This window comes from Carcharhinus amblyrhynchos, chromosome 5 (genome assembly GCF_965287045.1).
Source record: "Carcharhinus amblyrhynchos chromosome 5, sCarAmb.v2.hapA, whole genome shotgun sequence".
NCBI classification, from domain to species: domain Eukaryota; kingdom Metazoa; phylum Chordata; class Chondrichthyes; order Carcharhiniformes; family Carcharhinidae; genus Carcharhinus; species Carcharhinus amblyrhynchos.
The window spans coordinates 115,723,493-116,011,850 of record NC_137328.1 but is presented as its reverse complement, the minus strand read 5'-3'; the positions used below and the strand labels follow the sequence as shown (position 1 = coordinate 116,011,850).

General features: G+C 44.7%; 1 protein-coding gene across 2 annotated transcripts; it reads right to left on the bottom strand.

Annotated features, from left to right (window-relative positions):
* Positions 1–49,673: 49,673 nt before the first annotated feature.
* glra3 (glycine receptor, alpha 3) lies at positions 49,674–273,927 on the bottom strand. Of its 2 annotated transcripts, XM_080189748.1 has the most exons (10): positions 273,532–273,927; positions 204,440–204,567; positions 185,768–185,835; positions 154,153–154,376; positions 136,694–136,776; positions 91,753–91,890; positions 74,262–74,476; positions 70,581–70,721; positions 70,044–70,163; positions 49,674–50,600 (listed from the first exon to the last, which is right to left on the bottom strand). In XM_080189748.1, the coding sequence occupies exons 1-10, from the start codon at positions 273,600–273,602 to the stop codon at positions 50,325–50,327; spliced, it is 1,464 nt and encodes a 487-aa protein (XP_080045874.1). In that variant the 5' UTR covers positions 273,603–273,927; the 3' UTR covers positions 49,674–50,324. The 2 variants fall into 2 exon arrangements, with proteins under 2 accessions (XP_080045874.1, XP_080045875.1); XM_080189749.1 differs by lacking the exon at positions 70,044–70,163.
* Positions 273,928–288,358: the final 14,431 nt, after the last annotated feature.

Sequence of the window (288,358 nt, the reverse complement as noted above, 5' to 3'; positions counted from 1 at the left end):
GATAAACTACTTGCCTCATACATCTCCTTTAAACCTTGCCCCTCACACCTTAAACCTGTGCCCCCTAGTAATTGACTCTTCCACCCTGGGAAAAAAGCTTCAGACTATCCATTCTGTCCATGCCCCTCATAATCTTGTAGACTTCCATCAGGTCACCCCTCAGCCTCTGTCGTTCCAGTGAGAACAAACCAAGTTTCTCTAACGCCTCCTCATATCTAATGCCCTCCATGCCAGGAAACATCCCGGTAAATCTTTTCTGTACCCTCTCCAAAGTCTCTACATCCTTCTGGTAGTGTGGCGACCAGAATTGAACACTATATTCCAAGTGCCGCCTAACTAAAGTTCTATAAAACTACAACATGACTTGCCAATTTTTAAAAACTCACTATTGTATCTTCTTCCAGATATGTGTGCTGCCACACATTTTTATTTCCTCCATTTCCCGTGAAAAATGCGCATTGACAACCCCCCCCTTGTGACCATTCATGAGCCTCATGTATCCTGCCAGCTGTAAACAACTTCTGCGTGTCCTGTGTTTTTATTTTAAATTTGCTTATGGATCTTGGTTCAAGTTCAAATGTCTTTAAATAGAGTCATTTGTATATCACTGTGTCAACACCCAAGCGCGTTCACCAAACCTGTTTTGTTTTGCTGGCTTCACAAGCTCAGAATGCACTTTGTGAGCGTTGAAATGATTTTGAACTGTTGGCACTGCTGTAAGTTGCCGACTTACACAGCAAGATCCAACAAACTGGAGTGTCACAAAAAGCAGAAAATCACCTTATTCTTTCTTTATTCTCTCACGGGATGTGGGGCTTCATTGGCAAGGCCCATCACTGAATGTCTTTGAACTGAAACCTGTTGAAGATCCCTTGTTCCCAAGACAGGATTATCCAGCAGCTAGCCATAAGTTAGTGATGACAAACAAATTGAAACTAATATGGCCCTCTATGGAATGGAAGCAATTTCCCCCTTCCCCAGAGTCACAGTCCTGGCAATTGCCCACTCCCCCATCTCATTGCCCCGTCCAACATCCGTTCTAGAACTTAACTTGTGGGTTGCTGCTAACAGCACCAAATTTATTGAGTTGGTTTTGGACATGTAACATTCTGAAAATATAGAGAAGGACTGACAGAGTCTGAAACTCTATAATTAGAATGACTTCATCGGTGGCACAATGGTTAGCACTGCTGCCTCACAGTCCCAGGGGCCTGGGTTCAATTCCAGCCTTGGGTCATTGTCTGTGTGGAGTTTGCACATCCCCCCGTGTCTGTGTGGGTTTCCTCTCACAGTCCAAAGATGTGTGGATTAGGTGGACTGACCATGGTAAATTGCCCCATAGTGTAAGAAGGACTCGCAGGGTAAATATATGGCCTGGGTGGGATTGTGATCAGTGCTGGCCTCGATGGGCTGAATGGCCTCTTTCCGCAATGTAGGATTATTATGAATGGCCTGCTATAATAAAATGAAAGCAAATGACCTTGGATGCTGGAATCTGAAACAATAACAGAAAATGCCACAAAATCTCAGCAGGTCTGACAGCCTCTGTGAAGCTCATGGCCTGTAACTTCCGGCTCGAACCCTGCATGTGCATATTGGGACGACATGGAATGTGGGCATGTGAGGCAAGTTTGAACCATCAACTGGAGTTTGAGAAGGATAATGAAGTGCTGAGTTTCAATCTCGCCCTAACTTCCAGCAATTGTGCTGTTATGTTTTTGCCCTTATTTATTTGCACTTTATTTTTTGGTTTGTCTGCAGAGGCAACAGCATTCTTTGGGTAGGGTAATTCTTTTTGTAAAAGTTTCAAAAAGATGTTTAACATATATACAATACACAGCAAATGAAAGAAAGATTTTTTTTTAAATTTTAAGAGTCTCCCTGATGCAACATTGACCCTTGTGCAACTTGACTAGTTCAGAGGCTTTAGGAAAGTGCTTCTTAAGATGATAAGCGCAAGCCTGCTTTAAGCTGATGTGAACTATCTCTCCGATTAGTATTGCAGAATCCAGTGCAGATTGAAAATCTAGAGTCATGTCCCATCACTAATAGGTTATGGGGAGAAGACAGGAAAATGGGGATAAGGAGGATATCAGCCATGATCGAATGGTGGAGCAGACTTGATGGGCTGAATGGTCTAATTCTGCTCCTACACCTTATGAACTAGAGTTTCCATGTTCTTCCCACATCCTTGTGGGTCTCCTCCGGGCGCTCCGGTTTCCTCCCACAGTCTGAAAGATGTACTGGTTAGGTGGATTGGCTGTGCTAAATTGCCCTTTAGCGTCTCAAGATGTGTAGGTTAGGGGGATTGGCATCATACATATGTGGAATTGCGGGGAGAGGGCCTGAGTAAGATTTTCGGTGCAGACTCAATGCGCCAATTGGCCTGTTTTTGCACTGTTGGGATTCTATGACTCAACGAAGATGCTTTTTAAGATTTACCTTTTTGACCTTCATTGCCTGATATTCTTTCTACGGCCGTTGTTTAACACTGCTTCTTTAACATGTGTTGGGATGTTTTGCTACCTTGCAAAGCGATGCGTAATAGTAAGTTGTTGTTGTTCTTGAACAAACTTGGGCTGTAAAGCAGCTTAGAAAGAGTCCACTGCTCGAAAATGTGGAGCCACGATGACCTTCCCTGGCCAAAAAGCAGCTGAAAAATCACAAGTACCCTGCCAGAGGGTTAGCTTCGCAGCGATAAAGATCTCTTTCAAACTGTCTTTGAAGGCAGCTTGTTGACTATTCCTGTCAGGATTTACTGGGTAGGTTCAAAGATTCAAGCATTGATGAACACTCACCTGACACTAAAGGTCCTGATTCAAGCCACTGCCCCTATTTAAATAATGCCCACAATTTATTCAAAGCAGCAACTAGCTACGCCATCAAGCGCGCCCAAAACTATGTCAGATCAGGTGCAGATCTGGTGGCATACTCATGTCACAATAACAAATTTCATTTCACAGTAGCCATTCTGTGTATGCATAAAATGTGTTCCATTCTCTTCCCTTTTTTGAAGGGGAACTGGATAATTACATGGAAATATAAAACTGCAGGTATGCAGTGAAAAGGTGCAGAATTAGCTGAGTAGCTCTTGCAGAGAATCGACATGGATTCAATGGGCAGAATGGCCTCCCAATTCTGTCCATTTTATGATTCGAGGTTAGGATTTTCCAGGTCTAGTAGGGGTGGTCAGTATTCTGTAAACTGTGTGTGCCTTTATATGCTCTGTTTGAGACCAGAACTCTCCACTCACCTGACAAAGGGGCAAACCCCGAAAGCTTGTGGGTTTAATATCAAACACATTTGTTGGACTTTAACCTGGTGTTGTGAGACTTCTTATTGCGTTTACCCCAGTCCAACTCCGGCATCTCCACATCATTCCCACTATCAAGCCATACCACCGCACCCCCCCCCCCCAAACACTTCTCTCTCATCCCACCCTCAGGCACCGATCCACCCCCAACCCTGGTATCAGCAAGCCATGCAATTGCCCCCCTCCCCATTCTCTCCCAATGACTGACTTCCCCTCCTCCAGCCTCCGACCATCCCCCTCCCCCCCACCGCTCAGTCCCACTCCCCTAGTGCAGACATGCTGCTCCTGAAGGCCCTTTGCTGGATGACTGGATGCCAAAGCTAAGATCTGAGCTGCCTTTAAGCCAGGAGCTGATCGGGTGACATTATAGTCGCTCTCATAAAATCATAGAATCCTACAGTGCAGAAGGAGGCCATTCGACCCATCAAGTCTGCACCGATCGCAATCCCACCCAGGTCCTATCGCTGTAACCTCAAGCATTTACCTTAACTAATCCCCCTGACACTAAGGGGCAATTCAGCGTGGCCAATCCACCTAAACAGCACGTCTTTCGAACTGTGAGAGGAAACCAGAGCATCCGAAGGAAACCCTCGCAGACACGGGAAGAATGTGCAGACTCCGCACAGACAGTGACGCAAGCTGGGGATCAAGCCAGGTTCCTGGCACTGTGAGGCAGCAGCGCTAACCATCGTGCCACCATGTCCCGGGTACATGGTGTCCTAATTACGCTGGCTGCTTTTCCGAGACAGTGGGAAGTCTAGACATTGTCAATGGGTGGGAGACTGGTATGAGTGATGGACTAGCCTTTGTTCACGATCCTTTGTAGTTTCTTGCAGTCTTGGACAGAGCAGGAGCAATACCAAACTGTGAAAAATCCAGAAAGAAAGCTTTCTATGGTGCATATGTAACAGTTGGTGAGGGTTGTAGTGGACATGCCAAAGTTTCCTGAGAAAGTAGAGGCATTGGTGGGCTTTCTTAATGATAGCATTGGCACAGAGGGACCAGAACAGGTTGTTCTGATCTAGACATCTAAATACTCAAGCTCTAGACCATTTCTATTTCATCCCCCTTGATGTAGACAGGGGCATGTCCTCCACTACATTCCCTGACATTGATGATGATCTGTTTTGTCAAGTTGACATTGAGGGAGAGATTATTGTTGCCACACCGTCTCACCAGATTCTCTAGCTCATTCCTGCATTCTGCCTCATCAATGTTTGAGATCCGACAAACAACGGTGGTGTCATCAGCAAACTTGAAAATCAAGTTGGAGGGAAATTTGGCCACGCAGTCATAGGTGTATAAGAAGTAAAGGATTGAAGACACAGCCTTGCGGGGTACTGGTGTTGAGGATGATCGTGGAGAAGGTGTTGTTGTCTATTGAGGTCTTTAGGTTAGAAAGTGGAGGACCTAGTCGCAGAGGGAGGGGCTGAGCCCCAGACTATGGAGTTTGGAGATGAGTTTTGTAGGAATAATAGTGTTGAAGGCTGAGCTGTTGTTGATAAATAGGAGCCTGACATAGGTGCTTTTGCTATCTAGATGGTCCAGGGTTTTGTGCCGGACAGGGAGGTGGCACCCGTTGTGGGCCTGTTGCAGCGGGAGGTGAACTGTAGTGGATCCAGGCAATCCAGGAAGCCGGACTTGATTTGTGCCATGACTAATCTTTCGATGCATTTCATAATGATGGATGTCAGAGGCACCGGGTGATAGTCATTAAGGCGTGCTGCTTGGCTGTTCTTTGGTACTGGGATGATGGTCGCCTTCTTGAAGCAGACAGGGACCTCAGATTGTTATAAAGAGAGGGTGAAGGTGTCTGCGAATATCCTGGCCAGCTGGTCTGCTCAGGATCTGAGTGCTTGTCCGGGTGCCCCACTCGGGCCAGTCGCTTTCTGTGGGTTGACCTTCAAGAAGGCTGCTCTGACATCTGCAATGGTGACCTCAAAATCTTATCTGATTTAAATCATACGCTTGCAACTCGGCCAATGTTGTCTACCTGACACGCTGCAGGAAAGGATGTCCTGAGGCATGGTACGTTGGGGAGACCATGCAGACGCTACGACAACAGATCAATGAACACCGCTCGACAATCACCAGGCAAAAGTGTTCTCTTCTTGTTGGGGAACACTTCAGCGGTCACGGGCATTTGGCCTCTAATCTTGGGGTAAGCATTCGCCAAGGCAGCCTTCATGACACATGACAACGCAGAATCGCTGAGCAGAAACTGATAGCCAAGTTCCGCATGAGGACAGCCTCGACCAGGATCTTGGGTTCATGTCACACTACCCATAACCACCACGACTTGCCTGGGCTTGCAAAATCTCACTAATTATCCTGTCTGGAGACAATACGCATCTCTTTAACCTGTGCTTAACCCTCTCTCCACTCATATTGTCTGTACCTTTAAGACTTGTTAGTTAGGCTGCATTTGGAATATAATGTTCAATTCTGGTTGCCACATTACCAGAAGGATATGGAGTTTTGGAGAGGGTGCAGAAAAGATTTACCAGAATGTTGCTGGTATGGAGGGCATTAACTATGAGGCGAGGTTGGAGAAACCTGGTTTGTTCTCACTGGAGCGACATAGGTTGAGGGGCGACCTGATAGAAGTCTACAAGATTATGAGGGGCATAGACAGATTGGATAGTCAGAAGCTTTCTCCCAGGGTGGAAGAGTCAATTACTAGGGAGCATAGGTTTAAGGTGCAATGGGAAATGTTTAAAGGAGATGTACAAGGCAGGCTTTTTACCTAGAGGGTGATGGGTGCCTGGGAGGTAGTTTAAGCGGTTACGATAGTGAGCTTTAAGGGGCGTCTGGACAAATACATGAATAGGATGGGACTAGAGGGATATGGTTGCCGGAGGGATAGGGGGTTTTAGTTCAATCGGGCAGCATGGCTGGTGCAGGCTTGGAGGGCCAAAGGGCCTGTTCCTGTGTGGTAATTTTCTTTGTTCTTTTGGTTCTTTATTTAGTCATATATGCATTGAATGCAAATGTTGGCATTTTAAATAACAATGGTCACCAGCGTCTATTCAATTTTCACTTCAAGCTTTATGCAAAAGCAGAATATTCAAAATGCTTGGAAAATTATGGAAATGCCTTTAACAGCTAACAAACCAAGACAGAGCAGCATAAAATTCCCCTATACAGACAGTTGAACTTGGACGACGAGGAATTGTGTTTGTGTCTTTTAACATTGACTGTGACTCTTGTAGCAAATGGTCCCCTGGTTCAATAACTCTTTAATTATTCTCGAGTGAATTTTGGACCTGCTTCTCCTGGTTACTGATTTCCCAGCTAGTGAAAACAGCCTTTTGTAGTTTACCTTCTCAGAATCATTCCTTGTTTTTGTAAACCATCAATTTCTCACCTCCCACCACCCCCCCCGCCGCTTTAACTTTCTCCTCTCTGGTGACAAAGTCCCAGTTCTGAACCTGTCACAACCATAATCTGGTACGTCTGATATTCCCATGACCTTTCTTTCACTGTGTGAATCTTTGGCATTAATTTTCTTCTTGGAGCTGAGTGAACTCTCTGCGACGTGCCACGTCTGCCCGAATCCATGGACCGAATTCTCCGACTGCGCTGGTCCAAAAAGCCGGAAATTCCCACCCGGCCTTCGACGGTGTTTCACGTTCTCCGCAACCCCCCCCTCTAAAATGCAGGTGGGATGGGAGAATTCCAGCCGATATCCCCGTGTAAATTCAATTGCTGCTTCCCCACTTTGTATATTCAAAAACCCATTACCACAACTGAGTCAAGTCTGGTAACTAAAGTGAGTTTGAGGAGCTGGTGAACCCTGCTACTCGTGTAAGATCCTTGCCATCTGTAGCAGCTGACTTGTCCCATTCCATGCAGTGTTATCATAGTCATAGAGTCATAGAGGTTTACAACGTAGAAACAGGCCCTTCCGTCCACCTTGTCCATGCCCCCCTTTTTTTTAAACACCAAAGCTCGTCCCAATTGCCCGCATTTGGCCCATATCCCTCTATACCCATCTTACCCATGTAATTGTCTAAATGCTTCTTAAAAGATAAAATTGTACCTGTCTCTATTTCTACCTCTGGCAGTTCATTCTGGACGCTACTGGATGGTTTCAACACTGAGTGAGAGAGAGTGAATGAGTGAAGCTGAGATCCGTCAATTGCTGCAGCAGTTTAATTCCTTAATTCCTTCTAAAATTTAATTCCCTGCCCGTCTGTCACTGACTTTCCTTTTCCTGTCCTATGTTACTGGTATCCCTCCTTAACTGGTACACCTGTCACTCAGGAGGCTGGTTACCATGAGGAACATGCACCATGGGGAGTGGTAAAAGTATAAAATTTATTTATTAGCATCCACAAGTAGGCTTGCATTAACACTGTAATGAAGTTACCATGAAAATCCCCTACTTGCCACACTCCAGCGTCTGTTCTAATACAAAGAACAAAGAACAAAGAAAATTACAGCACAGGAACAGGCCCTTCAGTTGTCCAAGCCTGCACTGACCATGCTGCCTGACTGAACTAAAACCCCTTACCCTTACAGCGACCACATCTCTCTATTCCCATCCTATTCATGTATTTGTCCAGAAGCTCCTTAAATGTCACTATTGTATCTCCTTCCATTATGTCCCCTGGCAGCAAGTTCCAAGCATCCACCATCCTCTGTGTAAAAAACTTGCCTCTTACATCTCCTTTAAATCTCTCCTCTCGCACCTTAAACCTATGGCCCCTAGTAATTGACTCTTCCACCTTGTGAAAAAACTTCTGACTATCCATTCTGTCCATGTCCCTCATCATTATATAGGTCTCTATCAGGTCGCCCCTCAACCTCCGTCATTCCAGTGAGAATAAACCAAGTTTCTCTAACCTTTCCTCATAGCTAATGCCCCCCACACCAGGCAACATTCTGGTAAATTTTTTCTGTACTCTCTCCAAAACCTCAACATCCTTTTGGTAGTGTGCCACCCAAAATTGAACACTATATTGAAAGTGCAATGTGATTGAACACAATATTCCAAGTACGCCGAGGGATAGTTTGGCATGGTCAATGCACCTAACCAGCATGTCTTTCAGACTGTGGGGGAAAGTCAGAGCAACCGGAGAAATCCCACATAAAAACACAGGGAGAACGTGCAAACTCCACCCAGACAGTGACCCAAGCCGGGAATTGCACTGGAGTCCCTGATGCTGTGAGGCAACAGTGCTAACCACAGTGCCATTGCATCATCAAGGCAAGTCATATCAATGCACTTAAAAGGACACTGGATAAGCAGTCCAGGAAGAAAGGAGTGGAAGGATATGCTGGTTGGGTGACCAGTCCAAAGATGTGTTGGATGGATTGGCCGTGCTAAATTAAAGTTTATTTATTCGTCACAAGTAAGCTTACATTAACGCTACAATGCAGTTACTGAGAAAACCCCCTATCTGCCACATTCTGGTGCCTGTTTGGGTATACTGAGGGAGAATTTAGTATGGCCAGTGCACCTAACCAGCACGTCTTTGGACTGTGGGAGGAAACCAGAGCACCCAGAGGAAACTCACACAGACAACGGCAGAATGCGGAGAGTGTGCACAATGACCCAAGCTGGGAATCGAACCCGAGTGCTTGGCGCTATTAGGCAGCAGTGCTAATCACTGTGCCATTGGCCCTCAATGCTGGGGAACTAGCCAGGGTAAATATGCATGAGGTTATGGGGATAGGGCCAGAGTGGAATAGCCATTGATGCAGACTCTTTGGGGTGAATGGCCTCCTTCTGCACTGTGGGATTCTATGATTCTATGACTTGATTTAAGATGGGAGGAGGAAAATATGGATCAGAATAAACCTGTTGGGCCGAATGACCTATACACTATTTTTCAAATATTTTATCCAAAGAAACTTTGAGATTTTTGAAATACGCATGTCCTTGAGTGTTTTTTTGTCTACCGTGAGTTTCACCTTTGCGTGGGATCACAATTTATAATACCATGAAAGGGACCAGGGAGGACGCAGAAGATTCCTTCTTTAATATGCACATACTGTCCTGGGTCAACTAAATAATGATGTGGAGATGCCGGCGTTAGACTGGGGTAAACACATTAAGAAGTCTCACAACACCAGGTTCGAGTTCAACCAATTTATTTGATAGTAATCCCAGTCAGATAAATTGGTTGGATTCGAACCTGGTGTTGTGAGACTTCTTACTCAAATAAATAACTCAGAACGGAATATATTCAGAACTCACATTAATGTTAGCAACAGCCATGTCCTCCAAAAGGAACTTGGTTGCGATTAGAAGAGGGTTCAGTTGACCTTCTCAGGCATCAGGTGACTGATCGACACTTCTCTGTAGAGTGTGGCTTCAAGGATGCTCATTTCCCATCCTTCATCAAGGGATGTTACTCCTGGAGTGTTTATCTTGCCTGAGTGTTTACTTAGCTTGTATTTGGCATGTTAGGAACATGAGGGCAGGAGAAGACAATTCAGCCAGAATTAGATTAAATCAAATCCACATCTTAACTCTGTTCACCCATTTTTGGCTCTGTAATATGGTCTGTAACTTCCCAGGGAGTTGCCTGGGGAATTCTAACTTGCCCCACTATCAGAACCACCAAGAAGTACAATATAAATCACAAACTTTAGATGGTTCTGACTGCCTCACAGGAATAATTACCCAGGCAAAGTTAGAGGAATCAAAACCACTTTTAACTGTAGTATCGCCCCCACCCACCCCCCGCCCCTCCACTTCTCCTGACTTACTCCCGTGGGATGCCCCGCACAACCTGCTACAGGATTCCCCCTGACGATCTGATGATTTGACACTCCTACCCCCCCAAAAAATTGACAACCGCCCCCCCCCCACAACCACTCTCTGATTACTCAATCCCTTGACTGCCCATCCAGCCCCCTGACAACGTATCCTGTCAATGATCGAAACACCATAGGAACATAGGAATTAACAGCAGAAGTTGGCAAATTCAGCCCTTCGAGCCTGTTCCGCCATTCAGTCAGGTCATGGCTGATCTCTGCCTGGTCTCAAATCCACCTTCCCACCTGTTCCCCATGTCTCTCTTTCCTTTTTTTAATTAGAAATATGTCTATTTCCCTCTTAAAACTATTCAACGATTCAGACTCCAATGTGTGATGGGGCCGACCCCCACCACTGATTACCCTCTCCTCCACCAAAAATCGACTGCTGCCCCCCCAGCAGTTGACCAGCTCCTGCTTCCGTCCCTCTCCCTCCCAACTGACCCCATGACCATCCGGCACCCCAGCGCATTTACCTTACAAACCAACTTCTCCTTGGCTTGGGAGTGGCCGGACCTTTAAACCTACCTGCTTGTGCTGTTAAAAAAAAAAGGATGTGGCCTTGTGGTGATTTATGCTGATTGTCTCTTTAGGGGCAACACAGCAGAGTAAGGGTCACCTGGTTGGTCGTAAATGCAGAGCGCAAATGTCCCCTCAACCCTAACAGTGCCACAAACATCATTATAACACATTTGCGTATCATTATTGGGCCCAGATGCTGGAAACATACCCCCACATCTAATTAAACAACAGTGTGATATCTGAATGGCACAATATATGATTGGTTTCTGAAGGCCTGCAGCAGGGGAGCAGAAATCTGAGGGAGGGTCAGAGGTGAGTGCGCGCAAACTGGAGCTCAGAATCTGAGCATCACTTGCAATTTACATCGAGACCAAAAATAGAATGTTAAGTAGCAGCACCCGTCACCTTGATGAAGAGTTTTCTTTTGGATGAGGTCAGGAAGGATGTTCTTGTCCTCAAGGGAGTGCAGCCAAGATTTACCAGGCTGATTCCGGGAACTGTGGGACTGACGTTTGAGGAGAGATTGACGAGGTTAGGATTGCTTTCGTTGAGTTCAGACAAATGAGGGCCATATCAGGGATCAGGAACTTCCTGATGATTCCCTTCTGGGCGTGAACCCAATTCGGCTGGCAAAAACAAGGCCGGGAAGATAGCAATCCAAATGCGAATCAAGATTTTTGGCCTCACACGCTATCTTCCTGGCTTGCCACACTGATCGACTGGTGAGTCAAGCCGCTAAGGTCACGTCCGACATTTTGAACCTGGATGACTCTTTGCCAGAGCTGTGATGAAACTCTGACGGAGGGTCATCTAGACTCGAAGCATTGGCTCAATTCTTTCTCCACAGATGCCATCAGGCTTGCTGAGCTTCTCCAGCATTCTCTGTTTCTGAATGGGATTCACAAGTTCGGGACAGATATCATAGAAACATAGAAGATAGGAGCAGGAGGAGGCCATTTGGCCTTTTGAGCTTGTTCTGCCATTCATCATGATCATGGCCGATTGTCCAACTCAATAGCCTAATCCTGTTTTCTCCCCATAATCTTTGATCCTATTTGCCCCGAGTGCTATATCCAGCCGCCTCTTGAACACATTCAATGTTTTGGCGTCAACTACTTCCTGCGGTGATGAATTCCACAGGCTCACCACTCTTTGGACGGTGTCCTCACCTCTGTCCTAAATGGCCTATCCTGAATCCTCAGACTGTGACCCCTGGTTTGGACTCCCCCACCATCGGGAACATCCTCCCTGTCTAATCCTGTTAGAATTTTATAATTCTCTATGAGATCCCCTCCTCACTCGTCTGAACTCCCAGCAAAAACAATCCGAACCTAGTCAACCTCTGCTCAAACATCAGTCCCACCATCCCCCGAACCAGCCTGGTAAACCTTGGCTGCACTCCTTTGAGAGCAAGGACATCTTTCCTGATCTCATCCAAAAGAAAACTCTTTGTCTTTGTGACGGGTGCTGCTACTTAACATTCTATTTTTGGCCTGAGTGTAAATTGCGAGTGACGCTCCAATTTTGAGCTCCCCTTGCTATTATTATAAACTTTCTCCTTTCTGATAATGAGCATCTCTCTTTTGTTCAAATTGTCAACATCATGGTGCAGTTGGTGCTCAGGAACAGACACAGCCCCTCAAGCTATGAATACAAATGGCGGAAGTCTTGCTAAGGTTATATAAGCCTTTCTTAGACAGTATTTGGAATATTGCGTTCAATTCTGGCACTGTAACTCAGGAAGAACACACTGACCTTGAAAGGAGATCTGACACAGATTCACTCGATTGCTACCACTTCTCTCAAGGCCTCCAAATTATGAAAACACGCTTCATTTCCTTGAGAGGAGGAGATTAAGGAGCAGCCAATTTGAAGCGTTTTAAGATAATTAAATGATTTGATGGAGTAGATACAGAGAAACTATTTCCCGTTATGGGGTAAACAGGAACAAGCAAACATGACCTTAAACTGGAAACAAGACCGTTCAGGGATAGTGTCAGGAAACACGTCTTCAGGCGAAGGCTCATGCAAAACCTGGAACTCTCTTCCCCCAAAAGCTGTTGAGGCTTGGCGGGGCGGGGGGGTGGGGGGGGGGGAGGTGGTGGTTGCGGGGGGGGGGAGCGGAGGGAGTGGGGGAAACAGGGAGGTGGGGTGTGAGGGGGTGAGGGGGTGGGTGAGGATGGGGGGTGGGGTAGGGGGGTGGAGTGGGGCGGGGAGACAACTGAAAAACTTCCAAGCTGAGCTTGATAGGTTTTCGTCAGGTAAGATTATTGAATGAATGGAAATGAGGTGGGTGGATGGAGTTAAAATCGAGATCAGCCATTAATTGGAAAGGCATAGAGTGACTGAATCACGACTCTTACGCTCTAATGTTCTTTAAAATTCCCAAGTGCCAATATTGGGCTGTAACTTCCTCAGAGTGGCAATCAGTGGCAGATTTTTACTCTATTCTGACTCACCTATGTCTAAATTCTAAAGTGCCTGTCCTGCCCGCCATTCCTGGCTCAAGGGGATGATCTTATGAAAAAATTCTGTCATTCAAATTCAATGTCCAAAGCCACCATGTCCAGGTTCCCCTCCCTGCTCTACTGTCTGAACCCCCCAACGCGATTCACTTATCTTAGGAAATCACCTTCTCCCTTTCATTGGAACCTTTAAACTCACCTACTTTACGGTGGTTAGCGCTGTAAAAAGGGTGTATGTCCTTCTTCACTGGTAGAGGTTTTGCTTCATGAGTCTCACACAGCCTGGGGGTGAGCTTACCATCGCATCCCGTTGGCCAGTGGGCGGGGGTGAGTCAGTAAGATCGCCAGAGAGCTGAGGAGTCACGTTTGCGCCCAATTTCTTGCCTCTCATGATCTTCCCGGCACAGGCTTTCCGATGAAATTAGCCTCGCACCCATTTCCGAATCTCAGGACTTTTTACGCCCCAAGTGCGTACTATCTGACATTTGGGCTCACCGAACAAACAAATCCGAAACTCAAAATTTAACCCAACTTGCAAAGTGGGAGAGACCAGGATTCGAGGAAACAACTTCAGGCTAAATGGACCATCCTTTAGAGCTGAGGTGAGGAGGAATTTCTTCAGCCAGAGGGAGGTGAATCAGTGGAATTCATTGCCACAGGAGGCTGCGGACGCCAGATCATTGAGTGTATTTAAGACAGAAATGGATAGGTTCTTGATTAGTAAGGGGATCAAAGATTAGGGGGGAAAGGGAAAATGGGGATGAGAGTCATATCAGCCATGATTGAATGGCAGAGCAGACTCGATGGGCCAAATGGCCTAATTCTGCTCTGATATCTTATGGTCTTATGGCTATCTCATTGGCTGTTAGGTTTTGCTTTCCATTGGGTCAGGGGGTAAACTATCCTCTTATTGCACTCAAAACAAATCTCTATACCTACTTTTGTAAAATCTTGAACCAGAAAGTCTCAGGAGAAAGGGCTGAGATTAGAAGAAATCTCTTCACTCAGGAAGTAGTGAATTGTTGCAATTCTCTGTTCCAAAGTGCTGTGACGGATCAGTCATTGGACAGATTTGAACATATTGAAAGTATCAAGGGTTACGAGAACCATGCACAAAAGTACTGTGGAAGTAGGTCGCCCATGATCTCATTGAGTGGTGGAACAGGCTCAAAGGGCTGAATGGCCTTCTCGTGCTCCCATTTCTTCTGTTCTTTTGTTCTCAAAGATACTTAACCCATAAATGGACACTTTTTTCTGAATTTGTGCCTTATTATTCTCACATATATTAGTGTACAGTGAAAGGTATTGTTTCTTGCAGATTATACAGACAAAACATACTGTTCATAGGGAAGGAAAGAATCATAGAATCGCTACAGTAAAGAAGGAGGCCATTCAGCCCATCGAGTCTATACCGACCACAATCCCACCCATGTCCTATTCCCATAACCCCACACATTTACCTTGCTATTCCCCCTGACCCTCGGGTCAATTTAGCATAGCCAGTCAACCTAACCTGCACATCACTGGGAGGAAACTGGAACACCGGGGGAAACTCACGCAGATCTGGGGGGAATGTGCAAACTCCACACAGACAGTGACCCAAGGCTGGAATTGATTCCGGGTTCCTGGAGCTGTGAGGCAGCAGTACTAACCACTGTGGCACCGTGCCACCCAAGGAGAGAGTGCATATTACAGTCATAGCTAGTGTGTAGAGAAAGATCAAATTAATGTGAGGTAGGTCCCTTCAAAAGTCTGATGACAACAGGGAAGAAGCTGTTTTTGAGTCATTTGATACATGGCCTCAAACTTTTGTATCTTTTCTCCATGGTAAAAAGTTGAAAGAAAGTGTGTCCAGTGTGCCATGGGATCCTTGATTACTCTGGCTGCTTTTCCGAGGCAATAGAAGTCTAGACAGAGTCAATGGATGGGAGGCTGGTTGGCATGATGAACTGGGCTTCTTTCACAACCGTTTGTAGCTTCTTGCAGTCTTGGACAGAGCAGGATCCATACCATGCTGTGATACAACCAGTAAGAACACTTTCTATGGTGCTCCCTCTATCACTCCCTCAATGTCAGCAAAAAATGAACGAGATAGTCATCAACTTCAGGAAGCATAGTGGAGAACATATCCCTGTCTACATCAATGAGGATGAAGCAGAAATAATCAAGATTTTCAAGTTATTAGGTGTCCAGATCACAACAACATGTACTGGTCTTTCTGTGTCGACGCTTTAGTTAAGAAAGCCCACCAATGCCTTTACTTTCTCAGGAGGTTTGTTAACCCATTCCTAAACTATCTGACACCCAGGCCAATAAGGTTTTGATAAGCATGTGTCATGGGTAGATGTTGTGTTTTCTCACAGCCTATTGTCAGTGTGTTTTATATGTGAGAATGATTATTTTTATGTTTTTTATCCTCAGAATTATTGCCCCAATTCAAGCTCCATCATTCCTACGAAACTCATTTCCAAACTCCGTGCCTGGAACTCGGCTCTTCCCTCTACAACTGGATCCTGACCTTCCTAACCCACAGACCACAATCAGTCAGGATAGGCTACAACATCTTCTCCACGATCATCCTCAACACCGGTGCCCCACAAGGCTGTGTCCTCAGCCTCCGACTAAACTCTTTATAAATCTATGACTGTGTGGCCAAATTCTCCTCCAACTCGATTTCCAAGACTGCTGATGACACACTTGTAGTGGGTCAGATCTCAAACAATGAGGAGATGGGATACAGGAAAGAGAGAGAGAGAAGCTGGTGGAATGGTACAATGAAAATAATCTCTCCTTCAATGTCAGCAAAATGAGGGAGATAGTCACCGAATTCGGGAAACATAGTGGAGGACATGTTCCTGTCTAAACCAATGGGATGAAGTAGAAATGGCCGAGAGCTTCAGGTTTCAAGGTGTCCAGATCACCAACAACCTGTCCTGCTCCCTCTATGCTGACGCTATAGTTAAGAAAGCCCACCAATACCTTGACTTTGGCCAAGGAAATTTAATATGTCTGCTACGACTCTCACCAACTTTCACAGATGCATCACAGAAAGCATTTTTTCTGGTTATATTACAGCTTGGTATGGGCTCCTGCTCTGCCCAAGACTGCAAAAACCATAACATGTCATGAACGAAGCCCAGTCCAGCACACAAAGCAGCCTCCCATCATTGACATTATCTACACTTCCCACTGCCCACTGCCCACTGCCTTGGGAGTATACTGGGAGATTAGGATGCCTGCACAATGGTGCCCCTAGAGCTCAGCACCAGCCTCACAGGCATGCTGAGACTCAACCCCTCCCTACTGGTGAGACCCACATTACAGTCTCTATTGCACAGAGTGCCGTAAATTGCTATGACATGCCTCGCTCAAAAAGCAGGCAAGAAAACCTCCCATTTTCCCGTCCATTTTACACTTAGAATCTTCCTGAGAAAATTAGGTCCAAAAGGTTTACCAATAGTAGTTAACATAAACTGAAGCGACTGAAGATCTTGACTACATTTTATTTACCAACATGTTTTGCAAGGCCAAAACATCTTTTTGAAATAAAACTATACCGTTGAATTCTGCCAGCTTCACTGGTACGAAAGAAGCATTGGACCTTGAAGGGAAACCAGACTGTCTCGTGCTGTGAAATGTCTGGCTGTGAGGCCCACGGCCCCACAGATGAATTAAAAGTTATAGGAACCACAAACAACCAGATCTCGAAGCTGTGCTGGGTCTTTTAGTTAACTATGCCTAATTGAGCAATGTTTACTGAAATGTGTAAGTTAATTAGTGTATGGGCTTTAGCTCAATTCTCTATGTTACAGCAGGCTTGATGAAGAATGAGAACAGGTGCATTTGGAAAGCCAGTCTGAGTCATTCAGAGCATGAACACATCACAACAGGCCAAATAAAACATTCAAGCCCTTGAAAGCTGGGTTCAGGACCAGAGATGAGATGCTTCAAGGAATTATAAAACTAGTCATAGTGAATGTTACAGGATAAAATGAGGGTAGATGGTGAAAACTATATGAATTAAGACTCTAGAAAGCTGTAGAAGGTGGATAATGGTAGGAAAGACCTGTACTCCATGGTCTAAACAAAGAACTCAACAAATCATTGGGCATTTTGTGATAAGAAGAGCTTTTACAGGACAATAAAGTCCTGTCTATGCAATAGCCAAGGTCCACACGCAGAAAGGGTTTAGGAGATGTTGCAAAACTATAATCAACACTGCAGTCAAAAAGAGCTGGCTTGGCAAGTCATCTCACTTTGTTGTCGGCAATCCCTCAATGTGAGGATGATGTTCACCCAAGGTTGCAAGTTTTGGCCATGGGTTTTAATGTGACTGAACAGCCAACTTTTTTATAGCTAACGAGCGAATACAAAATGACCAAGCAAAGAAATGACACTCCTTTGGCCTAATGGGGAATATGGCTAACTTCAGAAAAAAAATGGTTTTAACTCCGGAGTGTGAATATGCGATCAGCAAGAAGAAGTCATCCCTATTTACTTGCAACCAATGTCATTGGTTTTACGATGGGTGATAAAGTCAGCAGGATTCTGCATAATGGTTGTTTTCAGGGGAGAGGCTGTAACACACAATCCTGATAATAAACTAAGTCTAAGCAATCAAATGGACAGGGATCAGATATGGTATAGAGTCAAAAGGATTGAGGACAATTGCCTTCAGGTCAGTTTTTATTGTAATAAATCAATTTGAACAATATGCCTATGATGAGTGCCCACCTATAGGAATACATGTTTCAGCCAGACTCAGAGGATAAATATTAGAGTTTTGAGGAACAGAGTTGGAAAAGAAGAATAGAATCGGGGGATTTGAGAGTGATTTGTCAATCTGGTGCAGAGCGAGCATCAACACTGCTGTCATCTGCAAACTGTTATATATATATATGTATATAGAAATATGATATCATAGAATTCCTACAGTGCAGTGAGGAAACCAGAGCATCTGGAGGAAATCCCTGTGTCTGCATAAGTTTCTTCCTGCTGCTCTGGTTTCCTCCCACAGCCCAAAACATGTGCCGGTGAGGCACATTGGCCATGCTGAATTCTCCCTCAGTGGGGTGCCGGAGCGTGGTGACAAGGGGAATTTCACAGTAACTTCATTGCAATGTTGATGTAAGCCTCATTTGTAACTAATAAATAAACTTTATATATATTTATGTACGTATGTATTTTTTCATTCATTCATAGGACATGGGTGTCACTGGCTGGCCAGCATTTATTGCCCATCCCTCGTTGCCCTTGAACTGAATGGCTTGCTAGGCCATTTCAGAGAGCAGTTCAGTGTCAACCACACTGGTGTGGGTCTGGAGTCACATAGAACCATAGAAACCCTACAGTACAGAAAGAAGCCCTTCGGCCCATCGAGTCTGCACCGACACAATCCCACCCAGGCCCTACCCCAATCCATACATATTTAACCCACTAATCCTCTCTAACCTATGCATATACGATCAATTTAGCATGGCCAATCAACTTAACCCGCACATCTTTGGACTGTGGGAGGAAACTGGAATGCCTGGAGGAAACCCATGCAGACATGAGGAGAATGTGCAAACTCCACACAGGCAGCGACCTAAGCTGGGAATCGAACCAAGGTCCCTGGAGCTGTGAAGCAGCAGTGCCAACCACTGTGCTACTGTGCCACACATGTAGGCCAGACCGGCGGAATTCTTTCTCTAAAGAACACTGAAGCTTATTTATTAGTGTCACTGTGTGAGGGACCCTGGTTCGATTTCTGGCTTGGGTCACTGCCTGCGTGGAGTCTGCATGTTCTCCCCTTGTCTCATCTGGGTGCTCTGATTTCTTCTCACAGCCCGAAAGGTGCATTGGCTAGGTGTGACGACTAGGACATTTTCACAGTAACTTCATTGCAGTGTTACTGTAAGCCACCTTGTGACACTCATAAATAAACTTTAAAAAATTTTAACTTTTAAAAATGTTGATCTGTCCATTGCCATTCTTGATACTTTAACAAATATTTTCAGTTGTGAGAAATTATTGCGCATTACAAAGTAAGGAAAGGCTGAGTGAATTTGCATATTTCTCATTAGTTACTGCTTAATATTTTGGCCTTGGAGGGAGTGCAGAGGAGGTTTACGAGGCTGATGCCGGAGTTGAGGGGGTTGAGCTATGAGGAGAGGCTGAATAAACTAGGCTTGTACTCGTTAGAGTTTAGAAGAATGAGGGGAGATCTCATTGAGACGTATAAGATGATGAATGGGATGGATAGGATAGAGGTGGAGAGAGTCTTCCTGTTCAGAAAGGACAGTAGGACTAGGGGGCACAGCCTCAAGATAAAGGGGGGGCGGTTTAGAACGGAGTTGAGGAAGAACTTCTTCACTCAAAGGGTGGTGAATCTCTGGAATTCTCTGCCTGTTGAAGTGGTGGAGGCTACCTCGCTAAATATTTTTAAGACGCGGGTTGATGGGTTTTTGATAGGAGAGGGGATTAAGGGTTATGGGGAGAGGGCGGGAATGTGGAACTGAGCCACGACAGATAAGCCATGACCTTATTGAATGGCGGGGCAGGCTCGAAGGGCTAGATAGCCTACTCCTGCTCCTATTTCTTATGTTCTTATGTTCTTAATAACATGTGAACATATAAAATAGGAGCAGAAGTAGGACATTCAGCCCCTCAAGCTTTGCTCTATAATTTGATGTGATCATGATTGATCTCTTTGTGTTTCAAGTTTGTGATATTGGTGTCCCTTTCAGAAAGTTTTTCTGCACATTTCTGCAGTTCACAGCTTCAATGATGTCATTATTGCTGACTTGACTGGAATTGCCCTTTTATTGCTTCTTAAGTATCTTAAATTGGATTGTTTGTGCTTATTCTGAGGTTAGATTTACGATCCTGCATTGTTAGGAGAAAAGGTCATGTGTATTCAGACAGTTTTTTGTTCCCCGGTTTAAGGTTTCAATTTTGAGTTCTGAAACTGCAGTTTAGTTTTTATTTTAGCAGGGGCATCGAGCAAGAAAGAACATAGAACATTACAGCGCAGTACAGGCCCTTCGGCCCTCGACGTTGTGCCGAACTGTGAAACCAATCTAAAGCCCATCTAATCCACACTATTCCAATATCATCCAATCACCATTTAAATGCCCTTAATGTTGGCGAATCCACTACTATTGCAGGCAGGGCATTCCACATACTTACTACTCTCTTGAGTAAAGAACTTCCCTCTGACATCTATCCTATATCTATCACCCCTCAATTTAAAGCTATGTCCCTTCGTGCTAGCCATCCCCATCTGAGGAAAAAGGTTCACACTGTCCACCTATCTAACCCTCTTCATCTTGTGTGCCTCAATCAGGTCACCTCTTAACCTTCTTTCCTCGAACGACAACAGCCTCAAGTCCCTCAGCCTTTCCTCATAAGACTTTCCCACCATACCAGGCAACATCCTGGTAAATCTTCTCTGCACCCTTTCAAATACTTCCACATCCTTCCTATAATGTGGTGATCAGAACTGTACACAATACTCCATGTGCTGCTGCACCAGAGTTTTGAACTGCAGCATGACTTCATGGCTCTTAAACTCAATCCCTCTACCAACAAAAGCTAACGCACCGTATGTCTTCTTAACAACCTTATCAACCTGGGTGCCAACTTTCAGGGATCTATGCACATGGACACTGAGATCTCCCTGTTCAACCACACTACCAAGTAACTTACCATTAGCCCAGTACTCTATATTCTTTTTGCTCCTTCCAAAGTGAATCACCTTGCACTTTTCCACATTAAACTCCATAAACTCCACCTGCAGCTTATCTACGTCCCTCTGTATGCAACATCCTTCCGCACTGTCCACAACTCCACCGACTTTAGTGTCAGCCACAAATTTACTAACCCATCCTTCTACATCCTCATCCAGATCATTTATAAAAATGACAAACAGCAGTGGCCCCAAAACTGATCCTTGAGATACACCACTAGTAACTGAACTCCAGGATGAACATTTCCCATCAACCACCACCTTCTGTCTTCTTGCAGCTAGCCAATTTCTGATCCAAATCGCTAAATCACCCTCAATCCCATGCCTCTGCATCTTCTGCAATTGCTTATCATGGGGAACCTTATCAAACGCTTTACTGAAATCCATGTACACCACATCAACTGCTTTACTCTCATCCACCTCTTTGGTCACCTTCTCAAAGAACTCAATAAGGTTTGTGAAGAACGACCTACCCTTCGCAAAATCGTGCTGATTATCCCTAATCAAATTATTCCTTTCTAGATGATTATAAATCCTATCTCTCATAATTCTTTCCAAAACTTTGCCCACAATGGAAGTAAGGTTCACTGGTCTATAATTACCAGAGTTGTCTCTACTCCTCTCCTTGAACAAGGGGACAACATTTTGCTATCCTCCAGTTTTCTGGCACTATTCCTGTAGACAATGACGACCTAAAGATCAAAGCCAAAGGCTCTGCAATCTCCTCCCTAGCCTCCCAGAGAATTCATACTTTCCAGAATTGCTAAGACTTCCTCCTTATGAACCTCAGTCCCTCGTCTAATAGCCTGTATCTCAGTATTCTCCACGACAACATTGTCTTTTCCTGTGTGGATACTGATGAAAAATATTTATTTAGTGCCTCTCCTATCTCTTTGGGCTCCAAGCAAAACTTCCCACTACTGTCCTTGACTGGCCCTAATCTTACCCTAGTCATTCTTTTATTCCTGACATACCTACAGAAAGTTTTAGGGTTTTCCTTGATCCTACCTGCCAAAGACTTCACAAAGGAGAGGGACGTGTTGACTGGGAGTGTCTCAGAAGGAGGTATTGGCCCATTAGAGAAAATCTCCATTACAAGGGAGGAAGTGTTAAGTTTTTTAGGGAGCATTAAACTGACAAATCCCCAGGGCCTAATGGCATCTATCCTAGACTGCTCAGGGAGACGAGAGATGAAATTGCTGGGCCTCTGATGGAAATCTTTGTCTCTTCATTGGACACAGGTGAGGTCCCAGAAGATTGGAGGATAGCGAATGTGGTACCGTTATTTAAGAAGGGTAGCAGGGATAACCCAGGTAGTTATAGGCCGGTGAGCTCGATGTCTGTGGTAGGGAAGCTGTTGGAGAGGATTCTTAGAGATAGGATGTATGCACATTTAGAACGGAACAATCTCATTAGTGACAGACAGTATGGTTTTGTAAGAGGGAGGTCTTGCCTTACAAATTTGGTGGAGTTTTTTTGAAGAGGTGACAAAAATGGTTGACAAAGGAAGGGCCGTGGATGTTGTCTATATGGATTTCAGAAAGGCGTTTGATAAAGACTCTCATGGCAGGTTGGTGAAAAAGGTTAAGACTCATGGGATACAAAGAGAGGTGGCTAGATGGGTAGAGAACTGACTTGACCACAGGAGGCAGAGGGTATCAGTCGAAGGGTCTTTTTCTGGATGGAGGCCTGTGACTAGTGGTGTTCCACAGGGCTCTGTACTGGGACCTTTGCTATTTGTGATATATATAAATGATTTGGAAGAAGGTGTAACTGGTGTGATCAGTAAGTTTGCGGATGACACAAAGATGGCTGGGCTTGCTGATAGCGATGAACATTGTCGGGCAATTCAGCAGAATATAGATAGGCTGGCAAATTGGGCAGAGAAATGGCAGATGGAATTTAATCCAGATAAATGCGAAGTGATGTATTTTGGTAGAACTAATATGGGGGGGAGTTATACAACAAATGGCAGAACCATCAAGAGTATAGAAACACAGAGGGACCTAGGTGTGCAAGTCCATGAATCCTTGAAGGTGGCAGCACAGGTGGAGAAGGTGGTGAAGAAGGCATATGGCATGCTTGTCTTTATAGGATGGGGTATAGAGTATAAAAACTGGAGTCCGATGCTGTAGCTGTATAGAACATTGGTTAGGCCACATTTGGAGTACTGCGTCCAGTTCTGGTCACCACACTAGCAGAAGGACGTGGAGGCTTTGGAGAGAGTGCAAAGAAGGTTTACCAGGATGTTGCCTGGTATGGAGGGTCTTAGCTATGAGGAGAGGTTGGGTCGACTGGGGTTGTTCTCCCTGGAAAGACGGAGAATGAGGGGAGACCTAATACAGGTGTTCAAAATTATGAAGGGTATAGATAGGGTGAACAGTGGGAAGCTTTTTCCCAGGTCGGAGGTGACGATCACGAGGGGTCACGGGCTCAAGGTGATAGGGTTGAGGTTTAACTCAGATATCAGAGGGACATTTTTTACACAGAGAGTGGTGGGGGCCTGGAATGCACTGCCAAGTAGGGTGGTAGAGGCGGACACGCTGGGATCGTTTAAGACTTACCTGGATAGTCACATGAGCAGACTTGGAATGGAAGGATGCAAACAAATGGTCTAGTTGGATCAATGAGCGGCACAGGCTTGGAGGGCCGAAGGGCCTGTTTGCTGTGCTGTACTGTTCTTTGTTGTCTCCTCCTGGCTCTTCTTAGCTCTCTCTTTAAGTCCTTCCTGGCTAAATTGTAACTCTCAAACGCCCTAACTTAGCCTTCACGTCTCATCTTGACATAAGTCTCCTTCTTCCTCTTTTCAAGTGATTCAACTTCTTTAGTAAACCACAGTTCCCTCACTTGACCACTTCCTCCCTGCCTGAAAGGCACATACTTATCAAGGTCACAAATAGCTGTTCCTTGAACCACCTCCACATTTCAATTGTGCCCGTCCCCTGCAGTTTCCTTCCACATCCCATGCATTCTAAATCTTGCCTAATCGCATCATAATTTCCTTTCCCCCAGCTATAACTCTTGCCCAGCAGTACATACCTATCCCTTTCCATCGCTAATGTAAACGTAACCAAATTGTGGTCACTATCACCAAAGCGTTCACCTACCTCCAAATCAAACACCTACCCCGGTTCATTACCCAGTACCAAATCCAATGTGGCCTCTCCTGTTGTTTGCTTATCTATATACTGTGTCAGGAAACCCTTCTGCACATATTGGACAAAAAGCGACCCATCTAAAGTACTCGAACTGTAGCTTTTCCAGTCAATATTTGTAAAGTTAAAATCCCCCATAACAACTACTCTGTTACTTTCACTCCTATCCAGAATCATCTTTGCAATCCTCTCCTCTACATGTCTGGAACTTTACGGAGGCCTATAGAAAACTCCCAACAGGATGACCTCTCCTTTCCTGTTTCTAACCTCTGCCCATACTACCTCAGTAGACGTATAGTATAAATAGTATAGTATAATTAGTATAGTATAATTAGTATAATTAGTCTCGTATAAATATAACCATACAAAGGACTTTAATAAGGGCCAATCATAATGAATGAATGAATTAATACTCATTAATCTTTACAGCACTCTGCGCATTGGAAGTGGGTCACTTCAGATTGAGTTTAGGCTGGAAGCCAGGCTGAACCTCAGGCTAGGGGGCCTGATGCTGAAGGTGAGTATTGAGAAAATAGTGTCCAAATGGCCTGAATGGAATTTGACCTGGAAGAAGGAAGTTTGAGAGCCAAGTCACCAAAGTTAGAGACTGGTAGTAGTAGGGGAAGGTAGTAATCACTGATAAGTGGAGGTACAGCGTAGCTGAGGTCTCTCTCTCTGTCTCCTTGTTCTATCTGGAAATTCTGCTGGTTATCGCAAGGCAACATTTTACCTATCAGAATGAAAGTGCAGGCTTTGAGAAGACTCAACTCTAGTCAAGTGAGATTTTAATCTATGTTGTGTTAAGCCTGTGAAAAGGGTTTTGTCTATGAAAGGTTTGGCTTGTTGGAATTATTTAATATTCAATTAAGGATTAATACACAATAGTGGTTGTTTTCTTTCTGTTTATAATTGATAAAAGGTATTGCTAATTTTCTTTTGACACATGTTAACTGTATTCTTAAATACACTTTGCTTGGTAAAAGCTCCCTCGTGGGTCATTTTGATCATACCTGAAGTGAAACATATCATGCTTTCCCTAGCCAAATTCAAGAAGCAAAACTTATGGTTCAGGCAATCTCCATTTGAAGTTTCTAACCTGAATCGCAATAAGTTCTACATTCCTATCTACTCCCAGTAACTTTTGATTCCCTTTCCTACTTCCACCTTAAAAAATATTCAATGACCCCCTTTGAGGCAAAGAATTCCAAAGTCGCACACCCTCTGAGAAAAAAAAAATTCTTCACATTTCCATCCTAAAAGTGTGACCTCTCATTTTAAAACAGTGCCCCGTAGTAGTGGACTCACCTACAAGAGGAAAAATCCTTTCCACATCCACCTTGTCAAGATAGCTCAAAATGTTGAGACTTCCAGTGCCTCTTCATTCTTCTAAACTCGAGTGGAAACAAGCCCAGTGTGTACAACCTTTCCTCATAAGGCAGCCCATTCATTCTAGCTATCTAATACATCAAAGATCAGGTAAGTCAAAGCTGCGGACTTAACTGGTATGTGTTATACATTAATGAAAAACCAAGACTGTATTATAACGGTTGTTTGGTGTTTTATGGAGTGGTCTTGAGGCCTGTATGGTTGAATATAAATCCTTTATTGGTAACATTTTACTATGTGCATTTCCAAGGTGGTTGTACATTGATGTTGTCTCCATGGCAGCTCCTTCTAGATCCTAATGGACATTTTGCTATCATTTAGCCCCCTACATTATACTGTAGATAGTACTGTTCTCTACTCCCGAATTAACCCTTGCTCTGCTGAACACCCTAATCCTGCAGATGGGCTGAATGCAAGATTGTTTAAGATTAGTTGATTGGGAAGGACAGGGGATATGCAAAATGGAAATAAAAAATAGGAACAGACTGTACGTACATTGACAAATTCTCCATTTCCTAGACAGAGGAAAACATCTGGAATTTGTTATTGGCTGATGTATTGAGTGCTGGCTGTCTACAATATCTTCAAGAGGGAGTTGGAATGTTTCTTGGCAGGGGCTAAAGTTACAATATAGTAGTGAAGGATAAGCGACTTCTTGGAAAATACTTGGATCATGTGATCTCCTGGAATGGTTTCCATTGCCTGGGGAGATCCAAGTGGAATTTTCCAGGTATTTGTCACTTGTTTTTGTTCCTTCTTTCCTGTTGCCTCTTGCAGACACGTCAGTTTCGAGGAATAGGATGCATCAGATCATCATGCTCTGGGGGTCATGAGTGTAGGGCAGGTCCGGACGCACCAATAATCTTTGTTTGCATGTCACATTCATATGCTGGCGTGCATGTTAACTCTGACTGACAGTTATAGAAGGGAGTAACTAACGCTGGATCCCAGTGTTTTAGTGATATCTAATCCTCAGACAGCATTTTCCAATGACCCATGACCCCCATCATTTAGAAAGACGAGGGCAGAAAAGGCATGGGAACACCACCACCTGCAAGTTCCCTTCCCAATCCCTGCATTATCCTGGTGTAGAAATATAATCACCATTCTATTTTTTATTTATTTGTGGAACATGGGCGTCACTGGCTGTCCAGCATTCATTGCCCATCCCTAGTTGCCCTTGAAAGGCAATTGAGAGTTAACTACATTGCAGTGGCTCTGGAGTCACATGTAGGCCAGACCAAGTATGGTCTGGTAGACTTCCTTCCCTAAAGAATTTAGTGAACCAGATGAATCGTTCCGACAATCGTTTCATCAGTAGATTCTTAATTCCAGATTTTTGTGGAATTCAAATTCCACATCTGTTATGTGAGGATTCGAACCCAGGACCACAAAATATGATCTGAGTTTCACAGATCAATAGTCTAGCAATAATACCACTATGCCATCACCTCCCCCGCTTTACTGTTGCTGGGTCAAAATCCTGGACCTCCCCCCTGAACAGCACTGAGTGTAGCTACACCACACGGATTGCAGGTGACTCACAACAACCCTCTAAAAGGCAATTAAAGACAGGCAATAAAAATGCTGCCTGAGTCACAACATTCACGCCCTGTGAAAGATAAGTCTCCTATCAAGTGTGCACGCTAATCCACAACAAATTGAAGTTCCACCTGATCACAGTGAAATCTGGCTATAAAAAAACAATTTGAACAAGGTTTGTTCTGCCACTCCACCCAAGCAGATAAACTCTGTCACTTCAGAGAACAAGGGCAGCAAATGTATAATTCTACAATCATGTGAGATCTATCATGGTCTGTACCTAAGTAAATGTGCATGAATACATCTGGATCCCCAAAAGTTTTCAAGTTATTAAATTACAAAGCACACGGCGTGGTGGCACAGTGGTTAGCACTGTTGCCTCATAGGACCAGGGACCTGGCATCGATTCCTGGCTTGGGTCACTGTCTGTGTGGAGTTTGCATATTCTCCGCGCGTCTGCTTGGGTTTCCCCCAGGTGCTCCAGTTTCAAAGAACAAAGAAAATCACAGCACAGGAACAGACTCTTTGTCCTTCTAAGCCTGTACTGACCATACTGCCTGACTGAACTAAAATCCCCTAACCTTGGGGGGATCATGTCCCTCCATTCCCATCCTATTCACGCATTTGTCGAGGTGTTCCTTAAAAGTCACTATCGTATCTCATAAGAACATAAGAAATAGGAGCAGGAGTAGGCCATCCAGCCCTTTGAGCCTGCCCCGCCATTCAATAAGATCATGGCTGATCTGTCGTGGCTCAGTTCCACATTCCCGCCCTCTCCCCATAACCCTTAATCCCCTCTCTTATCAAAAACCCATCAACCCGCGTCTTAAAAATATTTAGCGAGGCAGCCTCCACCACTTCAATTTCCCCTGACAGTGAGTTCCAGGCACCTGCCAGCCTCGATGTAAAAAACTTGCCTTGTACATCTCCTTTAAACATTGCCTCTTAAACCTATCTGCTCCCTAGTAATCGACTCTTCCATCCCGGGAAATAGCTTCTGACTATCCACTCTGTCCATGCCCCTCATAATCTTGTAGAGTTCTCTCAGGACTTCTTTCCTCCCACAGTCCAAAAATGTGCAGATTAGGTGGATTGCCATGCTAAATTGCCCCAGGAGGGACTGGCTAGGGTAAATGCATAGCGGTATGGGGATAGGGCCTAGATAGTGGTCAGTGCAAACTCAATAGACCGAATGACCTCCTTCTGTGATTTTAAGTTAAATTCTGAAATAATTCCAAAGTCAAGTTTATTTATTAGTCACATGTAAGGCTTACGTTAACACTGCAATGAAGTTATTGTGAAATTCCCCTAGTCATCTCACTCTGGCACCTCTTCAGGTCAATGCACCTAACCAGCACATCTTTTGAACTGTGGGAAGAAATTGGAGCACACAGAGGAAACCCGCACAGACATGGGGAGAACATGCAAACTCACACAGACAGTGACCCGCACCAGGAATCGAACCTGTGTCCCCAGTGCTGTAAGGCAGCGTTGCTAACCACTGTGCCACCGCGCTAGGCACAGCTCAGCAGTGACCCTTACATCACTGCTATTCAAACATGGTTCTTCGCCTTCAGAAGATAATTCCTGAGCACCAGTCCCTGCCTGATCCTTATCTCCCCCTCTGCCGGCTTCCCCCCCCCGCTGTGCCCCTCCCCCCTTGCCCTTCCCATCTCCCCCAACTCCCCAGAACATATCTCAACTTGCACCAATTCTCCTTGATTCCAGAGATGTGAGTTTTGCCTTCCGGGGTGAGGTTGGGCAACTTAGGCCCACATTCCCTGGGAGCATAGGAGAATGGGAAGAAATCTAATTGAGGTGTACAAGATGATAAGGGGGATAGGGGGGATTGACAAAGTTGATGTGGAGAGGATGTTTCCTTTTGTAGGGCTATCTAGAACAAGAGGTCAGTTTTAGAATAGGGGGTGGAAGATTTAAAACAGAGATGAGGAGAAGTTACTTCTCTCAAAGGGCTGTGAGTCTGTGGAATTCACTACCCCAGTCATGAAGACTCCATCAACAGCACCTTCCAAACCCATGATCTGTGCCACCTTCATGTTCCCCTCCAAGCCACTCACCATCCTGACCTGGAAATATATCGCTGTTCACTTGGCTGTCACTGGGTTCAAAATCTTGAACAGCCTCCCTAACAGCACTGTGGGCATATCTGCACGAAGAACATAAGAACATAAGAAATAGGAGCAGGAGTAGGCCATCTAGCCCTTCGAGCCTGCCCCGCCATTCAATAAGATCATGGCTGATCTGAAGTGGATCGGTTCCACTTTCCCGCTTTCTCCCCGTTACCCTTAATTCCCTTGTCTGTCAAAAACTTATCTACCCGTGACTTAAATACATTTAGCGAGGTAGCCTCCACCACTTCAGGAAATGGCAAATGGAATTTAATGTTGGCAAGTGTGAGGTGGTCCACTTTGGTAGGAAGAATGGTAGGAAGGACTATTACTTACGTGGTGAAAAACTGCAGCAGGTGATGGTGCAGAGGGACCTCGGGGTCCTTGTGCGTGAGTCGCAAAAACCCAGCTTGCAGGTGCAGCAGGTGGTCAGGAAGGCGAATGGGATGCTGGCCTTCATAGCGAGGGGGATTGAATATAAAAGTAGGGAGGTCTTGCTGCAGCTGTATAGGGCATTGGTGAGGCCGCAGCTGGAGTACTGTGTGCAGTTTTGGGAGCCGCACCTGCGCAAGGATATTTTGGCCATGGAGGGAGTGCAGAGGAGGTTTACTAGGCTGATACCGGAGTTGAGGGGATTGAGCTATGAGGAGAGGCTGAATAAACTAGGCTTGTACTCGTTAGAGTTTAGAAGAATGAGGGGAGATCTCATTGAGACGTATAAGATGATGAATGGGATGGATAGGATAGAGGTGGAAAGACTCTTCCCGCTCAAAAAAGACAGTAGGACTAGGGGGCACAGCCTCAAGATAAGGGGGAGGCGGTTTAGAACGGAGTTGAGGAGGAACTTCTTCACTCAAAGGGTGGTGAATCTCTGGAATTCTCTGCCCGTTGAAGTGGTGGAGGCTGCCTCGCTAAATATTTTTAAGAAGCGGGTTGATGGGTTCTTGATAAGAGAGGGGATTAAGGGTTATGGGGAGAGGGCGGGAATGTGGAACTGAGCCACGACAGATCAGCCATGATCTTATTGAATGGCGGGGCAGGCTCGAAGGGCTAGATGGCCTACTCCTGCTCCTATTTCTTATGTTCTTATGTGCTTCAACGGGCAGAGAATTCCAGAGATTCACCACCCTTTGAGTGAAGAAGTTCCTCCTCAACTCCGATCTAAACTACCCCCACCACCTCCCCCCCCTCGCTTATCTTGAGGCTGTGCCCTCTAGTCCTGCTGTCCTTTCTGAGCGGGAAGAATCTCTCTACCTCTACCCTATCCATCCCTTTCATTATCTTATACATCTCTATAAGATCCCCCCTCATCCTTCTAAACTCCAACGAGTGCAGACCCAGGCTCCAACGAGTGCAGACGAGTACACTACACGGACTGCAGTGATTCAGGAAGGCAGCGCACCACCACCTTCTCAAGGGCAATTAGGGATGAGTAATAAATGCTGGCCTTGCTGGCGATCAATAGGAAAAACAAGGATATACATCTTTCCAACTATGGACTGATGAAGTGGCCCATTATTTAAATTAACAATTGCAACTGCCAGCTTAGATACTGGAACTTTAATTGAAGGCCAGTGTTGAGTTGGGATCAGCATATGATGAGTGATGTGGGCATAAGTAGACTGTTGCTTTAGATAATGTCATTACAGGCCCACCTTGTGGCTTTATCTCTTTCTTACACAAGGCAGAAGCTGCCTGCATATTCATTACCCACACCAGGGAGCCTGGTGTCACTCTAAGTGGTTGGGCTGTGTGGTGAAGGGGTAGCATCAAATCAACATCTCCCTGTCTACCCGGGCAACAGACCAGCCTGCATCCATAACCGTGCTGTACCTAGTGTAGGCATGAAAGCAGCTCCGGCACCTCATAATAATATAGGAATTGGAGTAGGCCATTTGGCCCATCAAGGCTGCTCTGCCATTCAAACAGATCAAGGCTGATCATCCACCTCTGGGGATGATTTTCTCCAGTATACAATCCCTGCAGCGCAGAAGCAGACCATTCAGCCCATCGAGTCTTACATCGACAACAATCCCACCTAGGCCCTATCCCCGTTACGCCACATATTTACCCCACTAATCCCTCCAACCTACGCATCCCGGGAAATTTTAGCATGACCAAAACAACTAACCCGCACATCTTTGGATATCCCTTGATATCATTGGCACTCAGGAGTCTATAGATCTCTGCCTCAATGGTTCATTTTCCTCAGCGAATTCCAAAGATTCACCACCCACTGAATGAAGAAATTTCTCCTCATCTCAGTCTTAAATGGCCTGTTCCATACTCTGAGATCTGCTTTTATATTTACCAGCTAGGAGGAACAGTCCATCCACATCCACCCTGTTATGCCCTGTAAGAATTTCCAAGTTTCAATGGGAATCAATTCTCATCCTTCAAAACTCAAGAGAATGCAGGATTCAGTTTCCTCAATGTCTCCTCATCAGACAATGGCACTTTCTCAGTGATTAGTTTGGTGAACTTCTGTGGCACTTCCCCTCTATGGCAAGTACATCCTTCCTTAGATCAGAAGACCACCATTCTCCAGGAAAACTCAGGAAGGAAATGCTATGCTGCTGTATTTTGTAGAGTATTTTGGGGAGTTAATTACCAATGGTTTTGTCGTTGTTTTGTCAGTGGAAGTCTATTCCACACATTCGCTAGTCCCTCATGGGAGAGGCAGCATGCAAGTTGTTGGAGCAGCTCATCATTTGGAACTTGCATGGGCACAATCTGGCATTTAAACAGTCATTTCTAGGAGATTTTCATTGTTCTGATGCCTGGAAAATATTCTCAAACATGTAACACAAAGTGCAAGGGCAGCAGAGTGATACAGTTCACACTGCTGCCTCAAGCACCAAGAACCCAGATTTGATTCCTGGCTTGGGTCACTGTTTGTGTGGAGTTTGCACATTCTTCCTGTATCTCTGTGGATTTCCTCCAAGTGCTCTGGTTTCCTCCCACAGTCCGATAGACGAGCTGGTTAGGTGCATTGGCCATGCTAAATTCCCCCTCAGTGTATCCAAGAATTAAGGGTTATGGGGAGAAAGCAGGAAAGTGGAACTGATCCACTTCAGATCAGCTATGATCTTATTGAATGGCGGGGCAGGCTCGAAGGGCTAGATGGCCTACTCCTGCTCCTATTTCTTATGTTCTTATGTTACCTGAACAGGTACCACAGTGTGCGACCAGGAGATTTTCACTGTAACTTCAATGCAGTGTTAATGTAAGCCTATTTGTGACTAATAAATAAAAAAATCATGATATTGAGGAATGCAATGTAGGAAAATATTCCATGAACATTATATTTACTTTTTGCAAAAGTATGTTTTTCCATTAAATATACTCTGATTAGAATTTAAGCAAATACTTAGTCTTTCTATGGTGGGAAACCATTACTCTTTTTCTATCACAGGAAACAATTGTTCAATAGAGGAATTATCATAAAGTTTGAACATCCTGTTCTTTGCTTACTCTAGTCACCCTGTTGGACCTACGCCGAGATATTAGAGCATGCAATTACAAAACAAACTTACATTCGAGCAGGATCTTCGAATTATGCCCTGCATAACTTAACGGATGATGTGGAGATGCCGGCGTTGGACTGGGCTAAACACAGCAAGAAGTCTCACAACACCAGGTTAAGGTCCAACGGGTTTATTTGGTAGCAAATGCCACTGGCATTAGTTGATGCCCATCTGTAGAATATTAAGCAGGAGTGCTCGTAGAAAACCAATTTTGTCATGGATTTTTTCCAAGGCATTAATTGGGATTCAAAGTAAAGTTCCCTGCAATTGTTTGGAGGCTTCTAATGGGGCATTGGTTCCGAGGGTGAAGGGGTTGGCGTACGAGGAGAGATTAAACAGTTTGGGCTTATATTCACTGGAGTTTAGAAGGATAAGGGTTGATCTGATTGAGGTATATCAAATTTTAAAAGGGGTTGATAAAGTAAACGTAGACCAAATGTTTCCCCTTGTGAGGCAATTTACAAAAGAGGTACAGGGCACTGGTGAGGCCGCAGCTGGAGTACTGTGTGCAGTTTTGGTCGCCGCACTTATGCAAGGATATTTTGGCCTTGGAGGGAGTGCAGAGGTTTACTAGGCTGATACCAGAGTTGAGGGGGTTGAACTATGAGGAGAGGCTAAATAAACTAGGCTTGTACTAGTTAGAGTTTAGAAGAATGAGGGGAGATCTCATTGAGACGTATAAGATGATGAATGGGATGGATAGGATAGAGGTGGAGAGACTCTTCCCGCTCAGAAAGGACAGTAGGACTAGGGGGCACAGCCTCAAGATAAAGGGGGGGGAGCGGTTTAGAACGGAGTTGAGGAGGAACTTCTTCACTCAAAGGGTGGTGAATCTCTGGAATTCTCTGCCCGTTGAAGTGGTGGAGGCTGCCTCGCTAAATATTTTTAAGACGCAGGTTGATAGGTTTTTGATAGGCAAGGGGATTAAGGGTTATGGGGAGAGGGTGGGAATGTGGAACTGAGCCACGACAGATCAGCCATGATCTTATTGAATGGCGGGGCAGGCTCGAAGGGCTAGATGGCCTACTCCTGCTCCTATTTCTTATGTTCTTATGGTTGAGAGGCAGTAAATTTAAAACTGAGATGAGGAGAAACTACGTTTCACGGATGGTGGTGAATTTGTGGAACTCGCTGCTTCATAGCGTGGAGGAGTCTGAATCATTGAATGGTTTCAAGAAGGATATAGATATATCTCTAGTTATATTTCTTACTAGAGATATATTTCTAGTAAATATATTCTTAATTCAAATGCGGAACAGCTGGATTTGAGACCACGGAGAGATCAGCCATGATTTGATTGAATGGCGGAGCAGGCTCAAAGTGCTGAATTTGCCTACTTCTGCACCCAATTCCTATGTTATCTTCTTTATGTATTGACAATTTAACAAACTAACGGCCCCCAGAGTCACAATATTAAATGACAGATTGAGAACTGGTGTCAGGAAGTTCTTCATTCAAAGGGCAATGAACACATCAACTTGACTTTCAGATAGATCAATAATAAAACAATTAACAGTTGAAGTCTGTAGGGTTGCTCTGGAGAGGTGTATTAAGATAGGCCACATGACCTTCCTTGCCTTGCAATGCTGTGAACCTGTTACCCTCCATCACCCCACCCTGAGCAGACTCCAATTCATCCTAAAGGATATTGCCCTCTCTTCACCCTGTGATTGGGGGTGTTTGTTGATTGGTGCCCAAAGTTCACCACCGCAGTTGAGAATTCTGATTAATCCTAAATGCCCAACATGAGGATAACTAGCAGCTAACGTTTTAATGTGTGGTTTGAGAATAATACAAAATATTTAAGTAACATCTCAATAATGTCTCTAAGAGACAAATTTGTAACATGCCAGTAAAAGGAAAAGTGTATTCATGAAACGTATCAGCTCAAGTCAAGCACTAACCATGCAACAAAATAAATTACCCAGGCCGGGTGGTAATACCAAAAGATAACAGTGTCTTTTAGTATTAGAGTGGTTTAAACCGGTTAGGGGAATTCTGAATCATAAAGAGCCATTTTTGGGAGGGGCTTCCCATAAAATGGACAGACGAATGACAGATCAATATTTGAAGGTGTCAAAATATAACTAATTGAAGGACTAGCCATTGTTAGATTGACAGAACAGGGAATGAATGAAATTGCTTTTAATTAATTGCTGGGCTGATTAATCTAATAACAAAAACTATAACCAATTCTTTGGCATGAAATCTTTTGTGAAAGCCTGCTAGCTCATTAGCTGCGTAGGTGGACCCATTGATCTCCCATTTTGGCCAAAATGAGATTTGTCTTGTCTTAATTGTCTGAATATTGTTAATTTGCAATGTTTTTGATTCTAACATGTCAATGTTTTAATCAAACCAGTTTAAGAATTCTATTGAACTGAATAAACTTTTTTTGCCTTCGTGAAATGAAATGTTTAATGAAATCCTTAAACTAACCAGGCCGCCTAAAATCATAGAACAGAATCATAGAATCCCTACAGTACAGAAAGAGGCCATTCGGCCCATCGAGTCTGCACCGACCGCAATCCCACCCAGGCCTCACCCTCATATCCCTACATATGTTACTTACTAATCCTTCTAACCTACGCATCTCAGGACAGTCAGGAGCAACTTTAGCATGGCCAATCAACCTAATCTGCACAGCTTTGGACAGTGGGAGGAAACTGGAGGAAACCCACGCAGACATGAGGAGAATGTGCAAACTCCACACAGACAGTGACCCAAGCCGGGAATCGAGCCCACTGTGCTACCGTGCCACCCCAGGTAAAGACAGGTAAAGATGAGCTGCCTTCTTGAATTGCTGCAGCCCATTAGGTGTATGTACACCCATAGTGCTGTTAGGGAGGGAATTCCAGGATTTTGACCCAGCGACTATAAAGGGATGGGATATATTATCAAGTTAGGATTGTGAGTCACTTGGTGGGGAACTTGCAGTTGGCGTGTTCCCAAGAATTTACTGCTTTCTAAATGGTAGTGGTTGTGGGTTTGGAAGGTGCTATCTAAGATGACTTGGTGAGTTCCTGCAACTTGCAGTTCATGCATGTTAAAGGGTGATTGTTAGATCCTCTCACACTGGAGATGGTAATTGACTGGAATTTGTGTGGCATGAATGTTTGTTCCCATGTGTCAGCCCGAGCCTGGGTATTGCATTTGGACATGAACTGCTCCAGTACCTGAGGGGTTGCAAATGAGACTAAACATGGTGCAGTCAACTTAGCTGAAGTGCAACTTATAGATGGTACACACTGCTGCCTGTGTGCATCGGTGTTGGAGGGATTGAGTAGTTGTGGAAGGGGTAGCAATCAAGCCGGCTGCTTTGCCCTGGATGGTTTCAACCTTCTTGAGTGTTGTTGGAGCTGCACCCATCCAGGCATGAGGAGAATTTAACATGGCCATTGCACCTGACCAGCACATCTTTCACACAGTGGGAGGAAACCAGAGCACCCATGAGAGAATGTGCAAACTCCACACCTAAGCCGGGAATCAAACCCGGGTCCCTGGTGCTGTGAGGTAGCAGTGCTAACCACTGTGCCACCCCAAAGGCCACATCCAGGGCATTGTGTGCAGTTTTGTTGTCCTTATCTGGGGAAGGATGTCCTTGCTATAGAGGAAGTACAGCGAAGGTTTACCAGGCTGATTCTTGGAATAGCAGGTCTGTCATATAAGGTGAGACTAAGTCAGTTAGGATTATATTCACTGTAGTTTAGGAGAATGAGAGGGGATCTCATAGAAGCTTATAAAATTCTAACAGGGTTAGACAGGGTACATTCAGAAAGAATGTTCCCAATGGTGGGAGAGCCCAGGACTAGGGGTCATTGTTTGAGGATGAGGTGAAATTTCTTCACCCAGACGATGGTGAATGTGTGGAATTCACGACCACAGAATATAGTGGAGGCCAAACATTTTTTGATTTGAAGAAGAAATTAGATATAGCTCTTGGGATCAAGGGATATGGGAGGAAGGGGGAATCAGGATATTGAATTCGATGATGAGCCATGATCAATGAGTGGTGGAGCAGGCTCGAAGGGCTGAATGGCCTACTCCTGCTTCTAGTTTCTATGTTTCTATGTGAACCTGAACCCTGTGTGATGAGACAACAATCGCAGCCAAAGTCATATATAGACAGAAAATGCTGAAAAATCTCAGCAGATCTGACAGTATCTGTGGAGATAGAATAGAGCCAACATTTTGAATCTGGTTGATATTTTGTCATGATGTGGAGATGCCGGCATTGGACTGGGCTGAACACAGCAAGAAGTCTCACAAGGGAGTACCCACTCACCTGACAAAGGGGCAAACCCCGAAAGCTAGTGGCGTTTATGACCAAATAAACCTGTTGGACTTTAACCTGGTGTTGTGAGACGTCTTACTGATGTTTTGTCACACATGGGCCAGATGTGAATTTTAAAAGGTCAAAAGTGCTCAGGTTTGGTATTCAGAGCCTAGGGACAAATGTGGTCAAAAGTCTTGCTTTAATTGAAAGTGAGATTTAAAATCCATTGTTGTTTCCACCTCTTTGGCCTCTGAGATCTCTGCATTCTTCTGATTCTGGCCACTTGTATGTTATAGCTGAAGTGTCTTCAGCTTAAGCCCTTAGTTTTGGAGTCCCCACCCTGAACGTTTCTGCCTCACTTCTTTGCTTTCATCTTTTAAGCGGTGCCTGTAAACCTACTTTGATAAGGAGATATGGTACCAGCATCCAGCATGCTTTGGGACAATAGGCTAATTTGCAATTAATAACTGCAACAATTTTTAGTTGTTACCCTAGCAATGGGTGGTTACATTTTTTAAAATTCATTCCTAAGACATGGGTGTCACTGGCTGGCCAGCATTTATTGCCCATCCCTAGTTGCCCTTGAGTTGAATGGCTGGCTAGGCTATTTCAGATAGCAGTTGAGCGTCAACTACATTACTGTGGATCTGGAGTCACGTGTAGGCCAGATCAGGTAAGGATGGCAGATTTCCTTCTCTGAAAGGCATTAGTCCAATGACGTCCAGGTTAGGTGAATTGGCCAAGCTAGATTCTTTCTTACTGTACCCAAATAAGCGCCAGAGTGTGGCAATTAGGGGATTTTCACAGTAACTTCATTGCAATGTGAATGTAATGTTCTCACTGGAACAACGGAGGTTGAGAGGTAACCTGATAGAAGTCTACAAGTTTATGAGACGCATGGACAGAGTGGATAGTCAGAAGCTTTTTCCCAGAGTGGAAGAGTCAATTATTAGGGGGCATAGGTTTAAGGTGCGAGGGGCAAGGTTTAAAGGAGATGTAACAAGGCAGATTTATTACACAGAAAGTAGTGGGTGCCTGGAACTCCTTGCCGAGGGAGGTAGTGAAGTGAATACGGTTGTGACTTTCAAGGGGCGTCTTGACAAATACATGAATAGGATGGGAATAGAGAGATATGGGGGTTTTAGTTAAGTCAGGCAGCATGGTTGGTGCAGGCTTGGAGGGCCCAAAGGACCTGTTCCTGTGCTGTAATTTGCTTTGTTCTTTGTAAGCCCACTTGTGACTAATAAATAAATGGACTAAACTTTAGTGAACCATATGGGTTTTTCTGACAATTGACAATGGTTTCACGGTCATCAATAGATTCTTTATTTCCAGATATTTTTTATTGGATGGGCCGCACAGTGGTTAGCGCTGCTGCTTCACAGCTCCAGGGACCCGGGTCCGATGCCTGGCTTGGGTCACTGTTTGTCTGGAGTTTGCATGGTCTCCTCGTGTCTGTGTGAGTTTCCTCCAGTTGCTCTGGTTTCCTCCCACATTCTGAAAGATGTCCCGGTTAGGTGCATCGACCTGAACTGTGGCAACTAGGGGAATTTCACTGTAGCGTTAATGTAAGCCTTAATCGTGACTAATAAAGAAGCTTTACTGAATTCAAATTCTACCACCTGCTGTGGTAAAATTTGAACCCAGGCTTGCAGGGCATTAGCTGAGCATCTGGATTAATAGTCAAGCAGCAATACCATTAGGCCATCACCTCTCCTTACTTCAACTTCGAGGTGCCCTCTCATCAACTTTGTTAAACTTTAAATAAAGATCATTCCTGCAGCGAAGCCACCATCAGAAGGGACAGGAGGAGGGCGGGTGGTGGAGTGGTGATTGCAGTTTCGGGGAATCCTTTTACAGGGAATTTACACCCAGGCAGAAATTACTCTGAGACATTTCAACGATGTTAAGGCGCAAATATCAATTTATTTGCTCTGTAAAATGAATCACATCCCAGGAGCTGACCGAATTCTGAAAAAAGTTTATTTGCATAAATTATACAACAAAGTATTTACAAATACATGTACACTGTAAATTGCACATTAATCACCAACGCAGCTTGCATATTATTAAAATAGGACAAAATACAATAAAATTCACTTTATAATATATCTCATGCAATGTTAATTCTATTTTTGAGTCAATTACAACTATACACAAGTGAAGAAATAGTTTAATTTCAGTGTTTGGCTGATTTATGAGACAAAATCTTCCAAAATCTTTGCCTCAAAATATTTTTCACCTATAAATTACAGGCTAGAGGAACACCTCTTCAGAAATACTCAATATCTGCAATATAAACGTACTGAAAATATCAAGTTATGTTTGAACTAATGCAGCATTAAGATGATTTAGCTGTGCTCACCATTGCAAAAATTGTATAGCTTATGGATGGCAAGATCCTATTGGCACATAGTCATTTTACGACACATATAGTTACTTTTTTTTTAAATCATCATTTCAGTGCATTATCATACATCTTAGGAAAACCAGCCGCAGAGTACATTAAGATGACAGACATCCCATTTGCTCCACTGCTGAACTATAATCATGAATGCTTTACTGTAAAAACACTGGAGCTACTGTGTCCGAAAGCAGAAAATGCTTCATGCCTTTAGTTGGCCTACCGTTCCGTGTGGGGTACATCATGTTGATTAACAACCTCTCCAGATATTCGTGCTTGAAGTCATTGTAAGCCATCATTGGGCAGTGGTTACCGTCCCCTGAAACTCCAAGAACAAGGGTTGATGCAAGTCTATTTGGCAAACGTTGGATGGGATCAATGTGCATTGTTGCGCATTGTGGTGCTAATCACTACATTATCCTGAACTAGAGAGTCTAGAGATTTGCCACACAAAGAGAGGGCATTTGGCGCATTTGCTTCCGTGCTATCTCATTAGTTTTCTCAGGCAGTTCAAATGGATCAGGCTGCCTTGCAGTTTCTCCCATTCTGCTTCAAGCTTTTTTATTCACTCATTCCTTGACAGAAGCACTGGTAACAGCACCAAATATTCCCTAGCAGCTAAGACATTCCATCTTCCAACATACATCTGCGTCACATTTCTTCCAGGCCTTTTTGGTTAAACTCAATATTAATTCTTTTAATTGTTTAATGAATTTCTCCATTTGCCTCATCCGCATTGTTTGAATAGTGTTACAGTGAGTACAGTATAATGCCCATTCCATCACCATCCATATGGATTCTACACATCACCAGAACATTCCCTGATGGAATCTTTTCTTGATAATCACGTTGCTCCTTCTTCCCTCCTCAGCCCTATAAGGCATTGTGCACATCTAAATTTGAGTTTGGGCGTTCAGTCAAACTTAATAATATCCACTCCCCCATCATCTAACAGTGAGGTAATGTCACTGGACTAACAATTGAGAGGCCTCGGCTAATGCTCTGGAGACATGAATTCAAATCCCATCACAGCAGTCAGTGCAACTTCAATTCAATCCATAAATCTCCTTAACTTTGTCATGAGTACTCTTAAATGAGCTACAGATTCAATAAAATGGGCAATAGGAGTAGAAGTAAGGTGAGGCAAAGTTTCCTCGTGCAGAGGGTGGTTGGAGTCTGGAGCTAACATCCTGAGTGGGTGGTGGAGGCAGGTTTGATCAAGGTATTCAAAATGAAACTGGATTGCTCTCTGAAAAGAGAGATTGTGTAGGGTGACGGGGATGAGGCAACGAAGTGGGACTGGGTGGAATGCTGTTTTAGAGAGTCGGTGAGGACTTAATGGGCCGAATGGCCATCTTGTGCACTGTTTAAGTTTCAGTTCAAGTTCATTTATTAGTGTCACAAGTAGGCTTACATTAACACTGCAATGAAATTAACGCGAAAATCTCCTAGTCACCACACTCCAGCGCCTGTTTGGGCACGCCAAGGGAGAACTTAGCATGGCTAATGCACCTAACAGCGTGGACTGTGTGAGGAAACCGGAGCACCCAGAGGAAACACGCCCAGACATAAGAAACACCTGCAAACTCCACATAGAGAGTGACCCAAGGTTGAAATTGAACCCCGATCCCATCCAGTTCCAAAGCAACTCGGGCTGGGCAACAAGTTCTGAGCAGGCCAGCAACATCTACATCCCTTGGAAGATTAAAACATCCTCTAGAAGCTGCTAACTGCATTTTGGCCTTCTCAAAGCAAATGTCTAAGAACTGCTGTGAGGCAGCAATGTTAACCACTGTACCACAGTGCCATGGTCCTCTCCATGCACTGCAATTACTCTGTGGTGGAGCCTATGAAGCAATCATCGACTGTCATTGGTGATGGGCCAGAAAGTGAAATTGAAGTAAAATTTACATCAGTCATGACCTTAATGAATGGCAGAGCAGGCTCGAGTGGCTTGCTCTTGAACTTTTAAGTCTGTACATCATAAAACCCACCATTAGGGGTGAAAATCCCTTGGTCCTCTAGATCCACAGCAATGTAACTTACTCTTAACTACCCCCTAAAATGGGCTGGCAAAGCCACCCGGTTCAAAGGCAATTAGGGAAGAGCAACAAGTGCTAACCAGGCCAGCAACGTCCACGTCCCAGGGAAGACTAAAACATCCTCTGGAAGCCATTAACCGCATTTTGGTCTTCTCAAAACAAATGTACAATATTTATCTAACACATTAAGGTAGATTTCCAAAGGGTTCAGGATTATTGAGTGTGACCTGATGAGGAAGAATTTCTTCTCTCTGAGGGTAGTGAATCTGTGGAATTCTTTACTGTAGAGGCTGCAGCATTAAGTATGTTCAAAGCTGAGAGAGATAGGTTTCCAGTCAGTAAGGGAATTAAGGGTTGTGAGGATTAGCTGGGAAAGTGGAGTTGAGGATTATAATATGGATCAGTTATGATTGCATCGAATGGGGGAGCAGACTGAATGGGTCAAATGGCCTTCTTCTCCATCTACGTCTTATGGATGCAACCAAACTAGATGAATGAGGCAAAGAAAAGAGGGTAGCACAGTGGTTAGCACTGCTGCTTCACAGCTCCAGGGACCTGGGTTCGATTCCTGGCTTGGGTCACTGTCTGTGTGGAGTTTGCACATTCTCCTGGTGTCTGCGTGGGTTTTCTCCCACAGTCCAAAGATGTGCGGGTTAGGTTGATTGGCCATGCTAAAATTGCCCTGAAATGCATAGGTTAGAGGGATTATTCGGTAAATATGTAGAGATATGGGGGTAGGGCCTGGGTGGGATTGTGGTCGGTGCAGACTCGATGGGCTGAATAGCCTCTTTCTGTACTGTAGGATTTCTATGAGGGAAAAAGAAAGTTCTGTTGTATTAGATTTACACCCATTTAGTATCCCAGTTTCCCACCCTGATTCTACACTGATGCTAGGAGTGTTTGCTGGTTTGAAAATTGAAAAATAAGATGTGCAATATATCAGTGTTTACCAAAGTTTATCACTTGGTTAAAAACTAACAGCTAGAGAATGACTGGACTGGGCTGTTAGTGAGCGCTGTTTGCAAAAATACATTCAAAGTCCTGTAATAAAAACTCTTGCCAGTATTTTGAGGACATTTTGCTGCTTATTTTCCCCGTATCTATTTAATTTATCAATTGGCAACGTATCAAAAAGTATTTCAGATTGTTTATTTTTAGCATGTTCACAGTATTGGGCCAATGGGTTTTTTTATTTGGTCTTGGCAAGTAAGCAATGTTGGCAATGCAAGATTGATTGATTATTGCTGAGTGCTACTGAGGCAATGGTCTAAAGTTTATTTATTACTGTCATCAGTAGGCTTACATTAACACTGCAATGAAGTGAAACTCCCCTAGTCGCCACACTCCGACTTCTGTTCGGCTACACGGAGGGACAATTTAGCATGGTCAATTCACCTAACCAGCACATCGTTTGGACTGTGGGAGGGAAACCAGAGCACCTGGAGGAAACCCACGCAGACATGAGGAGAATGTACAAACTCCACATAGACAGTGATCCAAGCTGAACCTGGGTCACTAGTGCTGTAAAGCAGCAGAGCTAACCACTGTGTCACCACGCCACCCACTATGGGCAGGATTTTACGGCTTCACTCAACCCTGAGACCGGAAAACCCTGCCTGAGGTCAATGGACCTGCTCATCGTCCACTCTTAGCCTGCTCCAATTCCCATGGATGGCGGGATGGTAGAATTCTGGAGCATGAGTTTTCTGCCAGAACTATTGCAGTCAGTGTGGTATAGGTGCACCCACAACACTATTTCTTCAGGTTGATATATCTGAGTGGTTGACGACGCCATTTCAGAGGGTAACGAGGTGTCTTCAATATTACAGTGGATCTGGAGTCACATGTGGGCCTGACCATGGTAATGACCACAGATTTCCTTCCCTGAAGAACACTAGTGAATTTTTTATGATGACCTGATAGTTTTATGATTATTATTAATGAGACTCGCCTTTCATTCCAGATTTATTGATCAATCGAATTTAAATCCTCCCAGGTGCTCTGTTGGGATTCGAACTCATGACAGCGATTTTCGGAGATTGGCAGTTGCCCAGTTCACCAGCTGGAAAGTTGGATCAACCCAGCCATGGTCTGTTGTGGGAGCACTGACCCGATTTAACATTGAGCAGGCAATTAACTACCTGGATCTCCTATCCCTTTAAGAGATGATGTTCTTAACATAAGAACATAAGAAATAGGAGCAGGAGTAGGCCATCCAGCCCCTCGAGCCTGCCCCACCATTCAATAAGATCATGGCTGATCTGTCGTGTCTCAGTTCCACATTCCTGCCCTCTCCCCATAACCCTTAATCCCCTCGCTTATCAAAAACCCATCAACCCGCGTCTTAAAAATATTTAGCGAGGCAGCCTCCACCACTTCAACGGGCAGAGAATTCCAGAGATTCACCACCCTTTGAGTGAAGAAGTTCGTCCTCAACTCCGTTCTAAACCGCCCCCCCTTTATCTTGAGGCTGTGCCCCCTAGTCCTACTGTCCTTTCTGAGCGGGGAGAGTCTCTCCACCTCTATCCTATCCATCCCATTCATCATCTTATGTGTCTCAATGAGATCTCTCTCTCCCCCCCCCTCTTCTGTCAGCCAATCAGAGTAAAAAGTCTCACAACACCAGGTTAAAGTCCAATCAGTTTATCTGATAGCAAACCCGCTAGCTTTCGAGGTTTGTCCCTTTGTCAGGTGAGTGGAGAGTTCTGGTCTCAAACAAAGCATATAAAAGACACACACAGTTTACAGAATACTGATTAGAATGCGAGTTTTTACAGCCAATCTGCTATTCTAGTCTTAAAGATGAAGATAGTGTCTGCATTGTCTGCATCTTTAAGACTTGAATAGCAGGTGAGCTGTAAAGACTCACATTCTAATCAGTATTCTGTAAACTGTGTGTGCCTTTTATATGCTCTGTTTGAGACCAGAACTCTCCACTCAACACAACACACAGCAACACAGCACGGGAAACAGGCCCTTCGGCCCAACGAGCCCGCGCCGCCGTCCCATTGTCTCAGTGACCTATTCATGATTTTAGTCTACGCCTAATGTGCGAGGATCAGGGAGGTCCAATATAGGGACAATTTGTTACCCAATCAATCAGCCTAAAAGCACATCTTTGGGATGTGGGAGGAAACCGGAGCACCCGGAGGAAACCCACGCAACCACGGGGAGAACGTGCAAACTCCCACAGACACAGGCCCAAATCCATGTGTCCGCACAGCAACAGAGATAGTCTCTGAGCTGTCATGTTGCCCTCGAGATGGTCCAGTTTAATGGACCCACTCACCTGATGAAGGGACAAACCCCCAAAGCTTGTGGGATTACTCGTAAATAAACCGGTTGGACTTAAACCTGGTGTTGTGAGACTTCTTACTGTGTTTACCCCAGTCCAACGCTGGCATCATGATAGCCAATCAGAGACCAGCAGCCTTCCAGTCTCAGAGGCCCCACAGGGAGCAGTGGCCTCTGTTTGATCTGTGACGATGCAGGAGCAATATTGATGGAGCGGGCATCAGAATGGAAATGAGTGGGTTCGCTGGGGGTCCCTCAGTCAGGCCCTGCGTGGGGGACAGCAGGGAGATGGCAGCTTAAAGGAGGCCATAGGGGTGGTCCATACCTGCAGGCAAGTCCTCTATAGAATACAAGATAACCTTTTAGGAGTTTCCCCCCACCCCCAACAATTCCACAATGAGGCTGCCAAGGTTTACCTTGTGGTCTCCCCATGTGGCAGAGAACCCATCCCCTGATAAAATGCCAACAGCAGCAGCGGCAAGTGATGGGCAAACCACCCTCAGTTCTGCTACCAGATCTGTCAGCCCTTAGCCCTCTCTTTGACGCACTGTAAAGATTCCACCCATGCCTCTTGGAGCATTTGCGGGCCTCTGGATTACTAACCCAGTCACATTGTCACTCTACCACCACCCCTCTGTTCTTAATCAGTCAAAATTCCACCCACTCCCAAACCTTCCTCCTCTGCTTCCAGTCAGGCATATTGTCTTGGGAGGAGGGAACATTTGGCCCATCATGCACTTCACCAGCTCATCAAACAGGGAGCGTGGCGCCTCGCCATCACCTGGCCACAGACGCAGTTTCCTGAAGCTACATTGACTGTGGAAACCATTGACATCGCCTCGCTACTCTACTCCTCAACCTCCTGAAATGTGATTCTCTCCTCTTTCCCATTTTTATCTCCAGTACGGTCACTGGCTCCGCCCCTTTTTAACCCATCAATCACCATTTAAGAGCGGCCTACATGAGCATTTCCATCGCCAGGCCCACGTGTAGGGTGGAGACTCACCCACATCATTTAATCCCACCATCTCTCCAAAAGATTCATAACAGGCAGAGGGATGGGTAACGGCCAACTTCCCAATTTAATGACTGCTCTGGAAATGTACCCAAACATACGTGAAACTAAAACCAATGCAACTGAGCAGCTGCAGTATGAGTTCACGCGGCTGTTCCACGATGAAACCACATCATGTGCAACATTTCTGGAGTTTAAAGCTACCCAAATTAGAAACATAGAAAATAGGTGCAGGAGTAGGCCATTCTGCACCACCATTCAATATGATCATGGCTGATCATGCCCTTTCAGTATCCCAGTCCTGCTTTCTCTCCATACCCCTTCATCCCTTTAGCCACAAGGGCCATGTCCAGCTTCCTTTTGAGCATATCCAACAAACTGACCCAAACAGCTTTCTGTGGTAGAGAGTTCCTCAGGTTCACAACTTCCTGAGCAAAAAAGTTCTTCCTCATCTCAGTCCTGAATAGCTTACCTTTTTATTCTTAGACTGTGACCCCTAGTTCTGCACTTCCCAGCATGAGAAAGATTCTTCCCCCGTCTAGCCTGTTCAGTCCCACCAAGATTTTATATATTTCTATGAGATCCCCTCTCATTCTTCTAAATTCCAGTGAATACAAGCCCAGTTAATCCCGTCTCTCTTCATTCAGAGCTCTGATGGAGTGTCACCTAGACTCGAAATGTTGGCTCTATTCTCTCTCCCCAGATGCTGTCAGACGTGCTGAGATTTTCCAGCATTTTTCAGTCTCTGTTGTCTATTTTCTGTTACTGTTTCCAGCATGTTTTGTTACCCTTTCCAGCATGTTTGGTGTATTGTTAAACCAATGCGGTTCAAAATCAGGCCTTCTCAACATAACCAATCACTTTCCACTGAAGGTTATCACCTCTTGATAAGGGTTAACAGCACCGGATGCCTCAGGTAATCTTATCGTGGCAAAATACAGGCAAGCTTGATGATGACTGCCCCTGGAAATGGCGCAGGATTGAAATTTCCATACAAAATCTTACAAAGAGATGAATGTTTGTCCGGCGAACAGGCTAGCATCTTTTTTAAAAAAAAAAGCAATCAGGAAATTACTGAAGCTGTAAACATTTTTAGATAATGAATCGCTTTGCAGAGCGATACAGCAGTCTGAAAATAACACTGTGCGAATGCCTCAAGCCTTTGGCCTGAGATTCCTCCCCCTTGCAATTTTAACAGATTTACTTTTTAACAGGGTGACATGTCGGAGAGCGTGGCAGAAGTCACAGCACAGTGTGTGAACCTTCAGCCCATCCTGACCCAGTTTGTGATGGTTCTCTTACTGGAACCACTTAACCCCATGTCTATTCCCCTACTCTTAAAATACCGCACAACCCAATTTGATCTAAGCGAGGGGAGTATTTCCGATGCCATGTTACACAGTATTATTTCCACACAGCCCAACATGACACAGATGTTGTGATTTCGATTGCCAGAAAGCATACTTGTTTAAAAAATGTTTTCTCGCACGTTAGTGTCACAAGCAGCATCACAGCCTTCTGTTTTGCGGTTGAGTTTCAAATGTTCACTAAGAAAGTACCACTTACTGATGGACAGAAATAAAACTGACAGTAACTTCCAGTAAGAAATAACATGCAACATCCACAGATATATATGAAGTCATCGTGGAAAAGATTTTTTTCTCTTACGGTAAAAGACACCTCACGGCTGTAGAATTTTAAAAATAAAGAAAAACATCCACTTTGTTCTTTGCTAGTAAAATGCAGGCTGCTTGTAAAACTGTTGGAGTAAAATTCATCTGTTTTGTACATATTTTGTTCCCTTAAAAGTAAAAAGTCTTTGCACACACATGCAAGAACTAAGGGCACACTGGCCTTCAATATGGAGTTCTAAGGCTTGACTTCAATCAGACCAGGTTGGCTTTGACCTGATAGGACTCTTGCTGACTGGAGGCCTATCTATCGACAGTGGGACTTGCACTGGAGCACGGTGAAAGTGTGGCCCCAGGAAAATGTGTTTTAACAAAGCCATCATCATCTTAAGGCCTCCTGTTCCAGGAAAGTGAAAAATGAACGCCTTCCTCTTGATGCATACACTCTGGGGAGGGAGTCATTTTGACTTTGGGTGAGATGTTAAGTGGAGCCAATATGTCCAGATTTTTATCCCTATTGACTGTCACCAGAATGAATAAGTTTGGCTAAGGTGATATTATCCATTATACACTGTTGCCCAATGTCGACATTGCCCCTCTGGATCTCTCTATATTACGCAGTACAGTGTGACTGCAAACAAACACTGTGCCAAATATGAAGACTGGAGCATGATACTTGGCACTCCCTCCCTGAACAGGAAATCCCCAGTAAGTGCAAAAAACACCTCAGATCATAATCCTACCACACCTATCTTTTTATTGTGTATCTCATCAGTGATTTTTGAGAATTTCTAACGAAGCTGAACCTTTAGGGGTCAACAAATATTGTCCAAATATTTTTGGGCTTTCCAAATAAACTTCTATCTTTGCATATCCGACCCTATCTGGAGTTGTTCCATCACTTGCTTAAGGTCTCAAAGCCTACACTGTGGCAGTGGTCAGTGGCATATCAGCAATGGCTTTGGTAACAAGGCCCAGACCTCGAACAGTTCACGTCTGTCGACTCTACTTTTTTTTTCAGAAAATCTACTCCTTCCGCCTTCCTCAGCTGGTGTGAATGTGGCTGGTGACAATGGAAGCCAGGTGGAAATGAAGACGCTAAGATTTGTGGGCATGATTCTGTTTCTCGTTCCCTCATATGCAAAGTCTAAGAACCAGAAATGGATAACAGTCTGTACCTACCTTGTGCCACTGATCAGGAGCACAGACAGTGCTACAGGAGTCTCAGTGTCAATGAATGTAATACACTGCTGCAGCATGTGATACATTTTACATTAAAAAAACTGCATCACCAGAGTTAACCAGTAAAGCTGTAAAATGTATGTTTTGGTTCCTATAATAGAAACACGTTGAAAATTTGCCTTGTGTCATCTGATATCATTCACAAATGGTTTAGGAGCTCGTTTAGCATTTTCACATGATCGCAGGGAGTACTTTCCTGTATCTCCCCTAAATCTAACAGTACTGGTCCAAATATATATAGATATGTATAGATTATATATTTTATTTATATATATAAAATATCCAAGTAAAAATGTAATACAGATACATCCCTATTTTGTTGAAGTCCAGATTCAACTCATTGTCTCTAACTCTCTCTCAAAGTGATTGGTCTTTTCAGTCCCCCTACTCTACCCTTCCACCAACAATCTATTGGCCCCACTTTATCCACTCCTGCTTTACCTGCCTGTAGCACAATGGTCCTGGGTCCTTGACCTAACTTTCTTCGATAAAATTAAATAAAATTTGATTGGGAAGTGCAAACAATTGTGGTGCGAATTTGAAAATTTCCTCTCCCCCTCCACCCGCTCCCTCATCATTCCTCCTTCCTGAGAACCTGCCCTTTAGTGATTGGCTCTGCCAAAGGGTGATCCAGTTTCGAAATGTTGGCTCTACTCTCTCTCTCTCTCTCTCTCCACGGATGCTGTCAGACCTGAGGTTCTCCAACATTTTTCTGTTTTTGTTTCAGATTCCAGCATCCGCAGTTCTTTGTGTTTACCTTTAGTGATAAGACCGTAAGACCATAAGACATAGGAGCAAAACTAGGTCACTTGGCCCATTGAGTCTGCTCCACCGTTCAATCACGGCTGACATTTTTGTCAACCCCATTCTCTTGCCTTTTCCCCATAACCCCTGTTCCCCTTATTAATCAAGAACCTATCTATCTCTGACACTCAATGATCTGGCCTCCACTATTTCCTGCAGCAAAGAGTTCCACAGATTGATTGACAAGATCTACTTGCTGGACTGTTATAGATTTCTGACCTTCATCCTTCAATAGATGCCCAGTGAGTGACAATTCGGGATGGGTCAGAGCTGGAAGAACTTAAACATTGCTCATTATTTGACAGGCAAGCCTCTTCTTTTTTTCAGTACATTTACGTTAGGCGTTCGCCTGACAGAGGCGATTATTTGAGTACACAGAAATGGAAGCCCTATACAAACCCCACCCCCCTCCCCCCCCCACCACTGCCAAAAATCCAATTCAACACTTCCAAATGGAAGGAGTTGATTAGATAAGGAGGTGCTGTAATATCTAAACAGAAACATAGCAAAAAAGGGCAAAGGGGTGAAACTGGATGGATGAATAAGCACGTTATCATGTCCGCGGAGAAATTGCTTTCTGATTCCCCATTTGAATTAAATTTGGATGATAAAAAAGAAAATAGGTTACGACTGGAAAATATACTGCGTGCTTCCAATTACTTGCTCTCTCTCTCCCAGATAATTGTTTTTTTTCCCCCACAATTCCATTTAATATGCCTGCTGCAATTTATTTATCGCTATCTTCAAATTGGAAGCAGTCAGCTCAAGACATTAAAACAAGAAAGGAGGACTATTAACATATTTATTTCAGTTGATATTTTTTACTTGGTAATGTTTTTGCCCATGTGAGAAGTCCCTTTCCCAAGTACTCTGTGCGATGTGAAAATGCCTTGGATAACTAATCTAATATTATTCATTTGGGTTCCTCTTTAGATTTGCATAGTTCTATCCAATATCTCAGCTGAGTGTATTTAAAATGAATCCTGGCCCCACGTGACCTCAGTGTTACACTACGATCCCTCTCGATGATACTTTTGTTACTGACGTATGCTGAGAATGATATCTGCTTGGGGCCTACGACTATTGCTGTTGGTGTATGTCCTCGTGCCTAAGGATTTTGTAGATGACCCAATAGAAAATATTGAAGATTAAAAAGGCTAGCGGAAAGCCGGCGCGTGCTACTGTGTCGATCTTCTTGGCTCTGTCAATGAAGAGTTTTCTCATATCGTCTTGGTTTTTTGGTGCAGGCTGGGGTGTGTTGATTGCCCCTTTAGCAGTGACTCCGTCTTTCGCCTGTAGGCAAGGTCCCACCCCATATGCGGTGAAGCTAAAGCGACTTTCTCTCACTTCATCGTCCTGTGAAGGTAGCAAAGTGTTCAGGTTAACTCCAGACGAATGCGTGGCGCAAAAACAACATTACTGCCACAGGGTGCCAATCTACAATTCTGAACTGCTCGTTTCCCCAAAGGAGGTGCAGAAAGATTTCTGTTTAATTTTTCTTTAAATGTATTCGTGGGAGGTAGGCATCGCTGGCTGGCCAGCATTTATTGCCCATCCCTAGTTGCCCGGGGGCCAGTTGAGAGTCAACCACATTGCTCTCACTCTGGAGTCACACGTCAGCCAGACCAGGTAAGGGTGGCAGATTTCCTTCCCTAAATTGAGCCAGATGGGTTTTTCTGGCAATGGTTTCAGGAGATTCTTAATTCCAGATTTTTTGTAATTGAATTCAAATTTCACCGTCTGCCGTGGCGGGATTCGAACCCGGACACCCAGAACATTAGCTGAGTTTCTGGATTAGTAGTCATAAAGTAAGGTTAATTTATTAGTCACAAGTAGGCTTAGATTAATACTGCAATTAAGTTACTACGGAAATCCCCGAGTTGCCTCACTCCAGTGCCTGTTCGGGTACAGTAAGGGAGAATTTAGCCTGGCCAATGCATCTAACCAGCATGTCTTTCAGACTAGAATCATAGAACCCTACAGTGCAGAAAGAGGCCCTTTGGCCCATCGAGTCTGCACCGACCACAATCCCACCCAGGCCCCACCCCCATATCCCTACATATTATCACCCACTAATCCCTCTAACCTAAGGATCTTAGGACACTAAGGGGCAATTTTAGCATGGCCAATCAACCTAACCCGCACATCTTTGGACTGTGGGAGGAAACCGGAGCACCCGGAGGAAACCCACGCAGACACGAGGAGGATGTGCAAACTCCACACAGACAGTGACCCGAGCACGGAATCGAACCCAGGTCCCTGGAGCTGTGAAGCAGCATTGCTAACCATTGTGCTACCGTGCCTCCCATACTGATAAAACCTTGCCTCCCCTGTGTGTTTTTTCTTAAAATTCAAACCATCAGAAATACAATTTATGGGACATTCTGTCCTGTGTTATAACTTAGGGGAGGCGGTGTCATAGTGATATTGTTGCTGGACTAGTAATCCAGAAACACGGGCTAACGCTCTGGGGGCCTGGGTTCAAATTCTACTATCGCAGATGGTGAAATTTGAATTCAGTAAAGAAAATTGGAATTAAAATTCTAATGGTGAGTATGAAACCATTGTCGATTGCTGTAAAAACCAATCTGGTTCACTAATGTCCTTTAGGGAGGGAAATCTGCCGTCCATAACTGGTCTGGCCTACATGTGGCTCCAGACCCACAGCAATGTGGTTGACTCTTAACAAAAATGCCCTCCCATTGCTGGCCCAGTCAGCGATGCCCACATCCCATGAACGAATAATAACAAAAAGTCTAATTTTCAGAAATTGTGTGTTTACGCAAACCACTCCTGTCTGTCACATTTCCACACTTTGTCCATAATCTTATCCAAGAATTTTATTTTCCATTTCTAACTGATGTTTTTCAGTAACATATTTCAGTTTAACCCTTTGTTTTCTTTAAAGCGGGTTTCTCTCCATTTATATTTGACATTGTATATTGTTTGCTTTTAGTTTTAGTCAGTATTAGTCAGTGGTTAGATGGCAAAGGGAAATCAAATTATCAATATTGAGTCATTTCAATATTTTGGAGTGTGTGTATTTATTGAAGTACAGTTGAGATCTCATTGAAAACTCAGCGCTAAGTCATGGAGATGATTCTGAAGGCTAGAATCAGTTCGGTTGCAATGTTGACATTGTGATGACACAACAGAAGCCTAGGCAAGATCATACCTCTCAACTGTACAATATGTCCATCTCACCCACTTCTGATACAATCTCGTAAGCTCTCTCTCTTTATCTCTATCCCTATCTCTCTCCAGAGACAGTAGTATTAGTAGTATTATTGAGTTCTATATCTCTCTAACATGTATTCCAGCACCGGTCTGAGACTCATTTCACTTGGGATGTTCAATGACCATTACAGAATCACAAGCATTTCATTTGGCTGTGGAGTCCAGGCCAACTTTAAACTTGGAGCTCAGCCAGATGCTAAAGAGCATCTCTCCCAGAATAGGGTAGCGGAAATCTGGAAATCTCTCCGCCAACAAAGTTTGTTATCATAGAATCCTATAGTGCAGGAGCAGACCATTCGGCCCATCAAGTCTGCACTGACCACATTCCTACCAGGCCCTATTCCCACAAACCCACATATTTACCCTGCTAACCCCTTGACATCTCGGCAATTCAGCATGGCCAATCAATCTAACCCACACCTCTTTGGAGTGTGGGAGGAAACCCACGCAGACACGGGGAGAATGTGCAAACTCCACACAGACAGTGACCCAAGCCGGGAATCGAACCCAGGTCCCTAGAGATGTCAGGCAGCAGCGCTAACCACTGTGCCACCCCATAACTAGTGGCACTCAATGTTGCTGAGGCTTGAGCTGGGGATCGTGAACTGAAGCTGTCAAAACCGTGACAGAAGAATTATTATTCGACAAGGGAATCGAAGGTGATTGCAACCTATGCTGTTAGGCGCAGCTGAGATGGGGCTAAGATGCAAATCAACCATGATCTAAACAAAGCTGAAAGGTCCCCTCTCCTTCCTATATGCTTTCCTCTCTTACCTGCCTTTATCTTGATTGATTGAAATCATGATGGGGAATTCTTCTCAAGGACATTTAGGAATGGACAATAAATGTGCAAATCCCACAAATGAATTGAAAAGAATTCTTATATCATGTGATTTTAAAAAATTAAGAGAATTAATTAATCATCAGGGTTGTTAGGCAAATTGATGATATTTATATAACAGATTATTCCCAAATCTAACAGGCCGGGGAATAGAAGTAGGCTTTGTAATTTCTAAATTATGCCTATATTTTTCCCTGTAATTTTAGCTCCCGTTTATCTCATCTAGCACCAACTCATCCATGTTTTCTGGTTCCAAGGCAGTGATAGGACCCTGTCGCCACTCTTCATATCACCCTGGTGAAGTTCAGCTAAACTAAAGATGGGTATAGAGGGATATGGGCTAAATGCAGGCAATTGGGATTAGCTTACTGGTTGACAAAAAAAAAGAGCAACATGGGCAAATTGGGCCGAAGGGCCTGTTTCCATGCTGTAACTCTCTCGCTTGGGTGAGGTTCATAAAATCCCACCCGAGGCCAACGGAGAATTCTGTTGTGCGAGACGCTCCCACCCCGATTCCAGGGTGGACGTGGTGGTAAAATTCCAGCCTATGGCTCTATGAACTCAGCACAGATAAAGGGCCAGATTGGGCTTTCCCATGGTACCATGGCACATGGTCCATCCGCATAATGGATTGGGCTCCAATCGCTTTGTTTGTTCACACAGGGTGGGAAAACAAAGCATAATGGGTCAAAACAAAGCTGTAGAGGTCACTTCCAAATGTTCAAACGTTGACACAGTTGGGAGTTATAGGTTGCTGGAGATCATTTCTCTCTAAAGGTGATGGCTGATGACCGACCTTTATGAAGAGGCAAGGTAGGGGTAGGTTTTAGGGAAGATATTTCCACACATTTTTTGGGGGCGGGTTGGGGGGGGGTGGTTTGGGGGGGGTGTGGTGGTGGAACCAAATCGATTATCAACATAGGACAGTTATTAGTAAATTCAGTCAGGAATTCAAGAGCATTTTCTTTTACCCAGTGAGTGGTGAGAAAGCAGAACTTGTTACCACAAAACAGGGAAGTATGGATGTACTAAGAGGAAAGCTAAATAAGGGGAAAGGAGTGGAAGGTTATGGTGACAAGGTTTGAGACGTGCAGCATTGATGCAGGTATAGACCATTTAAATCAAATGGCTTGAGTGTGTGCTGTTCATTCGATGTATTCTTCCAGAATGGTTTCTACATCATTCTGCTGCATCTCAAGGTGGTCTGATGAATATGCATAGAGATCAGCCAGATTGTGCGGAGGTTGCCCAGCCATTCTAGAGAGAGGGGATGAGTTGGGTAGACGAATCCCTCAACCGTGCTCTAGCATACAGTCCAAAGATGTACAGGTTAGGTGGATTGGCCATGCTAAATTGCCCCTTAGCGTCAGTGGGAGCTAGCAGGGTAAATACATGGGGTGACAGGCATAGCTCCAGGTTGGGATTGTTGTAGGTGCAGGCTCAATGATTCGAATGCCCTCTTTCTGCACTGTCAAGATTCTATGCTTCTCTGATTCCATACCTCACACCATCTACTTAGGAGGGTGGATAATAGGGTATGACTTTTTTTTAACACAGAGGGTGGTAAGTGCCTGGAATGCACTGCCAGAGAAGGCGGTGGAGGCAGATACAACAGCCACTTTTAAGAGGTATCTTGTCGGATACATGAATAGGCAGGGAATAGGAGGTAAAAGGTCTTTAAGTTTAGAAAGGCGTCATGCATTGGCATAGGCTTGGTGGGCCAAAGGGTCTGTTCCTGAGCTGTATTGCTCTTTGTTCTGTCTGCCCACTTGCTTTGGGAGTGGTTTGTATTTCAAACAGGGTGCAAAGGAATAGGAATAAATAAAGTGGGGAGGAAATTAATGAGGTGGAAGTTGAAATGCTGCCGTGCCACACAATAACAAATGTGTTAACACAACCCTATGAATTCGATGTTATTTTAACATGCTTATTAAAATAACAGGAATGAATTCATACGGAGATATTGTTATCACACAAGGGCAGTTTCAATCCAAAAGCCCTCTATCGCTCACATTGCTGTAGACTTTCTTACCCAGATTTAATGGCAATAGCTCTATATTAATTTAAGCTGGACTAAATCAACAGTAGAGCTGTTAACTAAACCAAACCAAAAGGTGTCTTTAAATTGATTCATATCTGGAACGTTAAATATTATTTTAGAAAAGGCGGACATGTTTGGTTTTCAATTTTTTGCTTCCTGGCTGGAACAGTTCCTTCTGTTTGTCAGAATTGATGATAGGTCCTGTTACGTTACTGATCACAGCACATTAAGCCATACTTTGCAAGCACTTCCAACTGGAAAATCACCACTGTCTCTTTTTCTCTCGCATGAGATCAGTACCGACAGCCACACGATCCTAGCAGCACATGCAAAATCGGCGGAGCTCCAGTCAGATCACAAAAGAACGATTTGAGAGCATAAAATGAGTTAGTGTTGACACCGAGACACTCAATGGGGACAAGAAACAGAATGAGTCGACACAAGGGGGAGGGGGTGGGATCTACCACATACTTCACATTCGGGTTAAAATAAAAATCTCATATTCTGCTCCTCAAATCAGACACAGTTCCCTAAGGTACCTCTCCTGTCATCAAACCCCAAAGCAGGGGTTCCAATTACGTTCACCCGTGACTTGCAAATTTGAGTGACTTAAATTGGTCGTGGCCCGAGGTTTGCAGGGGGCTGCTCATTGTCTCCACTGGTTGTACTGAACTCAGACAAAGCTCTATCGCCCTCTGGTGATCCCAAATAAAATGCTCCAGATGCTGAGGATGACAATGAGGTGGGGAGGGGCTGGTGAGGGGCGCGGTGCGGGGGTGGCGGGGGGAGGTGGGGAAAGAAATTTATTCCATACGAGGAAGCATTTGAACAAGGCTTATTTTCAAATCATGCTGCACTTTTTTGGTAATGGAAGGATTAACTTAGTAGAACTCTGAGACTATGCGTGACTCATCTCGACTGCTCTCTTTGAACACAAATAGTCCAAATTTTACTTAGAATCATAGAATCCTGACAATACGGAAAGAGGCCATCCGGCCCATCGAGCCTACTGTGCCATAGTGGGCGGCACAGTGGTTCGCACTGCTGCCTCTCAACACCAGGGACAATTCCAGCCTCACGTCACTGTCTGTGTGGAGTTTGCACCTTCTCCCCTGTGTTTGCATGGGTTTCCTCCGGGTGGCTCCGGTTTCCTCCCACAGTCGAAAGATGTGCCGGTTAGGTGGATTGGCCATGTTAGATTGACCCTAGTGCCAGGGGGATTAGCAGGGTAAGTATATGGGGTCATGGGAATAGGGCCTGGGTGAGATTATGGTCGGTTCACACTCGATGGGCCAAATGGCCTTCTTCTGCATATAGGCATTCTATAATTCAATCATGGCTGATAAGTTTCTCAACCCCATTCTCCCGCCTTTTCCCCATAACCTTTGATCCCATTACCAATCACGAACCTACCTAACTCTATCCTAAATACACTAATGACTTATAAACTCATGGGTATCTATCAGTCTTGGAACCACAGGATCCTACAGTGCAGAAGAGGCCCTTCAGTCCATCAAATCTGCACTGATGCATGAAAGGCTCCAACCTGCCTGCCTAATTCCACTTGCCGGAACTTGGCCATCGCTTTGAATGTTATGACGTGCCAAAGACTCATCCAAGTATTTTTTAAGATGTGAGACATTCCACCTCCACCACCCTCCCCGGCAGCACATTCCAGACCGTCAGCACCCCTTTGGGTAAAAACATTTTTCCTCAAATCCCTCCTAAACCTCCCACCCCTCACTTTTAACTTGTGTCCCCTCATAACTGACCCTTCAACTAAGGGAAACTGCTGCTCCCTATTCACTCTGTCCATGCCCCTCGTAATCTTGAACACTTCAGTCAGGTCGCTGCTTAATCTTCGTTGCTCAGAGAAAACAACCCAAGCCTACCCAACCTTTCTTCATAACTTAAATGAATTCTATGCAACATTCTGGTGAATCTCTTCTGCACCCTCTCCACTGCGATCATATCCTTTCTATAATGTGGCAACCAGAACTGCACACAGCACTCTAGCTGTGGCTTCACTAAAATTCTATACAACTCCATCATGACCTCTCTGGTTTTGTAATGTATACCTCAATTGATAAAGGCAAGGGTACCATATGCCTTTTTCACCACCCTATTAACCTGCCTTTCTGCCTTCAGAGATCTATGGACAAACACGCCAAGGTCCCTTTGTTCCTTGGGACTTCCCAGTCTCAGGCCCTTCACTGTATACTTCCTTGTCAAATGACTCCTTCCAAAGTGTATCACCTCACACTCTTCAGGGTTAAATTCTATCTGTCACTTATCTGCCCATTTGACCATCTTGTCTATATCTTCCTGTAACCCAAGACACTCAACCTCACTGTTAACCACTCAGCCAATCATCGGCAAACGTACTGATCCTATCCCCCACACAGTCATCTATGTCATTCATATAAGTGATGGACAATAGGGGCCCATCCTGGATCCCTGGGGTATGCCATTGGACACTGGCCTCCAGTCACTAAAGCAGGTATCTGTCACCAGCCTCTGTCTCCTACCACTAAGTCCAGTTCTCTCCGAGAGGGCTGACACATGTCACTGACTTAACATCTCTGGGAGTCTTCAATATCATGTTGCACCAAATAACTTTGAGACCTTGCTCAGCTCATTGCTGTCAATTTAGACTTATTTGAAGATCTCCCCTCACTGATTAATGAAAGATTGGAGCAGGTCCTGACAGATTGTTAGACACAGTTTATTCAATGGGTAGGAATGAGTCACTGAAAAAAAAATAAGGGAGTGACACATTAAATGTTGTTAATTCGTACTGAACCACATCGCATGTGCAGGGGTAAAACAGCAGGACTGTGGCCATTTTCATATTGAACTAAATGCTTAGTAACAGAAGGAGAACCAGCAACAATTACATTTTAAATTGCCTTACACTGCGGTATAAAAACAGCTGCAAAATCAATTCCTCATATGGTTTTATCAATAAAATTGCTTGAAATAGGGTAGGAAGGAGTATGCGTGGTGTGTGCCAATATCAGCAATGGACCTTCATTCCTGTAATTTTTCTTTCAATTTATTTGTGAGACAAGGGCATCACTGGCTGGCATTTGTGATCCATATGGGTTTTTCCAACAATCAACAATGCCTTCATGGTCATCATTAGATTCTTAATTCCAGATTTTTTTTTATTGAATTTAAATTCTACCATCTGTCGTGGCAGGATTTGAACCCAGGCGTTCGGGACATTAGCTGAGTTTCGGGATTAATCAGTAGCTGATTGAGAAACATGGAAGGAGGCGGAAGCACCGCCCCACTCCCCACCCCCCCCCCCCCCCCAACCGCCACTGCCCCCCCCTTATTGCTGACTCTACTCACCACCCACTTCCCATGACCCCCATCACGTGAGAGACTAGTAAATGTTAACGATCGACTGACTTGGGAGTCCCTGTACAAAAACACAAGGTTAAAATGCAAGTACAGCAAGCAATTAGTAAGGGAAATAAGTTAGCCTTTATTGCAAAGGAGATAAAATATCAGGCTAATGAAGTCTGTAATTGCTTTAGCCTTTGCTATGAGCACACCCAGTCGCTGTACACTATTGGTGTACCATTTTGGTTTTCTCACCTAAGGGAGCATATACTTGCCTTGGAGAGAGTGCAACAAACATTGGCTGGGTGGCTTCCTAGGGCAGGGAGCTGTCTTGTGAGGAGCTATTGAGTAGAATGCACCTATATTGACTTTGGTCGGTTTTCTTGCCTTCTCTGCTCTAAAGGCAACAAATCCTTGTTGCCCACATTATCAGTGAGAAGGAGAACGGGATGAGGGCATAATGAGCAGCTAATCTGTTAGGAAGGAATACTAGGGAAGTTTGCTTGCCATAAGAAGAAAAATTAATTTGCAAAATCAATGCATGAACTGAACTGACTTATCAAACAGTCAACAATGCTACTATCAGATGAAGAAATGATGGACTTAGGACAGGTAAAAACAATATTGGCAACAGGTTGGAATAGGAGTAAGATACATTAATAATTTACTATCTCAAATGTGGTTAGTAAATCGCTAGGAATTGTGCAGGTGAATGTAAGTATGAAGTGTTTATTCTCTAAGCATGCTGCAGAGTGTGAATATAAAGCTGTTTGGACCTACTGCAGTCAATGGTAAAAAACTATCGTCTGAGCAGACGGAACATAGAGGATCATAGAGTCATAGAGCACTACAGAATGGAAACAGGCCCTTTAGCCCAACCGGTCTATGCCAACCATGGTGCCCCTCTCAGCTAGTCCCAGTTGCCCATGTTTGGATGATATACCTCTAATCCTTTCCCATCCACATACTTATCCAAATGCTATTGAAATTTTGCTATTGTATTTGCCTCAACCACTTTCTCCAGCAGCAAATTCCGTATCCACACCACACTCTGCATGAAGAAGTTGCCCCTCAGGTCCATTTTAAATCTTCCCCGTCTCACGTTAAATCTGTGCCCTCTAGATTTCAACGCCACCACCCCCCCCACCCTGGGAACAAGATGATGTGAGTTCATCCTATTTATGCCCCTCGTGATTCTATACACCTCAAAAAGGTCACCCCTCATTCTCCTACAGTCCAAGGAATAAAGTTCTAGCCTGGCCAACCTCTCCCTATAACTCAGGCCTATAACTCAGGCCCACCAGTCCTGACAACATTCTCATAAATCAGCTTTGCACTCTTTCAGGTTTATCAATGTCTTTCCCATAATGGGGTGACCAAAACTGGACACAACACTCCAAGACTTGTGAAGGAGGAGGGGGATTAGGTGTTGAATGTGTTATTAATAATCAAAGCCTACTGACCCACATTGATAAAGATATGGTTAAAGTTTGCAGAGGGAATTTTGCTTTGTGTGTATGGCTGATTGCCTCCCTCTGTGATGACCCCAAAATTGAAGAAGTTGCCTCTGTGCTGAAGAAGTAGGCAATCTTCCAAGTATTTGTCTCCAATTCCTCTCTCACCCCTTTGATGGAAAGTGTTAATTATTCCAAGGAGTGCATTCAGCACACGAGAGAGGAATTTCAGACAAATCATTGATCTGTTCATGAATATCCCACAGCTTCATTTTGGGGCGAATGGAAAAGACATTAAAAAAAATCTCAAAGAGCAATAATTGTTTGACACTTCTGAACAGAGTCCATCTGTTAATAGCTCATTTGTTTCACTGGCATTAATTTACCAATCATAGAATCCCTACTGTACAGAAGGAGGCCACTCAGTGCATTGAGTCTGCACCAACTACAATCCCACCCAGGCCGTATTCCTGTAACCCCATACAGTTACCCTACCAATCCCCTGACACTAAGGGTCAATTTAGCATGGCCAATCAACCTAACCTGCACATCTCTGGTCCTCTGATCATTGATCAAAATCTGATTATTATCCTACAGAAATGTATTGTTAAAAAGTAGAACCCCGATGTGCCATCCCTGTTAGCCCACTTGGCAATATCTAATATGGTGCTGATTAATAAGATTTAGAAGCTTCTAGACCCAATTGATAATTCGTTCCTGGGTGTGTGTTGGGACCTTTGGAATTGTTTTTTGTACCATTGACTTAGAGAGAGGTAATGTCTGCTGGCGTTCTCCCTCTTGCTGTAAAGTGCTCCCATTGCAAATTGCATCAAGCCTCCTTGACAAGCAACACCCGGACCTGTAATGTCTCTGACCCTAAAAGGACAATGGTGGTCACCATCAGCTTCAAGTTCCCCAGCAGGTCACACACCACTCCAACTTGGAAACATATCAACGTTAGTTCATCAACACCAAGTCAATACCTTAGAACGCCACACCAAATGGGGCTGTGGGAGTGGCTTCACCATGTGGACTGGAATAGTTTGAGGTGGTGGCTCACCACCTAGCGATGAGCAATGAATTCTAGCCTTGCCAGTTATGCCCATATCCTGAGAATTAAACAGTCAATGGGTCAGAGGGCCTCTTTTTGTGCCGTAAAACTCTACAACTGTATGAAATTAAGTTAGGCTGTGAAGGCCACATTTGGAGGGATAATATGTTAGCACCCACTGTCAAAGCTCAACTACAAGGGACTACCACTGCTAAGGTCCTCTTAATGCCTTTGGAACCATAAAACAACACTTTTAAAAGAGGATGAGGTAAAACAGAGTTGATAAATGAATTCCCAATCCTTACTCTCCCAGTGAGTTTCTGATCAATAGTACAATCAGGTCCAAGTCCACCCACTGAAGTTGCCATTCTGCTCCGAGATTGTGATGGGGTATTATCATCCCAATACTCTGACTGCTGCGTCCAACATGGAATCACCAACTCAATTCTCAACTCAACCACTGACAGAGTTCACCTCTCAAAAGCTTTAATGCTTTCTTATTTCGCCGGCCACATCCCAATAGATGAGAAATAATCACCTGCATTGCCCCGTCAATCCCCTTGCGCAAGTTTACCAAAAGAGACTTGTCTCTTCGTGAATTGTGGAGAAAAAACCCATTCAGACTGCATATTCCATGTGCTTTCGAAGGTTAACACCAGATAAGTAATGATCTCATTTATATCAATATCTTCCAGCAACTTGCACAATCAGGTAATGGGCCAGCAGACTTCAAGATGCATACTGAAAATGATGAAATGGGACATTCATCTATCAACGTGAAGCCCCTTCATCTGGTATTTCCTGCCTGCTATTGAAACAGAGGCAACAGGCACTCACTTTCAACTAGATATATCAGCTTGACTTCAATAGCACAGTGGAATTTCTGGGAATGCTTTTCATTTGTCCACAGGATGTGGGCCTCACCGGTGAGGCCAGCATTTATTGCCCAAACCAAATTGCCATTGAACTGAATGGCTTACTCGGCAATTTTGGAGAGCAGTTAAGACTCAACCACATAGGTGGCACAGCGGCACAGCGGTTAGCACTGTTGCCTCACAACGCCAGGGACCCGGGTTCGATTCCGGCCTCGGGTCACCGTCGGTGTGGAGTTTGCACACTCTCCCAGTGTCTGCATGGGTTTCCTCCGAGTGCTGCGGTTTCCTCACACACACTAAAAATGTGCAGGTTAGGTTGATTGGCCATGCCAAATTGGCCCATTGTCCCGGGATTAGCAGGGTAACTATGTGGGGTCACGAGGATAGGCCCTGGGTGGGATTGTTGTCGGTGCAGGCTTGATGGGTTGAATGGTCTCCTTCTGCACTGTAGGGATTCTGTGATTTCTGTGGGCTTGGACTCACAGAAAGTCAGACCATAAGGACGGCAGATTTCTTGCCTTAAAAAAACATTAGTGAACCAGATGGGCTTTTATGACAATCGTCATCATTAGACTTTTAATCCCAGATATTCATTGAATTCAAATTGCACCATCTGCTGTGATGGGAGACCATTACTCTTGGTCTCTGGATTGACAATACCCACATTGACAACAGCTGCTGTCTCTCCTGCTGCAGTGTGATACCACAAACCCTGATTTCATTCCAACTCAGAACAGAATATGAACTGCTTGATGAATCAGACAAATGAACAGTTTATCAGGTTTATTGAACTTATTTCACAGCTTGGAACAGCCGAGAATCTTTATTCAATTCAGGTGGACATGACTCATTACAAAGATAGCATTCAGAATGTGAAGGAGCGATCAGGTGTTGTTACGAATGCCTGACTTTACAAGATGCATATGTTTTAAACTGTCTTCCTTTAATTCAAAGTAAATTGGAGAGACGAAGGTGGCGTCTTTTGAAATCACCTGGAGATAAGCCATAGAATCATAGAGTCCCTACAGTGCAGAAGGAGGCTGTTTGGCCCATCAAGTCAGGGTGGCACAGTGGCACAGTGGTTAGCACTGTTGCCTCACAGCGCACAGTTTCCTCCCGCAGTACAAATGACCTGCTGGTTAGATGCATTGGCCATGCTAAATTCTCTCCCAGTGTACCCGAACAGATGCTGGAGTGTGACGACTAGGGGATTTTCATAGTAACTTCACTGCAGTATTAACGTAAGCCTACTTGGGCCAAATAAATAAACTTTAAAAATTCTGCACCGACTCTCTGACCGAGCCTCTTACCCAGGTCCATCCACCTCCCAGTCCCCGTAACCTCATTCATTTACTCCACTAATCCTCCTAACCTCCACATCTTGGGACATTAAGGGACAATTTAGTACGGACAATCCACCTATCCTACACATCTTTGGAGAGTGGGAGGAAATCAGAGAGTGCAGAGGAAATCTATGCAGACAAGGGGAGAACATGCAAACTCCTCACAGTCACCCAAGGCTGGAATTGAACACAGGTCCCGGGTGCTGTTATGCGGCAGCTCTAACCACTGTGCTGCCGCGCATGTTAAATCTGCCTGGGGACAACCCCATGTGAGTTGCATGTGATGGAGTCAGAAACTAAGATTAAAAGCAATTGAAAGCAGGGTGGAAGTTTATCATCTCAATTCAAATGACATTGCAGCTGCTTTTGCTGGGTATGGGCTCAATGGGCCCAATTTTAACAGGCACAAAAACATGGTAAAGTCGGGTGTGAGGGATTATATGATTCTACAAATGAATGTTTAACCATTTACTTGCAATATCAATGGGTTAATGAGGATGAAAATAATCTGGGTGATATTGGAATAGTGTAGGTTAGATGGGCTTTGGATTGGTTTCACAGGTCGGCAAAACATGGAGGGCCGAAGGGCCTGTACTGCGCTGTAATGTTCTATGCACTATATAATAGAAAATGTGTGAGAGCAAAAGTGTTGTCCCTTTAAAATCACCTATATTGTCTTTTTAGATGAAGAGAATGGAAATTTAAACTGTACCAAACACGCACCTTCTCATTTGTGTGTCTCACTCCCTACACCTACAGTGACGCTCCATGTGCAGTGATTAATCTAACTATATTCCCTTTTCACTAAGATGGGCAAAATGGTGCTGAGTGCTGCTAAGGGGCAGAGTACTGGGTGTTGGTGTTGTGTGGGAGAGGGTGGGCTGTGAAAATTCTGACCACAGGAAAGGGTTCTCAGTTCCTGTCACAGTCAGCCTGCAGTGGCTGGTAAAATTGTTTTAAACTTTATTTATTAGTCATGAACAGGCTTACATTAACACTGCAATGAATTTACTGTGAAAATCCCCTAGTTGCCACACTCCAGCATTTGTTTGGATACACTGAGGGAGAATTTAGCATGGCCAATGCACCTAACCAGCACATCTTTCCGACTGTGGGAGGAAACAAGTACCTGAAGGAAACCAACGCAGTCACGGGGGGGAATGTGCAAACTCCACACAGACAGTGACCCAAGCCAGGAATCGAACCTGGATTCCTGGAGCTGTGAGACAGCAATGCTAACCACTGTGCCACCGTGCCACCCAGACCAACACGTACAAAGAGAGGTTGAAAGAAAAACGTTCGGTCGCTCAAAAACTGCGCCAGGGAAAATGGAAACAAAGCACATCTTAATCCCCGCAGAGAATGGGGCCTGTGTTGAGAAAATATTTTCTTGTTTGCATTTTATTTTGTGTGTGGCTGTTCCTTTACTTTTTCAATCTTGGTGGAGATGTGCTTCGCTCTGAGCCTGAAAAGCTGATTAAATATGGGACTGTTTGAATCAGTAGATCACTTGAATTAGCCTCCCGAATACAAGTGGAGAGTATTGCAAACGAACAACCACATTGGCAGAAAGACGATGCTTGCTCAAGACTTAATCCAAATAGAAGAAACATATTATCTGTTAAATATATAATCAGTTGTATCGACTGTAACAAAAACTACCATCTGTGCACACCATATGTGGCAGCTACTTGTGGCCTCTTCTGTTGGAACAGTTTGCAAAGGTAAAGATTCCCCATATTTTGTGATCCTTTCGAAAATGTGATCCAGTGCGGAACATTCCCTCACGCATTACTGCAGCAAATGTGAAAGCGCCGGCACTCACTTCTGGTGTTCAGTTATAAACATTCGTAAAATACATCATTCAGGCCCAAAACATCTATTTCCACTTGTGTTGCCTCCAAAGTTTTCTGACATTGTGTAATTATTCCCTTCGAGCATCTTCTTAAATGACTCATTTTCAACAGATAAAACCCACCTGACTGAACCTCGAAATGGCTTGAACTGAGATCATCCCAAGTGTCAATTTATACGGACGCAAAGGTCTAACAATCAATTGTAATGATTGCACAGTGTATTAAATATCAAACACTTTATCGCTAACTATCTATCAGAAACAGTCTATCTAAGTACAGGCAAATTCCTATCTATCTTTGTTAGTCTCTCTGACTATTTTGCTATCTATCTAGCTATCAATATTGTGATTCCTATCTACATCGTTAGACTCCTTGCTGTGATTTCTATTGTTCATTTTCCATTGAGGTGGTCATGCTATATTTGATTTTTCACGCTTTCCATAATTCCGAGAAGTCAATGTGAGTGGAGGGAAGCGCAAATGTTTCTTTTAATCGTTCATCTCAGAAGATGAAAGGCAGCAAATGAATGGGAAAGATTCCTTCCAAGCCAGAGACCATCCTGAACTAGAAGTTGCCTTTCCTTCATAGTCACTGGTTCAGGATCTCCCATCTTAACAGCACAGTGAATGTGCTACACCAGATGGAATGGGAGAAGGGGGTCCACCACCATTGTCTCAAGGGCAGATAGAGATAGAAACATAGAAACTAGAAACAGGGGTCGGCTGTCCGGCCCTTTGAGCCTGCTCAGCCATTCATTTTGACTGTAGCTGATCATCAAATTCAATATCCTGATTCCTCACTTCCTCCCATATTCCTTGATCCCTTTAGCCCCAAGGGCTGCATCTAATTTCTTCTTGAAATCAGAGAATGTTTTAGTCTCATCTATAGAAAAATAATAGATGGGTAAATATACTGGTGTAGTCAGCAACGTTTGCATGCCACTAATGAATTAATAGTAATAATTTATTATTTTCTATTACTACTATCATAAACATTATAAAGATTAATGCATAGTCTTAAATTTGGGTTATTTACCAGGATTAGTCACTTAATTTTTTTTTTGATCGGAACTATTTAAGCACCACTTACATTTTCCTTATGTTTATCTCTTCCAGAAGTTAATCCCAACACATTAATATTACTCCTGATTTGAAAAATGGCAGCAAATAATTGCCTCCATGTACATACAGCCGTGCTATCTTCGAGAGTTGGGGGGGGTGGGGGGTGGGATTTTATGGCCTCACTCGGGCAGAGATTGTAAAATCCCACCCAAGACTAACGGTTCTGGGAACTTGGCCCGGCCTGATTCCGGAGGTCGGTTTTCAGCTGGAGTTTCTAGCCTAACAGATCCAATGTATTATGTTCATCGATTGGGAGGATCGGACTGTCCAGCTGTGTCGACAATGTTTCCGCTCATTACGTTTTTATAACTCGAGTTTTGGTCTCTTGGGAATCGAGGGATATGGGAGTTGGGACAGAGGCCAGACAGGATGGTATTGAATGGTAGAGCACGTTTAAAGTGTCATACTGTCTACTCCTGCCCCTGTTCGCTCTGCTTTTATACCTGTGTGCCCTTCAATTTGGAGAGTTGGAATGTCCACTCCTTGGTCTGCCACGTCTCCATCCTCAGTCAGGGGAATTAAAGTTTCAGGCCTTTATAGAAATCATAGAAATAGAAATCATAGAAACCCTACAGTGCAGAAAGAGGCCATTCGGCCCATTGAGTCTGCACCGATTACAATCCCATCCAGGCCCTACACCATATGCCTACATATTTATTCACTAATCCCTCTAACCTACACATCTCAGGACGCTAAGGGGCAATTTTTAGCATGGCCAATCAACCTAACCCGCACATCTTTGGACTGTGGGAGGAAACCGGAGCACCCGGAGGAAACCCACGCAGACATGAGGAGAACGTGCAAACTCCACACAGACAGTGACCCAAGCCGGGAATTGAACCCAGGTCCCTGGAGCTGTGAAGCAGCAGTGCCAACCGCTGTGCTACCGTGTATTTGCATTTGTGGGACATGGGCATCGCTGGCTGGCTCATCCCTTGTCGCCCTTGAACTGAATGGCTTGCTCGGCCATTTCTCAGGGCAGCCGAGAGTCAACCACATTGCAGTGGCTCTGGGGTAACGATGTGGCGATGCTGGCATTGGACCAGAAGTTCATCGGGCTGCTGATCCACAAGCTGCCCTTCCAGCTCCTGGAGCAGAAGATCAGCCGGTACTTCACGGCCAACCTGTGCTTCCGGAGCTGGGCAATCGTAGCCCTGCAGGAGGCCAGCGAGGCTTACCTGGCGGGGCTGTTCGAGGGCACCGACCTGCGTACCATCCATGCCAAGTGGGTAACCATCATGCCCAAGGGCATACGCCTGGCCTGGTATATCCGAGGACAGCACACTTGAATCTCCTTTTAGCTGTACAGAAATAACAAAAAAGTTTGGAAGCAGCCAAAATGACTGCCAAATGTGGAGGCAGCTGGTGGGAAAGGCACCCCTCAATTCTCTGATACTTTGGCACAGTTATGATAAAAGGAATGAAATAAAATACATCCCCTTGGCCCTCACATACCCTCACCCTCCCACATACTCCCTATGCCCAATCCATGCCAATGCATGCCAATATACGTCACCACCTACCCCCCATGGTCATTTGTAACCCATTTAAATTCCCAATAAAGAATGAATTTTTTAAAAATTCTATTCGTATTCCCACTTCAAAGATTTAATAAGAATTTGAAGCTGTCAATCAAACTGCAAACTGACATGTAACCCACTGTGATACGATATTGTGAAATCAGTCATGCAATGCTAATCCTTTAAATTTAGTCTTCAGAACTATCTAAAAGTGAAACAGCAAGCACTGATTTTTAAAAAAATACTACAGATAGTTTTGTCAAATGTTTAAACGGCAGGAGATTGAAATTCCTTGAGAGCTTGACACCTCCAGGGACAACTTCCTTGTTTGACGTTCCCAATTAACGCGGCAATTCTAATGTGTTTATTCACTTATATGCACAATCATGCCAAATTTTAACAATTCCAAAGGAATTGACCCCTTCCAAAGGGAACCCTAGTTCTCCCAGATGGCAACTGAACTCACAAAAGGTGTCCCAGAACTACATCCAAGAGATACTCTTATTCTCCAACTTACTCCGTTAAGTTTGATGCATGCAAGCCATGTGCTGTCCTTGCAAATATCAGATCAGACTGAAGGCAGCTGCAGTTTAAAATGTGCACCTGCTTCCATGGAATGTAGATGTCCACAATGTGATCCATCCCCCCCATCCCTGCGGAAATGGTGGGGATCTGGTTGGGGCTGGGACTTCCAGATTCAGACCTCTAAAGCCATTTTAGACATGCTGGGGCTCCTCTCCTTCTCCTAGAATCAGAGAATCTCTACAGTGTAGAAGGAGGCCATTTGGCCCATTGAGTCTGCACCAACACCAATGCTACCCCTCTCCCCGTAACTTCATATATTTACTCTTCTAGCCCCCTGACATTAAAGGGCAATTGAAAATGACCAATCCACCTAACCTACACATCTTTGCACTGTGGGAGGAAACTGGAGCACCCAGAGGAAACTCATGCAAACATGTAGACAGTGACCCGAGGCCCTGGCACTGTGAGGCAGCAGTGCTAACCACTGTGCCACCGTGTCACCCCCATCTGTGCAGCAATTCAGGCCTCACACTCCAGTGATGGGTATAGACATCCTTTATGCAGATTTCAATTAATTTTAAGAATTGTTAATTAGGATTTTCCCTGTCTTCTTTCACTATTGTTTCTCATGTTTATGATTTTTTTCTTCAATGCTGAATATATTCCCAGAATCATTCCCAAACCTGATGTAGATGTTTGGTTATATGAAATAAGGCAGCTTCAATTCTTACTCTCTTTATGATGTGGAGATGCTGGTGTTGGACTGGAGTGGGCACAGTAAGAAGTCTCACAACACCAGGTTAAAGTCCAGCCAGTTTATTTGGAATCATAAACTTTTGGAGCACGACTCCATCTGTTGAGTGGCTCCACTCACCTGATGAAGGAGCAGCGTTCCGAAAGCTTGTGACTCCAAATAAACCTGCTGGACTTTAAACTGATGTTGTGAGACTTCTTACCGTACTCTCTTTATTGTCTCGCCTGGATACTCTGCGAATAACTGAACGCTGTTAAAGGGCCTCTTCCAGTTGCCGAAGCCCTCTGCATTCCCACCAATTTCTGATCTTATTTCGTTTTGCAGTGCGCAACTTTAGAACAAAGGAAACAAAGAACAGTACAGCACAGGGACAGGCCCTTCGACCCTCCAAGCCTGTGTCTATACCATTGTCCTATCTAGACTCACCACTTGTATCCCTCTCTTCCCCGCCTGTTCATGCGTCTATCCAGGTAAGTCTTAAACGTCACTAACGTATCTGCCTCGACCACCTCACTTGGCAGTGCATTCCAGGCCCAAAATATAATTAGTTGTCAGATAATATCAAATACAACTTATTTTTTGTTTGGCAGCTGTCAACTGTTTTTTTTTTGGGGGGGTTGGGGTGTGTGAGATAAAATATGATCTAAGTCAATATTTCAACAAGACAGGTACCTTAAGATGAGAATACGTTTTACCACATATGAACAGGTAACAGACTACAAGGGGTGACAGTTCCTACTTGATACAGACAAGAGGTTAAACAAAAGGACAACTCCTCTATTTATCACTGCTTATCACATGACAAATGGGACATCTGCTTGTCATTTTACCCCAAAATTTGAACTGTAGATTTGAGCCAAAGTCCCGTATATTGGTTCGTTGCTTCTCAAGCCATTGCTACGTCGCAGCGTTTCTATGTTTTCATTTCCATCAAGCACCCCCTCAACATTCTTTCATCAAAATGGTTGTGCAAGCAAGAGAAACAAAAAAGTCATCTATTAAGATAAAATAACATGTACAACCACAAGGGCTTCAATGACCTCAACATATTCAAATATTTCCAGCCCTTTAAAATTATACGAGAGAAAACGTTATTTGTGATAGAAGTCATACTTCCATTCATTAAGCACGGGTCTGAAACATATCGCTTTCCACCAATGTGTCCTACAGGTCACCAGCTTTCTGCATTCTTTCTGTACGTGTTGCAATGAGTGCCTTATGTTTGTGAATGTGTTCTGATTGGATACTTTGACGGCGCAAAGATTAATTGGCAATCTCGGTGGTGATGATATATTGTGGAGTGTTACGGTGAGGAACTATTGCGTGCAACCTTATCCAGTTTCAAATTTAAAAAGATGGTTTCTGACCTTCCGTTTCCTTCTCCGTAATCGGAGTAGCTCCTTGTGCTGTCTTGACACAAAATTCACGGCTGCATACTCCAGGAGGGCAGAGAACACAAATAGCAGACAGACCGCCATCCAGATATCAATGGCCTTAACATAGGACACCTGTAGTGAACAGAATGAAATGTCAGCTTCTTGCCAGCAGTTGAACAAGCCAGGGATGGAATACTCAGCTATCTTTCAACCACATGAGAGCAAACTTTACTTGTGATGAAAGCTTCATGTGGGTGTTGGTTCTAGTTTATGGAAAAGAAAAGCTACAATCACCCTCGTCATAGTACCAACATACCTGCCTCAGCATGCATTGCCTTGGCTAGCAGGCATCTGTGAGGGATCTTTAAATCCTACAATTGATGAATCCTGGTGCAGGGGGCATCACGGCACCTACAGTGACATGTACCCTCCTCACCGTGCTTTTAACATTTGTTTTAATTCATTTGTGGTACATGGACATTACTGGCTGGCCAGCATTTATTGCCTATCCCTTGTTACCTGAGGGCATTTTGGAGTCTACAACATTGCTGTGGTTCTGGAGTCACATGTGAGACATAGAACATAGAACATTACAGCACAGTACAGGCCCTTCAGCCCTCAATGTTGTGCCGATCTGTGAAAACCAATCTAAAGCCCATCTAACCTACACTTTTCCAATATCATCCATATGTTTATCCAATGACCATTTAAATGCCCTTAATGTTGGCTAGTCCACTACTGCAGCAAGCAAGGCTTTCCACACCCTTACTACTCTCTGAGTAAAGAACCTATCTCTGATATCTGTCCTATATCTATCACCCCTCAATTTAACGCTGTCTCCCCTTGTGCTCGCCATCACCATCTAAGGAGAAAGGCTCTCACTGACCACCCTATTTAATCCTCCGACCATTTTGTATGCCTCTATTAAGTCACTTCTTAAACTTCTTCTCTCTAATGAAAACAGCCGCAAATCCCTCAGCCTACCCTGATAAGACCTTCCCACCATACCAGGCAACATCCTGGTACATCTCCTCTGCACCCTTTCCAATGCTTCCACATCCTTCCTATAACGTGGTGACCAGAACTGTACGCAATACTCCAATTGCGGACGCACCAGAGTTTTGTACAGCTGCAACATGACCCCATAGCTCTGAAACTCAATCCCTCTACCAATAAAAGCTAACACACTGTACACCTTAACAACCCTATCGTCCTGGGTGCCAGACCAGGTAAGGACAGCAAATTTTCTTTGCTAAAACATCATTGAACCAGATGGGTTTTTCTGACAATCAACAATGGTTTTATGGTATCTGTAGGTTTTTAATTCCAAGCACTTTTTATTGAATTCAAATTCCACCACCTGTCGAGGTGGGATTTGAACCTGGGTCCCCAGAAGTTTCTGGATTAATAGTCCAGTGATAACACCATTCGACCATTGCCTCCCCATGTTACTCCTTCACACCTATTGCATATTCCTGTCTATAAATGATCATTAATGGGATCGGATTCTCTGGCTTTGCCCGCAGCCGGGATTCTCCGATCCACTGCTGTGAAAGGGGTTTTGGCTGAGCGCCAAATTCTCCGTTCTCGAGGGCAGCGACTGTGAGGCCATGAAGGGACGGAGAATCCATAACAAACGACACATGTGGCAAAAAACTTTGGAAATGCAAAGTATATAGTTTTCAGTCAATATTTTCTTTAAATTGGACTCATCCCATTTTGTCAGTAGCGCTTGCAATCTAAGCTTCTATATTTCAGTGCACTATCCAATTTGATTGTCATTTTGGAAAGGAAAATTACTCTCAAAACCATTTGCTGCAGCGTTGCAACTAGTTTATGGACTGCAACAGATCAGGATCTACTGCAAACCTTGCCATTTTGCACATCTCCTTATGCCTTTTAAAGATCTAATAACTATACTGAGCAACGTTGGTGTGTTGGCAATGCCACATGATTCCATCAAAACAGGAGTAGGTCGTTTACTGATCTGTTGTAACATTTAAGGAGATCATGTCCCTGTCAGCCTGAGTAACTCTGGCAAATAAAAATCTATCAATCCCAGATTTAAAATGAACAATTGATCTAGCTTTAATTGCTGTTTGTGGAAAAGTTCCAAATATCTCTCACTCTTTAACTGTAACATTGTTTCCCACCTTCTCTCCCAAGATTTCTGGCTCTAATTTTCACGCCTTGTCCCCTCTGTCCCAAGATGTTTCAATCAGCACTTTTAGTTTCTCTCAACGACCTCTCCGTTCCCTCGAAAATCTTGAAATCCTTAATCGAACCATCCCGTAATCTTCTAAATTCCTACATTACAATACGACTATACTTCAGGAGTAGTGAATTGGCAGTAAAGTGTTTTGAATCATAGAATCACATTACAGTCATAGAATCCTTGGAGTGCAGAAAGAGACCATCCGGCCCATTGGGTCTGCATCAACTCTCTGAAACAGCATCCCATCCAGGCTCTCCTCTCTGCCCCATTCCCCTAAACCCGTGCATTCACCATGGCTAATCCACCCAACCGTCACATCTTTGGACACAAAGAGGCAACTTGGCTTGGTCAATCCACCTAACTTCATCTTTGGACTGTTGGAGGAAACCAGAGCACCCACAGTGGCATTGTGGTTAGCGTTGCTGCCTCACAGTGCCAGGGACCCGGGTTTGATTCCTGGCTTGGGTCACTGTCTGTGCGGAACCTGCACATTCTCCCTGTACCTCTGTGGGTTTCCTCCAGGGGTTTCGGTTTCCTTCCACAGCCTGAAAGACGTGCTGATTAGGTGAAGTGGCCATGCTAAATGCTCCATCAGTGTACCCGAACAGGCACCAGGAGGATTTTCATAGTAACTTAATTGCAGTGTTAATGTAAGCTACTTGTGACAGTAATAAATAAACTTAGCACAAAAAAAAATTCTGAATTTTCTTTTCTGCTTTAATATCATGCTTATTTCAAAGGAAAAGGTGGGCAGTGTTTAACAGATGGTCCAGCTGTCATTGCAAGTGGTGACGTTAACCCTGATCTCAGCTCACTCAGGAGATGCAGCACGCCTTTGTTTCATCCTTTCGATCAATGTGCAGAGATGAGAAACTCAACAAGGGGATGATCATAGATAATGGACACACAAACATAGAAACATAGAAGATAGGAGCAGGAGCAGGCCATTTGGCCCTTTGAACCTGCTCTGTCATTCATCACGATCGTGGCTGACCATCCAACTCAATAGCCTAATCCTGCTTTCTCCCCATAACCTTTGATCCCATTCTCCCCAACTGTGATATCGAGCTGCCTCTTGAATACATTCATTGTTTTGGCATCAACTACTTCCTGTGGTAATGCAGAAATGTTCCCTCATCTCTATCCTAAATGGTCTACCCTGAATCCTCAGACTGTGACCCTGGGTTCTGAACTCTCCACCATTGAGAACATCCTCCCTGCATCTACCCTGTCTAGCCCTGTTAGAATTTTATAAGTCTCTTTGAGATCCTTTCTCATGTTCTCATCCCCTCTCACTCATCTGAACTCCAGTGAAAACAATCCTAATCTTGTCAACGTCTCCTCATACATCTGTCTCACCATCATCAGAATCAGCCTGGTAAATCTTCGCTACATTCCAAGCCACTTAATATGTATTCAGGGTTAACTAATTCCAAGCAAACAATACAACCTCCTACCTTAGGCAGTGAAGCTCGAGATCCAGAGCTTTGTGTAGTCATGGTCAGCACTGTTGTAATACCTAAAGCTACTCGAGCGGGAGCAGCATCCATGTTTATCCAAAATGACACCCAGGATAGAATCACAATGAGAAGACTTGGAATGTACATCTGAATTAAATAATAGCCCATTTGTCTCTCCAGATGGAATCTTACTTCGATACACGTGAAGCGCCCTGAAACAGATACAAAGGAACACAAGAAAAGAGGGGATAGCATGTTAGACCTATCTTATTGTGTTGCTGGGTTGGAATAATTTCAATGATTCTTGATGCTGTGAGTTATAAACACTCTTCACATTTATTTGAACATGTTTACAGATAATGGAGACCACTCTTACAAATTTCTGACCATTCGTACATGCTTTTCTTTCAATTTCCTACACTTCTGAGTATCCCCAATCTCACCTCAAATAAATATGATGTGGAGTTGCCAGCATTGGATTTGGGGGGCACAGTAAGTGGTCTCACAACACAAGGTTAAAGTCCAACAGGTTTATTTAGTACCATGAGCTTTTGGAGAGCTACTCTTTCATTGGGTGAGACTCAAATGCTAAAAGTTAGACCTGAGCATTCAAGAGAGAATTCTTGAAAAAGTTTGCTGGGCTGAGTGAGCTATAAATAGCATATCACATCACCTTGAAACCAACTGCTTAGAAGGGGTGTTTATTTGCTCCTCACCTTCTTTTACCAAAGGTCAGCTGCGAGATGGATATCATGCTTCACCACTGGGTGACGGCGCCTGTCACCCAGCCCCACTTCTTGTTTTTTAAAATGTATTTTTATTGGAGTTTTTCTATTTTTATAAATAATGCAACACACCTTCAAAACCGGTACAGTATGGCTGGATCAGCTCTCCATATATGAATATAGAAATAGACAGGAAGAAACCAATGCAAGTCACAGGACGGGAGGAAAGAGGATAAACAAAGGAAACAGGCCCTTCAGCCCTCCAAGCCTTCCAGGAGGATCTCTGCACTCCAATAATTTCCCCTAATTCCTTTAATCTCTCCTAAGAAAGGTACTTCAATGCTTGTGAATCTTCAGCTTCGCGGAGTCGAAGAAACTTTTCTTCTTGAGTGTCCATGTTTTCCACTGAGACATTCTGGGTTCGATTTTCCCAGCCCTGCTCGAGCAGCGCAGTGGGCCGTGAAATGTCAGCAGGGCGTCTGTAGCGGGATTGGTGACTGGCGTTCAGCCGATTGTAACTCTCCCAGGCCATTATTTTTAATATTTAATAATTATTTTTCTGCTCATTGGTCCAACTAGACCATTTGTTTGTATCCCTCCATTCCCAGTCTGCTCATGTGACTATCCAGGTAAGTCTTAAATGATCCAAAGCCATAGAAACATGGCAAATTGGTGCTCACTCTCACGTATAGTATATCAGAAGCAGTGTTACATAGCCTATGGAAAGCTCTGTACGAGTAAGTCGGAAATTACAGGACCTGTACATTTCAGATAGGGACCCCATACTTTCTGGAGTAGAAAGATGCTTCCATTCGTAGGGGAGACTAGGATCCAAGGGCACAACCTCAGATTAAAGGGGCAACTCTTTAGAACTGAGATGAAGAGGACTTTCTTCAGCCAGAGGGTGGTGAATCTGTGGAAATCATTGGCATAGAAGGCTGTGGAGGCCAGGTGTATTTAAGACAGCGATAGATAGGTTCTTGATTGGTAACGAGATCAAGGGTTACAAGGAAAAAGTGGTAGAATGGGGTTGAGAAACTTATCAGTCAAGATTGAATGGTAGAGCAGACTCAATGGGCCAAATGGCCAAATTCTGCTCCTATATCTTATTGCCTTATGGTCTTATGGAATGTATCTGATTTGGATTGGAACATACAGGTTAGGAATTCCACTGGGATACATTCCCAATAATAATTCTGTGCCAATTCTGAACTGAAGGAGATTTATGGATAATCCAGGAGGAAATGATATTCTTCTGCACTGCAACTGTTCGGATATTGTACAGCCTTTTCCCATTGGCATCAATTATCTTTATCTGGAAACACAAGATTCAAGTACAAAGGATCAAACTCTAAGGTCATTTCAAATATCTTCTCACACTCTTTAAATATGCCCAACCAGTAGGATTTAATTTTGACGTAGGACCAGACAATTCCTGTGGTGGGTGGGACACGGAGCGGGCAAAGTCTATTGACCTTAGGCAGGATCTTCCGGGCTTCGGGTGAGCGTGGCCAGAAAATCCCGCACCTTTTCTCATAACTGAACCAATTTCTTTCTTTACCTCTGGAAGTAAAGCGTAAGCACATTGGTTTTGCTTTTGGGTTTAGTGTTACACAATATGTTGTTTTTAACTCTCACAACCGTGTCAATAACTTCAGGAATTTTGCTCTGAAATCTCCGAGTTGACCGTTAACATTCTTTATTTCTGCTGATTAGGTTCAATTCCGTACATGCCTCACTACTTAAAAATGAACGATACTGATCTTGAATTATGTACAGTACTTCAGTAATTACATTCTCCCTGAGATGTTAGCTCTTCCAGAACAACCAGCTCTGTTCCTGCTGGTCCATGGAGCTTTTAACAGGATGGCTGGGGAACTCCCTTGTTTAACAATGAGTCAGTGTCCAAAACTGCTGCTCCTTTGGCAAATTTAAAGCATGTTCCATGATCTTCCAGGAGGATCTCTGCACTCCAATAATTCCCCCTAATTCCTTTAATCTCTCCTAAGAAAGGTACTTCAATGCTTGTGAATCTTTAACTTAGTGGACTCGAAGAAACTTTTCTTTCTGAGTGTCCATGTTTTCCACTGAGACATTCTGGGGTCGATTTTCCCAGCCCTGCTCGGGCAGCGCAGTGGGCCGTGAAATGTCAGCAGGGGGTCTGTAGCGGGATTGGTGACTGGCGTTCAGCCGATTGTAACTCTCCCAGACCATTATTTTTAACGTAATCAGCCTCATGCCAGACATCAGTGTGAGGTTGATTACCATGTGGAAATTGACATTTCCATGTCATTAACAACTCTGGGATGTGTGTTGTCTGGGTTTGCTAATGTTTTCACCTCTTCCCCCCACAATCCCCTCCCACCCCACTGAGAGAGGTTCCCACCAGTGGGGGTTATAGCTGGTCCCCACCACTGGGGACAGTGGGAGGATGACCTCATTGTTGAGGACATGAGCCATTGAGGCACTCTGCAGGCAGACAGGAGCAGGGAGGGATTCCCCTAGGGCAGTGCCAGCTTGGCACCCTGGCAGTGCCAGCCTGGCACACTGGTACTGCCAGCCTGACACTGCCCACTGGGCTCTAGGGCAGTGCCAAGGGGGTGGGGCCTGAGGGGGCAGGGCCTACTGGGGCAGGCCAATCAGTGGTGGGGGGAACCGCTGTGCACTCGGCATTAGGGATCAGTCAGAGAAGGAGAGAAGGGGCGATTGGGGCTGACTAGGGGGAAGGGGCAGCTCGGGGCAGCCTTGAGGGTGGGGTCAGGGCTGGCCGGGGACATAACGGGGAGGGGGTAGGGTGTCCAGGTCTGGCCATCGGAGGGTGAGGAAAGCCAGAGATCGAGGGGTGGGATGGGAGGTACGGGGAAGCAATTGGAAGGCTGGCAGTGGAAGGGCCAGTGTGCATATGCTGATCTCCCCGTGACAGATTGGCACATGTGCAGTGGTCCATTCAATGCATTGATCCTGGGCAGGATTAACCCCTAACCCCCTGAGCAGCATGTATCCCCTGCTGGCATTCTGTGCTGCACAGTGTGCAGGAAGTTCATCCAACTGTGGATGGGATTGTGGGAAAATGGTCCCACTGTGTAAAAATGCCCCATCTTTTTACACCAATGGCATTCAGCAATTTTGGTGGGACAAATCCTCACCTGCATCAGCAACAGCTGGTGTGGGCTTCCACCATCTGTTGCTTTTACTGCTTCATGTGTCTTTGTCTCTTTACTTTTCCTCCCATATGTCTGATGAATTCAACTGTATCTGTTATTGGAAGATTCGGGCTATTTCTTTCTCTCTTTTCTCACGACTGAATGGTTCTGCCTCCCGATTTCAGCTTAACTGAACTGAATTTGCTAAGGTCAGATCTCCTCAAGACTGCAAATGACCCGATAATGCATTATCCATTACTCCAACAATTATTCTGTTGTGAATTAACTCCTCTTTTAGATTACCACACTCACGGTCTTCTGCTAAATCAGTACAAATCATTAGTAAATGCATCAACCCTTCTGTCCCTGGGTAGTTTATTGAACATTGCGCTTTCCACGATGAAAAATGAAATAGGTTTTGAATGCATCAAGAACTTCAGCATGACTTTATTTGATTTTGATTTGATTTGATTTATTATTGTAACATACATTAATATATAGTGAAAAGTATTGTTTCTTGCACGCTATACAGATAAAGTATATCGTTCCCCTCGTGTCTGTGTGAGTTTTCTCCGGTTTCCCCTCACAGTCCAAAGATGTGTGGGTTAGGGTGTATTGGTCACGTGAAATTTCCCCTTGGTGTCTCGGGATGCGTAGGTTAAAGGGGGTTAGTGGGGTAAATATGTAGGGTTGTAGGGATAGGGCCTAGGTGGAAAGGGGGCACAAGTTTAAGATAAGGGGGGAAAGGTTCAGTGGAGATGAGCGGGAGTTTTTTACACAGAGGGTGGTGGAGACCTGGGATGCACTGCCAACTGAGGTGGTTGAGGCAATTACATTAGTCACATTTAAGACTTATTTTGATTTGTTTATGAACAAACGGGGAATAGCGATTGGTCTAGATAGGCAAACGTGGTCAGCGCAGGCTTGGAGGGCTGAAGGGCCTGTTCCTGTGCTGTATTGTTCTTTGTTCTTCTGTTTTAATATGAAATAGGTCCATTCAAAAGCCTAATGGCAGCAGGGAAGAAGCTGTTCTTGATGTGGTTAGTAGGTGACCTCAGACCTTTGTATCTTTTTCCCCATGGAAGAAAGTGGAAGGGAGTATGTCTGGGATGCATGGGGTCCTTAATCATGCTGGCTTCTTTTCTGAGGTAGTGGAAAGTGTAGACAGAGTCAATGGATGGGAGGCTGGTTTGCCTGATGGATTGGGCTTCATTCACATCTCTTTGTAGTTTCTTGTGGTTTTGGGCATCAACCTCCCCCATCGATCACCGGGGTAACTAAAATGTCATCTGCACAGTCACCCAATGCAGTATGAATTCGAGTAAAACTCCTGTACCACTTTGACCAAGCTTCAGCATGGCTTAGGCCAGCAGCTCTCTCAAAACTCTCCTGGGAAGGTGAAGAGTTTTCCAGTACCATTTCATACCACCATATAATATTGTGTTGCTGTGGAGTAGCTTCAGTGATTCCCAAAGTCTGCAATCTACACAAACCCTAGCATTTACTTTTACCACATTTATAGATTATGGAGAACATTTTTGCAAACTTCTGACCATATTTGCTGTCCTTTTACTTTCACTTTAGACTGCCCCAAGGAATCCAAAATAAAGTGGCACATTGGAATCAGAAGGATGATGGTAGGGGCATGTTTCTGTGACTTGAAGTTTGCTTTCTGTGGGGTTCTGCAGGGCTCACTGCTGGGACCCACATTATTTGTGATGTGTGTTAATAATTTGGACGTAATTTGAGCTGACCACGTTAATCTATCTAGGCCAATTGCTATTCCCCGTTTGTTTATATACCTATCAAAATAAGTCTTAAATGGGGGTTTGCTTAAGAAGTTTGTGGATGACATGAAAATTGGTGGGGCAGCAAAAAGTGAGAAGGATAGTCATTGATTGCAGGAGGATATCAATGGACTGGTCAGGTGGGCAGAGCAGTGCCAAATGGAATTCAGCCTGGAAGAGTAAGAGGTAAGGTACTTGGGAAAGGCCAACAAGGCAAAGGATTACACTATGAATGATAGGATGCTAGAAAGGGCTGAAGATCAGAGGGATCTTAGAGTGTTTGTCCACAGATCTGTGAAAGCGAAGGGTACGTTAGTAGGGCAGTGAAACAGGGATTTGGGACACTTGCTTTTATCAATAGAGGCAAAGATTACAAAAGCAGGGAAGTCATATTGGAGTTGTATAGAACTTTGGTGAGGCCACGGCTGGAGTACTGTGTGCAGTTCTGGTCACCACATTATCAGAAGGATGTAATTGCACTGGAGGCGGTGCAGAGGAGATTCACCAGGATGCTGCCTGGGATGGAACATTTAAGTTGTGAAGAGAGATTGGGTAGGCTTAGGGTGTCTTCATCGCAGCAGAGAAGACTGAGGGGCGACCTGATCGAGGTGTACAAGATTATGATGGGCATGGACAGAGGGGATCAGGAGCAGCTGTTCCTTTTAGTTGAAGGGGACATAGGTTCAACAGGAGGGGCAGGAGGTTTAGGGGGTAGTGAGGAAAAACTGTGGTGATGGTCTGGAATGTGCTGCCGGGGAGGGTGCTGCCTGGGAGGGAGGCAGGATGCCTCACATCCTTTAGAAAGTTTCAGGATGAGCATTGGCTCATCATAACATTCAGGGTGCTAGGCTAAATGCTGGCAGATGGGATTAGGTGGGAGTTCAGGTGTTTCTAACATGTCCGTGCAGACTTGATGGGCTGAAGGGCCTCTTCTACACCATATGATTCTATAATGCCATGACTCTTTGAATATCCCCAGTGGCAGGACAGGTAGATATGGTGGTTAAGAAGACATATGGAATATTTGCCTTTATCAATCAAGACACAGAATAGGAAGAGCAGAAAGGTCATGTTGGAGCTGAAAATTGCTGATTAGGCCACAACTGGAAAACTGGGTACATTCTGGTCATCACATTATAGGAAAGATGTGATTGCACTGGAGAGGGTGCAGAGGAGATTTGCCAGGGCTGGAGGGTCCGAATTATGAAGAAAGGTTGGATAGGCTGGGGCTCTTTTCCCTGGAGCAGTGAAAGTTGAGTGGGACCTGATAGAGGTGTGTAAGATTATAAGGGACATAGATAGTGTGGATAGGAATGCATGAGCAGATGGATCAATAACCAAGGGGCATAGATTTAAGGTAAGAGATAAAAGACTAAGAGGAGAGTTGTAGAGAATCCTTTTCACCCAGAGAGTGGAGTCCAGAGACTCTGGAACTCACTGCTTGAAAGGGGTGGTTGAGTCAGAAACTCTTGTAACATTTAAGAAGTATTTATATCTTCACTCACACTGCTATAACCACCAGGGCTATGGACCAAGTGCTGGAAAATCTGATTAGTGTAGCCAACTGTTTGTGACAGGTGTGGACATGATAGACCGAATGGCTTCCTTCTATGCTGTAAATGTCTCTGAATCCATGAATCTAGAAGCAGAAGTAGGCCATTCAGCCCCTCAAGCCCTGCTCCACTATTTGATAAGATCATGGACGATTTTGTCGAATTGAGTTCCACATTCCCATCTACTCCCAATAATCTTTGATTCCCTCGCACAACAAAAATCTGGCTACCTCCACCTTAAAAAATATTCAACCACCCTACTTCCCCCTGCTTCTGAGGCAGAGTGGCCCAAACCCTCTGAGAGAAAAAAAGAACTCCTCATCTTTGTCCTAAAAGAGTGACTCTGCATTTTAATAAAATGGCCCCTAATGCTGGACTCACCCGCAAGAGGAAGTATCAATACAACAACCCCCTTGTCGAGGCCATTCAGGCTCTGATATACCTCAGTCAAGCCACCCCTCACTCATAGAAACCCTACAGGGCAGAAAGAGGCCATTTGGCCCATCGAGTCTGCACCGACCACAAAGCCACCCAGGCTCTACCCCCATGCATTTTATCCACTAATCTCTCTAACCTATGCATCTCAGGACACTAAGGGACAATTTTAGCATGGTCAATCGACCTAACCCACACATCTTTGGATTGTGGGAGGAAACTCACGCAGGCACGAGGAGAATGTGCAAACTCCACGCAGGCAGCAACCCAAGCTGGGAATTGAACCTGGGTCCCTGGAGCTGCGAAGCAGCAGCTCTAACCATTGTGCTACTGTGCCACCCACTCTTCTAAACTCCAGTGCAAACAAGCCCGACTTGTTGAATCTTTTCTCATAAGACAACCCGTTCTTTTCAGGTATCAATTCTGTCAATTTCCCCTGCACTGCCAATCCTTGAGCCTCCAGAACACTTCTGAATAGAGAGACAAAGACAGAAACCGATTTCTTCTAGCAGAGTCTCAAACAGTAGCCTCTAGAGAGAATGAGAGAGAGAAAGAGAGAGAGGCGGACACCTCTTGCTTCTTTCAGAATCCAGCAGCAACTGCCTGCTTTTCTCTGTAAGCTGTTAGCTCATCTCCTTAAGCACATGACTATCTCTGTCAATCAACCTAATCAAAATTCTGCTCTAAAGCCCCCGGGAGAAAACCAAACAAACAAAAATGCATTAACTCAGATTGGCACAAATGTATCCCAGCTAAAATCAATCATTTGCCTACATTGTCTGCATGTGAGCTGCCTGGTGCAGACAAAATGGCATCATGTAAAACAAAGCTGAATTTTAAACATACCCCTTACAAGAAACATGATTTAAACCTGATTTAAATACATTTCTTAAAAGAATAGTCTCATCACACTGGAGATCTGAAATAAAAATAGAAGAAAAACTAGAAAAAACAATTGATGTGGCGATGTGTGCGGAGAGAGAAACTGAGTTAATATTTTGAGTTCAATGTGACCCTTCGACCCAGGACTCTCCAAGGGTGTCCAGGTGTTCTGAGTCCACTCTACCTATGATCTCATCAACTCCAGCCTCTGGGATTGCTGAGGCTGGACCTGTCCGAGAGCAGGAGGCCCAAAGAAAGGCAGGGACCCCCAGGCTGAGGCCCTCCAGTGGACACCTGACAAAGTCATCAGACTGAGGGCTGTCACGGTGGGACAGTGGTTAGCACTGCTACCTCACAGTGCCAGGGACCCAGGTTCAATTCCTGGTCACTGTCTGTGTGGAGTTTGTACACTCTCCCAGTGCCTGCGTGGGTTCCCTCCGCGTGCTCCGGTTTCCTCCCACAGTCCAAAGATGTGCAGGTTAGATGGATTGGCTAGGCTAAATTGTTCCTTAGTGTCAAGGGGACTAGCTAGGGTAAATGTGTGGGGTTATGGGGATAGGGCCTGGGTGGGATTGTGGTCAGTGCAGACTCAATGGGCTGAATGGCCTCCTTCTGTACTGTAGGATTCTATGATTTTTAGGAAGAGGAATAATAGTCATCAGGCTGACTTGGATGTCAGGTGCAGAGGTAGATTAAGAAGGACAAACAGGTATTATAGTTATTGCACCTTTGTAAAAATATTAATCATTACACTTCTCAAAGGTCTCCTGGGCTTTTCCTGCTGCTATCTGTGTTACTGGCCATGCACAAACCCCCACAAGGTTAAGTCTACTTCTCCTGAATCATGACTGTGTATGGAGATGTCGCACTTTGCCAAAGCCCTTCAGAGCTATTGCATGAAGTCTCCCATTCCTCTTCTGTATACACAGATGCTGCCGTCTCTGCCACCAGCAATGATACCCACTTGAAATTCTTGCGGGGGGATTTATGCTCATTGCCGGTTTTGTGGACTGAACATTTAATTATTTAAGTCTGGTGCATCTAAGCCTGTGAAAATGTTCAATTTAAACCACACGAGGTTGCAGAAAAATGTTCAAGCTTCTTTTAAATCTGTAGCAGGACAAGCTTTTATTTTTGGCCGCAAACACTAATTTCCTCCAAGCCTGTCTCCAAATCATTGATGGGCACAGTAAACAAAACTGACCCTACACCTCAATGGTGTAGAACATCAGCTTTATAAAACATGCTGCTAATAATAAGAACATAAGAGCTAGGAGCAGGAGTAGGCCATCTGGCCTCTCGAGTCTGCTCCGCCATCCCATAAGATCATGGCTGATCTTTTCATGGACTCAGCTTCATCTGTGGAGAGACAAACAGAGTTATCAGCCAGAATTTCCCCCTCGTGCCAGCAGTGGGTTTGTGGGGTAGGTGGGAAGGCTGGGGGTGGTGGAGGGTATGGGGAAGGAAAAGAACTGGGCCTCAACCTTCCGGTCTCGCCCACCATGGGATGGGATGGTAATTTTTTTTTATTCATTCGTGGGACACGGGCGTCACTGTCTGGCCAGCATTTACTGCCCATCCCTCGTTGCCCTTGAACTGAATGCCCAGCTCAGCCATTTCAGAGGGCAGTTGAGAGTCTTCTCTTTGGCATCTATAGGGACTTTTCCCTTGTTAGGGTTAGGGTTAGATTACCAGGGTTCATCGTCAGTTGTCCAGTTGTGCTGATCTTCAACTCCGCCCACATGATGACCTGCCTCGCACACTGAGGGCGTAGACATTCTATTCTACCTTCACAGGAGGATGATGTGCATCACATTACAAACTCTCTCATACACCATCCGCCTTCCAACAGCAACCCCTGCTGGTGTGGCGGAGGATTTGCTACTGGGGGAACATGCTGCTGAATTGAATTCATCAGTGATGTACTAATCTGCTTCCCGATGAATCTTCAGTGGGAATGATGGTCTGCCATTATCCCGCCATGACAGCTGGGACTGCAAGGTCCTGCCGACATTTCTCAGGAAATCGAGGGTGGAATTTTCCAGTCCTGCTCGCCCACGCTGGGACTGGAAATCCCTTTGAGTAAATGGTCCTTCAGCTTGTCTGTGAGATGATGGCCTGGGGATATTAGTGTTAGATGATGAATTCAGAAACTCAGCTAATGGTCTTGGGGACCCAGGTTCGAATCCCGCCACGGCAGATGGTGGAATTTGAATTCAATAAAGAAAAATATCTGGAATTAAGAATCTATGCATGGTGACACAATGGTTAGTAATGCTGCCTCACAGCACCAAGGGCCCAGGCTCAATTCTGGCCTAGGGTCACCGTCTGTGTGGAGTTTGCACGTTCTCCTCGTGTCTGCGTGGGTTTCCTCCGGGTGCTCTGGTTTCCACAGTCCAAGGATGTGTGGTTTGGTTGATTGACCGTGCTAAATTGAGCTGAGTGTCAGGGTGATTAGCAGGATAAATATGTATTGTCACGGGAATAGGGCCTGGGCGAGATTGTGGTTGGTATCGACTAGATGGACTGAATCGCCTTCTTTGTATTGTAGGGATTCTATAAGTCTATGATACTGATGACCATGAAATCATTGTCGATTGTCAGGGCAATTCATCTGGTTCACTAATTTCCTTTAGGAAAGGAAATCTGTCTGCTCCTTACCTGGTCTGGCCTGCATGTGACTCCAGAGTCACAGCAATGTGGTTGACTCTCAACTGCCCTCTGAAATGGCTGAGCTGGGCATTCAGTTCAAGGGCAACGAGGGATGGGCAGTAAATGCTGGCCAGACAGTGACGCCCGTGCCCCACGAATGAATAAAAAAAATTACCATCCCATCCCATGGTGGGTGAGACGGGAAGGTTGAGGCCCAGCTGTTTTCCTTCCCCGTACCCTCCACCATCCCACACCTCCCACCCACCCCCTCCGCCACCCACCCCCCTAGCCCTCCCACCACCTACCCCACGAACCCACTGCTGGCATGAGGGGGAAATTCTGGCTGATAACTCTGTTTGTCTCTCCACAGATGCTGCCAGACCTCCAGCAGTTTTGGTTTTTGTTACTCTGCCAATGCACCCTGGCACGGGATGGCACTGATGAGTAACTTGGAAGACGGCACGAGCTGACGTCACAGTGGGAGGGGAAGTTGAGAAAATTGGAAGCGAAGAAAATGCATCTGTTTATTGGTAGTGGCTTTAATTATCCAAAAGGAAGTCATAAAATTAGCACACACCACTCAGCGGGGAAATATGTACCTTTGCATGAATTGCGCCAGCGTTGCAGATGGAGGTAGTGAATGTTTGAACAGTCCACAAAGAATAGTGGCATTCTACTGAGGCTTTCCATATTTGTGGTCGGGAGAAGGTGTCAACTTTATTCGTTAAGAGCTACATACGTGATTGAAAAGGTCCCAGTATACACAGATGCTGCCGTCTCTGCCACCAGCAACGATACCCACTTGAAATTCTTGTGGAGGGATTTATGCGCATTGCCGGTTTTGTGGACTGAACATTTAATTATTTAAGTCTGGTGCATCTAAGCCTGTGAAAATGTTCAATTTAAACCACACGAGGTTGCAGAAAAATGTTCAAGCTTCTTTTAAATCTGTAGCAGGACAAGCTTTTATTTTTGGCCGCAAACACTAATTTCCTCCAAGCCTGTCTCCTAATCATTGATGGGCACAGTAAACAAAACTGACCCTACACCTCAATGGTGTAGAACATCAGCTTTATAAAACATGCTGCTAATAATAAGAACATAAGAGCTAGGAGCAGGAGTAGGCCATCTGGCCTCTCGAGTCTGCTCCGCCATCCCATAAGATCATAGCTGATCTTCTCATGGACTCAGCTTCATCTGTGGAGAGACAAACAGAGTTATCAGCCAGAATTTCCCCCTCGTGCCAGCAGTGGGTTCGTGGGGTAGGTGGGAAGGCTGGGGGTGGTGGAGGGTATGGGGAAGGAAAAGAACTGGGCCTCAACCTTCCGGTCTCGCCCACCGTGGGATGGGATGGTAATTTTTTTTTATTCATTCGTGGGACACGGGCGTCACTGTCTGGCCAGCATTTACTGCCCATCCCTCGTTGCCCTTGAACTGAATGCCCAGCTCAGCCATTTCAGAGGGCAGTTGAGAGTCTTTTCTTTGGCATCTATAGGGACTTTTCCCTTGTTAGGGTTAGGGTTAGATTACCAGGGTTCATCTTCAGTTGTCCAGTTGTGCTGATCTTCAACTCCGCCCACATGATGACCTGCCTCGCACACTGAGGGCGTAGACATTCTATTCTACCTTCACAGGAGGATGATGTGCATCACATTACAAACTCTCTCATACACCATCCGCCTTCCAACAGCAACCTCTGCTGGTGTGGCGGAGGATTTGCTACTGGGGGAACATGCTGCTGAATTGAATTCATCAGTGATGTACTAATCTGCTTCCCGATGAATCTTCAGTGGGAATGATGGTCTGCCATTATCCCGCCATGACAGCTGGGACTGCAAGGTCCTGCCGACATTTCTCAGGAAATCGAGGGTGGAATTTTCCAGTCCTGCTCGCCCACGCTGGGACTGGAAATCCCTTTGAGTAAATGGTCCTTCAGCTTGTCTGTGAGATGATGGCCTGGGGATATTAGTGTTAGGTGATGAATTCAGAAACTCAGCTAATGGTCTTGGGGACCCAGGTTCGAATCCCGCCACGGCAGATGGTGGAATTTGAATTCAATAAAGAAAAATATCTGGAATTAAGAATCTATGCATGGTGACACAATGGTTAGTAATGCTGCCTCACAGCACCAAGGGCTGTGAGGCAGCATTACTATCAAAGCATTACTAACAAGCTTTTATTTTTGGCAGCAAACACTAATTTCCTCCAAGCCTGTCTCCTAATCATTGATGGGCACAGTAAACAAAACTGACCCTACGCCTCAATGGTGTAGAACATCAGCTTTATAAAACATGCTGCTAATAATAAGGACATAAGAGCTAGGAGCAGGAGTAGGCCATCTGGCCTCTCGAGTCTGCTCCGCCATCCCATAAGATCATGGCTGATCTTTTTGTGGACTCAGCTTCATTTACCCGCCCACTCCCCATAGCCCTTAATTCCTTTACTGTTCAAAGACGTATCAATCCTTGCCTTAAAACCATTCAATGAGGTAGCCTCAACTGCTTCACTGGGCAGGGAATTCCACAGATTCGCAACTCTTTGAGTGAAGGAGTTCCTCCTCAACTCAGTCCTAAATCTGCTCCCCCTTATTTTAAGGCCATACTCCCTCATTCTAGTTTCACCCACCAGTGGAAACAACTTTCCTGCTTCTATCTTATCTATTTCCTTCATAATTTTACATATTTCCATAAGATCTCCCCTCATTCTTCTGAATTCCAATGAGTATAGCCCCAATTTATTCAGTCCTTCCTCATAAGTCAACCGTCTCAACTCTGGAATCAACCTAGTGAATCTCCTCTGCACCCCCTCCAGTGCCAGTATATCCTTTCTCAAGTAAGGAGACCAAAACTGTGCACAGTACTCCAGGTGTGGCCTCACCAGCACCTTATACAGCTACAACATAACCTTGCTGTTTTTGAACTCCATCCCTCTGGCAATGAAGTACAAAATTCCATTTGCCTTCTTAATTACCTGCTGCACCTACAAACCAACTCCTTGAAATTCCTGCACAAGGACACCCAGGTCCCTCTGCACAGCAGAATGCTGCAATTTTTTACCATTTAAATAAAATAGTCCATAAACTGCCTTTAACTCCTACCCTCTGTTAAGGTCCTTTTGAACATGGGGAGGTCGTGATGCAATGGTAATTTTGCGAGACGAGCAATCCAGGGCCCCAGGTTAATGCACTGGGAACATGGGTACCAATCCCATTTGAAAGCAGTAAGAAGTTCCACAATACCAGGTTAAAGTCTAACAGGTTTATTTGGAATTATGAGCTTTTGGAGCATTGCTCCTTCATCCAGTGAGTCTTACTGTGCCCACCCAAGTCCAACACTGGCATCTTCACATCATTTGAAATCAGTTAGTATAGCTGAAATTGAAAGCTAGTCTCAGTGAAAGGTAAAAAAAAGTCCCTACAGTGCAGAAGGAGTTCATTTATCTCTTTGAGTCTGTACCAATTCTCTAAAAGAACATCTTACCCAAGTCCCCCGCTTAATTCACACATTTAACCATGGCTTTTCCCCTAAATTTACACATCCTCGGACACTAAAAGGAAAATTAGCATGACCAATCCACCTAACCTTTGGACTGTGGGAGGAAACCGGAGCACCCGACGGAAACCAACAAAGACATGGGGGGACGTGTAAACTCCAAGCAGACAGTGACCCAAGGCTGGAACCGAACCCAGCTCCCTGATGCTGTGAGGCAACAGGACTAATCATTGTGCTAACCACTACACCGCTGTGTTACCTTGGTGACCATGAAACTATCATCGATTGTTGTTCAAAACTCAACTGGTTCACTAATCCCCTTTAGGGAAAGATGTTCTTTTTATGAGCAGGAACAGTTTCTCCCTAATTACTTTGTCTGGTATCCTCATTATTTTGAATATTTCTTTCAAATCTCCTCTTAACTCTCTTCTCTCCAAGGAGAACAGTCCCAACCTCTCCAATCTAACCAATTGAACTCTGACTCTGAGTCTCCCATTGTGATTGGTTTTATTTTACCTTGCTACCCTCTCTCTAATTCCATGTGTGTCAATCTTCTCCATTAGTTGCCTTATGGAGATTAATGATCAGTTGAGGGAGGAATGTTGGCCAGGAGGTGAGGAGAAGTCACTCTTTTTCTATAGTGCCAGGAGACTTTTGACATCCTAACAACAGGCAAAGCAATGTTCTTTATTTGCTGATATTCTGGGGTGAGGTAACCTTGTGACTTGTGGCCAGTCTGCTACTAGTTAAGCCAAGCTGCCACTTCATTTCCAAATTGGATGGCATGGCGGTACAGTGGTTAGCACTGCTGCCTCACAGCTCCAGGGACCCGGGTTCAAATCCTGGCTTTGTCACTATCTTTGCGGAGTCAGCATGTTCTCCCCATGTCTGCGTGTTTTTCCTCCGGATGCTCCGCTTTCCTCTCAAAAGTCCAAAAGATGTGCTGGTTAGATGCATTGGCCATGATAAATTGTCCCTCAGTGTACCCGAACAGGCACCAGAATGTGGTGACTAGGGGATTTTCACAGTAACTTCATTGCAGTGTTAATGTCAGCCTACTTGTGACACTGATAAATAAACTTAAAAAATACTGCGTGCTGTACTAAGGGAAGTTTTGTTACTGCTGTTAATGAGCTATCCTAACTAGAATCTGGATTAAAAAGACCATTTCCCATAGAACAAAAAAAAACAGAAACAGCACAGAAACAGGCCCTTCAGCCCACCAAGTCTGTACCCACACAAATGTCTCCTTATATTTTCTTGCCTCTACATAGAACATAGAACATAGAACACTACAGCATAAACAGGCCCTTCAGCCCACAAGTTGCGCTGATCACATCTATACCTACCAAGCCATAGAACTATCTGTAACTTCCAATGCCATTAGATCCCATGTACTCATCCAGAAGTCTTTTAAAAGACCCCAGCGAGTTCGCCTCTACCACCACCGACGGCAGCCGATTCCACTCACTCACCACCCTCTGAGTGAAAAATTTACCCCGAACATCTCCTCTGTACTTGCTTCCCAGCACCTTAAACCTGTGTCCTCTCGTAGAGACCATTTCAGCCCTGGGAAATAGCCTCCAAGAATCCACCTTATCTATTCCTCTCAACATTTTATAAACCTCTATCAGGTTGCCTCTCAACCTTCGTCTCTCCAGGGAGAAGAGACCTAGCTCCCTCAACCTATCTTCATAAGGCATGCCTCCCAATCCAGGCAACATCCTTGTAAATCTCCTCTGCACCCTCTCAACAGCTTCCACATCCTTCCTGTAGTGAGGCAACCAGAACTGCGCACAGTACTCCAGATGGGCTCTGACAAGGGTCCTACATGTTCCATATTCCTCTATTCCCTGCCTATTCATATATCTATCCAGATGCCTCCTGAATGTTGTTATAGAGTCTGCTTTCGCCATCTCCTCCAGTAACGTGTTCTAGGCATTCACCGCCCTCTGAGTGAAAAACTTGCTCCTGACATCTCTTTTAAACATCCCCCCTCTCATTTTCAATCTATGTTCCTGAGTAATTGACCCTTCAACCCTGGGAAAAAAGACTCTGGCTATTCATTCTATCACAGCCTGTCATAATCTTGTAAACCACTATCAGGTCCCCCCTCACTCTCTGACGCTCCAATGAAAACAATCCAGGTTTGTTCACCATTTCTTCATGGTCCATATCCTCCAAACCAGTCAAAATCCTCTTCTACATCCTTTCCAATGTATCAATATTCTTCCGGGCATGAGTGACCAGAATTGTACACAGATCTCCAAATGCGGCCTAACCAAAGTCTTATGCAGCTGCAACATGTTTTTCCTACACTCAATGCCCTGACCGATGAAGATCAGCATGCCATATGCCTTCTTGACCATTTTGTCCACTCGAGTTACCAACTTCAGGGAATGGTGGATCTGCACACCTAGATCCCTCTGCAAGCTAATATTTCAAAGGGCTCTACCATTTACTGTAGACTTTGCTTCTGTAGTAGACCTTCCAGATTGCATCACCTCTCATTTGTCCTGGTTAAATTCCATCTGCCATCTTTTGACCCAGGTCTCCAGCTGATTTATATCCTGCTGTATCCTCTGACAATCCTCCTCAGTATCCCTACTCCTCCAATTTTTGTATCATTTGCAAATTTACTAATCAAACCACCTACATTTTCTTCCAAATCATTTATATATATTACAAACAACAGAGGCCCCAACACTGATAGGATGAATCTTTAGGCTTTGCACATTCCTAATGTCAGGTGATGGCATTACTACATACATCTAAACTCAACACTACGCGCTTGTACTTTTTTACTTAGTGAAGCAGTACCTGTATTGTAATGTTTTGTACAGTATCGTAAATCTTTCTCTTCTTTAAGGAGGAACTGTGGCAAAGTTAGTCCATCGGCAGTTTGCACTGGCTTATCTTCATCCCATTCGAAGATCAGATCATTCATTGTGTAGCCAACTGAAGAGAGAAAGTAAGAGTAGATCTATGTGATGGCAATACTATACAGTGGTTAAACTTATTTTGTTGTGAGTATAAATTAAACACAGAGAGAGAAACTTGCCCGGATGGGTGCAGCTCCAACAACACTCAAGAAGCTGGAACTATCTAGGACAAAGCAGCCCATTTGATTGGCACCTCATCCACAAACATCCTCTCCCTCCACCATCGAAGCTCAGTAGCAGCAGTGTGTACCATCTACAAGATGCACTACAGCAATTCACCAAAGGTTCTTAGACAGCACCTTCTAAACCCACGACCACTTCCATCTGGAAGGGCAAGGACAGCAGGTACTTGGGAACACCACCACCTGCAAGATCCCTTCCAAACCACTCACCATCCTGACTTGGAAATATATATTGCTCTTCCTTCGTGGTTGCTGGGTAAAAGTCCTGGAATTCCCTCACTAAAGGCATTGTGGGTCAATTAATAGCGTGTGGACTGCAGTGATTCAAGAAGGCAGCTCGCCACCACCTTCTCAAGGGCAACTAGGGATGGGCAATAAATGCAGGCCAGCCAGCGACACCCTTATCCCATGAATGAATACAAAAAAATGACAATGGGTGGGATTCACCCCTCCCATAGTGTGTTTCCTGGAGGTAGAAATTATTTGTCATTGGCGGCCAGTGGGATCTTCCAATCTACAGCATTTTGTGTGGCTCACACATCCTTTAGACAAAATATCTGGAATTAAGAATCTGCTGATGACCATGAAACTGTTGTCGATTGCCATCTGGTTCACTAATGTCCTGCAGGAAATGAAATCTGCTGTCCGTACCTAGTTCTGGCCTACATGTGACTCCAGAGCAATGTGGTTGACTCTCAACTGTCCTCAAAGGGAAACGGGGGACGGGTAATAAATGCTGGTGTCATCCGTGTTCCACGAATTAATAAAAGAAAATGAGTTTGAGGCTGATGGCAGATACTGAAAAAAAAATCATCTAACTGAGCCAGAAATGGGAAAGAACGAAGGAGAGTGAAACACAGAACCATCAACTCCTTACTTTGCTGAGAATCAATTTCAAACCTTAGATTGATAGGTATTTATTAAGTAAGGGTGTTAAGGAAGAGGGAACAAAGATAAATGGAACTAAGACACAGTAATCTAACAGGGTGGCTTAATGGGGTACTTCTGTTTTTTTCTCTTTATTCTTTCAAGGGATGTGGGTGTAACTGGAAAGGCAGCATTTATTACCCTTCCCTTATTGTCCTTGAATTCCCCTTCAGATGGGAAGAAAACACTTTGCGGTGGGTCTGGAGTCACATGTAGGCCAGACCAGGTAAGGGCAGCAGATTTTGTCCCTAAAGGGCATTAGTGAACCAGATGGACTTTTACAACATTCAACAATAGTTTCATGGTGTCCAGGGCAGCACGGTGCAGAAACAGGCCATCCAGCCCATCGAGTCTGCACTGACTCTCCAAAAGAGCATCCCAATCCTAGCCCCTTCTCAGAGGTAGGGACACTATCCACTATGACACGAGACCTACATTCTACAAACCAACACCTCTCATTGGACTGAATGTTTTCTGCTGCAATCTTTTTTGATCTTGACATCTTTTCTGATGTGTTAGACTCAAAATTGTTCTCTCTGGATTTGCAATTGCCTCTATCCTTGTGCACTCTACCCTCCAGCTTATAAAAGCAAGAAAGAATCATAGAATCCCTAGTGCAGAAGGAGGCATTTAGCCCATCCAGTCTGCACCGACCACAATCCCACCCAAGTCCTATCCCCAGGCATTTACCCCAGCTAGTCTCTTTGATACTAAGAGACAATTTAGCACAGCCAGTGCACCTAACTTGCACATCTCGGACAGTGGGAGGAAACTGGAGCACCCGGAGGAAACCCACGCAGACAAGGGGAGAATGTGCAAACTGCACACAGACAGTGACCCGAGGCAGGGGATCGCTCCCGGGTTCCTGGCACTGCGAGGCAGCAGTGCTAACCACAGTGCTACCGTGCCACCCCAAGCTAAAAGCATTTTCGAAAAATATATGAGTTCTATCAAAATACCCTCATAAAAAAATGTGTATCTTATCACTAAGGCAACCCAGCTTCACTATCATGTTATCAAGTTTTGTACATTTCATTTCCTTTTTTAACCAACTAAATGTATGATGTCACGTCTGTCTGCATTATATTTCATAGGCCTTCTATCTTTCCAATGTCTCCAACCTATCAAAGTTTTTTTATTGCTCTTCACACACTGCACAGCAACATGCTTGCATGAAAAGATCCCAAAGTGTGGCAGGTGTACCCCCAATTTTTCACATGCTTACATTGGTTGAAAATCATGCATTAGAGGAGGAGATATTTGTGTTCTCAGAGATTCACTTAAAAAATCTTTTCCAAATACAGCGAGTTTTCGTCTTAAGTCACCTCACTTAATATTCTTTTCATTGATTCTTTAGGGACTGTTTGCTGGATTTTGGTTGTGAGTTCCTGTTTTTATGCCATTTATTTGGCTTGAGAGATTCCCAAATCAGCCCTGATGCTGTCTTGGTTGCATCCCACTTACTGCTCCACTCACTGCACCACTTGCTGGCTTGCTCGCCACCTCACTGCAAATGGCCCAAAGAACCCTTGGAACCCTTGCCACATTCAGGCAAGAGAAACATAGAAATGTGAAGCAGGAGTAGGCCATTTGGCCCTTCGAGCCTGCTCCACCATTCATCATGCCTGACCATCAAACTCAATATCCTGATCCCTCCTTCTCTCCACACCCCTTGATCCTTTTCGCCCTCCCCAAAATATCTATTTTCTTCTTGAAATCACGCAACGTTTTGGCCTCAGCTACATTCTGTGAATTCCACATGGTTAGCATTCTCTGGGTGAAGAAATTTCTCCTCACCTCAGTTCTAAAAGTTTTATCCCTTATCCTCAAACTATGATCCTTGGTTCTGGACTCCCCCACCACTGGGAGCATTCTTTCCGAATGTATCCTCTCGAACACTGTCAGAGTTTTGTAAGTTTCTATGAGATCCCCTCTCATCCTTTTAAACACCAGTCAGTATAATCCTAACCGACTTAATCCCTCCTCATATGACAGATCTGTCATCGCAGCAGTCAGTCTGGTAAACCTTTGTTGCACTCCCTCTATAGCAAGGACACAGTAAAATATTTCTATTGCTATATGGGAAAGATGGGGAGAGACTCACTGTGGATGAGGAGAAACTTGCTGGCGCTGAGGGAATCAGTGGGGTCAGGAATAAAATCACTAGGAATAAGGGAGAGAATTGCTGGAGATCAGGCAGAGAACTGTGGGAATCAGAAAGAATTGCTGGGAATCAGAGGATGAATGAATCGCCAAGGATCAGGGGAGCTACTTCCTGTGCATTAACTCCAAATTATACATTAGCTATCATGGGAAAATTTGATTCAGTTAACTTTTTTTTACTTAAGGTTGCACATTTAAGAACATAAGAACATAAGAAATAGGAGCAGGAGTAGGCCAACTAGCCCTTCGAGCCTGCCCTGCCATTCAATAAGATCATGGTTGATCTGTCGTGGCTCAGTTCCACATTCCCGCCCTCTCCCCATAACCCTTAATCCCCTCTCTTAACAAAAACCCATCAACCCGCGTCTTAAAAATATTTAGCGAGGTAGCCTCCACCACTTCAACGGGCAGAGAATTCCAGAGATTCACCACCCTTTGAGTGAAGAAGTTCCTCCTCAACTCTGTTCTAAACTGCCCCCCCTTTATCTTGAGGCTGTGCCCCCTAGTCCTACTATCCTTTCTGAGCGGGAAGAGTCTCTCCACCTCTATCCTATCCATCCCATTCATCATCTTATACGTCTCAATGAGATCTCCCCTCATTCTTCTAAACTCTAACGAGTACAAGCCTAATTTATTCAGCTTCTCCTCATAGGTCAACCCCCTCAACTCCGGCATCAGCCTAGTAAACCTCCTCTGCACTCCCTCCAAGGCCAAAATATCCTTGCGTAAGTACGGCGCCCAAAACTGCACACAGTACTCCAGCTGTGGCCTCACCAATGCCCTATACAGCCGCAGCAAGACCTCCCTACTTTTATATTCAATCCCCCTCGCTATGAAGGCCAGCATCCCATTCGCCTTCCTGACCACCTGCTGCACCTGCAAGCTGGGTTTTTGCGACTCATGCACAAGGACCCCGAGGTCCCTCTGCACCGTCGCCTGCTGCAGTTTTTCTCCACGTAAGTAATAATCCTTCCTACCATTATTCCTACCAAAGTGGCCCACCTCGCACTTGCCAACATTAAATTCCATTTGCCATTTGAAGAACACAATTAAAATATTAAGTGAGGAATATTTGTAGGGACAAAATATCTGTCAAAGAGTTAAGATTTTCCTTTAAGCAACTTCAGATACATAGACCAATGTTAAAGGGGTTGACTGATAAAGTCAATAAAAGCAGGGGAGTTATAACATGAAGGAGTCTTGAAAAATGAACAAAATTCTCAATAAACCAAATCGAAATCTCAAAGTAGATTAAGGGATTTCATAAAGTTAATTCAGACGATTTGATTTTCAATAAAATTGCGCAGCCATTTGCGAGTTTGTAAGCTTCAATAAGAAATGAATGACTGACAAGAACAGGGATTCTTCACAACATTTACATACCAAAGTCCTGATAACAATGGCAATGTAGAAAAAGCAACGGAGGATTGTGGAAATTAATGCAGAGGAATGTAAAGTAGTTGAGTTCGTTGCATTCACAGCTCGAAGATGAATGAAGATGAAACTGATTGCATGAAGAATTTAAAAAAAGGTTACCTAGTCATTCTTTCGCAGCCAATGGCTGAGACATTAGATGAATTCTTTGCAACAATTGAAATGAGTGGAGTGTGGGAAGTTATTCACCGTGTGAACAAGATAGAGTACAAAAGCAGGAATGTACTGCTGAGGCTTTATAGAGTGACAACATTTGGAGTATTGTGAGCAATACTGGGCCCCAGTATCAAAGGAAGGATGTGCTGGCCCTGGAGAGGGTCCAAAGGAGAGCCGCAAGAATGATCCCGGGAACGAAAGGCTTAACGTACGAGGGGCGTGTGAGAACCCTGGGTCTGCACTCGAAGGATGAGGAGGGTTCTCATTAAAACTTGCACAATACTAAATGGGGTGAAGATGGGGAAGATGTTTCCATTGGTAGGAGAGACTAGCATCCGAGGATACAGCCTCAGAATAAAGGGACAACCCTTTAGAACTGAGATGTGGAGGAATTTCTTCAGTCAGAGGGTAGCGCTGCAAAGTTGGGTAGAGTAGTTGTAGATTGGGGAGGTAGGATGTTAGAATTTACTCTTTGCAAAATTGTAAAATGTTATTAAAAGATGATGCTTTTTCTGTGCAAATACACAGAGAACCCAAACTGAAACATTTGTATCAAAGGCCAAGCAGCAGCTTTTACCAAGACCACAGGCTTTTGAATTTAGCCAATCAATTTGAATCAGGCACTTAGATACTGAAATCCTATTAAATTTAAATCTGATGGTTTTGACAACCTAGGACCAATCCTATTGTGGGAAATATTGATATGTCATCATGGGTAAAAAAGGAGGCAGAGGGACAAACTGAAGAGTGCAACTGCCATCTGCCAGAGCTAACAGCTCTCAGCTCTAGAGAGAGAGGAAGAATCACTGGCTCCCATAACTTCAACTATGTCTTAAGAGAAGGATCATCTGGATAGCAAAGGTATCAAAGAAGAAAGAAGTTCCAGACAGAAGAAGACAAAACCTGGTTGTAATTTAGAGAGTGATCGAATTTTATTTCTGTTAATGAGTGGGAATTATATTTATTTGAACAGCATACCATTAGAACCCTGTTTATTCAGGATTAGTTAATAGTTAGAAGGGATTTATTTGATTTGTTAATGGCTTAGTTAATTTGTTTGCTGTTAGATAAATAAATAAATTGTTACATGTTGATTTTAGAATGAGTGTCAGGGATTTATTTTGTATTTAACCACTGGGACGTGCTGAAGAGCAGGTCACACCTCTTCACACATACTTACAGATTATAAGGCAAGGTACTCCTCCTTAGGTGTTTCGGTGTTCTCAGAGTTGGGATCAACCTCTGCTTTATAGCAGTGGTGAATCTATGGAATTCATTGCCACAGAAGACTGTGGAGGCCAGGTCATTGAGTGCATTTAAGACAGAGATAGCTAGGTTCTTGATTGGTAAGGAGAGCAAAGGCTTACTTTGCTTACTTACAAAGGGGAAACGGTGGGAGAATGGGGGTTGAGAAACTTATCAGCAATGTTTGAATGGCAGAGCAGACTCAATGGGTCAAATGGTCTAACTCTGCTCTCATATCTTATAGTCTTATGGATTGAGCCGTTAAATGAGCTTTAATGACTAAATACTTAGGCGAAAGAAATGACAAAGAATGAGGTGGGATTTGAAGCTTTTTGTCTCTGCCTGTATGAAATGAAGCTGCCATTTAAGGATACATGCTGGCTTTCTTCACTATCTGCTATCTTCACTGCATTTGGGGTGGCATGATGGCACAGTGGTTAGCAGTGCGGCCTCAGAGCATCAGGAGCCCGGGTTCAATTCCAGCCTTGGGTGACTGTCTGGAGTTTGCGCATTCTCCCTGTATCTGCGTGGGTTTCCTCCGGGTGCTCCGGTTTCCTCCCACAGTCCAAAGATGTGTGGGTTAGGTATATTGGCCATTCTAAATTGACTCTTAGTGTGCCAAGGTGTGTAGGTCAGGCGGACTAGTGGGGTAAATATGTGGGGTTACGTGGATAGGGTCTGGGTGGGATGCTCTGTTGACGAGTCGGTGCAGACATGATGGGCCGAATGGCCTGCTTCTGCACTATAGGGATTCTATGATCTGAGGTTGTTAAAAAGGCAAAACTGGCATTAGTGTGAAAGAAGATGCTGTTATTATCCTTGCTAATGTTTGCATATGTGAGCAAAGGGGGGTAATTAGTGTTATCTCAATGTTTGCTTGCTATTGAAAAACTGAGGTGGAGGAACCAAAGCTGTAACTAGGCACAGGACACCGGCAAGATTAAAAGGAGCAAAAAGAAATTAAATACAAAGGGAGAAGCAATCAGGCGGGAAAATGTAAACTCCAAGAGAGCTGTCATATGAGTCAGATGGATAGAGGGAGCCAGAGATAATAGAAAACAAAAGCACTCAGTTAGTGCCACGGGATCTCAATGACTTTGGTTGTCTAATTATTCTATGTAGCATTAACACATGACAGTATAACATGCTTGAATTGTATTAGTGTGTTCCTTTTAACCTATTTAGAATAAAACAGGCTTATCGCCCCATCAAATTACTAGACAAAGTAACATTATCCAAAGGCATTATACATTCACAGTAACTGCTGAAGGCCCATTGGTTGTGGTTTAGTTACCAGCAGCATTGCTAAACTACAAATGAAGACACTTCAGTCTCAACCGTGATTCCCTCCCTCCACAACGAATCTGTCAGCACTTAGCACCAAGCCTCATAGCTGAATAATGGTCACTTGAGTAAGATACTGGTGCACAGATAGGCCAAGAAAGGAGCTGCTTTTGTTTAAGAGATGTGGGGGATAAGAAATATGTTGGAGGCAAGATTGAGAAAATATTGAAAACTGTGATAGAAACAACACTCAGCACCGTGAGCCCTGTATTCATGACTGAGGCACAATGGAAACTGACAAATAATACATGTAAATGACTGGGATTTAAATTGGGGCAGATTAACTTTTGTGTGGGTTGCGCACTTCCTTCAGGGGTGTCAAAACTCATCATATCTTCTTTATAAATAGCAAGGATCATGCTAAAAGAATCTTTTACACTACAGTACACATGGAGAAAATGCCACATCAAACACATAGGTCTAAGCTTTCACTGAGTCAGGGAGACTTCTGGTTAGCACTGCTGCCTCACAGTACCAGGGACCTGGGTTCGATTCCGGCTTAGATCACTGTCGGTGTGGAGTTTGCACGTTCTCCTCATCTGCGTGGGTTTCCCTAGATGTTCTGGTTTCCCCCCAACTGTCCGAAAGACATGTTGATTAGGAGCATTGGCTGGTTCCCCTCCATCCATTGTGAGAATCCATTGAATTCCTACAGTGCGGAAGGAGGCCGTTTAACCCTTGAGTCTGCACACACGTCCCAAAAGAGCACACTATCTAGGCCCACTCCCCCACATGATCCCCATTAACCTGCAGATTGATCATGGTAAATCCACTTAACTGGCACATTTTGGACTATGGGAGAAAACTAGAGCACCTGGAGGAGATCATAGAATCCCTACAGTACAGAAGGCCATTCAGCCCATCAAATCTGCATTGAATCTTCAGCAGAACAGCCCACCCAGAACCAATTACGTAATCCTACATAGTTACCTCAGAAATGTCCCTAATTTAGACATCTTGGGACATTAAAGGGAAATTTAGCATGGCCAATACACCTAACCTGCATAGCTTTGGGCATGAAGGGGCAATTGCCACTGCACCGCTGCTAGTGACATCATCAACAACAAACTCTAACAGATTTGTCAAAAATGATTCCCCTTTGCTGAATGACTGCATTAAAATAATGAACCAAGTATTCTATATGAATGTTGCCAATAGCATATAGCACAATTCTACAACCCTTTAATTGTTTTTTTTTTGGCTTTGATGTTATAATAAGGGTGGTACAGTGGCACAATGGCTAGCACTGCTGCCTCTTGGCTCCAGAGACCCAGGTTCAATTCCAGCCTCGGGTGACTGAATGGAGTTTGGACGTTCTCCCTGGGTCTCCAGATTATCTCCGGGTACTCTGGTTTCCTCTCACAGTCCAAAGATGTGCTGGTTAGGTGAATTGACCAAAATAAGCCACCTCTTAGTATCCCAAGATGTGTCGGTTAGAACATAGAACATTACAGCGCAGTACAGGCCCTTCGGCCCTCGATGTTGCGTCGACCAGTGGAACCAATCTAATGACCCTCTAACCTAAACTATTCCAATGTTATCCATACGCCTATCCAATGACCATTTGAACGCCCTTAAAGTTGGTGAGTCCACAACTGCTGCAGGCAGGGCATTCCACACCCTTACTACCCTCTGAGTAAAGAACTTACCTTTGACATCTGTCCTATAATTATCAACCATAGGTTAGGTGGATCAATCATGGTAAATGCGCAGGGTTACACATCAGGGAGGGGGGGGGGGGGGAGTGGGCCTAGTTGGAATGCTCTTTCAGAGCGTGGGTGCAAACTGAGTGGGCCAAATGTCCCCCTTTTGCACTGTAGAAATTCTATGATTCTACGCATTATTGAAGCTGTTGCCTCTTCTGGCTCTTGTCCACAGGTAACTCGAGATAATTGCAGTCTGTGAGTTAGGGGTTACAATTCTACATGTGACAATCAAAGTGAGATGAGCAAGATTGAAAGCACTTGTGTGGGTAAGCTGGCTCTGACACAGCACTGTATTTTTAGATAGAACACAAATTGAGAGTGTGTTTGGATTTAGCATAGCCTGACATTAATCCTATAAGTCAGCAATGAGCAGGAACTAGAAGCTAGCTGTAAATTAGCTCCCAGGGAGTCCGGTAACTGATTTATTCTTCCAAAAATTCAGCCTAGGGAAACAATCAAGTCATTAGTCAAGGAAAATGGACTCTTCATGTTGAAGGATTATGTAATCATTCTCCACAGATTGTGTTAATGCTATTAATGTTAATTAATCTTTATAATTAAAACGAATAATTATTTAACTGTATATTCTATTTCACAAAATCCGCAAGCATGAAAAATACTCGAGAATTAAGTAAAGGCATTTTGGGTTATTTTCCTTCTGTTAACTGCCTGCGCTTGTTGACAATTCATTGCCAGTCAGGCAAAAATCGAATAAGAGGGAAGGGGTAAATTTAGTACCATGTCTTAAATCTCTCCAATTTGCCACCATTGTCTCTCTTCCTTTAAGATAGTCCTTTGAACCATTTCTTTGGCCAAATAGTTGACCAAATGTTTTGGCTCTGGATCAATTTTTGACTGCTGACACTCCTTGGGTGGGATTTTATGGCCTTGCTCTAGTCAAATGGATATTTCCATTGTCCGCTCCCTGCACACTCCGATTCCATACTGGGCAGGGCGGTAGAATTCTGGCGCTTAAGTGTAAGTTCATTCATTAGTGTCACAAGTAGGCTTACATTAACACTGTAATGAAGCCAATGTGGAAAATCCCCTAGTCGCCATACTCCAGTGTCTGTTCAGGTACACTGAGGGAGTATTTAGCATGGCCAATGCACCTAACCAGCACATCTCTCTGACTGTGGGAGGAAACTGGGCCACCCAGAGGAAACCCACGTACTCCACACAGACAGTGACCCAAGCCAGGATTCGAACCTGGGTCCCTGGTACTGTAAGGCAGCAGTGCTAACCACTGTGCTCTTGATAAGCATCGTGGGACATTCCACAATGGAAAGGGCACTTGATCAATGCAGATTCATTTCAGAACCAATATATACTTTGCTCATGTGAAGCTACCACAGAACTGCTCAGATCACAACTGCAGGCAAAATATTTGTGAAGCCAAGGCTTGTGGAGAAATCCATCCTTGTTTAGGGCAGGGCATCAGCTCTCTGCTGGAATGGAGTGGGGTACCTTTAATCCAAACACCAGCATTGGTCCCTTGGAGGATTGGAGAGAAGCTAAAGTTAAAGAGGCTCAAAAGGAAAGAAATAATGATGATGGGCAAAGAGGGAAGGGAGGGGAACAATTAATGTGTGTGTGCGAGCGGACAGTTTGGGGTCTTTTGGGTGAAGCCTGGAAATGCTGAAAATCTGAACCAAAAATTTACCATGTCCTTCCTTTTCTCCGACGCTGATAGATTTGCTCTGTATTTAATTCAGTTGTCAGCCTCAGGGCCAATGTTACTGTAAAAGTTTCCGTAGTCCCAGATAACTACAGGCTACTCTCCCCTTTGAGGGAGTGAGCTACCTGATGGCGATTTGACCTGAGAATCAACACACCTCAGGCAACAGGCAGAGCCTTTATGATTAAGTAAGTTTATTTATTAATCACAAGATTTACAATCTTGTGATTAATAAAACTGTAATGAATTATTGTGAACATCTCCTAGTTGCAACAGCCCGGCGCCTGTTCGGGTACACTGAGGGAGAACTTAGCATAGCCAATATACCTAACCTGCATATTTTTGGACTGTGGGAGGAAATCAGAGCACCCGGAGGAAACCCACGCAGACACGGGGAGAATGTGCAAACTCCACACAGACAGTGACCTAAGTCGGGAATCAAACCCAGATCCCTAATGCTTTGAAGCAACAGTGCCAAATACTGTGCCACTGTGCCACCTGGTATGGTGGCCGCTAACCTCAGACAGTATGAGAATTGAACTCGCGCTGTTGGCTTCACTCTGCATCATAAACTAGCCGTCCAGCCAACTGAGCTAAACCAATTCCCGGTGCTGATCATCAGAAAGGGTACATTCTTGGTTGGCATTTGGGTATCACTGTTGTTGCTTTTGAATTGTGTTTTATTTCTGTTTCCTTTATAAATTGTTTAGGAATCCTGCAATGAGCAATACACCTGATTCCCCAAAACCTGTCCACCATCTCCAAGGCGCAAGTCAGGAGTGTGATGGAATAACTTCCATTTACCTGGATGAGTTGCAGAAAATTAAATCTCACGGGATCCAGGGTGAGGTATCTAAATGGATACAAAATTGACTCCTTGACAGAAGCCAGAGGGTGGCTGTAGAGAGTTGTTTTTCAAACTGGAGGCCTGTGACCAGCGATGTGTCTCAGGGGTCAGTGCTGGGTCCACTGTTATTTGTCATTTATATTAATGATTTGGATGAGAATATAGGGGGCATGGTTAGTAAGAATGATGGCATAGTGGACAATGAAGAAAATTATCTCCAATTGCAAAGGAATCTTGATCAATTGGGCCAGTGGGCTGACGAATGGCAGATGGAGTTGAATTTAGACAAATGCGAGGTGATACATTTTGGCAGATTGAACCAGGGCAGGACTTACTCAGTTTGTGGTAGGGCATCTTGGGGGAGTAGGGGCAGAACAAACAGATCTAGGGGTACATATTCATAGCTCCTTGAAAGTGGAGTCACAGGTGGACAGCGTGGTGAAGAAGGCATTCAGCATGCTAGGTTTCATCAGTCAGAGCACTGAATACAGGAGTTGGGATGTCTTGTTGAAGTTGTACAAGACATTGGTAAGGCCACACTTGGAATACTGTATGCAATTCTGGTCACCCTATTATAGAAAGGATATTATTAAACCAGAAAGAGTGCAGAAAAGACTTACTAGGATGCTATCAAGATTTGATGGCTTGAGTTATAAGGAGAGGCTGAATAGACTGGGACTTTTTTCTCTGGAGCAGAGGAGGTTGAGGGGTGACCTAATAGATGTCTATAAAATAATGAGGGGTGCAGACAAGGTTAATAGTCAATCTCTTTTCCCAAAGGTAGGAGAGTCTAAAACTAGAGGGCATAGTTTAAGGTGAGAGGGGAGAGATACAAAAGTGCCCAGAGGGCCAATTTTTTTCACACAGAGGGTGGTGAATGTCTGGAACAAGCTGCCAGAGGTAGTAGTAGACGCGGGTACAATTTTATCTTTTAAAAATCAGTTAGACAGTTACATGGGTAGGATGGGTATAGAGGGATATGTGCTAAATGCGGGCAATTGGAATTAGCTTAGGGGTTTAAAAAAAAGGCAGCATGGACAAGTTGGGCCAAAGGGCCTGTTTCCATGCTGTAAACCTCTATGGCTCTATCAGCGCAGCTCCAACAACACTCAAAAAGCTCAACACCATCCAAGATAAAACAACTAATTTAGCTGCCTCTTCCCACCCCTCCCCCAATACCCACCAAATGAAATCGTCAGACCCCCCCCCCCCAACCACTGACAAAGACGAGTAGCACTGTCTTCCGTTTACAAGATGCACTGCAGCAACTGACCAAACCTCCTTTGACAGCACTTTCCAAACCTCTGACCTCTTCCATTTAGAAGGGCAAGGGCAGCAGACAAATGGGAACACCACCACCTGTAGGATCCACACCAAACCACTTACCATCCTGATTGGAAATGTAGTATCCCTACAATGCAGATCAAGGCCATTCGGCCCATTGACCCTGGACTGACACTCCCACAAAGCATCTTACCCAGGCTGCATCCCTGTGGTTTAGCTCACTGATCCCTCTAACCTACACATCTTAGCACACTAAAGGGCAATTTAGCCTGGCCAATCTATCTAACCTGTACATCTTTGAAGTGTGGGAGGAAACTGGAGCACCTGGAAGAACCGATGCAGGTATGGAGAGAATATCCAAACTCCCCACAGGTAGTCATCCAAGGCCGGAATTGAACCTGGGTCCCTGGCACTGTGAGGCAGCAGTGCTAATCACTGTGCCACCATACCACACTGGCAAGATACATTTCCATTCCTTCACTGCCGTTGGATCAAAATCCTGGAACACCCTCCCTAACAGCACCAGGGGTGTACGTATGCCACATGGCTTATGTCAGTTCACGAAGACAGTTTGCCATCAGCTTCTCAATTGCAATTTGGAATGAACAATAAATACTGGTCTTGTCAGTGATGCCATCATCCCATAAAAGAATAAAAAATATCAAAGCTTAAGTCACAATCCTTACGGGTAATGTACGCATGTGATAAGGTATTAACTTGGAAAATGATAAATAAGCAACCTCAAAGCACGTGATATAACTTGAATTAATATTTGTCAGTCTGATGAGCCAATGCATCTTCCAGAGTGATGGACAGATTGTAAAGCTGTCCCATCGTACAAGTATCAATCCAATTTAGTTCTCCATCCATAATCTCTCTGGGGAGAAGACAGCATACAGTTTAAGGGAGCGATAAAAGCCTGGACGGTGATTTGATTTATTATTGTCATTTGTATTAGGATACAGTGGAAAGTATTGTTTCTTGTGCACTATACCGATAAAACATACTGATCATAGAGGAGGAAAGGAGAGAGTGCAGAATGCAGTGTAATAGTCATAGCTAGGGTGTAGAGAAAGACCAGCTTAATACGAGGTAGGTCCATTCAAAAGTCTGATGGCAGCAAAGAAGGAGCTGTTCTTGAGTTGGTTGGTACATGACCTCATACTTCTGTATCTTTTTGCCGACAGAAGAAGGTAGAAGAGAGAATGTCTGGGGTGCATGGGGTCCTTAATTATGCTGGCTGCTTTTCCAAGGCAGCCAGGAGTGTAGACAGTGACAATCGATGGGAGGCTGGTTTGCGTGATGGCTTGGGCTACATTCACGACCGTTTGTAATTTCTTGCGGTCTTGGGCAGAGTAGGAGCCATTCCAAGCTGTGATACAACCAGAAAGAATTCTTTCGATGGAGCATCTGTAAAAGTTGGTGAGAGTCATAGCTGACATGCCAAATTTCCTTCGTCTTCTGAGAAAGTAGAGGCGTTGGATTATAAATCAAATCAAATCAAAATTTATGAAACATGCTAATGTCCAGGTTAAACTTCACAGGTTAAGCAATTCCTGGTGAGGTGGAGGATTATAAATGTAGGGAGGTTATGCTTTAGTCGTAGAGAGCATCAGTGAGACTTCTGGAGTATTGTGTGCAATAAGAAAAGATGAAAGCATTGGAAGCAGTTCAGAGAAGGTTTTCTGGGCTGATACCAGGAATTGTTCAACTCGTAAAGTTTGGTGACATCACCACTTTCATAAAGAATATGTTAAAATAAAAGAAATGGAGCAGATAACTGCTATGTTAAGAAAAGCAATTAAAATAGTCAAATAGGCCATTAACTACTGTTTTAACCGACTGGTTTAATGCTAGCAGCCTGTGCACCTATTTCCCGAGCTGTCAGAAACTTGCCAGGTTAAGCAGGTGAGTGCACAGTGGGGACTGATTTTTCAATGGAACTGGCAGCCCGGAAAGTAAAATCGAAAAGCCGCAGCCACGGCCAGCTGAGAGGCTGTTCCTCGCAATCCTTCATCTGAGCGATTGCTTTCGCTGCATGACAGGCAATTGCCAGCTTCTTGGAAGTCAGTTCCCCTCTGTGTGAAGTCCCGTCCTTCACTCATCTTCACTGCGCTCTCCCGCTGCCAGCCTTCAACATGTCACAGGAGAAGCTTAAGCAGCTGTGATGAGGAATAAGAGGAGGAGCAACAGCAACAGCAACGCCAAGAGTAGGCAAATCCGCTGCCTTCTCCTCAGCCAGATGGTGCTCCACAGGGCAGAGTCAGTGAATGCAGAGATGGCAGCATTGTGGCAATGTCACTGATCTAGCCAGCATGGTGGCACAGTGATTAGCACTGCTGCCTCACAGTGCCAAGGGACCCAGGTCAGATTCCCAGCTTGGGTCACTGTAAGTGCGGAGCCTGCACGTTCTCCCCATGTCTGCATTGGTTTCCTCTGAGTGCTCCGGTTTCCTCCCACAGTCTGGTTAGGTGCATTGGCCGTGCTAAATTCTCCCTCAGTGTACCCAAACAGGCGCCAGAGTGTAACGACTGGGGGATTTTCATAGTAACTTCATTGCAGTGTCAATGTAAGCCTACTTGTGACACTAATAAATAAACTTTAACTTCAGCAATCAATGCAAACATACAAATTAGGTGCAAAAATCTGTTTGAGGAGCAGATCCAGCCTCTCAAACCTACTCTGTCACTCAATACGATCATGGCTGATCTGATTATAACCTCAACCCTGCATCCCCACCTACTCCTAATAACCTTTTATCCACTTTTTTCATCAATAATCTATTTGGCCCTGCCATAAAAATATTCAAAGACTTTGCTTCCATTGAGGGAGAGAGTTCCAGAGACTTAACATTCTCCTGCGAGAAAACATTTCTTCCAATTTTTATCTTAAATGAACAATTCTTTATTTTTGAGTGGTTCTAAAGTAGTTTATTTATTAGAGTCACAGGTAGGCTTACATCAACACTGCAATGAAGTTACAATGAAATTTCCCAAGTCGTCACACTCCAGTGCTTGTTCGGGTACACTGAGGGTGAATTTAACATGGCCAATGCACCTAAGTGGAAGGAAACCGGAGCACCCAGAGGAAACCCACACAGACACGTGGAGAATGTGCAAACTCCATACAGACAGTGATCCAAGCTAGGAATCGAACCAGGGTCTGTGGCACTGTAAAGATGCAGTGCTAACCACTGTGCCACCGGATCACCCTAGATTCTTCTGCAAAAGGAAACATCTTCTCTGCATCCATTCTTTCAAGACCCCTCCGGACCTTAAAGGTTTCGATCAAGTCGCCTCTTACTCTTCTGAATTCCAGTAAATACAAGGCTAACCTCTCCAGCCTTTCCTTGTAAGAAGACGTTCTTTAAGCTCAGAGCGGCATGGTGGCACAGTGGTTAACACTGCTGCCTCACAGTGCCAGGGACTCAAGTTCGATTCCTGGCTTGGGTCACTGTCGGTGCGGAGTTTGCACATTCTCCCTGTGTCTGTGTGGGTTTCCTCCGGAACCTCCAGTTTCCTCTCACAGTCTGAAAGACGTGCTGGTTAGATGTATCGGCCATGCTAAATCCTCCCTCAGTGTACCTGAATAGGTGCCAGAGTGTGGCGACTAGGGGATTTTCACAGTAACTTCATTGCAATGTTAATGTAACCCAACTTGTGACACTAGTAAATAAACTTGAAATTTTAAACAACTTGTTAGCAATCCTGTCCGGGTGAAATGGATGGAATTTAACTCCCTGCACACAATCAAACTCTCCTCCCTTTGCTTGCAAAGGTTCCCCCCGGTTAACTTGCTTTCTTTCTCTGTAAAGGACACTTGAACTGCTGAAGATTTTCCAGCATTTTCTGTATTTATTCCTACCAGAACCAAGGATGAAGATTGCCTTCGAGACAACGGCAAATAATAATGAAGTGCAGATGGCTCAGTCTGTATATCCGTTTTGATCTGGAAAGAATTGCTGACAGTGGGGTTTTTTTTTTCTCACACGTCCCCACACTGAAACATCAAAGTGCTTAAAAATTGATGAGACATTTTCTGCCCTTCTGCTAGCTCTGGGGCACAGGTCCCGACTCCCTTGCTCATTTGCAATCCTCAGCATGGAATCTAACAGCGCAGATGGAATATTAACCATTGTGGATCATCACAGAGCATTCGCCATGCGGAATTCTTCTTTTAAAAGCATTTCTAACTGCCTTGTCAGCACGTTCCAAAAGTCATTAAGCTAAAGAATAATTCTTGGCGAAGCTGTTTCGGCCTGGGGCAGCACGATGTGATATCCGAACAATGGCTTCTAACCATGGATCCAGTCACTGGATAAAGTTAGTGAAGTTCGCTCGCAACAGATTGTAGATCGGATCCCCCAGGGCTGTAAGGGGTTTGGACTGACAATCGGTACCAGGAAGGGCCAGGACGTGGAGACTCCCAAACACCCATCAACATCGACACTCTCACTCGGGAGGGCACCGACAGCTTCACGTACTTTGGATCAACGATGATGCTGAAATCAGCGCCTGGGTTGCCAAGGCCACAGGCGTCATGGCAAAATTGAGGAAAATCTCTCCTACTCAGAGGGTGATGTTGGTCTGGAATGCACTGCCTGGGAGCGTGGTGGAGGCTGGATGCCTCACATCCTTTAAAAAGTACCTGGATGCATACTAGGTATGCCATAACATTCAAGGCTATGGGCCAAGTGCTGGCAAGTGAGATTACTTGGGCAGGTCAGGGTCTTTCATGTATCGGTGTGGACTCAAAGGTTCCAAAGGGTCTCTTCTGCGCTGTATAATTCTGTGAAAATTAACCAACAGCAAACTAACTTACAATACAAAGTTTCGTGTATATAAGGCTTAATGTTCCCCATGGCGGGGCAGTCCAGAACTAGGGATCACAGGTTGAGGATAAGGGATGAACCTTTTAGGATTGAAGTGAGGAGAAATTTCTTCACCCAGAGTGTGTTGAATGTGTGAAGTTCAAAGTTTTTAAAGTTTATTTATTCGTGTCACAAGTAGGCTTACATTAATAAAATTTGTGCAAAAATCTCCTCAGGCATCACACTCCAGTGCCTGTTCGGGTACACTGAAGGAAAATTTAGCATGGCCAATGCACCTAACCAGCATGTCTTTTGGACTGTGGGGGGAAAACCGGAGCACCCGGAGGAAACCCACGCAGACATGGGTAGAAAGTGCAGACTCCGCACAGACAGTGACTCAAGCCGGGAATCGAACGCAGGACCCTGGCGCTGTGAGGGAACAGTGCTAACCACTGTGCCACCATGCTACCCTACCATTATCACAGAATGTCGTTGAGGCCAAAACATTGTGTGATTTCAAGAAGAAATTAGATATAGCTCTTGAGGCTAAAGGGATCGGGGGATATGGAATGAAAGGAGGGATCGGGATATTGAATTTGATGATCAGCCATGATCCAAATGAATGGCAGAGCAAGTCCAAAGGGGCAGATGGCCTTCTCCTGCTTCTACTTTCTATGTTTCTATGTATCCTTAGCATCCACCTTTACAGGAGCAAAGCTTGGACAACTTACATAGGCCAAGAAAAGTGGCTGAACAACTTCTGACACCACTGCCTCTGACAAATATTGGGCATCTCTTAGCAAGGCAGAGGGCCAAATACAAAAGTACGCCAGTGTGCAGGGAGCCCAGCATGTTTGCCCTCCAGAGTCAGTGACAATTCTGTTTCCTTTGTTACGTGAACCAAATGAATGATGCTCCAGCCACCTTGCTTTCGGCACGTGGCCAGCAGATCACTGAGGCCTGTGATACAAGATGTCTGCAAGTGAGACCGCAAGTTGACCGGGATTGGTGCCGATGCATGGGAAGCCCTCCAAGCTGACCGGAATGCCGGGAGACAAGCAGTCAGGAAGGGCAGAACAAAGGCAGAGAATAAAGGTGATGACCGGATGAGACTCCACCACACATTTGGGTATACTGAGAAAGCATTTCACGTGGCCAATGTACCTAACCAACAACAAAGCACCCGAAGAAAATCCACACAGACATGGGGAGAATGTGCAGTCTCCACTCAGGCAGTCTCCGAGGTTGGGAATTAAACCTGAGTCCCTGGCGCAGCTAGACAGCAGCATTAACCACTGTGCCACCGTGCCACCCCCTAATTGAAGACTTCCCTGACATTGGGATTCTATGGTTCTATGTCAGCTACGACTCTCACCAACTTTTACAGATGCACTATGGAAAGCATTCTTTCTGGTTGTATCACAGGTTGGTATGGCTCCTTCTCTGCCCAAGACCGCAAGGAACTACAAAAGGTCATGAATGTAGCCCAACCCATCATGCAAACCAGCCTCCCATCCATTGACTCCGTCTACACTTCCCACTGCCTCGGCAAAGCAGCCAGCATAATTAAGGACCCCACACAGCCTGGACATTCTCTCCTCCATCCTTTTCTGTCGTGAAAAATATACAAAAGTCTGGGGGCACGTACCAACTGACTCAAGAACAGCTTCTTCCCTGTTACTGTCAGACTTTTGAATGGACTTACGTCGCATTAAGTTGATCTTTCTCTACACCCTAGCTATGACTGTAACACTACATTCTGCACTCTGTCCTTCTCAATGAGCGGTATGCTTTGCCTGCATAGGGCACAAGAAACAATACTTTTCACTGTATCTTAATACACGTGACAATAATAAGAACATAAGAAATAGGAGCCCCTCGAGTCTGCCCCGCCATTCAATAAGATCATGGCTGATCTGAAGTGGATCAGTTCCACTTACCCACCTGCTCCCCATAACCCTTAATTCCCTTATTGATCAGAAGTCTATCTCCATGTGACTTAAACATCTTCAACGAGGTAGCCTCCACTGCTTCAATGGGCAGAGAATTCCAGAGATTCACTGCCCTCTGAGAGAAGAAGTTCCTCCTCAACTCTGTTCTGAACTGACCCCCACAAATAAAATCAAATTAAATCAAAATCTCCCTCAGGCTAATCAAAAATCTACGTAATGATGCAGGAGTGTGGTTTCAATTGAGAAGCCACAAGCCAGAGATGGGTCACACCATGGGCTCGATTCTCAGTGCAAGGGGCCTGACACATGGATAAATTCCAGGTCCTCACCAACCCTCAGGGCACCATGCTTTATAAAATGTATTCTTCTGTGGGATGTGGTTGTTATTGGGACAACCTGAATTTGTTGCCTAGCCCAAATTAAACTGAGTAGTTTGCTAGACCTTTTCAGAGGAAAGTTAAGAGTCAACCATATTACTGTGGCTCGAGAGTCACAGGTAGCCCAGACTGGGTTAGGACGGCAGATTTCCTTCCCTCCAGCAGCATTAGTGAACTAAATGGGTTTTTCCATCGTCATGGTTATCGTTACAGAAACCATCACCTGAATTCTACCGCCTTGCTCACTACGGAATCGGAGCAGGTGAGGGGCAGACACTGGAAATGTCTGATGACTTTGTGTGGTAATTCCCTGTCTCGCCCAATCGAGGCTGTAAAATCCTGCCCCAGATTTCAATTTTAGATTTCATTATTTGGATTTAAATTCAGCTAACGGGGTGGGATTTGAACCCTTGTCCCCAGAGCATTAGCCCTGGTGCTCTGGATTGCTGATCCAGTGATGTTATCAGGATGTGAGCACTGCCACCTGAAGCAGAATGGTTTAATTGGCCAGGATTGAGCTCAGTGCCCAATTAGAGGTGTCTCCAGGAGGTGGGAGCTGTTTTACGGGAACCAGCAGTGAAGTCAACGGCAGCCATGTTGGATCTGGTGCCACTTTGCTGATTAGAGGAGGGGCAGCAGAGTGGCACAGTGGTTAGCACAGTTGCCTCACAGCGCTAGGGACCCGGATTCAGTTCCTGTCTTGGGTCAACATCTGTGTGGAGACTGCAAGTTCTCCCCATGTCTGCGTGGGTTTCCTCTGGGCGCTCTGGTTTCCTCCCACAGTCTGAAAGATATGCTGGTTTGGTGCATTGGCCGTGCTAAATTCTTCCTCAGTGTACCCAAACAGGCACCGGAGTGTGGCGACTAGGGGATTTTCACAGTAACTCCATTGCAGTGTTAATGTCAGCTTACTTCTGACACTAATAAACTAAACTAAAAGACATGGATGGGTTGTGGTGGAACATTGTCCTTGATGGAAAGGGCAGGAGAAACACTCGAGTCGGTGCTTGTTGAACCCATACTGTGGATTTATAAACTAACATAAACCAACTTATCCCGCTCCCTGCAGCGAACCTGACAGCTGTGCACCATCACTCCTCACCAGAAAAAGATTAAAAAATTCCTACCCCAAACTCTTAACCAGCTTAACCGGTTAACCAGCCACTTAACCAGCTCCTTAAGTAGCTTAATGAGCTGTTAATTAAGAATAGTTACATTTCTTGCTCCCACCTCAACCCACCCCCTCTTCCCACTACCCCACACACCTCCCCCTCCCCCCCTACCCCACACAACTCCCCCTGCCTCACACACCTCTCAACACCACTCAACTATCACCAGGCAGGAGTGTTCTCTTCCTGTCGGGGAACATGTCAGCAGTCAAGGGCATGCAGCCTGTGACCTTCGGGTAAACGTTCTCCAAGGCGGCCTTCATGGCACACGCAGAGTCGCTGAGCAGAAACCGATAGTCAAGTTCCGCACGCATGAGGACGGCTTCAACTTTTATCTTGGGCTCATGTCACACTATCTGTTACCCCCATGACTTGCCTGTGCTTGCAACATCTCACTAACTGTCCTGGCTTGAGACAATACACATCTTTTTAACCTGTGCTTAACCCTCTCTCCATTCACATCGTCTGCACCTGTGAACACTTGATTACCTGTAAAGACTTGCATTCCAACCATTATGTTGTAAATTGAGTCTGTGTCTATATATGCCCTGTTTGTGAACACAACTCCTCACTCACCTGATGAAGGAGCAACACTCTGAAAGCTTGTGCTATCAAATAAACCTGCTGGACTTTAACCTGGTGTTGTGAGACTTCTTATTGTGCTTACCTGGTTTCCTCCGGGTAGTCCGGTTTCTTCCCACAGTCCAAAGATGTGCGGGTTAGGTTGATTGGCCATGCTAAGAAATTGCCCTTAGTGTCCAGGGATGCGTAAATTAGAGGGATTAGTGGGTATAATATGTAGGGATAAGGGGGCAGGGCCTGGGTGGGATTGTGTTTGGTGCAGACTCGATGGGCCGAAGGGCCTCTTTCTGTACTGTGGGGTTCTATGGTTCTATGGTTCTACCCCAGGCCAATGCCGGCATCTCCACTTCATGGCAATTTTTTTCACACAGAGAGTGGTGAGTGTCTGGAACAAGCTGCCAGAGGACGTACAATGTTGCCTTTTTTGTCAATTTTGGGTAAGATGGGTATAGACGGATATGGGCCACATGCAGGCAATTGGGACTAGCTTTGTGGTAAAAACTGGGCGGCATGGACAAGCTGGGCCAAAGGCCCATTTCAATGTTGTAAACTTCTATGACTCTATGAGGCAATGGCTACTGGGACTTCCTCTGGGAGCATAATTCCCACCCACACTGGGTTCCTACCCCATGGCCCTTTAAAACGCACCCCCATATCTGGAGTGAGACAGTGAGACCTCCTCACTCTAACCCTCTGAACATAAGAACATAAGAAATAGGAGCAGGAGTAGGCCATCCAGCCCTTCGAGCCTGCCCCGCCATTCAATAAGATCATGGCTGATCTGTCGCTGCTCAGTTCCACTTTCCCGCCCTCTCCCCATAACCCTTAATCCCCTCTCCTATCAAAAACCCATCAACCCGCGTCTTAAAAATATTTAGCGAGGCAGCCTCCACCACTTCAACGGGCAGAGAATTCCAGAGATTCACCACCCTTTGAGTGAAGAAGTTCCTCGTCAACTCCGTTCTAAACCGCCCCCCTTTTATCTTGAGGCTGTGCCCTCTAGTCCTATTGTCTTTTTTGAGCGGGAAGAGTCTTTCCACCTCTATCCTATCCATCCCATTCATCATCTTATACGTCTCAATGAGATCTCCTCTCATTCTTCTAAACTCTAACGAGTACAAGCCCAGTTTATTCAGCCTCTCCTCATAGCTCAACCCCCTCAACTCCGGTATCAGCCTAGTAAACCTCCTCTGCACTCCCTCCAAGGCCAAAATATCTTTGCGCAGGTGCGGCGCCCAAAAATGCACACAGTACTCCAGTTGCGGCCTCACCAATGCCCTATACAGCTGCAGCAAGACCTCCCTACTTTTATATTCAATCCCCCTCGCTATGAAGGCCAGCATCCCATTCGCCTTCCTGACCACCTGCTGCACCTGCAAGCTGGGTTTTTGCGACTCATGCACAAGGACCCCGAGGTCCCTCTGCACCGTCGCCTGCTGCAGTTTTTCGCCTCGTAAGTAATAGTCCTTCCTACCATTTTTCCTACCAAAATGGACCACCTCACACTTGCCAACATTAAATTCCATTTGCCATTTCCTGGACCATTCGCCCAGCCTATCTAGATCCTTCTGCAGACTCTCCACACCCTCCGCACAATTTGCCGTTCCCCCAATCTTGGTGTCATCAGCAAATTTCAATACTCTACACTCGGTTCCCTCCTCCAGATCATCTATATAAATGGTAAAAAGCTGAGGCCCCAGCACCGACCCCTGGGGCACTCCACTAGTCACCATCCGCCAATCCGAATAGCACCCATTGACCCCCACTCTCTGCCTCCTATTTGACAACCAATCCTCTATCCACGCTAACACCCTACCCCCAACTCCATGTCCCTCGACCTTCTGCAATAACCTCTTGTGAGGCACTTTGTCAAACGCCTTCTGAACATCTAGAAAGACCACATCCACCGGCTCTCCTCTATCCACCGCCCTAGACACATCCTCATAGAACTCCAGTAAATTTGTCAGACACGACTTCCCTTTAATGAAACCGTGCTGCGTCTGCTCTATCAAGCAATTCCCTTCAAGATGCCTCGCAATTTCCTCCTTAATGACAGATTCTAACATTTTACCTACCACAGACGTTAAACTAACCGGCCTATAATTCCCCGCCTTTTGCCTGGCACCCTTCTTAAACAACGGCGTAACATTAGCCGTTTTCCAATCATCCGGCACTTCCCCGGAATCCAGCGACGTTTGGAAAATAACCACCAAGGCATCCACTATCACCTCCGCCATTTCTTTCAGAACCTCGGATGCATTCCATCCGGTCCTGGGGACTTGTCCACAATCAGCCCCTCCAGTCTGTCGAGCACCGCCTTTCTAGTAATAGTAATGTCATTAAGACCCTCCAGTCCTACCACCTTTCTATCGCTAACACCCGGCAAATTATTCACGTCCTCCTCCGTGAAGACAGAAACAAAAAAGTTATTCAATACCTTAGCTATATCCCCATCCCCTACCACTAGGTCCCCTTTCTCATCCTCTAAAGGACCAACATTCACCCTAGCCAGCCTCTTCCTTTTTATATATTTATAAAAACTCTTGCTATCCTTTTTTATATTAAGCGCTAGCCCAGCTTCATAGTTTCTCCTACCCTTCCTTATCAACTTCTTTGTCAATCTTTGTTGACATTCAAACCTCTCCCAATCCTCTTCTCGCCCACTACTCTTAGCTACTCTAAATTCCTCCGCTTTTAGTTTAACACTTTCCTTCACCTCCTTTGTTATCCACGGCTTATTACCTCTCCTCCTACTATCCTTTTTGACCATCGGAATAAATTTCCGTTGAGCACCAAGAAAGATCTCCTTAAAGATCCTCCACTGCTCCTCAACAGACCCTCCCTCCAACGCGCTCTCCCAGTCCACATTCGCCAATTCTTCTCTCATCCTACCGTATTTCGCTCTATTCAAACAAAGGACGCGTGTCTGGGAACCCACTTTCTCCTCCTCCATCTGCACCAGAAACTCTGCTGTGGGAAAGACCAGCTCCTTGATCACACCTCTGCAAATATCATCAGTAACATTAGCCAGACCCTGTTTTACAACAACCTGTCACTGATACAACAATATTAATCGCCTGGTGCACTTAATTTTCTAGTCAATGTTATTGTGTGGATGTTTGATGTTGATGGTGGTGTTGCAGATCAGGGAAGGCTGTGGGGGGGATAGCACTGACTGCCGACCCCCCATCCAGCTCTAAGGTTATCCTCCCCACTATTTGCTACCCTACCAATTTTCATAACCTCCATGAACTTGCTAATCAACCCTCCTACATTTACGTCTGAATCATTTGTACCGCAAACATCTCGGACCTCAGCGCTGATCCCTGAAGGATATCAGGATATTGAATTTGATGATTAGCCATGATCAAGATGGGTGGTGGGGCAGGCTCAAAGGGCCAAATGGCCTACTCCTGCTTCTAGTTTCTATGTTTCTGTACTGCTTGGAATCTCACCTTTCTCTGATTGGGAATAAAAAAAAACCCTTTCTTAAAGCCACACAGAGAGTTTTCACCATTTTCAACTGCATAGTGAGTCTTCCACTCTGCCGATACACACTGCAACACGTGTATGCACCCTACAGCACTGAGGAGTCTGCCTGATTTCTTTCCCAGGAAGAATATTTTCTGTCCTTTCTTTTTCCTTACTTGTCCTTTCTTCACTGGCACTTCAATATTTAAACCTGTTCTTAATTTTCTCCAGCCTTCCAAGAACCGAATGGTGACGACCCCGCGATTTATTTCCAACTGAGGTTATTTTCTTGATTGTTCTCAATGAAACAAAGTTCTGACTGGTCGCCAGTTTTCTTTTTGTAATGTCCTAATTATGTTCGGGGTTGTGGGTTTTAAACAAAAATAAAAAGATGTGGTTCGCACATGTAGGGCGGGATTTTCTTGTCTCACCTGTCACAGGAATCGTAATGGACAGGACAGGGAGAACGCAAATGTCTGTTGACCTTGGGCGGGATGTGCTAGACTTGTGGTGAGCATGGCTGGAAATTCCCACTCACAAACTCAAAATGACAACAACAGATTTATTGTAGGAGCTGTTGTCTGTACAGAGTATAAAATTAAACTAAACATGACACCGTCTTGTACTCGTTAGAGTTTGTAGGCTTGTAGTCATTAGAGTTTAGAAGAATGAGGGGAGATCTCATTGAGACGTATAAGATGATGAATGGGATGGATAGGATAGAGGTGGAGAGACTCTTCCCGCTCAGAAAAGACAGTAGGACTAGGGGGCACAGCCTCAAGATAAAGGGGGGGTGGTTTAGAACGGAGTTGAGGAGGAACTTCTTCACTCAAAGGGTGGTGAATCTCTGGAATTCTCTGCCCGTTGAAATGGTGGAGGCTGCCTCGCAAAATATTTTTAAGACGCGGGTTGATGGGTTTTTGATAAGAGAAGGGATTAAGGGTTATGGGGAGAGGGCGGGAATGTGGAACTGAGCCACGACAGATCAGCCATGATCTTATTGAATGGCGGGGCAGGCTCGAAGGGCTAGATGGCCCACTCCTGCTCCTATTTCTTATGTTCTTATGTTCTTATGTCTTCTAGTCAGAAAAACGCACCTAGAATATCACCCTCTGCTTCCTGGCACTCAGCCAGTTATAGATTCAATTAATTCCAAATTTCCTTGGAATCCATGGGCTCTTACCTTTTGCTATCAGTCACCCAAAAGCCTTGCAGAAATTCAAGTAGACAAGGCCAAATGTATTGCCCTCATCTGGTCAACTCTTTGCAAGATTCAATCAAGACATGAGCTCTCCTTTAGAAAACCATGCAGACTGTTCTTGATTAATCCCTGTGTCTCCAAATGCAGATGAATTCTGCTTCTCGGAGTTGCTTCCAATAGTTTCCCTAACACAGAGGGTAGACTGATTGGCCTGTAGTTTCCTGGTTTATTCCTTCCTCCCTTTTTGAATAACTGGCTGCCCTCCAGTTCTCCGACGCCTCTCCTGTGGCCAGAGAGGAATTGAAAATTATTGCTGGCACTCCTGCTATTTCCTCCTTTGCTTCACTCAGGGTCTGGGATACATTTCATCTGGTCCTGGAGGTTTATGTATTTTAAGCCTGCCACACCACTCAGATTCTCCTCTCTATCTATGTTAAGTTCTTTAATTGTATCACGATTCTGCCCCCTGATTTCTATATCCACATTGTCCCTCTCACTAATGGACACTAACACTAATGCCAGAATTTTACCACTCGGGAATTGGAGTGGGCAAGGGGTGGATAATGGGAAGGTCCATTGACCTCAAGATGGGATTTTTTGGATCGAGTGAGGCTGTAAAATCTCACCAAATGTATTAACTTAGAAGCCTACTCTGGTCCACAAATTGAAACTGCGATCCTTAATGGGCCCTTTAATATCATAGAATCACTACAATGCAGAAAGAGGCCATTCAGTCCATCAAGTCTACACTGACTCTCCAAAAGAGCATCTCACAGAGCACCCCCTCCCCTCCCCCCTACTCCACCCTATCCTCATAACCCATACAACTTTGTACTGGACACTAAGGAACAAGTTAGCATTGGCTAACCCATCTAATCTGTGGGTAAACCAGGTTAAAACCTAGGAATGCATATTTAAACAAAGATACAGATACATAGATAGGAAAGTTATAGAGGGATATGGGCCAAATGCAGGCAAATGCAATTAGCTTAGATGGGCATTTTGGTTGGCATGGACCAGTGTGAACCAAAGGGCCTATCTCCAAGCCATAGATACTATGATTCTAAGATCTAAGCTAACCTGGTTTACGCCCAACAAATATCGCCCAGCCTCCCATCCATTGACTTTGTCTACACTTCCCGCTGCCTTGGCAAAGCAGCCAGCATAATTAAGGGCCCCACGCACCCCGGACATTCTCTCTTCCACCTTCTTCTGTCGGGATAAAGATACAAAAGTCTGAGGTCACGTACCAACCAACTCAAGAACAGCTTCTTCCCTGCTGCTGTCAGAGTTTTGAATGGACCTACCTTGCATTAAGTTGATTTTTTTCTGCACCCTAGCTATGACAGTGACACTATGTTCTGCAATCTCTCCTTTCCTTCTCTATGAATGGTATGCTTTGTCTATACAGCATGCAAGAAACAATGTTTTTCACTGTATGTTAATACATGTGACAATAATAAATCAAAAAATCAAATCAAATCAAATCATCGCTGTGGTGGAATGGGGAGAATCTCAGAAGGTGTTCTTCTAATTGCAAATCATGTAAGGGTCCCTCTCGCAAGATTCTTTGGTCACAGCTCAATTGCACTTGGCTGCTCAGGGCTGAAGAATCACCCTCAATGTTTCGAGACGGTATGCCTCATTCATCTGGCTCCCGATATTCATCAACCCATTGGTGCAACGGGAAGCTGGTGGGAATCACTACTGGTCATGATGGCACTATCAGGGGGATGATAGGCTGTTGTAGCCCCCCGGATGGTCAGGGGCAAGGCTGGCCATTGTCCTGGCATTGCCCCTAGTATCGTAACACCGCCAGGTTGGCAGCACTTTGGGGATTGGGGCCTGAAGAGGGTGTCTGAAGGGGGTGTGTCCAAAGGGGATACCTGAAGGGCTCAGGGCCTTAGAGGACTCAATAATGGGGAGGGATGCTGCCCTCTGCAGTAGGGAATTCCACACACTAATGATTAGGTGTCAAATGAGAAAGTTCTTCTGGAAGAGTACATTGTCGTGTATGGGGCTACATGTTAACCAGAAAGATTTTGCAAATTGCTGAGATTCGAGTGGATGGTGAATCTTTTCAGAAAGCCTTTAACACAGCGGATTACTGGGGAAGATTATGGGCTATGGAATTAGAGAAAGGGTAAGAAATTGGATTAGAAATCAATTTGAAAAGGAGGAAACTACAGACATTGAGTGAGTTTGCTCAGTGATTGGAAGTACGACTGCCCCTATAGGGTTGAATTGTGTTCACTGTGTAAACCCTTTCTTTAATCTTGTTTTGGAAAGATTTTATGGCATTTGATATTCTAATGAAGGTACAATGTACAAATGTAAACCAGCATGCAGGTACAGCGGACAATAAAGTAAGCGACTAGAATGTTGGTATTTGTAGCTGAAGGAATAGAATATAAAGGTAAAGAAATACCGTTCCAACTATACAAGGCATTGGTGAGGCCGCTTCTGGAGTATTGTGCACAGTTTTGATCCCCCTATTTGAGCAAAGGTATGATAATTTTGGAGGAGGTTCACTAGATTGATTCCAGAGATGTTTGTCGTATGAAGAAAGATTGTACAATTTAGGCCGATACTCCCTGGAATTCAGAAGAATAAGGGGAGATCAAATTAAGATGATAAAAGGTATGGGTAAAGTAGACATGGAGTGGATGTTCCCTCTTGTGAGGCACTCTAGGACAAGAGGTCATAGTCTTTGGATAAAGGACAGTAGATTTAAGACAGAGTTGAGGAGAAACTACTTCTCCCAAAGGGTTGTGAATCTGTGGAATTTACTATCCCTAAGTGCAATGGATGCTGGGAGTAAATTTAAGGAGGAGTGGGTGACTAATGGAGGGATTCCACATACAAATTTGAGGTAATGCATTTTGGAGGGTCTAATACAAATGGGAGGCATACAGTAAATGGCAGAGCCCTTAAGAGTATTGATAGGCAAAGGGATCTGGGTGTACAGGTACACAGGTCACTGAAAGTGGTAACACAGCTGCAGAAAGTAGTCAAGAGGCCATATGGCATGCTTACTTTCATTGGCCGGGGCATTGAGTTGTTAAGTCATGTTGCAGCTTTACAGAATCTTAGTTAGTTCAATTCTGACCACCACACTGCCAGAAGGATGTGGAGGCTTTGAAGAGGACACAGAAAAGATTTACCAGGATGTTGCCTGGTATGGAGGGCATCAGCTATGAGGAGAGGTTGGAGAAACTTGGTTTGTTCTGATGGGAATGACAGACATTGAAGGGTGACCTGATAGAAGTCTACAAGAATATGAGAGGCATGGATAGACAGAAGCTTTTTCCTAGGGTTGAAGAGTCAATTACTAGGGGGCATAGGTTTAAGGTGCGAGGGGCAATGTTTAAAGGAGATGTACGAGGCAGATTTTTTACACAGAGGGTGGTGGGTGCCTGGAACTCGCTGCCGGGGGAGGGAGTGGAAGCAGATACGGTAGTGACTTTTATGGGGCAACTTGACAAATACACAAATAGGATGGGAATAGAGGGATATGGTCCCCAGAAGGGTAGGGGGTTTTAGTTAAGTCAGGCAGCATAGTCAGTGCAGGCTTGGAGGACCCAAGGGCCTGTTCTGGTGCTGTAATTTTCTTTGTTCTTTATTCTTTGAATTTGTGCTTGGGCTTGGTTTGTTGAGCGTCTATTCCCTTTCTTAGGATTGTAATTCCATCAGAAGGGTTAGCACAGCTGCCTCACAGCACCAGGGACCGAGGTTCGATTCATGGCTTGGGTCACTGTCTGTATGGAGTTTGCACATTCTCCCTGTGTCTGCGTGGGTTTCCTCTAGCTGCTCCGGTTTCCTCCCCACAGTCCAAAGATGTGCGGGTTAGGTGGATTGGCTGTGCTAAATTACCCCTTAGTATCAGAGGGACTATCTAGGGTAAATGCATGGGGTTGTGGGGATAGGGGCTGGGTGGGATTGTGGTCGGTACAGACTCAATGGGTCCAATGGCCTCCTTCGCGCTGTAGGATTCTATGAATCTATGAGAAGCAATGGCTGGAGCTGTTGGATGGTGAACTGACTCCCTATTAGTTCTGTCTCTATTTTTTCCCCAGTGCCAAATAGGGGTCATATAAAACAGGCATTGTAATATTCCAGGGAATCACCCCAATGCTTGAGACGGCTGCTTTTCAACGGGCGCTTTTCCTAAGGTTATAGAATAGCACTTTTAGAAGTTTAGATAATCTTCAGCTGGCATTTGTGATAGTCTCAGTGCTAATCCTTTTCCACCTTTGAGCTGCAGTCTCTAGTAATACCAAAAATGGCATGGGTCACCATCCAAAACGCGGTTGGTGGCCGGCTGGGGAGGTGCTGCCTTGGTGGTATTATCACTAGACTATTAATCCATAAACTCAGCTAATGGCCTGGAGACCCGGGTTCAAATCCCAGCGTGGCAGATGGTAGAATAAAATTAAAATATCTGGAATTAAGAATCTACTGATGACCATGAAACCATTGTCGATTGTTGGAAAAACCCATCTGGTTCACTAATGTCCTTTAGGGAAGGAAATCTGCCATCCTTATCTGGCCTTGGCCTATGTGTGATTCCAGAGCCACAGCAATGTAGTTATCTCTCAACTGCCCACGGGCAACTAGGGATGGGCAGTAAATGCTGGCCAGCCAGCGATGCCCATGTCCCACGCAGGAGTAAAGAAAAAATTAAATCTAGGGCAGACAGAAATCTGCCTGGGTCTGTTCCCAGGAACCTGCCACAAGAATTTCCCTGTTAATCTGTTTAGCTGTTTGGAATGTACAATTCTCTGCCACAAATCGCTTTCTGTGGTGGAGCCCATAAATATTTTTAGAAGATCAGGCCTAAAGAGCGCTCAATTCGTATTCCTGAAAAAAAGAAACATATCAGTCTGACTTGCCTTTGTTGAATTTAAACAAAAACTCTGGGGAACAACCTTGAGCAGCAGCCTAGCGGCACAGTGGTTAACACTTCTGTCTCATAGCGCTGGGGTGCAGAGTTCGATTCTCAGTTCGGGTCACTGTCTGGGCAGTGTCTGCATGTTCTCCCCCTGTCTGTGTGGGTTTCCTTCTGATGCTCCAGTTTTCTCCACAATCTGAAAGATCTGCTGGTTAGGTACATTGGCCATGCTAAATTTTCCCTCAGTGTCCCCAAACAGGGGCCAGAGTGTAGCGATTAGGTGATTTGCACAGTAGCTTCATTGCAGTGTTAATGTAAGCCTACTTGCGACATTAATAAGTAAATTGAGGTGCATTCTCCATGACAATGCTTTGGCTAATCTGAGTCCACTTGTCAACCAATCAGCACTCATTTCTCATGCCATATAAATTGCTAATCCCTTTGAAAATTGGTATTCTTGCATCAGTCCTGATGAGTGCAAGATGAAAAGATTCGACGGTACATTTTTTTGTTCACTAAGACTCAAGTTCAATCGATAAGTGTGTGGAGACTGAGCAGTAGTGGGGCGAGTTTGATTGGCCAAATTTTTTGCCCTACAATCATTGTTTAATTTGACTGAAGATGTTGATTTTTAATTATTCTACTGATTGCAATAATTAACTCCCTATCCTTTTTGATCTAAATCAAGAAGTAGAAAGGAACTTCATTAGCAGCTCAGTGGGGAAATATATCACAGTTCTGTAAGACCCTGGGCTTATTCTCTAGCCTGAAGAGAGATAACCTACAGTGAGAGCACTCCATGGAGCTGGATAAAAGTGAGTGTGGTTCATCTTATGTCAGTGGACAGTGATGAGGAAAGACAAGTGTTCAATTGTGATCTCTCTATGGTTTATGACACTTGACGATATCAGGTAGGCTCAGACATAATAATGGTCATTTGATGTGCCTCTCACTGACCCATATCTTAGTCTGAGTCTTCAAGGAAGATGGGGCGCATTAGAGTAAACCACATGTTCACCTGTCTGTTTGTGATAGGCAGAATATAGACCATGCTTAGAAAACCCAAAACAAAGTGTCTATTGTTAGAGATAGTTCCATAATTGGGCAGCACTGGTTGAACAACCCTGACTGTACCAATAGCTACACTGAAAACTCATTTAAGATAACCAGTCAAATTTGGAAAGTGGCTCCCTTAAACTTGCTCGAAGCAACATCCTTTCATATTCAGGAAATCACTCTCTGCAAACAAAAGGAATATGCTCAATCGTTGCACCTTTCTTGAGTTACCCAAAGGTATGGGGAGCCTATAGTCTCCTATTGTATTTTGCATGGTAATGCTTTAGTCACTCAGAATCAACTTACTGATCAATCAGCACCCCTTTTTCTTCTATGGTCTCTATTGTTGTCATCATTCGAAATTTGGCATTTTTGCATTTGTCCTGATGAGCATGATGTGGAGATGCTGGTGTTGGACTGGGATGGGCATGATAAGAAGTTTCACTTTAACCTGGTGTTATGAGACTTCTCACTATTCTGATGGGTGCGAGGCAAAAAGATTCTGACAACCTGTCTCTCTTTTCAGAAAAGTGGAAAAATTCTCGAGTTAATTTGGTTTTCTAATGTTTTTAAGTCACAATTTCAGCATGTAAGACTCCAAATCAAACACATGCCTTGTCCACGTTGTGTGCACAAAAGTTAAGTCAATTAACATCCACAATCATAGAATCCTATAGAATCACTACAGTGCAGAAGGAGGTCCATCAAGTCTGCACCCAGCACAGTCCCACCCAGGCCCTATTCCCGTAATCCCACATATTTTACCCTGTTAACCCCCCTGACACTAGGGTCAATTCAGCATGGCCAATCAACCTAACCCACTGTGGGAGGAAACCAGAACACATGGAGGAAATCCACACAGATTTCAGGGGTCGCTAACTGGCGATTTTGTGGAATTTAAGTTGCACATCCCCTGCCCACTTTGTGACAACTGTAGCAGCTTGAAGGAATATACTTGAGCCTGATTAGTGTCGACGGGAGCAGAACAATCTGCATGTGCATGATTGGACTCATCTGTGTGTGTTCATTCAGTTTTAATTCTGAGGATGTTGCAACACATCTGGCTTTATACCAGGCAAAACTAACTGCCCTATTTGGACATAACAATCAGAGGCTTATACGCAGTTAAGAGAACATCCTTCACTTAAGCCTCCGTATTGTTAGGGGGCAACAATGGTGGTGGCCTCAGAGTGAGTCCCTCCCTCGTCCCCCAGTCCCTTCCGCTCAGAAACAAAGTGGGGACCTCTCTTAAATTTGGTGCATAGTGGACAAAATCAAATCAGAATCTGCTTCACTCCTCTTCCCATTTAACCATTGAGAAAACAGAGGTGAAAATTGGGAGAGATTAAAATAGGCCACCAGCTTACAATTGCTTGCTTTAGGATTGCTTTCATTGGAATTCAGACAAATGGGGTGGGGGGGGGGAACTTATAAAACTCTCACAGGACTAGATAGGGTAGATGCAGGGAGGATGTTCCCAATGGTGGGGGTCCAGAACCAGGGGTCACATTCTGAGGATTTGGGGGAGACCATTTAAGATGCAAAGCTCCAAGTCAAATATGTGTCTTGTCCACGTTGTGAGCGCTGATATCAAATCAATTAACATCCACCGTCATAGAATCCCTACAGCGCAGAAGGAGGCCATTTGGCCCATTAAGTCTGCACTGACCACAGTCCCACCCAGGCCCTATTCCTGTAACCCCACATATTTACTCTGTTAGTCCCCCTGACATTGGCGTCAATTCAGCATGGCCAATCTACCTAACCCGCACATCTCTGGAGTGTGGGAGGAAACCAGAGCACACGGAGGAACTCCACACAGGCACGGGGAGAATGTGCAAACTCCACACAGACAGTGATCCAAGCCGGGACTCGAACTCAAAGAGTGGTGAGCTTGTGGAATTCATTACCACAGGAAGTAGTTGATGCCAAAACATTGAATGTATTCATGGGGCAGCTGGATATAGCACTTGGGATGAATGGGATCAAAGGTTATGGGGAGAAGGCAGGATTAGGCTATTGAGTTGGATGATTTGCCATGATTGTGATGAATGACGGAGCAAGCTCGATGGGCCGAATGGCCTCCTCCTGCTCCTATCTTCTATGTTTCTATGTTTTTTTTGTTAGTTTCATGGCATGTGAATGTCACTCTGGCCCAGGTCATTTCTGAAGGTATTTCAGAGACAACATCAGTGCTGTAGCTTGGGAGTCACATGTACGCCAGACCAAGCGAGGATGGCATTTTTCCTTCCTTAAAGGATACCAATGAATTGGATGGATTTTTAAGACAATCGATGATGGTTGTCAGGTTCACTGTCACTGAAACTAGTTTTAAAGGAGATGTACGAGGCAGGTTTTTTACACAGAGGGTGGTGGGTGACTGGAACTTGCTGCCGGGGGAGGTAGTGAAAGCAGATATGGTAGTGGCTTTTAAGGGGCATCTTGACAAATATATGAATAGGATGGGAATAGAGGGATATGATCCCTGGAAGGTAGGGGGTTTTAATTCAGTCAGGCAACATGATTGGTGCAGGACCCAAGGGCATGTTCCTGTGCTGTAATTTTCTTTGTTCTTTGTTTATATTTCAGATGTTTGGGGGAGTTGGTTTAGCTCAGTTGTCTGGATGACTGGTTTGTGATGAAGAGTGATGCCAGCAGCTATTTAATTCCCATACTGACTAGGGTTATTTGCGAAAGCCCCACCTTCTCAACCTTGCACCTCTCCTGAGATGTAGTGATCCTCAGGTTAAATCACTACCAGTTAGCTCTCCTCAAGGGAGAGCAGCCTATGGATAATCTGGGACAATGGCGACTTTACATTTATATTCCGGATTTTTCCATTGGATTTAAATTCCACCAGTTGCTGTAGTGGGATTTGAACCCATGCCACCAGCCAACCATCCTGGGCCTCTAGTTTACCAATTACCACCGCACAACTATGATGTCAAAATCTGTCCCAATATGTGTAAAGGTAGAGGAAGCCAAAGCAATAGAGTAAAACCTTACAGAATACTTTAACATTCAAGTATAATTCATGCCACACAAGTGCAGGCAATGGCCATTGCCAACAGGAGAGAAAATACAACAGCCACCTTCCCATGCTGTGACATGGCATTACCACTGCTGAATCCCTCAACATTAACGTCAAGAGGTTACCATTGACCAGAAACTGAACTGGACTAGCCATAAAAGTACTGTGGCAACAAGAGCAGGACAGAGGCTAGGAATCCTGCACTGAGAAACTCACTTCCTAACCTGCCAAAGCCTGGCCATAATCTACAATGAAGAAAGATCAGGAATGTGCTCGAATATTCTCCACTTATCTGGATGAGTACAACACCAACAAAACTCAAAAATCTTGACACCATCCAAGACAAAACAGCCAGCTTAATTGGTACAGCATCCACCACCTGAAGCATTCATTCCACACGCCACTGGCACAAAATATTGGCAAATGCAGCAGTTACAAAGAATCACAGAATACTACAGTGCCCATCGAGTCTGCACTGACACAGGAAAGTCCCTGACCTGCCCACCTAATCCCACTTTGCCAGCACCTGACCCATAGCCTTGAATGTTATAACGTGCCAAGTACTCATCCAGGTACTTTTTGAAGGATGTGAGGCATTCCCATCTCCACCATCCTCCCAGGCAGCACATTCCAGACTGTCATCACTCTCTGGGTTAAAACGTTTTTCTTCAAATCCCCCCCAAACCTCCCATTCCTCACTTTTAACTTGTGTCCCCTCGCAACTGACTCTTCAACTAAGCGGAACAGCTGCTCCCTGTCCAATCTGTCCACGCCCCTCATAATTTTGAATACCTCGATTCAGTCACCCCTCAGTCTTCTGTGCTCCAACGAAAACAACCCAACCCTTCCCAATCTCTCTCCTTAACTTACATGTTCCATCCCAGGCAGCATCCTGGTGAATCTCCTCTGCATCCCCTTCAGTGCGTGCATGTCCTTCCGATAATGTGGCGACCAGAACTGCACACAGTACTCCAGTGGCCTCACTAGAGTTCTCTAGAACTCCATCATGACCTCTTTGCTGTTGTAATCTATACCCTGATTGATAAAGGCGAGTGTGCCATATGTCTTTTTGCACTGCAGCAACTCATGAAGACTTCTTCAACAGCGCCTGCAAACTGCCACCACCATGAAGAATAGGAAACTCAAGGGAATGTCACCTGCAAGTTCACCTCCTAAACAATACAACGTCTTGCCTTGGAACTCAATCTCAATTTGTTCATTGTTACTGGGCTAAAACAATCCTCCCTAACAGCACCCTGGGTGTATCTACATCACGTGAACTGCGATGATTCAAGAAGACAGATCACCACTATCTTCTCAAGGGCGATCGAGGTAGAGCAATAAATAGTGGCCTTGCCAGCTACACTCACATGCCAGGAATAAATAAGAAAAAAACTTGGCTAACATTCTGATACACCTCCTCAACAGAATATGTTCGCATTCCCTCGAGCAGCTGGAAATGTGGATGAAGATATTTCACTGTTCATAAATCACTTAGAAACATTTCTGAGGGATCAGGTGCAAACTAAATAAAAGCCTTTCTTCCTGAAGTCAATGTAAATATAGGATTCCAGGGGCTGTCGAATGGAAGATTTGATGGTTATTTTGTGCATGTCTTAACTGTTTATACTACACGTTGATGCTTAAATCTAAAAAAAACAATAAGGAGGGAGAGGATGAAATATGAAGGTAAGTTAGCTAGTAATATAAAAGAAGATAGGAAGAGTTTTTTTCAATATATAAAAGGTAAGAGAGAGGCAAAAATAGTCATTGAACCACTGGAAAATGAGGCTGGAGAGATAATAATAGGAAATAAAGCAATGGCAGAGGAACTGAATAGTTACTTTGCATCAGTCTTCACAGTGGAAGACACCAGTGGGATGCCAGAGCTCCAGGAGAGTCGGGGGGGCACAGGTGAGTGTAGTGGCCATCACAAAGGAGAAGGTTCTGGGGAAACTAAAAGGTCTGAAAGTGGATAAATCACCTGGATCGGATGGACTACACTCCAGCATTCGAAAAGAAATAGCTGAGGAAATTGTGGAGGCATTGGTGGTAATCTTTCAGGAATCGCTGGAGGCAGGGAGGGTACCAAATGACTGGAAAGGAGCGAATGTAACACCACTGTTTAAGAAGGGAGGGAGACAGCAGATGGGAAACTATAGGCTGGTTAGCCTGACTTTGGTCATTGGCAAGATTTTGGAGTCCATTATTAAAAATGAGATCACAGAGTACTTGGAGACGCATAATCAAATAAGACTGATTTAGCATGGCTTTGTCAAGGGGAGGTCATATCTGATAAAACTGTTTGAGTTCTTTGCGGAGGTACAAGGAAGTTACAAGGAGGTACAAGGAGAGCCAGTGGACATGATTTATTTAGATTTCCAGAAGGCCTTTGACGAGGTGCCGCATAGGAGACTGTTAAATAAGTTAAGTGCCCATGGTGTTAAGGGTAAGACCCTGACATGGATAGAGGATTGGTTGACTGGCAGAAAGCAGAGAGGGGTCTTTCTCAGGATGGCAGCCGGTGACTAGTAGTGTGCCTCTGGAGTCAGTGCTGGGACCACAACTATTCACAATATACATGAATAATTTGGAGGAAGGAACTGAAGGCAATGTTGCTAAGGTTGCAGATGATACAAAGATATGTAGAGGGCCAGGTAGTATTGAGGAAGCAGGGGGGCTGCAGAAGGACTTGGACAGGTTAGGAGAGTGGGCAAAGAAATGGCAGATGCAATACAACGTGGAAAAGTGTGTGGTTATGCACTTTGGAAGGAAGAATGGAGGCATAGACTATTTTCTAAATGGGAAAATGTTTAGGAAATCAGAAGCACAAAGGGACTTGGGAGTCATTGTTCAAGATTCACTTAAGGTTAACGTGCAGGTTCAGTCGGCTGTTAGGAAGGCAAATGCAATGTTAGCATTCATGTCGAGAGGGCTAGAATACAAGAACAGGGATGCACTTCTGAGTCTGTATAAGGCTCTGGTCAGGCCCCATTTGGAGTATTGCGAGCAGTTTTGCGTCCCATATCTAAGGAAGGATGTGCTGGCCTTGGAAAGAGTCCAAAGGAGGTTCACAAGAATGATCCCTGGAATGAAGAACTTGTCGTATGAGGAGTGGTTGAGGACTCTGGGTCTGTACTCACTGGCGTTTAGAAGAATGAGGGGGGGGATCTTATTAAAACTTACAGGATACTGTGAGGCCTGGATAGAGTGGATGTGGAGAGGATGCTTCCACTAGTAGGAAAAACTAGAACCAGAGGGCACAACCTCAGGCTGAAGGGACGATTCTTTAAAACGGAGATGAGGAATTTCTTCAGCCAAAGAGTGGTGAATTTGTGGAACTCTTTGCCGCAGAAGGCTGTGGAGGCCAGGTTATTGAGTGTCTTTGAGACAGAGATAGACTAATAAGGGGATTAGAGGTCATGGAGAAAAGGCAGGAGAATGGGAATGAGAGAAATATCAGCCGTGATTGAATGGCGGAGCAGACTCAATGGGCTGAGTGGCCTAATTCTGCCCCTATGTCTTAAGGTCTAATGGAGAGTAACAGTAGGTTGGTACGAATGCCTTCTCTTTTCAAATACTGCCGTTTGTCCAAGCCTCTAACAGCAGCCCATAAGCCTGCCACAGGCTACTGTCCATACATCAACTGCACGGAGAAAGAGGCTTTGAAAGAGGTTTGAGCAGCCTGTCATGTGTTATTATTTTAATGGAGACAGAGAGTATCTCTTTTCATGCATGAAGTAGCAGGAAAGGATGGTCTTGGTCATCGAAGGTGAAACTTCTCCCAGAGAAAAGACCCTCTGGTGGGTTGAGGCTATGAAAAGTCCAACTCAATAACCTGCAGATTTTGAAGTAAGATGCCAGTGTGTCTGAAAAGCCCTGCCAGGCAGCTCCCCACGGCCAAATGCAATAATGTAACAAAATCGACAGAAACGATGACGGAATATTTAATCTGAACTCATTCTTTTAACATTCATTTGTGGGCTGCGATGGTTAGGTCAGCATTTACTGCCAATCCCCGGATTTCCTTACTGATCTCCCGGGGTGGAGAAAAGAGGTGGGATCAGTCTAGAGTGGGAGGGAGTGGATGAAGTGGGGGGTTCACAATGGAGGGAGGGGGTGTTTAGATGGCGGGGGAGGTGCTGGCACAGTGGTATTTTCATTCGACTAGGAACTTATTAAAAATTTATTTACGAGATGTGGGCTTCGCTGGCTAGGCCAGCGTTTATTGGCCATCCCAAGTTGCACCTCAGAAGGTGGTGGTGAGCCAGCTTTTTGAACCGCTGCAGTCCATACACTGCTACTCTTAGCAATGTAGAGGATCCTAAGGGCGTTGGGGTCCGGGTTCATAGGATTCTTAAATCGGCCTCGCAGGTGGAGGATGTGGTCAAGAAGGCGTATGGTGTACTAGCCTTCATTGATCGAGGGATTGAATTTAGGAGTTGGGAGATAATATTGCAACTTTATAAGACTCTAGTCAGACCCCACTTCAAGTACTTTGCACAGTTCTGGTCGCCTCACTACAAGAAGGATGTGGAAGCTATTGAGAGGGTGCAGAGGAGATTTACAAGGATGTTGCCTGGATTGGGAGGCATGCCTTATGAGGATAGGTTGAGGGAGCTAGGTCTTTTCTCCCTGGAGAGATGAAGGATGAGAGATGACCTGATAGAGGTTTATAAGATGTTGAGAGGTATAGAAAGGGTGGATTCTCGGAGGTTATTTCTCAGGGCTGAAATGGTCGTTACGAGAAGACACAGGTTTAAGGTGCTGGGGAGCAGGTACAGAGGAGGTGTCAGCGGTAAGTTTTTCACTCAGAGGGTGGTGAGTGAGTGGAATCGGCTGCTGTCGGTGGTGGTGGAGGTGAACTCGCTGGGGCCTTTGAAGAGACTTCTGCATGAGTACGTGGGATTTAATGGGATTGAGAGTTATAGATAGGCCTGATAGGTTGGTATATGATTGGTGCAACTTGTGGGCTGAACGGCCTGTTTGTGCTGTAGTTTTCTATGTTCTATGTGGTATAGGTTTCACCCACAGTGCTGCTAAGGAGGGGGTTCCAATATTTTGACCCAGTGACAATGAAGGAACGGGGGCGATGTATTTCCAACTCAGGATGGTGCGTGGCCTTGGAGGGGAACCTCCAGGTGCTGGTGTAGTCATATATCTGCTGCCTTTTTCCTTCTGGGTGGTAGCAGTCATGGGCTTGGAAGATGCTGCCTAGGTACACTTGGTGAATTGCTGCAGTCTGTATTGTAAATAGTGTGCACTACTGCTACCACTTCTAGATGTGGAGGGATTGAATGTTTGTGGAAGGGGTGGGCTGCTTTGTCTTGGAGTTCCATGGGTGTTGTTGGAGCTGCACCCATCCGGGCAAGTGGAGGGTATTCATTCCTGGTTTGTGCTTTATTTGGTAGACTCGGTTTGGGGAGTCAAGAGTTGAATTGCTGCGGGATTCCTAGCCTCTGACCTGCTCTTACAGCCACAGTATTTATATGGCTGTAAGTACTTAACATGAACTTTACACGATTAGGAACTGTACAGTCAATAATCAATATGCCGCTGTTCCTTTATTAAGTAATCAGCCAGAATTCTATGAGAACTTTGGAAGAGAGGCTGGCAGGTAGGAAGGATAGCAAAATGACACAGGAAGGCATCAGCTGGTTGGTCCAAAGTCTTCCCACTGCCATGTCATTTTGCCAACCAAGGCAAACATTGAAGATGAGCTGTGCAGCTGAATCCCAGTTGAAGTGGGGTTCCTGACCTCAGTGACCCCAACCCCACTTCCCCCTCCCTGAGGGTACAGTCATGGAGATACACTCTCCCCAGAGTTGCAGTCTCAATGATAGCCACTGCTACCTGTGGCACTGCTTATGTTGCTGAGCAGATTGTCATTTGATTGGGCTAGCCGACCTTGGGAATAGAGGAAGAGGGGGGCTGTGTGGAGCAGTCATTCTTAATTGGTCATTTAACTGGCCAGGAATATAGGATCATTGAAGGAGAGAATGAAAGAAGACAAGGGTCTCCTGAATCATAGAATTCCTACAATGCAGAAGGAGGCCATTCAGCCCATTGGGTCTACACCAACCACAATCCGACCCAGGCTCTATCCCCATAACCGTACTTATTTACCCTTTTAACCCCCTGACACTAAGGGGCAATTTAGCATGGCCAATCAACCTAATCCATACATCTTGGACTGTGGGAGGAAACCGGAGCACCCGGAGGAAATCCATGCAGAATGTGCAAACTCCACCAGACAGTGACCCAAGCTGGGAATCGATTCTGCGTCCCTGGTGCTATGAGGCAGCAGTGCTAACCTCTGTACCAACCTACTACCCTAAGCCTCCCTAGGTCTTACTCTAGTGCATTAATCTAGCCTATGGAGTCATTATGGCAGAGAAGGAAGTCATTTTGTAAATTGCATTAAAGCTGGCTCTCTGCAGAAGAACAAATCCACTCCACTCTCCTGCTCTATCTCTGGGGCACTGCACAAGTACTTGCCTGAGGTGCCCACTGTTTCAAATGACTGGTTCCATAATTCACATTTTCCGGGGAACCTGTGATGATACAGAGCCGTTAAGAAATATATTTATATCATGTTTCTTTGTAAGGGAATGTTTAAAATTCAGTTCTGCTTTTGCAGGGTGACAGTTTGTCTAGGAAAGCCTCTAAATTAGTAACGGAGATAACAAGATAAGTACTCATTTCAGACATGGAGGGGACGATTCTCCCAGCCTGCTGTGCTGCTCAAATGCATTTGTGTTTACTTAGTTTCCTCCAAGGATTTCAGAGTAGAGTTTTGATTAGATTTTGATTGCCAGGAACAGAGTCAGGTGGTTAATGGGAAGAACGAAGCTCACAGAAAAAAAAAGTTTCATTTTCATTTTAAAATACATGCAATTGCTGCCTGGACTGCATGAAAATAAACAGTATCTCTCTATTTCTCTCTCCAAAGGCTTTGTGCAAGTTCCAAACCTGGTAACTTAAGCAAATATGCCTGTGTTTTGCTGACTCATTTTAAAGAGTGGTTTGTATTTACCAGAGAAATATTGCTTGATTAGAACTCACAGCGATAGGTTAGCAATTAAGATTTGTGTCTAGTCATGTTCAAAAAAATTAAGCTAATTCATTTGTTATAATTAAATTGTGTTATTAAATAAAGTTCATTTTGATAAAAGCTTCCTAGTTTGGCAGTAGAATTGCCTCTGGAGTGAAACATCCTATCCTCACACTCATGCCAAAAGTGTAACATTGTTGGAATCTAGTCTAGCTTCACAATATACCTTGAGGTTTCTGATCTGATACCTAAATAGAGAGCACACGTACACACCATAAGGAAAGAACTTGCATTTATATTGTGTCTCAGAAAGTCCCAAAATGATGTGCAACGAATAGAATAAGTTTGAGTTGTATTTAATGTTACAGCAACCAACTTGCACATGACAAGTTCCCACAAACAGCAATGAGATCATTCGTATCTGGGTGCTGTTGGTTGGGGACTAAATATTGGCAATATGCAGGGAAGAAGTCTTCTTGTCTTCTTCAAATAGAAGTCAAGGTATACTTTGCACCCAACCCACAGGATCTCGGTGTAATATCTCAACCAAGAGATGGCACTTCTGATGGCGCAGCACTCTCTTAGTATTGCATTGAAGTGTCTTTTTGGATTATGTACTAGACTTCTCAAGAGACTTCAGGTCACATAAGAACATAAGAACATAAGAAATAGGAGCAGGAGTAGGCCATCTAGCCCTTCGAGCCTGCCCTGCCATTCAATAAGATCATGGCTGATCTGTCGTGGCTCAGTTCCACATTCCCGCCCTCTCCCCATAACCTTAATCCCCTCTCTTATCAAAAACCCATCAACCTGCTTCTTAAAAATATTTAGTGAGGTAGCCTCCATCACTTCAACGGGCAGAGAATTCCAGAGATTCACCACCCTCTGAGTGAAGAAATTCTTCCTCAACTCCGTTCTAAACCGCCCCCCCTTTATATTGAGGCTGTGCCCCCTAGTCCTACTGTCCTTTCTGAGCGGGAAGAGTCTCTCCACCTCTATCCTATCCATCCCATTCATCATCTTATACGTCTCAATGAGATCTCCCCTCATTCTTCTAAACTCTAATGAGTACAAGCCTAGTTTATTCAGCCTCTCCTCATAGGTCAACCCCGTCAACTCTGGCATCAGCCTAGTAAACCTCCTCTGCACTCCCTCCAAGGCCAAAATATCTTGTCACAACCTTCTAATTCAAGCACTTCTGCCTAGCTAAGGCTGTCAACTTGGAAAATTGGAAGCCAGCTTATCGAATTGATGCTGTTTCAGCTCCAAGTTTGGTATCTTTAATTTAAATGCTACAAATGCAATGGGCTAAATGGTCCCCTTCAATGCTACAGACTTTGATCGGTTAATGCTGGTAGTTAACAAAATAGGGTGGGATTTTACGGCCTCACTGGGGCTCGAGGTCAATGGAGATTTCCACTGTCGGACCCTCGCCCGCACCGATTCCGTGGCGGGCAGGGTGATCGAGTGGAAACCGATGGCTGGAAAAGCAAGGCTATTCATGGATTCCAGTCTCAACAACAGTAAGAGGTACCCAAGTATACACAGCTCTCTTTTCTGAGTTGGCATTCTTGATGCGAACAGTGTTTGATGGAAGGACTGCTCAGCAATTAGGAACAGGAACAGAGATTGCCCCTGGGTGGCTGTATCAGCACAAAAAGATCTCAGCAGTTTTATGTTCAAATTTCATTCAGAGTAAATCAGGTTTCTGCAATCTTTTGCATTAGTTTAAAAGCAGCCTACAAAAATGGCTCGAGGAAAGCAGAAAGATGGGGTGGGATTTTGCAGCCAGAAATTCCCGCCCAAGGTCAACAGATATTTTTGTTGTTGATCCCGTGTCCGCTCTGATTCCATGGCAGGTGAGGCAGTAGATGTCCAGCATTGGGGTGGGATTCTCCGGTCACACTCACCCCAAAACCAGAGAATCCTGCCCAAAGTCAATGGACCTTTGCATAGTCCACTTCCCTCTGCCCACTACGATTCCCATGACGGGCAGGACGGGAGAACTCCCCTCCATGTTGATAGGAATAAAGAAAGACATGGTATACTATGCTCCACCATCGTCATGGCTGTGTCTCACTCTGTGTCTCACTCACACACCATACATGAAATGGTCTTCTTGGCATCTTTGGCATGGCTACATTAGGCTGACAATCAAAATGAACAAATGCTCATTGCTGTTGTTATCAGGGAGGGAACATTCTCTAGCAAACACAAGAACAAGTCAGGCAACTTCTGATAAAGAAATAGGCTACTTACAGCTCTCCAACTGCATTATGCAGGTTTGTACATCCATCGGGAAATTCTTTAGGTCCATTGGGCATGAAAGAATTAAAGTCAATCTGAAAGATTAGATGAGTAATGAGTAATGAGCATTATTTCTTCGGCATAATGATTTCTCAAAATGAAATTATTTTGGCAAACAAATCAGTTTGAAATATTGGAATGTAAAAGATATAAATCTAATGAACAATAGCGTAATATTTCAATAGCACCGCCTAACGCATTTCACGACTTTCACACAATGTAATTTTTAGCCCATAGTTGGCTAGCTTTAAGAATTCATTATGGCACAGAGAGCTGCTCCTGCACATTAAAATAATATAATGCAGAATAACATAATTCATTTCCTAATGAATGATCTGGGTAAATGACACACGGTAAGAAAACGTACAATGAATACACTTCATGTTTAGGATTTGGTTTCAATACATTGCGGTCAAATTGAGTTTGATTGCGTAGGCAGATTTTGTTGCAATTAGGGGTATTGATTGAGATTGTTAAAGAGATCAGAACAGTACCTCAATGGAACACTTTGTGCACATATAACAGAAGAGTTCAGCACAGAAATTGACTTCCAGAAACCAAATAAATCCTTCACTCAAACTGCTTGTACTGTACCTCCTAGAGGTCAAAACTATAGCATTAATGGCGAACTGAAGCCATGCAAAGATCTGACTGTCTTGCATTTACAGGCACAGTTTTACTGGTTCACTTGTCTGCAAAGACATCCAATAAATCCTTTGCTTTTTAAGTGGCACCCATGTTTCAGGATATTGTTTTTTCAGAAGAGGTCTCTACGAGGTTGGGTTTTTTCTTCCTGGTGTAGGAATGACTAGGGATGAATAGGAATGACCTTAGCAGAGAGGGAAGGCGATGGCTGAGTGGTATCATCACTAAATTATTAATCCAGGAATTCAGCTAATGTTCTGAGGATCTGCATTTGAGTCCCACCACAGCAGATGGTGGAATTTACATTTAATTAAAAAATATCTGGAATTTAAGAACCTACTGATGACCATGAAAATATTGTTGATTGCCAGAAAAACCCACCTGGTTCACTAATGTCCTTTGGGGAAGGAAATCTGCCATCCTTGCCTGGTCTATATGTGACTCCAAAGCCACAGTCATGTGGTTGACTCTTAACTGCCTTCTGAAATGACCTAGCCAAGGAATGGGCAATAAATGTTGGCCAGCCAGCGACTTCCATGTCCCACGAATGAATAAAAAAAAATACAAGTAGAATAGATTTAAAGTGGGCGGATGAGAGATAAGGAAATATTAGTTCACTCAGTGTGGTTGGGGACTGGAACTCACTGGCTGGAAATCTCCGAACTTGTCTGTGTGTGCCCCGCTGCAGGTGAGAATGGAGAATTTGGCGTTCCAGCCAAAATTTCATTCACTTCCAGCGACACCAGAGAATCCCTGCTGCGGACAAGGACGGAGATTTATGGCGATTATCTGAGGGTGTGTTGGAGGCAGAAACTCTCATCACATTCCTCAGGCAATCTCTCGGGACCAAGGATGAATTTCTTTCACCCCGGGGCTGTGGGTCTGGCAGCTGACGAAAGAGTAAAAAAGCTGGACCTGCACACACTGCCATAGGCAAGGCAGGTGAGGCAAGTGAGGGGGATGCCTGGATTTTGTTACACTCCTTCTGCTGTTTGACCTCCACCAGGGCATGTCGGAGACTTTTGAAACGATTGGCACTTTTGCGGCTGCTTCCTCCTCAGTTTGGGTGGTAAGAGATTTCCGCAGATCTGTGGAGATGTTGCATATTTCAGAGTGACTTTGAGGACATCTCTGAAATGTTTCCTCTGCCCTGTTGGTAACTGCTTGCTGTGATGAAACTTAGAATAGAGAGCTTGTTTTGGGACTCTTATGTCAGGCAGGCAAACAATGCGAAACACCCACTGTTATTGATTAGCTGTACAAAATGCCTCAATAATGCAGTTTTTGGCCTGAGAATCATAGAACAGAATCATAGAATCCCTGCAGTACAGAAGGAGGCCATTTGGCCCATCGAACCTGCACCGACAACGATTCCACCCTATCCTGTAACATCACACATGTACCCTACTAATCCCCCCAAAACTGGAATTAATTTAGCATGTTCAATCAACCTAACCCACACATCTTTGGACTGTGGGAGGAAACCCATAAAGGCACGAGGAAAATGTGCAAATTCCACGTGGACAGTGACCCGGGGCCGAAATTGAACACAGGTCCCTGGGGCTGTGATGTGGCAATACTAACCATCGTGCCACCATACCACCCCAGAGGACACTGACATTGGTGCCTATCCTGCCATTGAATTTGCAGAGTTTAACAGAGGCTGGTGATATTTCTCCAGGGATTTAAAATGTCTGCTGAGTGTTACCCATGTGTCTTACACATACAGAAAGGCAGCTAACACTGTAGCCCTGTAGACCATGGGCTTGATGCTGGACATCAGGTCTTTGTCATCAAGCACACTTTTCCCCAGACAGTGATGCTGAATTTCGGTGTTGCGTCCTACCCTCGCTGCAAGGAGACTCCCAAGGGAAATGATCCAGGTTACCCAGTAGTTTGACTTGGATCTGTATAATCAGGGGCAGGGTTATGCAGTGGGAACAGGTGAGTAGAGGACCACTGTTTTCTGATGTTTAGCCTGAGGCCCAATATTTGATATGCTTCTGTAAAAGGGAGTACAGAAACTGCTGGGATTTTGAAGACTATTATAACAAAGTCGACTAGTTTAGAATAGGGATCATACTTTGCCTTCTATATACCATGAGGAATCACAGGTGCCTCACACAAACATATATATCATGTCTGCATAGACACAGATATAATCATTGGTAGACAGCTTTGAATAAATATTGTAGATTTGAAATGCATTTTCAAATGTCTTGTAAGCTTTGGCCAAGATGCAGCTCCCCTAAGGCATAATGGGAAATGAGCAGAATTAGACAGGTCACATTCTTTGGGAACAATAAGATATAGAATATATTCTCTATTATCGATAGGAGGCCCTGCAGCTGGAAACTATCAAGATTTTGAAATGAATGAAGATATTTAGCTTCAAGTTGCAGGGAATAGAAGTGTTCAGCTTCTACTGATAAGGGTTAACTGGCAGACAGAAGGAAATGACTCCTTCTCCATTCCCATGGTTTGCAGCTGGTGAGGGCAATCCTTGAACATAGCAGATTTGCATAGGTAAGGTTGATAGGCAATCGGGGGAAGAATTTCCAGGTCCAATTAACCAATGAATTCCCAATTCTGCTAGAAGGTAGAATATTAAAAGATGTGCGGGTTAGGTTGATTGGGTATGCTAAAATTGCCCCTTAGTGTCCTAAGATGTTTAAGTTAGAGGGAGTAATGGTAATAATGTGTAGGGATATGGGGGTAGTTCCTGGGTAGGATTGTGGTCGGTGCAGACTCGATGGGCCGAAGGGCCTCTTTCTGCACTGTGGGGTTCTATGATTCTATGATTATTGGCCAAGGTAAACAATGCGTATTAATGTAATTGGATCATTCAGTGTGGGTGACAGGTTGGGAGGGAGAAACAAAACCTTCAAGAAGGTTTATCTGTTTCACGCATGTACTGTAATGTCAGAGAGAAGCTGGATTCCTCTGGCTGTCTCTCTCCCAATGCATGTTGGTCAATAAAAAGTGTCTTTAACCGTTACTGTCTTTAGCAAGTCTTTGTATTTGCTGAATTCAGCTCAATACCAGAGGGAAGCCCCTTACAGCTTTGTGAAAACATGAAGAATAGTTTGGAGCTTGGCTTCTTAGCGTGAACATATGCAAGTGTCTTCAATGTGCTGCAGCTCGATGACAGAGGTTGGGGTGATCTTGGTTCCAGAATGGAGATAGTGTAGGTTGAATAGATTCCCATTCATCCTGGACAGTAGCTCCACTCTGGTGGAGATATTTATGAAGCTGGAATAGAGTGTTGTGGAGAATAAGATGAAAAGAATGTTGCTTGATCCCAGTTTGAATCTGTGGCAGATCTGTTGATAAGTTCACACTTGGTATGCCATGGTTCAAAAGGCGGAGGATGGTGAAGAATTTCTACAGGCAGCTAAGTGGGATCCGCAATCCGTCCCATTTGATAAAGTCAAGGGATTGTGTGAGGTCAAAGAAGGGCTTGAATAGAGGTTGCTCCTGTTTTCTGAATATTTCTTGCACTTGTCTTGCTTTGAAGATAATGCCCACATTGCCTCTTGATGGATTGAATTTGCATTTTGTCTCGCTTAAGAGCTCAGCAGCCATAGAGAGAAGGCAATTGATGAGCCTGAAAATATGAACACGGAATCTGGTCTTTCAGCGACCTTACACTGACCTTCTCTGTGACTGACGGACAGCAGCGATATTCTGCTATCATTACAGCAGTCACTATTGTCTCCTTTTTTGAAGACGGTTATGATTGCAGTGTCTCAGTAATCTCTTGCCATGCTCTCCTACTTCCTGATGAGGCAGATGAGGTCATGTATTGTTGTGAGCACTTCTCCATATTTTTAGATTTTTCCAGCCACCCAGGCTGCAATTGTCTCATCCTGCCCACCACAGGAATTGTAACAAGCGTGGGTGGACCATACAAATGGACATTGACCTCGGGTGGGATTTTCTGCACATGTGTGTGTGTGTGTGTGTACCTCTTTCTCTCTCTGCATCTCTCTCTTTCTGCATCTCTCTCTCTCTCTGCATGTGCGTGTGTGTGTGTGTGCATCTCTTTCTCTCTCTGCGTCTCTCTCTCTCTGCGTGTGTGTGTGTGTGTGTGTGTGTGTGTGTGTGTGTGTGTGTGTGTGTGTGTGTGTGTGTGTGTCTCTCTCTCTCTCTCTGTCTCTGTGCAAGTGCAGTCAGAACACCCCATCCTCTGCCTGTCTTAGTGGCGTTATTGGCTCTTAGCTGCCGGACGCCCCTTTTAACTCATGTCGGGCTGGGATTGTGCTGAGGTGGTGGTGGACAACAGACTGTGGAATGTGATCAAGGACACAGTGTTGAGGGCTGACTCCCAGTTGATGAGACCCTCAAAGTGCTCCTTACAACAAGCGCTGACTACCTCTCTGTGTCTGATCAGGGCCACTCTGTTCTTAGCTCTCAGTTGGATAAGATTCTGGGTCTGTGCCCTGCAAATGGTACTGAAGAATCAATGCATGTTGTAGCTATCAGGGAGTTGCTGTATTCCCACACATCATCGATTCTTAAATTTGCAGGTTTATTTTTGTGCTTCAGGCCCTCAATTATCTGCAGGCTTGCTTTCTTCCCATGAATTTTGGTGATGCTTTCAGTTAAAGAGACCTTGTGTTTGTGACTGAGAAGCTGCTGCATCTCCAGGTCATTCTCATGAATTCTCGGTGTTTCCTGATGGAGAAATGAACAGTTTCTTTGAAGGTGTTGATTATAGTGGGTGCAAAAGCAGACCAAGCACTGTGGATACTTTGTGGCTCCTATTTGTCGAGCCTCGCCAGATTATACACGAGACACAGTAGGAAAACACCATTCTTCATAGAAGAAATGGGTGCTGTTGGTTTTGGACCAGGTTGAACAGAAGATAGTATCCAGATTTAAACACACATGCACATTTGCACACAAATGCACACACACATAAGAACATAAGAAATAGGAGCAGGAGTAGGCCATCTTGCCCTTCGAGCCTGCCCCGCCATTCAATAAGATCATGGCTGATCTGAAGTGGATCAGTTCCACTTTCCCGCTTTCTCCCCATAACCCTTAATTCCCTTGTCTATCAGAAACCTATCTACCCGTGACTTAAATATATTTAGCGAGGTAGCCTCCACCACTTCAACGGGCAGAGAATTCCAGAGATTCACCACCCTTTGAGTGAAGAAGTTCCTCCTCAACTCCGATCTAAACTGCCCCCCCCCTTATCTTGAGGCTGTGCCCTCAAGTCCTGCAAACACACACACACACACACACACACACACACACACACACACACACACACACACACACACACACACACACACACACACACACACACACACGTACCAGACAGCCTCTACCCCCAAATCTATGTCCTCTCCTCTCCGTGGCCCCAGTATCCCTCCACTCTGTGGCCCTGCCAGCCTCACGTCAGATTTAAAAGGCACTTGGATGTCTACATGGAGATACGGGTCTGGTGGAGGAAGATGGGCTTGGATTGGGCCGAGTGGCCTCCACATTTAAATTTTTGATGAGTTCAATACCCCTAAAGTCAGTTACAGCTATGTATGGGTGACGCAGTTGTTAGCACTGCCGCTTCACAGCGCCAGGGACCTGGGTTCGATTCCTGGTTTGGGTCACTGTCTGTCTGGAGTCTGCACGTTCTCCCTGGTTCTGCAAGAGTTTGCTCCGGGTGCTCCGGCTTCCTCCCACAGTCCAAAAGATGTGTTGGTTAGGTGCATTGGCCACGGTAAATTCTCCCTCAGTGTACCCATACAGGCACTGGAGTGTTGCAACTAAGGGGATTTCACCGTAACGTCATTGCAGTGTTAATGTAAGCCTATTTCTGACACTAATAAATGAACTTTAAAAGATCACAGTATTTCAAACACAAGCTACATGGAGTGCATATCTATAATGCAGGTTTTTAAAAATATCGGTAGCTGGTTCTTTCCCTTAAACTGACTGTGGACCCAGACTGAATTAATCACCGTGATGAGTTTTCACAAACTAGGGCCATTCGCAGCCCTCAAGAGATTCTTAGAGTTATTTTTCGCTGGTAAAAGGAGGCTAGCATATTAAAATCTTTGAAAGATTCGAATAGATTAAGGTTACTAAGAAAGTGACTACGGTACACCAAATGCAATTGCCAAATATTTCTTTATCACTTTTTTTCCAAGCCATTTGCAGAGATTTAAAATCACTGTCTAGACGCTCTTACTCAAAATGTTCATTTTCTTCTGATTAATGAATTTGCAGCCGCAGTGATAAAGCTGTGTTGAGTTACAACTCTTACATACATCAAATGAACACATTTTAATGTGGAGAAATAACAAAAACAATTGCATTCTAAAACAGATTTTCAGTTTGTGATTACATGAATAAATGTGAGCAGAAATCAGAAGTTCCTCAAACCAAGTTGGTAAAGTGGTATAACTTTAAATGCAGTTTATGCCACCATGCCCCTACACAAGACTCGAACCTCTAGACACTGGAGAAGGAGGGAAAAGAGGTCAGGGTGTACCTCTTTTGGTATACCATTTATCTCATCCCATCCTGGAGGACTCTTGAAGCTTTGAAGGGGCAATGAGTACTTGACTTGATTTGATTTATTATTGTTGCATGTATTAATGTACAGTGAAATGTGTTGTTTTTTGCGCATTATACAGACAAAGTATTCCATACCGTTCATAGAGTACATAGGGAAGAAGGTAAAAAGAGAGTGCAGAATGTAATGTCACAGTCATAGCTAGGGTGTAGAGAAAGCTCAACTTAATACAAGGTCCATACAAACAGTGACCCGAGGCCAGAACTGATTCTGGGTTCCTGGAGCTGTGAGGCAGTAGTGCTAACCACTGTGCCCCTGTGCCACCCAAGGAGAGAGTGTTACAGTCATAGCTAGGGTGTAGAGAAAGATCAACCTAATGTGAGGTAAGTCCATTCAAAAGTCTGATGGCAGCAGGGAAGAAGCTGCTCTTGAGTCAGTTGGTACATATTCTCAGACTTTTGTACTTTTTCCTCAACGGACGAAGGTGGAAGAAAGTATATCCAGGGTGCATGAGGCCCTTGATTATGCTGGCTGCTTTGCCGAGGCAGTGGGATGCGTAGACAGTCAATGGATGGGAGGCTCATTTACATGATGGATTGGGCTACATTCATGACCTTCTGTTGTTCCTTGTGGTCTTGGGCAGAACAGGAGCCATACCAAGCTGTGATACAACCAGAAAGAATGCTTTGTATGGTGCATCTGTCAAAATTGTGAGAGTTTGAAGAGGGTTCAGAAATATTATGAATGATTCCGAGGAGCATTCTAATGATGCTCAGCAAAGCGTGTTGGAAGACCATCAATCAGACAGTGAGAATGAGCTTATCCTTGAACTGTTCTATTTTGTCTTTCTTAACCATTGGCCAGGTAGACAGCCTGTTCCCACGTAGCTGTCAATATCCCTTGTATTCAACTATCAAGAGGTACCAACCAGGGAGTGCTGCGGCATGCATCACCCCTCCAATGTTCCCTGTGCTAAGAAGAGATGTTGCTATCTCTTCTCCTGCAGCTTCTCAATAGGCACGATTCAAATTGGAAACTCAACAGAGCAGGACTGGAGCTGGTGCGCTTGGCCACTCCCCTATAGCCCTTTAAGCATAAGTGCTCTGATGATCAAAACCATTATGCCAACATTCTTGAAGCCTTATAGATAGGGATGACTCACCAGCAAGAGGCAGAGCTTAATTCAAGCAGAAGATGCAAAGATCCCATCCCCACCTCTGTTCAACTGACTAAAATACAGCAAACAAAGAATCAAGAACTAACCATTCAGCCTCTGGCGCCCATTCTGTCATTCAATTGGTTGTGGCTGCTCTGCGTGTGAAGTCATAGAATTATAACAACATAGAAACTGGAAGCAGGAGTAGGCCATCCGGTCCTTTGAACCTGCACACCTTTCATCTTGGTCATTTCTGATCATCGAATTCAAAATCCTGATTCCTCCCCTTCCTACCATATCCCTTGATCCCTTTAGCCCCAAGAGCTACATCTAATTTCTTCTTGCAAGTTTTTTACACAGTGGATGCCTGGAACTCGCTGTCAGGTGAGGTAGTGGAAGCAGATACGATAGTGACTTTTAAGGGGCATCTGGACAAATACATGAATAGGATGGGAAGAGAGGGATATGGTCCCCAGAAGGGTAGGAGGTTTTAGTTCAGTCAGGCGGTATAGTTGGTGCAGACTTGGAAGGCCGAAGGCCTTGTTCCTGTGCTGTAATTTTCTTTGTTCATTATTCCTCTTTGTTCTTTGAAACCAGATAACATTTTGGCCTCAACTACATTCTGTGCTAGTGAATTCCACACATTCACCGCCCTCTGGGTGAAGAAGTTTCTCCTCACCTCATTTCTAAATGGTTATCCTCTAACTATGACCTCTAGTTCTGGACTCCTGCACCATTGGGAACATTCTTTCTGAATCTACCCTGTCTAATCCTGTAAGAATTTTTTTTAGTTTCTATGGGATCCCCTCTCACTTTCTTAAACTCCAGTGAATATAATCCTAACCAACTTAGTCTCTCCTCATTTGACAGACCTGCCATGCCAGGATACATCCTAGTAAACCTTCAATGTACTCCCTCACGGACATCCTTCCTCAGATAAGGACTACCAAAACTGCACACAGTACTCCAGGTATGGACGTAATATCTTTGTCATCTTTAGTACTTTTGCTTAAGATTGACCATGACAGGGTATTGCACACAGGGATCACTCACACTTATAATTCTTGATGGAACTTACAGATATTGGTAGAAAAGCATTATATAACATGCAAAGTATTATCTAATTTGAACTGAAAATGAACCACCTTTGAAGGCAGTCTGGTGGGGGAAGATGGTGGTTTAATAGTAACACCACTGGACCTGTATTCAGGCATTCAGGCTTCAGAGATATCTGTTCAAATCCCATCACAACAGCTTGTGAAATTTAAATTGAATTGATTTTTGAAAAAAATTCAAATTGAAAAGCAACGAAATTGTCAGTAACGGTGACGAAGAAACCATTATTGATTGTCTTAAAACCTCATTTGGTTCTCTAATGTCCTTTAGAGAAGGAAATTAGTTGTGCAGATAAATTAGTTACCCTGATAGGTGTAAAGGGGTATGTTATAATTGGGATTACGGAGGCATGGCTCCACGGTGACCAAGGATGGGAACTAAACGTGGAGGACTATTCAGTGTCTAGGAAGGACAGACAGAAACAAAAATGTGGTGGAGTTGCATTGTTGATCAAAGAAGATATTGATACAATATTGAAGAAAGATATTAGCAGAGACAATTTGGAACTTGTATGGGTCAAGTTAAGAAACATCAAGGGGAAGCTACTTGCAAGGGGCTGGTATACAGGCCACCAAACTATAGCGGTAATGTTGGAAATAGCATTAGACAATGAATCAGACATACATGTGACAAAGGAATAACTGTGATTATGGGTGACTTTAACACTGCATGCGATTGTAAATTAGTCACAATGCAATACAGGAGGAATTTCTTGAATGTATATGGTAAGGTGTTCTGGACCAGTCTGTTGAGGAGCCAACAAGGAAACAGGTCATCTTGCATTGGGTATTGTGCAATGAGAAAGGCTTCATTGTGAGAGAACCCTTGGGGATGAGTGATCATGATATGATAGAATTGTTTATCAAGAGGATAGTGAGGTAATTGATTCTATGACCAGGGTCCTGAATCTCAATAAAGGTAACTATGATGGTAAGAGGCATGAGTTGGCTATGATGAACTGGGAAACAGTACTGAAAGGAAGGACAGTTAACACACAATGGTAGGCATTTAAGGAATGATTATATAAACTCCAAAAGTTATTTATTTCTTTTTGGCATACAAGTGGCAAGGGGACTGTGGATAAACCATGAGTTGCCATGGAAATTAGAAATAGTATTAGATTCAGAGAAGAAACATACAAATTGACCAGAAAAAGCAATAGGCCCAGGGATTGAGATCAGTTTAAAATTTAGCAAAGGTTACCAAGAGATTGATTAAGAAAGGGAAAATAGAATATGAAAATAAGCTAGCGGGCAGCATAAAGTTTAAGAGTAAAAGTTTCTCCAGCTATGTAAAGAGAATAAGATTGACAAAAATGAATGTAAGCCCCTTACAGTCAAAAATGGGAGAATTCGTAATGGGGAATAAAGAAATGGCTAAGAAACTAAATTTGTACTTTTCTTCTATCTTTACAAAGGAAGATATGAATAATGTACCAGAGGTTCTGAGAAACACAAGTTTTAGTCAGGAGCTGAAAGAAATCAGTATTATCAGAAAAATGGTTTTGAGGAAATTAATGGGATTGAAGGCGAATAAATTTCTAGACCTGATAATTTTAGAATCATAGAATCCCTATAGTGAGAACGAGGCCATTCAACCCATTGAGTCTGCACCAAACACAATCCCACCGAGGCCCTGTAACCCCAGATATTTACCCTGCTAATCCCCCTGATATTCAGGTCAATTTAGCATGATCAATCCACTTAACCTGCACATCTCGAAGGCTCGAAGGGCTGGATGGCCTACTCCTGCTCCTATTTCTTATGTTCTTATGTTCTTATCTTTATACTGTGGGAGGCACCCGGAAGAAACCCACGCAGGCACAGGGAGAATGTGCAAACTCCACACAGATAGTGACCTGAGGCCAGAATTGAACTGGGTCCCTGGTGTTATGAGGTAGCAGTGCTAACCACTGTGTCTGTGCCACCCACCTTCATCCCAGAGTACTTAAGGAAGTGGCCCTAGCAATAGTACATCAATTACTGGTCATTTTCCAAAATTCTTTGGACTGGTTCCTGCAGAATGGAGGGTAGCTAATGTAAGCCCACTATTCAGAAATGAAGCTATAGAGAAAACAGGGTATTATAGACCAGTGAACCTCATGTTGGTACTGGGGGAAGTTGCTAGATTATCACGGATTTTACAGCACAGCATTTGGAAGGCAGTGATATAATCAGGCAAAGTCAGCATGGATTTACGAAAGGAAAATCATGCTTGACATGTATATTGGAATTCCTTGAGGATATAACTAGCAGAGTTGACCAGGGAGAACTGGTGGATGTGGATTATTTAGATTTTAAGATGGCTTTTGGCAAGATCTCACAGAGCAGATTATTACATAAAGTTAAAGCAAATGAGATTGTGGTAGTGTCTTGAGATGGATAGAGAGCTCGTTAGCAGACAGGAAGCAGAGTTGGATTAAGTGGGTCTTTTTACGATTGGCAGGCGGTGACTAATGGGGTACCACAGAGATTTGTGCTCGGACCCCCATTGTTCACATCATGGATGGGTGGGGGGCAATTTTCCTAGCCCTCTGCAGGTTCCCCGCTGGGAACCATAGCCTCCGTGTATCTCCAGGCCCTGGATTTCCGGCAGCATCAGCATTGTGTCGGGAACTGACGGAGAGCTGATTTAAATATGCTGATCACCATCCCAATCTTATTAGCGGATCCGAAACTGACCTTTCACGCTCGGTAGCCTCTCTCCCCAAGGTCATAATGAATGGCAGAGCAGTCTCGAAGGGTCGAATGGCTTACTCCTGCTTCTCTTTTCCACGTATATTCCTATGAATGTAAATCCGCCATCCTTATCTGGTCAGGCCTATATGTGACTCCAAAGTCTCAGTAACGCGATTGACTCTGAAATCACCCAGCCAGCCTCTCAGTTCAAGGGTAATTAGGAATGGGGAACAGATGCTGAGAGACAGCGACACCCACATCCCATGAAAATAGCAGTGAATCAATTAACCCCTCACTTATTGGAACCAAGACTCTTAATCTCAGTCCTGTCTAGTCTGACGCTCATGGTAAGAGAGCGGTTGGTGGTTCGTCCGTCGTCATCGATGAGGACCTCAACACTATTAGCCATTTGACACTGATGATGATGGTGTCAAAACTAGCGCTTGATTTGGATTAAAGTGAGGGAGAGTTGCGCAGCGTCAGCCTCACTCTCTTCCCAATTCCCATCTAGATCCAGTGGCAAGACAAGAGTCAAGATGGCTGGAGGTGGCAAGACGTCTTCTGTGTCTTGTCTTGCTCTTCGCGTTCCATGACGCTTGCAGAGACCGCCTTCTTGACCGTTTGGCCTTCCATTGGTCTCTTCCTCTCAATCTGCCGGACTCTGTCTTCACGTGCTGGGATAGGCATCTCCCTATCTCACCGAGGGTTGAGACCCGTCGGCTACCCTCACCTGGTTTAGCCGGCTTGTCGAGGCCGTTGCCCGGTGTGTGGCCGCTGTCGCATGCAAACAGCTACGGGGAGCCGCAGGTGAGAGCTGAGTGCCGGGTGGGGACAAAGGATGGACGAACCGCCCTGAAAGGATGCGACATGTTCCCCCACCAAAGGTATTAGAGAGCGGTATGTGGTAAGTGAATGGTTCTGAATTTTGTTCTAAAAGTTGCTCACTCACTGCTAAACTTTGATATCTAACACATTCTCCCTCTCTTCGGTTCTGACTCAGAGTGAAAAGAACTCAAAACAATTCTCTTTTCTCTTTTAACTGGTGCTGTTTTGCTGTTTTTCCAATATCCTCTGTTCTTGGTTCAGATTCCAGCATCCGCAGTATTTTGCTTATTTTTAATCAGTGCCATCAAATCACTCTTTGATTTGCTATGAAAGGACCACCTCTTGATTCTATGGGTTTTACAGATTTTGTGTTGCATACCACGCAGGAGGAAGCCCATTGCGTCTGCACCAGCCACAATCCCACCCAGACCCCATCCCCACAATCCTATGAGTTTACCCTGGTTAGTCCCCCTGACACTGAGGGGCAATTTAGCACAGCCAATCCACCTAACCCACACACCTTTGGACTGTAGGAGGAAACCCACACAGACACGGGAAGAATGTGCAAACTCCACACAGACAATGACCCAAGCTGGGAATTGAACCCAGGTCTTTGGCGCTGTGAGGCTGCTGTGCCACCATGCCACCCCATGCCACATCCTTGGGCAAGGCTGAGCTAATCCAAGAGGCAGCATGTCTTTCCCTCCCTTCAAAACAAACCACAAGCGCAGCGTGATGTCTCCGATGGTTGTGCTCGTTGTGATCTGCAAGTTAAAAGCTGAATTCTGTAACCTGTCAGTCACATTGGGCTAAAAAGCTTCCAAGGTTGTCAGGTGGTTGTCAGGTAGATGGGGGTTGCACGCCAGCAACATGTTCAGAGCAGGAGGTTAATATGAATCAGAGCGAACCACTTACATGGCTACATGCAGAAATCTAAACCGCCAGACTGATGGTAATCACAGAGCAAAATGTAGCTCAGATCATCCCACATTCCCAGCCACAATCTAGTATCTTCCTCCCATATCCTCGTCCCTCTCATTGCAAATTGCTTCCCGCTCTGAAGTGTCTCCAGCTGGTGAGAGCCTTTTGAAGCAATCACTACCCTGCTGCTTAATATCTCCTTCCCATCTTTGCTGCTATCGATTGACGGTTAAGCTTTGTACTGGACCAGTTGTCCACCCACCAGGTTTTCGGTTATTGTGTTTGCTGAGATTCAGCAATTCACTCCCATCACCTGCTTCATGACCCACTGTGCAATAAAGCTTTAAAGTTCATTTATTAGTGTCACGAGTTGGCTTACATTAACACCGCAATGAAATTACTGTGAAAATCTCTTAGTCGCCACACTCCAGCGCCCGTTCGGACATACTGAGGGAGAATTTAGGCGGCCAACTTACCTAACCAGCATGTCTTTCGGACCATGGGAGGAAACCGGAGCACCTGGAAGAAACCCACGCAGACATGGGGAGAATGTACAAACTCCGCACAGACAGTGACCCAAGCTGGGAATCAAACCCAGATCCCTGGCACTGTGAGGCAGCAGTGCTAACCACTTTGTCACCGTGCCACTCCAATAGGGGTGTCTTTAGGATTCACTATTTCATTCACTTTCTTTCGTAGTGGCAACAGCATTTACGTAGTGTCTGCAGCATCCTGCAAACACTGCATGGAGAGAGGAGTGTCACTGTGATCCACCTGGCCAGGCAAAACAACTTCTCTGGGCCAACAGATTGACAATGAGCAACTCCAGCTGGGCAAAGGACAGGTAGTGTCCAACTGTATTCTGGATCGAAGGTGAGGACAGCTCTGGATAGGGAGGGGCAGGTCTACAATGGATCGTCTAAATGGAGAGTGGGTAGGTTCTGGAGAAAGGGGAAGGCGTTTAGATGGAGAAAGGGGAGGGGTTTGGATGGAGAGGGCAAGGGGTTTGGCAGGAGAGAGGGAGAGGTTTGGATAGAGGGGGAGAGGGGTTTGGGTGGAGAGGGGGAGAGATTTGGATGGAAAGGGGGAGAGGTTCGGGCAGAGAACATAAGAACATAAGAAATAGGAGCAGGAGTAGGCCATCTAGCCCTTCGAGCCTGCCCCGCCATTCAATAAGATCATGGCTGATCTGTCGTGGCTCAGTTCCACTTTCCGGCCCTCTCCCCATAACCCTTAATCCCCTCTCTTATCAAGAACCCATCAACCCGCTTCTTAAAAATATTTAGCGAGGCAGCCTCCACCACTTCAACGGGCAGAGAATTCCAGAGATTCACCACCCTTTGAGTGAAGAAGTTCCTCCTCAACTCCGTTCTAAACCGCCTCCCCTTTATCTTGAGGCTGTGCCCCCTAGTCCTACTGTCTTTTTTGAGCGGGAAGAGTCTCTCCACCTCTATCCTATCCATCCCATTCATCATCTTATACGTCTCAATGAGATCTCCCCTCATTCTTCTAAACTCTAACGAGTACAAGCCTAGTTTATTCAGCCTCTCCTCATAGCTCAATCCCCTCAACTCCGGTATCAGCCTAGTAAACCTCCTCTGCACTCCCTCCAGGGCCAAAATATCCTTGCACAGGTGCGGTGACCAAAACTGCACACAGTACTCCAGCTGCGGCTTCACCAATGCCCTATACAGCTGCAGCAAGACCTCCCTACTTTTATATTCAATCCCCCTCGCTATGAAGGCCAGCATCCCATTCGCCTTCCTGACCACCTGCTGTACCTGCAAGCTGGGTTTTTGCGACTCATGCACAAGGACCCCGAGAGGGGAGAGATTTGGATGGAGGGGGGATAATAAGTGGGAATTGTATTTTCCTGAACATCAGATTAGAATGATTTTTATTCAGTTTGTTAATAGTTTAGTTAACTTGTACACTGTTACTTAGATAATTAAATTGTTACTTGTTGACTTTAGAGAATCAGGGAGTTATTTTGATTTGACCCCTGAAAGTTACTGAAGAGCAGATTGTACCACTTCACACTCCTTTTACAGATCATGAGGTGAGATACTCCCCTATGAGTGGCTATTAATTATCATGGGGGGGGGGCATCCACCTCTGCTACATAACACTGTCAACCACAAAGTTGAGGATCCAGAGTCACTTGTAGGTCAGACCAGATATGACAATCGACAATGGTTTCATGGTCATCATTGGACTTTTAAGTCCAGCTTTTTTGTTGAATTCTTATTTCCCTACCTGCATGATAGGATTCGAACTTGGGCTCCCATATGGTTGTATCAATATTAACCACAAAGGTGCCCTAAAATTGGGCATAATATTCTCAACATGTTCCAATCAATAAGTAAGCATTAAAGAAAAGATTGCAACAATGATTTAATGTTGCAAAATGCTAGATAGCACTTTGACATTCACTGTACACTGATCTAAAATGTCAGATCCAAGGCATGTTTCTATTTCACTTTTGCGAATAGACCTTTGCACATTGTGTGTACATCCTCCAACTTTCATGTTTTCCCTTCTTATCAGCCTAACTCTACATTTGTTTGCTACAAGGGTTACAGAATCTTGTGTGTGAACACTTTCCCCATCACCGCCCCAACAAATATTAATGCACTTTCAGTATTCCTTGTTCTAATATTGGAAATAAGCAAAGGAAAACATCTCAGCAAACAGCTTTTTCTCAGTGCCCACAGCAACAGAAACTAAGCAAAATCATGAATTGAAAAGAAAAAGAAAATCTGTTGTCTAACAGATATCTGAAGAATTGATTTCACTTGCTGACTTGCTGGAATGTGCAGCTCCCAGTTAGAAAACCTATGGCACACAGTAATATTCATCTGCCAGTCACCTACTTTGTGCAACCTCTTCATTTGTCCAAATACATTTTGAGTTCAGTCAGTTCCTTGTAATTTATGCTTGTAATTTCAATGATGGTTCGGCGTGCAAATTCAATGTTTTAATTAAGGGAAATTGGGTGGAGACAGGCTGGTGGAGAGCTCGGACAGTCTGAAAGATGGATTGGTAAGCACGCTCCTTAAGATCTCAGTTTATCGTCAGTCAAAATAAATCAAGCTGTAATTGGGTTATTCGGAGCCCTAACAGCATATCACACAAGCCATAGCCTTCCAAATCTGTTCAGAATAGTGAAAACATCAGCAACTCCAGAGTAGACCATGACATTCATTCTACCACCGAGAGAGAACTTGGTTAAAGTTCACATTACGACCAGATTTAGGCAGAAGATAAAAGATTTTACATAGTAGATGTAATGTGGAGGTGCCGGAGTTGGACTGGGGTAGGCACTGAAAGAAGTGTCACAATGCCAGATTAAAGTTTAATACGTTTATTTGGAATCATGAGCTTTCGGAACACTGCTCCTTCATCAGGCGAGTCAACCTGATCCAGAAGCTCGTGATTCCAAATAAACCTGTTGGGCTTTAACCTGGTGTTGTGAGACTTCTTATCGTAGATATGAGAACACAGACAAATGCTACTCAAATGTTCAATGGCTTGAAGTGCCTACCTTATTGAATAAAGGACAACTCCATTTTTAAAAATTCTCAGTAATTTGTTCTCCGTTGTCACCTCATGGAAGTTGGCTCCTTTTTCATTGGCAAAGAACAAGTCTGGTTTCCAGATTGAATCCAACATCGACGGGTCCAAGTCCAGAGAGTCATCCGGGTACTCACTGTACGCCAGCCTGGGATCATTCCACTGCTGCCGCAGAAAGATATTTAGGCGGTAATCCTGCAGGGAATAAGCAAGATTAAAAAAACCTTGGTTTACCTTTGAAGTTAACCACCTCTTTGGAACTAAAGTCTTACATAATTCTAACAGGACTAGACAGGGTAGATGCAGGGAGGATGTTCCTAATGGTAGGGGAGTCCAGAACCAGGGGTCACAGTCTGAAGACTCAGAGTAGACCATTTGGGACGGAGATGAGGAGATATTTCTTCACCCAAAGAGTGGTGAGCCTATGGAATTCATTACCACAGGAAGTAGTTGATGACAAGACCCACTTGGTTCACTGTCTGAGCGGAGTCTGTATGTTCTTCCTGCACTTCATTGCAGAGTCAATGTAAGCGTACTTGTGACTAATAAATAAATAAACTTTAACTGCTTTCAAGAGGCAGCTAGATATAGCACTTGGGGTGAATGGGATCAAAGATCATGGGGAGAAAGCAGGATTAGTTGAGTTGGGTGATCAGCCATGATCGCAATAAATGGCAGAGCAGGCTCGAAGGGCCAAATGGCCTCCACTTGCTCCTATCCACCACGTTTCTATGTTTCTTTGGCTTTGGATTATAATGCTTGACTCTGAAACGGAAAGTCATTAGTTGAAGTGCATCATGCTGCCACGAGTAGGAGAGTGCTTCATAATTCCTTACGGTTGACAGTACGGAAGGCCTTTGTGAGGTCAAAGAAAGCCATGTACGAGGGCTGGTGCTGTTCCTTGTATTTCTCTTGTACTTGCCGTGCAGTTGTCTGCTATGCCCCTTAGTGGGTAGACCAAAGTTCAAATCAAATTTGAACTCAATAAAGTAAAAATCTAGAATTAAAAGTCTAATGATGATCAGGGAACCACTGTCAATTGTTGTATAAACACAAAGAATCAAAGAGTCCGAGCGGTGCAGGAGGAGGCCATTCAGTCTGCACCGACCACAATCTCACCTAGGCTCTATCCCCATGACCCATGTATTTACCCTACCAGTCCCCCTAACACTAAGGGGCAAGTTAGCATGCATGGCCAATCAACCTAATCCGCACATCTGTGGAGTGTGGGAGGAAACCAGAGCACCCGGAGGAAACCAATGCAGACACGGGGAGAATGTGCAAACTCCACACACAGACAGTGACCCAAGCCAGGAATCGAACCCGGGCCCCTGGCACTGTGAGGCAGCAGTGCCAACCTTGCTGTCCCGTCTTTAGGGAAAGAAATCTGCATTCTTATCTGGTTTGACCTACAAGTGACTCTAGATCCACAGCAATTTGTTTGATCCTTAATTGCCCCAGCAAGTCACTCAGCTCAAGGGCAATTAGGGATGGGCAATAAACGCTGGCCCAGACAGTGATGTCCACATGCCATGAGTTAATTTTTAAAAGCACTTGACTGTTTGCTCTTTTTGTTCTTACCTTTGAAAGTTTGTTTAATGAGCTGGTCCTCGCCAGCTCATTAAACAAGCTCGATAAAGAGCAATTTAATTCAAGGTGTACAGGTTACTTGCTCTTCTCCACCCACCCTCCTTTTATACATCGTAGGGAGACCAGGAGATAATCTGGTCAGGGACCAGCAGTTCAACAATGTTGAGAACACTTGTGGAGTGTTCAAAGCATCATTCTCCTGGGGCTGATGGCTCAAATATAAAATATAAAATATAAAATATAAAATATAAAATATAAAAGTAGGGAGGTCTTGCTGCAGCTGTATAGGGCATTGGTGAGGCCGCAGCTGGAGTACTGTGTGCAGTTTTGGGCGCCGCACCTGCGCAAAGATATTTTGGCCTTGGAGGGAGTGCAGAGGAGGTTTACTAGGCTGATACCGGAGTTGAGGGGGTTGAGCTATGAGGAGAGGCTGAATAAACTGGGCTTGTACTCGTTAGAGTTTAGAAGAATGAGAGGAGATCTCATTGAGACGTATAAGATGATGAATGGGATGGATAGGATAGAGGTGGAGAGACTCTTCCCGCTCAAAAAAGACAGTAGGACTAGGGGGCACAGCCTCAAGATAAAAGGGGGGCGGTTTAGAACGGAGTTGAGGAGGAACTTCTTCACTCAAAGGGTGGTGAATCTCTGGAATTCTCTGCCCGTTGAAGTGGTGGAGGCTGCCTCGCTAAATATTTTTAAGACGCGGGTTGATGGGTTTTTGATAGGAGAGGGGATTAAGGGTTATGGGCAGAGGGCGGGAAAGTGGAACTGAGCAGCGACAGATCAGCCATGATCTTGTTGAATGGCGGGGCAGGCTCGAAGGGCTGGATGGCCTACTCCTGCTCCTATTTCTTATGTTCTTAAATCTTAGTCCAGCCAAATAGTAGTATTGTATTTTATGGTGATACAGTGGTTAGCACTGCTGTCTCACAACACCAGGGAACTGAGTTCGATTCCCGGCCTGGGTCACTGTGTTTGTGGAGTCTGCATGTTCTCCCCGTGTCTGCGTGGGTTTCCTCTGGGTGCTCCAGTTTCCTCCCGCAGTCTGAAAGACGTGCTGGTTAGGTGCACTGGCTGTGCTAAATTCTCCCTCACTGTACCTGAACTGGCACCGGAGCGTGGCAACTATGGGATTTTCACAGTAACTTCATTGCAGTGTTAATGTAAGCCTACATGTGACACTTATAAATAAACTTTAAACTTGATCACTGACGGAGATTTAAAACCCAGCCTAGTGGCTGCATGCCACACGGCACCAGTTGCCAATTGCACACCCCACCCTTCCATCACTCACCCACCCACATCACCTCCCTCACCCCCCTCTCCCTCAAGTCGTCACCCCTCCTCCCTCAGTCCTACAGCCACATTGCACTGGCCAAGGCCGACAATACAAACATCGAAAGAATCATATAATCCCTACAGTACAGAAGGAGGCCATTCGGCCCGTCGAGTCCGTACCAAACACAATCCCACTTAGGCCCTATTCCCGTAACCCTCATTTACCCTGCAAATCCCCCTGGCACTAGGGTCAATTTAGCATGGCCAATCCACCTAATCCATGCATCTTTGGACTGTGGTAGGAAACCGAAGCACCCAGAGGAAACTCACGCAGACAAAGTGCAAACTCCACCCAGACAGTGACCCTAGGCTGGAATTGAACCCGGATCCATGGCACTGTAAGGCAGCAGTGCTAACCACTATACCACCATGTTTGCATTCATATAGCACCTTTTGTAATCCCTGGACATCTCAAATCACTTTTCAGCCAAAGGAAAAGTGCTTTAGCAGTGTAATTACTGCTGCAATTTGTAATTTACTGCTGTGTTTTCCCAGGGTTGAAATGGCTGCCACAAGAGGACACAGGTTTAAGGTGCTGGGGAGTAGGTACAGAGGAGATGTCAGGGGCAGGTTTTTCACTCAGAGGGTGCGTGAAATCGGCTGTCGGCGGTGGTGGTGGAGGCGGATTCGATTGAGTCTTTGAAGAGACTTCTGGATGAGTATATGGAATGAGGGTTATAAGGTAAGCCTAGTAGGTAGAGACATGATCGGCGCAACTTGTGGGCCAAAGGGCCTGTTTGTGTTGTAGTTTTTCTATGTTCTGTGTAATGAAGGGAACACAGAAGCCTTGTATACTGGTAAGGCTGTACTATATCCCCTTGGTGGGCAGGGTCAGGTCTCACGACAGATCTCGTAGCTGTGCCACAAAAGGATTAACACATGTCCCGGCACCAGAGAGGTGTAAAGAGATTGATCGCAAGTGTGAAGAGGATGAGCGCAAAAGGGCTGATGAGATCAAAAAGGCTCAGACTCAGCACGTTAGAATAAAAGATTAAGGCACAACCTCATTAAAGCACATAAAATATTAAATGGAATAGATAAGCCCAGAATATTACTTCAAAGTAGGTCAGAGATGTAGAACCAACGGAATCTGAACTGGTGCAAAGCGAACCTGGAAACATATTCGGATGAACTTTATTTAGAGAGTGTCATGTGATTGGAGTAGTCTATGCGACAGGACAATAGACAAAAAATTGATGATATAGTTTGACGTTATAGTGGGAGAATTAATGCTGCTGAAAGATGATTTCCATGGCTGAATGAACCTTTTTTGTTCCTAGTCTCTCACAAAACAAACAAATCAGGAAGGTTTCCCTTTATCTCTTCTCATGGAGTAAGGGCATCCCTGGCATCGACAACATTTGGAATCACAGAATTATAGAATGCGGACAGTGCAGGAGGAGGCCCCTTAGCCCATCCAAACTGCAGGGACAAGGATCCCACCTCGGCCCGAACCCCCTAAACCAACATATTTACCCTGCTAATCCCCCTGACACTCAGGGGCAATTTAGCCTGGCCAAACAGCCTAATCTGTACATCTTTGGAGCATGGGAGGAAACTGGGACACCCCGAGGAAACCCATGCAGACATGGAGAGAGTGTGCAAACTGCACACAGTCACTGTGGAGGCCAGAATTGGAGCCGGGTCTCTGGCTCTATGAGACAGTAGTGCTAGCCGCTGTGCCACCGTGCCGCCCTTTTTTGGCCCACTCTTAAATGCCCTTGAGACATTGGTGGTGAATCTCGGCTGCGTTACGCCCACAGAGTTGTCGGGGATGGAGTTCCTGATTGAGCTCGCCACTGGTGGGGAGCTGTTGTAAACCCGCTGAGGTGAAACAGTCCTGGCGGGGGGGGGCAGAGATTTGACCAGGCCCTGACTTCAGTCCCGAGCCCACGAATGACATGGTAATGATAATCTGCATAATTTATTCAACTCTGTGCCGATTTCTGGCGCGGAGCGGACGACATTGGAAATGCAGCAAGTAGAGACATGCAGGGGCTATAATGCCCAGTGATAAGCCCTCTGTGTGGCCTCTGCTTGAGTCTCCCAGTCAGCTACGCTGAGTTTTATCGCAATCTTAGGTTTCGGCAAGTACAAGAGGCTATTGACTGCACACATGTAGCCTTGACAGCTCCTTGGCAACAGCTAGTCATTTTCATCAATAGTTTCCACTTCCTGAATGTGCTGCTCATATGTGATCACACAGGCAGATCCACAGTTCCAGGGAGTTCTCATTACACTTACATTCTGGACCCCTCCCAGGTGGCACAAGATTTTGAAAGACCTCAGTGAATACAAGATTGGCTCTTTGGGGGCAAGGCGTAAGCCTAGAAGATCTGACTGCTGATGCCAGTTCACATTACGCAGAATTGCTGAGCTACAATATTAACACATCTCTCCAAGGTTCAAGATGGACCAGACAATAGGCCTCTTGAAGATGATGCACAGATTTTGGACTCCAAATATCTGAACATCATCTTCTGGCGTGAGTCTCCAATACTCACTGTAAAGAGTATCCCAGATCATTGTTGTCTTCTGTGCCCTGCAAAAACTCACTCAACATAACAGCACAATGGTTAGCACTGCTGCTTCACAGCGCCAGGGACCTAGGTTCGATTCTCGGCTTGAGTCATTGTCCGTGTGTGTGGATTCTCCTTGTGTCTGCATGGATTTCCTCTGGTTTCCTCCCACAGTCTGAAAGATATGCTGGTTAAGTGCATTGGCCATGCTAAATTCTCCCTCGGTGTACCCAAACAGGAGCCGGAATGTGGCGACCAGGGGATTTTCACAGTAACTTCATTGCAGTGTTAATGGAAGCCTAGTTGTGACACTAATATACCATAGAATCCTTACAGTGCACAAGGAGGACATTCAGCCTATTGAGTCTGTACTGACAACAATCCCACCCAGACACTATCCCCATAACCCTAAGCATTTACCCTAACTAATCCCCTGACACTACGGAACAATTTAGCATGTCCAATCCACGTAACCCGCACACCTTCGTACTGTGGGAGGGAACCGGAGCACCTGGAGGAAACCCACGCAGGCACGGGGAGAACATGCAAACTCTGCAGAGACAGTGACCCAAGTCAGGAATTGAACCCGGGTCCCTGGTGCTGTGAGGCAGCAACGCTAACCACTTCAAACAATGAAGAGGGGGATATCTTGGCTGAATGAGCCATTGAGGACAGAGATATGTCCTCCGACAGTAAGAATGGTGAAGGGAATAGTGATGCAAAGGCCGGGATATTACTGAGAAATACACAAAATCCATTGCTAGGGTATGATGCAGCAGACAGGCCTATGACAATCTGGAAACCAACAGATTCCAGGCAGAGTAAAACAATTCCATTACTATTTGAATTTCTATCCTCTGCTGACTGACAGGGCCCAGCTCCTTTTTGATAATAGGTATTACACTTTGCTCTAATGTACCTTGATTTATGATAGCTGAATTAAGTCGCTCTAATTAACCCTGTCCTGCTGGTGGTTTGATCCTTTAAATGAGCCAAGCTATACAGAACCCTGGTGCTCAATATGCACAATCAAACTTGCAAAGATCTCTGTTCTCCAGTGACCTCGGGCATATATATGTTGCACTGGGATATTTCTAATTTCTTATCAAACATCCCCACACGTGCACCCTTAGGCTGCCTGATGCCCTTATGAGTGTCACTTTGCAGTGAGTTGATGGGCTATTTACCCAGTCAACGTACAGCAGATCATTCAATCTCTTCCTGCGCTGCTGGCAGTTCTTCTGTAGACTCCAAGGACGTTAACATCTACTGCCATCTCCATCTAGGCTGCGGTGACCAGGTGGGATTGCTGTCTTGCCTGGGAAACAGCTTCTCCTGGAAAGCCTGCAGGAAAGCCCATAGAAAGGCCTTGTTGAACCGTGGGGCCTCGCGTTGTCGAGTCTACTACACCCTGGGCTCGGCAGAATCTGGAGCCCCTGGCCTGCAATGAGTGACAGTCCCAGGTGCCCCTTCACATGCGGTTCACAGGCCTTTGACCTCATGATGTAATGGTGGGGACGGTGACTTCCTGCTTGTCGCTGCCCTGAGACTTGGCAAGCTCCTCATGAATCTACATATAATGAGCCGAACAACACAAGATCGAGCATGGCCAGCTGACATGTGCACCCCCAACCCCCCCCGAAAGTTAAAGTTTATTTATTATTGTCACAGATAGGCTCACATTAACGCAGCAATGAAGTTACGGTGAAAATCCCCGAATTGCCACACTCCTGTACCTGTTCGGGTACACTGAGGGAGTATTCAGCATGGCCAATGCACCTAACTAGCACATCTTTTGGACTGTGGGAGGAAACTGGAGCACCCGGAAGAAACCCAAGCAAACACGGGGAGAATGTGCAGAATCCGTACAGACAGTGACCCAAGCCGGGAATCAAACCCAGGGTCCCTGGCTCTGTGAGGCAGCAGTGCTAACCACTGTGCCACCACACTGCCCCATGTCACTTTCACTTCCACATCCACCAATGGAAGTTTCCGGTCATTCTTAGGGGTCTACTGTCTTTCTTCAGCACATTCTGTGGTCAGAAGGGTGCTCTCCTCTATGTCATGCTACTCTCCTACTCTGCTATCCTGCTGTAACCACTTGGTTATTTGTCCTACCCAGCTTGAGCCATCATCCGTTTTGTCATTTAACAAATCCGACTGTCCACCCTTGCATTGACATTGCATTTAGTTCCTTTGCAGGTTCCTTCCCTTTTCCCCAACACCGTATTTACTTAAAAGCTGTTCATCACATTCTGCACTCACTCGTTTTCTTCTTTATGAACGGTATGCTTTGTCTGTATAGTGTGCAAGAAACAATACTTTTCACTGTATGTTAATACATGCAACAATAATAAATCAACTTCCAGTTCTGATGAATGGCCATTGATCACTCTTGGGTAACACAGTAACACAGTGGCTAGCACTGCTGCCTCACAGGACCATGGGCGCGGGTTCAATTCCAGCCTTGGGTCGCTGTTTGTGTGGAGTTTGTACATTCTCCCCATATCTGCATGGATTTCCTCTGGGTCCTCCTGTTTCCTCCCATAGTCCAAAGATGTGTGGGTTAGGTATCAGGGTAAATAAGTGGGATTAAGGAGATAGGGATTGCGTGGGATTCTGGTCTGTGCAGTCGCGCTGCCTACATTTCAAGAACACAGAAACACACGTGTGTCGCATCGCTGCAGATTTCACAGTGTCTGCTTTGGGGATTTTACTGAAATCCTAATGAAATCCCACCTTATTTGTGCAGTTTGTTATATTCCCACTTCTGAAGGAAATTTTTAGAGCTTGATGTCTACGAAAAATAATCTCAGCTGAGCCCACAACATTTAATCTGCTTGCTGCCCACGGAGTCATCTGGAACTCGATAGGGCTTTTGTTGAAAATTATTTGGGAACGTTGCAAGCTGAACTTTGGGTGAGTTGGGTGAATTGGGCTTTCTATTTTGCAGATGTTATCAGTTTGTTCTTGCTCTGCTGCACAACTTTGTACAAAGACTAATATTTGGCCTCTCTGGAAATGTGCTGTTTGTTATCTTACCAATATTGTAAAAAAAATTCTTTCAATGTCCAGAATGTTACTGGTATTGATCCAAATTTATTGCACAGATTACAATGTTTGCCATTCTTGCTCAATAGACTGCAAAATGAATTTAAAGCTTTAAAGTTTATTTATTAATGTCACAAGTAGGCTTACATTAACACTGCAGTGAAGTTACTGTGAAAATCCCCTAGTCGCCACACTCCGGTATCTGATCGGGTACACTGAGGGGAACTTTAGCATGGCCAATGCACCTAACCAGCATGTCTTTCAGACTGTGGGAAGAAACTGGTGCACCCGGAGGAAACCCACACTGACTTGGGGAGAATGTGCAGACGCCATATAGACAGTGACCCAAGCCTGGGATCGAACCTGGGTCCCTGCTGCTGTGAGGCAGCAGTGCTAACCGCTATGCCACCAATGGTGGGGTCAACTAAGGTCCGTTATCTGCTGGAACGTGGTTCACAATTGGCACTGAATGTTTTTGAATCAGTTTCATTTAAAAAGATATTTTGCGAATAAGGAAAAAGAATTGTTAATGGTTTATCAGTTGCAGTACTTGTGGTATAGTGGGTAATGTATCTGTCTCTGAACCAGAAGTTCTGGGTTCAACTCCCACTCCAGGACTTGATGGGAGAGGAAGGTGATTGGAGGATTTTCACAATAACTTCATTGCAGTGTTAATGTAAGCCTAATTGTGACATTAATAAATAAACTTTAAAGCTTTAAATTCATGTTGTAGCCTATTGAGCAAGAACCAGGAACATTGTAATCTGTGCAATACATGAGATTTGGATCAATACTATTGATACATATTGGGTAACAACTTGCAAACCCTTCCAACACACACCAATGGCAAGGAAGTAAGAGTGATCAGTCATGTCATAGAAACATTGCCCATCCCTCATTGCCCTTGAACAGAATGGCTTGCTCGGCCATTTCAGACGGCAGTTGAGAGTCAACAACATTGCTGTGGCTCTGGAGCCACATATAGGCCAGACCAGGTAAGGACAGCAGATTTCCTTCCCGAAAGGACATTAGTGAACCCGATGGGTTTTCATGACAATCAATAATACTTTCATGAGTACTAATACTGAGACAGGCTTTTCAATTCCATGCTTCTTTAATTGAATTTAATTTCCATCAGCTGTTGTAGTGCGATATATATTCTGTTCCTGGTGCCGGTCCTCTTCAAGTTGTTTATATGTACTTCAGTGTACAGCAGCCTTGAAAGTATAACCGTCCTGCTTCATCATTCTGCTGCTTTATACCCAGTAGCCACAGTCCAGTTTACAAAAGATCCTTAGACAGAACCTTCCAATCCCACATCCGCTTCTGTCTAGAAGGACAAGAGCAGCAGAAACATGGGAGCACCACCACCTACAAGTTCCCCTCCAAGCCACTCACTGTCCTGACACCCTTGAACTGAATGGCTTGCTAGGCCATTTAAGAGGGCAGTTGAGAGTTAACCACATTGCCCTGGCTGTGGAGTGTCATGTAGGCCAGGCATGGAAGGATGGAAGATTTCCTTCCCTAAAGGACATTAGCGAACCAGATGGGTTTTTCCAACAATCGACAATGGTTTCATGATCATTAGTAGATTTTTAATTCCAGATTTTTTTAAATTGAGTTCAAGTTCCACCATTTGCCATGACAGGATAATTAAGGACCCTGGACATACTCTCTTCCACCTTCTTCCATCAGGAAAAAGATACAAAAGTCTGAGATCACATACCAACCGACTCGAGAACAGCTTCTTCCCTGTTGCCATCTAACATTTGAATGGACCTACCTTGTACTAAGTTGATCTTTCTTTATACCTTATCCATGACTGTAAACAACATTCTGCACTCTCTCCTTTCTTTCTCTATGAATGGTATGCCTTATCTATATAGCGATCAAGAAACAATGCCTTTCAATGTATACTAATACATGTGACAGTAATAAATCAAATCAAGAAAAGAAGCAAGAACATGAGCTGAGTTTCTGGATTAATAGTCCAGTGATAATACCACCAAGCCATCGCCACCCCTCATATTCATAGCTCTGGACTACAACATGTATGTAACATGTCGCCACAATAATTGGATTTATTATGTACGGCTGAATGGTTGGTGTTGACCAGGCTGGTGCCAACAGCATTGGGTTTCATCTCTGTTTTGGCCAGCGTTGATTAGGACTTGAGTCCTTTCTCTATCTGCTGTGGGGGTCATGGTTTTGTGAGTCATTCAGACAGGAAGTTGAAGAAGAAATAGTTTGCCATTCGAGAAGAAAATCATGGAATCTTACAGCTCGGGGGCAGCCACTGTGGCTTGTTATGTCAGTACTAGATATCTGAAAGGTCTATCCATCCAACACATTCCTGCTTCTTTTCTTGATTTGAATTATTATTATCACATGTATTTATACAGTGAAAAGCATTGTTTCTTGCCCGCTATATAGATAAGGCATACCATTCATGGAGAAAGAAAGAAGAGAGTGCAGAATGTAGTTTACAGTCATGGTAAGGTACAGAGAAAGATCAACTTAGTACGAGGTAGGTCCACTGAAACATCTGATGGCAACAGGGAAGAAGCTGTTCTTGAGTTGATTGGTATGTGATTTGATCTCAGACTTTTGTATCATTTTCCCAATGGAAGAAGATGGAAGAGAGTATGTTCAGGGTCCTTAATTATGCTGGCTGCTTTGCCAAGGCAGCAGGAAGTATAGACAGAGTCAATTGATGGGAGATTGGTTTGCCTGATGGATTGAGCTACATTCACGACCCTTTGTCAGAGGGTAGTAAGGGCATGGAATGCCCTGCCTGCAGCAGTTGTGGACTCAGCAACTTTTTCCCACGTACTCATCCAAAAGTCTCTTAAAAGACCCTATCGAATTTGCCTCCACCACCACCACCGGCAGCCGATTCCACTCACCCACCACCCTCTGAGTGAAAAACTTACCTCTGACATCTCCTCTGTACCTACTCCCCAGCACCTTAAACCTGTGTCCTCTTGTGGCAGCCATTTCAGCCCTGGGAAAAAGCCTCTGAGAATCCACCTGATCAATACCTCTCAACATCTTATACACCTCTCTCAAGTCACCTCTCATCCTTCATTTCTCTAAGGAGAAAAGACCGAGCTCTCTCAACCTATCCTCATAAGGCATGTCACCCAATCCAGGCAACATCCTTGTAAATCTCCTCTACACCCTTTCTATGGCTTCCACATCCTTCCTGTAATGAGGCGACCAGAACTGAGCACAGTACTCCAAGTGGGGTCTGACCAGGGTCTTATAAAGCTGCAGCATTATCTCCCGACTCCTAAACTCAATTCTTCAATTGATGAAGGCCAGTACACCATACACCTTCTTGACTACATCCTCTACCTGCGAAGCCAATTTGAGAGTCCTATGAACCCGGACTGCAAGATCCTTCTGATCTTCCACACTGCTAAGAGTCTTACCCTTGATATTATATTCCTTCATCCCATTTGACCTGCCAAAATGTACCACTACACATTTATCCGGGTTGAAGTCCATTTGCCCAGTTCTCTGCCCAGTCTTGCATCCTATCTATGTCACACTGCAACTTTTAACATCCCTCCAGACTATCTACAACACCTCCAACTTTTGTGTCATTGGCAAACTTACCAACCTTTCCCTCCACTTCCTCATCCAGGTCATTTATAAAAATGACAAACAGCAAGGGTCCCAGAACAGATCCCTGGGGCACTCCACTGGTGACAGACCTCCGTGCAGAAAAAGACCCATCCACAACCACTCTCTGCCTTCTGTGGGCAAGCCAGTCTAGCATCTGTCATGGCACTGTCTCTCTGGGAGTGAACCCTACAATTTGGGATTCTGCCGGTATTATAATGGTGACATGATTTGTGCTGTCTAAAAGTCCAGTCATCTTCCCATTCTGTAGCGGGGAAGATTAATCTGAACAGTAGAAAACTTATATGAGAGAATTACTCAGTTTCAATAGTATGTGATGTGCAAGGCCATCTCCTCACCAAGCCTCCAACATAAAGGTTCCAATCAATATGAGAAAGTATGGGTTGAAGAAAGGCAATTGACCTATTAAACCTTCCCCATTGAGATGCATCCTGAGATAATGGGTAGTCTTGATAACCAGAAAGTGTCGGTATTTCTAGTGAAGCAGCTAATGATGCATCAAGTGTCTTCCTTATCTGTAATTGGCTTGTGACTTATCGCTACAATTGCAGTACACAGTTCATGCAGACACACGCAAGGTCTGACAAGCTTAACTTCATTCAAAGGAGACAGTAGCTGTTCAAATCTAACTTCAGAACATTTTAAGTATCAAGCACTAGGCCATGCCTGGGAAACATACTTGGCCGATGGACTGTGCAGGGAACTGTCCGCTATTTTCCCACTCCAAGCTCATCACCCTGGTGCAGGGAAATTTTAGCCCCTGATAGCCAATCCATTAAGAAAATGAATGGATATGGGGAGCAATGTACATGGTATAGACAGTCACCCTGTCAATCATCCCAGGAGGTCAGGCACCTTACCGTGAATCTAGCTGAGTGTTTATGCATATCCATTCTCACACAGAGGGAGGCACATACATAGAACAAGCTTCCAAAGAAAGTGGTTGGGGCAGTTATAATAGCAGCATTTAAAAAGCATTTGGATAGGTACGCGGATGGGAAAAGATTAGAGGCATATGGGCCAAACGCAGGAAATTGGACTAGCTGGGAGGGCACCGTGGACTGAAGGGCCTGTTTCCGTGCTGTATTGCGCTATGACTCTACGACTCTATCAAAACCAAAGTCTCTCCTTCTTGATGAGATCGTGGCTCAATATGACTCCCCCTGCAACCGCACCAACCCCCACCCCCCCAACCCCCCACCCCGCCACACCATCCCACAATGGGTTACAGTGGAGTCTGGCATGAGCTGGAAGTAGAATATGAAAAGTAGGGTTGGCTCCCAATTTCTTCAACAGAAATGAGAGATGCATGCTAGAATTCATCTCATTGGCATGATTGCCATACTAATAAGGCTTAAGCGGGCGACAGAAGCAATGTTTCCTGTTTTACACTGCATTCACATTGTGGGAGTGTGAAATGGTGGGATAGTGGCAACGTCACTGTACTAGTAACCCAGAGAGCTAGGCCACATGAGTTCGAACCCTACCATGGTAGCTAAAGGAATTTAAATTTCAATTGGAATTAATCTAGAGCTGAAAGCTAATGTCAGCACTGGTCACAATAAGGGAGGAATTTTCCCTTCCCGCCCACCACAGGAATCTTAGCTGGTGGGAAGGTGGACTATGTAAAGGTCCGTTGACCTCGGGTTGGATTTTCCAGTTCTGGGGCGAGCACGGCTGGAAAATCCCATCCTAAAGCTATCATTGATTGTTGTAAAAATCCTCGTTCATTGGAGCTCTTCAGGAAGCCTTGCTGTCCTAATCTGGTCCACCTGTGACCAGACCCACAGCAATGTGGTTAACTCTCAACTGCCCTCTGAAGTGGTTTGGTTCAGGGATAATTAGGGATGGGCAGTAAATGCTGGCCTTGCCAGCAATGCCCACATCCCATGAAAGGACAAGAATTTAAAAAATCACCCAGGGTCACAATTTCCATTCCTCTCCCCCGCTGCTCTAAACCTTTCACCCATTGAGGGATGCGGTGTATATATGCGCAGAGGCAAATCACTGCAAGAGTTAATTCTGTTGCACAAAGCGCCTGAAAAGGTGATCCAGGCACTTGTGGAAGTAAATCAATCACATGGTTATGCATAAGATGTGCCCGCAAGGAATCAATTCATCTAAGTGTTCCATTCTATTATGCGCTAACAAGCAGTAACCTAAGGGCAGCTAGTTACCTGGATCTTTGCATAATAGAAACAGTCGGAAAGATGAACGGGACCCTGAGGGTGCACAGTCTACCTGCAAAGATTGAAAACTTTAGGCAAAGTGTGTACAGAGCTCCTTGGTAGGGACACGGGTTCAATTCCAGCCTCGGGTGACTGTCCGTGTGCAGTTTGCACATTCTCCCCATGTCTGCATGGATTTCCTTGGGGTGCTCCACTTTCCTTCCTCAGTCCAAAGTTGGGCAGGTCAGGTGGATTGGCCATACTAAATTGTCCTTTAGTGATGGGAGATTAGTGGTGTAAATAGGTGGGCTTAAAGGGATTGAGCCTGCGTGGGATTGTTGTTGGTGCAGGCTCGATGGGCCAAATGGCCTCATTCTGCACTGTAGGGTTTCTATGGTTCCATCAATGGATCCAAATGATGAAATTTCAGCATGTAAGGTGCCTCAGAGGTTGAGTCGTTGTGTGACACTATATTGTTATTCTACTGGCAGAGAATGATGGTGTTTAATGATATGGTACAGCTCCTGATCTTTTCTTGAAGGAAGCCACTTTTGAGATAATTGGTTGAAAGGATGTCAGTGGCAAAGAGGAAGGAGCACTCAGCAGCTTTCCAAAGCTCAGGACTGGTCTGTGACACAGGCAAATATGCAACCTCAAGAATAATAAAGGGAATATCACACAGTGCAGGTAAAGACGGAAGATGGTTCTTTGAAGGAACATTTTGACAATTTGCTCCTTGCTCTGTGTATAGATGTGAAATGCTCCAACTATGCAATGTTTCTTCATGTTTGCATGCATTTTCATTTTTATTCATTTGTGGGACATGGGCTTCGCTGGCTGGCCAGCCTTTATTGCCCACCCCTATATACATAATATATATACATAAATACTAGAAGATCCTGTCGCAGCCCAATGTCAGTCTGTTTCGGCTGCTGCATAACACAGCGCTGGCGGTGTGTTTTGGGGGGATGAGGGGGGGTGGCGAGAGAGGTGGAAGGGGAGAGCCCCACCTCATTCACCTCATCTCGAATACCATCACAGCCAAGTCACCAACTTGGCTGCATACTTCCCAGAGATTGTGAAGTTGACGAGATAGCAGAGTTGAGCATTGTGCAAATGGGTTGAAGGAAGTGGTAATGGTGACAAAGCTCAATAAACCTGCTGGGTGTCCGGTATAGTTCCTGCCTCTACTGCAGCTGCTGTAGATTCAGATTCCTTCCAAGAGGAGATTACTATCTTTGAATAATCATTAAAAATGAACAATTTGTATCGGTGCATATAAATAAGGAGAATGGAATAGTCCATTAACCAGAGCTGCAGCCCAAGAAGGATCACTGTCAGCACTGCAATCTAAATTTAAGTTTATTTATTAGTGTCACAAGTACGCTTACGTTAACACTGCAATGACATTACTGCGAAAATGCCCCAGTCACCACACTCCGGCGCCTGTTCAGCTACATTGACGGAGAATTTAGCATGACCAATGCAAATAACCATGGCTAATGCACAAAATGCAGCACAACAGCTATTTTTTATACTGTAATTATTATGGCTAATCCCCCCAACCTGGGACACAAAGGGGAAGTTTAGCACGGCTAATCCACTTAACCAGCACTTTATTAGGACTGTGGGAAGAAACCAGAGCACCCGGAGGAAACCCAGGCAGACACGGGGAGAATGTGCAGACCCCACACAGACAGTGACCCAAGGCAGGAATTGAACCCGGGTCACTGGCACTGTGAGGCAGTAGGGTTAACCACCGTGCTGCCCGTCTGTATGAAGCACATGGGAAATTCTGTGACATCTGCGACATTGCCCTATGTGGCACAAGCCATTGGCACAAATGTCCCAGAAACACTTCTCCTGCTGCTTTTGAGGCCTTGGGCACAAGTCTTAAAGATGTTTTTTTGGTTGGCTTCTACCGACTGCAAGGTCACCAGAGAGACAACCTTCCAGCGGGCCTCACAGGCCTCTTGGCTGCCACCAAAAGTCATGTTCCACATAGGTCAGTGAACCTGCTAAGGGATTGCCTCCAGCAGAAACATGATTACAGCGGGAATAAACTGATGTGATATCATATATTCCAGGAAGCAAGTGGACATTGCAATAGTTAATATGACTGTCTCAAATGAAAGGCACCCGCAGTACTGTCCATTTTCCAATCCATTCTGGGGGTGAAGATTTGATTTGATTTGATTTATTATTGTCTGATTTATTATTTTCTGAAGGAAATGGCAGAGGTGATAGTGGATGCCTTGGTGATTATTTTCCAAACCTCGCTGGATTCCAGGGAAGTGCTGGAAGATTGGAAAATGGCTAATGTTACGCCACTGTTTAAAAAGGGTAGCAGGCAAAAGGCAGGGAATTATAGGCCGGTTAGTTTAATGTCTCTTGTAGGAAAAATGCTTGAATCCGTAATCAAAGACAAAATAGCGAGGCATCATGAGAAGATTTGTTTGATAGAGCAGACACAGCACGGTTTTGTTAAGGGGAAGTTGTGTCTGACAAATTTATTGGAATTCTATGAGGATGTGTCTAGTGCGGTGGATAGAGGAGAGCCGGTGGATGTGGTATTTCTCGATTTTCAGAAGGCGTTTGATAAGGTGCCGCACAAAAGGTTGTTACAGAAGGTTAGGGGGCATGGAGTTGGAGGTAGGGTGTTAGCGTGGATAGGGGATTGGCTGTCAAATAGGAGGCAGAGAGTGGGTGTCAATGGGTGCTATTCGGATTGGCGGTTGGTGACTAGTGGAGTGTCCTGGTGATCGGTGCTGGGGCCTCAGCTATTTACCATTTATATAGATGATCTGGAGGAGGGAACCGAGTGTAAGGTGTCGAAATTTGCTGATGACACAAAGATAAGTGAAACAACAAATTGTGCAGAGGGTGTGGAAAGTCTGCAGAGGGATCTAGATAGGCTGAGCGAGTGGGCAAGGACCTGGCAGATGGAATACAATGTTGGCAAGTGTGAGGTTATCCACTTTGGTAGGAATAATGGTAGGAAGGACTACTACTTACAGGGCAAAAAGCTGCAGCATGCTACGGTGCAGAGGGACCTGGGGGTCCTTGTGCATGAGTCGCAAAAACCCAGCCTACAGGCGCAGCAGGTGGTCAGGAAGGCTAATGGGATGCTGGCCTTCATAGCGAGGGGGATTGAATATAAAAGTAGGGAGGTCTTGCTGCAACTGTACAGGGCACTGGTATGGCCGCAGCTGGAGTACTATGTGCAGTTTTGGTCGCCGCACTTGCGCAAGGATATTTTGGCCTTGGAGGGAGTGCAGAGGAGGTTTACTAGGCTGATACCGGAGTTGAGGGGGGTTGAGCTATGAGGAGAGGCTGAATAGACTGTGCTTGTACTTGTTAGAGTTTAGAAGGATGAGGGGAGATCTCATTGAGACGTATAAGATGATGAAAGGGATGGATAGGGTAGAGGTGGAGAGGTTCTTCCCGCTCAGAAAGGATAGCAGGACTAGAGGGCACAGCCTCAAGATAAGAGGGGGGGCAGTTTAGAACAGAGTTGAGGAGGAACTTCTTCTCTCAGAGGGTAGTGAATCTCTGGAATTCTCTGCCCGTTGAAGTGGTGGAGGCTACCTCGCTAAATATATTTAAGATGCAGGTAGATAGGTTTTTGGTAGGCAAGGGGATTAAGGGTTATGGGGAGAGGGCGGGAAAGAGGAACTGAGCCACTTCAGATCAGCCATGATCTTATTGAATGGCGGGGCAGGCTCGAAGGGCTAGATGGCCTACTCCTGCTCCTATTTCTTATGTTCTTATTGTCACATGTATTAACATACAGTGAAAAATAATGTTTCTTGTGCACTATACAGACAAAGCATACAGTTCACAGAGAAGGAAACGAGAGAGTGCAGAATGTAGTGTTATAGTCATACCTAGGGTGTAGAGAAAGATCAAGTTAATGAAGGTAAGTCCGTTCAAAGGTCTGACAGCAGCAGGGAAAAAGCTGTTCTCGAGTCAGTTGGTATGTGACTTTTGTACCTTCTTCCTGACGGAAGAAGGTGGAAGAGAGAATGTCCGGGGTGCATGGGGTCCTTAATTATGCTGGCTGCTTTGCCGAGGCAGTGGGAAGTGTAGACAGAGTCAATGGATGGGAGGTTGGTTTGTGTGATGTATTGGACGACATTCACGACATTTTGTAGCTTATTGTGGTCTTGGGCAGAGAAGGATACCAAGCTGTGATACAACCAGAAAGAATTCTTTCCATGGTGCATCTGTAAAGGTTGGTGAGAGTCGTAGCTGATACGCCAAATTTCCTTAGTCTTCTGAGGAAGTAGAGGCGTTGGTGGGCTTTCTTAACTATAGTGTCGGCATGGGGGGACCAGGACAGGTTGCTGGTGATCTGGACACCTAAAAACTTGAAGCTCTCGATCCTTTCTACATCATCCCTGTTGATGTAGTTAGGTGCATGTTCTCTTTTATGCTTCCTGAAGTCGATGACAATCTCCTTCATTTTGTTGACATTGAGGGAGAGATTATTGTTGCTGCACCAGTTCACCAGATCCTCTATCTCATTCCTGTACTCTGTCCCATCATTGTTTGAGATCCGACGACCCGCTACGGTGGTGTCATCAGCAAGCCTGAAAATTGAATTGAAGGGGAATTTGGCCACACAGTCATAGGTTTGTGAGGAGTAAAGTAGGGGGCTGAGAACACAAACTTGTGGAGCACCAGTGTTGAGGATGATTGTGAAGGAAGTATTGTTGTCTATCCTTACTGATTGTGATCTGTGAGTTAGGAAGTCCAGGATCCAGTCACAGAGGGAGGTGCTGAGGCCCAGGCCACGGAGTTTGGAGATGAGTTGCGTGGGAACAATAGTGTTGAAAGCTGAGCTGTAGTCAATAAATAGGAGTCTGACATAGGTGTCCTTGTTATCTAGGTGTTCCAAGGTTGAGTGTAGGGCCACGGAGATGGCGTCTGTTGGACCTGTTGTGGCGGTAAGCAAACTGTAGTGGATCCAGGTAATCTGCGAGGCTGGGACTGATTCATGCCATGACTAGCCTTTTGAATCACTTTATTATGATGGATGTCAGAGCCTCTGACCGATTGTCATTAAGGCACTCTGCTTGTTTTTTTCTTAGGTACTGGGGTGACAGTTGTCTTCTTGAAGCAGATAGCAACCTCAGATTGTTGTAAAGAGAGGTTGAAGATGTCTGTGAATAACCCCGCCAGCTGATCCATGCAGGATCTGAGTGCTCATCCAGGTATCCAATCCGGACCAGTTGCTTTCCGTGGGTTGACGTTTGAGAAAGCTGCTTTGACATCTGGATGATGATCTCAGATATGTGTTCATCCAGGGCTTCCAGGATGGAGGGCACACTCTCCCAAAAAAATGTCAATCATGAAGCCAGTATTTACTGTTACCCTTAGCAGATGAACCTCCTTCTTAAGTCACTGCAAATAACTTGGTGAAAGTATTCTCATTCTAGTGTTAGTCAACTATGAAATGTGTAGATGTTTGCCCAAGTTCCCTCCCACAGTCTGAAAGATGTGCTATTTAGGTGCATTGGGCAGCATGGTGGCACAGTGGTTGGCACTGCTGCCTCACAGCGCCAGGGGCCCAGGTTCAATTCCAGCTCCAGGTGGTTGTTTTTGCGGACCTTGTAAGTTTAACTTTATTTATTAGTATCACAAATAGGGCTACATTAACACTGCAATGAAGGTATTGTGAATATCCCGCAGTCGCCACACTCCGGCGCCTGTTCGGGTACACTAAGGGAGAATTTAGCACGGCCGATGCACCTAATCAGCATGTCTTTCCAACTGCTGGAGGAAAACAGAGCACCCGGAGGAAACCCATGCCGACACAGGGAGAATGTGCAAACTCCACATAGACAGTGACCCAAGCTGGGATTTGAATCCTGGTCCCTGGCGCTGTGAGGCAGCAGTGATTAGCACTGCTGGCTAACCAAGAGTTTGCACATTCTCACCATGTCTGTGTGTGTCTCCTCCGGTTTCCTCCCACACTCCAAAGATGTGCGGGTTAGGTTGATTGGCCACGCTAAATTGCTCCCAAGAGCCAGAGAGATTAACAGAGTAAATAAGTTAGGTAATGTGGATAGGGCTTGGGTGAGATTGCACTCGGTGCAGGCCTGATGGGCTGAATGGCCTCATTCTGCACTGTAGGGGTTCTATGACTCTATGACTAGGATCTGATTGTGTCACCATATGTGGTCTGATTGTGTAGCGTGCTGGTTTTGCCCTTCTGAACATAACACCTCAGTGCAGGAGAAGGTGATTCAGCTCCTGGAACCTGCTCCAGCATTCTGCACTGGCTGATCTCATGCCGGCTTCATCTCCACCTTACTGCCCACTCCCAAGAATCCTTCATCTTCCTGCTAATTAAAAACCTACTTATCATCTTCTTAAATCTGTTATGTGTTCTAGCGTCCACTACAATCTGGGGTAAACAATTCCACAGGCAGGCAGGGAGGAAATGGCCGAGCGAGGGAACCATGGTTCAGAAAGGAAGTTGAATGTCTTGTCAAGAGGGAAGAAAGGATGAAAAAACAAGGCTCAGTTGGGTCGCTTGAGAGTTACAAGGTAGCTAGGAATGAGTTAGAAACCGGGCTTAGGAGAGCTAGGAGGGGCATGAGAAGCCTTGGGTGGGTCGGATAAAGGAAAACCCCAGGGCTTTTTACTCTTATGTGAGAAATAAAAGAATGATCAGGATGAGGTTAGGGCCAGTCAAGGATAGTAGTGGGAACTTGTGCATGGAGTCAGAAGAGATAGGTGAGACTTTGAATGAATACTTTTCTTCAGTGTTCACTAAGGAGTGGGGCCATATTTTTGAGGTTAAGAGTGTGACACAGGCTGATAGGATGGAGGAGGTAGATGTTCTGAGGGAAGATGTATTAGCATTTTGAAAAACCTGAGGGTCGATAAGCCCCCTGGGCCAGATGGGATATAACCAAGGGTTCTTTGGGAGGCAAAGGATGAGATTGCAGAGCCTTTGGCTTTGATCTTTGGGTCCTAACTGTCCATGGGGATAGTGCGAGAGGATTGGAGAGTGACGAATGTTGTTTCTCTCTTCAAGAAAGGAAATAGGAATGATCCTGGTAATTATAGACCGGTAAGTCTAACTTCGGTGGTCAATAAGTTAATGGAAAAGTTCCTGAGGGATAGGATTTATGACCATTTGGAAAGATGCAGCTTAATCTGGGATAGTCAGCACAGTTTCGTGAGGGGTAAGTCCTGCCTCACAAATTTGATTGACTTATTTGAGGGGGTGACTAAGTGTGTCGACGAAGGTAGTGCGGTTGATGTTGTATACATGGATTTTAGTAAGGTGTTTGATAAGGCTCCCCATGGTAGGCTAATGAAGAAAATGAGGACGTGTGGGATAGAAGGAAATTTGGCTGATTGGATAAGTAACTGACTGTCTCATAGAAGACAGAGGGTGGTGGAGGGAAAATGTTTAGACTGGAGGCCAGTTACCAGCAGTGTCCCACGGGGATCAGTGCTGGGTCCTCTGTTATTTGTGATTTTTATCAATGACTTGGAAGAGAGGACTGAAGGGTGGGTTCGTAAATTTGCTGATGACATCAGGATTGGTGGAATGGTGGATGAGGTGGAGGGCTCTTGTAGGCTGCAGAGAGACGTTGATAGGATGCAGAGCTATGCCGAAAACTGGCAGATGGAGTTTAACCTTGATAAGTGCGAGGTGATTCATTTTGGTAGGACAAACTTGAATGTGGATTACAGGGTCAACGGCAGGGCTCTGAGGAATGTGGAGGAACAGAGAGATTTTGGGGTTTGTATCTGTAGATCTCTGAAGATTGCCACTCAAGTGGATAGAGCTGTGATGAAGGCTTATAGTGTGTTAATGTTTATTAACAGGGGGTTTGAGTTTAAGAGTTGTGGGGTTATGCTGCAACTATACCGGACCTTGGTGAGACCATATTTGGAATATTGTGTTCAGTTCTGGTCACCTCACTATAAGAAGGATGTGGAAACATTGGAGGGAATACAGAGGAGATTTACCAGGATGCTGCCTGGTTTGGAGGGTAGGTCTTACGAGGAAATGTTGAGGGAGCTGAGGCTTTTCTCTGTACAGCGGAGGAGGATGAGAAGTGACTTAGTCGAGGTTTATAAGATGATGGGGGGGATAGATAGAGTGGACATGCAGAGACTATTTCCTCGGGTGGATGTAGCTGTTACCCGGGGGCATAATTATAAGCTTCATGGTGGGAGATATAGAAGGAATGATCAAATTAGATTCTTCACTCAGAGAGTGGTTGGGGTGTGGAATGGAATGCCTGCTGTGACAGTGGAGTCGGACACTTTAGGAACTTTCAAGTGGTTATTGGATAGGCACATAGAGCACACCAGAATGATAGGGAGTGGGATAGCTTGATCTTGGGTTCGGACATAGCTCAGCACAACATTGAGGGCTGAAGGGCCTGTACTGTGCTGTGCTATTCTATGTTCTATATCTTCTATTTAAGACTCTTTGAGTGAAGTAATTCCTCCTCATTTTTCATAGAATCATACAATCTCTGCAGTGCAGAAATAGGCCATTCAGCCCATCAAGCCTGCACCGACAGCAATCCCACCAAAGCCTTATTCCATAACCTCACGTATTTACTCTGCTCAGCTCCCTAACATAATTTAGAACTGCCAATGTACCTAACCTGCACATCTTTGGGCTGCGGGAGGAAACCGGAGCACCCAGAGGAAACCCATGCAGACACAGGGAGAATGTGCAAACCCCACACAGCTGGAATTGAGCCTGGGTCCCAGGCGCTGTAAGGCAGTAGTGCTAATCATTAGATGAACGAGGTCTCCTGAATGAATGAAAAAAAAATCTAGGGTAAGGATTCTTGAAACCACCGCGTCAGTATCCAGGTGAAATCTTACATAATCTTGTTTACTTATTTCCCACCGTTTAAAACATATTCTGATATTCTGATATTGCAGATACATGGACCTGGGTCGGATCTCCGAATTGGGCCGGTGTCTGTGGGAGTTTGCACATTCTCCCCATGCTTGCGTGGGTTTTCTCCGGGTGCTCCGGATTTGTCCCACACCCCAAAAACGTGCCTCTAGGCTGATTGGTGTTAACAAATTGTCTCTAAATTAGACCTCCCTTAATCTGGCGCATATATAATTCTCTAAATTTGCACACTTTTATTGTGGAGTCCAAGAGGCATAGGTAAAAGTCATAGGTAGAAGAAGGTAGATGAGGCACTCACTGAATGTTAAAATGGCGGCGCGGGCTTGTTGGGCCGAAGGGCCTGTTTCCTGTGCTGTGTTGTTCTTTGTTCTACCAAATTAAATAATTTGCGCCAGTGGAATCATTTAACATTTAATCGTTTGACATTAAACGTTCCACTGTCTCCAAACTGAAAAGTTACCCCCTATATTCTTGTTTTAAATTTGCCACCCCTTATTTTAAAACTATGACCTCTTGTTCTAGAATGTCCAACAAAGTGAAACATCCACTAATACATCTACCCTGTCAATCCCCCTTGGCACCTTATGTACACCAGTTAGATCTCCTCCCATTCTTCTACGCTCCAGAGAGTATAGACATAAACTGTTCAATCTGGTGAGGGGCACAGGACTAAGAACTGCTGTCAAAGAAGTATTGGCAGGTTCCTGCTGCATGTCACGTAGATGGTACACACTGCAGACACAGTGAGCTGATGGTGGGGGTACTGACTGTCTAAGGGATTAGATAGGGTGCCCTGGATGGCATCGATCTGAGAAAGAGCACTGTATTCCATCACCCTCCTGACCAGTTCCTCACAAATGGGGGAGATTGGAGGATCAGGAGGGGAGTTACTCACAGAATCCGACAGTGCAGAAGAGACCCTTTGGCCCATCAGGTCTGCATCGGCGTATGAAAGGCCCTGACCTGCCCACCTAATACCAATCGCCAGCAATTGGCCCATTGCGTTGAATGTTATGGTGTGCCAAGTATTCATCCAGGTACTTCTTAACGGATGGGAGGCATTCCCCCTTCACCACCCTCCCAAGCACTGCATTCCAGACCATCACCACCTTCTGAGTAAAAAAGATTTTCTTCAAAACCCCCCTCAGCCTGCCAACCCTCACTTTTAACTTGTGTCCCTTCGTAACTGACCCTTCAACCAAGGGGAACAACTGCTCCCTAACCACCCATTGCAGATGACTTTACCTTTGACCTGCTAGTCCGTGCTACTAGTCACCAAGATCCCAAACAGTTGATGGTAAATCCCTTTACCTTTTCAGTTTGGAGACAGTGGAACGTTTAATGTCAAACGATTAAATGTTAAATGATTCCACTGGCGCAAATTATTTAATTTGGTAGGACAAAGAACAACACAGCACAGGAAACAGGCCCTTCGGCCCAACAAGCCCGCGCCGCCATTTTAACATTCAGTGAGTGCCTCATCTACCTTCTTCTACCTATGCCTCTTGGACTCTTCTACCTATGCCTATGCCTCTTGGACTCCACAATAAAAGTGTGCAAATTTAGAGAATTATATATGCGCCAGATTAAGGGAGGTCTAATTTAGGGACAATTTGTTAACATCAGTCAGCCTAAAGGCACGTTTTTGGGGTGTGGGACGAATCCGGAGCACCCGGAGAAAACCCACGCAAGCACGGGGAGAATGTGCAAACTCCCACAGACACCGGCCCAAGTCGGAGATCCGACCCAGGTCCATGTATCTGCAATATCAGAATATCAGAATATGTTTTAAACAGTGGGAAATAAGTAAACAAGATTATGCAAGATTTCACCTGGATACTGACGTGGTGGTTTCAAGAATCCTTACCCTAGATTTTTTTTTATTCATTCAGGAGACCTCGTTCATCTAATTGTTCTTGACTGAGTGGTTTGCTAGAATCAGCCACATTGACAGAGTCATGTAAGGACAGCAGATTTCCTTCCCTATGGGACATTAGCGAACCAGTTTGTTTTTCTTGCAACAATCGACAATGGTTTCATCATCATCATTAGGCTTCTAATTCCAGGTTTTATTGAATTCAAATGTCACCATCTGTTGTGGCGGGATTCAAATCCAGGTCCCCAGAGCATTACTATGGATCTTTGAATTACTAGTCTATCGACAATACCACTACACCACCACCTCCCCATATATCCTCACCTTGGATGGGAATTAGCAAAGGACCACTGAACTGTTTCCTGGAATGAAGGTTATCAGCCGGAATTCTCCCGCCACAATCGTCACGGGAATTGTAGCGGACAGTGGGGGATGGACCATGCAATGGTCCACTGACCTCGGGTGCGATTCTCCAGTTTTGAGCCGAGCATGGCTGGAGAATCCCACCCATTCAGTCTGCTCAGGGATGAAATTGATAGGGAATCAAGGGATATGTGGATAAGGTTGGAAATAGGACTTGAAATAAAAGATCAGCTATGATTTGATTGATGGACAGAGCAGGCATGAGGTGCCCACTAAGCATACTCCTGTTCCTACTTAACCCCACGAGGATGGGTCCGAGGAAGAACATTCATGTATCATGGGACGGCTTGAGTGGGAAAGGTTCAGTGGAGATGTGCGGGGGAAGTTTTTTTTACACAGAGGGTGGTGGTGGCCTGGAATGAACTGCCAAGTGAGGTGGTTGAGGCAGATACGTTAGGGACATTTAAGACTTATCTGGATAGGTGCATGAACAAATTGGGAATAGAGGGACCCAAGCGGTGGACTAGATAGGACAATGTGTGCAGCGTAAGCTTGGAGGGCCAAAGGGCCTGTTCCTGTGCTGTCTTGTTCTGTTCTTTGCTCTTTGAATAACTACCTGGCACTTGAGTTGTACATTAAGCTGAGGATTCATGTGGAAATGCTCAGAATAATCCGATTATAGATGGGCATTAACAATAGCTGAAGAACAGCCCAGGAAAGTGTGGTGGAGGCCGGTTAATGCAATTATGAATAAGGGGTTTCTGATAAAGCAATGCATCAGAATGAGTCTTGTGCTTACGTCTGGAGCATTAGTCATACAGGGGCACTTCAGCAGTTACCTTTTCAATATGACTGTTGCACATTGCGTATCCCTTAAATTAGTTGCCATCCTGATAATAACAAACCCCCCCAGCTTGAGACATAGATTTCAGTACTATAGCGTTCTTCTGAGAACATCCCTTATTCTGCAATCTTAAAAGCCGCATATTAACTCTCAAAGGACTGGAGCATGCCGAGGCTGAATTATTTATTCATTTCCTCGGAACTAATTTTAAAAATGTATTATTTAACTGTCTTCTCCGTGAGCGAACCCTTCGCAAAATTCTTTAAGGTTCTAATGCCCTCCACAAAAGGGAACAGAAATGCCACTGTGACTCAACATGGCCTACATACACGTGACTCCAGTCCCACGCTATCTGGTCAACTGGTAATGCCCTGAGGGCAAGTACGATATGAATTGTAAATGCTGCCCTGTCAGTGCCACTCATATCATAAGAGCCTCCAAGCGGAAGCTTGTCCTAAGCATGTCAAGCTAGGAAACTGGCAGAAGCGAATTATTAATTTCCCAGGTGCTATGCAGCAGCCGAAGCTGATAGCTGAATGGTTGTCCTAACTAAATATCTGTGACAGGTGAAAACAGGTGAAATGCAGGGACACACTTGTACTTCAAGTGGTAGATACACATTTGTGGCACGGTGGCACAGTGGTTAGCACTGCTGCCTCATAGCGCCAGGGGCCAGGGTTCAATTCCAGCCTCGAGTCACTGTCCCTGTGAAGTTTGCACATTTTCCCCATGTCTGCGTGGGTTTTCTCCAGGCACTCCAGTTTCCTCCCACAGTTCAAAGATGTGCGGGTTAGGTTGATTGGCCATATAAATTGCCCCTTAGTGTCAGGGGGATTAGCTAGGGTAAATATGAGGGATTACGGGAATCGGGCCTGGGTGGATTGTGGGTGGTACTGACCCAATGGGCTGAACGGCCTCCTTTTTTTTTGATTTTTTTTGGGTTTTTGATAAGAGAGGGGATTAAGGGTTATGGGGAGAGGGCGGGAAAGTGGAACTGAGCAGCGACAGATCAGCCATGATCTTATTGAATGGCGGGGCAGGCTCGAAGGGCTAGATGGCCTACTCCTGCTCCTATTTCTTATGTTCTTATGTTCTTCTGTACTGTAGGGATTCTATGATTCACGGAGGAAATTAAAGACTTGCAACAGCAATATACATTTATATAGCACTGCAAGCATAATAAAATGTTGGAAGATACTGCACAGGGGTGACATAAAGGCACATGAGGAGATTCAGGCATCCCACGACAAGCTTGATCAAAGGTGAAAGGTGAGGATGACAGCTAGCAATGTTTAGGGAGGGCAATTAAGTTTAGTGTCTGAAGTGCTTGAAGGTCTAAAGGGGCCTGTAAAGACTAAAAGCATTTGATCTGTCTTTGAGATTTCGAAATCTTGGGGGTGGCATGGTGGCACAGTGGTTAGCAATACGGCCTCACAGCGCCAGGAAACCAGGTTCAATTCCCGGCTTGGGTAACTGGCAGTGTAGATTCTGCACGTTCTCCCCGTATCTACATGTCTTTCCTCTGGGTGCCCTGGTTTTCTCCCACAGTCCAAAAGACGTGCTGGTTAGGTGCATTGGCCACGCTAAATTTTCCCTTAGTGTACCCAAACAGGCAGTGGAGTATGACGACTCGGGAATTTTCACAGTGAGTTCTTTGCAGTGATAATGCAAGCCTATTTGTGACACTAATAAGCTTTAAACTCCAATGGGATGGTTTGGGACACGTGAACACCTGAACAAATGGAATTTTTGACGGAATGGCTGGAATTCTCCCATGCCCCCCCCCTGCTGGCAGGGGGGCTCTTCTGGACCAACTTGGAGTGCAAAACTGAGGTCTTGCCTAACGATGGTCTAGGCCTGTCTCTGGAGTTTGGGATGGGGATCTTCAGTGATCCTGGACTCTGGCAGCTCCTCGCAGTAGCGAGTGGAGGAAGCACCAATCCAGGTTGATCTTCCAGCTGTAAGAGTCCCAAATTCCAGCCTTAGAATGATCCTGGAGATCCATCTTCAGTTCGCAGGATGTCCATTTACTTTCGTCAGTAGTGGGTCAGTGATGTCAGGGACTTTGTAAATATGGCACCCCAGGTATGATGAGGGTTGTGCACCATCAAGCCTACTCCATTGCGAACAATGGTGTAACACTCGTTATCTATGATACCTCTGGAGGCATAATTAATTATACCAGGTTTGGAAGATATGGGGGTGAAGTTTTCCGTTGACATTCACAGAGCGAAACATTTCCCGTTCCGGCCACCACCACAGGACCTGGTCCCGGATGGGGGATTTCTGCCCTATTGGTGCATTTTCCAGCATTTTGGAATCAATAATAAAAATGGATGTTACTTTTCTCTCCTTCAAAGGGAAAGATGACCAAAGCATTGGCATGAATGGTGACCTCCAGCGCAAGCCCAGAGAACATCAGTTGATTGGGTACCTGGAACATGAGGTGTATTTAGTGTATGTGGCCGTCAGCAATGCTGTTTGACGGGAGTAGCCAGATCAAGGGTGGGTTTGTGGGTGGTATTGGATTTTTTTTATTCATTCATTGGACATGGGTGTCGCTGGCTGGCCAACATCTATTGTCCATCCCTAGTTGCCCAAGGGCAGTTGAGAGTCAACCACATTGCTGTGGCTCTAGAGTCGCATGGAAGCCAGACCGGGTAAGGATGGCAGATTTGCTTCCCTAAAGGACCAGGTTAGTGAATCAGATGCATTTTTCCGACAAGTGACAACGGTTTCATGGTCATCAGTGGATCCTTAATTCCAAATTTGTTTTTATTGAATTCCAATTTCACCATCTGCCGTGGTGGGATTCGAACCTGAACATTAGCTGAGTTTCTGGATTATTGCCTAGTGACAGTATCACCAGGCTACTGACTCCCCATCGCCAATGATAAAAGAAAGCTGCCCATGATCTCCTGTGTTAATGTACTGTTTATAATATTCAAAAGCAAATCACAATCCATTGTACAGGTGGGTCTCACCCACAGTTCAAAGGCACATTCAATGCCACTGCCAAGGATATATCTGGCATTTTCAAGAGCTGATGGTGGGAAGCCTCTTATTGTCAAGAATGGACATTCCTTCTACTGCTTAATAAGCTCTAACTAACTCCAACACTAGGCTGGAACTCAATGTTTCCAGGTCCTAGCCAAGTTTATGATCTTCTAGCACACTGCTGTTGGTGTAATAGTGGTGATGTGAAGATGCCGGTGTTGGACTGGGATAAACACAGTCTCACAACACCAGGTTAAAGTCCAACAGGTTTATTTGGTAGCAAAAGCCACTAGCTTTCGGAGCATTGCTCCTTCATCATCACTCACCTGATGAAGGGGCAGTGCTCTAAAAGCTAGTAACTTGTGCTACCAAATAAACCTGTTGGACTTCTTATGGTGTAATACTGAGCAAAAAAGGGAATTGGGCCCAAGTATAATCAAGGGGTAGAATGGTGGCACAGGGGTTAGCACTGCTGCCTCACAGCTCCAGGGACCAGGTTCAGTTGGGTGGCTGTCTGTGTGGACTGTCCACATTCTCCCTGTGTCTGCATGGGTTTCTTCCAGGTGCTCCACTTTCCTCCCATAGTCCAAAGATAGGCGGATTGGCCATGCGAAATTGCCCCTAAGCGTCAGGAGGACTAGCTAGGGTGAAGGCATGGGGTTATGGGGTTATGTGGATATGGCCTGACTGGAATTGTGGTCAGTGAAGACTTGATTGATCGAATGGCCTCCTTCTGCACTGTAGGATTCTATAATTCCATGAATCCCTTTGCCAATTTACACCCCCATCTGCTGTTGCTGTGGAGATTCTTCAAGTTCATGTTTTTCAAGGTCCAATTTCTCACTCAGCAAAACACCCTCCTATTATTTGATACCTTTTTTTATAGCTAAGATTTTCAGTTCCTGCACTGAGTGTTCTAGTAACATTCAACCAGTCAGGTTAACTAATGACATACTGTAAGGGTGGCAACTTGGCTCCCAAGAGTGAAGGCCCAATTGGCTCTGACGCATTGGTCAAAGTGGGAGTTACAGGTTCATAATGGAGAGGTAGGGACCCTCAATATGAAGACACCCACTGAAGAAGAGGTCATTTTTTTTGCAATGGCCATAGCTGCCTGGCCATGATGCTGAAGGGACAATCTTTCCACTAGATGACCAATGGACACAGCTCTGGCCTAGTAGCCATTGTGGGTCAGAAGTCGGGTCCCTCACGTAATCTATTCCCCCTCCCCTCTTCTTCCCAGTCTCAGTCCACTGTGTTGGACTGAGTCACAGTCTAGTCAAATTGAACCATCCACAGTATCAGGTGGAGATCTCAGGACAGGGCCTCAATAAACTTTGTGCTTAACTTTAATGACCCACAAGGCAGGCAGTCTATCCCCCCTTGAGCTGCCCTTATTAAAAGCAGCAGCTTGGGGTGGGGATGTTGAGAGGAAACCAGGTTCGATTTCCTGGCTTGGATGTCTGTCTGTGTGGAATTTGCATATTCTCCCTGTGCCTGTGTGGGTTTCCTCCAAGTGCTCCAGTTTCCTCCCACAAAGATGTGTTGATGAAGTGAATTGGCCACGTTAAATGCCCCTTAGTGTTCAAAGATGTGTAGGTTAGGTGGATTGGCCATGATAAGTTGCCTGTTCGTGTCCAATGATGTGTAGGTCAGGTGGATTGGCCATGGTACATTGCCAGTTAGTGTCCAAAAATCTGTAGTTTAGGTGAATTAGCCATGGTACATTGCCTTTCAGTGTCTAAAGATGTATATGTTAGATGAATTGGTCATGGTAAATTGCCTGTTGGTGTCCAAAGATGTGCATGTTCAGTGGACCAATGATGTAAAAGTGGAGTTATGGGGATAGGGTCAGGGTAAGATGCTCCATCGGAGAGTCAGTAGAGACTCAATGGGCCAAATGGCCTCCTTCTACACTGTAGCTATTCTATGACCTCTGATTTCGGGCCCCAGCCCATTTGAAAATTGAGCCCTCTGTCTGTATTCTTATCATAGTTACTCATTGTACCCAAACATCCAGAAAGAGTCCTTACGATTTTCTTTGACTTGTTATCTCTTATGCCCGACAGCTACATGAAACATGTTTCAATAAAAGCACTATGTAATAAGGCCTTAAAGGAAGACAGCTGCCCTGTAAATAAAAAGCAAATTGGGAAAGGAAACACATATATTGACAAATTTATAGTTTTATATGTACATATAATGTTAGAAATGATGCAGTTATATATATCATTATGAGGCAGCTTACTGCACAAAGGGAGTTATGAATATTTGTACTCACCATAGTTGTTTCAGCAATTGAACCAAAACTGTTGATGAATATGTTACAGCTGACATTAACAGGAGGGCCTGAAAAGATAATGAGCAAAACAGTGAAGCACAAATACTCTCTCCAACATGCAGTGAAAGACGGAGTGCAAAATGTCCACATGCATCAAGTTCACTCCTGACATTGTGCAGAGACCCCGAGAACTTGCTCACAGCTTCTTCTCCCTCCCACTCTTTCTGTTTTGATTGCCTTACTCTGTCTCCCGCTGTCTCTGTTTTTATCTGGATGGGCTCCTGAGTAGCAGCTGCAAAGGGTACCCCAGCTCACAAGTGGTAGCGAGATCACAGGACAGAGTGGCGCTCATGCCAGTTTCTGTTGTGAGGGCAGACTGGGGCACAGACTGCATCGCACATCATCGAGATTGCTGGGGGCCTCCAGCGGTCGGAACTCCCTCTCCGACAGCAGTTCCTACACCGCGTGGATCTCAGCCGTTCAAGGAGACAGCTCATCACCACCTCCTCAAGGTCAATTAGGGAGGGACCATGAAAATGTTGACTGAGCTAACGGTGCCCACATCCCATGAAAGAATTTTAAAAAAAACAAGGATAAACAGATAAGGTGTGAGATGGAAATGCCGGCGTTGGACTGGGGTCGGCACAGCAACAAGTCTTACAGCACCAGGTTAAAGTAGCAGGTTTATTTGGAATTAAGGGCTTTCAGAGCACTGTTCCTTCATCAGGACTCACCGGATGAAGGAACAGCTCTCCAAAAGTTTGTGATTCCAAATAAACCTGGCAGATAAGATTTGGCTACCAGGGCGGCACAGTGGCGCAGTGGCTAGCACTGCTGCCTCACAGCACCAGGGACTCGGGTTCAATTCCAGCCTTGGATGACTGTCTACATGGAGTTTGCATGTTCTCCCCGTATCAGTGTGGGTTTCCTCCTGGAGCTTCAGTTTCCTCCCATACTCCAAAGATGTGCAGGTTGGGCACATTGGCCATGTTGAATTGCCCCTGAGAGTTCCAAGATAGGTAGATTAGATAGGTTAGCCATGGTCTGGGATCACAGGGAGAGGGCAGGGAAGAGGGCTTGGGTAAGATAATCTCTCAGAGTAACAGCAGATGAGGGGTGTAAATTGGCATAGGGATTCATGGAATCATAGAATCCTACAGTCCAGAAGGAGGCCATTTGGCCCATTGAGTCTGCACTGACCACAATTCCAATGGCCACCTTCTTCAGTGTAACACTGTAGAGATTCTATGATCTATGATATTTTGGATTGGTTTTGATTGGTTGAGAGGATCAAAGAGCAATTTTTCAGAACATTTCCTCTCCACATTGGCTGTAGATTTTCATTTCTCCCAGCATGCATGTGGATGTTGGGAGAGGGAGATGTCTCAACATGATACAAAAGGGCATTATGGTTTAATGGACACCACACCTCTCTGATTTTTTTATTATTGAATTCAAATTCCACCATCTTAATCAGGATTAGATAGGGTGGACAGTGTGTGAGCCTTTTTCCTCGGATGGAGATGGCTAGCACGAGGGGACACAGCTTTAAATTGAGGGTGATAGATATAAGACAGATGTCAGAGGTAGGTTCTTTATTCAGAGAGTAGTAAGGGCCTGCAACAGTAATGGATTCGCCAACATTAATGGCATTGAAATGGTCATTGGATAAACATATGGATAATATTGGAATAGTGTAGGTCAGATGGGCTTTAGTTTGGCTTCACAGGTCGGCGCAACATCGAGGGCTGAAGGGTCTGTACCACACTGTAATGTTCTATGTTCTATCTGCTGTGGTGGGATTTCTGGATTAATAGTCTAGCGATAATACCACTAGGCCATCGCTTCCCCACAACCGTGTAACCAGCAGGCAAAAAACCCAACTAACAGACTGCTTTGTTAGGTGGTAAGGTTGTTGTTTATTGTGTAATGTCTGCAAAGCAAAATCAAGATTAAAGAACTTGAATTTATGTATTTATAACCTCAGGATAGCCGGCAGATCTCAGCCAATGAAATGCTTCTGAATTCCAGTCAGTGCTGTAAGGCAAAGAAGTACTACACTCTAATGGCACACAGCAAGATGCCACAAATAGCACTGAGCTACATGACACATTAGTTGTTTTTTGTGATGTTTGTCCAGGGGTAAATATTGACTCGGACATAGGGTGAACTCCACTATTGCCCCCTCAGATCAGTTACATTCTCCTGAGAGGGCGGGCAGCCTTCTTAGTTATTTTCTTCATATAATGGATGGCAGCTCTGATAGTGCTACTCTCCCTCAGTACTGGAGTGTCGGCCTGGATAATGGACTCAAGCCTCTGGAATGGGACTTGAATCCACAACTTTCATGACTCTGAGCTAAGAGTACGACCAACAGCCCAAGGCCAACACCTATTATGGAAGGGATTATTTTCACAGAATGATTACAGTGCAGAAGGAGACCATTTGGCCCATCAAGTCTGCACACACTGTGTGCCATTCCCTTACCTTTTCTCCATACCCCTATACGTTGCTTCAATTCAAATAATCTTTTTTTTGGTTATTTATCAGTCACAAGTAAGGCTTACATTAACACTGCAGTGAAATTCCTCTAGTCACCACACTTCGCCACCTGTTTGGATCAACACACCTAACCAGCAAGTCTTTCAGACTGTGGGAGGAAACCAGAGCACCCAGAGGAAACCCATTCAGACATGGGGAGAATGTGCTAACTCCACACAGACGGTGACCCAAGCTGGGAATCGAACCCAGGTCTCTGGTGCTATGAGGCAGCAGTGCTAACCACTGTGCCACTGTGCCGGCCCTCTTGAATGACTTGTCTGAACTTGCCTCCATCATGCTCTCTGGCAGTGCAATCCCAAGCCTAGCCACCCGCTGTGAGAAAAGGTGTTTTCTTCACATGAATTTCTATGTTGCAGAAGAAGGCCATTCGGCCTATCAAGCCTGCACCAACAAAGATCTAATTCATGCCCTGTCTTCGTAACCCCACATATTTACCCCGCTAATCCCCCTGACAGCAAGGGACAATTTATCATGGCCAGTCCACCTAACGCACACATCTTTGGAGTGTGGGGGGAAACTGGAGCACCCAGAGGAAACCCACACGGACACTGGGAGAACATGCAAACTCCACATAGACAGTGGCCCAACATTGGGATCAAACCCGGGTCCCTGATGCTGTGAGGCTTCAGTACTAACCACTGTACCGTATTCCGCCCTTGGTTTTTCCTTCTTTTACCAACTTCATTAAATTTGTGCTCCCTGGTTCTCAATCCTTCTGCTAATAGTATCCTTCTGTCCAGGTCCCTTGTGAATTTGAACAATTCCACAAATTTCCTATCAGCCTTCTTTCATCAAAGGAAAAAAGTTCCAACTTTGCCAACGTATCTCCAGCACTGAAATTTCTCATTGTTGGAATCATTCTCAGAAACCTGTTCTGCACTCTCTTCAATGTCTTTACTTCCTTCCTAAAATGTGGGGCCCGGAGCTCCAGTACTGCAGCTGAGGTCTATCTAGTGTCTGATTATAAACCCAACATACCCTTCTTGGTCTTGTACTCTATGCCCCATTCATAACATCTAGGATACCGTGTGCTCCACTAACCATTCTCTTAACCTTAATAACCTATGCACATGTACACACAGGTCCCTCTGCTCTGTGTACCCTTTAGAGTGCACCCTCTATTTTATACTGACTCTCCATGTTCTTCCGACCAAAATATATCACCTCACATTTCTTCATATTGAGCTTCATTTGCCACTTATCCGCACATTCCATAAGCACTTCTTGCAAGATTGCCAGAGCCAACCTTCTCACTTTCATGGTCCTTGTCGAGGAAATATTGCTGTCATAGAATCCCTATAGTGCAGAAGGAGGCCATTCAGCCCATCGAGCCTGCACCAACCACAATTCCACCCTTAACCCATATATTTACCCTGCTAATCCCCTGACGCTAAAGAGCAATTTAGCACGGCCAATCCACCTAACCTGCACATCTTAGGTCTTTGGGAGGAAACCGGAACACCTGGAGGAGACCCTTGCAGGCATGGGGAGAACATGCAAACTCCACAGTGATCCAAGGCCAGAATTGAACCCAGGTCCCTGGCACTGTGAGGCAGCAGTGCTAACCAATGCACCATCGTGCCGCCCCCACAAAAGATTGTGCGTGTTTTTTAAGTGCTCAGTTAATTTTCTGAGCCATTTTGAGTGAAACATGATCGTGAACTATTATGAACGATGGAATAATATTGAATTGTGGTACTGCTTTATTGCATATTTCTTTGTTTTGTATTTGCAAGGCAGAAGCATTAATGTAGAAAAGATAAACATTCCATGTAGAAAACGTGCTTGCATAATCAAACCCAAACTGATGACTTTTTTTAAGCGAATTGCCTATGAGATTCAGAACTCTTTCAGTGTGATGCTAAGAATAGCATCAGAACAGTGAATGTCACCCAACATCAGTGACTCTACATCACTATAAAAAAAACAGTCAGGTAGAGCATTTAGTTGCCTGCAAAGACACTGTCAATTAGAGCAAAGCTCGTTCAGCGATGTTTGGAGGGACTGTCTCAATGGGCAAGAGAGAGTATTAATAGCAGGAAGAAGGCAATTTGACTTCATGTTCCTCTTGGGACTCACACTGGGGAATATTTTTAATCGATCCCACCCCAAAATAGTTGTGTTAGCTTGGGGATGGGGAGGGGGGGATATCGAAAAGGCTAAAAATCTGAAGCAGGAATCCATTCTCCTCAAACCCACCCACTCATGGTTTTAATGGAGGCACAATGAGATGTGGTGATGAATCCACCCTGAGGAAGCGCAATTCAAACCTTTCATAGTCATGTAGGGCGTGAGCAAACAACAAAGTTTCTAAGCGCCGAATGAGTGAGAAAACAGGAAAATTTCGGACTTTTTTTGCTGAGTTTAAAAATATAGCCTTATGGCACTTTGTGCAACATAAGAGCCAAGGTGCAATTCCTACCAGCAGGGGGCAGGATGGAGGCTCAGCTCACCATTGAAGCCGGCTACTGAGCTCTAGGGGGCTGCCAATGTACTGGGAGACCGACTCCCGTACACCACCCCTCCACAACAGACATTGCTCCCCCTACAGACAATGCCACACCCTCTTGCTGATCAACCTGCCTCCCTCCCTGACTCCTTGAGCTCACCAACTGGCAGAGATCCCCCCTCCCCTTCCACCTAAGCAGATGTCCCTCTCACCTCTATGGAGCTCCCCACTTGTCATGCCCCTGTCATCGCTCTACACCCACTCTGGCTCCACCCCCTTGGCACTGCCCCGGCACTGTAATGCTGCCTGGTGGACAGTGCCAGGGTTCCAGGTTGGCAGGGCTAATGTGCCTGGTGGGCACTGCCAGTGTGCCAGGTGGGCAGTACCAGTGTGCCTCATTTCCTATGCTAAACTGTTCAAGGTCTCATAATCACTTTTTTTGAATTATATAAAATGTTTAATTTTCATTTTTATAGGGTTTATATTTTTAACCCCTTAAGCTAGGTTTCCCACACCTGGACAAATCCATCAGGTGAAAGGAGGTGAGAGGCACTGGATCCGTGTGGTAAGTACCTTCACAACATTTTCAGTTAACCTATAAACCTTCTTGATCTTCACAATCTTCCTCTTGAACCACATCCCCCTGCAATTACTGACCCTTCACAGCTAACACCAAACCCAATTATCCTCCAATCATTTCCACACCAGAACTATGACCACCTCCCACCGCCTCCTCCCCCCCCAGCTCTGGTGATCCTTCTGGAAACTACTGACCACCTGCAATCAATGACCCTCGATTCAACCCTACCCCCTCACCCCCCACAGACCCCAATCCCACAGATTTCTCCTGTTAGCGTCACCTTTAGCACCTCCACACCTTCAACAACACAGACTTTCTAAAAGATCCCTCCATTTCCCATGCATCCAATCCATGATCCTCTTAATCACACTGTGCCTACTCCTCCATCCAATGTTATCCCAGTCCCTTGCCATCTCTGATACCAATAGCCATTGGTATGGTTGCTGCTGGACTGTAGTCTGAGGCCCCAGAGTTTCGTGGTCTGACAGATAGATAACTGTTGTCAGTCGTATGGATTTGCGGATGGGGAATTTATAGCAAAAACACACACATGCCCACACACGCAAGCACGAACACACACTCATACATGCGCACACTCACACATGCACACACACTCACATACACACACACTCATAAATGCACACGCACATGCACATACACACACCAACGCACACACGTACAAGCATGTGCGCACACACACGCAGTGCACACACACATGCACATGCACGCACATGCATGCTCACACACACATGTGCACACCCAAAGGCCATACACACACACACATACACACATGCTAGATCTCCATGGCCTTCGTGGAAATCAGCCTTCAGATTTTCTAGCTATAGCTCCTTCATCCACCACAGTGAACATCAGGAACTCCCTGACCTCACAGTGCCAGGGACCTGGGTTTGCTTCCTGTCTGGGGCCACAGTCTGCGTGGAGTTTGTATGTTCTTCCTGTGTCTGTGTGGGTTCTCTCTGGGTACTTTGGTTTCCTCCCACACTCCAAAAGCATGAAGTTTAGCTGCATTGGACCGTACTAACTTGTCCCTCAGTGTCCCAGGATGTGTAGGTTAGATGGATTAGCTATAGTCAGTTGAGACCCTGTTAGAGAGCCAGCTGAGTTTTAACTTTCCACCCAAAACCTGAAACCGCACTTTCCTCCAAATATTGACCACTATTTCCAGAAGCTACACTTTATTTTTAGAAAATGGGGATTCGTTTTTGACTCTCTAACCTTTCCACATTTCAATCAAAAATCATAATTATTAGGAAAAGCCAAATAAAAACGGAAGATGATCCAGAACTCCTTACGCAGAAACCAATGGGATATCTGTGTGCAAATCGGATAAATCAGATACTTGTCAAAAATAAAAGCCAAATATTGCAGATGCTGGAAACCTTAAACTGAAACAGAGAATTCTGCAAAAACTCAGCAGGTCTGGTAGCATCCATGAAGAGGGAAACGGAGTTGGTGTTTCAAATCTGTTTGAATCTAGTTCAGACTTCTGAAGAAGAGCTCATTCATGGGTGGCACAATAGCACAGTGGTTAGCATTGCTGCTTCACAGCTCCAGAGACCTGGGTTCGATTCCTGGCTTGGGTCACTGTCTGCGGAGTTTGCACATTCTCCTTGTGTCTATGTGGATTTCCTCTGGGAGCTCTGGGTTCCTCCCACAATCTAAAGATGTGTGGGCTAGATTGATTGGCCATGCTAAAATTGCCCCTTAGTGTCCTGAGATGTGTGGATTAGCGAGTAAGTATATGGGGGTAGGGCCTGGATGGGATTGTGGTTGGTGCAGACCCGATGGGCCAAATGGCCTCTTTCTGCACTGTAGGGTTTCTTCTATGATAAGAATCATACTGACTTGAAATGTTAACTCACTTGTCAAAAATAATCAAATCTATTCACTGCAATTCAATCGACTCAAGAACAGCTTCTGCCCTGCTGTCACTAGCCTTTTGAATGGATCTACCTGATATTAAGTTGATCTTTCTCTACACTCTAGCTATGACTGTAACACTACGTTCTGCACTTTTTTCTTTCCTTCTCTATGAATGGTATGCTTTGTCTGTGTAGCACACAAGAAACAGTAGTTTTCACTGTGTACTAATACATATGACAAAAATAAATCAAGTCAAATCAAAAAAATCACTGCAGAAGTATTCAGCTCATAACTTAACCTGTAAGTTAATGTATGCCAAAGATTGATATTTTCTATTTGGAATGGAATAAACACATTTTAACAGTTAACCCTGGACAAGATATTTGTCCAGTGGGTTAGGAAATTTAAATTTGGTTTCGCAAAAAGAAAATAAAACTTAGTGGTTTTGAGCCTCACTCCAAGGACTTGAGAATTTACTCAAGACTGGTAACCACACCACCACCACCCCCCACTGTCCCCCACTGCGGTACTGAAGGAGTGCCGCACAGTTAAAGTCAAGGTTTATTTATTGGGTCACAAGTAGGCTTGCGTTAACACTACAATGAAGTTACTGTAAAAATCCCCTAACTGCAACACTCCAGCGTCTGTTCGGATACACCGAGGGAGAACTTATCATGACCAGGTTTACCTAACCAGCACATCTTTCAGACTGTGGGAGGAAGCTGGAGCACTTGGAGGAAACCCACGCAGACACGGAGAGAACATGCAGACTCCACACAGATAGCGGCCCGAGCCAGGAATCGAACCCAGGTCCCTGGCGCTGTGAGGCAGCAGCGCTAACCATTATGCCACTGGTTGGAGATGTCGGAGTTGGTAAGGATCATTGAACTGGTATCAAGAGAAGTGACCAACTGGAAGCTGGTTCACTGTAGTGTCTTTTAGGAAAGGCTATGGACATGATCTGCCCTCGATGCATCAGCATGTTTTACTCTGAACTGCCAAACCCCACCCCCCAACCCCCTCCCCACCCCCACCACCACCCCCCCAGATGTGGCCCTACCTGCCACCCGGGCTGGGTAATAAACGTCGGTGTGTCCATGTCCTGACAAACTAACCAGTAGCATTCCAGAAAAGGTCAGCAATTTTCTAATTTGTGCAAAGACCTCCGGTACTTTTCAGATAATTTTTCCTAGAAATAAACTTCAAACACTTGATGGGGCAGCAGTGGCAAACAACCCTTGGCAAACCTGTCTCACAACATGGGCGAGAACGAATGGCACAGGAGAAGCTCATTTTACAAGCAGTTGTTTCAGAAACCTTCAGGAATGTCACGAGATATCTGTGAAAGGATCCTGATATTCTGATACTCCTGGAGAGGATTATACAGAGGCTGGGAGTTGTGCAAGTCGAATCTGTTGTGCTTTGCCTTTTGGCATTTACTGAATGACTAGTTTTGACCTTCACTGAATCCGAAAGCTTCCACATTACCTGTGCATCAGCTAAACAGAATGATCTTAAAGCAATACCACTGATACAATAACCATTCTGCTGAACATGATGGACCAGTCATGTGTGGATCGCAAAGCAGAACTGTCATCTTAAATTTATTGACTTATATCATTCTATTTTTTTTTCCTTTTGGTCTATCTTTCCCTCTTCCCCTCTTCATTTTCAGTTTTGTTCACTTTGTTCCTGTGCTCCACTATCACAGGCAAGGGAGGATTACCGTGCATGCGAACAATATCACTTCTAATCCTTTCACTTCTGTGCTTGCCATCTGCCATTGTGCGTTCCTGTCAGAAGACGTTACTCTGAATAAGTAATGCACAAGATGACCTTAATTTTGACAGAGAAATGAGTACCAGTACACTGTGTTTGCTGCTCACGATGAGGCCTCCTCTAAGCTGGGAAGACCAAATGGACATTGGTTGGTTGCTCTACAGAATATCTCTGTTCAGAGTCCGGATGTGTGCATCTGAGCTTCTGACCATGGCACATTTCAATTCTCCACTCCCACTCTGACATCTCTGTACTTGACCTTATTTATTTATTAGTCACAAGTAAAACTGAAGTAACTTTATTTGTCAATGTCACAAGTAGGAGTTACTGTGAAAATCCCCTAGTCGCCACACTCCGGCGCCTTTTTGTGTACACTGAGGGAGAATTTAGCATGGCTAAGGCACTTAACTAGCACGTCTTTCAGAGTGTGGGAGGAAACCAGAGCACTCGGAGGAAAGCCACACAGACAGAGGGAGAATGTGCAAACTCCACACAGACAATGACCCAAGCCGGGAATTGAGCCCAGGTCCCTGGCACTGTAGGTTTACATGAAGCCACTGTGAGAGTCTCTGAGTCACCACACTCTGGTGCCTGTTTGGTACTCTGAGGGAGAATTTCGCCTGGCCAATGCACCTAACTAGCAAGTCTTTCAGACCTCCTGAACTATTACAGTGAAGTTCATAACTAATTCTGGGAACAGATCCTAATCCCTCTTTAGACTCAGCATCGAGGTCAACAATTTCAGGTGATAACCACGGTTCCCATTGTTCGGGGAGCAACTGTTAGTAGCACAATGGTTGACACTGCTGCCTCACAGCATCGTGGACCTGTGTTCAATTCTAGCCTTGGGAAATGTCAGCAGGCAGTTTGTATGTTCAAAAACGGAAAATCCCACCCGAGGTCAATGGACATTTGCATTGTCTGTAGCCACAACAACATCCCCCTCCCCCCAGCTACAAATCCTGCGGCAGGTGAGATGGGGAAATTCCCCTCAGTACGCTTTCAAGGAGCAGTTAGGCCTAGCTGTGGAAATGGAGAGGATCAAAGGGTATGGGGGGAAGGCAGGATCAGGCTATTGAGTTGGATAATCAGCCATGATCATAATGAATGGTGGCGAAGACTCAAATGGCCTCCTCTTACTCCTATTTTCAATGTTTTTATGATCACAAGTGTTTTACACAGCTAATTGTTGGACTGCATTGACCGAAAGAGTGTTGGAAACAGATACTGTAATAACTAACACTGGCTGGGAAAAATTATTAAAAGGAAAGCATTTACAGGGTTTTGCCATCCTTGATCCATTCCAGTAAACTTACATTAAGTAAAAGAACAGGGGAATGGGGTGATTTGGACAGTTCTACTACAAAGCCAAACAGGCACAAAGGACTGAATAATCTCCATCTTTGATTGTTGGGGTCAGGAATTTGGTGAATGGAAACTGGCAAATGGCACTCCTACCCAGCACTCTGTAACCCTGTAATTGTTGCTGCATTTCTTGACATCAAACACCTATCTATTCGAATCCCATTTTCCACCACTTAGTCTGTAGTCTTGTAATCGATGGCATTTCATGTGCTCATCTGAATGCTTCTTAAATTATTTTCAGAAGGCGTTTGACAAGGTGCCTCACAAGAGGTTGTTACAGAAGGTCAGGGGACATGGAGTTGGGGGTAGGGTGTTAGCGTGGATAGAGGACTGGTTGTCAAATAGGAGGCAGAGAGTGGGGGTCATTGGGTGCTATTCGGATTGGCAGTTGGTGACTAGTGGAGTGCCCCAGGGGTCAGTGCTGGGGCCTCAGCTATTTACCATTAATATAGATGATCTGGAGGAGGGAACCGAGTGTAGGGTGTCGAAATTTGCCGATGACACCAAGGTTGGTGGAGCGGCAAATTGTGCGGAGGGTGTGGAGAGTCTGCAGAAGGATCTAGATAGGCTGGGCGAATGGGCCAGGAACCGGCAAATGGAATTTAATGTTGGCAAATGTGAGGTTGTCCACTTTGGTAGGAATAATGGTAGGAAGGATTATTACTTACGGGGTGAAAAACTGCAGCAGGCGACGGTGCAGAGGGACCTCGGGGTCCTTGTGCATGAGTCGCAAAAACCCAGCTTGCAGGTGCAGCAGGTGGTCAGGAAGGCAAATGGGATGCTGGCCTTCATAGCGAGGGGGATTGAATATAAAAGTAGGGAGGTCTTGCTGCAGCTGTATAGGGCATTGGTGAGGCCGCAGCTGGAGTACTGTGTGCAGTTTTGGTCGCCGCACTTACGCAAGGATATTTTGGCCTTGGAGGGAGTGCAGAGGAGGTTTACTAGACTGATACCGGAGTTGAGGGGGTTGAGCTATGAGGAGAGGCTGGATAAATTAGGCTTGTACTCGTTAGAGTTTAGAAGAATGAGGGGAGATCTCATTGAGACATATAAGATGATGAATGGGATGGATAGGATAGAGGTGGAGAGACTCTTCCCACTCAGAAAGGACAGTAGGACTAGAGGGCACAGCCTCAAGATAAAGTGGGGGGCAATTTAGAACGGAGTTGAGGAGGAACTTCTTCACTCAAAGGGTGGTGAATCTCTGGAATTCTTTGCCTGTTGAGGTGGTGGAGGCTGCCTCGCTCAATATTTTTAAGACACGGGTTGATGGGTTTTTGATAGGCAAGGGGATTAAGGGTTATGGGAAGAGGGCGGGAATGTGGAACTGAGCCACGACAGATCAGCCATGATCTTATTGAATGGCGGGTCAGGCTCGAGGGGCTAGATGGCCTACTCCTGCTCCTATTTCTTATGTTCTTATGTTCTTAAATTTTGCTGACAACAAATGCTGACCAGCCGGCCATGCCCATGTCCCACAGTAGGGGTCTCTACTGGGCCTCTTCCCCATAAGTCAATGCCCCTGATACTGCAGCACTCCTTTATGTGGTCTTTGCAAACTAGAACAATGAACAAAGAACAACAGAAAGAGCACAGGAACAGGCTGTTCGGCCCTCCAAGACTGTGTCGACATGATGGCCTAACTAAGCTAAAAAAAACCTTCCGCCCTTACTTGGGCCGCGTCCCTCTACTCCCTCCTTATTCGTGTATGCATCCAATGCCTCTTAAATCATACAATATGAATCCCTACAGTACAGAAGGAGGTCGTTCAGCCCATCGAGTCTGCAACGACCACAATCCACCCAGGTCCTACTCTCATAACCCCCTGCTAATCCGTCTGACACGAGGGTAAATCCGTCACGGCGAATGAACCTACACATCCTTCGGACTCTGGGAGGAAACCAGTGGACCCTGAGGAAACCCATGCAGAATGTGCAAACTCCACATAGACAGTGACCTGAGGCTGTAATTGAACCTGGGACCCTGGTGCTATGAGTCAGCAGTGCCAACCACTGTGCCACCGTGTTGCTTGCTTCCAGACCTCCTAAGTTTGAATTTATGGATGACTGTCCTGTTACAGCACTGCATAAACAAAAAAGATCTTCAAAACAATCGGAGAGGAGGGGAGTATTGTTGAGTTGATGGGGGTCATGACCACACCTAGGTTTAAGTGGGGAAAGAGAGGACAGTGATTGGTACACAGCTTCTTGCTGAATTTTAAGTTTGGAAAGGATTTTTTTTCCTGTCTCTCTAACATGAACAAGCTGCACAGTGAGATCAACGAGCGTCTGCATTATTGTGTCTTGCTGAGAGCTCGCTGTGTAACTGGGACAGCTCCGCTAATCCAGCCTTGCCAGTTCAATTCACTGACCCGATTACAGTCCTGATTCTCAGTATAACTCAACCACAAATGTAATCCTCCAGAAGCACTCTACTGCCACACTACTGGTGAATTTATCAAGATTTATATATCCACATTGATCAGATACAGAATCAGGCTTTTTCTCTGGGATGAGGGCTGTAAATGAAAACAAAATCCAGCAAAATGCAAATTTAACCTGGACTAGGTTGCCATGGTGAACAGTGACTGAGGTGGTCGGTAAAATTCAATAATTGCTTTTGGATATAAACTCTGTACTTATCACAATCAAATGCCTTTTTTTTCTGCCATTTTAATGCAGGCTTAGCCTATTAAATTATATTTTTCTTAAATATCTCAGTGTAGCGCAGTATTTTATATGAGAGACCAGCCAGATTGCTGTAAATAGTGATTTATAATTTGGGTTTCAGAGGTCTTTCACATGCTGCATAATTCTGATGGTTAATGATAGGAAGCGTAGTAGGTACTTGGTCCTGTCTATATTAATGGGGATGAAGTGGAGATGGTCTACAGCTTCAAGTTTCTAAGTGTCCAAATCACCTACAATCTGTCCAGGTCCCTCCACACTGATGCTATAGTTAAGAAAGCCCACCAACACCTCTACTTCTTCAGGAGGCTAAGAAAATTTGGCATGTCCACTGTGACTCTCACCAACTTTTACAGATGCATAAGAACATAAGAACATAAGAAATAGGAGCAGGAGTAGGCCATCTAGCCCTTCGAGCCTGCCCCGCCATTCAATAAGATCATGGCTGATCTGAAGTGGATCAGTTCCACTTTCCCGCTTTCTCCCCATAACCCTTAATTCCCTTGCCTGTCAAAAACCTATCTACCCGTGACTTAAATATATTTAGCGAGGTAGCCTCCACCACTTCAATGGGCAGAGAATTCCAGAGATTCACCACCCTTTGGGTAAAGAAGTTCCTCCTCAACTCCGATCTAAACTGCCCCCCTTTATCTTGAGGCTGTGCCCTCTAGTCCTGCTATCTTTTCGAAGCGAACCATAGAAAGTATTCTTCCTGTTTGTATCACAGCTTGGTATGGCTCCTACTCTGTCCAAGTCTGCAAGAATGAAGCCTAGTTCATCACACAAACCAGCCTCCTATACATTGACTGTCGACACTTCCAGCTGCCTCAGAAAAGCAGTCAGCATAATCAAGGACCACATGACCCCCGACATTCTGTCTTCCACCTTCTTCCATCAAGAAAAAGATACAAGAGTCTGAGGTCACGTACCAACTGACTCAAAAACAGGTCCTTCCCTGCTGCCATTGGGTGGCACACTGGTTAGCACTGCTGCATCAAAGCGCCAAGGACCCAGGTTCGATTCCTGGCTTGGGTCACTATCCGTGTGGAGTTTGCACATTCTCCCTGCGTGCGTTTCTTCTGGATTCTCCGGTTTCCTCCCACCAAGAACTAGGCTGCCTAGCTAGATTGGTCATGCTAAATTGCCCATGAGTGTCTCAAGGTGTGTAAGTTAGGGGCATTAGTCATGGTGAATGTGCAAGATAATAGGGAGGAGGGTCTGGGTAAGATAGTCTGCCAGAGAGTCGATACCGGCCCTATGGGCTGAATGGCCTTCTTCTGCACTGTAGTGAATCTGTAATGATTCTATGATCCTATGACTTGGAACTATAGCAACTGACAAGTAGGTCAGAGTCTTGGAACTCCTTCATTAACAGCACTATGGGTGCAACTAAAACCAAATAGGCAGCAGTGGTTCAAGATAACGCAACCAGTAGCCATCTCAAGGGCAAATATAGACAGGCAATACATGCAGGTCTTGCTAACATTGTTCAAATCTCATGAACAAATATTAAAAAAAGAGAACTGGATGGATTTGTTTCTGCACTGTCGTATCTGCAGTATAAAGAGTTAACTGATGGGATAAACTTATGTATCACATCGATAATGTACTACTGACATCGGTCTGTCATGTGTGTTAGATATGTGAGAGAGGGGTTAGGATCATGCCTCGGAGCAACTTGCGTCCTCTGCAACCTGCTTAAATGTGTTACTAATAAGCAAGTGTTAAGCAGATATCAGAGTACGATCTACAATCTGTCTGAGAAACAAGTCTCATGCTTAGGGTCTGATGTACAATGATCCATCTCAGAACATGGTGGCAGCCTTGGAGATACTGATGTTAAAAATACCTCATTGGTGTTATCAAAGAAATAACAGAGTGAAGGAAGCCTTGACAGCAGCTCATAAAAAAAACATTCAGTGGGCAAAGAAGGCACATGGAGAGAGGTACCGGTGACCAGCAGTCTCTACCCTTACCCCACCCATCTGACTGCCATGTGGGCCCACAGAGAAACCAGCAGTCAGAGTAATGGAAAACTGTTTTCTCCAGTACCAAGTAGCATAAGACCATAAAGAAGTAAGATGTAGGGGCTGAAGTAGGCCATTCAGCCCATTGCGTCCGCTCTGCCATTCAATGAGCTCATGAACGATCTGATGTGATAATCCTCAAGGGCAAATATAGACAGGCAATACATGTAGGTCTTGCTAACATTGTTCAAATCTCATGAACAAATATTAAAAAAAGAGAACTGGATGGATTTGTTTCTGCACTGTCGTATCTGCAGTATAAAGAGTTAACTGATGGGATAGGCTTATGTATCACATCGATAATGTACTACTGACATCGGTCTGTCATGTGTGTTAGATACGTGAGAGAGGGGTTAGGATCATGCCTCGGAGCAACTTGCGTTCTCTGCACTTTCCCGCCTTTTCCTCATAACCCTTGATTCCCTGATTAAGAATCTGGTCATTTCAGCCTTGAACATATTTAATGACCTGGCCTCTACAGCTCTCTGCAGCAAAGAATTCTACTGATTCACTATCCTCCGAGAGAAGAAATTCCTCATCTCTGTCTTAAATGGGTGACTGCTTACTCTGATGTCTTAACGAGGGGGAACAAAAGATTTAGGTCAATGCCTTTCTTTACGCAGTAGGTTCAGTAGCAGATGCTGTTCTCCTCAGGCAGGCTGTGTAGGAGTCTACCGCAGACTTTGAGTCCATTCAAAATGCAAAATTTAATAACCGAACAAACGCATTTTAGCCAGTGGTTGCAATGATCTGGGGAATCCCTGATCTATATCACCTAGCTAATTCAAGGCACTGAAAGACAAACTAATCTGCTGTCACACAGTTGAGGGTGTCTGAGATGCAAAATTCTCGGATTTTCTACAGACCAAAGATGATCTTACTGTGGATCAAGTGGTCTCGCATGTGAACCTTAGAGCATGTAATCGGGCCAGAATTTTGGCTGACTCCAGGGCTTCACGTGCCCCTGTAGATGGGGTAGGCCTATGGGCAGCGGCCCCGCCCATAAGAAAGCCCACCAAGACAAGTAAGATGGCGGAAAATTCCACACTGGCAGCAACTTTGAGCTGCTTGTGGAAACCTCGCATAGACACCAAGAATGGCCACCAGGGGGCATGCAATGTCTCTGCTGTGGCAAAATTGGACATTTCAAGGGTTTCCACAAATCCAATAATTTTAGTCAAAGTCAAAGATCGGAAATTATTTATCAGACATGTTCCTTCCAAAAAATGGGAAGTTAAGAAAAAGACAGAATCACAGAGCTGATATGGAAAATACACAGTCTTAATCCAGACCATTGGTTGGTTACAGTCCAAAACTTTGAAGACAACTTGTTGGAGACGTCAGAAATGAAGAAGGGAAGAAAGAAACGAACCATGTGGAAAATATAGGGTGGGTGCTCAGAGTTGGAAATTGTGGTTCCCAATGGGTCTCAGCAGTCTCTGCACACGCGCCAAGCCTGGAATGGCTGCTGCCAAAGTACGTATGCATGTTGTGTAGCATTTCTTTACTAAATACATGTACAAATTTGCGACTTTCTCCCTGTACAATGTGCAGCAATCACACACGTTTAACCATAAGCAAAATACCCACAGATGCTGGAGATCTGAAATTCAAAAAGAGTGCTGGAAAAGCTCAGCAAGTCCGGTAGCATCTGTGGAGGGAGAAATAGGGTTTATGTTTTGAGTCAAATGTGACTCTTAGTTGGGACTCAGGCTGGAATGTTTCCTCCTTTCAAGCCGGCGGGATTTTCGCATCCCACCTCAGTGAATGGAGATTTGGCTGACCGCAAGGAACTACAAAAGGTACTGAATGTAGCCCAATCCATCACACAAACCAGCCTCCCATCCATTGACTCTGTCTACACTTCCCACTGCCTTGGCAAAGCAGCCAGCATAATTAAGGATGCCACGCATCCCAGACATTCTCTCTTCCACCTTCTTCTGTCAGGAAAAAGATACAAAAGTCTGGGGGCACGTATCAACCAACTCAAGAGCAGCTTCTTCCCTGCTGCTGTCAGACTTACCTTGCATTAAGTTATCTTTCCCTATACCCGAGCGATGACTGTAACACTACATTCTGCACTCTCTCCTTTCCTTCTCAATGAATTGTATGTTTTGTCTGTTTGGCGCCAGAAACAATACTTTTCACTGTATGTTAATACATGTGACAATAATAAATCATTTCAAATCAAATCAAATTCCCTGACCTCGCTGCAGTGGGAGCGTGGCGTTAATGAAGGTAGGCTTGTACCCCTAGTTCTGAAGAAGAATCATATGGACTTGAAACATTGGCCGGAAGTTTGCAACCGTCCAAACTGGCGAGATATTCCTGCCCTGCTGCAATGAATGAAGATTTGGCTGAGCGCCAAATGCTTCATCCTCACTTGCAGCTGCGGCGGGTCATGAATGACTGGAAAATTCCAGCCATTAACTTTGTTTCTCTCTCCACACACGCGGCCATCCTTATGCAAGTTTAGCTGCTGTTTCAAAAGTGATCTCTTTCTTTACATAGTAATCTAAGCTAAAGAACAAAGAACAAAGAAGACTACATCACAATAACAGGCCCTTCGGCCCCCCCAAGCCTGTGCCGATCATGATGCCCTAACTAAACTAAACAAAGAACCTTGTGCTCTTATTCAGTCCATACCCCTCTATTCCCTCCCTATTTATGTACCCACCCAGATATCTTTTAAGTGTTGCTAATGTTCCTGCTTCCACCATCTCCTCTGGCAGTGTGTTCCAGGCATCCACCACTCTCTATATGAAAAACATCTCCCTTACATCTTCCTTAAACTTTCCCTTCTTATCTTGAATCTGTGCCCCCTTGTAATTGACACTTCCGCCTTGGGAATAAGCCTCTGACTCTCCACTCTGACTATGCTTCCCATAATTTTGTAGCCCTCTTTCAGGTCTCCCCTTAACCTCCAATGAAACAATCCTAATTTATTCAGCCTCTCCTCATAGCCAGTGCTCTCGAGACAAGGCAACAGCCTGGCGAACCTTCTTTGCACTCTCCCCAAAGCTTCCACGTCCTTCTGGTAGTGTGGTGATCAGAACTGCACACGATACTCCAAATCAAAAAAGAAATCCTAAAAGGTCTGATGTATCTGATCACTTTTCAGTGTTGGGGGATCTCTTATTTAAGCTTCCATCTTGGAAACCATATCAGTTGCCCTTAACTGCATGGGATGCCTTCAAAGGAATGTTTTCAGGATCCTGCCAGGGTCTGGAAATTCCTGACGTCAGGGTCCCTGCCCCAAAATGAAAATTCAACCAAATAGCCTGTCAAATCTACTCGTGAGAAACAAAATGTACATCTTCTGTAGCGTAGATTAAGTACCTTTAAAGTTGGGTCGAATCCTTGCATCATATCCCGATGTCCTTCCCATCAATTTGTCCAGAAAGTCGGACGGAGACATTGCCGGTGCACGAGATCTGGAACCTTCTATTTCTTTCGTTGTCACCAAGCTGAAAGCAAACACACAAATATGGTATGAAAAGACGCAGGTGATCATGTAGGAGAGGAAATACTATAAAAACCAAGTTATCTGAAGAGTGTAAGGGTTTTAAAAAGAGACTAGGTGGAATTTGTTCGAACTGTTTACAGTGAGGTTAAAATGAGAGGTAATTTGAAGCCTTGATTTTTTTTTGGATTAACGGGATTCCCAGCAGTGGATTACTGTGTCTCATCCAGATCATTATGTAACTGTGTGCAGCTGAATGTACAGGCAAAGAGGAACGTAAAGTCAGAACGAAAGAAAGATCTTGCTTTTGTATGGCACCTAACATCGTCTAACATCATATATGTGTGGCATGTGTGTGCATGTGCATGTGTGGAGAATGTGCACCTGTGTGGGAGCTGTGTGTACATATATGTATGTGTACCTGCATGTGGTATGTGTGCTTGAAGGGTGGTATGTATGTATATTTGTGTGTGTGCACATAAATTATGTGTGTATATGTGTTTGTGCGCATGCATGCACATGTGATATGTATGTGTGTATATGGATGCTGTGCACTTGTCATATGTGTGCGAGTGAGCACATGTGGTATATGTGTGTGTGCACACATGTGGTATGTGTGTGTGCATATGGCGTGTGTATGCATGAGCATGTAGTATATGCATGTGTGCACATGTGGTATGTGTATGTGTGCACACGTGCATGATGTCTGTGTGCACTCATACATGTGGTGTGTGTGTACGTGAGATGTGTGTATGCACACATGGTATGCGTGTGCACATGCATGTGGTGTGTACATGCACATGTGGTTATGTGTCTGTATGCGTGTTTGTGAGATTTTGGTATACGTTTGGTATGTACACGTGTGTGTGTGTGCGTGTATGTGCGTGAACGTGCATGTGTGTGTGAGTGAGTGTGTGTGTGCGTGTGTGGAGTGTGTGTGTGTGAGTGTGTGTGAGTGAGTGTGTGTGTGTATGTGAGTGTGTGTGTATTTGTGTGTGAGTGAATGAGTGTGTGTGTGTGTGAGAGAGGGAGAGAGAGTGTGTGTGCGTGTGCGTGTGTGTAGTCTAAAACTAGGATTCACTGTTGTAAAAGCAAAATACTGCGAATTCTGGAAATCTAATAAAACAGAAGATACTGGCAGTATTCAGCAGTATCTATCGAGAGAGAGAAACAGTTAGTGTTTCAGGTCGGCAACTATTATTCAGAGGCATTCATCCTCATTACTAATTCCAACCAGGAATTTATAAGAAATGTCTTTAACTAGAAGTGGTTAGAAAGTGAAATTTGCAATCCTAAGAAGCAACTGAAGCAATGAGCAGAGAGAAAGAGGGGGAAGTGAGTTAACAATATGCGGGAAAAATAGATGTAAGGGTTAATGAAACAGCATAGGAGAATAAATACTAAATGAGATGGGCTGAATGGCCCTTTTCTGAGTGTTAAATTGGAAGCCCCACAGATACTGGAATGACAATCACCCCTCAATGAATATCCATCAACAAAGCTCATTCCAGAAGGAAGGTGGAATATTCAGAATGCTCCTGGATAGATTCAGCCACAAAAATAATCAACATCACTTGCACCATTGAGGACCAAACAATTCCCTTGATCAGTACCTCAATCACTGAATGTAATATCCACTTCCTCCGAGACTGATGCATGGCACCAGTATTATGTTCAATCAGTAAGGTGTACAGAAGCTTGTTTCAATGGCCCGTTCCAGCCTCTCCCATCAAGAAACACAAAACAGCAATGCCATTGGATTGCAATCTCAACGTGAGCATATCATTCCTTCATTGTCACTGAAAGAAATCTCACAAGACCAAGTTAAAGCCTAACATGTTGATTTGGAATCACGAGCTTTCAGAGCGCTGTTCCTTTCCCAGGCGAGGAAGGAGCAGTGCTCCGAAAGCACATGAGTCCAAATAAACCAGTTGGACTTTAACCTGATGTCTAACTGTGCCCACCCTAGTACTCCGCCAGCATCTCCTGGAATTCTCTCTCTAACATCATGGCGGCAGCATCATTATCACAAGGACTACAGCAGTCAAACGAGGAGGCCCACCTCTGCCTTCTAAAGGATGAACAATAACTTCTGGCCTATGTGGCTTTGCCTACAACCTCTGGACAAATCTCAAAAACAGTGATAAAGAGCTTGGGAGTTCACAATATGATGGTGCGAGTAGGACAATTTTCCAACATGCATTCTGGGTGTAAGCAAATTCTGTCCTATAGCAAATAAATAAGATGAAAAGAACTCTATAGTACCTGCCATGACCACAACGTGATTCAAAGGATGGAATCTTACCACTGTTCATGCCGGTGGGATTTTCCCATCCTGCCATACTGAATGGAGATTTGGCTGGCTGCCAAATTCTCCAACCTCGAAGCAGCAGGAATGTGGCATGAACAGGCAGTAAGATCATGCCCAAAGATTATTTATTAGTGTCACAAGTAGGCTTACATTAACATTGCAATGAAGTTGCTGTGAAACTCTCCAAGTCACCACATTCCGGCGTCTGTTTGGGTACACCGAGGGAGAGCTTAGCATGGCTGATGTACCTAACCATGTCTGTGGGAAGAAACCAGAGCGCCTGGAGGAAACCCATGCAGGCACGGGGAGAACATACAGTCAGTGATCCAAACCGGGAATTGAACCTGGGTCCCTGGGACAGTGAGGCAGCAGTGCTAACCACTATGTCGCCATGCCCCCCATTTTATAATCACTGAAATCTTTCTGAAGCACAATGTTGTAATGTGGGAGACGTCGTAACAGATTTCCCTAATCCCCACAAACAAGTCCAATCTGATTCAAGAACCAGCTGATTTTTTTTTCTGGTGATTTTAGATGGTGGATAATTGCTCTGCCTGGGCACTGGAGTGAATCTTGGTCTCACTTGAATAATGCCATAACGTATTTTCAGTTGATCCAAGAAGGAGATTTTATCTGGTGCATTAACAGGTCTTGCATGATATCAATGTTTGCCTCTAATAACATAGCAGGGTGTGTATCACTTCTCAGTGCTATTATAACATACACACCCTTATAAATACTATACAAAAAAACACATTGATACAGAAGCCAGTATGCAACATTTTTAAAAGGAAGTCAAAAAATAAATTTTCACTTCGGAATTTAGTAAAGGTTCACAATTCAGTGAAAATTTAGAAAGGACAATGTGTTAATTGATATTATTAGAAAGATTTAAGAATACATTGTTTTACATTTGATACTCATCCATCAATAAACCTTTTCATTTTAAGAAATATTTTAGTTCTGTGGTTCTGTGCAGAACTCTGCACACTTCACTCAAATACAAATCTTCCAGTCCAATGAGAGGATTTATTTTAATATTGAATTTCTATCTGAAGACTTCGGAGGAGAGAGAAAGTTATTGCTGGAAGTCATTTTTCAATCTAATATCCTTTAAGTGACTGCAGTCCATCAGTATGATTCGCTCTGCTGATTTTTTTCTTAATCTACCCCTTTTCTTTTTAAACACGGCTTTTTTTTTAAGAGCTTAATATGTTCTCAATCTGTAGTTTCAGGCACTTACTGCATTATCAGTTCGATAAGTAACTCCACAGACAGACTGGGGATGCCCCCAGGTTTGTTCTCACTAGAACACATCGGAACAGGAGTGGGCTTTGTGCGTGGGAGATCATGCCTTAGTAATTTGTTCGAGTTCTTTGATGAAGTGACCAGGAAGGTTAATGAGGACAGGGTGGTAGACGTGGTCTATATGGACTTCAGTAAGGCCTTTTGATAAAGTTCCACATGGTAGGCTGCTCTGGAATGTTAGATCACATGGAATCCAGGGAGAGCTGGCAAATTGGACATACAATTGGCTTAATGGTAGAAAGCAGAGGGTAATGGTGGAAGGATGCTTGTCAGACTGGAGGCCTGTGACTAGTGGTGTGCCACAGGGGTCAGTGCTGGGCGCATTACTGTTTGTTATCTGTATCAACAATTTGGATGAGAATGTACAAGGCACGATCAGTAAGTTTGTAGATGACACTAAAATAGGCAGTATGGTAGACAGTGAGGAAGGTTATCAAAAATTGCAGCAGGATCTTGATGAGCTGGGGAAGTGGGCCGAGAAATGGCAAATGGAATTCAATACAAATAAGTGTGAGGTGTTGTATTTTGGAAAGTCAAGTCAAGGTAGGATAGTGAATGGTAAAACCTTAGGGAGTGTGTTAGAACAAAGGGACATTGGAGTTCAAGTTCTCTAAAGATGGAGTCACAGGTAGATAGGCCAGTGAAGAAGGTTTTTGGCATGCTGGCCTTCATCAGTCAGGCCATTGAGTACAGAAGTTGGGAAATTATGTTGCAGTTGTACAGGATGTTGGTGAGGCCACACCTGGAGTATCGTCTTCCTATAGGAAAGATGTTAATAAACTGGAAAGAGTGCAGATTTACAAGGATATTGCCAGGACTCAAGGGATTGATTTATAGGGAGAGCTTGGACAGGCTAGGACATGATTTTTGGAGCATAAGATTTTACCTGAATGAGGCCGTAAAATCCCACCTTAAGACTCATACAACGCAGATGGGCCTTCATCCCATCAAGTCTGCACCAATAATATCAATGACTAAAGGCTCATTAATCCCATTCTCCTGTGCTTGTCCTATATCCTTGAATATAGAAGGTGGGATTCTCCCAAAAAAAATTCTGAGCGCCAAATTTGCATAAAAACTGGGGTAAATTCGATAGGGTCTTCGAAGAGACTTCTGGATGAGCACATGGGACTTAATAGGATTGAGGGTAATAGATAGGCCTAGTAGGGAGGGATATGACCAGTGCAACTTGTGGGCCGAAGGGCCTGTTTGTGCTGTAGTTTTTCTATGTTCTATGTTCTATGATAAAAGCAAATATCCCATATATGCTTCTTAGCTCTTCTATTCACCTGCTGTGCCGAGATTGGTGAATAATTACCCCGTGATCCCTCAGTTCCTCTGAACTTCCCAGTGTCGTGCCATCCATTAAATACTCCCTTGTCTTGTTACTTCTTCAAAAGTGTATCACCTTGCATTTACAAGGGTTAAATACCATCTGTGACTGCTCTGACCTTCTGACGTCGGGGATCAGGGTTAAAACATATCTGAAGCAGGCGTGGAAGAGACGGATAAAAGCAAATTATTGCGGATGCTGAAATCTGAAACTAAAAGCGAAAACGCTGGAAAATCTCAGCAGGGCTGGCAGCATCTGTAAGGAGAGAAAAGAGCTGACGTTTCGAATCCAGATGATCCTTTGTGGAGTAAACAGATACAGCTTTGTCACAGCATATTTTCCAAGTCTTTTTTTTTGCTCTAGCAATAATGTTTCTCGTACATACTTAAATTGAAAGTAATAATCACATAGATGTTGTAATCTCCACTCTGCCATTGATTGTTTTGTAAATCGATGAAATATAGTGATCCTCTGTTAAATGGATGAAATGCTTTTGGGCGGAAAAAAAAACATGCAGTGAACAAGATTTGTGGAGGAGGCATAAGTAATCCCTTTTAAAACTGAACTTTACAGGTGATTATCACAGAGCTTTTGTACTTTTCCCTCCACAGATCTGTCTACGGGCAGCTATTTGAGTTGTAGTGTGAGCCAGCATGGGAGGCCAGCAATTGCCAATGATTTTCTTCAACAAAACATCTCAAGAGACTTTCGAAGAGCATCACCAAAGAAAATTTAACACACCAAGACAAATAACTGGTATTAAGACAGGTGATTGAAAGCTTGGTCAAAGAAGTAGATTTTAAGAAGCATCTTATAGGGAGAGATGGAGGAAAAGTTAAAGTTTATTTATTAGTCACAAGTAAGCTTACATTAACACGGCAGTGAAATTACTGTGAAATTCCCCTTGTCACCACAATCCGGCATCAGTTCAGATCAATGCACCTAACCAGCACGTCTTCAAGATAGTGAGAGGAAAACCAAGCACCCGGAGGAAACCCATGCTAACATGGGGAGAATGTGTAAACTCCACACAGAAGGTGGTCCAAGCCAAGACTCAAGCCCAGGTTTCTAGTGCTGTGAGGCAGCAGTGTTAACCACTGTACCACCATACCAGACGGTATAAAGCTGGAGATATTTTGGAGGAAATTTAAGAACTTGATACCTAGACGTGTGAAAGAGAACCAGAGAGTATTTCAGTGCTGGTTGAGCTTATAGAGTTAGAAAGGGGCCAGACGACTGAGAAACTTGAAAATAAGCAGATGGTAGTGTATAGGACTGGGAGCACAAGATGTACAAGTTCTCATGTTAGTATACCTTTAAGAATTTTTTTTTAAATCATGTTCTCTACAGTTCTGCATTGTTGAGTTGTTGGTAGAAGTCCTTTTATTGCTACTTAAGTGTTTGTTTATTTTAAATTTTGGGATCTTTCATGACCCTGCATTGTTTGGAGGAAGTCTGGTGGCAGGTCATGTGTTTTGGACAGTTTTTTCTTTCACAGTGAATCCAAGGTTTCATTTTCTGTTTTGGCTGGTTGCAGTTTTAAGTTTTAGAAGAGACATCAAGGTGAAAAGTAGCGTGTTCCTCTCTCTCACGTTCCCTGAAATTCTGCTGGTTAGCTGAAATCAAAGCTTCTTTCTTTCCTGGAATAGAACAACTGTTGTTGGTGGCTTGACCAGAATCATTTCCTAGTCTTCTGGGAAGCTGTTCTGAGTGAGTCCAGAGGGCTGCTAGAAGTTACAAGGCTGAGAAGTCGGGATTTTCAATTCTCCAACCAAATGACTCAATTCCAGTATCATGTGAAGCTTAGTCTTTGCTGTGTTAAACCTGTGGAAAGGTTTTTTTTTGTCTATAGGAAGTTTTGGTTTGATTGGAACATCTTAGGTATATTTGTTAAGGGTTATACATTATTGTTCCGGTTTTGTTTTTGTCTATAATTGAAAGAAGTTATTGTCATTTTCTTACTATACATGTTAACTATATTCTTAAATAAACTTTGTTTGATAAAAGCTCCCTGACGGGTTATTTCAATCATACCTGAGGTAAAACATCTCATGCTTCTCCGAGCCAAATTTAAGGTGCAAAACTTATGATCCAGGCAGGCTCAATAAAAACTTTGGAGATTTTGGCCTGAATTATAACAAGATGAACAGATTTGATGTGAGTTCTTCGATGGACAACAAATTTTTGGATGCGTGGAGGTCATTCAAGCGTAGCTCCTCACCAAGCATTGTATAAAATAGCACTGGAAGGCCCATCAAGGTCCATCTCCCATTTCCCTCCTTGTCCCCAGTCCCCCATTCATCCTGCCTTCCCTGGACTTGGATCGTCATCTTTGCTTCCAAAACTAGCACAAGACAGAGAGGTGAATAGGAGTAGGCCAGGTTACATCATTGGGCTTAATTCACCAAGCCCACTCCCACTTAGACCATTCTGTGTTTGGCCTTCTGCACCATCCCAGGGAGGTTCCTTGAGAAGTAGTAGCTTTTCTCTTGACTGGCGCTTGACAGGTTTGCAGACTTCACACTGAGTTCAACATTTCTACATAATAACCTCTACTGCCATTGTGTTTTGATTTATTTTTGGATGGAAGCTGTTGAAGATGTTGTTCCTGTTCCCACCTGCTGAAAACCTATATTTTATTTCTCCATTATCAAATTATTTTGTCTTGCACATTATTGTTTTGTCATTTTGTCACTTCTGCTTACGTCCGTACTGCATCGTTGCCTTCTGTTCCTTATCACTCACCCCCCACTTCATCCACCCCTCCATCCCCCCCCTCCAACACAGGAGCAGCTTAAATCCTATCACATCTCTCACTTTGTTCCAATTCTGATGAAAGAAATTTGACCTGAAGCCTTTAGTGGGGGAAGGTCAGAATTATCTGCCTGGATCATCGGGAATCCGGGAACAGTTTTGGGGGAGAGGTGGTGGGGGATGGTGGCTAGAATTCAGCAGAAGAACTGAATCAGCAGTGGATTACACCAATGGATTTCCCCACTCAATTGCTCCCACTCCCTCTTGGTAATGCAATGAGTTACACCTAATGAACCCAAAAGAGAAAATGCTGGAAAATCTCAGCAGGTCTGGTAGTATCTATAAGGAGAGAAAAGAGGTGAAGTTTCGAGTCCAGGTGACCCTTTGTCAAAGCTTTGACACATCTGGACTTGAAACGTCAGCTCTGTTCTCTCCTTATAGTTGCTGCGAAGCTTGCTGTGATTTTGCAACATTTTCTCTTTTGGTTTCAGGTTCCAGCATCCACAGTAATTTGCTTTTCCACCTCATGGGCTATGCAAATCCGAGTGTTTATGTCCATTCATGTTGGAGTGAGGGCACGCTGGGATGAATCAGGATAGGTACACCACGACATATACCTGGCAAACAGGGCCGGCTGGAACCACACAGATTTTTCCTCGCTTGCTCAACCTATCTATATCAATTTGCAAACACCTTGGCCGGAACTCTGTCACCTTGCCCACCACAGAATCAGAGCAGGCAAGGGTCTGACAAGGAAAATCTCCATTGACCTTGAGTGGGAGTTTCCAGTCTTGCCTGAACGAGACCGTAAAATCCTATCCCTGATGTTTTCTTCAAAAAATACTATCCTACTTATATATCATAAAAGCAGAAATCTCCTGATGCTAAAGATCCGAAATAAACACAGAAACTGCTGGACAAACTCAACAGGTCTGTTAACATCTGTGGATAAAGAGACATTTGACTATGGACTTGAAATGCTAGCTTAGTTTTTCTCTCCATGGATGCTGCCAGACCTGCTGTATTTTTCATATTTTTTGTGGTTATATTGTATATTTTATACTTTTCTACCTATCGTTTCCACCTACCCACTACACTCCTTGTACACCTATGACTGTGTGGCCAAATTTCCCTCCAACTCCATTTTCAAGTTTGCTGCTGACACCACAATAGTGGGTTGGATCTCAACAATGAGTACAGGAATGAGATAGAAAATCTGGTGAACTGGTGCAATGACAACAATCTCTCCCTCAATGTCAACTAAACAAAAGTGATAGTCATCAACTTCAGGAAGTGTAAAGGAGAACATGCCCCTGTCTACATCAATGGGGACAAAATAGAAATGGTCAGGAGCTACATGTTTTTAAGTGTCCAGATCACCAACAACCTGTTCTGGTTCCCCCATGCCGACACTATAGTTAGGAAACCCTACCAACACCTCTATTTTCTCAGAAGACTAAAGAAATTTGTTCTGTCTAATACGACTCTCACCAAGCTTTACAGATACACCAAAGAAAGCATTCTTTCTGATTGGATCACAGCTTGGTATGACTCCTGCTCTGTCCAAGACCACAAGAAACTACAAAGAGTCATAAACAAAGCTCAGTCTGTCACTCAAACCAGCTTCCCATCCATTGACTCTGTCTACACTTCCTGCTGCCTCAGAAAAGCAGCCAGCATAATTAAGGACTCCACACACTCCGTTCGTACTATTTTCCACTTTCTCCCATCGGGAAGAAGATACAAAAGTCTTAGGACACATACCAACTGACTCAAGAACAGCTTCTTCCCTGCTGCCATCAGGCATTTGAATGGACCTACCTCACATTAAGTTGATCTTTCTCTACACCCTGGCTATGACTGTAACACTACATTCTGCACTGTCTCCTTTCCTTCTCTATGTACAGTATGCTTTGTCTACATAGCACACAAAAAACAATACTTTTCCCGCTATGCTAATACATGTGACCATAATAAATCAAATCAAATCAAACCTCAGTTTTATCTGAAATTTTGGACATCATGCCTCCTCTAAGTCATTGATGTGAATTGTAAAAAGTTGAAGCCCCGCCCAGACCTCTGAGGGACTCCACTCATCAGATCCTGCCAATCAGAAAAAGACCTATTTATATGCACATTCTCTGTTGTCTGCCAGCCAGCCAATCTTCTGGCCATGCTCAAATGTCACCAACTACACCATGAGCTTTTATCATCCACAATATCCTTTGGTACGGCATCTTGTCAAATGCCATCTTGAAATCAAAGTATGTCTGCATTCTCCCCTTCATCCATGGTACATGTTACCCCTTCAATGAACTCCAATAAATTGGTTCAGCATGATTGCCCTTTCACAAAATTATGCTGATTCATCTCAATTATCTTGATATTTTTTCTCTAAGTGCCCAGCTATAACTTCTGTAAAGATCAATTATAACATCCTCCCCATGACAGACGTCAAGCTGACTGGTCTATAGTTTTGCCACCTCACAGCGTCAGGCACCCAGGTTCGATTCCTGGCTCGGGTCACTGTCTGTGTGGAGTTTGCACATTCTCCTTGTGTCTGCATGGGTTTCCTCCAGGTACTCCGGTTTCCTCCCACAGTCTAAAGATGTGCATGAAAGGTTGATTGGCCATGCTAAGAAATTGCCCCTTAGTGTCCAGGATGCGTAGGTTAGAGGGATTAGTGGGTATGATATGGGGGTGGAGCCTGGGTGGGATTGTGTTCAGCGCAGACTCAATGGACCAAAGGGTCTCTTTCTGCACTGTAGGGTTCTATGATCTCTGATCTATGATTCCTAGCTTGGTCACTGTCGTCTGTGTGGACATTGCATGTTCTCCACATGTCTGTATGGGTTTCCTCTGGGTGCTCTGGTTTCCTCTCACAGTTGGAAAGATGTTCTGGTTAGGTGCATTGACCCGAACAGGTGCCGGCCTGTGATGACTCGGGGAATTTCACAGTACCTTCATTGCAGTGTTAATGTAAGCTTAACTTGTGGCTAATAACTAAATAAACTTTAAACTTTTCTTTAACATTTGCTACTTTTGACGCTGAAAAGCGCCTGGTCAACCTCAGATTGCTCTAAAAGGGTAAGGTATCTCAAAACTTGAGCAACAGGTAAAGCTAGCTGTTCCATATTGTTATTATGCAGTAGCAACACCAGTGGTTGTCAAGACAAAAAGATGTTCTACCCATCTCATAAATGAGTAATATGTTATATCAATTTCAATGCTGGTGTGATAGCAGAATTCTAGGCTGTATGTCCCAATGACTGGTGGATTCTATCAAACACTGCTGCCTGTTACAAACACTCAAAGAGACAAGTATTGACCATACTCAGTCAGCCAGTGCTTGTAAAATGCAGAGCAAGATTTCAGTGTTGAAGTGACTCTGCTTTTGGACAACACTTGAGAAACAATCCCAGTTATGCTAAGAATTACAATGAAACCCAATTTATCGGTTGGGCTTGCAGTGTGGCTCACTTATGCATGCTGAAAGCTACATATATATTCATACAGGGCCATGTCCTTGCATTGTGCCATTTTCAGCTAAATAAAGCTTGGAGGATAGCTATTCCCCAGTTAATTCCTCATGACAATGCCTTGACTAGAGCAGGTTTACCTAGTTCAAATTAAACAAAAGCTTGGTGGTTAACTTTTCTCCGATGCATTGTGTATGGCGACGTCTCTCCTAATCATTGTTTACTTGCTAACCAATCAGTGTTCTTTTCTCATGCAGCATAAATTATTACTCCCCTTACGGAGTTGAGGAGGAACTTCTTCACTCAAAGGGTGGTGAATCTCTGGAATTCTCTGCCTGTTGAAGTGGTGGAGGCTGCCTTGCTAAATGTATTTAAGACGTGGGTTGATGGGTTTTTGATAGGCAAGGGGATTAAGGGTAATGGGGAGAAGGCAGGAAAGTGGAACTGAGCCACGACAGATCAGCCATGAACTTATTGAATGGCGGGGCAGGCTCGAAGGTCTAGATGGCCTACTCCTGCTCCTATTTCTTATGTTCTTATGAGATTTAGTATTCTTGTCAATCTGTCCTGATAAGTGCAAGATGAAAAACTTTGACAGTATGTCTCTTTTGTTTCAGCAACGTTCAAGTGTCATATTTCATGATTGCACCACATTGACACATTTCATGTAAAATATCTGCAGTATGGGTATACATTTTGGTATTGAGTAAACATTAATAATTGGGGTGGCACGATGGCACAGTGGTTAGCAGTGCTGCCTCACAGTGCCAGGGACACGGTTCAATTCCAGCCTCTAGTCACTGTCTGTGTGGAGTCTGTACATTCTCCCCGTGCCTGCGTGGGTTGCCTCCCAGTGATGTGGTTTCCTCCCACAGTCCAAAGATATGCGGGTTAGGTTGATTGACCATGCTGAATTGATCATAGTGTCAGGGGGATGAGCAGCGTAAATGTGTGGGGTTATGGGGATAGGGCCTGGGTGGGATTGTGGTCAGTACAGACTCGATGAGCTGAGTGGCCTTCTTCTGTACTGTAGGGTCCCTATTTTCAGGGAATGACAGTGTATTTAGTTGCAATTCTCTGTTGGATTGGCAGATTTTGATGTGCTATTAGGACTTTGACAGGATCCCTATTGCTTCAGGTCGGCTCCAGTGTGCTCCAGGTGCAAAGCAAACAATCCTTACCCCTTAACTCGTTTTTACAAATCACTTACTCATTTCAGACGTCTCATGGTGGAACTGTGTCAGTGCTACAAATCAAATATGCAACATCAGCTGTTACACACAAAATGTGGGGCAAAGCCATGAACAAGCTGCAACTGCATCCATTAAAACCTGGAATGAGGAACTGACAAATTGAGTCTCCTTTATTACATGTGAGGGCACATCTGCAAAGTTAAACTGAAGCCCTGATGAAGAGGCACCCAGGCTCAAAATGTTGGCTCTGTTCTAGAATAGAATCAAATAGAGTCCCTACATTACAGAAGGAGGCCATTTGGCCCATCAAGCCTGCATCAATCTCACCCTGGCCCTAATCCTGTAACCCTACATATTTACCCTGCTAACCCGGGGTAATTTTAGCATGGCCAATTAACCCAACATCTTTGGACTGTGGGAGAAAGCCGGAGGAAACCCTCGCAGACACAGGAAGAACAAGCAAACTCCACACAAATAGTCACCCGAGGCTGGAATTGAACCCGGATCCCTGGTGCTGTGAGGTAGCAGCGCTAACCACTATGCTACAGTGTCTTCTCTCTCCACAGATGCTGTCTGACCTGCTGACATTTTTCAGCATTTTCTAATTTTTGTTAAGTTGAAGCCCTTCCACACGGTGACACAGTTTCTTTCCCGGCTTGGGTCGCTGTCTGTGTGGAGACTGCATGTTCTCCCCATGTCTGCATGGGTTTCCTCCAGATGCTCCGGTTTCCTCCCACAGTCCAAGGGGCATGCTGATTAGGTGCATTGGCCACGCTAAATTCTCCCTGAGTGTACCCGAATAGGTGCCGGAGTGTGATGACTAGGGGATTTTCACAGTAACTTCATTGCAGTATTAATGTAAGCCTTTTTGTGACACCAATAAATAAACATTAAGCTATCTTTTTATGTAGCTAAAAGTCAAATTTTGTTTGTGGCCCACTCGGATCTTTTTACTGGTGCTATATAACTGGAAGTTGTTACTGTCTAAATGTCTAGCACACTGCTGATCATTTGTACAATTTCTCCTGAGGTTCGCGGTGGAGAAATGGTCAATGTTTCCAGTGGGTTATCGTGTAGCACATGGCAGAGAGCAACAGATTGTAATGGTTATTAAGATGGTTGACATTGTGTGCTGATTTTACTCAAATGCTACTTGCTTTATGTAATGGCTTCAATCAGGCCATTGAGGTTGGCCTATTGGAATACGAGCTTCCTGATTACGAAGTCAAATGATGGGCCAATCAAGGAATCTTTTCCTTGTATTTAACCAGGAGTGTCGGTTCCTCTGACACTCCCGAAGGTGGACTGCTGACTGATAGCGACTCTGTGCACCGCTGTTGGAATTGTAAATAAAGGGATTCTGGTGACGGCAATCTGCCTCTGAAGACTTATTAAAATTTAACTCAGATTTCAAATTGGAAATGAGATGTTAGTTCCCACCAAGACTATAACATATTGCTCAAGTGCTGATGCAGATAATTATGAATCATCTCCTGTTATTCTTTTTTTTCCTTCAGCTACGCATTTACTCAGGAATATTTGGTTGAGTCCTTTCAGCCATCATCAAACTGAGGGCACAGGAAAATATTTCAATTACTGTCTGAATATTCGTTTGCAAGCACATCATTTCGCTTCATGGTGACAAATTGAATCGAACCTTGACATTGTGGTGCTTCAAAGCTGATTAACCATGCCTTAGCACATATTAGTGAACGTTCCGAAAGACAAAATCGATTAGAACCAGAATTACCATTAACCTGAACATATGCATGAAAGTAATTATAACAGCACGGTAGCACAGTGGTTCGTACTGCTGCCTCACAGTGCAATGGACCTGGATTCAAGTCCGTCCTCGGGCGACTGCCTGTGTGGAGTTTGCACGTTCTCTGTGTGGGTTTCCTCCTGTTTCTTCCCACAATCTGAAACACGTGCGGGTTAGGTGCATTGGCCGTGCTAAATTGCCCCTTAGTGTCAGGGAGATTAGCAGGGTAAATATATGGTGTTGCGAGGAGAGGGGCTGGGTGGGATGGTTGTCAGTGCAGGCTCAATGGCTGAAAGATCTCCTTCCGCACAGAAATGATTCTAAGATTCTATACTGATAGAACACATTTGAAGTGATAATAGATCCAGGGACACTGCACAGAAGCATGATATAATATTTTATAACACCCAGCCAGGTAGTAGGTCAAATGATCAAAAGCTTGGTTTTACTAAGCCTCTTTTCTTTCATTCGTTCATCAAATGCTTTCATTGCCCAGCATTGATTGCAATTGAGCTGATTAGCTTGCTGAGCTAATTAAGAGTCAACTTCACTCCTGTGGATCTGGAGTCACATGAGGGCCAATCCAGGTAAGGTATCTCACCGCGCAACACAACACAACAGTGGAAGCATATACGGTAGTGACTTATAAGGGGCGTTTTGACAAATACATGCATAGGATGGGAGCAGAGGTGTACAGTTAGTGAAAGGATAGGGGGTTTTAGTTCGGTCGGGCAACATGGTTGCTGCAGGTTTGGAGGGCCTGTTTCTGTGCTGTAATTTTATTGCTTCTTTGTTCGAACACCAGGTTACATTCCAACAGGTTTATTTGGAGTCACGAGCTTTCGGAACACTGCTCCTTCCTCAGGTGAGTCACATTTCGGAGCAGCACTCCAAAAGCTCTTGATTCCAAATAAACCTGTTGAACGTTTACCTGGTGTTGCGAGACTTTTTACTGTACCCACCCCAGTCCAACACCAGCATCTCCACATCAATCCAGGTAACAACAGTAAATTTTCTTCCCTAAAGGACATTAGAGAACCAGGTGGGTGTCCTTTAGAGAAGGAAATCTGCCGTCCTTATCTGCTTTGGCCTACATGTGACTCCAGAGACACATGTGACTCTAAATTGCCCTCAGGAAACTAAGGATAGGCAATAAATGCTGTCCCAGCTAGCGACGTCCATGTCTCATGAATAAATAAAATATAAGATAGTTTTTTAACGACAGTCGACAATGGTTTTGTTGTCATTACTGGGCTTTTAATTCCAGATCTTCATTAATTTCAAATTTCACCATCTGCTGAGAGAAAGGATTCAAATCCAGGGTCTCTGGAATACTAGTTCAGTGAAAATGACATAATGCCAACCTCCTCCCTTAAGGAAGAAAGTGAGATAGAGAAGTGTAAAGGGAATATTCTAGAAGCTGGGGCTGAGACAAATGAAAGTACAGCCACCAGTGATGGAGCGATTATTACTGGGAATGCACCAGAGATAACAATCAGAGCAGCTCAGATATCTCAGAAGTGGAGCAGGTTGCAAAGTTAGGGAAGGGCAAAATCATGGAGAGATTTTCCAACAAGTTTGAGGATCATAAAGTCAAGATGTCACTTGACTGGAAGACAATCTAACTTAGCGAGCACAGGGGTGATGGAAGAAACTTGCTACAAGTTAAAAGATGGACAACTGACTTCTGGATGATCTCAAGTGCTCTTTGAGTAGAATGTGAGGGATCAACCAAGAAAGAGTGTGTCAGAATAGTGATGCCCAGAGGTAATGAAGGTATGAATGTGAATTTCAGCAGTAGACACACTGAGGCAGGAGATAGCATGCTTGTCTTCATCAGCTGGGGCCACTAAGTTTAAAAATTGGCAAGTCATGTTGTAGCTTTATAGAACCTTAATTAGGCCGTACTTGGAATATAGTGTTCAATTCTGGTCGCCACACTACCAGAAAGATGTGGTGGCTTTGGAGAGGGTACAGAAAAGATTTACCAGGATGATATCTGGTATGGAGGGCATTAGCCAGGAGAAGAGTTTGGAGAAACTTGATTTGTTCTCACTGGAATGACGGAGGTTGAGGGATGACCTTCTACAAGATTATGAGAGGCATGGACAGAATGGATAGTCACAGGCTTTTTCCCAAGGTGGAAGAGTCAATTACTAGGTGGCACGAGTACGAGGGGCAAGGTTTAAAGGAGATATATGAAGCAAGTTTTTGCTTGGTGCACGGAACTCCCTGCCGGCAAGATAATGGAAGCAGATATGATAGTGAGTTTTAAGGGGCATAAGAACATAAGAAATAGGAGCAGGAGTAGGCCGTCTAGCCCTTCGAGCCTGCCCCGCCATTCAATAAGATCATGGCTGATCTGTCGTGGCTCAGTTCCACCTTCCCGCCCTCTCCCCATAACCCTTAATCCCCTCTCTTATCAAAAACCCATCAACCTGCGTCTTAAAAATATTTAAGATATTTAACGGGCAGAGAATTCCAGAGATTCACCACCCTTTGAGTGAAGAAGTTCCTCCTCAACTCTGTTCTAAACCGCCCCCTCTTTATCTTGAGGCTGTGCCCCCTAGTCCTACTGTCCTTTCTGAGCGGGAAGAGTCTCTCCACCTCTATCCTATCCATCCCATTCATCAGCTTATATGTCTCAATGAGATCTCCCCTCATTCTTCTAAACTCTAACGAGTACAAGCCTAGTTTATTCAGCCTCTCCTCATAGCTCAACCCCCTCAACTCCGGCAACAGCCTAGTAAACCTCCTCTGCACTCCCTCCAAGGCCAAAATATCCTTGAGTAAGTACGGCGCCCAAAACTGCACACAGTACTCCAGCTGCGGCCTCACCAATGCCCTATACAGCCGCAGCAAGACCTCCCTACTTTTATATTCAATCCCCCTCGCTATGAAGGCCAGCATCCCATTCGCCTTCCTGACCACCTGCTGCACCTGCAAGCTGGGTTTTTGTGACTCATGCACAAGGACCCCAAGGTCCCTCTGCACCGTCGCCTGCTGCAGTTTTTCGCCACGTAAGTGATAATCCTTCCTACCACTATTCCTACCAAAGTGGACCACCTTGCACTTGCCAACATTAAATTCCATTTGCCATTTCCTGGCCCATTCGCCCAGCCTACCTAGATCCTTCTGTAGACTCTCCACACCCTCCGCACAATTTGCCTTTCCTCCAATCTTGGCGTCATCAGCAAATTTCGACACCCTACACTCGGTTCCCTCCTCCAGATCATTTATATAAATGGTAAATAGCTGAGGCCCCAGCACTGACCCCTGAGGCACCCCACTAGTCACCATCCGCCAATCCGAATAGCACCCGTTGACCCCCACTCTCTGCCTCCTATTTGACAACCAATCCTCTATCCACGCTAACACCCTAACCCCAACTCCCTGTCCCCTGACCTTCTGCAATAACCTCCTGTGAGGTACCTTGTCGAACGCCTTCTGAAAATCCAGAAAGACCACATCCACCGGCTGTCCTCTATCCACCGCCCTAGACACATCCTCATAGAACTCCAGTAAATTTGTCAGACACGACTTCCCTTTAACGAAACCGTGCTGCGTCTGCTCTATCAAGCAATTCCTCTCAAGATGCCTCGCTATTTCCTCCATGATGACGGATTCTAACATTTTACCTACAACAGATGTTAAACTAACCGGCCTATAATTCCCTGCCTTTTGCCTGGCACCCTTCTTAAACAACGGCGTAACATTAGCCACTTTCCAATCTTCCGGCACTTCCCCGGAATCCAGCGATGTCTGGAAAATAACCACCAAGGCATCCACTATCACCTCCGCCATTTCTTTCAGAGCCCTCGGATGCATTCCATCCGGTCCTGGCGACTTGTCATCTGGACAAATACATGAATAGGATGGGAATAGAGGGATGTGGTCCCCGGAAGGATAGGGAGCTTTAGTTCAGTCGGGCAGCATGGTTGTTGCAACCTTGGAAGGCCAAAGGGCCTGTTCCTGTGCTGTAATTTTCTTTCTTCTTTGATCAAAGACAGATGATATTAGGAAAGTAGAAAGAGGTGGTAACATGAATAGGGGATCAGAAGCTCATCTCAGCAGGAAGTGATACACCAGGCTTGCAAACAGACTGGCTTAACTTTCAACTTTTGCCAAAAAGAGATACTAAATAGGTTGCGAGGGAAAAGAGTTTGACAGTCCATGTATAAGACTAATATAATACTGCTTTTTTGTACTCTCTCTCAATCTTCTTCTCTTTTGAACTTCTTGAATCATCCAAAGTGGATAAGGATGGTAAGCAGCCTAATTAGAGGCCTCATCCAGATGATCAGAAAGGAACCGTAATCAAATAAAATTGTCTTTTTCTCACACGAGCCTACGAAAATAGGTAGAAATGAATTAGGAGCAAGACCCCTCAAACCTGCCCCACTATTCAATAAGATCATGATTCTGAAGGGAACCCCACATCCCTGTCTGCCCCAATAATCTTTTACCTCCTTGTTAATCAAGAATCTATCGAGCTCTGCCTTAAAAAATATTCAAAGACTCAATCTACACTGGCTTTTGAGGAAGAGGGTTCCAGAGGCCTTAGCTCTTTAGAGAACATTGAATACAGGAGTTGGGACATTTTGTTGAAGTTGTACAAGACATTGGTAAGGCCACACTTGGTATACTGTGTACAGTTCTAGTCACCCTATTGTAAAAAGGACATTATTCAACTAGAAAGAGTACAGAAAAGATTTACTAGGTCGCTACCAGGACTTGATGGTTTGAGTTATAAGGGGAGGTTGGATAGACTGAGACTTTGTTCTCCTGGAGTGCAGGAGGCTTCAGAATGATCTTATGGAGGTCTATAAAATAACAAGGAGCATAGATTAAGGTAGACAGTTAACATCTTTTCCCGAAGGTAGGAAAGTCTAAAACTCGAGGGCATAGATTTAAGGAGAGAGGGGAGAAATACAGAAGTGTCCAGAGGGACAATTTTTTCACACACAGAGGATGGTGAGTGTCTGGAACAAGCTGCCAGAGATAGTAGTAGAGGTGGGTACAATCTTGTCTTTTAAAAAGCATTTAGTCAGTTACATGGGTAAGATGGGTATAGAGGGATATAGGCTCAACGTGGGAAATTGAGATGAGCTTAGCGGGTAAAAACTGGGCAGCATGGACAAGTTGGGCCAAAGGCCAGTTTCCATTTTGTAAACGTCTATAACTCTATGAAATCAAAAGATCAGCTCTGTCTAAAATGAGCGACTCCTTATTTTTAAACAGTGATCCTGGTTCGAGATTCTCTGACAAGGGGAAACATCCTCTCCATATCCATCCTGTTGAGATTCCTCTGGATCATAAAAGTTTTCAAGTCACCTGTTACCCTTCTCAACTCCAGTGGACACAAACCTAATCTCTCCAACTTTTCTTCATAAGACAATCAGCCCATTCTTGTAATTAGTCAATTAAACTTTCTCTGAATTGCTCCCTATGTAATTACTTCTTTCCTTAAATAAGGACACCAATACTGAATGCAATGCTACAGACATGGTCTCACCAATGCCCTGTGCAACTGAACAAAACCTGCCTACTTTTGTAAGCAGTTTCTCTCACAATAGGTGATAGTTTGTCTTCCTAATTAGATTTCTGTATCCATGTGTTGCCAGATCTCCAGATGCTGATGATGTTGCCTCTAATCTGATTTGAAGGGCGGCATGGTAGCACAGTGGTTAGCACTGCTGCTCCACAGCTCCAGGGTCCTGGGTTTGATTCCTGGCTCGGGTCACTGTCTGTGTGGAGTTTGCACATTCTCCTCGTGTCTGCATGGGTTTCCTCCCACAGTCCAAAGATGTGTGGGTTAGGTTGATTGACCATGCTAAGAATTTGCTCCTTAGTAGCCAGGGATGCGTAGGTTAGAGGGATTAGTGGGTATAATATGTAGGGATATGGGGTAGGGCCTAGGTGGGATTGTGGTTGGTGCAGACTCAATGGACTTCTTTCTGCACTGTAGGGTTCTATGATCTTCCCAAGTCTAAGGAAACACCTGGATTATTTTTTTGCCTGCTGCCTGACAGCTGAGATGCGCTAGTTCTGGGGTGTTCCTGTGGTTCTGAAGCCTTGCCTGCAGCCAGAGACATGTTGCAGTTTCCCTCGGTGATCTCTTTGTGATATCCCCAGGTGAGTATTGTATCGATTTTATCACACAGGCCCAAAGGATCATTTAAAAGGCCAAAAGAGAAAATGCTGGAAAATCTCAGCAGGTCTGGCAGCATCTGTAAGAGAGAAAAGTGCTGACGTTTCAAAGCTTTGTCAAAGCATCATCTGGACTTGAAATATCAGTTCTTTCTCTCCTTACAGATGCTGCCAGACCTGCTGAGATTTTCCAGCATTTTCTCTTTTGGTTTCAGATTCCAGCACTTGCACTAATTTGCTTTTATCATTTGAAAGGCGATCAGTAAACTAACTGTGGAAATTCTGGTCCAACAATCTGAACCTGAACTTGGGAAAGAAACTGTACCAATTGCATTTGCAAGTGTTGCGAAGTGAAGAAGATTAGACAATTGACTCTGCCTCTCCCAAAGCATTAGGCAAGGAGACACATACATTCATCATTCTTTGAAGTTTTTAAAAAAACAATCTCAATTAAGAATTTAATGAGGCAATATCACGCTTGGCTGAAATGCCATGGAAGTTCATCGGTAGAGGCCAGGGATCGTTCTTGGCTGCTGAACTGAATCTGTTCTCAAGTGGATTTTGCAGCTGCTACCGCTTTCCAATGAGTAGCCAAAGATTGTGACTTTAACCCTCCCCTCCAACTGAACGAAACTGGGAAGATAGGAACAGTTCAGTTGTTCAATGAAAATCATGGCTGTTTTGCATCCTTACTCCATCTCCTGTCCTTGGTTCCATAACTGTTAATAGAATCCATAGGATCCCGGTAGTGCAGAAGGAGCCATTCGGCCTGCACAATCCCACCCATCTCCTAGCCCCATAATCTTACATATTCACTCTAGCTAGTCCCTCTGACACGAAGAGGCAATTTAGCAAGGCCAATCCACCGAAAACGCACATCTTTCGAATATGGGAGGAAACTGGAGCACCCGGAGGAAACCCATGCAGACACGGGGAGAATATGCAAACTCCCCACAGACAGTGACCCAAGCTGGGAATCGAACCCGGCCCCCTGACACTACGAACCAGCAGTGCCGCTCTGCCGAGCAAGAATAGATCTCAGTATTGCCACATTCAGTTGATGTAGGTTCAACAGCTTTATGGGAAAGATTTCCACCACAAGTTGAATATGCAGCACCGTGGCACAGTGGTTAGCACTGTTGCCTCACAGCACCAGGGATCCAGGTTTAATTCCAGCCTTGGGTGGCTACCTGTGTGGAGTTTGCATATTCTCCCCGTCCTTACCTGGTCTGGCCTCCATGTGACTCCAGAGCCAAAGCAATGTGGTTGACTCACAACTACCCTCGGGCATGAGGGATGGGCAATAAATGCTGACCAGCCAGCAATGCCCATGTCCAACATATGAATAAAAAAAATTTGCTTCTGTGCTTCATATACCCCATCCAAAGATGTGCAGCTTAGGTTGGTTGGCCATGTCAAATTGCCCCTTAGTGTCATATTCAAAGAGCAAAAGGGTAGCCAGGAAGAGGGTTGGTCCATTCAAGGATAAAGGAGGGAATCTTTCCTTGGAGTCAGAGGAAATGGGCAAGGTATTAAATGAATACTTTGTATCAGTATTCACCAAAGAGAAGGAGTTGGTGGATGATGTCTGGGAAAGGGTGCGTAGATAGTTTGAGTCATGTTGAGATCAAAGAAGAAGAGGTATTGGGGTTCTTGAGAAACATTAAGGTAGACAAGTCCCCAGGGCCTGATGGGATAGATCCCAAAATAATGAGAGAGGCAAGGGAAGAAATTGCTGGGGCCTTGAGGGAAATCTTTGCTACAAGGCTACAAGGGAGATCATGTTGGTCTGTGTCGATATGCGTGATCTTCTTGGAGGTCTTATATTGAAAAAAAAATTATTTTGAAAAATATTTTGAAAAAATTTTATTTTGAAATCATTGAAATTATATTAAAATTTATTTTGAAAACAAAAGGTTTTATAACCTGGTGCTTTGAGACTTCTTACAGGGGAGATCCCAGAGGATTGGAGAACAGCCAGTGTTGTTCCTTTGTTTAAGAAGGGTAGCAATAATAATGCAGGTAATTACAGGCCGGTGAGTCTTACATCAGTGGTAGGGAAATTATTGGAAAGGATTCTTCGAGACAGGATTTATTCCCACTTGGAAATAAATGGATGTATTAGTGAGAGGCAACATGGTTTTATGAAAGGGAGGTCATGTCTCACGAACTTGATCGAGTTTTTTGAGGAAATGACAAAGGTGATTGATGATGGTAGGGCAGTGGATGTTGTCTACATGGACTTCATTAAGGCCTTTGACAAGTCCTTCATGGCAGACTGGTGCAGAAGGTGAAGTCACATGGGATCAGAGGTGAGCTGGCAAGGGTGCATTTCTGAATGAAGGGCTGTAACAAATGGCATTCCTCAGGGATCAGTGTTGGGACCTTTGCTGTTTGTAATAAAAATAAACGATTTGGAGGAAAATGTAACTGGATTGATTAGTAAGTTTGCGGAGAACAGAAACGTTGGTGGATTTGCGGATAGCGATGAGGACCATCAGAGGATACAGCAGGGTATAGATCAGTTGGAGACTTGGGCAGAGAGATGGCAGATAGAGTTTAATCAGGACAAATGTGACATAATGCATTTTGGAAGGTTTAATACAAATAGGAAACATACAGTAAATGGCAGAACTTTTAAGAGTATTGATAGGCAAAGGGATCTGGGTGTACCGGTACACAGGTCACTGAAAGTGACCATGCAGATAGAAAAGGTAGTCAAGAAGGCATTTGGCATGTTTGCCTTCATCGGCCAGGGTATTGAGTTTAAAATTTGGCAAGTCATGTTGCAGCTTTATAGGACCTTAGTTAGGCCGCACCGAGAATATAATGTTCAATTCTGGTCGCCACACTACCAGAAGGATGTGGAAGCTTTGGGGAGGGTACAGAAAAGATTTCCCAGGATGTTGCCTGGTATGGAGGGCATTAGCTATGAGGAGAGGTTGGAAAAACTTGGTTTGTTCTCACTGGAACAACGGAGGTTGAAGGGCGACCTGATAGAAGTCTACAAGATAATGAGAAGCATGGACAGACTGTATGGTCAGAAACTTTTTCCTAGGCTGGAAGAGTCAATTGCTAGGAGGCATAGGTTTAAAGTGCGAGGGGCAAGGTTTAAAGGAGGTGTATGGGGTAGATCTTTTATGATGTGGGTATGCCGGTGTTGGACTGGCGTAAACACAGTAAAAAGTCTGACAACACCAGGTTTTAGTCCAACCGATTTATTTGATAATAGACTCACAAGCTTTCGGGTTAGTCCCTTCGTCAGGTGAATGATAGGTGAAAGATAATCACCTGACGAAGGGACTAACCCCGAAAGCTTGTGAGTCTATTATCAAATAAATCGGTTGGACTAAAACCTGGTGTTGTCAGACTTTTTACTGTAGATCTTTTACACAGAGATTGGTAAATGCCTGGAACTCGTTGCCAGGGAAGGTAGTGGAAGCGGATACGGTAGTGACTTTTAAGGTGCGTCTTAACAAATACATGAATAAGATGGGAATAGAGGGATTATGGTCCCTGGAAAGATAGGGGTTTTTAGTTCAGTCAGGAAGCATGGTCGGTGCAGGCTTGGAGTGCCGGTTCTCGTGATGTAATTTTCTTTGTCCCAGGAGACATTGGCTCCCGGATTAATTATAGTAATTACAGAATAAGGTGAGAGTGGGGACCTGGGTAAAACACACTGTTAGAGTGTGGATGCAGATCTCAAGGGCTGAATGATCTCTGCTGCACTGTCAAGACTCTATGGTTCCATGATTCTGTTCTATGATTCTCAGTGCTTTCTGACTTCACGTTTGATGAGTCTCGCTCTAATTTGAAAGACTCCCCTGTCAGGGGAAATCATTTATCCTGATCCATTCTTATCAATTCTTTTAAAATATCTCAATTTGATTTTTTTATTTGACATTCATTTATAGGAGCATCACTGGATAACAGCATTAATGCCCATCCCTGGTTGACCTTAAGAAGGTGGTGGTGAAGAACTGCCCTTCTGAATCACTGCAGTCGCTGTGGTGCAGGTACTCCCACAGTGCTGTTAGGAAAGGTATTCCAGGATTTTAACTCAGCAACAATGAAGGAATGGAGATATATTTCCAAGTCAGAATGGCAAACATCCCCTTACTTGAGAAAGGATATACTGGCACTGGCAGAGGTGCAGAGGAGATTCACTAGGTTGATTCTGGAGTTGAGAGGGTCGGCTTATGAGCAGAGACTGAGTAGCCTGGGGCTATACTCATTGGAATTCAGAAGAATGAGGGGAGATCTTATAGAAACATATAAGATTATGAAGGGAATGGATAAGATAGAAGCAGGGAAATGGTTTCCACTGGCAGGGGGTATAACCTCAAAATAAAGGGAAGCAGATTTAGGACCGAGTTGAGGAGGAACTTCTTCACACAAAAGGTTGTGAATCTGTGGAATTCCCTGCCCAGTCAAGCAGTTGAGACTACCTCATTGAATGTTTTTAAGGCAAGGATAGATAAATTTTTGAACAGTAAAAGAATTAAGAGTTATGGTGAGCAAGCGGGTAAGTGGAGCTGAGACAATAGAAAGATCAACCATGATCTCATTAAATGACGGAGCAGGCTCCAGGGGCCAGATGGCCTACTCCTACTCCTAGTTCTTATGTTCTTATTCTTCTACTGCCAGGGGAATACAAAGCACAGAAGCAAAATACTTTTTCTTATTCATTTGTGGGATGTGGGCGTCACTGGCTGGCTAACACTTACTATCCATTCCCAGTTGCCAAAGTACAGTTGGGAGTCAACCACATTGCTGTGGCCCTGAAGTCACATATAGGCCAGAACAAGTAAGGGCAGCAGATTACCTTCCCTGAAGGGCTTTAGATTTTTCTGCCAATCAACAGTGGTTTCATGGTCACCAGTAGATTCTTAATTCTTGATATTTTTTATTGAATTCAGATTCCACCCTCTGCCATGGTGGGATTCGAACCCTGGTCCCCAGAACACTAGCTGAGTTTCTGGATTAATAGTCCAGCGACAACACCACAAGGTCACTGCCTCCCCACGATGCAGATGCTGGAAATCTGATGTAAAAACAGAAGCACTGGAAGTGCTCAGATGGTCTGGCAGAATGAGGGGAGATCTCATTGAGACGTATAAGATGATGAATGGGATGGATAGGATAGAGGTGGAGAGACTCTTCCCGCTCAGAAAGGATAGTAGGACTAGGGGGCACAGCCTCAAGATAAAGGGGGGACGGTTTAGAACGGAGTTGAGGAGGAACTTCTTCACTCAAAGGGTGGTGAATCTCTGGAATTCTCTGCCCGTTGAAGTGGTGGAGGCTGCCTCGCTAAATATTTTTAAGACGCGGGTTGATGGGTTTTTGATGAGAGAGGGGATTAAGGGTTATGGGGAGAGGGCGGGAATGTGGAACTGAGCCATGACAGATCAGCCATGATCTTATTGAATGGCGGGGCAGGCTCGAAGGGCTAGCTGGCCTACTCCTGCTCCTATTTCTTATGTTCTTATGTACCTGTGAAGTGAGAAACAGAGTTCATGTTTCAGGTTGATGATTTTCATCTGAGTTCATGAAACCTGTCCTTATATGTTAATCCCTCTGGCCCTGGTTTCATCCTGGTGTACCAGAACTTGCACTCTCTCAAAGGCCACTTTTAGTTGATTTAAGAATTTAATTATTAGGGTCACATGTAGGCTTACATTAACACTGCAATGAAGTTACTGTGAAATCCCTTAGTCGCCACATTCCGGTGCCTGTTCAGATACACCGAGGGAGAATTTAGCATGGCCAACACACCTAACCAGCACGCCTTTCGGATTGTGGGAGAAAACCCATACAGACACAGGAAGAATGTGCAGACACTGTACAAACAAGCCAGGGATTGAACTCAGGTCCCTGACGCTGTGAGACAGCAGTGCTAACCATTGTGCCAATATACCCTTGCTAACATTCACTGTCCCAAACTGAATGCAATACTCCAGGTGGGATCGAAACAGAGCTCTGTACAACTGTAACATGATCTTCAGCTCTTTGTAGTCCCACCTCTTTGAAATAAAGGACAATGTTCTTTTTTCTTGTACCAGCCTGCTAGCTCTTCATGGTCTCTGTGTTGGGGTTTGTAACTCTCTTTACTCACTCACAGTTCTGAGTGTTTAGAATGTACTCCAATTATTCATCGTCACATCTAAACTTGATGACCACATTGAATTCCAACCGGCACAGTTTTGCTCACTTATTTTGCAACTTTCTGCTCCTGTCCATGCTATTTACCGTGCTAACCTAGTTTTGTTTTCCTTCAGTTATAGTGTACAAACGCAGTGCAGATCTAGTGCCAGGAGACACACCACTAGTCACATTCTGTCCCCACTGTCTGTCTCCTTTATCTCAACACATTCTCTATCCAAATCAATTGGTTGGCTCCAAGTCCATGCAAGCTCATTTTTGTAAACCATTACTGTCATGGAATCTTGCCAAATCTCTCCTAAAAGTACAAGTAAATAATATCCAAAGAAGCTTGCCAAGTTTATTAACTCAACTGGATTTGTTGGATATGACTTCTCCATTACAAGCTCTCTGCTCATGTATTTTCAGATGTTGGGTCACCCTGTCTCCCAAGTGATTGTATTAACTTCTCTACAAATGATTTCAGAATAATAGGCTGATCATCTCTGGCTGCATCTCCACTTTCCTAAGTAATGGAATGCCATTGGCAGTTTTTCAAAATAAGGGGTGAATTCCCGATTTGGGAGATTATGAAGACCAAGTAATTTTTTCAACTGCTTACTTTAATCATTTAGAACATAGAACATTACAGCGCATTACAGGCCCTTCGGCCCTCGATGTTGCGCCAACCAGTGGAACCAATCTAATGACCCTCTAACCTAAACTATTCCAATGTTATCCATATGCCTGTCCACTGACCATTTGAACGCCCTTAAAGTTGGCGAGTCCACAACTGCTGCAGGCAGGGCATTCCACGCCCTTACTACCCTCTGAGTAAAGAACCTACCTCTGACATCTGTCCTATAATTACCACCCCTTAATTTAAAGCTATGACCCCTCGTGTTAGCCATCACCATCCGAGGAAAAAGGCTCTCACTGTCCACCCTATCTAACCCTCTGATCATCTTGTATGCCTCCAAGATTTGGATAATCTTAAGTACAAATCCTAGAGAGTTATGTATCTTTAGCCATCTCCATCGTTAAATCTAGCTTTCTTTCCTGTTTGATTAATTTTTATTTCTCCTTTTATCTCTGGTAGTTTTTCTTCATCCTGCTTTGAAGACCAACGCTAGTCATTATGCTTAATTTCCTACACAATAAGGGGAAGCGGCAGTCCAGGGCAAGCTGTGTCTTGGGTCTCTCTGAGGCCAGTGTAGCGGTGATGGACCCAGGATCGACAAATAGGTGGGGAATTAGGTACACTAAGTGGGCGGGAATGCCTTGGAAGTGCCTCAAAATCACAGAACAGTTATGGTGCAGAAAGAAGCCAGTTGGCCCATTGTGATTACACTGCTCTCCCACCGAGCACCATGGCTTAGTGCCACTCTCCTGCCATTTCCCCGTACCCCTGAACGTTGCTTCAATTCAACTAATTATCTCGTGCCCTTTCAAATGCCTCGATTGAAGCTGCCTCCACCACACTGACAGACAGTTCATCCCACACTGGAATCACTGGCTGTGTGAAAATGTTTTTATCTCACATTGTTGCTTCTTCCGCAAATCTCTTTGAATCCGTGTCCTTTCATTCTTGACTCATTCTTGACCCCCTCATGATTTTGAACATCTCTATCAAATCTTCCCTTCGCCTCCTTCTCTCCAAGGGGAACAGTCCCAACCTCTCCAATCTCTTCTCATAACTGAAGTTTCTCATCGCTGAAACCATTCTTGTAAACCCCCTCTACACTCTCTCCAATGTCTCCACATCCTGCCAATGGTGTGGTGTCCAGAATTGTACATAATACTCCATCTGAGCTCTTACTAGAGTCTTGTATAAGTTCAGCATACTCTGCTTCTTTTAATAAAGCCCAGAATACTATGTGTTTTATTAACCACTATCTCCATCTGTCCTGCCATCTCTAATGATCTGCAGACATAAACACCCAGGTCCCTCTGCTCCTGCACCCCCTGGAGAATTTTTCCCTTAATTTACATTGGCCCTCCATATTCTACATACCAAAATGCATCACCTCACATTTTTCCACAATGAACTTCATCTGCCACCTCTCTACCCCCTCCAATGGGCATGGGGTGTCCAAAAAGGAGTATACAGGAATACAAGAGCAGGGATATACTCCTGAGGCAGCAAAAGGCTCATTTGGAATATTGTGAGCAGTTTTGGACACTGCATCTAATGAAAGCCTTGGAGGGGGTCCTGAGGAGATTCCCCAGAATGATCCCAGGAATGAAGGGTTTGTCATATGAGGAATGGTTGAGGAGTCTAGGTTTATACTCGATGCAGTTTAGAAGGATGAGGGACGATCTAATTGAAACTTACAGAATACTAAGAGACGGAGGTAGAGTGGACATGGAGAGAATGTTTCCACTAGTGGGAGAGACTAGAACTCAAGGGCACAACTTCAGAGTGATGGGAAACGGAGATGGCGAGGAATTTCTTCAACCAGATGGTGGTGAATCTGTGGAACTCCTTGCCACAGAGGGCTGTGGAGGCCAGGTCATTGAGTGTCTTTAAGACAGATAAATAGGTTCTTGATCAATAAGGGGGTCAAGGTTTATGGAGAGAAGACAGGAGAGAGAGGATGAGAATCATATCAGCCATGATTAAATAGTGGAGCAGATTTGATGGGTCAAACGACCGGATTCTGCTATATCCTATTGCCTTATCGACCCCAGCATAGCCAAGGTGCTGCCAGCTTTCACCTGGTGGCTGAGATGCTTGGTGCCAATCTCCCAGCACTGGGTAAAATCCCAGCGCTGGCAGGGGGAGGTGCTTCAGTTGATTAATTAAGGATCTCAATTGGCCTATGGTAAGTGGGCTGCCTGACACAACCCCGTCATGTGTAAGACATTTGCGTGAGTGCTGTGGGGTAGAGTTATTGAAGGCAATGGACACAGCACTGCTGTCATGGTGTCCTATTTTACACCCGCCTACCACCACCATCCCACTCCAGAGAGTGGAGGGACTACATTCAGCCCACTGTGTCTGTTACCACAACAGAAAGAGGAAATCTTTAATATCCATTCAGTGATTTGTTTGACATAAGCTCCAAGCTGTAATTCACAATGAATATACTTATGTATGCTTCTTCGATAGGGATCTCTCGTCGCGAATGTAGAGGTGCGTCAGAAATTGCTTTCTCATTTCTACCTCAGATTTCCCTGAGAAGCCATGTCACATATTTAATTGCAGATCAGTATCGTCACTGTGCATCACAAGAACCTGAAATACCAATGTGTTCCTTGGGTGGGAGTAGAAATTGATGATTAACAAGTGACAGTTAAGCAAACACTATTCTGGCAGCAAACAAGGTTTATGGTTAATGCTACCTATTAAAGAGCCATTATTGTTTTACTTCGCATGGCAGCACTTACATCCCACTTATTTACATCTTTTAGACTTTCTCCTTTGAAACATAAAAGATAGGAGTAGGGGGAGGCCATTCAGCCCTTCGAGCCTACCCCGCCATTCATTACGAACATGGTTCATCGTCCAACTCAATAGCCTAATCCTGCTTTCTCCCCATAGCCTTTGATCTCATTTGCCCCAAGTGCTATATCCAGCAGCCTCTTGAATACATTCAATGTTTTAGCATCAACTACTTCCTGTGGTAATGAGTTCTACAGGCCCACCACCCTTTGGGTGAAGAAATGTCTCCTCACCTCCGTCCTAAAGGGTTTATCCTGAATCCTCAGTCTGTGACCCTAGGTTCTAGAACACAGAACATAGAACATTACAGCGCAGAACAGGCCCTTCAGCCCACGATGTTGCGCCGACCAATTAAGAAAAAAGCAATGACCCTCTAACCTAAACCAATGAATTGATTAGAAATAGTCAGCATGGTTTTGTAGCGGGTAGGTCGTGCCTTACTAACCTTATTGAGTTTTTTGAGAAGGTGACCAAAGAGGTGGATGGGGGCAAGGCAGTTGACGTGGTATACATGGATTTTAGTAAGGCGTTCGATAAGGTTCACCATGGTAGGCTTCTGCAGAAAATGCAGATGTATGGGATTGTGGGTAATCTAGGAAGTTGGATCAGGAATTGGCTATCAGATAGGAGACAGAGGGTGGTGGTGGATGGTAAATATTCATCATGGAGTACAGTTACGAGTGGTGTGCCTCAGGGATCTGTTTTGGGGCCACTGTTGTTTGTAATTTTTATTAATGATCTGGATGAGGGTATAGTTGGGTGGATTAGTAAATTTGCTGATGACACCAAAATTGGAGGTGTGGTAGATTGTGAGGAAGGGTGTCATAGTCTGCAGGGAGACTTAGATAGGTTGCAGAGCTGGGCCGAGAGGTGGCGGATGGAATTTAATGCGGAGAAGTGTGAGGTAATTCACTTTGGTAGGAGCAACAGATGTGTCGAGTATAGGGCTAACGGGAGGACTTTGAATAGTGTGGATGAACAGAGGGATCTAGGTGTGTGTGTACATAGATCCCTGAAAGTTGGGAATCAAGTAGATAAGGTTGTTAAGAAGGCGTACGGTGTCTTGGCGTTTATTGGTAGGGGGATTGAATTTAGGAGTCGCAGTGTAATGTTGCAACTGTACACTACTCTAGTGCGGCCGCACTTGGAGTACTGTGTGCAGTTCTGGTCCCCGCATTACAAGAAGGATGTGGAGGCGTTGGAGAGGGTGCAGAGGAGGTTTACTAGGATGTTGCCTGGTATGGTGGGGAGGTCCTATGAGGAGAGACTGAGGGATTTAGGGTTGTTTTCGTTGGAAAGAAGGCGGCTAAGAGGGGATCTTATTGAAACATATAAGATGATTAGAGGTTTAGATAGGGTGGATAGTGATAGCCTTTTTCCTCGGATGGAGAAAGCTAGCACGAGGGGGCATGGCTTTAAATTAAGGGGGGGTAGCTACAGGACGGATGTCAGGGGTAGGTTCTTTACCCAGCGGGTGGTGAGGGATTGGAATGCCCTGCCTGCTGCAGTTGTAAATGCGTCTAGTTTGGGGGCGTTTAAGAGATCTCTGGATAGGTTTATGGACGAAAAGGGATTGGTATAGGCTAGTGGGTCATTGTTTTTGTAACTGGTCGGCGCAACATCGTGGGCCGAAGGGCCTGTTCTGCGCTGTAATGTTCTATGTTCTATGTTCTATGTAATCCCTTTCCATCCATAAACCTATCCACGGACCTCTTAAACGCCCCCAAACTTGGCGCATCTACAATTGCAGCAGGCAGGGCATTGCATTCCCCCACCACCCTCTGGGTAAAGAACCTACCTCTGACATCCATCCTATAACTACCGCCCCTTAATTTAAAGCAATGTCCCCTCGTGCTAGCTTTCTCCATCTGAGGAAAAAGGCTATCACTGTCCACCCAATCTAAACCTCTAATCAGCTTGTATGTTTCAATAAGGTCTCCTCTTAGCCACCTTCTTTCCAACAAAAACAACCCCAAATCCCTCAGTCTCTCCTTATAGGACCTTCCCTCCATACCAGGCAACATCCTGGTAAACCTCCTCTGCACCCTCTCCAATGCCTCCACATCCTTCCAATAATGTGGGGACCAGAACTGTACACAATACTCCAAGTGCGGCCGCACCAGAGTTTTGTACAGTTGCAACATGACGTTGTGACTCCTAAATTCAATCCCCCTACCAATAAACGCCAAGACACCGTATGCCTTCCTGACAACCTTATCGACTTGATTTCCAACTTTCAGGGGTCTATGCACATATACACCTAGATCCCTCTGTTCGTCAACACTATTCAGAGTCCTACCATTAGCCCTATACTCTACACATCTGTTATTCCTGCCAAAGTGAATTACCTCACACTTTTCCGCATTAAACTCCATCTGCCACCTCTCGGCCCAGCTCTGCAACTTGTCCAAGTCTCTCTGTAAACTATGATACCCCTCTTCACTATCTACCACTCCTCCGACTTTGGTGTCATCAGCAAATTTACTAATCCATCCTTCTATACCCTCATCCAGATCATTTATAAAAATTACAAACAGCAGTGGCCCCAAAACAGGTCCCTGAGGCACACCACTTGTAACCGAACTCCATGACGAATACTTTCCATCAACCACCACCCTCTGTCTTCTATCAGCTAGCCAATTCCTGATCCAATTAACTAAATCACCCTCAATCCCATACATCTGCATTTTCTGCAGAAGCCTTCCACGGTGAACCTTATTAAACGCCTTACTAACGTTCATATATACCACGTCAACTGCCTTACCTCCATCCACCTCTTTGGTCACTTTTTCAAAAATCTCAATAAGGTTAGTAAGGCACGACCTACCCTCCACAAAACCGTGCTGACTATCTCCAATCAATTCATTACTCTCTAAGTAACTATAAATCCTATCCTTAATAATTTTTTCTAACACTTTGCCCACAACAGAAGTAAGACTCACCGGTCTATAATTCCTGGGGAAGTCTCTATTCCCCTTCTTAAACAATGGGACAACATTCGCTATCCTCCAGTCTTCTGGCACTATACATGTGACCAACGATGACCTGAAGATCAGAGCCAGAGGCTCTGCAATCACCTCTCTTGCCTCCCAGAGAATCCAAGGGTAAATCCCATCCGGCCCAGGGGACTTATCTATTTTCAAACCCTCAAGAATATCTAGCACATCCTCCTTATCTACTGCAATACTATCCAGTTTACAACCCTGTAACCCAGTGTTCTCCACAACTACATTTACGTTTCCCTGCGTGAATACCGAAGAGAAATATTTGTTCAGTGCCTCTCCAATCGACACGAAGGTCGGTGGTGTTGTGGATGGTCTGGAAGGATGGCAAAAGTTGCAGCAGGACATAAATAGGATGCAGGACTGGGCGGAGAAGTGGCAGATGGACTTCAACGCGGATAAATATTTTTAAGAAGCGGGTTGATGGGTTCTTGATAAGAGAGGGGATTAAGGGTTATGGGGAGAGGGCGGGAAAGTGGAACTGAGCCACGACAGATCAGCCATGATCTTATTGAATGGCGGGGCAGGCTCGAAGGGCTAGATGGCCTACTCCTGCTCCTATTTCTTATGTTCTTAAGCCCATTAAAATGTGCAAGCTTTTTTTTTTACATGCATTCCAGATTCAAATATAGCAAACATATCACCTACGCATTGGAAATATGCAAGGGGTAGGAGGTGACGAGTTTCTAATGGAAACCAAAGATGTTTGTGAGAGCTGGGGGCTAGAGGGGATCCCATGGTGCCACCAACTATTTGGGCATACACTGTGTCATTAAAAGAGAACTCAACCAGACAAGTAGCTGAATTCACCTCAGAATTCCTTCCTGCCTAAGCAACATGCAGTGACATAGAAAGTCAGATCAGGCAAATTAACACAGAATTACAATACAACAACAATGACAGAAACCTGACTCAAATGTCTGGCTGAAGAAAGAGGCTGAATAAACTAGGCTTGTACTCATTAGAGTTTAGAAGAATGAGGGGAGATCTCATTGAGACATATAAGATGATGAATGGGATGGATAGGATAGAGGTGGAGAGGCTCTTCCCGCTGAGAAAGGACAATAGGACTAGAGGGCACAGCCTCAAGATAAAGGGGGGGTGCGGTTTAGAACGGAGTTGAGGAGGAACTTCTTCACTGAAAGGGTGGTGAATCTCTGGAATTCTCTGCCCATTGAAGTGGTGGAGGCTGCCTCGCTAAATATATTTAAGATGTGGGTTGATAAGTTTTTGATAGGCAAGGGGATTAAGGGTTATGGGGAGAGGGCAGGAAAGTGGAACTGAGCCACGACAGATCAGCCATGATCTTATTGAATGGCGGGGCAGGCTCGAAGGGCTAGATGGCCTACTCCTGCTCCTATTTCTTATATTCTTATATTCTTATAAATGCGTAGTCGTCCATTTTGGCAGAACCAACGGGATGAACGAGTACACTATCAAGGGCAGGAGTCTTGGTAGTGTTGAGGAGCAGAAGGATCTTGGGGTCCGGGTCCACAGGACTCTTAAATCGGCCTCGCAGGTGGAGGAGGTGGTCAAGAAGGCGTATGGTGTACTGGCCTTCATAAATCGAGGGATTGAGTTTAGGAGTCGGGAGGAAATGCTGCAACTTTATAAGACCCTGGTCAGGCCTCATTTGGAGTACTGTGCGCAGTTCTGGTCGCCTCACTATAGGAAAGACGTAGAAGCTATTGAAAGGGTACAGAGGAGATTTACAAGGATGTTGCCTGGACTGGGAGGCATGCCTTACGAAGTTAGGTTGAGGGAACTGGGTCTCTTTTCCCTGGAGAGACGTAGGTTGAGAGGCGACCTGATAGAGGTTTATAAAATGTTGAGAGGAATAGATAGGGTGGATTCTCAGGGGCTATTTCCCCGGGTTGAAATGGTCGCTACGAGAGGACACAGGTTTAAGGTGCGGGGAGGAAAGTACAGAAGTGATGTTAGGGGTAAGTTTTTCACTCAGAGGGTGGTGAGTGAATGGAATCGGCTGCCGTCAGTGGTGGTGGAGGCAAACTCGCTGGGGTCTTTTAAAAGACTTCTGGATGAGTATATGGGGTTTTATGGGATTGGGGGTTATAGATAGGTGTTGATGTGATCGGCGCAACTCGTGGGCCGAAGGGCCTGTTTGTGCTGTAGTGTTCTATGTTCTATGTTCTAATCTCTTCCGGTTCCACACATAACTTCCCACTGCAGTCTCTGACTGGCCCTAATCTTGCCCTAACCAATCTTCTATTCTTAACATATCTAAAGAAAGCCTTAGGATTCTCCTTAATATCAGCCAGAGTCTTCTCGTGTCCTCTTTTAGATCTTAACTCACTCTTTAACTCCCTCCTGGCTAATCTATAGCTTTCCAGTGCACTACCTGAGCCCTCAAGCCTCATCCTGACATAAGCCTCCTTTTTCCTTTTAACCAGCGAATCAACTTTTTTAGTGCACCACGGTTCCCTTGCTCGACCATTTCCTCCTTGCCTGACAGGGACATACTTATCAAGGACTCGCAGTTGCTGCTCCTTGAATAAACTCCACATTTCGGATATTCCAAGCCCCTGTAGTTTCCTAGTCCAACCTATGCTCCCTAATTCTCTCCTAATAGCCTCATAATTACCCTTCCCCCAACTATAACTACTGCCCCTAGATTCATGCCTATCCCTTTCCATCACTAAGGTGAACGTAACCGAATTGTGGTCACTATCATCAAAATGCACCCCAACTTCCAAGTCTAACACCTGGTCTGGCTCATTTCCCAGCACCAAATCCAATACAGCCTCACCTCTAGTTGGCCTATCTACATACTGAGTCAAAAAACCTTCCTGCACACTTTGTGTAAAAACTGACCCCTCTAACGAGCTAGAGCTATAGCTATTCCAATCAACATTAGTAAAGTTAAAGTCTCCCATAACAATTACCCTATTACTTTCACTCCTGTCCAGGATCGTCTCTGCAATCCTTTCCTCTATCTCTCTAGAACTTTTAGGAAGTCTATAAAAGACTCCTAACAGGGTGACCTCTCCTCTCCTATTTCTAACATCAGCCCATACTACCTCAATAGACAAGTCCTCATCAAACTTCTTTTCTGTCACTGTGATACAGTCCTTGACTAATAATGCTACTCCTCCCCCCCTTCTACCTCCTTCTCTACTCCGACTGACGCATTTGAACCCCGGAACCTGCAACAACCATTCCTGTCCCTGCTCTATCCATGTCTCTGAAATGGCCACAGCATCAAAGTTCCAGGTACTGATCCACGCTGCAAGTTCATCCACTTTATTGCGAATACTCCTCGCATTGAAGTATACACATTTCAAACCCTGCTGTACTCCACCCCCACAATGCCGCACTTTGCAGTCCTCATCTATGACCCCCTCAATTTCATCCCTGCTACTCAGGATCCCACCCCCCCTCTGAATCAGTTTAAACCCCCCTGCATAGCCTTTGCAAATTTTCCCCCCAAGATATTGGTTCCCCTCTGATTCAGGTGTAGACCATCACTCCTGTAGAGGTCCCACCTTCCCCAGAATGAGCCCCAATTGTTCAAGAACCTAAACCCCTCCCTCCTGCACCATCCCCTCAGCCACGAGTTCAAACTTTCCCTCTCTCTGTTCTTCTCTAAACTATCCTGTGGCACAGGCAAGAGTCCCAAGATAACCACTCTGTTTGATTTGGCCCTAAGTTTCCACCCCAACTCCATAAATTTCTGTTTAATATCCCCTTCCCTTAACCTCCCTATGTCATGCGTCCCCACATGAACTATCACTTGGGGCTGACTCCCCTCTCCCTTGAGAGTCTTAAACACCCGCTCTGAAACATCCCGGACCCCAGCCCCTGGGAGGCAACACACCAGCCCTGAGTCCCTTCCATTACTGTTGACTCTCCTATCTGTCCCCCTAACTGTGGAGTCCCCAATCACCAGGCCCAATCTTTTACTTCCCCTACCCACCTGAGCCTTCACAGCAGGCTCACCTCCAGAGGCCTGCTCCCTTTGGCTATCTCCAGTTGATTCTTCCTCAACTGTAGCCTCCAGGACAGAAAACTTATTTTGGAGGGGAACAGCCCTAGGGGATTGTCTCCCCGGTTGCTTCTTACCCCTCTTCCTAGCAGTTACCCAAAACCCATTTTTAGGAGTGACTACCTCTTTGTAACTCCTATCAATGTCCGCCTCAACCTCCCGAATTATCCGGAGTTCCTCCAATTCCAGCTCCAGCTCCTTAACATGATCCTCCAGAAGCTGCAAGTGTATACACTTCCTGCAGGTAAAATCAGCAGGAGCACTACTGGTGTCCCTCACCTCGTACATACCGCAGGAGGTGCAGCTTATTGCCTGAACCGCCATCTCTGAAACAATTTCCAGGAGGGGAGAAAAAAAAACTTCCCACACACCTATTATTAGGTTAGAGGAGGGGGGAGGGTGGGATACTCTACCTGTGTAGAGGATCGGGTATCCTCCCTGTACCAATTTATAGGGTCAGGGGGACAAAAAAAAAACAACTACCGGTAAGCCTCCTAATGACGACTTCCGGTTTCTAGCCAACTTACAAAAAAAGAAAAAAAACCCACTGCTGCTCGCAACTTTAAACTAGAAAGAAAAAGTTAAAAATTTTTTAAAAAATTACCTTAATCTCAACCTCCACGCATGCCCAGAATCGCTGCCTCTCCGTGCTGCTCCACAGGAAAAATGAGGACTCACACTGTTAGGGACATCCTTCCTGCACCTACCCTGTCTCGTCCTGTTAGAATTTTATAAGTCTCTATGAGATTCTGCCTCATTTGTCAGGACTCCAGCGAAAATAATCCTAACCTATTCAATCTCTCCTCAGACATCAATCCCACCATCCCCAAAATCAGCCTGGTAAACCTTCACTGCATTCCCTCGAGAGCAAGAACATCCTTCCTCAGAAAAGGAGGCTAAAACTGCACACAATACTCTAGACGTGGCCTCACCAAGGCCCTGTTTAATTGCAACAACACATCCCTGCTCCTGAACTCCTGAAAGTGAAGACAATTGGGTCAAAACATTAGTGTGATTCAGGTTGAGCAATCTTCATCTTTCATATTATATTCTTTGTAAAGGGATTTGAGTCTAATGCTGCTGTTACTTATTAGTTGCTGAAGGATAGAATCATGGAATAGCACAGAAGGATGGTACAGTAGGGGTGGCACAAGAACAGCACAGTGGCACAGTGGTTAGTACTGCTGAATCTTGCCTGAGGTCAATGAATGTTTGCACGGTCCGTGTCCCACCCGTTATGATTCCCATGGTGGGCAGGATGGGAAAGTTCCGCCTGATATCTCTGTTCCCAAAACTCTGGAATTGTTCCTCTAAAGTAAAGTTTATTTATTAGTCACAAGTAAGGCTTACATTAACATTGCAATGAAGTTATTGTGAAATTCCCCTGGTCGCCACACTCTGGCACTTATTCGAGTCAATGCATCTAACCAGCACGTCTTTCAGAAACCCACACAGACACGGGGAGAACATGCAAACTCCACACAGACAGTGAACCAAGCCAGGAATCAAACCTGAGTCCCTGGTGCTGTGGGGCAACACTGTGTCACCATGTCGTTCCAAGTATCTTCCCAAGTATTGATCCAATTCCCTTTCGAAAGCTACCATTGAATTGGTATTCACCTTACACCAGGTACAGCGTTATAAATCCTAACCAATTAATGCATTAAAAAGTTTTGAACTTTATACACTTGAATACACCTCTGCCACCATTGAGAACAGTTTCCCTTTATTTACTGTGTCTAAGTCCTTTATGTGTCCATCAAATCCCCACTTCTCTGCTCAAAGGAGAGCAACTCAGATTTTTCCAGTCGACTCACACAACCGTCATCCTAAAAAACCATCATTGTAAAAAAAACCCTGCAAATTTCTGCTGTACCTCCTCCAAAACTTTCACATCCTTCCTAAAGCATATGGTTCCCAGAATTGGACACACTATTTCAGGCTTGTTACACATGCCTACCTGGCTATGGCACTCAACAGATGGAATTCATTGCTTTTACCTGTGGTGAATTTGGTGGGCGGGAGAATGGCAGATGGGGACCTCTCCGCCTTCTTTGTTTCCCCCCCACTGATTAAGCCCGTGGCAGCAGGCACGTGGACAGCCTTCTCAACTTGTGCCTGCTCAGGCCCTTAAGTGGACAATTTTAATGCCTGCAGTTTTTCCTCCAACCCACACACCATCCTGACTTGAGAATATATGGCTGTTCCTACACTGTTGCTGGGTCAAAGTCCTGGAAATCCTTCCCTAACAGCACTGTGGGTGTACCTATACCTCAGGGGCTGCAGTGGTTCAAGAAGGCTGCTCACCACCACCTTCGGAAGGGCTATTATAAATGGACAATAAATGTTGAAACAGAAATCTCCACATTCCAAGGAAATAAAAAAAAGTCCAGCCTGATGAATAGGTTAAACTTGCCCTTCTGTCTTTATTCTCTTTGAAACCGGTTCAGTCAGTCTTAAGTGAACGCGATTACCTGGGCACGTTTATTTGGCTGAAATTGGCAAGTCTGCTCAGAGGGGCCACAGGGATGGAAACAGAGTCTCCCGAGAGCTCTTTTAATGTTGGAATTCAGCCAGGTTGCTGTCGAAGATAATAGCCAATTTGTAAATAGCAGGATCCCTGAAAATCGTTTAGATGAATGAGAGGTTGACTTGGGGGAGGAATACTGCAACAAAACACCAGGAGGGTGGCCTGTTTTTCTGTAAAGGATGGTACAATCACTTGTGCAGATAGCACAGACATGGGAAAAGGTATATCAGTAGTTAGGTTACTGGGTTAACGCTTCAGAAACTTGCACTAATGATCCAGGGACATGGCTTCAAATCTTAGCAGGATAGCTGGGGAATTTAAATTCAATCTAAATACCACCAAGGCAATGTCAATAGGCCTGATCACCATACAAACCTTGTGGAGGCAAAGATCCATTGACTGATGAGGTGGCACAGTAGTAGAGTGGTTAGCACTGCTACTTCACAGCGCCAGGGACTCGGGTTCAATTCCAGCTTGGGGTCACTGTCTGTGTGGAGTTTGCACGTTCTCCCTGTGTCAGTGTGTGTTTCCTCTGGGTACTCCAGTTTCCTCCCACAGTCCAAAAATGTGCGGATTAGATGGATTTGACATACTAAATTGCTCCTTAGTGTCAGGGGAAACCAGCTGGGTTAAATGCATGGAGTTATGGGGATTGGGCCTGGGTGGATTTGTGTTTGATGTGGACTTGATGGGCCGAATGGCCTCCTTCTGCACTGTAGGATTCGATAATTCTATATTTTCCATTGTGTTGTGTTAAATGGGAATTCAAACAGACCTAGCAACACAAGACTGGCATCCAAGAGGCGCTGTTGACCATTAATGCCAATCTCACAGCCTGACAAATACGCAATTTACAAATACCAACAAGCCAGAGGATCAGCCCTGGTTCAATGGAGTTTGCAGCAGCTGCCAGGAGCTTTGCTAGGCATACCTGAAAATGACTTGTTAACCTGGTGAAACTACAATACATAGAGCCACAGAGAAGTCTACAGCATGGAAACAGGCCCTTTAGCCCAACTTGTCCAAGTTGCTCCTTTTTTTTGAACCCCTAAGCTAATCCCAATTGCCTGCATTTGGTCTATATCCCTCTATACCAATCTTACCTGTGTGACTGTCTAAATGCTTTTTAAAAGACAAATTTGTACCTACATCTACTGCTACCTCTGGCAGCTTGTCCCAGTCACTCTGTGTGAAAAAAGATTGTCTGTAGACAATTTTGTATCTCTCCCCTCTCTAAACCTATGCCCTTTAGTTTTAGACTCCCCTACCTTTGGGAAAAGACATTGACTATCGAGCTGATCTCTGCCTCTCATTATTTTATAGACGTCTATAAGATCACCCCTGTGCCTCCTACGCTCCAGAGAAAAATTCCCAGTCTATCCAGCCCCTCCTTATAACTCAAACTATCAAGTCCCTGTAGCATCCTAGTACAGCTTATCTGTACTCTTTCTAGTTTAATAATATCCTTTCTATAATAGGGTGCCCAGAACTGCGCACAGTATTCCAAGTGTAACCTTACCAAATGTATTGAATGTTCTGGCTAATGAAAGCAAGCATGCTGAATGTCTTCTTCATCATTCTGTCTACCTGTGACTCCACTTTCAAGGAGCTATGAACATGTACTCCTTGATCTCTTTGTTCTGAAACTCTCCCCAGTGCCCTACCATTAACTGAACAAGTCCTGCCCTGGTTCAATCTACCAAAATGCATCACCTCACATTTATCTAAATTAAACTCCATCTTCCATTCATCAGACCACTGGGCCAATTGATCAAGATCCTGTTGCATTTGAAGATAACTTTCTTCACTGTCCATTAATCTTGGTATCATCTGCAAGCTTACTAACCATGCCTCCTATATTCTCATCCAAATCATTAATATAAATGACAAATAACAGTGGGCCCAGCACTGATCCCTGAGGCACATCGCTGGTCACAGGCCTCCAGTTTGAAAAACAACTCTCTACAACCACCCTCTGGCTTCTGTCAAGAAGCCAATTTTGCATCCATTTAGATACCTCATCCTGGATCCCGTGGGATTTAACCTTATGCAATAACCTACCATGTGGTACCTTGTCATGCGCGGTCCCTAATCAGTCCTTGTGTCTCTAAATGCCTGGAGATCCTGTTTCTCAAAATACCATCCAACAACTTACCTACCAGAGATGTGAGACTCACTGGCCTGTAGTTCCCAGGCTTTTCCCTTTTTAAACAGAGGCACAACATTTGCCACTCTCCAATCTTCAAGCACCTCACCCGTGACTATTGATGATTCAAATATTGGCTATGGGACGTGCAATTTCCTCCCTAGCCTCCCACAATATCCTGGGATATGCTTCATCAGGTCCTGGGGATTTATTTATCTTGAAGCACTTTAAGACTTCCAGCACCTCTTTTTCTGTAATATGTACACTCCTCAAGACATCACTATTTATTCCCCCAAGTTCTCTAACATCCATACAGGGTTACTTGTGTTCCAAATAGAGGAAGCAGCATACGATAGACAGAGTTTAGCAACTCAGCAACCAAAGGATCAGGTCTAAGCTCAGCAGTCTGGCTGCATCCACCCATGAATAAAGGTGGATAATTGAACAACTCACTGGAGGAGAAGGCTCCACAAATATCCCCATTCTCAATGATGAGGGAAGCCCATAACAGTGGGGGCCACATGGCGGAACAGTGGTTAGCACTGCTGCGACACAGCACCAAGGACCCGGGTTTGATTCCGGCCTCGGGTCACTGTCTGTGTGGATTTTGCACTTTCTACCCATGACTGCGCGGTTTTCCTTCGGGTGCTCATCTGAAAGATGAGCAGGTTAGGTTGATTGGCCCATGCTAAATTGCCCCTTGGTGCCGGGGGAATAGCAAGGTAAATACACGGGGTTATGGGGATAGGGCTTGTTGGTGGTATAGGCGGTACATATTTTTATATGTACAGTTTTAAACTATGAAAATATGATTTTTATTTGGCCCAAGTCATTATTTTAACATGAAATGAAAAGTGCTGTGCTGCTGCACCAGGGAGATGCACACATTCAGTATCAGTCACGATGCTTCTGAAGTGGGGGGTGGAATTAAAAACAAAATAGAAAGATGGCAACTCGCGGTGACTGTGGTGCCGTTTCCCAGGTTCATGATCAATTGCTGGCAGTCGCGGAGAGTCCATTTGTCGCCAATCTTTTCCAGTGTGGGGGCTGCCTCCTTCTGCACTGTAGGGATTCTATGATTCTATAAGTTCCTATTTATGGGCCTTACCTTCCAATTGTTGTTACTGGTTGCTGCAGCTGTCAGAAATTATTCATTATCCTGTGATTCCCATGGTTTTATTTTCTTAATCCGATGTTGAAGTTACACCGCTGCAACGTGATAGGTGTGGAATGAACAGACTGTCCAGCCTGGACATGAATATTAATCTGTTGCACCTTAGCTCCATCATGCAATCATCATCTATTATTAAAATTAATTAGGGATTAAAATCAACCAAAGCGGCACTGTTTCAAAGGATGGACCTGAATCGTGCCCTCAAGATTGATGGCAGTGATGAATCAAACACTATCGTTCAGTATTTTAATAAGCCGCTCAAGAGGAGATCGTTTCAAAACATGCGAGGCACTGCTTTAACACAGGAAAAACATCATGTACAAAGTTGCCGTCCTGTCTCCTGGGTGATTACAGTGGCGGAGCTTTCACCACAGAACAAAATCTAACGCTGCCTCAGAGGATTCAGTCAGCCGTTATCTCCCAAGTGGCACACTCATTTCTGTGGTTTCAAGTTCCACTCCAAGGACTCGAGCAAACAATATGAGGTGAGATGCTGCAACCTCAGGACTGAGGGATTGCTGCACTGTTTGGAATGGCACAGTGCCAGAGGCCAGGATTCAATTCCCGGCTTGGGTCACTGTCTGTGTGGAGTTTGCACGTTCTTCCTGTATCTGCATCGGTTTCCTCCAGGTGCTCTGGTTTCTTCCCACAGTCCAAAAGACATGCTGGTTAAGTGCATTGGCCATGCTAAATTTTCCCTCAGTGTACCCGAACAGGTGCCGAAGTGTGAAGACTCGGGGATTTTCACAGTAACTTCATTGCAGTGTTAATGTAAGCCTACTTGTGACACATAAATAAACTTTAAAAGTCACATGACATCCCGAGTTGAAAAGGTTTAATTTGATTTGATTTATTATTGTCTCATGTATTAACATGTTTCTTGCGTGCTATATAGCCAAAGCATACTGTTCACAGAGAAGGGAACGAGAGAGTGCAAAATGTAGTGTTACAGTCATAGCTAGGGTGAAGAGAAAGATCAACTTAATGTGAGGTAAGTCCATCCAAAAGTCTGACAACAGCAGAAAAGAAGCTGCTCTTGAGTCTGTTCATATGTGACCTCAGACTTTTGCATCTTTTTCCAAAAGGAAGAAGGTGGAAGAGAGAGTCCAGAATGTGCAGGGTCCTTAATTATGCTGGCTGCTTTGCCGAGGCAGTGGGAAGTGCAGACAGAGTCAATGGATGGGAAGCTGGTTTGCGTGATGGATTGGGCAATATTCATGACCTTTTGTAGTTCCTTGCGGTCTTGAGCAGAACAGGAGGCATACCAAGCTGTGATACAACCAGAAAGAATGCTTTCTATGGTGCATCTGTAACAGGGAGTGACTGTCGTAGTTGACATGCCAAATTTCCTTAGTCTTCTGAGATAGTAGAGGTTTTGGTGGGTTTTCTTAACTATGGCATTGGCATGGGGGGACCAAGAATTAATAATTTCACAGATATTATAATTCCTCCACTGTTGCTGGGTCAAAATCCTGGAACATCCTCCCTAACAGCATTGTGGGTTTGCCCATGCCACATGGACTCCAGTGGTTCAAGAAGGAAGCTCACCAACATTTCCCCAAAGGGTAATTAGGGATGAATAAGCATTGACGGAGCCAGCAACGCCCACATTCCACAAATCCATTTTTAAAAAATGACAAATTAGTCAACAGGGGTAAAAACATTCCTCTGCACACCTTCAGTGGCAGAGGTGGTAAGTAATTAATTGTAGAGCTCTTTGGGACATCCTGACATTATGAAAGATGTGGCATATATGTATGAGATATAAACTTTTTTTTTGTTCCTCATCAGCAATTCTAAGCTGTACGCCTCTGAAAGGTCAAAACATCCTTCCTGAGATTTGGGGCCCAGAACCGGAACAGCAGTACTGCCAGCTTGTTTGATTTGATTTGATTTATTATTATTGTCATATGGATTAATATGTGGTGAAAAATATTGTTTCTTGCGCGTTATACAAACAGAGCATATCGTTCATAGAGTACACAGAGGAGAAGGAAAGGACAGGGTGCAGAATGTAATGTTACAGACATAGCTAGGGTGTAGAGAAAGAGCAACTTAATATAAGGTCGGTCCATTCAAAAGTCTGATGGCAGCAGGGGTCGGTCCATTCAAAAGTCTGATGGCAGCAGGGAAGAAGCTGTTCTTGAGTCAGTTGGTGTGTGACCTCAGACTTTTATATCATTTTTCCCGACGGAAGAAGGTGGAAGAGAAAATGTCCGGGGTGCATGGGGTCCTTAATTATGCTGGTTGCTTTGCCGAGGCAGTGGGAAGTGTAGACAATGGATGGAAGGCTGGTTTGCGTGATGGACTGAGATTTGTTCACAGGATTCTATAGTTTACATTCAGCACTTTGTGTTTAATAAGCAATATGAGAAATAAATTTAATTGTGCAATAAATCATTGCTTTCACTCGCAATTAAAATTTACTGTTTGAAATCATTGTCCTCTGTCAGACAGACACCACAGGAGTTCGGTGAACAACCAATGAGTATACAAACCCTGGACTCTTCATAGGAGAATCAGTTTTAATACTTATCTGAAGTGCAACAATGACTTTCATTGGAATGCATGCAGGGTATTCACTTCAACTATTCCATGTAGAAGTGAAATGGCTCCTATGATTGCGCTGTTATTAGAAGCAAGGTGTAATGGCCTTAAGGAGGCCAATGAGGTGGGATGTGCATGGTGGCACAGTGGTTAGCACTGCTGCCTCACAGTGCCAGGGACCCAGGTTCAATTCTCAGCTTGGATCACTGTCTGTGTGGAGTTTGCAAGTTCTCCCTGTGTCTGCAAAGGTTTCCTCTGGATGCTCCAGTTTTCTTCCTCAATCTGAAAGACGTGCTGGTTAGGTGTATTGGCATGTTGAATTCTCCTTCAGTGTACCCGAACAGGCACTGGAGTGTGGCAACTAGGGGATTTTCACAGTAACTTCATTGTGGTGTTGATTTAAGCTTACTTGTGACAATAATAAGTAAACTTAAACTTAAGTATGAGCTTGCTGATTGAGGTAATGATTGCTTGCCCAATCATAGAGTCTCACCTATGTATACATTGAGGAGTATCAGGTCTACTGATACTCTGGATTCTGACTTTGCACCTGAAGCACTTTTAAGAGTGGAGATAAGTTTGTAAGTAAGGGAATTCTTTGAGAAGGTAACAAGGAAGTTAGATAAAGGAGAACCTGTGATTTATTCAGATTTCCAGAAGGCCTTTGACAAGGTGCCATAGAGGAGACTGTTAAATAAGCTAAGTGTCCATGGTGTTAAGGGTAAGATCCTGGCATGGATAGAGGATTGGCTGACTGGCAGAAAGCAGAGGATGGGGGAAACGGGGTCTTTTTCAGCATGGCAGCCGGTGACTAGTGGCATGTCTCAGGGGTCAGTGCTGGGACCACAACTTTTCATAGTATATATTAATAATTTGGAAGAAAGAACTGAAGGCACTGTTGCTAAGTTTGCAGATGATACAAAGATAGGTAGAACAACAGGTAGTATTGAGAAAACAGGGGGGGCAGCAGAAGTTAGGACAGGTTAGGAGAGTGGGCAAAGAAGTGGCAGACAGAATACAATGTGGAAAAGTGTGAGGTTATCCTCTCTGGAAGGAGGAATGGAGGCATAGACTATTTTCTAAATGGGAAAATACTTAGGAAATCAGAAACACAAAGGGACTTGGGAATCCTTTTTCAAGATTCTCTTAAGGTTAATGTGCAGGTTCAATCAGCAATTAGGAAGGCAAATGAAATGTTAGCATTCATGTTGCGAGGACTGGAATACAAGAGCAGGGATGTATTTCTGAGGTTGTATAAGGCTCTGGTCAGACCCCATTTGGTGTATTGTGAGCAGTTTTTGGCCCCATATCTAAGGAAGGATGTGCTGACCTTGGAAAGGATCCAGAGAAGGCTCATAAGAATGATCCCTGGAATGAAGAGCTTGTCAGATGAGGAACAGTTGAGGACTCTGGGTCTATACACGTTTGACTTCAGAAGGATGAAACTTACAGGATACTTTGAGGCCCGAATAGAGAGGACGTGGAGAGGATGTTTCCACTGGTAGGAAAAACTAGAACCAGAAGGCATAATCTCAGGTTAGAGGGCTGATTCTTTAAACCAGAGATGAGGAGGAATTTCTTCAGCCAGAGTGTTGAACCTGGAGAACTCTTTTCCACAGAAGGCTGCGGAGGCCAGGTCATTGAGTGTCTTTAAGACAGAGATAGATAGGTCCTTGATTAATAAGGGGATCAGGGGTTATGGAGAAAAGACAGGAAAATGGGGATGAGAAAAATATCAGCCATGATTGATTGGGATAGCAGATTCAGTGGGCTGAGTGGCCTAATTCTGCTCCTATGTCTTATGGAATGTGATGAAGGGATGTCGGCCTCTCAGGAGTTATTTCACAAACATAACTAACGCCCCCAAGAACCTGTCACACTTAACGGAGATTGACCCAATAGGTTATATTTCTTGGACAAGAAAAGAGAAGGTCAAGAGATGTCCTGTTAGGGCTCCTTAAGATTTGATTAGGTAAACATAGAAAATGTTTTCCCAACCTCATGGTTGTCATTTGGGAGGGAGTGGTTGAGGGACAGATGGGAAAAGGGAAAGTATCCTGTAAGTCACAGGGAATCACTTTGGGACAGCTGTCTGACACTGTACTTCCACAAGGTATGTTTCTCAGTATGGGCAGCTGTTGTATATTGATGTAGTTGATTTTTCTTCAAGCACTGTAGAGAAAACACTGGTTTCAACAAGAATTCAAGTATTTTATCCACAGTGCTTTCAAATACCTCTGCAGTCAGGAAATATCTGCACTCACACTCATAACTCACTTTGCACTAACTTCTTCCAGTTCTGCTTTCTTTGCTCTGAGTCAACAACCAGGTTTAATCAGTCAAGCACCGTGAGCATAGATTAGCTACCATACTTACAGAATTAAACACAAGAACATTGAACACACTTGCTGAAATATTATTGCCTTGCCCACCCGAGGCTTGTCAGATTCCACCCGAGGCCAACGGAGAATGTCGCTTAGCGAGCCTCGCCCACCCCCTTTCTAGGGCGGGTAATGTGGTAAAATTCTGGCCACTGTAATTATGAACACAAGATCATTGAACACACTATAGTTGAGAAAGCTCACGAGCGCCTGGGTGAGATGGGTCTTTTTTAATTGATTTGATTTATTATTGTCATATGTATTGGGTTACAGTGAAAAGTATTGTTTCTTGCGCACTATACAGACAAAGCATTCCATTCATAGAGTACATAGATTCGATTTGATTTGATTTATTATTGTCACATATATTAACATACAGTGAAAAGTATTGTTTCGTGCGCGCTGTACAGCCAAAACATGCCGTTCTTAGAGAAGGAAATGAGAGAGTGCAGAATATAGTGTTACAGTCATAGCTAGGGTGTAAAGAAAGATCAACTTCATGTAAGGTAAGTCCACTCAAAAGTCTGACAGCAGCAGCGAAGAAGCTGTTCTTGAGACAGTTGATATGTGACCCCAGACCTCTGTATCTTTCTCACGAATGAAGAAGGTGGAAGAGAGAATGTCCGAGGTGCGTGGAGTCCTTAATTATGCTGGCTGCTTTGCCGAAGCAGCAGGAAGTGTAGACAGAGTCAATGGATGGGAGGATGGTTTAATTGATGGATTAGGCTACATTCACAACCTTTTGTAGTTCCTTGCAGTCTTGGGCAGAGCAGGAGCCATACCAAGCTGTGATACAACCAGAAAGAATGCTTTCGTGGTGCATCTGTAAAAGTTGGTGAGAGTAGTAGCTGACACGCCAAATTTCCTTCATCTTCTGAGAGAGTAGAGGGGTTGGTGGGCTTTCTTAACTATAGTGTCGGCATGGGGGACCAGGACAGATTGTTGGTGATCTGGACACCTAAAAACCTGAAGCTCTCGACCCTTTCTACTTCATCCCCATTGATGTAGACAGGGGCACGTTCTCCTTTACGCTTCCTGAAGTCGATGACAATTTCCTTCATTTTGTTGACATTGAGGGAGAGATTATTGTTACCGCACCAGTTCACTAGATTGTCTGTCTCATTCCTGTACTCTGTCTCGTCATTTTTTGAGATCCGACCCATGTTGGTGGTGTCATTAGCAAACTTGAAAATTGAATTAGAGAGGAATTTGGTCGCACAGTCATATGTGTATAAGGAATATTGCAAGGGGCTGAGAACACAGTCTTGAGGGACACCAATGTTGAGGATGATTGTGGAGAAGGTGTTGTTGCCTATCCTTGTTGATTGTGGTCTGTGAGATAGGAAGTTCAGGATCCGGTTGCAGAGGGAGGTGCCTAGACCCAAGCCCTGAAGTTTGGAGATGAGTTTTGTGTGACTAACAATGTTGAAGGCCGAGCTGTAGTTAATAAAAGGAGTTTGATATAGGTATCCTTGTTATCTAGGTGTTCCAGGGCTGAGTGCAGGTGCAGGGAAATGGCACCAGCTGTGGACCTGTTGCGGTGGTAGGCAAACTGTAGTGGATCCCGATAGTTCGGGAGTCTGGAATTGATTTGTGTCATGATTAACTTTTCAAACAACTTCATAATGATAGATGTCAGAGCCACTAGCCGATAATCAATAAGGCATGCTGCTTGGTTTTCATAGGTACCTGGACGATGGTCATCTTCTTGAAGCAGACAGGGACCTCAGATTGTTATAGGGGAGAAGGAAAGGAGAGGGTGCAGAATATAATGTTACAGTTAACGATAGGATGAGGAGAAAGATCAGCTTAATATGTGATAGGTTCATTCAAAAGATGGCAGCAGGGAAAAGGTTGTTCTTGAATCGTTTGGCATATGACCTTAGACTTTTGTACCTTTTTCCCAATGGAAGCATGTGGAAGAGAGCATGTCCTGGGTGCATGGCGTCCTTGATTATGATGGCTATTTTTCCGAGGCAGCAGGAAGCGTAAATGGTGTCAGTGGACGGGAAGCTGTTTTGAGTGATGTCTGGGCTACGTTCACAACTCTTTGAAGTTGCTTGTGGTCTTGATCACAGTAAGAGCCCTACCAAGCTGTGATGTATCTAGAAAAGATGCTTTCTTTGGTGCATCTGTAAAACCTGGTGACAGATATCGTGCACATGCCAAATTTCCTTAGCCTTCTGGGAAACCTGAGGTGTTGGTGGACTCTCTTAAAATACAGCGTCAGCATGGAAGAGCCAGCACAGATTGTTGGTGATCCTGAAACTTGAAGCTCTTGATAATCTTCACTTCAACCCCGTTGATGTAGACAGGAGCATTTCCTCCACTACGTTTCCTGAAGTCACTAATTATCTTCTTCATTTTGCTGACATTGAGGGAGAGGTTATTGGCATTGCACCATTTCACCAGATTCTCTATCTTATTCCGATACCCCGAGTCATCATTGTTTGAGATCTGCAAACTTGAAAATCGAGTTGGAATTTAAGTGTTGTGGTAGCTGCACCCATCAAACTGAGTGATTCAGAGTGAAACACATTGGATGGTGATGTGACATTGAGGAGTCAGGACATGAGCCATTTGCCATAGAATCTACCTTATTCTACCTATTGCTACTCTACCTAATGCTCTGCTGGCAATGTCATGCTTTATCCACCCTTACCTTTGCGTAGAAGTGTTTTTTTTTCATTCAGATTTGACTCAATTCACCTTATAAACAGAGTACTAACTGCATTGTTGGGGTTGCATCATGAGGGATAGGTTAAAGGATATATCTAACATAGAGTGACTTACAGTTGACTTCCAATGAAACACCTTTGTTGGGAGTACTAACAAAAATTGCATTCATTCCAAATCAGTGAAGGGTGCATTTCCAATGTGGTTAGTTTCCATGAAATGAAAGTGCAGCTTTAAGAAAAACCTCATTTCAAAATTCAATCAATTAAAATCAAAAGAAAATTACTTCTTTACAAAGCATGTGTAGCAGAAAGTCCCTACAGAAAGCAAAATGCATAGTGCCACGAAGGAAGAAATTTCCTATTGCACTCTAACCGATAATATAATACTGTAATTACATCAATTCCCCAACATAATGCCACAGTTCTCAATTTAATAATTCAATTTAAGTTCTTAGTTCAGGTTGAGAGAGAAAGGGGAAAAAAAACATTTTTGACAATCTCCATTAAGTTTTTAACCTTTGTTCAATTCATAGCACAGAGTATCTCTACCTATTCAAAAACTAGCTTTATACTTGAAGATTTGATGCATGTTCATGCAACTCTTTCCCAGATAAGGGTGGAAGTCAGAGACAGAGATTCAACCATCAACTTCTGGAACGGTAAAGAACATATCGCACACCTTCTAATGAATGTTATTGTGCTTTGAGCAATCCCCAACAATAAGGATTAATTTAGACCAGCCATGATTGTATTGAATGGATGGGGCAGACTTGAAGGTAGCCTGCTCTTGCCTCTAATTCTTGTGTTCTTGTGTTGTGTGTATGTCTTGGTCCTGTGTGTGGTGTGCTTCACTTATGCAGACTTCTCTTCAAGATATTTCTGCCGATGTAATTACATTTAAATGTTAAGCTTAAAAAAATTCACTAACTAAGCTGTAACTCGATTACATTTTAAAACTCAGAAGGCATGCTGGGTTAGCTAAAAATTGATTGCATTTGAGGTGTTCAAGATTATGAAGGGCAGGGTGGATAGAGAACGGCTGTTCTCCTTAGTTGAAGGGTCAGTTATGAGGGGACACAAGTTAAAAGTGAGGGGTGGGATGTTTAGGGGGGATTTGAGGAAAAGCTTTTTTATTGAGAGGGTAGTGATGGTCTGGAATGTGCTGCCTGGGAGGGTAGTGTTGGTGGGATGCCTCACATCCTTTAAAAAGTACCTGGATAACTACTTGGCACACCATAATATTCAAGGCTACGGGCCAAGTGCTGGTAAGTGGGATACACTGGGCAGGACATTTCGTGCGTCGGTGCAGACTCGATGGGCCGAAGGGTCTCTTCTACACTGTAATATTCAGTGATTCTGTGAAAAGTACAATGCAGGCAAAACAGGCTTTTCATAAGCCGGACAAAGTTTTTCATAACCAACATTTGCGAGGCCGGTTTCTCCACGTCAGAGACAGCATGTGCCAAACAATTTCAATAACAAGATAACAAATCACATACATTGTAGTTTCAGCTCTATGTTTTCAGTTCCGTTCAGTCTGGCTTTGTTTTTGTGTTCTGCATTCAGGATCAGTACAGGGGAACTGTCAGAAAAAGCTAACATCTCTGGCTTTTCTCTACTGTTCGCTTAATGATGATTTGACTTTAAGTTCTGTTCAATAAAAGAAATTCATTTCAACATTGTACCAGTGCCATGTTCATGTATTCAAAGGCATGAATGGACCAAATAATATGACTTATAGAATGACAAAAGTGGTCAATTAGCTCGCTGTGGCTGTGTTCTATACGAGGTGACTTGTGGTATGCAATATGACCAGAAAAATGCCGTGCCAGAGACAGAAGAGAAAAGAGCCTTTGATTAGGGCAGCACGGTGGCATGGTGATTAGCACTGCTGCCTCACGGTGCCAGGGATCCGGGTTTTATTTCAGCCTTGGGTGACTGTCCATGTGGAGTTTTCTCTCTGTGTCTACGTGGGTTTCCTCCAGGCGCTTCAGTTTCCTACCACAGTCTAAAGATGTGCAGATTAGGCTGAATGACCATGCTAAATTGCACCTTAGTGTTGCTAAATATATAGATTAGGGAGATCAGCCGGGTAAATATGTCAGGTGACAGGGAAAACCCCTTGGTTAAGATGCTCTGTTGGAGAGTCAATTCAGATTCAATGGGCCGAATGGCCTCCTTCTGCACTGTAGGGAGCCTATGGTTCCGTGATTATGCATCCAACTAAGACAATGATTCTGATGGTTCAGAAGAAGAAAGTATTTAGAGGAAGAATTTTTAAAAAATAAATAAGAAGAACCTGGATAAATGGTACCCCTGCAGCTATTTGAGGCTCGTCTACATTGTACAAGCAACTGTCTGAAGGTGAAGGTAAAATTCATTTTTATCTGGACTGAAAAGCGGGCAGTTAACAGAACGTCCTCCTATCATGCACACCACCTGGTTTTCCTCGAGCAAGAATTGGGTAAGGAGAATAGCCAATGCTTCATCCACTCCTTCTGCTTGATGCCTCTGCCAAAGTTTAAGTTTGCCCCCCGCAAAAGTGAGTTTAGAAACATCTTTTACTGGAGCTCCACTGAAAATTGGACCACATTTTCCATCTGCATTGTCACTTTCAGTGATCTGTGTATCTATGTATCCAGATCCCTCTGCCTATCAATATTTATATGGGTTCTGCCATTTACTGTATATTTCTGTATTAGACCTTCCAAAATAAATTATCTCACATCTGTCCAGATTAAAATCCATTTCCATCTCCCCCCCAAAGTCTCCAGCCGATCTATATTCTGCTGTATCCTCCGATGGTCCTCATCGTTACCTGCAATTCCACCAACCTTTGGCTCATCTGCAATTTTACTAATCAAACCAGTTCCACTTCCCTCCAAATCATTTATATACATTACAAAAAGCAAAGTCCCAGCACTGATCCCTGAGGAATGCCACTAGTCACAGCCTTCCATTCAGGAATGCACCCGTCCACTGTTACCCTCTGTCTTCTATGACCAAGCCAGCTCTGTATCCACCTTGCCAGTTCATCTCTGGTTCCGAGCGACTTCACCTTCTGTACCAGCCTGCCACGTGGGACCTTGTCAAAGGCCTGATTGAAGTCCATGTAGGTCAGACCAGGTCGGGATGGTAAATTTTCTTCTGTAAAGGGCATTAGAGAACCAGATGAGTTTTTACTACAGTGGACAATGGATTGAATGCGAGTCCCTGATGCTGTGAGGCAGCAATGTGAACTACTGTGGAACCACACCGTTCCTCTAATTTCCAATGCACATTGGTCCAACCTGTTCAATCTTTCTGGTTTGGTAAGCCCCTCATCCCAGGAGTGAGTCGTGTGAACTATCTCGGGACTGCTTCAAATGCAAGTGTATCCTTTTCCAGAGATGGAGTCCAAAACTGTATGCAGTATTCCAGATGGGGCATCTGCAGCAGCAGCAGTTAAACTTCCCTACTTTTATATTTCATTCTCCTTGCAAAAAATGCCAACATTCCATTTGCCCTCCTTATCACCTGTTGTACCTGTAGACTAACTTCTGTAATTCATGTACCAGGGCAACTAACCACCCTCCCCCACCCCGCCCACACTGTAGTACGGAGTTCTGCAATCCCTCTCCTTTAGCCATAAAGCTTGATTCCCTTATCAGGTACTTCCAGTGAGGTGGTACTTTCCTTGCCGGTAGGCCTGTTGTTTCTGAGCTTTTATCTAATCATTTAATTGGACAGAAAATCAAACTGTGTCCTGGAACATCCTTTTGAGTGCTACTCCATTTTGGAAGTAGACAACTTGGCACTAACCCGTGCATACCTTTATCCTTGGCTTAAGTGCTCTTATGGAACATTATCTTATGCTTTTTGACAATTTCTATCAACTATGTCCACTGCCCTTCATCAACCTTCATGAAAAAGACATGGGCTGCAGGTGGCCATTTTGCCCTTTGTCAACCATTTTGCCCTTCAAACCTGTTCTACCATTCAACTAAGATCCTCTTAATTTTTTCACAGAAGGTTGATACAAATCTGACCTGCCGGGTAGAAGCCACGCTAAGGAACCCTGCTTGAATCCTGTTCTCTAGGTGTTCAGTAACTTTTGATTTAAGGGTTATGGGGAGAGGGCGGGAATGTGGAACTGAGACACGACAGATCAGCCATGATCTTATTGAATGGCGGGGCAGGCTCGAGGGGCTAGATGGCCTACTCCTGCTCCTATTTCTTATGTTCTTATTTCCTCCCCCAAAACCTGCCCCATGACTTCACCTGATTTTGGCAGCTGGAAGAGAGAAACAGGCAGAAATGCTGGTTGGCAGGAATAAACTCCATTTCAATCTGTGACACCCTTTCTAGCGGGTGAGACCAAGAAACTGCCCATTTCAGCAAATGAGCGCCTCAGTTAAATATTGAATACGTGCCAACCCCACCGTTTTGGGGAGCGGGAACTGAATGGCGTGGTAGGAGTGGATGGGGGCAGTAGATTGCGTAGGATGGAGCTGATGAAAGAGGCTCAGAAGTGTTTCAGTTAGTGGGTTTCGACAGATTCTCTCCACTATTTGTATTTCATTTCCTTCTTGCTATAAAGTCTTAAGTTTGGTTTTCTGTTTACACCACGAGCATCCTCGCTTGGCTCACTCAAGTAAGCATAGCATCCTTCCATTTCAGCCTGTTTAAAATGCAACCATCCCAGTGTAACCTTATTCAAAGAGGAATAGCAAGAATTAGTAGCACATCGACAGCCCCAGTAAGATTAACTGGGAATAATATCGCAGCTGAAATGGGAAACTTGCCCTTTGAATAGTCAATCACTCCAACACATCAACTATAGATGGCTAACATCCAGCGGGATTGTTTTGTGTTTATGCACAAACTGGGCGCTTCGCGTCGAGCAGGGAAGCCATTTGGAATCCACAGTGCGAGTTGCATTTTGTGAAGGGGACATAAATATTCAAGCTTTCAGCGAGACGCTAGTTTAATACTCCAACACCACATCTTGCTGTTCAGAACAGCATTGCTCCGAATAGTGTCTAACGAAATCATGTCACACTATTTGACTTTCACTTGGTGTATCATACCGAGATTATAATGGAAATGATGTCGAGATAAATGTTTTTCCCCAGCATAAGGCAAGGCTGTGCTATATTATCTATTATTGCAATATAAAATCATGTCAGCAGTGCCATCCATCATCATTGTTCTGCTTCCAAGTGTGCTCCTTAACATCAACATGATGTATTATTGTGCCATAAAATGGAACATTTTCTTCATTGGTACCTTATGATTATGTTTAGTATTAATGGATCAGGGTAGAACAGTCCATTTTTCATGCTACATTTCCGCTACATAATTTCTGACAACTTCAAAGTAGTGTGCACCCTACTGACGCACACACTCACAGCGCACCACATCTGTAAATAAGATGCGCAGTCAAATAGCTATCAGACCCAAAGCAATCTCTGGGAGCAACACCAAATATATTAGCCACTTGTAAAATGCACGCACATCCTCATACACACGCAATAGGGTGAGTCTTCCCATTCCACCCAGTGGAGGAATCAGAACGGCCAAGGAGCGGACCATGAAAAGATCCATTGACCTCAGACTGGATTTTCCGGTTTCAGGGTGATTGCAGCTGGAAAATCCTGCCCAATATTTGCAATGTTCTTGCACACATCGCATTGCAATCATCACATGCAAAGACACACACACACACCACAAAACATCACAGCCATACAGCATATACTTAAACACACGGCCGTACACCCAGCCACCTCAGGTATGTTCCTGCCAGCAGACATAGAAAAACACCATTAGTCGTACTGACCACTCACGACTGCCATGCATGCAAACACATGCACATTTATCACATACATACATATGCTATTGTTAGGAAATAAAAACAGCTTCAGTAATTTATATTTGCATTGTGTATGTTAGAATTAAGGTTTAAATTTGTGTTTCTGTAGTTGTGTGTTAAGAAAGGGTTAAAACTTCAGTTTAGCTTCAAGTTAGACAAAGGTGCCTGCACGCCTGTAGGTTTAATTTCATTCAAACCATGCCTGTGTTATAATGAAGAATTTACCATGTAAAAACAATTGCAGAGTTTAAAAAACTAAGATGTTGCTTATTAGAAGCTGACATAAAAAAACAGAAACACTAGTTTAGAACCAGGTGAGCTAAAAATAAATTCTACATAAACAACTTTTATGTGAGGAAAACATATTTGCATTGGGAAATATTAGAAATAAGATATAATTTAAAGTGGGTTTATTTTAATATTTCTGTGTAAGGAAAGGTAAAAGTTAGATTCCTCCTGGACAAATGTGTTTGTTTGTGTGGGGGTTTTGGTTTCAATTCAAACATAGCTTTTATTGTACTGAGGCGTGAAGTGTAAATAAAAGCTAACAGAAGCATGGAGGCATTGTTTAGCAATTGGGGAATGGGTAGGAAGGTTTTGGAGTTTGGTTTTTAGTTGAATTCTTTTACAGTTGGAGATAGGTAAGGTATGAGGAGAGGCTGAATAAACTAGGCTTGTACTCGTTAGGGTTTAGAAGAATGAGGGGAGATCTCATTGAGACGTATAAGATGATGAATGGGATGGATAGGATAGAGGTGGAAAGACTCTTCCCGCTCAGAAAGGACAGTAGGACTAGGGGGCACAGCCTCAAGATAAAGGGGGGGTGGTTTAGAACGGAGTTGAGGAAGAACTTCTTCACTCAAAGGGTGGTGAATCTCTGGAATTCTCTGCCCATTGAAGTGGTGGAGGCTACCTCGCTAAATATTTTTAAGATGCAGGTTGATGGGTTTTTGATAAGAGAGGGGATTAAGGGTTTTGGGGAGAGGGCGGGAATGTGGAACTGAGCCACGACAGATCAGCCATGATCTTATTGAATGGCGGGGCAGGCTCGAAGGGCTGGATGGCCTACTCCTGCTCCTATTTCTTATGTTCTTATGTTCTAAACTCACCATAGTCCCAGATGACCATAGGCTGCTCACTCCTATGAGAGGGAGAGCTGACCTAATGGTGATTTAACTTGAGGATTACTACATCACAAGAGGCAAGGGGCAAGGTTGAGAGGGTGAGCCTTCATAAATAACCTCAACCGGTATGGGAATTGCACTCAGACTGTTGGCATCATTCTGCATCATGAACCAGCCATTCAACCAACCTTGCAAAACTGGGGAGTGAACAGCCTGAATTTTACCACCTCACCAACCACGAGGGCGAGGGGCGGGCAATGGGAAGGTGTGTTGACCTCGGGTGGGATCTTATGGTTTCAGAACAAGCTAGGCTGTAAAATCCCACTCAGCATCTCTCAACTTTGCCAGAGAAAATGACTGAACAGGATAAGGGGACTACAAAAAGGCAGACTTCCCAAAGCACCAGGTACAGTCCAGATAACCATGGAACTGGGACAAAAAGAATATCTTAGAAAGACTGGAGTTCAGGAAACAGGGGCCAAAAAGGTTGAACAAGGCACTGTTCAGGAGAATTCAAGTGAAAAGAAGGGAAAATGTTCTAAATTAAAGACACAGCTGCAGCAACCAGTAAGTGGGGAAGCAGAAAGAGGCAAATCAAAAGTTTGGTGCCATCTTAATACGGTTTGAGAGTTGATTGTTAAAGTAATTGTGAAGAGTTTCTACAACAGTCAAGACAAAGAAATCCTTCAGGGGAAGATGTAAAATATGGATGTTGGATTCCTTATTCAAAATGGAGTGGAAGCTTTGTTTGAAAGAGTAGCTTGAAAAACCTGGAGTGGGTTTTTTTTTATAGAATGAACTGAGGGAAGGCATTGTGTAAAATGAGATATGAAAGTGTGTCTTTTTGAAAGCGGAATTTGAAATCACTCATGTGCAAGGTGGAGTTCAGTGAGACAAGGTGGCTCACAATATAAGAATCATCTGCGGGGACTTTGAGGAGAAATCCACAGACATACACTCAGGTTCAGAATGAAACGTGTCTGACCACATTCGGCCTGTGTGTTTAAAGGTACTTTGTTGTTGAGACCGTTGGAGCCTACGGTATATTGTAACCCATGCTAACTTTAACTCTGTGTTTGTTTGTGAAGGTAAGGGGATTAAAGCATTGTATCACAGTGAAACTTTTCATATTTAATGATTTTTCCTTTTGTTAAAAACTAACGAGTGGTCCTGTGACGTTCATCCTCCACGCTTTCTAAAATAGTAACTCACAATCTTTTGAGCCAGGGTTCCATTCTGGGATTTTTTTTGCCCAGTTATAACACCAGCTGGGATTGTAATAGAACAATGCACAGGTACAGAAAGTCAGTCCCAAGCTAAAGAACAGAAAGTGCCACAAACTAGGGAATGGCTCAGAGGTAAAGCCACAGGCTGAGAAGTCAAAGGAAGCTAACGTATGAAGTAGTGAGATGTTCCTATTCAAGACATGACTGCAAGGTTCAGACCTGGCAGTACCAGCTAGTGAGAAGCCAGATCTGAGTGGCATTCATAAGGTTGGTGACACCTTAATACAGTCTATGAAACAATAGTGCTCTGTTGACCTTGTTGGGTACCTAAGAGTTGTGTAGAAGCTTTACTGCATGCATTGTCAGATGCACAACAGGCCTTGCTCACTCACTGCGCACTATCTATTCTGGCCTGAATGATTTTTTGAGCTCTGCAATTCACACAGTGTCTTACCCATAAGACCATGAGATATAGGAGCAGAATTAGGCCATTCAGCCCATCAAGTTGCTCCATCATTCAATCATGGCTGAAATGATTCTCATCTCCATTCTTCTGCCTTCCCTGTAACCCTTGATCCCCTTATTGCTCAAGAACCTATCTATGTCTTAAAGACACTCAATGACCTGGCCTCCACAGTCTTCTGTGGTAATGAGTTCCACAGATTCACCACCCTTGAAGAAATTCTTCCTCATCTCAGTTTTAAAGGAGCGTTCCTTCACTCTGAGGTTGTGCCCTCGAGTTCTTGTCTCTCCCACCAGTGGAAACATCCTTTCCTCATCCACTGTATCCAGGCCTCTCAGTATTCTGTAAGTTTTAATTAGATTCCCCCTCATCTTTCTAAACTCCATCAAGTATAAACACAGACCCCTCAACCGCTCCTCATATGACAAACTCTTCATTCCTGGCACCATTCTTGTGAATCTTCTCTGGACTCCTCCAAGGCCAGCACACCCCTCCTGAGGTACGGGGCCCAAAAATACTCACAGTATTCCAAATGTGCTCTGACTAGAGCTTTATACAGTCTCAGCAGTACATCCCTGCTCTTGTATTCTAGCGCTCTAGAAATGAATGCTAACATTGAATTTGCCTTCCTAACTGTCAACTCAACCTGCATGTTAACATTAAGAGAGTCCTGAACCAGGACAAAGTTTCACTAAGATCTTTGTGAGAAGAATTTATTTTCAAGCCCAATGATTGTTGTAAAGCAGGCATTGTTCAACAGCGATATCGCACAGAGTGATGACTGAGGCAGAAATATCAATTATTGGCAGTATGGGTGGATGGACGGAGGAATGGCTTGGGTATTAGGAATGAGTCCTGCTCATCATGAATAGCGCATGAGATCATCAATATGCATAGATGGAGACTTGGTTAAACACATGCCCCAAAGACCAGAATCTCCAATGATACATTACTTCATAAATATTGCACTGGATTTTCACTTCGTTATATCACCCAGGCATTTGTTTTAGGAGGTAGTTGGGACTCTAAGAGAGGATTAAAGGCTAGAAAGTAAAGGAAGATACAAAACTTGCCAGAACAGTCATCAATGATTCTGATCTGTTGTTGTTTTAATATATTAACTATAACGGAGATGTACCATGCTATTTGAACAATTCAGGGACACAGTGGCGTAGTGGCATTTAATCCAGAAACCCCAGGCAAGACCTAGAGACCCAGGTTCAAATCCCTTGATGGCAGATGTTGACACGTGAATTCAATAAAAATCTGGAATTAAGATGGTCTTGAAGTCTTTGTTGGTTATCATAAAAAGACTTCAAGACCATCTTAATTCCAGAGTTTTATTGAATTCAAATGTCGCCATCTGCCATAGTGGGATTTGAACCTAGGTCCCTAGGTCTTGCCCGGGGTTCATCCTTATCTGTTCTGGTCTGCATGTGGTTCCAGACCCACAGGAATATGGTTAACTCTCAAGAACCCTCTGGAAGGGAGGGCATGGCGGATGGGCAATAAATTCTGAGCCCAGCCAGCAATGCCTACATCTCATAAATGAAATAAAAATAATCAATGTTGGATCCTAACAACATTAAAATGTGTCTGCAACATAAGCAACTGAAGTGGTGAAACCTGGATAGTTGAGACAGATTTTGGGCTCGTGCTTGATGTCTAAGGGGACAGTCAGGGACACAATGTGCCACTGAGTCACTGAGCAGTGCACTTACTCTGACACTCCTCATTATCATCATCACCTTGGACAGGGCCGGGCTGAGGCTGGAGCACCTGCCTTATTCAGGTCAAGAAGCAACTTGTAAAATGCAAAGTGAATTCCTAGGACGTACAGAGGACAGGAGATACAAGTGGACTCACTGTACGTGTTTGGCCTATTTGTACCAGTGCTGAGCGGCCTAACCTGTTCTAAGTAAAGAGATGATGTGGATGTGCCGGCGTTGGACTGGGGTAAACACAGTAAAAAGACTGACAACATCAGGTTTTAGTCCAACCGATTTATTTGATAATAATATCAAATAATATCAAATAAATCGGTTGGACTAAAACCTGGTGTTGTCAGACTTTTTACTAAGTAAAGGGATCATGGAAGCTGCTCTGTAGACAGCCCAAAACCAGAGGGCATGATCATACCTGCTGTTCATAGAATCATAGTACCCCTATTGTGCAGAAGGAGGTCATTTGGCCCATTGAGCCTGCACCGACCATAATCCCACCCAGGCCCTAACGCTACAAGCCCACGTTTTTACCCTGCTAATCTCCCTGACAGTAAGGGGCAATTTGTCATGGCCAATCCACCTAACTTGCACACCCTTGGACTGTGGGAGGAAACCGGAGCACCTGAAGGAAACCCATGCAGACACAGGGAGAACACGCAGGCTCCACACAGACAGCGACCCGAGTCTAGAATTGAACTCAAGTCCCTGGCGCTGTGAGGCAGCAGTGCTAACCACTGTGCCACTGTGCCACCCCATGCCACGCTCCCAATGCAGCAAGGTCAGAGAAATTGGCAGCCAGCCAATCTCTGTTCACTGCAACGGAACAGGAAAACCCACTGGCATAAACGGCGATAAGATGCTGGCCAGGATGTTTTGAAATTTTAAGCCTTGTCTTGGAAGAGAAGGAATGCTTACACTGAGCCTACAATAAAACTTCAGTTTCCTGTCGGCCGATGCAAGGCCTCCCCCACTGGAATTATTTTTCCTTGTCCCGTGGGAGCCATCTGATTTCACATCCCCTCAAACTACGATGGTGGCAGAAGCCCATCAGGAGGCTTTGTGGTGCAATGGGTGGCGTCCCTGTCTCCGAGCCGGAAGCTCTGGGTTCAAGTCCCACAGTAAAAAGTCTGACAACACCAGGTTTTAGTCCAACCTATTTATTTGATAATATACTCGCAAGCTTTCGAGGTTTCCCTCTTCGTCAGGTGAATGGAGAGTAGAATGGAGAACTCTCCATTCACCTGACGAAGAGGGAAACCTCGAAAGCTTGCGAGTATATTATCAAATAAATAGGTTGGACTAAAACCTGGTGTTGTCAGACTTTTTACTGTGTTTACGCCAGTCCAACGCCGGCATACCCACTTCAAGTCCCACCCCAGGACTGGGTGACCAAGGAAGGTGCGTTCATAAAGTGGCTAAACAGGCTGAGTGTCAATCTGCAAATCCTGCCAATGGCTGGTGGTGAAAGTGGGAGAGACTCCTGGTCAGCCACGCTTGGCGCCCCCTACTGAGTTGGATGATCAGCCATAATCGTGCTGAATGGCAGAGCAGGCTCAAAGGGCCAAATGGCCTATTCCTGCTCCCATTTGTTCTCTGATTCATGTATAAAATTCATAGAGAGCAAAGTTGTTGGACAGTTCAGAGCTAGAAGTTATAATCTCTGTATAAAAGGTCAACCATTTGTAACAGAATTGAGGAGACATTTCTTCACCCAGAGGCTTATGAATATTCAGAATTCTCTACCCCAGAGGTTGAGTCCATTCAAGGAAAAGGTCAATAGAATTTTGGACACTTAAGGGAATCAAAAAAAAATGGGAATTTGTTGGAAGAGAGGTGATTTACAAGTTCAAATAGGCCTGTAAGACCCGGAGAACAAACAATAATAATACAGTGACTGTAATTTATCTGAATTTTTAAAGACCTTCAATTAGTTGCTCCATAATAGGTTAATGAATGAAGTCAAAGAATGCAGAGTCAGGGGAGAAGTGCTGAATGGATTATTGATCTCAAGAGAGATAGGAGACAGTGGGAGGGAAGGATCATCATTCAGAGTGGCAGAAGGTCAGAAGCGTTGTTCGACAAGGATCAATGCTGTTCACAACTCACATGAGTAATTTCTTCACAGCTTGCATGAAAAATCATAGTTTGCTAATTTGTGGATAATGCCAAACTGAGGTGGGAGGGAAGGATAATACTGTAGAGGATTGCAAACAAATCATGGGGAGACATTAGTAAAACTTGTGGAAATGGGCAAATAATTGGAAAATGATTCTCAACGCAGATAAACATGAGGTTGGACATTTTGGTAGGAAGATTGGGCAGGTCACTTATTACATGCAAGTCCAGATGCAGTGGAGGAACAAAGAGATCCTGGACTGAAAGTCATTATAATTTGTACCAGAGGTTAGCAACACCGTTAATAAAGGAAACCAAGCACTGGGCTTTCTTCTAAACAGAAAGGCAGAGTGGTGAACTAATAAAGGTTTAAAACGATGGAGGTTTTGACGAAGTGGATACAGGGAGAAAGTTTCTTCTTGTGAAAAAGACCATAACTAGAGGCCATCAGTGTAAGGTAGTCACCAAGGAATTCAAAAGGGAATTTAGGAGCAATATCTTGACAAACCGAAGCCGGTACACAGTGGAATCAGTGTGAGTCTGGAGTCGTGAGTTAAAAAGATGCACAAGAGAGCTATGCTGGGAAAACAAAACATGAGTGACATTACAGGAGAAGCAGACATTCACTGGTTGGTGAGAATCTGCTGTTGGGGAGGGTCTACAAGCAGCTGAAAATATGAAAAATGCACTAAATTTAATAGAAACTGCTACTTATATTTAAGTAAGAATATATATTTAAGGGTGGCATGTTGGCACAGTGGTTAGTGCTGCTGCCTCACAGCACCAAGGGCCAGGTTCGATTCGTGGATCACTGCCTGTGCGGAGTCTGCACATTCTCCCCTTGTCTGCATGGGTTTCATCCAGGTGCTCCAGTTTCCTTCCATAGTCCAAAAGATGTGTGGTTAGGTGCATTGGCCATACTAAATTTTCCCTCAGTGTATCCGAACAGGCACTGGAGTGTGACGGTTAGGGGATTTTTGCTGTAACTTCATTGCAGTGTTAATGCAAGCCTACTTGTGACTAATAAATAAACTTGAAATCAATCCCATAAACTAAGCAATGTTAGTCTACATCACAGGGAAAGAAAGACATGCATTTACTCTGTGCCTATTTTAACCTTAAGAAATCCCAAAGTGCTTGGCAGTCAGTTAAGTATTTTTGAGCTATTGTTAATGTTGGAATGTGGGACATATTACAAAGAGACCAAGAGCATGTGGCACATATTGAAGCCTTCATCCTTGCCTTTATTACCTCAGGCTATTCTAGTGCACACCTGATCAACAACCCATGTCACCCCTTGTCATCCTAAACTCTGCTGCCAGTGTCTCCTCTTCCATCAGGTCCCATTCAACCCCTGCGCTCACTGACCTACATTGACTCTTGGGGGGTGGGGGGTATGTTGGCAGTGTGGGGTCAAATCGGAAGAGGCGTTGGATCGACTGGGAGTGGGAGTGTGGTTGATCAGGGTGGGGAGAGGGTATGTCAGGTTGGGAGTGGGGTTGATCAAGTAGGGGTGGGTATGTGTGTTGGTCAGGGTGTGGGGAGAGGGTGTCAGGTTGGGGATGGGGGTGTGATTGAGTGGGGCTGTGTGCTGGGGTGGTCGGGGTGGGGGGGATGTTATGTTGGGGATGGGGGGTGATCAAGTGGGAGTGGGTTGGTCGGGGTAGGGGTGGGGGATTGGACTGTCAGGGTGACACTGGGGAGTGATCAAGTGGGATGGTGCGGTGGAGTGGTCAGGGTCTGGGTGATATGTCAGGTTGGGGTTGGAGGGAGGTGGAGTGTCAGGTTTGGATATGTGAGGAGGGAGGGTGTGGCGTTGGGTCAATGATGGGGGTGTTGGGTTGTTGTGGCTTCGAGCCTGGGTCAGGTCAGGGAAGTTGGGGGGAAATAGGTGGAGCGGAGTGCTTGGTTGTGGGTCCTCTGGGTGGTGGAGGGGGAGGGGGGCTGTCGGGGGAGGAGGGGCGGTTATGGGTTTGATGCTATACTGTCTGCAGCTCAGTCTAGTGGTTAAAATAGTGGGTCTGAAGTTAAAGTGCCTTCATTTCTTTCTAACTCACTATTAAGGTGAGACACCCTAGAACCATCGGAAATTAACGATTGAAACTGCTTTGTCGGATGGTTCTCAGTGCAGCGCAATCGTCCAGGGTGCATGAGCACTTATGGACAATTGCTGAGTAAACCCAACATGAGGAATTCTAAGAGAGTACCCCACAAGTCCTAAACTGAGGAGCCAGGAAGTTATGGCAGCCTTGGCAGGTCAACTCTGGAGTTCTCACTCTAAGTCTCTCTACTACCACTGAAATGTTCCTTACAACCTGCCTCTTTGACCAAGCTGTTGTTAATCTCTCTTCAAACCACGTAGAAATAAAGGCACGTGTAACTTTCATGTGTGCCACACAGGGACTGAATGACATTTGCTAAATTCTCTATACTACCATATTTACAATGCAAAATGTAGATCACAGCATAGACTATCAAATATTCCATCACTGTTTCCTCATTTACTGCTTAAACCCCAACATTTGACTGGGAAGATGGTTCTCTTCTAATGGATTCTTAGTTTCAGATTCTGACACGTAATATTGATGTCAATCAGTTTAGCTGTCCAAGTTAGTCTTCAATGTTATTAGTAAAACATATGCACTAATTGTTAGCTTCCAATTCATATTAGCAGTGGCAAATGCAACAACATTATATCATCCCTTTTGCATTTGATTAAGCATCATTCACATATGCTTTGTGTCATATCAAAAATGTCCAGCTTGGAGAAATATGTGCCAGGCTTTGGGGAAAGATGAAGAAGTGGGATTCGTGAACAGCTCTTTCAAAGAGCCAACATTGGCATGAAGGGCCAAATGGCCTCTTCCTGTAAGTTTAAGTTTATTTATTAGTGTTTATCAACTCTGGAGTTCTCGCTCTAAGTCTCTCTACTACCACTGAAATGTTCCTTTATTAAGTTTATTTATTAGTGTCACAAGTAGGCTTACATTAACACTGCAATGAGGTTACTGTGGAATATCCCCTCGTCACCACACTCTAGCGTGTCTGGGCACACTGAGGGAGATTTTAGCATGGACAATGCCCCGAACCAGCACACCTTTCAGGCTGTGGGAGGAAACCGGACCACCTGGAGGAAACCCACACAGACGCGGGGAGAAAGTGCAAACTCCGCACAGACAGTGACCCAAGGTGGGAATCAAACCCGGATCCCTAATGCTGTGGGGCAGCAGTGCTAACCACTGTGTCACCGTGCTGCCTCATACTATACGAATCTATGATTCTGTCAAATATATAAAACTTAGTGCCCTGATTTTTAAAGAAATAAAAATTGAAATGCATTGTTCAAAAACACTCATGGTGAAAAATGTAAATAATATACCTTAACAGTATGTATTGACGTAAAGGTTTATGAACTCATTAATTATTTGCAAAACATTGAGGCTATTATGCATGTGGCCCATGTAACTGACTTGCAACTTTGATACTCATGGGCAGTGCAATAGCAACCATTCATAGGATCAGACAGCCATGTAATATTACCTTCACAAATGTGCCAACACTTTAGTCGAATTGTTCTAGAGGAATTTTCAAGGGAATTCAAATGAATTACAACAGAGATGTAATTTATGGAAGAATAAAGAAAAGCTATCATTGTCAGCTAGGAAAACTGATTTTAATTTCAGAATATTTTCACACAACAATTGCTCAATTATGGAATGACTGCTAGCTGCCACAATAAATATTAAAGTAATGGAAATGTTTAACATGCAGATGAATGGGGAGCTGAGTTACTGTATCAACACAAACAAGAGGAACCGTAAGTTATCTCCACAAATAGGAAACAAAACCTGAATTATGGGGTCAGTTTTGAATGATCACTTTCGGTCACAACCCTGCTTAATGTAAAAAGTTAAAACGTTTATTTATTAGGCACAAGCAGGCTTACATTAACACTACAATGAAGTTACTGTGAAAATCTTCCAGTCGCCAGATTCCGGCACTTGTTCAGGTACACTGAGGGAGAGTTTAGCACGGCCAATGCACCTAATTAGCATGTCTTTCAGATTGTGTGAGGAAACTGGAGCACCCGAAGGAAACCCGCACAGACACGGGGAGAACATGCAAACTTCACACAGACAGTGACCCAAGCTGGGAATCAAACTGGCCTTAAGAAGTAGACCCATCCATACTACAATTTTTTTCCCTCCTTTCATGAGAATAATCGGGAATATATTTGAAAGAAATCAACTTTAGGCAACATTCCTGACTTATTCTTTTAACAGTTTGTGGCCACTGTGTTCTGACTCTTTGCAACCACACATGGGACACAGAAGAATTTTCTGATGAGTGTTTATTCCGTAAATCATGTTCTGGTTACTTTAGTACATTGGCCATCAGACTAGAGGAGCAGGAGTAGGCCATTTGGCCCATCAAGTTTGAGCCTTCTCCACCACTCAATTCGATCATGACTGAACATCTACCTCAACATCAATTTCCCGCACTATCCCGCAATCTCATTATTCACCAGAAATCTATTGACTCAGTCTTGAATAATAATTGAGCCCCTCCACTGCCTTCTGAGGTACAGAATTCCAAAGATTTGCCACTTCCTTAGATAAGAAATTCCTCCTTCTCATCTCACCCCACACACCCCAAATATATTCTCTTCCACCTTCTTCCATCAGAAATAAGATACAAAAGTTTGAAAAAACATACCAACCGACTCAAGAACAGCTTCTTCCCTGCTGCCAATAGACTTTTGAATGGACCAACCTCATATTAAGCTGATCTTTCTCTGCATCCTATGGCTGCAACACTATATTCTGCACCCTCTCCTTTCCTTCTCCCCAATATACTCTATGAACAGTATGTTTTGCCCGCACAGTGAGCAAGAAACAATACTTTTCACTGCGTCCCAATACATGTGACAATAATAAATCAAATCAAATCAAATATTAAATGACTTATTCCTTATCCTGAGACACTGTGCTCTTATGCTAGACTCACCAGCCAGAGGAAACATCCTATCTACATCTACCTTATTATGCCTTGCAAGAATTTTGTAGCCTGCAAGTGCGAAAACTCCATCCTATCGGAGCTCTTCAGAGTCAAGAGACAAACTCAATTTCTGGTCACTGTTGGTTCTACTCACCAAACTTTAATACATTTTAATACACTTGCCTACTGAGTAACACTCAACAATAAAGACATCCATCAGTTAAAACTGCTGTTCTCATACATTTCCGTTTTCAACTTAATGTTTTGTGACCTTTTCGGTGAAACTGACGCGGAAGGTGGAATGTGAGATGGTTCTCAGCCAGTGAAATTAACTCTCTGGCCACTAGTTGGTGCACAGTAACTCCAACCGAGCAAAAGCGAGGGGGGGTCACCAATTGAAAAAAAACCTCTTAACGGCGCCTATATAAAGGGATACAACCGACTAAAGTACCAACAGACAAAACCTTAGCCCCAGAGATTTATTTTATTGATGGGAGGAGGAATTTAATCAGATTCGGTTCTGTTGACTTCTCCTGCCTTGAATTAATGCAGATTCTTACTCGGGGTTCGGTAACCACGTTGAAGCGCGCTAAACTGACCGTGAAGATCCTCTGGATCTTTCCCTGTGCTGGCGTAAGAAGGCGCTGATTGAGAAGCGCTGGCTATGTGCGCGCTCTGTTGCATTTGTTACAACAGTACATTCATAATCGCAAAATCGCACGTCTGCTTCCAGTTTCCTAATCGTGTTTTGAAAAATAAAATAAAAGGGCACAAAAATCGTTTTTTAAGAAAAGCAGGTGACAAAGTTGCAAAGATAAGATTTGGAGGGGGCCGGAGATGTAAGTTTAGCAACACAGAGAGATCTCACCTCGTTACGTTGCTTGACAATATCAAGCTATTTTTTTTAAATGATCTGTTGATATTTTTCAAGTCCATGCAAGTTGATATTCCCTCAAACCACAACAACAGCAACAATATGAAATGCCTTTACACCCAGCTCGTGTTTTTTGAATGGTTTACTCACAGACAGGCCAACAAGAGGTTACACCAAAGCGCAACACGTCTGAGACAGCCTCAGAAATAAAAGCAAACTAACTTGCTCTTTAACAAGAAAAGTAAGAGGTCCTTACCTTAGAAACACCGCGACTCCCCAGAAATAAACCCACAAAGCGGCTACCGGATGGTATTTGCCTTCGATCATATTGGCTTTATCACAAGGTCCTGCAGAGAAGAACAGTTTTTAAAGGAGTTCTTCTCACTGGCTTGTATCCCTTAGCCTCCAGGACCATGGACAGCGTTCATTTCCCAAATGCATGGGATGCTGTTTATTTATTTGCTTTTTTTGTTGTTGTTGTTGCAAAATCTTACTAATGTTTTGCAAATATTTGAGTATTTGCCTTTCCCTCCTTCTCTCCCTCTCCCTGTCTCCAACCCGGCAGTTAAAGGTCCCAGGATCACGTCTTCGAAGTCAAGGGCATCGCTGATGTTAAGTGCGTGGAGCGGTCGCTCCTCCAGCCCGCTCCCTTCCCCAGTAACATTTTCTACCGAGTGATTTGCCAGGAGCGGAGAGGGGGTGGGGGAGTTGGGGGTGGGGGTGGGGTGGGGGGGGGGGGAATTGCTAGGGGTGGTGAAGGAGGAGGTGGGGGGGGGGGGGATGTACAGGACACGCCGTGCAACTAAACTTCACGCTGCGAAGTGGGAGGGAGAAAGGCTTTGATAGACAGGGGAGCTGACCAGTCGTGGGGGGTGCGAAGCTGCCAACTGGTGGTGGGTAAGAGGGGGTGAGGTTGGCAAAACGCGTTTGCTGAGGTTGGGGGGGGGGGGGCTCAGAGATGAGGATTGACAAGGTGGTGGCGGGGGTGGGGGCGGGGGGCGATCACAGGCAACCAAGAGCCAGGATTTGTTGTTTGATGTCAGATTGCAATGTACTGAATGCTCCAGCTCTGTGGGTATATGTGTCTGTGTGTGTGCTTAAATATCAAAATAGTCACCAAATGATGGGAGAAAGCACAGTTTCTTCTGGCTACGCGTTGCATTGCTGTCACCACCCCCCGACCCCCCCAGCACAACCATTTAAACTTGTGACAAACACGTCCATTGCTTCGTTAGCTTACACACACAGTTAGACAGCAGACTCATGGTGAGAATTGGGCTGCTGGATATGCAGCGACGGCGGAGAGATTTGCAGTTCGGTTTCACTGGCATTTGGAGAGGACGGCTGGCACGATGAGATTCGGATGCGTTGCGTTGCCCACCTCTCCCGACAACGCTCAGGATTTTTGCCTGCTCCAAATGTGCAACAAATAGGCTTTGGCTGATTAAGTAAAGTTAACTTCACGGATTAATTTGGTTTCCGTAAAAAAGTATCAACTAAATTTAAAGACGTGTCACTCTTCAAGAATCTGCCAAATCCACTAAACTCCCTCGTTTCCCTCCTGGCTAATTGTCCACAACTATTAGCTCCCAAATGGGGTTTTATCCCTTAATTGTCTCACTGAAGCGGATTTAAGTCACAACGATGGCTTATGAATTAGTTATTCGCTTTTTTATATATGTATAGATTTGTAGACCCGTTAAAACTGCAAGGTGTCGCCTCGCAAACCCAGATTTTAACTGCAGTGTCAGTGGCTGAGCTGTTTGAACTGAAGATCTCTGTAAACCCCTCACTGAAATCACTGATGGGACGCCCCACTCGCTGTGTTAAAGGTTTTCGTCTCTGTCTCCCTCCCCCCATTGCTTGCTGCCTGGGAGAAAATACCCTCTGCAGGGGCAGCTCCGAATTAGCACCACCCCGTATTATCACTCCCAACTCCTGTGCTGCCAAGCTGACTGTTGATGCCGACACAACGCCTTGGTTAGTGAGCGGAGGATATAATGAAACCATCCATCACTGTCAGCTGCCTGTTTAACCTTGAACTTCTCCGAGCTTGAGCGCAAATTTATGCAGTGCATCGAGCGTTGTCCTGCTAATTTACCCTTTTTTGTTTTCTTGCAAATAAATAAGTAAGCCTATAGAAAAAACAATGATCCTCTCTCCCCACAACACCAAAAAAAAACACCCTGATATTGGTTTACAGGTGGATTAAACACACTCGTTTCCAAGCTCACTCACCTGTTGGCACATTAGTCACAGGTTCAGATGCAACAGTAAAAGAGATTGGGATCCGAGGGCACTACCTCAGAGCAAAGAATCGAGGTGAGGAGGAATTTCTTCAGCCAGGGACCTGGGTTTGATTCCCACCTTGGGTCACTGTCTGGGTGGAGCTTGTACATTCTCCTCGTGCCTGCGTGGGTTTCTTCCCGATGCTCAGGTTTCCTCCAAAGATGCGTGGATTAGGTTGATTGGCCATGCTAAAAAAAAACCCTTAGGTTGTGACATGCGTAGGTGAATTTGTGGAATTCATTGCCACAGAGGGCTGTGCAGGTTAGGTCATTGCCTGTAAGGCAGAGCTGGTAGGTTCTTGACTGTTAAGGGGATCAAAGGTTGTGGGGGAAAGGCAGGAGAATGGGGTTGAGAACCAAATGGGATTGGACGGCATGGTAGCACAGTGGTTAGCACTGCTGCTTCACAGCTCCAGGGTCCTGAGTTCAATTCCGGGCTCAGGTCACTGTCTGTGTGGAGTTTGCACATTCTCTTCGTGTCTGCATGGGTTTCTTCCGGGTACTCCGGTTTCCTCCCACAGTCCAAAGATGTGCAGGTTAGGTTGATTGGCCATGCTAAGAAATTGCCCCTTAGTGTCTAGGGATGTGTAGGTTAGAGGGATTACTAGGTATAATATGTAGGGATATGGGGGTAGGGCCTGGGTGGGATTGTGTTCAGTGCAGACTCGATGGGCCAAAAGGCCTCTTTCTGCACTGTAGGGTTCTATAATTCAGAGGGCTGTGCAGGTTAGGTCATTGTCTGTAAGGCAGAGATAGATAGGTTCTTGATTGGTAAGAGGATCAAAGGTTGTGGGGAAAAGGCAGGAGAATGGGGTTGGATGGCACGGTAGCACAGTGGTTAGCACTGCTGCTTCACAGCTCCAGGGACCTGGGTTCAATTCCCGTCTTGGGTCACTGTCTGTGTAGAGTTTGCACATTCTCCTCGCGTCTGTGTGGGTTTCCTCCGGGTGCTCCGGTTTCCTCCCAGAGTCCAAAGATGTACGGGTTAGGTTGATTGGTCATGCTAAAAAAAAAATTGTTCCTTAGGTTGTGTCGTGTGTAGGTTAGAGGGATTAGTGGGTAAATATGTGGGGACATGGGGATAGGGTCTGGGTGGGATTGTGGCCGGTGCAGACTCGATGGGCCTCTTTCTGCACTGTAAGGTTTCTATGATTTCTATGACACATATCAGCTATGATCGAATGGCAGAGCAGACTCGGTGGGCTGAATGGTCTAATTCTGCTCCTATATCTTATTGTCTAACATAAATTCCTGCACTACCCCTAATCTATTATTCTCACATATTTCCTGTCAGTTTCAGGTCAGTTTCAGGGGTTATGCCTCTTCTCTTGAATAGGTTCTCCAAGACATGTAGGAGGCCATTCTCCCAGCCTGCTGTGCTGCTTTTGTCATGCAGTGGGCTGGGAGACACGAATGGAGGCTTTCTCGCGGGCTCCCGCTGGGCGCCTTGGCCTCCTCGCAGCTCTGGCAGCCAAATTCCCAGTGATTTCCGGAATGGAGCTGCATACATCATTGTAATTCTAACTTTAACTAGCATTAGTGGATCTGGGACAGAAGTCTCCAGGCCTACTAGCATCTCCCACATCCAGCAGGAATGGTTCATTCCAGCGGGATTCAATATAACTCCCCACTTGCAGGGAGCTGGTGGCCTGACCCCACTGGAATGAAGGGGGAGTCATTGAGGCCCCCCAGAGGGTCAGGCATGAGCCTGGGCATTGCCACTTTGTTAGTGCTAGCCTGGGGTCATGGCACTGCCAAAGGGCAAAATGCCAATGCCCAGGGGGCACCTTGGCACTGACCACTGGGCATTGGGCAGTTTGAAGGGGCGGCGCCGAATGGGGCAGGGCCTCCGGGGGGTGATCCGTGTGGGTGGGGAGCTGTATTTGGGCTGAGTGACAGAGGGAGGAAGGCCAGCAATTGGGGCTGACCGCTGGGGTGGGAGGGGGTTGGTTTACTGGGGGATTCAGGGCTTTGGTGGGGGGGGAGGTCAGAACTGTGAGGGAGAGGGGTGGATCAGGGGATTGGAAGACCGGGGTTGTGAGGGAATTGGGGGACACCGAGGTAGGCTGGGGGGGGGTGGGGAGTTGAGGCTGGCCCGGGCATGTTCGGGGGCCAGTGATCAATCCATTGGAGGAGTAGGGTTGAGGGATTGGCCAGCAAGTGAAATGGCCAGTGATTGGGAGGCCAGCAGTGTGGGGCCACTGCGCATTCGCCAATCTCTTCTCTGACAGATTGGCACATGTGCAATGGCCCACTCAGTGCTATGTTGCTGGCCTGACCAGTGGGACCAGATCCCACCCACTAATTTTTGGATGGAATAACCTAAGTGCAGTCTGCAGTGCACAGAGTCTGGGAGATCCATTTTGAAAATCCAGCTGAAAAAAACCAGCGTGATTTACTCCAGTTTGTCACTTAAAATTTTTTTGGAAGAATTGTCCCAATCTTTAACACTGATGATATGGTGACTAGAGTGGTATTGTTTGGTGGTTCAGAACCACATCCATATTTTTCAAAGCACACCTTAAGATTGTGTGGAAATAGCCCAGGGTATCAGTTAATTTCTCATTCCACTCGAGAAAGATTCCAGGGATGAGGAACTTCAGTTATGAGGATAGATTGGAGAGCTGGGGACTGTTCTCCCTGGAGAGAAGAAGGCTAAGAGGAGATTTAATAGAGATGTTCAAAATCATGAGAGGGCTGGACAGAGTCGTCAAGGAGCAATGGTTCCCGCTCATAAAAGGATCGAGAATGAGGGGGACACAGATTTAAAGTGATTGGCAAAAGAAGCAAATGTGATGTAAGAAAAAACTTTTTTCATCCAGCGAGTGATATGGTCTAGAATGCACTTCCTGGAAGTGTGGAGGAGGCAGGATCAATTGAGGCATTCAAAAGGGCATCGGATAATTATTTGAATAGAAACAATCTTACAAATCTTACAAATGTGTTGCAAATATTTGAGTATTTGTTTTTCCCTCTCTCTCTCTCTTCACTCCAGCAGTTAAAGGTCCCAGGATCACGTCTTTGAAGTCAAGGGCATCGCTGATGTTAAATGCGTGGAGCGGTCGCTCCTCCAGCCCGTTCCCTTCCCCAGTAACATTTCCTACTGAGTGATTTGTCAGGAACAGTGAGGGATGGGAGTGGGAGGGAGAAGGGGAGGGGGAGTTGGAGGGGTAGGGTGGAGATTGCTAGGGGTGGTGGTGGAGGAGGCGGAGGAGGGGAGGCAGGATACGCCATGTGGCGCAGATCAACACAAATGGATACGATCTGGTGGCCATTACAGAGACGTGGCTGCAAGGTGACAGGGACTGGGAGCTGAATGTCCAAGGCTATCAAGTATTTAGGAAGGATAGGCAGGAGGAAAGAGGGGGGGGCGTAGCTCTGCTGATTAAGGATAGCATCAGGGTGGTAGCAAGGGATGATATTGGAGCCAAGGAGCAGAACGTGGAATCGTTGTGGGTGGAGATTAGGAACAGCAAAGGGAGGAAGACGCTGGTGGGTGTCGTCTATAGGCCCCCGAATAATGATCTGGAGGTGGGGTGGGCTGTTAACGCGCAAATAAGTGCGGCGTGCAGGAATGGGACGGCCGTAGTTATGGGGGATTTCAATCTGCGTATTGATTGGTCGACCCATGTTGGACACGGTGGGCTCGAGGAGGAGTTCTTGGAATGCTGCCGGGATAATTTCCTTCAACAGTGTGTGTTGGAGCCGACGAGGGAGCGAGCTATCTTGGATCTGGTACTATGTAATGAAGCGGGTAGAATTAGGGACCTTGTGGTGAAGGATCCTCTTGGGGAGAGTGATCATTGTATGGTGGAGTTTCTGGTGCAGATGGAGGAGGAGAAAGTGAGTTCCCGGACACGCGTCCTTTGTTTGAAGAGAGGGGAGTACGGTAGGATGAGAGAAGAATTGGCGAATGTGGACTGGGGGAGTGCGTTGGAGGGAGGGTCTGCTGAGGAGCAGTGGAGGATCTTTAAGGAGATCTTTCTTGGTGCTCAGCGGAAATTTATTCCGATGGTTAAAAAGGACCGTAGGAGGAGAGGTAATAAGCCGTGGATAACGAAGGAGGTGAAGGAAAGTGTTAAATTAAAAGCGGAGGAATTTAGAGTAGCTAAGAGTAGTGGGTGAGAAGAGGATTGGGAGAGGTTTAAATGTCAACAAAGATTGACAAAGAAGTTGATAAAGGAGGATAGGAGAAACTATGAAGCTGCGCTAGCGCTTAACATAAAAAAGGATAGCAAGAGTTTTTATAAATATATGAAAAGGAAGAGGCTGGCTAGGGTGAACGTTGGACCCTTAGAGGATGAGAAAGGGGACCTAGTGGTAGGGGATGGGGATATGGCTAAGGTATTGAATAACTTTTTTGTTTCTGTCTTCACGGAGGAGGACGTGAATAATTTGCCGGGTGTTAGCGATGGAAAGGTGGTAGGACTGGAGGGTCTTAATGACATTACTGTTACTAGAGAGGCGGTGCTCGACAGACTGGAGGGGCTGATTGTGGACAAGTCCCCAGGACCGGATGGAATGCATCCGAGGGTCCTGAAAGAAATGGCGGAGGTTATAGTGGATGCATTGGTGGTTATTTTCCAGACGTCGCTGGATTCCGGGGAAGTGCCGGAAGATTGGAAAACGGCTAATGTTACGCCGTTGTTTAAGAAGGGTGCCAGGCAAAAGGCAGGGAATTATAGGCCGGTTAGTTTAACGTCTGTGGTAGGTAAAATGTTAGAATCCGTCATTAAGGAGGAAATTGCGAGGCATCTTGAAGGCAATTGCTTGATAGAGCAGACGCAGCACGGTTTCATTAAAGGGAAGTCGTGTCTGACAAATTTACTGTAGTTCTATGAGGATGTGTCTAGGGCGGTGGATAGAGGAGAGCCAGTGGATGTGGTCTTTCTAGATTTTCATGAGGTGTTTGACAAAGTACCTCATAAGAGGTTATTGCAGAAGGTCAGGGGACTTGGAGTTGGGGGTAGGGTGTTAGAGTGGATAGAGGATTGGTTGTCAAATAGGAGGCAGAGAGTGGGGGTCAACGGGTGCTATTCGGATTGGCGGATGGTGACTAGTGGAGTGCCCCAGGGGTCGGTGCTGGGGCCTCAGCTTTTTACCATTTATATAGATGATCTGGAGGAGGGAACCGAGTGTAGGGTGTCGAAATTTGCGGATGACACCAAGATTGGGGGAACGGCAAATTGTGCGGAGGGTGTGGAGAGTCTGAAGAAGGATCTAGATAGGCTGGGCGAATGGGCCAGGAAATGGCAAATGGAATTTAATGTTGGCAAGTGTGAGGTGGTCCACTTTGGTAGGAAGAATGGTAGGAAGGACTATTACTTACGTGGCGAAAAACTGCAGCAGGCGACGGTGCAGAGGGACCTCGGGGTCCTTGTGCATGAGTCGCAAAAACCCAGCTTGCAGGTGCAGCAGGTGGTCAGGAAGGCGAATGGGATGCTGGCCTTCATAGCGAGGGGGATTGAATATAAAAGTAGGGAGGTCTTGCTGCAGCTGTATAGGGCATTGGTGAGGCCGCAGCTGGAGTATTGTGTGCAGTTTTGGGCGCCGCACCTGCGCAAAGATATTTTGGCCTTGGAGGGAGTGCAGAGGAGGTTTACTAGGCTGATACCGGAGTTGAGGGGGTTGAACTATGAGGAGAGGCTGAATAAACTAGGCTTGTACTCGTTGGAGTTTAGAAGAATGAGGGGAGATCTCATTGAGACGTATAAGATGATGAATGGGATGGATAGGATAGAGGTGGAGAGACTCTTCCCACTGAAAAAAGACAGTAGGACTAGGGGGCACAGCCTCAAGATAAAGGGGGGACGTTTTAGAACGGAGTTGAGGAGGAACTTCTTCACTCAAAGGGTGGTGAATCTCTGGAATTCTCTACCCATTGAAGTGGTGGAGGCTGCCTCGCTAAATATTTTCAAGAAGCGGGTTGATGGGTTTTTGATAAGAGAGGGGATTAAGGGTTATGGGGAGAGGGCCGGAAAGTGGAACTGAGCCACGACAGATCAGCCATGATCTTGTTGAGTGGCGAGGCAGGCTCGAAGGGCCAGATGGCCTACTCCTGCTCCTATTTCTTATGTTCTTATGTTCTTATGTAACTAAACTTCACACTACGAAGTGGGAGGGAGAAAAGCTTTGATTGACAGGGTAGCTGACCAGTCGTGGGGATGACAGGCTGCCAACTGGTGATGGGTAGAGGGGAGGTGAGGTTGGCAGAACTCGTTTGTTAAGGTGGGGGGGGGGCGGTGGGGGGGAGGTTCAGAAATGAGGACTGACAAGGGGGTTGGGAGCTGGGGGGGTGGGGTGACGATCACGGGCAACCAAGTGGTGCAAGAGGAATCAAGAGTCAGGAATTGCTGTTGTCAGATTGCAATGCACTGAATGCCCCAGCTATGTGGATGTGTGTGTATGTGTGTGCGTGTGCTTAAATATTAAAATAGTAATCAAATGATGGGAGAAAGCATTTTTATCCCTCCCCCCCACCCCCACACATCCACTGTTTCTTCTGGCCATGTGTTACATTGTCCCCCCCGCAACCATTTAAACTTGTGACAAATACATTCATTGTTTCGCTAGCTTACACACACAGTTGGACAGCAGACTCGTGGTGAGAATTGGGCTGCTGGATATGCAGCGACTGCAGAGATATTTGCAGTTTGGTTTCACTGGTATTTGGAGAGGATAGCTGGCATCGCTGTGCAATGAGATTCAGATGTGTTGCATTGCCCACCACCCACACTCAAGACTTTTGCCTTTCTGTTCCAAATGTGCAACAAATAGGCTTTGGCTGATTTGGCTGAAGACCAGTGATTTGGCCCATGACTCGGCTGAAAACTTCAGGAAGAACATGCCTCTGTCTACATCAATGGGGATGAAATAGAAGGTGTTGAGACCTTCAAGTGTGAAGTTGTCCACTTTGGTAGGAAGAATGGTAGGAAGGACTATTCCTTACGTGGCGAAAAACTGCAGCAGGCGACGGTGCAGAGGGACCTCGGGGTCCTTGTGCATGAGTCGCAAAAACCCAGCCTGCAGGTGCAACAGGTGGTCAGGAAGGCGAATGGGATGCTGGCCTTCATAGCAAGGGGGATTGAATATAAAAGTAGGGAGGTCTTGCTGCAGCTGTATAGGGCATTGGTGAGGCCGCAGCTGGAGTACTGTGTGCAGTTTTGGTCGCCGCACTTACGCAAGGATATTTTGGCCTTGGAGGGAGTGCAGAGGAGGTTTACTAGGCTGATTCTGGAGTTGAGGGGGTTGAGCTATGAGGAGAGGCTGAATAAACTAGGCTTGTACTCGTTAGAGTTTAGAAGAATGAGGGGAGATCTCATTGAGATGTATAAGATGTTGAATGGGATGGATAGGACAGAGGTGGAGAGGCTCTTCCCGCTCAGAAAGGACAGTAGGACTAGAGGGCACAGTCTCAGGATAAGGAGGGGGTGGTTTAGAACGGAGTTGAGGAGGAACTTCTTCACTCAAAGGGTGGTGAATCTCTGGAATTCTCTGCCCGTTGAAGTGGTGGAGGCTGCCTCGCTCAACATTTTTAAGACAGGGGTTGATAGGTTTTTGATAGGCAACGGGATTAAGGGTTACGGGGAGAGGGCAGGAATGGGGAACTGAGCCACGACAGGTCAGCCATGATCTTATTGAATGGTGGGGCAGGCTCGAAGGGCTAGATGGCCTACTCCTGCTCCTATTTCTTATGTTCTTATGTTCAAGTTTTTAGATGTCCAGATCACCAACAACCTGCCCCACCATGCTGACTCTATAGTTAAGAAAGCCCACCAACGCTTTTACTTTCACAGAAGGCTAAGGAAATTTGGCATGGCAGCTACGACTCTCACCAACTTTCACAGATGCACCATAGAAAGCATTCTTTCTGGTTGTATCACAGCTTGGTATGGCTCCTGCTCTGCCCAAAACTGCAAGAAACTACAAAAGGTCATGAATGAAGCCCAATCCATCAAGCAAACCAGCCTCCTATCCATTGACTCTTTTTATATAGAAGTGTTGTTGCCTATCCTTATAGATTGTGGTCTGTGTGTTAGGAAGTTCAGGATCCAGTCGCAGAGGGAGGTGCCGAGGCCCAAGCCATGGAGTTTGGAGATGAGTTTCATGGGAATAATAGTGTTGAAGGCTGAGCTGTAGTCAATAAATAGGAGTCTGACATAGATGTCCTTATTATTTAGGTGTTCCTGGGTTGAGTGTTGGATATTTCCCTATTTATAAAATGCGGAGCCAAAATGAAGATCCAGGTTTCATCAAAACACTTCATGAGCCTGAGTGAAAGGTCATTTACAACAATAGAAAGAAGCACTCTAATGATCAGAATCGATAATAAGATGGCATATAATCGACAGACCCAGGGCAATACTCTGGGAGAAAATAAGAACAGAAAATGCTGGAAAGAAAAATCATATGATGATCATAGAAACCCTACAGTACAGAAAGAGGCCATTTAGCCCATCGAGTCTGCACCGACCACAATCCCACCCAGGCCCTATCCCTGTATCCCTATATATTTACCTGCTAACACCTCTAAGCTATGCATCTCAGGATTACAAAGGGCAATTTAGCATGGCCAATCAACCTAACCTGCACATCTTTGGAAGGAAACTGGAGCACCCAAAGGAAACCCACACAGACACAGGGAGAATGTGCTAACTCCACACAGACAATGAACCAAGCCAGGAATTGAACCTGAGTCTCTGGAGCTGTGAAGCAGCAATACTCACCACCGTGCTACCGTGCCACCGAAATGATCTGGCAGCATCTGTGAAAAAAGAAAATAGAATGACTGTTTGGAGTTTGTGTGACTGTATTTCAGTGTTTCAAATCCTACCACAGCAGCTGGTGGAATTTAAATTCAATTAGTAATTCTGGAACTAAAAGCTAACCTCAGTCATGGTGACCATGAAATAATTGCTTATTGTGGTAAAAACCAATCTGTTTCATTAAGATCCTTTTAGGGAAGGAAATCTGCCATCCTTACCTGGTCGGGCCTTTATGTGACTCCAGACCCACAGCAATGTGGCTGACTCCTAACTGCCTTTGAAATGTCCCTGGTAAATTGCCTCTTAAAGTCAAAGATGTGTGGGATTAGCGGGATAAATATGTGAGGTTATAGGGATAGGACATAGGTAAACTGCTGAGTCAGTGCAGACCTGATGGGTCGAATGGCTTCTTCTGCATTATAGTGATTCGATAATTGTACAAATTGTTTTTGCCCATTCTCTGCTGTTGACTGAGTATTGCACTAATCCAATTCTGACATCAGATAGGAAGACAAAGAAAGTTAGACAACCATGTAAAATCTATGGAAAAAAGTGGTGCAGGTGGGGAGTCACTTTAAACCAGCTGAAATTTATTAGCCCCAGAAGATTTGAGCACCTGGAAGCCAAAGTTACTGGAGGAAAATCATAGAATCCTGCAGTACAGAAGGAGGCCATTCAGCCCATCGCTTCTGCACTGAAAAAAATCCCACCGAGGCCCCATCCCCGTAACCCTACATATCTACTCCGCTAATCCCCTGACACTAAGGGGCAACTGAGCATGGCCAATCAATCTAACCTGTACATCTTTTGGACTGTGGGAGAAAGCCAGAGCAACCGAAGAAAACCGACGCAGACATGGGGAGAATGTGCAAACTCCACGCAGACAGTCCACCCGAGGCCCAAATTGAACCCTCGCTCTGTGAGGCAGCACTGCTCACCACTGTGCCACCCAAGAATAAATTATGGAAGTCAAAAGTGACGCGCAGTTGACGCAGAATTAAAAGAAATTAACATTTTGTGAGAACACGATATTTCAAATAAGGACAACAACAAAAAAATAGCATTTATGCAACTCTGCTCCTTCCACAACCTCCAAAGTTCCAAAAACATTTTAGGTGGCTGCCAGTTAAATGCACAGCAAGATCCCATCCAGCATTGTGATACATGACCAGATAATCTGCCGTTTATTTTTCAAAATCTAGGTTGAGGGATAATCATTTGCCAGAACACGCAGAAGAACTTCTCTTCTCTGCAAAATAGTGTTACCATGGAAGCCATGGAATCATAGAATAGTCAGAGCACAGATTGATTCTACTGAGCCTGGAATTCCATTGAACCGTGGACAAGTTAACGGTCCAGAAACAGACCATTCTGCCTCTGCACCAGCCAAAAAAAAGACAACAAATAAACTAGCTCTCATTTTACCCTCATTTCCCAGCATCTGGCTTGGAGCCTCGCAGGTTATAGCACAGAAGATTAGAAAGTTAGCTGCAGGTGCACAGGGCCTTGGTGTGGCCACATCTGGTGCATTTTGCGCAGTTTTCCCTTCGTTTATTACTGCAACAATTGAAGTGGCACATTGAAAAGAAAGACTTGCGAAATACTGTGCTTTTCATGATGCGTACGTACTGTTGTGGCATAGGAAGCACCACAACCAATTTGCACACAGCAAACTCCAACAGTTAGCAAGTTGATAATGATCGGTGCCGAAACTATGCAGTCCTACCCATGAATTGATGAAAAATTGATACTTTTAACAACAAATTAGAGAATGGACAATCTGCTTCAAAACAAGTGGAGCTGGGAGATCATGGCAGATGGAACATAATGTGGAAGAATGTGATGCTATCCACTTTGGTAAGAAAAACAGAAATTCAAACTAGTTTTTAAATGAGGAGACATTAGGAAATGCTGATGTCCAAAGAGACCTGGGTGTTTGGATTCATAAGTCATTGAGTGCTAACATGCAGGTACAACAAGCAATTAGGAAGGGAAATAGTAGATGCACCTTTATTGTAAGAGGATTTGAATACATGAACAAAGGAGTTTTGCTGCAGCTGCACAGAATCTTGGTGAGACTACTAGAGTGTTGTGTGCGGTTTTGGTCTCCTCGGCTGCTGCTCATAGAGGGTGTGCAACAAAGGTTTACCTGATTAATTCCCAGGAGGGCAGAAACGTCCTATGAAGAAAGCTTGAGAAGGTTAGGCCTGTATTCTCCAGAGTTTGGAAGAATGAGAGATAATATTGTTGAAGTTTTTACAAGGCTTAAACAGGGCAGCAAGGATCTTTCCCTTGGTTAGGGTGGGGCAGAGTGCAGTGGACAAATAGGGAGAGGTGTCTAGAACCAGGGAGCACAGTCTCAGAATAAAGGACGGGCCATTTAGGACAGACATAAGGGGACATTTCTTCAGCCAGATGCTAGTAAATCTTTGGAATTCTCTACCCCGGAGGGCTGTGGTCACTCAGGCATTGAGTATGTTCAAAGTAGAGGAATTTCTAGATACCAGTGGCATTAAAGGACATGAGGATAGTGCGAGAAGATGGCATTGAAGTAGAAGATTGACAAAGATCTAATTAAATGGCATAATAAGCTTGAGGGGCTGAATGGCTTACTCTAGCTTCTTTTTTTTTAGTTACGGACAAAAAGTTTTTTTCTAGTTAAGGACAGAAGGTTTATTTTTAGTTTAGTTAGGGCATCTTGATCAGCATAGATTTGGAGGGCCAAAGAGCCTGTTCCTGTGCTATACTTCTCTTTGTTCTTTGCTCTGATATTCCTATAATCATTATCATACTATCTGTCATTTGACAATTAATGGAAACTCTTCGAAAAAAGGAGAGCCATTATCAACATGGCCAACATAGCCAGGTCATACAACTTGGAACTCAAGACTTAAAAAGTGATTGAAGTTGCTATAGCTTTAACTCAGACATTATCAAATTCATGGAAAGTGCCCGAGGGCTGAATGGCAGATTTTTTTTTGCTTAAAAAAGGTCAGAAAAACATAGTTGGAAATATCAAACATCTGTTACAGGAAATGATTTTGAGATCTGGGGCATGACCATGTGGAAAACCATCGCTTGTCAAGGGACAGTTAGCATTCATTCGTAAAGGTGAAGTCATGTTTAGCTAACTTGCTGGAGTTTTTCCAAGACATAACTGACACAATGGACAAGGAAATGCTATTGAGATATGTCTGAATTTTCAGAAAGCTTTCGACAAGGTTCCACATCACTGAGTAATAGCTAAGACAACATCATAGAATAAGGCATATAGCGCTGAATATCAATGTTTATAGGGAGTTCTCATAATGACTACCAATTATGGAACTCAAAACAACTAACTGAATTAAGATGTAAAAGAATAAGATTTCAGAACATTATATTTAGAACCAGAGAATCCCTACAGTACAGAAGGACGCCATTCGGCCCATCAGCCTGCAATGACAATACCACCCAGGCCCTATCACTGTAACCCCACATAGGGGAATTTCACAGTAACTTCATTGCAATGTTAATGTAAGCCTTACTTGTGACTAATAAATAAATAAACTATTTGCAACATTAATCCCTCTAAACTACACATCCCGGGACACTAAGGAGCAATTTAGCATCATCAATCAACCTAACCTGCACATTTTTGCACTGTGGGAGGAAACCAGAGCGCCCGGAGGAAGACCATGCAGACACGGGGAGAATGTGCAAACTCCGCACAGACAATGACCCAAGGCTGGAATCGAACCTGGGTCCCTAATGCTGTGAGGAAGCAGTGCTAACCACCATCCACCGTGCCTCCTTAACATCTGCACAATGAACAATGCCAGTTAAACTTTGAACCCCTGAGTAATGTAAATGCCCCTGATCTAATGATCAACGTGATTTATTTAATTCTTTCATGGGATGTGGGTGTCAACATTTGTTGGACCATCCCAAGTTGTCTTTGAACTGAGTGGCTCACTAGGCCATTTCAGAGGAGACTTAAGAGTCAACCACATTGCAGTGAGAGTGGAGTCACATGGAAGCCAGACCAGGT

What these genes read in the sequence shown, in the direction of transcription:
- glra3 (XM_080189748.1), bottom strand. Translation starts at nt 273,602, where the DNA reads ATGATCGAAGGCAAATACCATCCGGTAGCCGCTTTGTGGGTTTATTTC. An exon ending in GGAGTCGCGGTGTTTCTAAG is followed by an intron (nt 204,568 to 273,531) that starts GTAAGGACCTCT and finishes GTTTGCTTTCAG; the next exon opens with CTTGGTGACAACGAAAGAAA. An exon ending in TACGGAGAAGGAAACGGAAG is followed by an intron (nt 70,164 to 70,580) that starts GTCAGAAACCAT and finishes TTTTGATGAAAG; the next exon opens with AATGTTGAGGGGGTGCTTGA.